Source organism: Tyto alba, unplaced genomic scaffold (genome assembly GCF_018691265.1).
Source record: "Tyto alba isolate M040663 unplaced genomic scaffold, T.alba_DEE_v4.0 Super-Scaffold_38, whole genome shotgun sequence".
Taxonomy (NCBI): Eukaryota; Metazoa; Chordata; class Aves; order Strigiformes; family Tytonidae; genus Tyto; species Tyto alba.
Window position 1 is genome coordinate 5889763 of NW_024881313.1, and position 288358 is coordinate 6178120.

The following is a 288358-nucleotide window of genomic DNA, read 5'->3' on the forward strand; positions in this document are numbered from 1 at the left end:
GATAGCAGTTCTTGGTAGCATCTTTCATGGCTGGAATTTATAGTGCTGTAGTGTCATCTTCTGATTAAAGTTGCTTTGGAAATATGGAGTGGAGAAAATTACTACCCAAGCCCTATTTGTGTTCCATTTAATAATATTGACCTACAGTGCACTAATAACCAAAATGTTGCTTATATGTAAATATATAGAAAGTGTCTATTCTCTGATATTAAGTAAATGTCTAGGAACATCTGAAGCACAGATTTCATTTCAACTGGCAATGAAATTTTAAGTAAGTTCCCATACCTCACAGGGCAGGTACATTGCTGGGGTTTTGACAATAGTATTTTAATTTCTGAGCAGCTCCCTCTATTTCTTGAATTTGTGCTTAGGAGAAGGCCTGGCTAAGCCTTCCAAAGGACGCGATCAGTCATAAGTGACAGAGCGAGGCTGAGAGATCTTTGCACCTTTGGCTCCTGACCAAACTCCCCCATGAGAGGAGAAGCAGGCGAGTGGCAGCCATGGACCAGGACCATCAGTCTGGGTATTGATTTGTTCCTTTCTCCAGCCTGAGCAGAGCAGGATCCTGCCCCTCCTTTTGAAGGGAACTGGCTGTGCAGGGGCCCGAAGCAGAGCAGAGTGTGTCAAGTGCTGGTGGAAACACCTCGGGAGGCTCTGCAGTCATGACAGCCAATGCTTTGCCTAGCACCAGGAGCAGTGCTATTGATTTTCCTCCGTTCTCTTGTCATCAAGCTGAGTCAAGACTCGGTTCTAAGAACTGTGTTAGAAAAATGTCAGCAGAGGATCCTCTGCACCTCCCCATATTGTTCAGAAAGCTCTTGGGATTAGCTAGGCCTAATGCAGTAGGACAGTATATAATCTTTCTTCTTGATTGCTGGAAATCTGTTGTTATGCCAGGCTCTGCCTGTCCTGAGAGAGAAGGAGTATTGCGCCAGATTTCATGCTGAGTGAGTGCAGTTCTATAAATCAGCATTAATGTTCAGCTTGTTAAGAACTACAGGCAAATAAGAGAAGGCTAAATGAGCAATACTGTGTATTTAACTATGTATGAGGTACAATTCAAACAGCACATGGCCTGTGAGTTGGATGTACTGTCAGTGGACTCGGTAATGAAGCTGTTTAATGGGGAACACTCACTTTCCTTTAGCCAAATGACAAGAAATCGTTTTTGGCATTGTATGACTGTGATGCTGCAAGTTTTGCAGTGCAGAAATAAACATGAAAATCTAATTTAACACTGAGCAATAGCTTGCTGATCACAAGCCATAACATTTAACTTAAGGTAAATCACTTTCCTCTAGGCAACAGCAATTAATGTTTAGACATAGAGGTGTAATGGGCAGTTCAAAAAGAGAGTAATGTCTTCATCCCTGTGTCTCATAAGCTTATTGCCTGAAATGTACAAAGCTCTGCTTAACCTTCACCAATGTCCTCTGAAGAACTTACTTCAAATGAGATGAAAATGGTTGTTATTTATTCTTGAAGCTCTTTATTGCAAGATTCTGACCCAGATTCAGCTGTCCTTAGGGCGGCTTTGCACTGCACTTTGGGCAGAGTGCCCTTGAGAAAGGCGGAGCTGGCGCTGTGTTTGTAGGCTACACCCCAAGGTGTCTTAGGCAGCAAAAGTCAAATGCTGCTTGCTCTGTGAATTTTTTTTTAAAAAAGTCAGAAAAAGCTAAAGGTAAAAAGAGGAAAAGTGTTTAGTCTGTAAAGAATATACTGTAAAATCTATGTTGAGATCATGTTTGGTAAACAGTATATTAACAAGAAATCAAAGTGATTCCTCCAATAAGTCTGAAATCAGACCTTATTGTTGAAAAAACAAACAAACAAACAAACAAAAATTGGAGATTAGCCATTCTAGCTAGTATCCTTTGGGTTTGCACTTTTGCACTTTGGTACTTATGTTGAAAGTGCCAAGTTGGCACTCAGAGTCCAGCTTTACTAACATGACCCTACTTTTATGTTTTGCTGAAATGCTCTGTAACATAATGGGGCTCTCATTTCCCTTTTCCGGAGAGATGGGCTTTTGTCATGCTAATCCTGCTAAGAAAAAGAAAGATTCATAGGAAGCTTAAACATCTCCACTGGCTTTAGTTTATACCTGAAAATTACTGGTTTTCCTCCAGCCTGTCCTTTTCCATTTTCAGTTCTCCTCTTCACCCTTCTCCCTCTCCCTCTCCTTGAACAGGTAAGGCTTCACACCTCTGTGACACCTGGATTAGAAAGATGTGCCTTAAAGAGGCTGAATGCTAATGCCAGCTCACCAGATTTCACAGTCTGTGGATTTAACCTAGCTGCAAGGATGCAAGGAGTGCTGCAGCAGCACAAGTCTCATCTGTATCTCCTGCCCTTTAGCTCTGCTGTGTCCACTTCATTTTGCCTTTGCAGAAATACAGCTAATTTCTCAACAATTGCCCAGGGAAAGACCATGCTGTCTGTTCTTCTTTTCTAGAGACTCTTTTCAGATGTGCTTCAGCCACTGGGGCGGTTGGGTAAGTGCATCAATAAGGATTCCTGTCTTCCTGCTGCCACACCAGACAAATTCATCTTGCTACAGAGAAAACTGAGTGTGTTTGCTTTCCCTCTGTCTTACTCACAGACACATACACATGTATAGCTTCCTACCTGTTGTTCTTCATCCTTCTGGGCCTGATTGTCACACTAGCAGGCTACAGCATGCTGGAAGGAAGTTTTCATTCCTGTATGATTAGATTTGTCTGGTGATATCCCACATTGTGAAAGAGAGGCAAGATCGAAAGCACACCCCACACCCCCCATTCTGCCATTTGTGGCTACAAATGCCGCACTGTGCATTGGGAATATCAGCAGATGTTGTATTCCCCTACCAGTAATGAACCTGTTTTTCAGTGTTTGGCCTGAATTATCTCACTTTCTGTCCTAGGGCTGGGCAGGCAGTGGTAACTGGACTCAGCACTGAAAACTATGTTTAACTATTTGCTGTCATTCAGAGAGGTGATCGTGCTAGCCCTGCATACTCACCTGGCCTGTTTCACCACCAAAATTAACCCAGTGCTTGCCATGCAAATATTTTTCACTTAGAGGCTATTATATAGGAATATAAGAGCACTGTTAGGGATCTCCTAACAGTACGTACCTGTTAGGGGAGGCCAGCACAGCTGATCTGCAGAGCCTGGGGCCTAATTCTTCAACATGAGTGAAATGGAAATGGAAATGTCTCCCCGCACTTCAGCTCATGCAGAAGTCAGAATGGAGAGAACGTTTGCTGTAGCTGATAGCAGAAGTAGACTACAGACAATCCCAGGCTGCAGGTAAGCGCACGTTACAAGATACGGTAAGCATGTCAAAAGATTCAAAGACTGATACAATCTGTGTGGTTTTCTATCAGTGTCACAGTTTTGGCTTTCCTCATTAGAAAATAAGTAGGTTTGTATCTTCCTCAATGGAAGATTTTAAACCAAGAATGAAGCAGGTGTGCAAGTGTCAGGAATAATCCCCATGCTCTCCCTGCTGCTAGTGTCCTTGGGACCTGAGACGGGATTGACATTTTCCTCCTTTAATTTTAATTTGCTGGCTGTTCATAAGGAAGCTGCTAGCTTGGAACAGCTGCTGGGGTTGTGTAAAATTAACCTGAGCCATGTCCAGGCTCTAGCAGAGGGGTGCTGCTCTGCACAAGCTGACGCACTTGGTGCTGACATCCCGTCTTGAAGCTGAGTGCAGAAGGCCAAAAGCTGGATATGCCCTGGAGATCAGTATGTCCTGCCTTCCTGCGGGCTTATCTTCTTAGGCCTTGCAGAGATGGATTTACGAGGGGAAATCAGGAGGATTCTTCTCATCCGCGAGTACCACAGCATATTTTGTATCACGAGATGGGGAACTGGCCGTGGCAGGCACCACTTTCTCCTCCAAGGCATCATCGCAACTGCTTTGTAACTAACCCTGAGCTATGGACATGTAGATGAGATACATTTGGAAAACCCTACCTCCCTCCTCCGCCCCACTTTCTACCCCAAAGAACATGGCAGAGTTTCTTCAACTAAGGCAAATCTGCCCTTGCTGCAAATTTTTACCCCAGCTAAACCATGGGGTGATGCCTCTCTTAGCAAAGGTGGTTTACCCTGGGAACAGTAGCTTGTGTGCTGTTGGCTACCTCCAGGCTTTTGCCGGGAAACTTTTATCTCGAGGCAAGTTTGGTTAGTGCTCTTGCTCTGGTTTTACCTGTTCTCTGAATTATACCGTGCACTCTCCAGTGCTCCCAGTGCAGTTCTTGGCTGCAGTTTGCCCAAGACTCGTTCCATCCTGTCACACTGAATGTTCTGATTTCAAATTAAGGCTGTGTTTCATGGGGAAAATCAGTAACGTTATGGTGAGTCAAGAAGTATGAAGTCAGTTGGCATAACTTAACAAGGCAGAAACGTGCATATTGAAGATTTCATCCTACAAAATGCCTTTGAATCAATTCAGAACACTCTTTCACCAAGGACTAAATCCCTAAGGATTAAGGACCATTTAGTCACATTAGGACCACTTCAATCCAAAATGAGAACATACACTTGGGACTTTAATGCATGTTGATTTCCCGTGGTCAGGTGAATTGGCTTAACTTACTGAGCATCCCCTCACAGGAAAACTCTAAGTCTCCCTTGTTTTGCACTTTTGCAGTGTCTATAGCAAAGGACTGCTGCGTCACACCTGCTACCCCACGTGTCTAAAATCCTCTTTTCTTCTCTGAGTCACTGACTCATCCCTTTCGTCAACTCTTGACTCTCTTTGCAAAGTTTTATATGCTGAAAGATATATAAAGACACAAGTTGCATTCAACTGTATTAGCAAGCATCCTGGAGGGGTTTTTTTATTTTTTTTTTTTTCTGTACAGTGCCAGAAATTAATTTTCCCAAACATTCAAACTTTCTGAAAAACTTGACTCACATTCCTGAGTTATCAGGAGAACTTCATGCCTTGAAATTACTGCATATGGTCGTTTTACTCCTTCATTCACCGTGTTCTTTATTCAGAGCTGATAATTTTTTCAGAAATTATTTAGATTATGCTACAATTAGCATATTTCACATAGAACTAGCAAGTCCATCTACTCTCTCACTGTAATTAGAGAGAAATGTAACACATTTGAAAATAAATAGCCCAGGCATGAGGTGGTTTTGTGGAACAATACAGAACAAGTGGGTGGACAGGAATGTGGAAATACAGCCAGGATTCTGAGTGGTAAAAACTGGCTCATCTCCATCAGCTTGCTGGAGCTACAATAGCCTGAACTCTCACATTTGGTGATGAGCTATAAAACGATAAAAATACATAGTATAAAGAGAAATGTATCCTTCTAAGTTGTTCTTTCAGTGGAATTCTGCTGGCAATAGCACAGCTTCAGAAACAAACAATCCAAACTTAGGTTTCTGTAATTGCACTCTTGGCTGTAACTCACATGGAGTTAGAGCATGGGAACTGTGCAGAATGAGGGGGTCTCTGTGATAGCTAGAATGACTGGAGATATACAGGAGGTAAATGGAGAGTTTTCTCCATATTGTAATGATCTGAGTGACCAGGAAACATGATGGCTCAGACTGACACTTTATGCTTTAAAATTTTATGCTACTGAGCAGTGGAGAGAAAGGAATATTGAAAAATTTCTTGGGTTTTTTCCCCTTCTTGTGAGCACAGCTGCCTCTTTTCCTGAGTTAAATTCTGGAGCACTGTTTTAAAAAATGCCAACGTGTCTTTAGAAAAATCAGGGTACAGGTTCCAAATTTAAGGCGCTGTCGGAAGTTGTAATCCCATCCTGCCAGTCATCACTAACTCCGTATCACAAGTCTCCTATACCACAGCTTCTGTTTATAGTTTCTCACAGGCAGATTTCTGGTTTGTGTAAATTGGTTCGGCTTCCTTGGCATATTCCAGGAGATCATGGGCAGTGCTCAATAAAGAACCAGACACCTAAAATCTGCTTCTGCCATCATTTTGCCAGCACTAAGAGGATAAAAGCAGATCTTTATGGCCCAACTTCCTGGTGTAGTATCTATGGATAGAAATGTGTCTTGAAGCAAGAGCTCCTCTACTTGTTTGTTGCTGTTTAAGGAAGTCAGGTCATTAAATACAGTCATTCATATACATTTTTACTTGAGAATTTTGTTCATCTTTTCTATTTTTCTATAAGTCAAAAGATTTTATGACAGCTTAGAAAGATCTCATCATAGTTGTGCTGTATTTATTAGTCAGAAGTCTGATAAGATGTGGCCTTTTCTCCTTATGACTCTCCAAATATATATTTCCACTCATTTATTTGCTACTTCTGGATGACATCAGCTCTCCAAATGGCTTAATATAGCATGTAAATATAATGAATTTGCAGAATATGAAGCATCAGATAGGAGAATTATGTTGTACTCTGTTCTCCCTCATTTCTCAGGCTAATATAAAATGTCATATGCTTCTGTTATTGAATGGAAGCAAGTTGTTGCTTTTCTTTAAATTTAGGTTATGGTAAAAGGCTGAGAGTACTGCCACATACTTGCATTGGAAATATTATAAGTATGAATCATCTTCATTGCTTTTTCTTCCTCCCTGATGCTAGCAGTAGGGCTAGTGATCTCTCGAAGCATTGAGGTTGTGTGTGCTGTTCCATTTCTTGACATATGTCTGATGGCTGGGATTGGGACCAGTACTTAGTTTTCATAGTAGTCAGCTGAGTTTTACACTTATATTACACCTATACTGAAATTTGCAGGACAGACGTATTCATGCATAGCTCTACTGAGCCCTTAGTGTAAGGGCTATTGGGATAGTGTTGGGGAGCAAGACTCATTTTTTATTTATTACTGAATGAAGTATTCTGACAAGATTATTTTGTGTATCTATCTCAGGTTTCCCTACAATGAATGATCTAACAGTCACCTGTATTGCCACTAATCACGCAGAGGTAGACCACCGTAATACTGAAGGACCAGAATTTGCTCGGAATTGTTAGTGTTGATACAGTTGAGATGTCTGTGGCCTTTCAGACATCTGCAGCTCAGGGGAGGCTGGGTAGGGAAGAGTCAGAATTAAGAGTCTGAAAACTTGCACAGTGCCTCCCCCCTCAGATGTGATGGGCCTTCTGGGCTCTGTGCCCAGGGAGAGCTGCCAGGGACTGCCATCATCACTTATCTGCAGACAGAAGGACATGAATAATGCTTTGGATGTCACCCCACACCTCTCCCACTGCGGAGTGGTGGTGCTGCTGCAGCAGAGCCACAGTCACCCCCTGGAAGCCAGGGTGGCAGTGGGAATGCTGTCCCACTCACGTTTTGCATCTCAGACAAACCTCTGGGCATAAGTGACACTTTGGCTTTGTCTCAGAAGAAATACAGAGCTGAACCTGAGGTTTTTTCCTTAGATTTTTGGTGGTTCTTCTGTTTTTTTTGGAGTGCCTTGCACCTCCAGTCCTCTGCCAGGTTCTCACTTTGATAGGTTCTCACTGTCCAGTGTATAAGGATGCTAATTGTGCACACTCTTCTTAGTGCGTTACTTTCCTTAGAGAGAGAAGGTAAGAGCAGGTTTGTTTGGGTTTTTTCACTTTCATGTCTTAAGCAAATAAAGTCTTTGTCAAAGAGTTTTGAACATGTTGACCAGTTTCAGCAAAAGGGATGTCTGGGCAGAGATCTGAGAGGCATGAAGATTTGACAGGTGACTGGATGGGGGCAAAAAAGAGGGAGCAGCAGGGGGAACTCGGCGGAGATTTCTCTCTGACAGCAGCTGGTTAACCAGTGACTGTGCCTGTAGCTCTTCATGCCCTGTCCTCACTCCTGCTCAGCAGGAAGCCTGAAGGCTGTAAACAAGGGACATAAGTAGATCTTTGGGTGGTGTGTGAACAGATCAAGGGACTGTAAGAGGAGCTTGAGGGGGGAGGAGAATTTAGGAGAGACAAAGACTGGGGGCACGGTGATAGCAGTGTTGCAGGAAACAGAGGTGAGAGTTGGATTACATATATGGATTAGTGCTCAGGACAGAGAAAATATATTTGTAAGACATTAAGCTTAATTTCATTTACTGATAACGGGATAAGTTATTTCCCTCTTCAGTCCCAGTTGCCAGAGCTTTGTTTTTGCACCGGCTCTCTCATTGTCAATTACCAGAAAGGCAGATGCAAACTTCCACTGCTGCTTGAAATTTTAGCATGGCAGAAAACAGTGTTCCTAGACAGGGAACAGCTCCCTGATAACTACAGTAAGCAAATGGAAGAGCCACAGCTCTAAAGCACATGGGTGCGTGTGTCAGAGCAGTTCTCCCTTTCAGTGCAGCGATCTGCATGACTTAGAGGCAGAAGTCACTACAGAGCCAGCTCATGTAAGTGGAGCTTACCCAAAGTGCAGTGTTTAGCACCTTCTCCTACTCTTGGCTTTCTGATGTGTTTGGTGTGGGCGTTCTGCAAATGTGAATAGGCCTTATCAAGCTGTGACCTTGAAAGAGCTGCTGTTATGCAAGAAACCATATTCCGCTTGTACAGCACTTGTGTAAAAGTCAATAGCAGCCCACCTTAGAGCTATCTGCCACTTCTTCAGTGAATGGAGGTTCTTTCACCTGGCAGTATGTGTAGTTCAGAGTGTGCACCAACCAGAGACTAAATCTACACCTTTTACCTTCTTCCAGGAATGGTATTTGTAATAGATCTGATTGCTGTTCCCTTTGTCAAGGTAACTGTGTCACCCTTTTGTAGTTCAGTGTTATGTTCTTACACAACTTGAGCGTTACTAAAGTCCTAAGGCAAATGGCAACAGCAATAATATTCCTGCGAGCCTCCAAGAAAGTGGTGAGATATGACAAAGTGAAAAGACCTGAGATAATTTACCCCAGACTTCCAGAATCCATGTTACTCATATATGTGGTCCGATGCAAAGTACTATGGAACTTTACAAGGACCTGAAAAAGGAAGTGATGTGCTTCATCAGGGAATAAATGGCAGTTCAAAATCCTGGTTTCAGAGAGCCAACCGGAGGCTTTTCACAACTGTCATTTCACCAAGCTGAAGGACGCTGCAACAATATTCTTTGTAGACAGGAACTGGGCACTGTCTGCAAAAATAGTCCAGAAAAAAAGGCACAAGTTTGTTCTGCAGAAAATAAGAAGACCATCTTTCATTATTGTCTTAATCTATGATTGTGAATATCTAGCAGTAAAAAGTGAAATGGAAATGACCCGCCAAACTAGTGACCTTCCAAGAGTTACACCACAGCCTGAGTCCTTGCTACACTGTCTTGCTCCCCTCACCACTAAGTTTCAGAAACTCTCTGAGAAGATAATTGTTTGCAGATTTTATGATTACACCGCTGGAATGTTGTCAGAAGAAAATGTTTGCCCTGAGCTGCTGCAAGGTATTGTGCTGCCAAAGAAAGTGGCTCTTTGTAACTGAGCAACTAAAGATCTTCGACTTTTCTCACCTCTGCTTACAAGACTTTGTTGAAAACAGTGACAAAAGGCTATGTCCACATGGACAGCTTAACATGCTCATGAAGCATGTACCTGACCATCAGAAATAGTTGTCAAGAATTTATTGTGAAAACAGAGGAGAAAGGAGAAGTAGAGTGCTGATACAAGACTAGTGCTTATTATCTAGATGTTCTTAACACAGAGTAAGATGTAAGAAGCCATTGCAAATCTCTGGTGCTTCATTTCACACCATGAAAAGGACTTGGGTTTAGTCACTCAACGGTGTGTCACTGTTGGATGTGAGCAATTTGTTTGAAAAGTAAGTATTACTATGGCTCAGCTACACACTAATCAATTTTATTGCATTGTAAATCAATTATATTCCTGATAAATTGTTTTTAATTGCACACATTTTAACTGTTTGCAGTCTTCTTAATGAGTTTCCATATTAGCTCTTTTTATTACATCTGGAAAAGGCCCTTCCCATGCACAAATATTTAGAATACCAGTAAGTTTTTGAACTGGACCAGTGTTTACCTTTTATACCGCATTACTCTGGTTCAGGTGCCTACTTTGAAGGATAAAAGTATCAGCGTTCCTGTCCCACTGAAAGGCGTGCTTTGGAGTGCTTTTATATCAGCTAAGAAATCTTTGGAGGAAAACAGTAATTATCTGACAATATTCTTTTTAATCTTTTGTATCACAACAACAAAGAAATGTACAAAAGTCACCTGAGCCAACACCGTCTCTAGCCCAGGAAATGCAGGCTATAAAAAGGGCAGTGTCATGGATGAGAGAGAGTAAAAGGCAATCCATGGTGGATCTAGGAACTGGTGTTTACTTACCAACAAAATTAGAACTTTTACCCCTCTTAAATATTTCACATACTCACTTACTCCCGCCACCACCCCAGTATTATGTCCACTAGGTCTTGACTTCCCTTCCCAGCAGGGATATCACTGTCCATCCAGGAAGGCCATCCCCTCCCTGGCATTCACCTACCCAAAGCCCTCTGGTCTCCAGGGTCTTCTACCACTTTCAGGACCTTTCCTCTAGCCAAGATCTTCACCTCCCTTTTTCCAGGCCACGTTCTTTTTATTGAGACCCCTTTTTTGGGGGGAACCCTTCATTTTATCACCAGCTCTTCTTTCCAGAATTCCAGAACCCCATTTTTCCCAGTCTGAACAGCCAGTGTGCAGAAGCACAATGTGCATGATCAACCTCGTAACTGGTGGTTCTATTTCATGTCCCTTCCTTAATTGCAGGATTTGGGATGTGCCACTTCTCTTTAGTCCAGGTGTTACCAAAATCTGCTACCAACCTGTACTAGTTGCAGTTAGTAAGTAGGAGGCTTCCACTTGACAGTTTAGCAGATACACCCAACTATCTGTCCCCTGTTAGCTTTCACAGTTTAAGCCATTTTTTCACCTAGGACAGGCAGGACAGAAGCTTTCCACATTCCTCACCCACTGCCTTAGATGGAACTGGGATTAAAGGGTTTGGGGTGAGTGCTTGAGGACAACCAGATTTTAAAGTATATCTGGCTGGAGAAACACCGTTGAATCCTACCTGGGTGCTACTGGAAGAAAGAATCTAGTTGGGAATAACTTGGTCATTTCTGTCTTCCTCGGCAAAGTCCACAAAGGCTACCCTCAGGTTGCTGAGCCAGATTCAGGAGCACAATCCTGCCAAGTTAGTTGTGAAGGAGGTGTTAAGATAAACTAGACAATACAATAACAAAGTTAATAAAAACACTGGTAAAACCTGGTATCAGCACATACAAAGAGATTTAACAGTAGGCAACTCTGCTATCCAAACCAGCACGGGTAGCATTTGGATCTGCCATCCAGACTAGCATGAGCTCAACCCAGTAAGTCCTAGAGCACTTCCCCATGAGAACATGGGTATATTGCTTCTGGATTCAGCCGGGCTCACATGGAGCCCATGTGCCTGTCTCTGCACTGAGAGCACAGTTACCACACTGCCACGTTAATGATCCCCCAGCTAACCAGGAGGACACTATCATTGTTTTGGTTTTGAATGGGTTAATATAAACTAAAACCCACTTGTTTGTATTTCATACAAGCTAAAAAAGACAAGAATGACTGGATCTGGTGGCTAAGATGGCAGTATTTTACCAGAAGGCTACTCTGTACTTGCAATGCTTCAACCCAGCTTTTATTGGAGACTCTTTTGCCTTTTTCTTCTTTTGTATTTCTAGGAGCTAATTTCCATTTACAAAATTGTTTCAGCTGGATCAGATAGCTAGGCTTTACTTCTTTCAAAATGGCTGAAAATTATTTAAGTCTATTCATTGTGAAAAGAGGCCCCAGAGTGTTGGGCATTCACAACTGAAAACTATTTTGAGTCCGTTTTCTTAAGGAAACAATGCCCACTTAGCCAAGTTGTTTGTTCACCCATCTATCAATTTAGTTCTAATAACCGTGAACCTACAGACTGATTTCAGGCAGATTTGGCAAATTTGCAAAGTTCCTGCAAATCTTTTAAAAAAATCTGTGGTTAGGTAGAAAAACCTATTATTTCCTCATGATGTGGGAAAAGGAGAGCAAATTAAGCCATTGTTCTTTTGTGTGAGAACAGGCTGGCCCGTTAGTCTGTGCTACTAATTGACCAGATGCAGAGCTCTAATTCAGCTACAGCACATCTGGCCTCTTCCCTGCCTGGTAATTAAGAGGACCTGGAGTGAGGTGACACTGTTGTAGGAGAGCTTAGAGATATGTGGGTAAACTGGAAAAGAGGGAAACTAGGGTTACTGAGCGGAGCTTTGTAGGAAACATGTAGAGAAACGAATCTGTAGAAGGTCAGACTTCATTAGTTCTGCTACCCATGAAATACCATCTTCTCTTTCCCTCTGGAGTTTCTTGCTCTGAATTTTTTTTTTTTTTTCTCCCATTTATATTCAGAAATCTCACCTGAATGACTCAGATCTTTGCAGCTGGCAGTTTGAAGATGTCGTTGCCATTCAGCCTACATTTGCTGGAGAAGAATGACAGCCACCTTTCCAGGCACCTCCTCCCTGAGCTACTTTGAGAGCACAGAAGCCCAAGCACCACACTCCATTCCTTCCCCGCCCCCCCCAACACATTGTCTGTGTCACTTTCCTTCCTTTTCTTCTTTTGGGGAGTAAATACTGAATATACACCTCACATTGACACTGGGTGAACTTTTATGATGACAGTCATGATTTGTGAAAGTGTCAGCTGGTTATGTCTGGATCATTTTCTTTTAAGTGTGATATTTCAAGAACTGAAAGCATAGAGATTTTTAGCATGTACCGGCTAAACAAGGTACTTTTCTAATTCAAGTTTTTCTCAATCTCAGATACATACAGAACTGACAGCATGGCCACCCTGAGAAGGTGAGAGGGGAAAAACAGAGGAAAAATAGTAGAGGGATTATTTGGGTGTGCACTTATGTGAGTCTGGTGAAGGAACGAAGGAGAGAAGAGGTGAATGGAATGAGGGAGTGGAAACGCAAAAAGCTGCACAAGAAAGCAGTGTGGGATATCTTTGAAAAATTCCTTTAAGTTTCAAACCTTCTCTATAGCAGCCTTCTGTTAACTGACAAAGTGAAGACCAGAAGAACACTGCATGGTTTTGTCTGTTACCCTTCATTTTCTTACAAATGTTAATACTTTACTCACTTTTTGACATCTGCTGAGCACTCAGCAGATGTCTTGGATGAGCTGTCAACATGCGCTTGCATCTTTAGCACCACGAATTGATTTGACAGCTAAACTGGACAATTTAAACAAAAATTGGCTACAATCAGGACTGAAGTCTATCTTCTTGCCAAAATAAACCTCTGAAAAACACTGGTTCATTTGACACAAATATTCTATTCAGCCTCAGAGAAAGGCTTTGCTTAGAAGAAAAGTAAAGGAAAATATAATCTAACCCTCCAACACTACTGTTCCTGTTTCTTCAGTGAGTAAGCTCTTAGCCATGATGTGGGAGCCCTAACCACCTTTCTAAAGTATTTTCTGGGATAGCTGAAAGGAATCAAGGAATTTTTTTGGCATACAGCTAATTAAACACACTAGATCAGGTAGGGGCATTAAAGCACTGCATCTGTCAGGGAATAGTTTAATCACTGCCAAAGTCAGGGACTTTTTCCTTTTTTTTTTTTTTTTTTTTTTTGAGTAAATGAAACCCCTCAACCCACACCCCTTGGCACAGTTTGTGCTGCGGCAGCTCCGGCATTCCCCATGAGATACACACCTCCCTCACAGGGGAGGAAGGGGAACTGGTTCTCCTGCATCTTTGCCAAGTGCTCCAGTTACTACTTCACTTTTTTTAATCTGGCCCTCAAATATTGATGGGTCTTTTGTTTCTGGAACTATTTAGCAAAGTCAGTTCATATTTGCAAACAATCTCAAAATGACAGCAATCACACTGGCAGTTTTACTGGTGTTTTTGTTTTTTTTTTTTTTTTTTTAATGGTCATCTTGCCAGTTCTGTTTAGAGCTGTCCTTGGAGGTTACAGTTCATTCAGAGCTGACTGCACACAAGCGTGCCACAGACTGTTCCTTCCAACAAGCCTTATCTTGAACTTTCTCTGTTGGCATTTCATTTACAATTATATTGCTTCCAAACGTTTACAGTAGCTTTATTAGATCCATCTGGTATTCTTCATAATCCTCTCAGACTGTGCCAAACCCAAATAATCTGTATCACAAGCGAATTTTACTACCAGACCATTCATCCTCCCAGACTGAATAATATACAGAACACGGGCTCCAGCCACGGTCCTTGGGGCATCCTGCTATTAGACTTTTTCCGTTTTAAGAGGTAGTAATTTATTCTAGCTCTTCATAGTCTCTCTCTCGGCTAGTTTTTCACTCATGACAGTACTTTACCTTTCACCTCTGATTATCAAGTTCCTTTACAGCCTCTTTGAAAAAGACTTTAGTGACAGTGATTCAAGGCTCTGAATTAATTGCATGCCCTCATCCTTCATTAGCCACTATTTTAATATTGAAATAATGTTTACATCTTAGAAAATAAATGCTTTCCCCACCATTAGCAAGTGACTTTATTTTGGCTTATCGAAGCCAGTGCATGGGAGGCCTGTTTGCTTGCTTTTCTCTCTCTATTGTTATGACTGGTTGCTTTCAGCCTATAGTAGTCCCCCAGCAGCCTCAGAAATGCACCTTTAATTCTTTACCTCAAAACTGAGCTAAAACTCTATAACCTACATGATTCCTAAAATCAACATGAGTTCCACTTTAAAGAGCAAATACTGTGTTTTTCATTTTCTCCTTGCAGAGCAAATATTTGCCATAACACATTGCCTTAGCTCTTTGAGGTCAGATAAACAGCTCATTTAATTCAAAGTGCATTTTTCAATTTGTGAGGTGGGTTTTCCGGAATTCAGCCATTTCTTATTTTAGTTCTCACCAGACATTCATGTATCACCTGCTACCAGTTATGTAACATGGTTTAACTTCATACATCTCCAGGAGTCTTTTGCCTTTATTACTTCTAAAAACCAAGATAAAACCCTGCATTCCCCACAGGGAGTTATTTCCTGCCATTCCATTACACTGACTAGTGTGATAATGAATGCACATACAAATGTCTCTGCCAAATATTTTTCCTCTTCAGTTATGAACAGAGGGCTTTCCCTTTTTTGAGACTTTAAAATACACTTGTTCACTCTTGTTTCCTGCAAATGTGTATGGACCAATGATCTCAACATTTTTACTATAGTATTTGCTTAACTTTTCCACACCTCTTCTGGAGGCAGGAAAGTGGAAAGGCAGCTGCCCACCTCTGTCATGGTTGAGGGCACTGTTAATTGAATTTGTGACAAGTGACTACTTGCCTGGTTAGGAACTGACTGGATAGAGATGACCATGATGAACTGGCTATACCTGGACTGCAGGTGAGTAAACTTCACTTCATGCTTTTTGCTAGCGACCTCTGTATTTGTGTTTGCCCAAGGCAGGCTGTGTGGGAGGTTTGCTTTTTCTCTATTTTACTTTGTCAGCCAGTTGTGTCAGACTGCAGCACTAATGCCATAAATACTTTTGTTCTCTTTCTCAGCAATCACCTTTGAGTTCAATTGAAGGCTTTCATTGCTTTATCATTGTCAAAACTTTCTTAACCACAGAGACCCATTCCTCAGAAGCAAACCCTCAGAAAAACAGCAGAGGTGAAAGGATGCATTAAGCAACAGACTGGGTAGCCTGTCTTGCCTCAGTTCTCATGGGGCAATAGTGAGGGGAGGTGGTTGTCCTCCCAACACCTCCCTGGATTCTTATCAATGTCTTGAGATGCAAGAGAAAATCCCAGCCACTCAACATTTTGATCCGTTAGCCAACACATCAGACCCAAAGCTCATTGAACTTGAAGGATGATTTTTCCATTGATTTCAACAGCTCTAGATCTGGTTTAATGTAGCTGCCTAGAACTGTAATGCTACTTCAAATAAAGGTGAAGATTTCATTTCTTGGATGTTCCTTCTGCCTGGAACCATTGCTAGCCTCTGAAAAAAAAAAAAAAAAAACAAAAAAAAAAAAAACAACAAACCAAAACCCAAGCAAAAAAAAAAAAAAACTCAAAAAACCAACAAACAAATATGTCTGGATTTACTGACTCATTTTGTGTGAGGTCAGCGTTATGATGTCTGGGAAGATGTATTTTTCTGTCAAATAAGTTCTGCTGGCAGCACAGAAAATGGGAAGCAAGCCATACTAGTAAGCTTCTGGATAGTTTTAAAACTCAGGCCGTGACACTAATGGCTGCAATACAGAAAGAGGAGGGGCTACTACTGTACATCAGCAGAACTCAACCCATGTAGCTTAGCTTTTCCCCACTGCAACTTGGCAGCCAGACTGAAGGGTTTTCCTGCTGGAAATCTCCTGATGCAAAAAGAACAGTTAATGCACACCAGCAACAGGCATGCTTTCTACTCTCCTCTAGTGAAATTCTTAAGTATATATATCTAAGACCTGTGGCAGTGGATAGCTTTGTTACACTAATTTTTTACTGAGGTGTAGGTCCAGGGATAGGCACAAACTGGCTGTAACTATGCCTGGTCTGCGAACTGGGAGACTGTCTCATCACTGGAGAAGGAAGGCTCTGGAACAGCTCTTTGGTTGGGGGCCAGAAGCCTAACTTTCAAGCGGGCGTGAGGAGAGCTGCTTCTCTGCTCTTTCATTCTGATGCCAGTCAGGAACAACCGTAGCTGGACTTGCAAACATTGTCAGGGATGTGCTTGTTACTGCCATTATTGACCCTCGCTGAGTATCACATATACTTGAAGCACTAGCAACTTTAAGTTCATGCAGTGGAAACCTTTGGCCATGCTGGCTGGAAACGTACCTTGTGGGTACAATTTACAAGGTTTGAACAATATAATTTATTGTGAAATAATTTATAGTGAAATGCAAATACAACAATCCCATGGCCTTCCAGAAAATGCAAATACAACAACCCCATGGCCTTCCAGAAAATGCCTTCCAGATATAAATTCAGTGCCTTGTCTTACTTTTTGCTTTCATGGTGCTGAAAGAATGAAATAACTCGATGTCAGCTGTTTTTATGCATTAATGTTTCCATATTTTTTCCTATTGTGTGTATTCAAAAAAAAAAAAAAAAAAAAGCAAAGCTAGCCCTAATAAGAGAAATTTGGATTCTATTCTTACTGCAGAAAACATGTCAGTCTTCAAAGATTAAAGAATCTGTGTGCGGTTCCTCTGAGAAAAGGAGAGCAGGGACCCAACCTTTGGATTTGAAGTGCTTCCCACTGTGTGCAATAGTTATGGAGAAAGAATAACACAAGAAGTATGCATGGGCCTCACCCAGAGCCCAGCGAAGTAAGTAGAAACTTTGGTTGCAATGGACAATACATTAAGTCTTGCATCTCCAACTGTGTAGAGCTTTAGAAAGGCAAAAGTCCCATGGGTGTGGAGTATCTCTGCTAATCCTTTGTGCTCTCCTCCTTGTGACAGAACCCCTCACCAGCAACCCAAATAACCAGGCTTGCATCAGTAGGGAAGGATAATCTGGCCCACAGTGCGCTGAATTACACTGCTTCCTAATAGCTGTATTGCTCTCTGCCATTTGAACAGCATCTGGATGCCAGATTCTGCAGAGACCCGTATCACATCTCTGTAAACATGCTTTCTGAATACAGTAAACTTCCGTGTACTTTCTGTACTTTCTGACTTAAGTATTATGGAAAAAATAAGGCTATTTTTTTCCATCTAACTGCATTTTAGATAAATACTAAAATCCCAGAATACTTGGAAGAATGAGTAATAGTCACCAATGAGGGGGAGGAGGATAGATGTTATAAAACAGCATCTGGCATGTATGAAACCAGCACAAGACTGACAAATCTAGAACCTTCAATTGCCAGTTTGTTTAGCTTTTCTTCTTAAAGGAAAATGATACTATTAGAAAAAAAAAAATCATAATAATTTTCTCTTGAAAACCTTGGGGTTGCCTCTCATTTCCAAGTCAGTATTAAAGTTACTGTTTGAAGCATGTCCTCATCTGTGTGAGGCAGTAGCTTAGTGATTCTTAACTCCCTGTTTCTCCAGTGGTCTAGATATTAGATTTGCTCATTCACTACACAGAAACTACTTGACATTCACAAGCTGGCCCTCAAATGCAGTAAAACTGGGAGCTAGATCCAATACAACTGGGCCCTCTCACTTGCCCTGTAGCTAAATGGAACTGACAAATGCAAGTCAAATAAAGTACTGTTAGTACCAGTGGTAAATGTTACTATTTGAAATTCAGCTATTTCCAAGCTCACAGATGTGGCAGGTGCTGCACAAACACACACAACACAAAAGGCAGGGTTCTCCAGACTCTGCATTTTTGACTTTTGGGGTTTTTTAAAAGAATTTATGAAGAGGGTCCCAATATGGAGAGTGGCCCGAGTAACGACAATCACCCCGATGCGGCTCCATGTCGGCCCCCTCTATTGCCCGAATCGCTGGGTTATATCCTTTGCACAGCAAGCACCCGCTGTTCACGCGCCCCATACCCCTGGATTATTGGTCATAAGCAACTTATCACGCACTCAAAGGGAAACTGTGATAGGCAAGCATCTTGCAGTTTGCTGCATACTTGTGCTTAGCTTAGCCAGATACATAGCTGAGAAAATTCCTCATTAACAGATACAGTTCCTCACAACACAGCCCTTCAAGGTCATCCTCATAACACAGGTGTTGTTAGCAGTCTGATCTCAGGCCTGGATTGTCCAAACCTTGCAACAAAATATCATGGCCATTCTCTGACAGAAATTCTACTACATATCCCCCTTTTTCTTTTTGGACAATCCAGACTTGATTCATAACCTTTGTCAGCCCTTTTCATATTCATGAAATACAAAGACAGACAGCTAAAAATATAATCAGACAGTAAATAAGCAAGCGAAGGCTTTCTCTTAATAAGCTAGCTAACCATCCACTGATTACCAGACATTGCTATGGTCGCTGATTTAAATCAAGTGTTAGAAACACATCATATCCTGTTGACCCAAAACCTGTGTCTCCTCGAATGTCGGAAGGACCATTCAGAAGTGATTGATGCAAGGGATGTTTTGACTCTAAAGCAACAATTTGAGCAATTTTACTACCTTTTGGAACGGTTACCGGTGGTTGTAATGCATATGCCATAATTTGGATTTGACCTGTTTAATCTGCATCAATGACACCAGGGAGCACAACAACGCCCTGCTTTCCCGTGGACAATCAGCCAATTAATAACCCACCCACTGGGGAATTTCTGGAAAACAAAGGTCCATATGCTGTGGTTGGTATAAGCGTCACAGAAGTACTGGTTAATGCGGTCTCTACTGCTGTTGTCACATCAACTCTGAGGCTTCCTGGGGTCACTGGTGTGTGGTAGAGTAGGAAACCTGGGGGGTTGAGACCTGGACTTGTGTTGTCGTGCGAGGTCCCTTCGCGCTGCGCCTGCCGTTTCCCGACTTTCTGCAGGCCATAGCTGCATGAGTGTCTGTATTGCAGGTACGGCACCAACCAGGCTTGGTGCATCTGTGTTTCCAATGACCTGTCTCACCACAACGATAGCATGCGCCCGTGGTCTGACTGCTTTTAGCCAGCTGCCTCTTTGGCCACCCTCCACTACTTCTCAACGCAGCAGCCGTTGCCGTTAATGCTTGATGAAAAGTTTTCTTCATGGCTGCCGAGAAAGCTGCAGCTTGGTTCGAGTGCTCAGCCCGAGATGTTAACAGCAACATGTCATCTACCCCCGATCCTTGCGGGAGTGTGGCTATTAGGTGCTTGGTGGTTGCATTACCATTGTCAAAAGTTAGTGCGCAGAACAACTGTGTCTGCATGCCCTCAGTGAGTTCTGGAGCATCTTTCAACGCCGCATGGAGTCGGTCGACGAATTGGCTAAATAGTTCAGTGGCTCCCTGTTGCACCGTTACATACGATGGTGCTTTCTTCTTATCTGGTACCACTAACAGTGCACGATGAGCCAATGATTGTGACTTCTGGTGGACCGGAGTCGGCAGAGCTAATTGGGCAGCTGTTGTCAAATATTGTCTGTCCCCAATTAGCATCTGAGCTGTCACTCCATATAGTGCATCTCTCTGTTGTTGGGGAACACTGGTTTCTGGTACCGCTAGTCTCTTCCAGTCTGTTTCCCACAGCAAAAATTGTGATGATGATAGAAGCAGTGATGCTATCTGCTTACTATTATTTGGACATAAAACAGCTGTAAAAATGAACTGTATAATGTTTCTCGCTGCCTCAGATCGTAGCCCATAAGTGGTCACAGTTTGTTTGGCCTGGTTCAAGATCTTCCAATCATGAGGTTCCCAATTAGGACCCCCATTCGTTGTCACTACCAGGCAGGCCAACGCTCCAGCAGCATGCCAGTCCCCTTCTAACAAGGCATCACGAATCACCCCGCTCCATCGGGACTGAGCTAAAAGCGGAGCTGGTTCTGGTGAGGGTGACGGGAGTGGGTGTGGCGGGGCTGCCGGCAGCGCTTCCTTTTCTTGTAATTGTAAATGCAGAGTTCTGTTCTGTAGCTTAACTTCTGTAATTTTCTTTCAAGTTGTTGGACTTTGTCACTGTCCTTTACTGATGTTTGACTCTCTTGCTTTAATTCGGACAGAGCCGCCGTCTCACTCTCTGAGCCAGGCGCTGTACCGCATTCCACAGCCGCTCCCCCCTGTCCCCCCGCGCCGCCTGATTTCTCTGCCGCTTCTTGTGCGGTGGAGCAAACAGGAATACTTGGTGACATACCCTTAATAGAGTGGAGCTGTTGATTAACCCTGAAGAAGGTGGCTAATCGTGACGGACGGTTGGTTTCGGCAGGGACCGGCGGGGATGGTACAGTGCCGACAGCTGCCATAGCAGCAGCAGCTACTTTCTTTTCTGCTGGCATCTCCCTCAGGGCTTTTACGCTCGTTCGCCAGACCAGCCCTTGCTGTCGTGCTTCACTGCCTTTATTGCCTCCAGTGATAGTCTCATCCCACAATAAATCACCTACTTCGCGCCACACCTGTTGGCTAAATATTAGCGAGGGGTCACTCATTCTGACCCGTTTTCTAGCCCACTTAACCAGATTGTGGACATCTTCTTTTTCACCTCTCTTAGAGAGCATACTAAGAAGCAGTCTTATTGCCACGTCCGTTTCCATCGCCGTCTTACCTCCTGGCAAGGGTCAGTCGGCCAGCTGACTCGGTTGCTCGCGTCTCCTTTTCGCAGCAACTCACTTGCTCACCACTCTCCGGCTCCCAAATCGAAAGTTCATTCGATGCTGCGGAGTCTTCAATCCATATTTAAACATCCGACTTCAGAGGCTATACAGCGTCCTAGTCAATCTGAGGGTCCCTGTTCAGGGCGCCAAATGAAGAGGGTCCCAATACGGAGAGTGGCCCGAGTAACGACAATCACCCCGATGCGGCTCCATGTCGTCCCCCTCTATTGCCCGAATTGCTGGGTTATGTCCTTTGCACAGCAAGCACCCGCTGTTCACGCGCCCCATACCCCTGGATTATTGGTCGTAAGCAACTTATCACGCACCCAAAGGGAAACTGTGATAGGCAAGCATCTTGCTGTTTGCTGCATACTTGTGCTTAGCTTAGCCAGATACATAGCTGAGAAAATTCCTCATTAACAGATACAGTTCCTCACAACACAGCCCTTCAAGGTCATCCTCATAACACAGGTGTTGTTAGCAGTCTGATCTCAGGCCTGGATTGTCCAAACCTTGCAACAAAACATTGTGGCCGTTCTCTGACAGAAATTCTACTACAAATTTATGTTGCACGTCTTCTCTATTTCTTTGGTGTGCACTGGCGCCTTCTGGGATAGATCAGCAGTAGTGTGGAAGGCGGCTGTAAAGCTGTTGTGTGTCATATTAGCCAGCAGGTATACACTGTGCATGGACATGGCAGCCACAGCAGATCTGTGCATCTTATTAATGTTTGCTGCCTCATTCATCCTACTCCAGCAAGTCTTGGGCTTCTTTTGATTCTTCAACACAGTCTGTGAGAGTTGACTTGAAGAGCAATTTGGGCGTGGGGAAAGGAATGTCTGCTTACTTTCTTCACTGTTGTACAGTGTTGTACAGTCCACAGGGGTAATCCCTTGAAGAGTGCCAAGCTGGTGGATATTAATTCCTTTCCAGTTTTCCACCTTCTCATTTTGACTAACTTCTGGCCACACATCTGCTTTACCAGCATGGAAAGACTGTAAGACCTCCTGCTCTCTCTGCCCTCATCTGGATAAACAAACTACAGCCAGTTAAGCAATTTGTAAGAAGAGTAGTAAAGGTTGCTGTGACAGCAGGTCTGCTTTCCCCCCCAGCTGTAGAATTCTGATCACCATACAAACGAAGGGCAGAATCAAGACTGCGAAAAGTTTTTGCAACAATTGATGAATTTTGCAACACATATGTTTTCAGATGGACATTAGGCATCGGGCACTTCAGGGGTAAACTTGGTACCTCAGAGGTATTAGAGGTACAAGGCTAACTCTGCCTAGGAAGCCAGACAAGCCATGGAAGAAGACCCAGCGACTACGGTCATGTGAAAAGAGGACTGGACAGATTAGGGAGACAGGCAAGCATTTAGAAGTACCAGCAAGAAAGACATTGGAAAGGCAGTGCCAGTAGCTTGCATAATACCGGCCTGTAAATGCAACGGGGCAATGGCAACATTTGCCAAAGCATAGTCAGTGGGATAGAAGGCTTCTCAGTGGTGACTGAGAATAAAATAAAAGGTATTGGCATAAGGACACAAATGTCATGATGGGGAGGGCTGCTGGAAAGAAGAAAGTTTCCAAGGACAGATTTATTTTGCTGTACAAGGAAAGATGTTGCTGAATTCTGAGACAGATAACTCCTGCTCAGAACTAAAGATATATGTGCATAGTTATCAGAAGAGAAAGATGGATTAATCCAATAACTTTGCAAGGTACACAACTCTCCTGCTGCTCACACCTTCTCATCCACAAGGATACTGATAAATATATTCCTCTGCTGTAAATGTAGAAGCTCTTCACAAATGTTATTAGTCTCAGTTGTTCAGCTCTAACCACAGGACATAACTTGTATCTCATAATGAGTCTTTCTCTGTCTGGTCCATATACATGGTATGGAAGCTTGTTCACTCACACAAGACTAAGATTATTTAAACATGAAACATCATTGCATGTCTCTGAGTTCAATAGAGATGCAGTAATTATTTTCACCTAGTAATTAAAAAAAAAAAAAAAGGTGGAAATCAAAAGACAAGCCCTTTCATTGTACCAGTGGAAACATTATTGTGAACTGTCTTTACAAAACCACAGGAAAGAGCAAGCTAAAAGTACACACATAGTGGTAGAGTTTTAATTGAGGTCATGTAATTTAATTCTGAATTATATTATATTAGTTCAAAGGCAAACTGAATTAAAAAAATACCTGTTGGATTATGCAGAATGGAGTTCCTCTTCTTAATAGCTCTAGAAAGATTACAGTGTCACGAGGCTCCATCAGTCAGAACAGAAAAAACAAAGAGCAAGGATAAATCGAAGGTTAAGTTCATGGCGCTGAGGAACAGCCCAACCACCTTCCATTTACTGTTATAAACCGGATGGGTTTGTGTTGATGGATCTATTAAGAAGGGAAAACAGAAATCTATATTCAGACAGTGGCTTTCTGCCCATACGTTTCCCCTGACGTATACAACTGTCTTGTATTTTGCCATCTCAGCTAACAGATTGTCGTTATTTCTGTGTGTAGATTTTCTAACAGAAAGAATGATCTTATTCTCAAAGGGCTATTAATTTATTTCTAAACTTTTCTTTAGCCAAGAAAAGAGAGCACTCCAATATTTTTTCATTGTTTCTGTTCAACAGAAGAGCAGAACGAAAAGAAACAAAGCCCTAAATCCATAGAAAGATCAAATTCCTTCCTGATGTAACTCCAGCGAAATAATTTAATACAGCCCAGAAATGTGCTCAGTCCATGTATTTTTGCTGTGATGAACAGAGGAACAGTAAATGTTCTAAGTATTTCAGGAACCTCAAACAGTACAATGTCTATATGGTAGGACTCAACATGGAGATTTTGGACTGGAAGATAATTTTATTTTTACTTTGTTCGTTTCCTTTTCATTGAAAGGCATGGAGACTGTACATCCTGAGGGAGCCACCCAGTTCCTTTCTACATCAAGAGATCTACATCACAGTCTGAGTTTGGTTTCAGTGGGAGGTAGAACAGGCTGCACATGCACAAGAAACATACGGTGAGGTAACAGTATGTTATTATATCATGTAATCACTAGAAAGGTGTACCATCAACATATTCCAGTTGCCTAATTTTTCTTTAACTGATTTGCTGCTGCAGGCTATTTGGTGCCTTTAGTTCAACAGTTGTGCTCTTTAAAAGGACAGTGCTAAGGTTGCCCTAAAACTTGTATCTATAAAAACTGACTTTTAGAAAACCTGAAATTTAAGGAATTGCTATATGCTGTTGTTAAATTTCGGTTTAAAGACCCTCTGGCAATGCCTGAATTGCCATACAGCAGCAACTTGAAGCTACGTTAAACAATATAATAGAAACTAAAACTGCTTCTGTTGCTTTTCATTGACTTTGTTGCTTGACGCTGACCAGAAACATTATTGCCTGAGTTTTCATTGTGTAAGCAGCATCTCCTTAAGCTGTTGTCAGGCTGTATGGCTACAGTCAGCAGCAGAAGCCCTCTCTGCTGTAGTAGCACATAGACCAGCTCTGAAAGTGGCTTTCAAGGTGTTCCGGTAGCTTTGGTCCCTATGGTTTGAGAAGCCTCTGCTGGATAGTGCTCTTAATAAATGTGGTGATACTCTGTGGTATGTCATTGCCTTTTAAGATTTCATTCAAAGCGCAGAGTACTACTCTACTCCTGGGTTATGCTAGCACAAGTTCCCATCCATGAACACCCTCCCTACCTTTTGGGATATCACTTGAGCTTGCTTCTCCAAGTGCTTCTGCTCTTTTCTAATGCAATATGAATGGTATAAATGAAGAAAAGGGTTTCTCACTGCAGTTGAGAAAATCACCAAGTTCTGAATGGAATTGAAAAGCAGCTGATCAGTTTTGGGCACATGAGACCGAGTAGGGAAACCAGGGGTGGTTCTTCCCACCCCCCTCTCTTTCTCCTAAGTGTGGATTAAATCACACTTTGTAAATAAAAACTGTGTGAATTGTGTGCCAAGTCATATCCCGTCTACATCCTCGCAAGTAGCAATAATTTTGGAAAGATTTAGCACACAGATTAAAGGGTTCGTGGAAGCAGTCCAGAGCGCTTCTAACGGCTTGGCTCTAATTAGTCATTCAAGTTGTTTCTTTTTAAATAAGGCTCAGAGGAACACGCTAATTTTAGGATGCCGGGGCGGGGCGGGGGGTTTCTCTCCCACCGGCGGAGCCCCCCCTGAGGCGGCGGAGGGCGCCCCTGGGCCGTTGAGCCCCTTCGGCCAAGCGGGCCGCCCCGTCGGCTAAGGGACGGGGAGGCCGAGGCTCCCCCCGGCTCCCGCAAGGCCGGTGCGGGATTAGCTCTGCGCCTCGTCCCCTGCCCTGCCCTGTCCGGTCCCGCCGGTTTAAGGTCGGCTCAACCCGGCGCTCCCGCCCCGCGGCTCCGTCCCCGCGCCCGCCCCTCAGGGACGGCTGCCCACCTGCCCCGCCGGGCGCCGCCCGTGACGTCATGGAAACCCCTTCCCTCGCAGGGGCGGGCGGGCGGGAAGAACGGCTGCCCAGCAACGAGGGGGCGGGGCGCGGGGGGGGAAGGGAATAGTGAATTCCTGTTGGCCACGAGCGGCTGCCAATCGAGCGCGGCGGTCCCGCCCCCTCTCGTGGATGTTCCCCGGCATCCGGAGCGAGCAGAGGCGTCGCTCCGCGCGCCTCCGCCCTGCCCGCCGGGGGAACGGCGCAGGTAGAGCGGCTCTTTATGGTTGCGGTTGTCGTTCCCGCCCGACTCCTTCTTCCCTCCTTCCTGCTGGCCGCGGGGCGCCTCTGCCCGGGGGTCATGGCGGGCGGCAGCTCCTCTGGCGGCAGGTGAGGAGCTCAGGTGGGTGTCCGGGCGGCGCTGGCGGCCGCTGCCCTGCCGCGCCGTTAAGGACGGGGCAGAGGAAGGAAGGAAGGAGGGCGGGCGGGCGGTGGTTGCGCCCCCCCCGTCGAAGCGCGGCGGTGTGCCGGTGGGCGGCGGGCCGGGCCGGGGGAGGCGGCGGGCGGCGGCGGACTCGACACGCGAGAAAAGTGGCTTTTTACCACGCAGCAAGCACTCCTCTCGCCCGGCTGAGAGCGAGAGCCCCGAGGGCTGCCGGCTGTGCAGCGCCTTACCCCCCCCGCGCCCCGCGCCTCCCGCCGAGCCCCTCCCCGGTCCCCGCCCGCGGGGGTCCCCGGCCGTGGTGCCACAGCCGTTCCGGAGCGGCAGCCAACTTAAACCCCCTGTCCCTGCAGCGGGAAGGTGCTGCCCAGGGCTCCTCGTCCTTTATTTAACTCCCGGCGCGCTGCCTGCGGCACCGAGACGGAGCGAGTTCCAGCGGGGGGTGCGGGGGGGGGGGGGGCCTTGCCCGAGGAGGTGGGCAGGGGCAGGGCTCCCCCCTGCCGCGGCCCCCGGGGGGGTCGAGCTGGCAGCCGGCCGGCTCTTAAACGCGACTTCAGAAATCTTGGGCATCTTTGCAAAGACGTCACTCGCGTCTAAATCTCTGGTTCTGCGCTGTAAACTTAAAAAATGCCACCATTCTTTTTCATTTTTTTTTCCCTTCTTGCCCGCATCTTCAAGAAAATAGGTTAATTAAATCCAGCCACTTCAGTTTCCAGGTTGATTTAATTTTCGTTTGAGGACAAATTAGGCAATACGAGCGTTTAAATACTCCATTACTTGAAAACTGTTTGGAACAGTTCACTGCTACTGAAGTTCTCTTCACTGACACTTGCTGATTTATTTTTACTTGAAGGATATCTGGAATGGCTAGAGAAAAGGGCGTTTAATAAATTCACTTCTTCCTTGTAAGGTAATTTGTCTGCCTTATGTTTTTGTCCTAGGCCTCTAATGATGGTAACAGTGTTATTTCTTCTCTGCTTTTTTGAAAAGAGACACAGGGAACAGTTGGTGGTTGCTTCATCCCTTTACTTTCATTGATTAATCATAGAGTTCATGATGTTTCACTATACTACTTAATTTCAACAGAGCTTGTAAGTCTGGTTTGGGTATTTAAAGCAAGTGTTTTCATGGATGTTTTCTGTAAAGCCATGGGCAACAACAATTTTAAATTCCATGAGCTTTGTTATTTATTATTGAAAATTTTTTTAAAAAAATCTCTCAAGTAATGCTCCCTAGTCTGTACTCCCAGTAGTTTAAGCTAAATATTTTCTACTGTGGCTCCTAGTCTATTTACAAAGCCGTAGCATTCACAGTTCTTCATTCTTTTTCTTTACTCTGATATCCCCTTCCCCACATACTGCATTAGGCCCATTTATGCCTTCTCTTATAATTTGGTATTACACCTGGGTTTGCATGCAGGAAAGGTGGGAGGGGAGTTTTACGGATTGGAGATGCTCTCTGTGTATGAGTGTGCATCTGTGTGTGCTGAACAGTTGTGGTTGGGTTGAAATTACTAGCATGTTCACCAGGGACAGGAAATGATGGTGAGGCTCAGCTGGAGTCTCGCTTATTGCAACACTGCATGTGGGGCTAGCTCATTCACTTTTGCAAATGTAAGTATACTGTGTTTTATACAAAACCTTACTTGTTTTTTTTTTGGTAGCCGTGCATGTGTCATGGTACAGAATTTGGTCTACTTCAGACCACATCCATTATAAATAGATGCATGTAAGTCTAACGAGCTTTCCTTCATTTGTTGCATTCTGTACGTTTTGTTACGTGCCATGTAGAAAGTAGAGTGGAATAAGTAATTTCTCTGGCAGTCTGAGATCTTATGCTTTCTAACTGTAAAAGTGACTTTTCAATTGCTACAAACAGTGCTCTTGGCAATTTAGATGTGAATTATGTTTTTAACAGGAAGGCTTTTCTCATTTTGTAGCTAATATATTTTGAGCTTAAATTTTATTTTCTGTAGTGTGCATTTCCAAAAAAATGTGATGGACGAGGTAGCAGAACGAGTATGGGACTGTGATGTGGTACACATATGTCAGAAATAGCATAGTATTTAGATCAGCATATTTTGATCTCATTGAAGTCAGTAGAAACGTCTCAATTTATTTCAACTATGTTAAGACTTGTCTCACCGAAAGCATAAAGTTTTGCTGGTAAAGACTAGGGGATGCTGTGACACACCACTACTAAGGAAGCCAAAGAAACTTCTAGGAGAAGCTAATTGCCTTTTCCTGGATCAAGTTTCTGATAATAGGATGCAAATATTGTAAGATCTGACAACTCTTCAGAGCGGGACTAATGTGTTTCTGTTACCGAATTTACTCAGCTCTACTCTTTGAGGTGCTGGATATTCATGTCTGTCTTCTGCATTTGTGGTATACTTTGGGGGACAGACATTGTTTTTTAGTCTCCTTCAGCTGTCACTTGTGGTAGAAGTACATAAATCCTTGAATATTATGCCTTGAAATACATGTTTCATTGCTTTAGTTTCTCATTTATCTGAAGGACAAGGAGATTTTGTATACGTAATGTTCTGTCCTGTTGTGAGTACTTATATTTTATGTTAGCAGAGTAAGCATGTCTCCTTGATGTTAATTTTTGATTACCTTAGAGCAAAGTTTGCTGTCTGCCTTCAAGGTTGAATGATGTGGGTGTTATGCTAATGAATATGGCAATCTAGGTAAAGTTAGAAACATAATAGCTAAGAAAAGCACAGCTGTGGGTCTGATCTTGGGAGGCAGGATATCCATAACTCCTCCTCCTTTCAATCTGTTTAAGCTTGTTGCTCATGCAAAGTTCTTGAAGCTGCTTGTGACTTTCGCATAATGCAAATGTTCAGAAATAGCAGATTCTATTATATATGAAGTTATGACACAAATTGACAGTGTTGGAGTAGTGGTTTTGGAGCTCTGTCAACATGAAATTTATGGCACATTATTGCAAGTTGCTAGAAACATTAAAAAAAAAAAAAAAGGTTGCGGACAGCCTCAGTGAAGGCAGAAAACTTGCTTAAATTCTTTCTGATTTTCTGTATTCCTATGTCTCCACTGAGATGATTGTTAAATGATCAGAGTTGATTTGTTTTTTAATACGAGTTTAATGGCAATTCTGGTACCTGCCTTTTTAGTGAAAGCAGGGAATGCTCTAAGAAGTGCTGGCTGGGGCTGAGAAATGCATTTGGTGAGCACAGCTCAGCCTCTACCGTCCTGCCCGTCTGGTGTGCCAGAAGAGCACTGACTCCGTGCAAGCTCCTTAGGGTAGAAGTCACGTGTTAGCATGTGGCACTAAGCCCAGCAGTGCTTAATCCTATTTCAGTGTCTGGGCGCTCCAGGATGCTAACCACGAAAATAAAGAAATAGGGTTGAGCTGCTTTTGATATGGAAGGTGCTAAGTGATTTTTGCGATGCCTATTTGCTAATGATTCAGAGTCTTTGGATGAAGGCTTTTCTAGATGTGGCTCTTGAATCTTGTTCTGTGGGAAATAAGTACTTGATAAGCTTGACTTGACAGGAATCCCTGTTATGTGCAACAGGAGGGAGGAATAAGAGTGAGAACTGACTTTCACTGACCTCTAAGCCCTAAGCTGAAGTATTACGTCGAGAATTGCTATGAGTTTCTAGCTATTAGAGAGATCTCCAGGCATACTAATGGTGTATCTGGCTGTAAGACAGCCTGACATAAAGATAGTAGCTGCCTAATAGCACCTGGTAAGTCACAGAAGGAAGTCTGCAGATAAGATTCTTTATGTGCCTCTGTGTGCCGCTTTTCAATTTTATAACAGTTTAGACCGAATTTGAAAAATCCTTCGTTTGAAGTCATTGAATAGCATATTAGCCAAGCTCTGCATTCCTTGTCTGACCAAGAGGTGTATATATCTGCGTTTCTAGGTATCTCACTTTCCAGTCCAGTTGTTAAATGTTCTTGAACTGAAGATTTCCTCTAAGTTGTGGGGTTTCGATGGCTGAATCATATATGTGTTGTTAAATACAGCTGCTGCCATGTCAAGGCTTAATTATTTTCTTCTGAACATTTTCTTTGGCAATTACGTTGACACAGGTGTGCAAGTAACTCTCCCTTTCTCCTGCTTTCCCATGTAATGCATGAATTAAGGAGATTTTTCTTTTGATTCATCCTTCCATAATAGCAACTTTTCAGTGATAGCTTCAGATTCTGCCTGCATGTTGGTTGAGCTGAAACCTAAAAAGCCATCAAGCAAAACGTGGTAGTATGTGGTGCTGCAATTGTCATTCAGCACTTGGATTTAACTGCTGTTCTTAGAATGAAGACGGTAACAGTGCAAAATAGTAAAGGTGAGAAGCTAATCCTTGTTTGTACCAGTGTTTAACTGTTCTGTGTTTACTGTAATGTTACTGGTTGGATTTCAGTAATGACTTTTTGTTGCCATTAGAAAAACCTGAAGCATTGGGCATTCGTTGTAGCCTCTGATGAACGTTTTTAGGGTAGAAGTCTGAAATGTTTCCCTGGCTGAATGTAGTTGTACTCCTTCCTCAAATTCTACCAATTTTGTTATTACTGCTTGTGATAATACTGCAAAGAGTTTGCTATTACAACTGTCATCTTTTACCTGTTGTGGAGATCACTTAGGTCACTTTTAGGTCACCTCTCTGATCTGACTTACACCACTTTCTTGTGATTCTGGAGGCTTTTCCTAGTTGCAGTGTCTGCGTTGTTACTGTTCTGATTTTAGTGTATTCCATTTCATATAGCTGCTGGTGAAAACAAATAAAGCTCCTGATGAAGAACTGTGTGGGTATACTCGGTTTGCCTTACACGTTTACTTTTTTCTGCCTGAACAGTAGCTGAAACCACAGAAAAGACGATTTCTGAAGAGCTTGTCAATCACCAACAGAACCTTGTGTGCAGGAGACTTTATCCTTCTCATTGCGCAAGCCCATTTGTGTCACTGTTAATTCTGTTTGTTATGGAAGATTAAGCCCTGCCCTTCAAGTTTTCATGTGAGCAGAAGATCCATGTCTCTGGCACTACTTTTCTATCATCTTGCCAATCACTCATATTAAAAAAATTTTGTTGTGGTTTCCATCTTCTCCAAGATAATTGCTTTGTCAATGTGTCTAGAAAAAATAGCCTTGAGGAAGGATAGAGTTTCCTCATACTCTTAGTTTTCCAAGTGAAATGTAGAATTCTTATTTTTACAAAACTTTTGCTGTCCTGTCTGCAGCAGCAGCAGATGGCTTTGAAGCCAGCCTTGATAAGTTTTATTGTCAAAAGGGTTCTGCTGCTGCCTCAGGCTGCAAGGTATAATAGTAGCATCTCCCCGAACAGGATGCAGAACATGTCTTACTCATAGTGGCACCTGGGACTACGCTGGCTGCAATTGTATTGCTAGAAAAGAAGCTTATTTAATAGTTTTATAAAATACTGTATTCTGAAGGAGAGTGAATGGTTCTATCATTTCTTTCTATATACCTTACTTATGACAAAAACAAGTGCTGAGATCTTCCAGACAAAGCTTTGACAGCATAAACTCTGAATTTATGTACGATTTATACTGCAGGTTGGGAGGAAGTTTTGCTATGAATGTAATTCAGTCACTGACCATCTCCTATACATTAACAGACATTTGCTGTTTCTTTTTTTAACTGTGTGTGGTACTGCTTGAACACTTTAAAATAAAAAAAGGGTAACTCATCAGTAGCAATGGGGGATCCCAGAGACATGATAGTGAGTATTGTCTGCATACTGGGGAGCTGATGAGCCTAACTCCAAAGGATGTGGGACACTGAGTGTTTGCTGCTTTAAGTTGACTGTGGTAGGAGTTTGTGGTGGCTTTCTGAGGTTCCCTCCCTTACACCTCGGTGCTTGCCCAAGGCAGGCAGGCTGGTACTTGCTGAGAGATACCTCTCTACAATTTGGTAAATGTGTGGAGTTCCACACCCCACCCCCCCTGCCCTGCAACTGGATTTATGTGTGTCTGTGCAGCTCGGTGGCCCATGACCTGTCAGATCTTGGGAACTATGCAATGCAGCCATTTAGGTAGCAGACATTCTTAGAACTTGACAGTTTGTTTTTGTTTTTTTTTTTTTTTTAGCAATTATTTCACCACTTCAAAAGAAGCAGACTGCCTAGCATGCATCAGGCTATTTGGAATTGGCATTATTGCTAAAACATTGCAGGTATTTGCTTTTTAAATAAGCGATAATGAAACAAAAAAATAAAAAATAATAAACAAAAGGTGTTAAGAGTATGCCCGAAGAAAAGATTTCTCCCTAACTTTTAACTTTTTTTTTTTTTGCAAGTAAGTAAGAGTAATAAGACTCTGGCTTACCTACCCTGGTGCTGCCATGTCCTGGAAAATTCTCAGAACTGCAACTTGCTGTTACTGTTAAATAGGGTTAGTTGAATCACTTGCAACAACTGTGTTTAGTTTCCTTAAAAGATAACATTCTGTTAATGGTTTTGTCGCTTGCTAAGAAATATAACAGGAGAGAACCAGAGCCAATGGGCACTGGAACAGAGGAGGCTCCCTTTGAACATCGGGAAGTATTTTTCTTTTACTGTGAGTGGTGATCAAGAGATACTGTGGAATCTCCCTCCCTGGAGATACTAAAAAGCTGTCTGGACATGGTCCCAGGCAACCGGCTCCAGTGGTCCTGCTTGAGCAAGGGGGATGTACCAGATGACCTCAAGAGGTCCTTTCCAACACCAACCATTCTATAATAACTCTACTAGTGTATTTTGAACTTTACCGTAGTGCAACTTGGCTCTTCAAACACTGTTAGATCTGGAAATGATTTTGGAAAAGCCAGTCAGAGTCCTGGTGTTCTTTTCCAGTCTTGCCCGGGCTTTAACTGAGTCAATAAGCAACCTTGTGGTTGGGGTACAGGTCATCTTTCATACAGCAAGGTGCAACCGTTGTTGGAATGGGCTTCTTATGGAGGATTGGCAGCATTTCTCTGACAGAACATGTCTTTTTCTAGAAATAGAAGAGAACTTGAATGGGGTTTGCTAATTTCCTGATATTAAAGTCTGAAAACAAGCAATTTGTATATGAAGAGAAGAGAATCTAGGCTAAATCTAGTGCTGTTACTGAACTCTAGTAACAACCATGTTGGGAAAGAAGATTTGAGATTTCTTGTTTGTTTTTTGATGAAGGCCAATCAATGGAAGGAAGAGAATTTAAGTGTTGGTCTGAGGGGCTTTGTCACATCTTGGCAAGAAAGCTACTTTTTTTTAAGAAGTGAATTCAGTAGGTGTAGCCTTACTAGCATCAACCAGTACTCTTTACTGAATAAAATGATGGACAGCTAAGATGTATTGTGGACCCTCATTTGCCTACGATTATGGTATCTGTACCACTGCTAGGCTGAGCAGGCACCCAGCTGGGTTTAGATTCCTGGGCTGGGTATGAGGGGCTGTTTTGCCATGTTATTCTTAACCTTTCATCAAAAAAACAGGTCTAAAAGGAAATGAAATCTAAAGTTTGGATGTTGAGCAAAATATTGGGCTAAAGTTTTATGACTGATTCTTGTCTTCCTTAACAGAATGGTACTGATAATTTTTTTTATAGAGTGACCTAGCTAGGAAGTAACAATTCAGAGCTCTTACCCTACTGCCACAGCTGCTGAAATTCAGGAAGTATAAAACCCATTCATTCTTTCCTGTTGTTTAAAGGAAAAAAAAAAAAAAAAAAAAGGCAATATCACTGAGTTAATTTGCAGATTTGTTACTGTCCTTCAAATCCACCTATCTCATCTGCAAGGCATTAAAACCAGAAGCTCTCAATATTGTGATAACCCGATGAAGCTTATAAAACTAAGGCTCACTTATTGAATATCTTCAATAAGTGCTTAGAGAATGTCAGATTGTTGAGAAAGGAGAACTTGCTGAGGTAGGGAACTGCTATCGTCAATAAATAGTTCTTGTCTTTTAGCTGATATCCAGTTTGTTTTGTTGAACCAAGCTTTTTAACATCCTATTTCTTAAAAATAAAAATGCACTGCTAAAATAATGTTTTTTCATTCAATTCACTGAATAAATATGGTACTTCATTTCAGATTCAAAGATAATATGTTAGAATTTTCCACAGGATAGCTGAATCATAAGTTTCTCTCCTCTCCCCCACCCCCCATCATTTCACAGCTTGTTTTCCTATGTATAATACTATACTGTACTGTATTCTTTGAAGTTCAGTGAGATTAACACTTCCACTTGAAAATCAACAGCAGAACCATTGCCAGGATGTCACTTTGGCAGATGAGACTTATTGTTTATTTGCTTGCTTCTTTTAAAGAAAATAAAGAAAAAAAAAAAAACAGGAAAAAAAAAAGCACTATTGTCAGGCTTTTGTAAAATGGAGTACATGATAAGGGTGACTTGTAATTTTTTTTTTTTTCCTTTTATTGCAGGAACACTTAAGTATGCAAGGTCACTTTCTTCTACCATGTCATATGCATACAGTTGCTGATGTACTGAAGATCATTTACTGGTGATAATCTTACATTTTGAAAGATGAAATGTAAAGTAATAGGACACCATTAAGTATTTCTAAATGTACACAAGGTCATTATTTTCATCAGGCAGGCTTTAATAATCTGCTTCTAGTCCTAGTTGATTAATTTGATAAGATGAGCAGGGAAGATACAGCTTCCCATTTATTTCAAGCTGTATTGTCAGCCATCGTTTTATTTTTAAACAAGTGGCTTCCTTAATTTCATAGTAATTTAGTGGTAGAACGGTTGGCTGTATCTCAGTATCAAGTGATTGCATGTTCTTACTTTGGGAAACACTTATGGGGCTTGTCTGTGGTGGTGACTGCTTCCTACTTAAAGAGGGTGAGTAAACCTTGGTTTCTGAGGCACGGCTCAGGATTTGAAAACATCCAGATTTTCCTAACTCTGGATGCTGTTTCAGTCTTGGTAATGCAGGCACAATGACAGTTCACGCTGAACTACCAAATGTTCCTTGGCAAATGCTCTTTCATTACTTACTTTGATATGACTAGAATGCATGGTTAGCATAAATGTACCCTCTGTTCAGTGCAGGATGAGAGTAATTTGCTTCTGGTTTTCCCAAATTAAACTATTAATTAGTAGTTGTGTGTAGAGCCCTTCTGCAAAAGGATCATCTTTGCTGGCTGTTAAGTGACTTTCATGTTCTAAACTAAAAAAATGTTTGTCCATTGAATGTTAGGAAGATGTAATGCCTTTCTCACTGTGGCCTGTCTCCCAGCACTCACATCTTGCAGAACTTGAATTCTTGAGGGATTTTCATTCTTACTATCATTACTCAGCAGTCTGGAAGTGAATTGCCACTTGATCCACCTTGTGATGGGTTACTTAAGAAGTGAGATGATGTAGGCTGTGCATCTATTGTGCGTTACTTTATCAGTAAAACCGTATCTTATATATTAGCCAAGCCTAATGCACTTACAGCTGAGAGAAAGGGTGGGTTTTGGTAATGGAATTAGAGATGAAGGGTGGGGAAAGCAGACTTTTATATATTTGTGTATGTAACTTTAATTCTTACTTCTTTTTCTGGTTGACCAAACTGCTTTTTTACTTCCCCGTGGTTCTCTTTGGCCCTTGAAAATAATGGGGGTGTTCTGAGAAATACAGGCAAGTCATCTCATGAAACTCTTTTGCCCAGTCTGTGAATGCCACTGAAACATTTGCATGCAAGAATGTTTTGTAGTATGTAGGAGGAGTGCAGACAAAAATCACAAGGCATAGATTGGCTAGACTTGTGGTTGGATTGGCTTTGTTCAAGAAGGGAATTGAGAAAAAAAACCCTGTTTTGATCCCCTGATTCCTCCCTGCACTGAGCTTCTGAAACCCTTGTTTCTGTGTATCTGAGTCCCAGAGCTCTGGAAACTGCAGTCATTGTCTTTGGAAAAGCATGGGCATGTGAAGTGTTGACATGAAATCGGGAAGAAAATATCTACAGCCTTCACTGTCAAAATTGTTGTAGTGGGAGCTACATATGTCTGGTAGCCTAAACTTAGATTCTAAAAAGTACAGTTTCCTTGATCTACCACTTTTTGAAATTAATATTCCTTTAAAAAAGCCCACTTAACCTTTGTTCACCAAAGAAATAGATGTGAGTGAAGCTGAAGTACTTTGTTAATGGAAAATAAAATTTAATTTTTGAGACAGGTCAGTTTGCAGCCTAGGTTAAATGGGCAATAGTAATGTTGGTAAGTGGTATATAAAACTTTCTTGCTGAAAGTGGCTGTACACAGGAGTAGAAGAGTGCGTTTGGATACTTATGTTCAATATTTATTGCAGTTAATATATTTGTATATTCCCTTTTGTAAAGTGACCAAGTATCATAGAAGAGTCAGAACTTTGTCCCCAGCTGTCCCATTAACAAATTATTTCAAAACTTTCCTGCTTTGACTAAAACTTTAGTCCAGGATTCTGGCTAAATGTATCCATGACCAGTTTGTACACGTGGCTAAAATTGGCATTTTCTCTCAGTGTTTGCAAGAACATCTGCATTCCCTCGTAGCCTTTGCAAAATGGGTAATTTTTTTTTTTTCTGTTCACATCAGGAAGACTCTCCCTTTTCCTCTAGTCTGTCCAAGACACTTGCATTTAAACTTGAAGAGATGCAAATAGCCTTGTGATGTGGGCTGACTAGGTATACTCACAGTATTCACTTTAGGACAATATTCTTCTGTCAGCCTTCCATGCATGAGTTTACAGTGATCTCAGGTGTGTCTTAAGTGCTAATTTTTGTTTCCTGACCAGATTAGATGCTGGCTGTGCCTTGCACAATTACTTTTTTTAATGCTTCCCTATATGGCTCTGTAGGAAACACCTTACTTTGTGTCAAAGGGTAGCTTTTTTCTCTTCTCTGACCTTCATCAAATTGGTGATGGAGTGATTGTGTAATCAGCTCATACATGTAAGTACCTTCCCCTCCTTGGTCACTTCCAGCTGTCATAGCAGAATTTCTGCTTGTCTTGCTCCTGGGGTCCTGACCTTACCCTTGGGACTGATGAACTACATTCCCTGTCACTGCTGCCATTCACGTGGTTCCTCTCACCTGGTGGTGTAGTCGGTCGGTGCATCAGAGATGCCTCTATACTTTTTTTTGTCAGCAGCAATTTTTGTTAGACACCTCAATTCCCTTGCCACCAGTAGAGCTGTTAAATAAAACTAGCCTCAAGATAATTCTTGGCAAGGTCTTCTGATGATCTGTGTCCAGCCTGATATTTTTTTAATCTTCTGTGGACAGTTACTTAGTCACTTTGCAATTCTTCTACTAAGTGAGATCACTGCCAGCTTTTTTTTTTTTTTTCCATGAAGCTGTTGTCAGGTCCAGATGAGACCTACAGATTTCTCTTGTCTTTTTAAAGTTTTTTAAAAAAACTTAATCTGTTACCATTTACTTTGGTATTTCCTTCAGAGTCTTTGACTTAATGTGAAATCTCACATGTTGCTGATTTCTTTTTTGCTCTTGTCCCCTTACCACCAACTCTAAAGACAGGTATTCTGCTATTCTGCTTGCTGTCCTGACATCTCCCACCGTTTTGTTGTTTTTTTTTTTTTTTTTTTGACTGCTTAAAAATTATAGAACATCATTTTTAAATGTTTATATTGGCTAGAGGTAAAGTAGGCACAATAACATGAGAATGTATTTGAAGTTTTATTTGAAACTGTATCTACAATTTAATCTGCCTTTTCTGTCAGAAATCTGTAGCAGTATCATCTGGTTTCCTCAGCTCATGCTCCAGAAGCTGTTACTTTTGATTCCATGCTGGTTGTGATAGTTTCAAGGCCTGCTTCATAGTAGGCATCCTGTCATTGTTTCTTTACTAAGAAATTTTCACTGCGAGGTTACTTTTTGACTTAGTTTTGATGTGTTGTTGAAGAACTTTGTTTTTAGTAGCTTTTAAATCAAACTTTTTGAAAGTTTTAACTTTATTCCTGTGCTTTAACCTCTTTAGAGAAGAGGTGTAACTTCTTTAATCTGTCCCTGCCTTTTTGGGAGGTACAGGGAAACTATTTGTCTAGTTAGGCCCATTTTATCTTGCAAATTGTCTGCTTCACACTGCATCCCGTGAGGCATTTCCATATTTGTTTCTGTACATTTAATGAAGCAGCAGCTCAGCATTATCAATTTAGAGAGTTTGTATTCCTTGGTCTACTTGACTACTTAAACTAGTTCCTTTTCCTTATTATTCACTTGAGTCAGAGAAATTAATCTCCTGTAATGCCCAATTCACAGTGATATTTTTCATTCTAATAAAATCTCTACTGGGGCTGGTTTCTTGGAGTCTAATGCAGACTCTCGACACTCTGAGCAGAACTCTGCTTTTTTAAAAAGTGCTTTTTTTTGGACCCAATCAGATTGGACCCAAAATCATTTTTTTGCAGTGGTGTGTTTGGGTATTTTTTAATCTATCACAGATTTAAGTGGTGTAGATATGTACCGCCCCTACCTCTACTGTTTTTTCTGAATAATGTGCACACTTCAATATGTTTTAGCCACTAAGACTCAGTTGTCACTGTGGTATCTAGTCTTGTATTTAATTCCAGTTCATCAGTTTTGTAGCATAGGCCTGGGTGTGGTGATTTTGTATATTTTGGTGGTTTGTTTGTTTGTTTGGTTTTTTTTTTTGTTTGTTTTTTTTTGTTGTGTTTTTTTTTTTTTTTTTGAGGTACACAAAATGTTTTATATGGTCTTGCCTGTTTAACAGGGCAGACTATTTGTCTGCCTGACCCCTCTTCTCAACTGTGTTAGGACTCTTAGTCCTCTATAAAAAGATTGGAGATAAGAGTCCTTCTTGGCCACCTCCTCATTTTCCTTTGCTAGTGCAGTGCAATTAGATGTGGAGATTGCAGGGGTGCCCAACAACTTTCACTTCTCACTTTTATCTGTAAATCCCTTCTTGGGTGTCTCACCTTGTCCTAGAGGGTCAGTGTCCTTGTCTCACAAATGAGAGTCCATCAGCAGGAGAGTGCTGCTGAGTGACTCTTAGTACTCTAATGTTTCACCCATCTTTCTCTCTTCTCTTTATTAATTTAATGCTTCTTTACCGAATACCTTGAGCTATAGCTGGATCAATTGTTTGAAGTCCTGCCATATAAATAATCTTTAGGTGCCCTGCCCAATTCTGTTCTCTAACTGTAACTTAAATAACCTTGAACACCCAGAAAGAATATAACTTCAGATCAGCAGGGAAATACATGGAAGTGCAACAAGGAAGGGGAAGGGCTGACATAAGTGAATCATTTGATGAAACTGTAAAAGCATTTACTTAAATGTGACATTTATTTATTTATATCTATATATAAACATCTAAAAAAAAATCTCAAGATGCATTTAAATGAATATATATATTTAACTGAAAAAATATAGATATAATTTTTGTTCTCAATAAAGTCACAGATATAGTAGTGGCTGTTGCCAGAGTTTTTCAGCAGCTGTTGCTACAGCTGAGGCAGTTTTGCAGGTCACCAGATGTATAGAAAATCATCTGGTGAATAAACAGATTTTGCAATTTGTAGACGTCATGACTGGATATATCACTTTTTTTTTTTTCTTTTTTGGGCAGGAAGAATTATCTGAATAAACTTATTGTGAATAGGTTGTAGCTTCCGCAGGATAGTATGTAATTATTCTGGTGGATCCTGGAGGATGGGATATATTTACTGTGATGGATTAGTTTAGCTGCCATGAAAGTTTTGTGAATGTTTAGGCCTCAGTTGTCCTGAACCAAGGCTGATGGTGCTTTTTTTTTTTTTTTGGTGGGTTTCTGTGTATACATGTGACACTAAGAGGAAAAGAAGAAGGGGTTATACTTGCATAGGTGTTCTGATTTTGGAAAGGAGAGTCAAATCTCTTCTGTGTTGCTGGTGACAAGAAAACAAATCACCTTTTTCTGCTATCTTTTCTCTCTTGCTAATCCCTAGACACAGATTTAGTGGACTGTCATGTAATGCTACTGTAGCTGCACGCTCACTTTCCCAGGCTAATGCTGCGGTTGCTTTGGCTGATCTCCACTGTTCTTTCATCCTTCTGCTTATGCAGGTTCCTCTACTCATTTCTTTTAAGGCAGAGTGTGGTATGTCTCTATTCACTGCACCTTACGTGATGGTTTTAAATGTGGGGAGAGGATGAGATGTGGTTTGGTGCTCAAGACCTGTGCAGCCGTGCCTGGCAGCCTGACCTGCCCGGCCCGGGTCTGGCTGCTGCTGCCTGAGGGACCAACAGCTTGACTTGGAAGAGCACTGCAGAGTTCTGTCACTTGTAATTCTCAACAGTTAACCCATAGCATTTAGAGTGTATTTATCGGTAGTAGATGCATGATGTTGTGTGTTTGGTGGTGTTTTGTTTTTTTTTTTTTTTTTTTGTTAAAAACAACATTCTTTGGCACTAAATAGGCTGCTGCGATTGGCACAGTTTTAAAATAAAAATGCCTTCTGTAAGAGTGTCAGATCTAATATACAAAGTGCCTCCAGTATTCATCCCTAATTTTAATGCTATTTATCCACATTTTGATCTGGTGCTTCAGAAGGAAAAATCTTAATGGCAATGAGTGTTATGATTTTGTGCTTTATCAGAAGCAGGTAAATGAAGTCTGTCTGGCAATGAGTGTTATGATTTTGTGCTTTATCAGAAGCAGGTAAATGAAGTCTGTCTGTGCCTGCACTGACAGTAGGGAGCCTTTCTGTTCTGCAGCAGCTCAGCTAGCAGTGGAGTGTGGCTGTTCCAGTGCAAAACAGTGCACATCAGGAGGCTCATTTTAAAATCTCTCTTGAGCAACAAATAGATGTAGTTCCTTCAACCAGTTGTATCTAGCCTGGTCTGCACCTCAGAAACGTGGTAGGTCAGAGGATGGAAAAAGCCGTGGCATACTACCATTGGTGTTGTTCGGTGTAGCAGGTACTTCCTGGCAGACCTCCAGCTGGCCTTCCTCCCGCCGGCGCACAGCTCTAACACAGGCAGGCCTGGAGGCTTAGCTGGCCCATCTCTTCAGCTCTAATGTGGCATTCAGCAATTCATATGGTCTGATAAATATTTTATTTTCCATAAGTGGTATTATAGAAGGGAATGAAGATGACCAGAACTCTAAAAATTAAGGGTTCAGCTCAATAAAGAAGAGAGAAGTGGGTGGGTGAAACCAGAGAGAAAATAGGTAGAGGGCACAAGCCAGGTGATGGTTTGAGGGGGAGGGAAGGTTGTTTGGAGTTATGGCTAGAGGGAAAGTGTAAAGACTTGTCATTGAAGCAGTGGCTTTTTTTATTTATTTTTAAATTACGTCCTTGAGTTGTAGAAGAATTGCAGGCACTTCAATTACATAATGACCTCTAAAATGAAGATGAATAGAAATGCTGAATGTGTAGAACACGTTTCTAGCTGTCAGCCAGATTTTCTGCCCGAAACCCATTATCAGCTATCCCAGAGAGTAAAGCTGAAGCCTGCTGTGTAGAACTCTTAATTTTTTTAAAATCCGTATTGCATATAAGAATACAGAAGAGAAAGCTTGTTTCATACCTTTATTGGGGTGCTCCAGCCTCTGCTGCCATAGCAGATTTTGGACCCCCTCATGTGTGTCATGCCAATACAGCAGCTGCAGGGAAGGGTCAGGCTGCAGCTGTGTGCAGGAGACTTGTTCCTCCTCTTCCTCCTCTGGGATGCCTAGCTAGGTGACACAAGAAGCAGCATGCGGGTACCAGGGCAGCTTGCTGATAAAGGCAACATCGTCACTGGAAATACGGGGTGAGCAAGATCCTGTCCAGTCTGCTGATAAAACAATGAAATGGCTTGGTTTAAAAAGGCGCAGATACGCTTGCTTCCCCACCTGCTGTAACTGCAACCAGAGTGGTGGAACAGGAAAACAGTTGGTCTCTTGAAAATAGGCGTTCTGAATGAGTGCTGGAGACTCTAATGTAATCATCTTAATAGTTTGTTTCCTGCTTCTCTGTGGTAACATGCAGCAGTGTATGCCTGTGCTTTTTCTAGTGGGAAGATTTCTGCCTCCTTGAAAGACAGAAAAGCTGAGGGAGAGCTATTAAATTCTGAAAGCTTAGATCAATTAAAGCTAGCACTATATAATGGCACTTGTAACTAGCTTATCCATCATGCAAATAGTAAGATTTTAGTGTTTGGTTTCAGTCAGACTTGGCATTATTGTTAGCTTTTGCTCACATTCATTAAATGAATTTTAGAAGGTAGGTCTGTTGCAGGCTGTTTTGGACAAGTCACTTGCTTTCTTACTGTTCCCTGTCACTTTGTTCCTAGTTCCATTTTCAGTGTAAACCATCATAATCCAGTGTTGCTTCTGGAAGGGGTAGTTCTGCTCTACCCCCTATCTGCAGCTGCCTGATTTGCTCTTTTCATCTTCTATCTGCTGGCAGCGTGTTCGTGCAGGGAACTGGTTCAGCAGTGTAGCTAAAAATCTGGCTTTTCTCTTGGTTAGTTAGTAACTGGATTAATTTCCCACTCTCATTCCACTCTGCAGTTGTGTTGCTACTGGGTTTAGTAGGAATTGCAGCAGAAACTTTGAGAAGGGAGAGAACTGTCTGGTTCTTCCCCAAGGGCCCAGTTCTGCTTGATGCATATTTATACACTTGCCAGATTAGATCTTTGTTACACTCCTGGTAGGATCTTCCAGAAATACTTAGAAATGTGTAGCTTCTTTGGGAATAAGACAGTACAAAACAGCTTAATGAATTGTTGTAGAGTTGTTAAAAGGTCAATTATTGCATGTTCATTCTTTATTTTTCCTTGTCTACCAAATAATTAATTTTCTCTGTTAAACGAGCATCCCTCTATGATGCTCACATGAGCTGTGGTCACCCACTGTGAGATGTTTATTGTTCAATTTATCCTTTTATTCCAATGTATCAGGCTCTAGAATTTTTTTCACGTCTGAGTATGTCTGTACAAGTGTGGATTACTTTATTTCACAGGCACGAAAAAAAGTTATAAATCAATCAACTGTGCATTTAAGCTGGTCTGGATTTCTCATATGATTTTAGAAAGTGAGCACCTGTATTGCAGAATATTCAGAAACAAAATATCATATGGGTGCATCCCTATGCCCACTGATCCCACTGGATCACAGCAGCACAGTGGTTTGGGGAGCAATGGGGAGCATGGCACCTTTTTTGGATCAGCAGGTTGTGCGGAAAATTTCATTTTGGGAGGAGGAAGACTTGCTGTGTGTGCAAAAATGTGGAAAGATTGTGGAACAACAAAGGCATCAGTTGGCTTTATGAGGTGATTAAGTGGTTGATACAAGCCTCAACTCTAATGGACTTCTCGGATACCTTTAGAAACATCATTCAAAGTTAAGGCCCCTGCATTTGGCTTGTCCTGGATGGCATGTAGTTCATAAATTCTTCAGTTGTGAAGACAATGCCAAACTCTTACACAGGGGGCTGCATAATAAAGTCGAAAATTCTAGATATTGTTTGGGTAAATAAAGGCTTTGAGACTGAAATAGTGGAAATGGCAACTCTCCTTTCCTGGCCCTTGACCCGTGGAGTTGCTGTATAAGGTCTGACCTTGTGGGCTGTATTGAAAAGCTGTTATTTTTCTTGCGTTTTTGGGGATAGTGATATATTTATTTTGTTATTTATGTTTAGTCTACCATATGTTTTGGAAGTTGGCACAGAACTGCTGATGGCCTGGTGTTCCTAGTGAGGGAGAATGCTTAAGTTGTGTTCCTTTGTATCTGTCACTTCCCTTTGGGGTTTCTCTAGGGCCCCTGCTATTTCAATGTGATATGCAATATATTCCTGAGAACTGATGTAATTGTCTTTAACCTATAACAGATTTTTTTTTTTCAGTTTCTTTTCCATTGTTCATGCAAATAACACAAATAATGAAAGGCACTATTTTTCAGAGCTAGGTATTTTTATTTATTTTTTCAAAGGCTTATCATAAGGTGATTTTGTGGCCTTAACTATAAGAAGTTTTTGGTATGTGATTAGTTGGAAGCTTTAAATGTAGAACAGCTTAATTCTAGAGTTACTGGGAAAAACGCCAGCCATAGGTTTGGGAAAGTCTGAGTAATAAAATCGCAAAGCTGGTTCATCGCTCAAATATGTTATTATTTCAGCTGTGTCTGCCCACTGCATGCTCTTACAGGCTGAAGATGTCAATAGGCTTTTACATTAATAGCTATTTTAGGTCTCTAATCTTAAAAGGCAGCACAAGTGAAAGAACCTTAGATTACTCTAAAATATCAAAGTTAACACATCAAGTGTTCTTTCTTACTCTAGTTTTAAAAATCTTCCACCCTTAATGTTTGGCTTATTAAAAATACAGAAGTTCATAGGTTAGAAAAACTAATCCTGAAATTAAATCACAGATCTCTAGACTCCAAACCAGCTGGGGGAGGTGGCATTTTCAGGAATGTAACAAATAGAAGCAGCAAGGAATTGAGTGTACACAGGAAATTAGGAGTTATTAAATATAGACAACTGATAAGAGGATGCAAAAGTATTGCTCAAAACTCAGAGGAAAGGATTTCCTTTCCCTTGGAAAACATGTTAACACTTTAATAATAATACTAAATAAGGGCAGTAATGTCAATAATTCCAGAAATGCAGAAGAATTTAGTTCCATTATTGAAATAAAGCTGTGTGCTCTATTGACAGCATATAGATATGATAACTAAGAAAAAAAGTTAAATTGTAACTGTGGATAACACTTTTGAATCTAGAGTACAAATAACTTGAGGAATTTTCAGTTTCTCATATTGATCTTGAAGAACGATCAGGAAAGCCTCAGAGCACTTAATGATGTGCTAGTTTTTATGAACAGTAAATGGTATGTGGTACCCAGACACTGGTTTGTCTGGTGTTGATTACAGACTTTTGGAAAGATTATCATCAAGCTGATACAGGAACTGACTTGGTGCAACAGAAATTCAATTCTAATAATTGGTATGAAGAACAGTACAGTCTATGAATAAAGAGGCTAAACAGTTGATCCTTTGTAGCTTAAATTGAGCACGTTCAACTTTGTCAAAAGCTATTTCTGTTCAGTAGTGTTCATATTGTACAGAGAAGTCCTGCAGGCTGTTAAAACTGTAAAATTGGATTGTCTTCAGAAAAAGTGCATTTGACTAAATGTCAAAATTGCATATTGGTTGCTACAACGTAACAGCTGAATAGTGATATGAGTTTGTCAGAGAGGAGTACCCCGGCATCTCTTTGAATGCCAGATTCTTCTTTCTTTTTCTCGTGCTGACAAGATGTTTCAGTGGGCTCCCTGCACCCTCAGCAGAGTTGCATACTTGTGCAGAATTCTGGATCCTTGTGGCAAGAAAGATTTCTGTTACAATATGTATTACTCCTAGTATGTTAGTAAACTAAAACTTAGTTGTTTTGGTTAACAACATTCTCCTATGTAACTGAACTTCCAAAACATATCTTTGAGGTGAGGAAGATGTGACTGTAGACATCCTATTTCAGGGAAATGTTTTTTTTGAGGGGTACACACACAAAAAACAAGTAGAAAACTTTCCAGATATTCGTGTATTGTACTCCTTACCTCCCTCATGCTTCCCAGATATGAAAGGACAATGAAGCAGAAAGTTTTATTTCTCATCTGATGATTTTGTTTTTCAGATTCAACACCAGACTCATGTGAGGTTGCCACATCTTGCCTAATGGAATTGTTCAGACTTTCACTGCTGTAAAAGAGAGGAGATTTGGATTCTTCATAGTTGGCACTGACAGACTACCTGCTCACTGTAAGTCAGCTGTCTTTATATCATGGATGTGGTGCCCTCCCCGTAGGAAAGCAGAAGTCAAATTGATGTGGAATCTGTTTGAGCCTAGAGGGGACATGATGTAAGAAGCTTCTTGCTACGAAGAATCCCTCCATCAATGGAGAATGGGAGACAACTGTAGTATAGCTGGCATAGAGGCAGCACTTCAGTCCTCTTTTGGGTTGATACGTTGTGCTTAATTGTATGTCTAGAATAATTAAAAGATGTAGCAAGGAAATGCAATAGGTAAACCTGAAGTTGTGCTAATGTAACCTTACATTCTGCTGGGATGAGGGTAATTGTTCAAAAATACCTCAGAGCTGTGTTACTTTTGACGTAACTGGAAAAAAATACGACTTGTTGGGTTGTAGTGTTTGGGTTCCCTTTAAGATTAGGCTGTTGGGTTTCCACTGGCCACCTAGGAGGACAGGAAGGGACTCTCTCACTCATTGTGCTGTTAGACTCTTTGTGGTTTGTCTCATTCTGCAGTGCTCTATAGACTGCAGCCAAAGATAAGACTTTGGCAAGGCTGAGATTTTGTTACCGGTAATATTTTAAAACTTCTTGTGTTGCTGGTGGGTGTGTTTTTTGCCTGAATGTTTGCTAACTGTGAGATCATTAGGAAGAAATTCTGTCCCAAGTCATATTGCCAGTCACGGCACCTGCATCGTTTTACCCTCTCTGATAGCATGTAAATGTACTCACAGTGCATCCTGAATACTTTCCAGTTTCTTTTTTTGGGTCCGGGGACATTGATGATGCACTTAAACTTCCTGGTCAGCAGCTTGTGCTGCATTTTAACTTTTAAAAAATATATTCTTGGCCTTTTTAACCTGTAGTCGTTAAATTAGTATTATAGGGCACATAGGACAAGTAGGATATTGTAGGACTTACATGCGTATAACTTAAGTATTTGCTTGCAGTTTTGGAAGGCTGGATGTTCTCAACTGTGCAGTACTTAGTCCTGCGATTGTATATAAAATAATGTTTTGAAATTAGTGTTAACAGGCTTACATCTTTTACCTGTAAAGCAGAATATATCACTGCTGTTCAGCACTAATTTCCTGTTATTCTTACATCTGTGTTTGTGTAGGCTTAGTCATTGCTTTAAGCTTGGTGAATTCTTTTAGGCTAAATCTCTTAGTTTCTCTTGATCATGTAAAGGGTATTGCTAGTTGTATATTGCCAAGTAGGACAGAATTTCCTCTGCAAAGCTGAAGATGAGTCATGAAAACTGAAGTATGTAGCAGGCACAAGGGTTGAATCTTTGCTAGTTGTGGCTGCTGTAAAGTACATTAACATCCATGTGTGTTTTCAGCTTCTACAAATTAGAAGCCAAAAAGGAGTCAGAGGAGGAGGGCAAGGAGTGAAAAATACTTCTACTTGCTTTCTTTGTGTTGATAGGTACTGCTATACTGCTCTGCTGCAGTGGGCTGTCTGGGAGGTGCCCAGTTGCTATAGGATCCTTTTGCCTATGCAGATAGAGTTTATCAAATGCTATTACAAAATAGTTAGCTGATTATGTTGGGAAGTTTTATGTTTAAGTAGCAAAGCAATGTTTCGTGATTGTCTAATGACTTTCAAAAAGTTTCAATATACTTGGCAGAAATGAATAAAAAGCTGCCCGATCCCAGTGTGCAACATGTGGCTATTTTATTTACAGAGGGGGTTCCTGTGGAACAGGTATGTTCATGGCTTCACATGGAGTCATGCAGGAAACCTGTGAGAAAGACAGGGCAAGACCTCATTTTGCTTATCCTAATCTTTTCAGTGCAAGAATGTTCTCCATTGAAAGACAGTTTTGATAGCTGCTAAAAGGAAGGGCGTTAGATCTACAGGGATACAAAACTAACAGAGTTTGAACAGTTACAAAAAGGGAATTTTTCATTGCTCCTCTAATAGCTGTAGCAGAAGGCTGCAATAAGAGCTAGTATTTATCTTAACAATAATATTTTTGTTTTCATACTGACGTAGTACCATCCTGTTGGCATATGTTCTTGGAACACATTAATTTGTAACACCCTTTTTTTGAGATATATTGAATCTCACATTAACACATGGTGCAATTTCACTGAATAGCTGTCTTTGAAAAAGGAAAGAAACAGTACTTGGTGCTCAAAGTGAATTCATATTAAAGTGAAGTTATCTGAAATTCATTTTTACAAAGTTGAAAACTGAATCTATGGCTGTTCATAGAAGCAGTTTCCGTATGTTACTGAGCCTCTAGTGGAATTCTTTACTGCTCTCTTGAATGTAGGAAAATATAGTGAAGGAAATGATCCTCATTCCTCAATCTTCATAAATTTTATTAAAGAAACATTAAAGAATCCCTGTGTATTCCTTTGGTATTTTCTTTCTGTTTTGCCAAAATAAAATTCTAAGCTTAGTTCTTCAGTACAAATATTATGTACACTGATATTTTTTTTTTTTTTTTTTTTATTTCAATTGTTTTCCTCTCACTGGGACCACTGACATAGTAAATCTTGAGAGGTATTTAATTTTACTTTGTAGGCTGTATATTGACAGAAATGTTAAGAATATTGGCAGCTCGACATTGTCTGCTGGCTCTACTGTCTTGTATGAGAAACTCTTTGTACAGAACTAAATTCTGTGCTGAAATATGTCATTTAGTACTTCCTTAATAAAATTAGGTCAAATCTTAGTGTACATATATGTGTAAATGCAAAAATAACCAATGTGTACATCCCTAGATCTGTGCATAAGCTCATGTCTATAAATTTAAGCTACTTCTCTGAATTCCAAAGTGTTTCTTGTGGATTAAGGTATGAATATTTGCACTAATTTGTTCAGTGGATAGTAGCACAGGTAGATATTCCTGCAAAAAAGAGTGAAGGGGAGAAAAAGGATGTTTGTTAACTTATTAGTTGCTATTGAAACAAATTAATATTGTGTTATTGTTTAAGACTAAAATAAACTATACATCTGAGCATCATGGATGGCATCTGTGGAAGGGAGGGGTGAAGAAGCTGGATAACTTTACCTCATAAGAGAATAATTTGTAATTTTTAGTTTTTGACATAGGTACTTTGGTCTTAAACACATAATACTTGATCAGACAGAGGAGTTACTTGAAACATCTGGACTGCTGATTTAGTATGATTACAGAATAAAGTCATTTTTAGAATCTGTGTCGGTAGAAATTAAATGTTTGTGAAATTATGAAAAGGTGGATCAAATGTACAGACATAGCTTCATTAATACAGCATTGTAAATCAGTCATAGTTTAAATGCATTTTTTAGGGCAAGTTGTCACTTGTAAATGCTAAACATGTGTCAGGCTGATGTTGGCCTTGAAGTGGTGTGAAAAGGTTGTGGACTCCTCGATCCTGTGGTTTTGAGGCCATAGGCCATTCCCCCTGCAGGAGGGACACAGTATGTCTCAGACATGAAAATTCAGATCTTTTTAATAGTTACTGCTTCCTACCTTGGGAGAGACTATGAATTTAAGTGCCTAAAATAGGTAATTAGCATAGCCAAAAGTAACTTCTTGGAGAAGATGGTGAATCTTGTTTCTGTTATTTGAACTTTTGGTTCCTTATGCTTGTATGCAGAGAAAAGCAGCAACTGCTGTGTATTTCATCATTCCAGAGACAGTCAGGTTCGTCGCCCTGCATTTTAGCAACAGGAACACATTGCCTTCCTACTAGCATTACAAGGAGGACTTCATAAAGAGAGATTCTGCGTTTTGCTTCCAGAAAGTGATACAGATAGTCCAGATTCTTACCACTGAAAATGTTGTCATTGCACTCTCACTGAGCAGAAGCACATACTTTTCATCTGGAGGTCGTGAACTCAGTCGGTCCTTTGTCAATCAGTTTTGTGCTTGGAGAAGCCATGAAAACTTGCCCCTCATTTTAAGAGTAGCTCTAAGATACCATCTCTGTCTTTCAGTGCATGTTTGAACATGTACTTCCATCAGCCGTACCACTTTTGGAAAGACTGGGTAACTTTTTACATAAATAAAGACAGGAAAATCTGGTAAGTTGCTTATTTCTTCACCATGTGAAGAATAAAAACATTGCTTCAGATGTATGAGAAGGCAGGTGATTTGTCACATTTCAGGGGTGGCCTTAGAAACTGATTTATGAGGAGCAACTGTTGTATAGCTTCAGGGCCCCTTGCTTTCAAGTTGTGCAACAGCAAAGGTTTTGCATGCAAGCTAATTGCATGAAAAGAGAAGAGAAGGTTGTAGTCCCTGGTGGACTCCTTTAGTAGTATGATGATGAGGATGTGGGACTAAATCTCTCATCCTGGCATGTGTAATAGTGAATGAGGTATGTTTTTGGCCTCTAGTGACTCCTTTGCTCACTCACTGACTCTTAGTTTAAATGCCTTACACTCCCATTCGCTTTTGGCAAAAGGTCATAGCCTCATGTTAATTCATAGGGCAAGTCCTTGTAGCAGTAGATATTTGAAGAAGAAATTAAAATTGCATTGTTCCTTTAGGTTTGAAGGAGCTTCCTCACTAAGCAGAAAAAATATTATAGTTATTAAAGTAGGTACTTTTCAAAGAGAAATAAAGATTACTTTAAAGTAGGCTGGGTAAAATGTTAACAGTGTAATTTTTTTAAAGCCATCAGTGTAAAGTTCACAATCAGCGTGCTTCTGTAGTAATGTGTATTAATCTTGCTTTATCTTCACATGTTGATCCAAGCATGTAATCTGTTGCAAATTTTTTTTGTTGCAAAGCATATATGAGGGATGAAAAAAGATCAAATCTGAACACAGATAATTATCAATAGTGATTAATAAACAGAAATGTATTTATGAAAATGTAATATTAGTGATATTTGTTTAATGAGTTTTTTAAACTTACTGACTTTATGCATGTGCCACACGGGAAAGAAAATGTCTACTGTGGAAACACAAAACCATAGCAAGAATTTTTGAGAAGAAAAATATATTTTCCTGTCAGCCAAAGTCATGTTGAAAAAACATTAAGATTCCGGGAGAAAACCAGGCAAGGCTTTATCTGGTAGGGTGGAAAATATGATGGCTGGTAACTTACAGGCACATCAGAGCGATACAGTATAAAATGATTTTTAAAAGCTTTAAGCAGCTCTCAATGCAGCAGCTTGCTGTACTGTAACTTCCACTGGTTCAGGTGACTTCTGTGCTTTCATGTTTCCTGGAGGAGATCTGGGCTCTGCTGCTATATTTTTTGAGGATGGCACATTACTAAAGAAAAGTTCTTGATCTAAAACCAGATTTCCTGTGATGCCTTACCTTTAAAAGTACCAAAAAATTTTCCTTATCTCCCCTTAAGCTTTGTCCATGTGTATGATTGTCCCCAGGAGTTTTTTTACTTCTAGTACTTCAGTATCTGAACAATTTGACAGCTCTCCACAGGTGTGTTTGAGTGTGCTTCAAGTAGTATCTTATTTTAAATAGCAGGAATTGTGCTTTCAGAAAAATCAAAGAAAATTAAATTATTATTCTACCTTAGAAGTCTAATACTAAATGATTAATGAAAATGTTGATACTAGAAAATTGTTCTTCTGTAGCACAGCAAGTGTTTGGAACTGCTAGCAAGCTGACAAGTGCTACAAAATTAAATAATTTTAATTCTTGGGGACTGTTACTTTACCTAAAAGGTAGATGCTGTCAGCTACAGTAATAGTCCACAGAAAGCAGGCTCACTGTGTTAACAGTGGAAAAAGCAGTGTGTTTCTGGCTGAGAGACATCAAGAGAATTCGGTGTTGCTGAGAAGGGTAAGGAGGACTGCAAAAGAGCTCTACCATTTTACGTGTGATTTTAACGCCAGCATTTATTGCGCAGCAACTCTTTGCTTCTAAAGGTTGAAGCTGTTTGTTAATGCAGTTTTTAACACTTAATGACTTGCCACTTCCTACCTGCTGGTTTTATTTTTGTAATCACTGGCCAAAATTATATTAATGAGTGATTGGCAAGGTAAAAGGTACCCTAAGGTGAGCTAGTTTATAGTTTTTGCCTGTAGTACTTTACAGTATCTGTCCGGCAGGTTTTTGAGAGAAAACATTTGGTTCAGGAGAAGTGGAAAAAGCCTTCATCATTTAGCTCAAGTTCTGGGACTTTGTAGGAAACTGGATTCTCCACTGTATGGAGGGAGACAAGCTGCAAAGTTAAGAACTGAAAAGGTCAGTGGATTTTGAATTGTTGTGAGGGTAGAATAAATTTGCAAATTTTCTATGCCAGTGGATGGCTTTAATAGCTAGTAGACTTCTGACTAAATTTAGCATGTTGTAAAGAAATGGGGATGCGAAAATATAAACAGAGCAGACTGTTCTCTACCCATAAAGAGGAAATGTGCTAAAAATCTCTGTAGTCATGTAAATTAAGGTGATACCAGAAAACTACAGAAGTGTCCCTAAATCCAGAAGAATATTTTATTATACTTTTAGTTTTTTAGTTGGCTATAATCTTTTTGTATGCTTGCTTTTTGTGAAGATATGGAAAGACTGATTCTCACTAAAACCTAATGAACTATGTGTGGATATTTGATAGTAAATTTAGCTTAGCAAAACAAAGTACTTTCACAGATAGCTGTACATATTTTCTTAAGTAATAATTTATATAGCATTTCATATGTCTAATTCAGATTATTAACTTTATGCTTTTTATTATTCCTGGAATGATGACTAAAATGATATTCTGTGTATAAGTGGTAAACCACATTTCAGTGGAAATTGATTAAAATACTGGAAAAGTAATTTATAATTTTAAATTAAAGAATGTGCAACATACATAGAACTAATTTACCAAACCAGAAAACTGTTTTTTTTTCTGGTTGTACTTCAGAAGTGTAAAAGCTGTTCCCTTGCACAGTTTGCTGCATGTTGTTAATTTATTAGGTGAAGAATTAGCAGGTTTTTTTCAGTTCCCGTTTGCCTTCCCCCTTCTGAGTGAGCAATATACAACACTTAAGACTAGGCAGCATATATTACTTGAAGATGATGCTGCTATGTAAAAGTTCATGTTAACTTTCCAGAGCAGCCTTGATTGTAAGTGGGTGAGTAACAGCTCTTCCTAATCCCATGGTTAGAGACCTCTTAAAACCTTCCGTTTAGTCATATGCTGCTATAATTTGCTCTTTCAATTTAAATCATGTTTAGTAGACTACTGTCAGGCAGTGCGACCATAACGTCAAAAATAAAATTTCAAAGTTAAACATTCTGACAAGATTATTTTTTTTCTGGTTTTCAGGCTGTTCATACTGACCGCAATTTCAGTTTTTCCTAATGTTCTGTTATCATCTGAGGTGACAGAATCCACCTGTCCCCTGAGAAACAGAGGACACAGCTCTCCTGTCTCCTTCCTTTATGTTCTTTTAATGGGGAAGACAACAGGTCAAAAAATACGCAAAAGCTCAAACTGCCACACTGAATAATGATCAGACAGTAATTTGCTTCCAATAATACATTTTACAAGGAGTAACTAACAAAGACTTTAAAATCAACACTGGTTAAACTCAGGGTTTATTATCTGTAGTGTTATAGTTTGGAAAAGATGTTAATGAATACAGTGGTTCACTCATTTTCTGTGAACATAAAGTAATGAAAATGTAAATAAAAGTGAGAGTTTTTTCTCCAGCAGACCACTGAGCCTGGAGAATTTCTTGCATGCCATATGACCAGCTACAGAAGTGTGCACATCCGTGTCTGAAATACTGATAGACTTTTTCATTTGGTTTTCTTATAAGTCAGTCCTTGACAGCATGCACTTTTATTTTTGTTTTGCCCACTGTTATTGGAGGGTGTATTGGAGAGAAGGGAAGGGAGGCCAGCAGTGGGTGGGGGAGGACTCTGGCTGTAAGAAAGTGGGGGGGCGTTTACTGCTCCCCTTAAATCATCCTGGCCTTGTGCAGCGTGGGCTCTTCCTTCTACATCAGTAGGCTGTACTGGGCAATTTTCCAGAGAAATACTTGAATGTATCAAATTTGGAGACAAGGTTTCTTTCCTTACTATTAAAAAATCCTGTTGGAGTTGGGGGGGGAGGGAGGGGGTGGTTGAAGAGTGAGGTTCACTTGCTTGTTTTCAAAGTCATCCATAACCAGGAATTCCATATTTTTTTGGAAGTCTTCTAAGTGCAAAATGATTCTTCCCTCAGGCCACAATTCATGCTTTCACTTAGGCACTGAATCTAGAGGCTATTTGTCCTCTCTGACCAAATTGTAGTTTATACTTCACCTTTAAAATTGTTGCATTTTTTTTTTTAGTTAGTTTTTATTGTTGCTGTTTGAAGCTATACAGTTGTCAAGGAAATCTAAAAGAAACCAATAATTAAGAGGTGGTGATAGTGAAGTAACAGCTGTTAAGGGCATGATTCAGCATCTTCCCCTGCAAGTTGTGAGATTTCCATTTACTCTGTATTTGCAGATCCTTTGATGAAGGAATACTGGTGGCCAGGGTGCAGGGGTTGCCGTGATGGATGATCTCTGTGCTCCTCTATACCTGTCTCTGGCACAGGCCAGTACCAGATGCTATAAAGTGTGTCAGTCCTTATCCTGAGTAGTTATAAAACATTTGTCCTTTTGTCAGACCCTTCCTGTAATCTTTGTCAGGATGACTTCTGGTGTGAAAAGGGCTGTCTTGAAAAAAAATAATTTAAAGTTTATAGAAAATGCATATCCTATTCTAATAAGTGTATACCTTGATGGTATACACGAAACTAAATAAATTTGTAATATAAGGATTGGCTTTGGATATATTTGGCAAAAAAAGGTCTGTTTTCAAGGGTGGTGTATATTACTTCTACTGGCCACAGTTGCCATGACCTCATCATCTTGAAAAATAATGCTCACTTACTTTAAACAAAACAAGTGAAACTACAAAAAAGAAAATCCACAAACATGAAGAGAAAGAAAGCAATGACTGTAACGAACTGTAACAGCTTCAATAACAAACAGAATTGGCCCTTGAAATTAAAGGAGGTGTTGAGAGGGAAATAAACACCACACCACCAGTGAAGTAGCTTTACACTGTATCAGTAGATCTTACTTGACAAAATTGAGATGTCTTGTTCAAGACACTTGTAATGAGAACCCTTTTTTCATTCAAGACTGTTCTCACCTCTCAGAAATGCCTGCATGCTCTCACTGGTTTTGGCTGTGTTCTTTAGTTTTTCTCCCTGAGGTTGTATTTCAGATGGAAGATTTTTGAACAATATCACGGAAGTATTTGTCAAAAGAAGAAACACATAACATTCCTAGATACCGAGTATCTTTCAGATTGTCAGTATGTCAAAACAGTATCACTGAAATGAGCCGTCCTTTAGTAAGAGTGGATGTGTTGTTGGTAGGAGAGTGGCACCACACATCAGGTGTCATCATCTCTGCAGGGTGGTGGGAAGTGTGGAGGGCTGAATGATGCAGAGAGGACAGTGATCTAGAGGCTTCAGAGAAATACAAGGAATGAAAGAAAGAAAGGAGTGAGAAGAATTTCTTACAATTTTGTATTTCTGTACTTAAAAGCAGATATTAGGCTTTGTACGATACGTGTATCTTTCAAAGCAGAAGTAGAAAGACATTTTCAAACCATAAACAGATTTCAGGGTTCTGTGAAAACATAACCAGGCTAAAATCTTATTTCTAAATTTCTTATTTCTAAATCTATTTAATCCTATTCCTGTCAGTGTTGTCTTGCCTTTCTTATATTTTTGAAAAAGCAAATTTAAATGTTTTGAAAACCCCCTTTAAGACTGAAATGCCACTCAACATACCTGACTCGCAATTTTCTTCTTGAAGTCCTAATGGAGGAGGATATAAATACCTCTGCCAAGTTCTGTTGGTCAAGCCGCAGTTTAGTGTGCATCTATTTAAGCAGATTTGAGTATTTTGGGATTTATCTTGTTAGCATCTTCAGCCTTGGTTAATTCATGTCTTGCTTGAAGCACAGAATTTGAGGAATACTTCTGAAGTGGGATCTTTGGCTATAAGCTGGAGGCTCTCTTAATAGTGGCTTGCAAAGGATAAGGAACTATTAACACTGTTTTTTGCCTGAATTTCTGGTTGTGTGGGGGATGCTCCAGCTGTGTTGTTAGGCTTGTCACCTGTGGGAAGATAAATTAATGTTTTTCAGTTACATAACTATGCATCGCATTTTATTTAACTTACAGCCCAGAAGTCTGACCACAACGTGCTAGATAGGACGTACACATTTAAAACACAAAGGCATTATCATAGAAAAATTAAATCTGCACATTAAGACTTGATTGAGAAAGGATCATTAGTACTTGAACCAGGTGATAATGTCACTGTAGATGTACATATAGAAAGCATGTATATGTGCATATGCTTTGCATAGGTACTGGAAATAAAGCAGCTTTATGATTAACAAGAATTGTGGGTTTTGCCATGGAAGGTGTGGCAGAAGTTCTTAGCCTGATAAATGGAATACAGCAGCTGAAGGTGTGTTCAGTAGAGAGGAAAGCTGTGGTCCACCTGAGGCTCCCAGGCAGGTGGCTTACTGATGGATCTGAGTACAAGGTCCAATTGAAAGTCCAAGTGATGCAGGTGTTAAGTGAAATGTCCGGATCTGTTGAGGCTGCAGTGACTCAGAGCAAAGAGGCTTCTGCCTCAGCATCCAAATACATTCTGTCATGGGGCCACTATAATCTAATAGGCAATGACCTTTAATTGTCTTTCAGCCTTACAGCATTGGGCTGATTGAGTATTAGTCAGTAAAATTCCCGTCATTAAGCTGGAGTCTGACAACACCAGGATGAATATTTTTATTTTTTTTATTTTTTTTTTTTTTTTTTTTTTTTTTTAGGGATAGCTTTATTTGAGATCTAACAAAGTGTCCTTAGCAAAGTCTTTGCTTATTTAGCTGGTGTGAAACAGTAACATCTTATGAAGTTCAGGATAAGGAAGATGTACTTTCCATTATAAAGTATGTTTGTATTCAGAGTACTCTGAAATGATTGTGAAAGCCAGCACTGATGATTTATTTTGGTTTATTTCTTTATTTCTGTTACCAGTGGTGGACGAGTCCTGATTCATTATGTTACAGGAAAGATCAAGTGCAAGGCTGTTTAATGGTTTTGGATAAACTACAGCAACCCAGTTTGAACTGTTTACTTGCACATGATTTATTTAATTTGCTACCTGTGAAGTAGCCTGTTTCGGTGCATGTGGACCTGACGGCTGATTAAGTGGATGTTGTTGAAATAGTATCTCACTGCTTGCTCAGCTGAAGAAACATCAGACCTGCAGGATTCCTGGAATTGGTTCTGAATATGAAAAAAGGCAGTGGTTGACGATGTACAGAATGTTAATTGTCATTCTGCTCTGTTCAGACATAACTAATGTGTAACTTAATTTAGGTACATTAACTGAGAATCATTACATTCACATGGGAAGAAATGCATTTGTCACATGTATTTACTTACGCTTAATGCATAACATCCAACTTGACAATTCTTGCACTTGTTGGTGTGTTTAAGCTTCTTAAATTTGCTGTATAAGGTGGTTAAGCCATTGGGCTTAATTTCTAAATGCCTCGTGCTTTTTCTGTGTCCTCATCTAACTCTCAAAAAGCATTCCAGGCACGGGGAGTGGGGCAGGGAAAAAGGCAGAGAGAGATGGAACTGTGAATGTATGAGCTGGCAAGAGGAGATGTGAACACTGTTTGAGCAGTTTGTGGCATCCTCAGGAAGAATTAATACTAAGTCAGATCCCTCTGCACAAGGCAACAAAAGCAGTACATTGCAGTTTTTACTGGAAGTTCTAATTATTTTAAAGCACTGTATGCTGGAATTGTATAAACCACCCACAAGAGCAAATGACAGACTTTTCAAAATAAATTCCTGGATGCCGCAGGGAGTAAAGGCAAACTTACATCCAGTTGTTGGTAATGATACTGAATTTTTGAATAGGTTGGTGATTGGTGATAGGTCAGAATTTGTATGGCTGGGAATGCTAACATTTATGTGAAATCAAAATGTGAAGTGTGAAAGTTTTCAGTGCAATTTTGGGTCGGTCTAAATGAACCACACTTTAGGGTACATGTTTTGGGAAGCACGAAGACGTGGTCAGCTTTCACTGGTTGTTATTCAGATCCTGGCATGTGGCTCCCCATTTGTCCCACTTTCCAAATCTTTGTTGAAAAACCTGATGGTGCTGAAAGGAGAGAAACACAAGGAGAGAGACCAGAATCTTTTTCTCCAAGTAATTCAATAACTTTTTTTGACTTGACACAGATAAAATGTTTGGATTTTGCTGTATGGGTTTCCTAATGAACTGTCATGCAGCTCTAACAGCATTTTAATTCCATTTACCAAAATGAAGAGGCAGGATACAACACGAGGTGCTCAAGAACTGTGTTGTGTCGTTCTAGACTCCCTATTTCTTGACTTTCACCTTTTCACCCGTTCAGCATAAGTGATCTATTCTTAAAATCATTTCTCTAGGTGACGCAAAAGATACTGGAGTATTACAGGACATCTTGCTTGCTTTGTCACTATTTTATTATATCATTTGATTACTGACTTGAAGCAATGATCACTGTTCATGTGTCTGACTGGCATTGTAAAATCACACTAGAGAACAACCTTTCAGTTGTCTCAATTTGGGAACGAGGTAGGAGTATCTTCAACTATATTATTCTCCAGATTAGTGCAAGTTTTCCACTCTGGAAGATCATTATAATGAAGGACATCACGGGTCTGGCTGATCCTTCAGTCAAAATAGGACTCTTGACCTCTTGATTCTCTGTCTGTATGTGCAGACTTTCAGAGTTTTGTTAGGCAATCAGATACGTGTGGTACTTCTCTTGACACCTTTGTTGGTTACCATGAACTGCTGCTCATAGATTTCATTCATAAAGAACTTGTTACGTAGAAGCTCACCACTTCTACTTCAGGAAAGCGTGTAAGTCTTCCCCAAAGGATATTCTTGCAGCCGTCTCTCCATTGCACACGAAATGAAAGTATGCTCAAAGTACCTTGCTCTTTTCCCCAGAGGCTGATGAGCAGCCGGGCGAGTTAGTGTACTTCAGAATGACAGTCTGAAATAGGAGCTGGGGGACTGCTGGCTCCCACAGCCACCTTGTTTGTTTGCTGCTGGGACAGACAGTTGACTTATTTTCTTGGTTTTGAGTACAGAACAGAAGACTGGAAGACTGCAAATGCTGATGATGTAACTTCTCCAAATGCAATCCTTCCAACTGCCATCTGTCATTCCAAGATTTAACTTTAATGTAATGTTCCATGTAAATCTTAGTCATTTTGGAGTAACAAAAGTAAAAAGTTCGAATATTTTTGACATATTTTATGATGTGCTCTCAAAATCAGTATACCATAATGATTAGGAGAAAAGATTGGGTGCATTTTATATGGAAACTTTACATTTTTTGACTTACATTACCATTCACAGTATTTATTTTTTTTTACATTTCTCCAGCTTTTCACTTTCTACTTGTATTTAATTTTTCTACCTTTTCACAGTTAAATGCATAGAACAAAGTAATGAAATTCAGTTCAATAGTTGTGTTTTAACAATCTGTATGGCACAGGTGTATTTTTTATTTTTTCTAGAAGAAAGCATACGTCATGAAAATGCTTTAATGTCTGCAAACTTCAAGTTTTGTGGTCAAGACTTGATGAAAACTTTGTACATAGAGTTTCAACCTTGAGGAGCCTCTGACAAGACAATTTTATGTCAAAAGTGCAATTTTATGGCATAAGCTTTGTAGGGGTGTTTTCTTCCCTTATGTATTCTATTTTTTACCATGTAAAAAAGATGTACTTGAATGAGTTTCTCAGTCCTTTTATTCTAAAAGTATCACTTTCTGGCAGAATTGTGGAAAACACAGTCAATGAAAGATGAATATTACTAAAAGTTAAGGAAAAAATGTGTGTGTAGGTCAGCATGGGTGAAGTGGGCATGATTGCCATCTGTTAAGAAACTAGCTTTCATTATTATGTTTCCTGCAAATTCATATGTTATTATCTTAGACATATTTTTATTAAAAGTAAAAAATCCTTTTAGCTTCTTCCTCTAAAAAATTGCCTTTTTTTTTTTCTAGTTTCCTTTTCAGAAATTAATGAAGTGCATTGTATGAAAAATTGTGGAAGATGCCTTAAGTATGTCAGGATGTACTTTATGCTGCACTACTCATAATTAACCACAGATTTAATTTATTTTTGTGTTGTAAGTCCTGATGGTCTAGAAAAGCCAGTACCATATGCCAGCATTTTAGAAACAAACACATGATGAGAAGTGGGAGGAGAGTAGAGAGATAGAAAGCAAAGACCAAGAATCGTGACACTATTCTACTATTAAGCAGTTTAAGGGGAATCTACATCACATGTAAACACTTCTGTTTATTGCTGCTTTTATAGCTTATAATTAAAATCCAGGTTGTTAGTTGCAGTTCAAGAATAACCAACCTCAAAAATGCTATGAAGCAATGAAGACGCTAGACTGCACACATTATAAAACTCTTCACGTTGTTGTCTGCTGTGTCTGTAGCCTGTTTACAGTGACTGGAACTGAAGTAAAAAATGAGTGTGCTCATTAGAAATAACAAATATGGATCGTTAAGTTGTAGCACCCTTTCATTGAGCTCACGTCAAGTTCTTTGTAAATTATTCATCCTTTCATATTGCTGAGGCATCTTAATTAAAACCTTCCATCTTTTATACCTTTACAGATGCCTGAGAATGGGAGTGTAGCTGAAGCTTTTTCTAATCATGTGGAATTTATTTTGTTTTTAATTAAATTCAAATAGATAGTCAGTAGCTTGCGCTAACCTGAATCTAAATGTAAGATTAGGGACAGAGTATCTTTTTCAGATCCATCTGGATCAGCTGAAAATAATACTGCTTCTACTTTCTTGCCTACAAGTTGGTGATGACCAACCCTGCATTTTGGCCAAAGCAAAGGATGTGAACTACTCCCTATGACAAATGGCTCTCCACTGAAGTGGATCAGGGAAGGCTCTTGTGATTTTTAATTTTTTTTTTTTTTTTTTTTGGATGGGAACTACTGATTTCCAGAAAAGGGACAATAACAAATTGCTTGGGAGCAAGAATTTCTTTAACCGCTTTGGCAATTTTAAAAGTGAATATGAATTTGAGCTCTAACCTGTCAGTGGAGGCACTGAGCTGTTGCTGAGGCCCATGGAAGTTTTCAGCAGCTTTGTATTAACTCTGAGCTTTATTGCTGAAGGCAGGCCATATTTCTACATTGGGATGTCATAGTTTGCTTATACTAGTCTACTACACTTAGTGCATTAAAACTCTACACATCTTCCTTGTTCTGGGCTGTCTGTGGTAATGTTAAATTATTCGCAGTCTGAATTGAGGCTTTCCTTTCTGGCCAATCTCCTAACTTACTTTTTGATTTTGTTCTGTTGTAGCTAGGCAGTGGCAGGACAAGATCTGACATGAGAGCACTGACTCTGAAACGGATCTTCTGTTCTTGCTGAGTATGGTTGCTGCTTCTGCAGCTTTGTGTTCACTTTCTTCCTTTTTCAAGGTCAAAAATTCTTTTACCAGCTCTGTCAAAGCAGAGCCTCTAAGGTAACCCTAGCTGGATTCAGGTTCTCCAGCATTTCAGAACTTGAGGAGGTGGTGGTGGGGTTCTATCATGTGAGGTGGGGGGAAGATCCCTTTTATGATCTCTTTCCTCAAGAGCTACCCTGTTAACCTAGTCAGAGGCCCTCATCTCTAGCCTGCATCTTCTTTGGCTGATCCAGCTATTGTGACTGACACTTTGCCATTCCATATTACTTGGGCAAAACATTGCGTGTTTCAGATTTGTAATCTGGTTTCCCACATCTTGCATCATTCTGTTTCTAGGTCTCTTACAGTTCATCTTTGTCCTATGCCATGAGGATAACGATGCAGAAAACCTGATCTGTGGAACTTCTTTCCTGGATCCCATTGTCAAGGTGTTCATTGCAATCATAAATATGAATGGATTTAAGACCAACTGTGATGATGTATCTTCCAAGAGCATGGTTTACTCCATCTGCATCTGCTTCTCAGGGTTCTTGTCACCTGCATAGATGTATGTGATATGTGTTTCCAAGCAAAAGGACAGTTGCAGGTGTCATCCTGCCTGTCCTTGAAGAGCTCCAGCCCAAGCCTTAACATTTTAAAGTTTTACTGAAAACAGGCACATGTCTGTGTACTCTTTTGTATATATTTGCATGTTTTTTTTCCATTGAAAGCTTGGAGTTAACAAACTCTTACCTTTTGACATTCATAACAAAAATACTTCGCACTTGTAATACTAATTGTCCTCAGTATATTTTACATGTGTTAATTGTTTTCTACAACACATCTCTGAAGTGTCAAAGTTTATTCACACATTTAATGTTCAGAAACAGTGTTGGGAAGTTAGTGGCCCCTCGCCTAAGATGATCTTAGAAAGGGCTAACACTGATGTGCTAACAACTACCTGCCCTTGTTCAGAATACTATGCACCTCTTCATATGTTTCAAGCTATTTTAATTTGAAAGACCTTCTGTAAAGAAATAATCTGCATCATATTTAAAAGAAAGCTGTTGCTCTGTCTGCATTTGTAAATACTAATGTACACTGAAAAAGGTGTACTGAAATGGATTTAGAGACAGAAGCCTGTAAAGGTGTGTAAATCAATCAAGAAGAAAGGTGACATTTTCATAATTCATGGTCATTACGCTTTATAAAGTACCTAAATAAATTTCTGTGTATCCTAGGAAGAACTGAATCTTCTTACCATAGTCATTAAAGTTAATAAGATTGAAATTTTGAGCTAATAGGCCTGTTTATAACATTCTCAAAGGGAAGTGCTGTTTTATTTGTAACTTTTTTCTTTTAGAAATTCACTGACCTACACAAGACATACATGACAATTCCAGTGTATGGTGGAAAAAACAGGTATCTGGGAGGGAGACCCAAGTTTTGGTTTGGTTTTGTTTCTTTTTTTTTTCTTCTTCTGTGTGTGTGTTTTGGTTCGTTTTTTTTTTTTTTTTTTTTTTTTTTTTTTTTTTTTTTTTTAGGAAGTAGGTGATGCCAAAGTATAAAATATAAAACACCACATCAAAGAAGACAAAGCAGGTCTGTTGGATCCTGCCACTCTTTAATGAACGTGTCTAGGTTTCCTGCATGAGATGAAGGATCTCTGTCTTATGTTTGCTGTTCATATGTACCATGCGATGTTTTTCTTCTGACTTTGGTGAGGATCATTCCTGGGCCATCAAAACTCTTCCAGTAGTCCTATTTGCTATTCTACCTGAAACCACAGGTGATTGATATTTGGTTTCTTTCTCCATAGTTAAAGCAACTATGTTACCTGGTTTAATAAAATATATTGCTTGACATCATCCTTGATAGATGAACGCATCTCACAGCATTGCGCAGCTTATTAGGACACAAAGCAAGGGTCTGAGTCAGAGTTACATGGATGCCTTCAGTGATTTGACAGGAAAGTGATGTCTTTTTCTTGATGTGCAGGCAGTGCTGTCTTAAGATCTTGAATTACTACATGCTGGCAGACTGACAGATATTTCTATGAGAAGGCACTGACTTCCAGAACTAACATAGGGCCAATCAAAACTGAATCTAGGAAAACAAACAGTGTGTATATTGGTAACATTTTAGCAATAATGAGTGCACTTCTAAAAAGGAATAAGCCTAGGGGCATATTGGAGTATCTTTGTTCTAGTGAACAAAGCAAAGCTTTAAATAGTAACAGATAGCCGAAAAATTATAGGCAACCAAGCTCATGCCAAAGCTCTGATGGTAATGTTTCCACTCCTACCAACTCTAGAACGTTATCACTAACAGATGGACCTTTCCAAGGTTTTTAGTACAGGCTGTAAAATGATACCTTGTGCCTGTTACTTTATTGATGAAAATGATATTAAGCCTTTCTCTCTTTTCTATTGCCTGATCATCCTTTGTCTTTTCACTTGTAAGGTCTTTTCTAGGCAAATAGCACTTCCAGTGCAAACAGACCCATTGCTGCTTTGTTATTTGGGCACAGGGAGGGCTGTCAATCTCGTCAGCGTTGCTATATGCAAGTGTACGTGCTCCCAGCGTAGGATTTGATCACAGTTTAGTAACTGTTATTTTCTGTCCCACCCTCCTGACAGGGAGACTCTGGACCCCTCTGTTACAGGGTCACAAACCGATTCCTATGGCCCCCCAGCTTCTGCCTTGCCAGTCGAGTGTGTAAGTCATGCTGAAGAGCTGGACGGGGGTGTGTGGGACCCCACTCTCTCTGGCAGCTCACGCTGGAGAGCCTTGAGCTGCCAGGCTGTCCTTAGGCAAAGCTCTTTCCAAAAGGGGCGGGTGCAGAAGGTGAATTATTAATTATTTAGGACCTGACTGTGAGCCAGGTCAGTCCTATTATTTATGATTCTTGACTGCGATTAAAAGTTGGGAGGAAAAGGTGGTGTGACAGCTGACTGATTACTGTAATGATACAGCCATTACTGCATGTATTTTCTGTATAGCTAGTCACCAAGATTTTTAACATATCTATCTAGAATATATAGCCAGCAAGTTTTTTTATGAAAGTATAATCTATTGCAGATTTCCTAGGGGGGTGGAAACAGTGTCAAGATTATACATTTAAAATGAATCATGTTGCATGGGATATTATAGTCAGTTTCGATGGCGGATGAGGGAAAGGTGGTATTTTTAGATATACTTATATTTCAGGATGCCAACTGACCTATTTCTAAATTTATATAAGAATTTTCTAATATAAGGATTGAATTATTCACCCCAAGGTTTAGTGAAACAGCAGATATTTGCTTTGCTTCAGGACAGTCTGACTAGACTTGATATTGAAGCATGTTCTTCTTTGGTGTCTTTCTTGGGATGTGATCTACTGGATTGTTTCTGTTTTTGTTTTTGTTTTGTTTTTTTTTTTTTTTTTGCTTTCTGTACACTGGAACATACAGGATTTTCTTTCATCAAGTGATGAATGTTATACGTGAAAAGTAATCTGGTGTTAAATGCGATATATTTGTTGTTTGTCTAGCTTCTTCTCTTTCCCACTCTGTCTCTCTTGATTAGACAATTAGGAGAGTTTTGTTTGAACTAAATTTTCTTCTTCTGGGTCACTAAAACAGCATGATTTAATTACTACAATAGCCTCCTTAAGGATCTGGGCTAGATGGAACTGTTTCTTTGCATCACGGACTACTTCATAGAGTAGTGTGTGTCCATGGCTAATGAAAGCAACTGCTCAACAGAGGTTGTGATTTGGACGATGTCTAGAGACAGCACCTGTCTAATGGAAGGGCAGTTCTGAAATACTCCCTGTTATTGTTAGTCTCCCTAAACTGTTTGAACTTTTGCCTTCAAAGATAGTTTTATAAATTTAGTTGTTTTAAACTATTTTATCCTTGGTTCTACAAGTTTTCTTCTGTAAAGAAAATAGCTAGCAACAGGAAAGTAGTTGTGTGCTTTGTCCTTCAGTAGAGTATGAATCTTATGGTAATTCAGGAACAGCAAATACCTGCCTTGAAAAGACATCTTTAATAGTTGTATATGGCATATCCGTGGTCTATAAATAATTCTTTCCTTTTTTGAGCCAGATGAGACACTGGGTTAGATTAAAGCTGACAATTTGAAGTATAACAGAGAAAGCCATGAAAGCAATACTTGGAAAGGGCTATTGCTTTGTTTATCCAGGTGGATGTGAGTGAATGGAATATAATAATAACTCCAGAGCAAAGGTTTCAGCACGGATTCTTTTTTAATTCCATGAAAGTCACTCAGTGCTGCTTGTAACTCTGATTTGGATGGCTCAGTCCTGTGCTTGCTGTGTCCATGTGACACTTTATCAGGCTTTCTGTTCCTATTCTAGCCACAAAACCGTAATTGATGACAATTATAGAACGAGATGTATGCTTCCAGTTTTGCTGCTCAAAATCTCTCTACAGTGTTCTTCCACTGCTGAATCAGCTCTGAAGCAGCTGTTAAGGCTTTATTTTTCTTACAGAGCCATGACAAAAATAATTGCATAATGTTGATTTTTTTTTTTCTTTACTGCAGTTTTTCCCTTTTTTTCTGAATTTCTGCCTTCTTTTGTGCAATGTGGAAAAACTTGGATTTTGCTGTAAGCTTATTACTTTGAGAGTTGCAAGAGATGAATTGTGATACTGAGGCTGCTTTGAACGTGTACAGTTGTAAAGGTTTGAGGACAACTCCGGATGGTACTTTTTTAAAAAAAAAAAAAAATAGGTCTTCCTGTTGTACATATTATCATACGTTTACGTTAGCTTTAATTGATGTAGAATGATAAGGCTCTTATTAACAGATGATAAGTAGAGATGAGTGCTGTTTATGGGTTTAGGATATAGTAGCTATAAATAATATCTGATACTCATGTATTCTTAATTCTTTAAAATGCACCCAGCGAGGTCATTTGGAAAAATATTCTTGACCTACTTTTGGTGCTGTTGACTTGATAGCAAAGAATTAGGCCAATACTAAGCACTTGTCAAAATTCCTGTCCTAATTTTATTTGGATTTACCTCAGCCTCACACCTTTGATTTGTCTTTTTGGAGTAGACCAAAGTGAGTGGCACTGTGGGCTCCAGAGGAAAGGTGGGAGCAAACACAGTTGAGACTGTCCTATGGCATGGGGAGGAGCAAAATGTATTGAACCTGAAGCATTCGGGTCATGATGACCTCAAAACATCAAATTCAGCTGCAATCTTAGCTTAGTTAGCATAATACTGATTTTTATGCCTGTTTCAAAGTTGTAATTGCTCTTGTACCTGGTAGCCTTAAGTTCCACAGGTAATGTAAAATGTCAGTTGCCCTAGAGAGGCCCAGTCACAGCTGCTGGCAGCCAAAACGTGACACTCAGTTCGGGATGCAGGATCAGCATTTTCACACTTTCCTGGAAGAATAGGTGGGTTATTGTTGAAGGGCAACCGCGGTTTTCTTTTTTATTCCTGAATTTGAAGTGAACTTTTAGAAAGGAGCACAAAGTAGTTGCTGGAGCATGCAGCAGTTTTTACAGATGAGTTGGGGTCACATTCATTATTCACATACACTTTCATGTTCAAATCTGGAAATCTCAAGGTAACAAATTAAATTACTGGGAAACACAAATAAAATAATAATAAAACACTTCAGAGAGCAGGCACATTTCACTCCTGCTTTCTTCAGTGCTGGTAACAAAAGCCTTTTCTTCAGCCCATGTAGTAAATTAATTTGAAGGAATAAAGGAAAATTCTAAAGCCAAGTTTTGGAAGCAGACTGACAAAATACTTCATGTGCTCTCTGATTTACTCTACCTGTCTTCTGCCCCTCATTTAAGTACCTCTGGTTAGGTGGCTGAGTCACCTTCAGCTCATTTGAATTCTGGAAAAGTGCCTGTTTGTGTCTCTTTTTGATTCCAAAAGGACAAATTATGTTGTCCTAGAAGATCTTGAATACTTAGTTAGGTGGCATAAGTCTGTGTCTAGATGACGCCAATGTTAGCAAGTAGAGCAATGCAGTAAAAGTGGACCTTTGTAGTCAGTCAGTTAAAGGTGATGACCTAACATCTATACCAGGATGGGACTAGTCAGGACTAGCTCTAGTCTGGAGCTGTGGAGCCAATACTTTCTTTGAACACTGGATGCACTCCTGGAGCACATTTCATGCAAAAGGGATTTGGTTTCCATGCTCCAAGACTGTCCTGCAGTGCAAACCTAAATGCGGCAAGAGGGGGGGACCAGGAGATTTGCAGTGGAAATGCAATTCTTCTCTGTCCTAAAGGGATAATGTAGCCACACCTTACCTTCATTTAAAGTTCGCACCAAAACCATGATGATAGAAATACTCTTCTGATTATATGGCTTCTTTTTGTGTTAAAGTCCGTAAGACCTCTGTTTTTTTTCAGTTACCTGACTCTTCCAGAACATCACAACCATTGTGCTGTGTGTTCAAACAGGCAAAGGGTGTTGTATAACTTAAATCTAATGCGTCCTGGAGATATACTTGAAAGGTGCTGATGACAACAACTGTCAGTGCGTTTGCTGCAGATTAGAGCCTGTTTCTTGCTGTGAACTCTGGGAGTCTTTGCCAACATGCCAGTCAGTCACCAATGAAAGCCAAGTGATAAAGTGCTCGTTTTGAACATGGAGCAGTGAAGAGGACAGGCGGTTATCCGAGCGAACAGTGTGCCAAAGAAGGAAAGCCCTTGCTGCATGGTACTTTGAAGGGAATCCGTGAATGATGAGCTTGCAGGAAGCATGTTTCCGTTTCTGTCGTGAAGATTTGCCCTCTGCTTGTTAATAGAGATCTTATCATTAAATTCTTTTGCTAAATATAGCTTGAAACTAAGCAAGAGAGTTATGCTTTATACTTAAGCCACAGTTAAAAAACCTGCATGAAGTGAGATAAATCTAGGCCCGTTAAAAGTGCTGGTCCTTAATGAAATGCCACACAAATTTGTCTTCCAGATAGGAAGCAACTACACCTTCTCCAAAATGCACTGTTCCTAATCTAGGTAGTAATTTAAGTCTAAAACCCATGTGCCAGGCCCAATTCAGACCTTGATATCACATTGCTGTGCTGTTCTGGTTTTCTTTGGCTCTTGCGTTGTGCTCGCTGGTTTTGTACCTGTCTAATGATGATGGTTCCTGGAAATAATTGCCAAGCTGACTCACTGGTGAAAGAGCCCCAGGAGAGCTTGCTTTCTCACCTGATTTTTGGAGACTGGGGCTGTTTGTTTCATTACTGTTGCTGAGCATAGATATGCTCTGGGGGTAACTGAGTATTTCTAACTAGTTAAGGTAAATACCATGAAGAGAGACCTTGTTTCAGGTGAAAAGAGTTCACGTTGGTTGAAATGTTATAGCAAACAATATTGCCAAAGAGGCACTGTAGATTGGAAAAGGTCTCTGTTCAGAAGTTGGATGCTTCAGACTATGGCAGTAGGGAGAGAGGTTTTCTGCAGAATAGTGTTGTCTTCATCTTAAATGCAGCACCTGCTTTTATTTGTTATTTTGTTTGGGGTTTTTCTGACTGGTTTTTGGCTTGGATTTTTTTTTAAAGGGAAATGAATTCTTAAAATACACAATGTGTTCTATTAGGGATCTGAAAGTGCTGCTTCTCTTAGAATAGGTTTTTAAGCCTCTTCAAGAAAAAATGAACGGCAAACTTCAATGACCAGTGATCTCAATTCAGAAGTGTTTTGACAGCACAAGCAAGAGGATTGTGAAGTAGTGCCTCCCTGTTTCCACAGTGAAATTTCTCTTCTTTGTGGAAACTTCCTTACCTTCCCCAGTGGTGGTTCTTGCACTCTTCCTAGTGTGCAAATTCCTTGCCTGAGACAATGAAATCTAAAGTGATACACAGTTTATAAAGCTCCTCCACCAGCCCAAGTTTTGGAAAGCATCACCCTTTTGTTATGTCCTCTGTTTGGTTTTGAAAAAAAAACATGCAGTTACCATGACAACTCTTGCCCACACTGGAAATCCATTATTGGGAGTTTCTGGCATGGCTTTTATTTGCATATGCTGCAAATAGCACTGTTATTAAACAGGCTGATAATTATTCTTCCAGTCACTGACTGAGACAACTGATGTGACAATAGTTACAACTTTCTGATTCCAGGTAAGAGTGGTCTTGCAAAGGTCTATGCAGCTGAGTTTGCATGCTCTCTATTTTTATGTATTTATCTTTTATATAGTTTTTTTTTTATCCTTACAACCTGAAGCCATGCTTACTTGTTTAAATTATCAAGGAACTGGGAAAAAGAGGTATTTTTTTGATTACTCACCATATCATTTTTTGTGAGACAATTTATTAGATGCTTTGTTCTCATTTTGAGGTTGTTTTGGTCCGTTTTATCTAGATACTTATTATACTCTATGTGAGTCTTTAGTAACCCTTTTTAAAATTAATTTAAATCTTGAAAAAGATGTTTGATACTGTACCTTGTCCTCTGAATAAATAGTGGTAAGTAAAGCATGCATTTAAGATCCAAAATTCATGTTGCTACTGTTTGAGGCTTGAAAATTTATATTAAAGTCATTGTTGAAATAATTTCTGCTAATGTACAGTGATGGAGTCACCTTGTATTACCAAACGCGTTATTACGATTCATGCTACAGGATGGCAGTAAGAGAAGGCATCTGATAATTTTGCTTTTTGTTTTTCTTGTCCTTTTTAGGAATTTCCATGGGATGCAGGTCATGCCACTGGACTTCATTTGGGTAAAGAAGGAGTTCTGTGTTTCTGCCAGGAGTCTTCCAACACATTTTCTAAATTACCTTTTAATGGTGTTCTAAGTGAGCTTATGTGAAACAAATGGTATTGGATCATGAGTGAAGAAAAAAGCTTTGGTGTATCCCAGAAAATGTTGTCTCCTTCAAGAAGTACTAGCAGCTGCTCCTCGAAGCAAGGAAGTCGACAGGTAATGCAAACTTTTTTAACCAAACTGAAAGCATTACTAAGATTGGCTGTTACTTTTGCTGTTGAATACTGTCAGATCTCTTAAACTCTGTTTTCCCGATGTTTCCTTGTGTTATTTCATCACTTCTCTGTTTTCTTTACTCTCTTTTTTTTTTGCTGGTAGCAGCATCTTGCTTTGGGTCAAATGCAGTAAACACATTGCTGAATAGCAAGCATTTGTAGAACTGAAATGCTAACAGTGAATTCGAATTTCTATCACACTGTATGTCTGGTGTATTTATAGTGAAATATTGCTGCTGTAGTGGCTTGGTCTCAGTGGTTTGATCCTGAAAACTCACATCTTCCCTGTCAGCGCTTTTATGGTAGAATATTGTGTAACTGCTCTGCTTATTTCAAGTTTCCAGGGAAAGGTGTGCATGCATGTGTGGAAGAGAACACATTTTTCTGAAACTTGGGCCTCTGACAATGAAGAAGTGCCAGTGAATGCTGTGTGTGCTGGTTGTTGATGTAGAACTGTAGTTATGAAAATAAGTATTTGTGTAATGTTATGCATCTGGGTGCCTAATCCAAAGGATGCTTTGTTTTTTGCAGACATTGTGCTATTCTTTAAGCCTTACAGTTTTAAAAGACACATCTATGAGTGTTTGCACCTGACAAGTGGCACTGCTGAAGACAGCTTTTGTTTGTTGGCAAGAAGTGTTGACCTGCTGCCACAGTGAGAATTAAGCTTAAACATGCTCAATCCGTGCTTGCAAAGTCATGAGCAATATGCTCAACATAAACTTTTATTTGTACAAATGCTGGCTTAGTGGAGCACTTGAAGCTGCCTCAGGTTGAAATTTAATTGGAATTGAGCATCCCAGTCCCCCAAAAGCTTTGGAGACCTCAGCTGTGTTTTGAAATAGCACCTGCTTTCCTGGGACTTCTGGCCCCTGTACATACAATTGTCGAGGCAGACAAATCTCTGAACAGTTGATGCCTCTTAAAGTGCTGTGTTTGTAAGAAATGGTGTACATTTCTAGTACACTGAGCAAAGAAATCCTTGCTTTCAGGATACCTTTTTTGTTTTCCTGCAACACTATTTTTTATATCCTTGGCATGAGGTTACCTTTAAAAAGTGTAACTTAAAACATTTGGTATTGTCTGTTTCAACAGTTCATGTGTATCAAGTGTTATAATTTAAATATTAAGATTTACATGAGTGTGACTAGATCCACCAGTGTGTTGCACAGCTGGTATAAGAAACCATACTCATGCAGAGGCAATTTCTACAAGAACCTCACTTACTACCATTTAACATGATCAAATCTGTTGGCTAGCTCAGGCTTTTGATACGACTGTTAGCAGGTCCCATTTCTTACCTGTTTTGTTCTCACCTGCTGTCTTTGGAGAAAAGGAATAATTCAGTAAGTTTTAATGTCATCTTGTCAATCCCTAGTTTTTTACTCTTTGAGCCGTGTACAGAAATGCAGTGTGTACCTGATCAAGGTGAGAGATGCAGCTTGAAGTTTTGTTTGTATTCCTGGTACATCCATGCTCATTTCGGGCTGATAGTAAATTGCGTCCTACACTTCTTGGTTTAAGCGAAACAGAGGTATAAAATAGGTTGTTTCCCAATGTGTATTGAAGGGTGATACAGTTGATGTGTCTGTGTGATAATATGGGGCATTGTGATAAGTGTCTCTACTTCAGACCATGTTAGTATTAATCTTTTTATGGTTGGTCATTGCAATACCAGGTAAGTAACAGTGTACTTTTGCATCTGGGGAACCTACATGGGTTGACTAATTGTCCATGCTTTCAGGGGATGGTAATGATAGAGGCAAGCATATCGAAGTCGGTGAGTTTGTGACTTGTTATATGCTGGAAAATGATCACTATGCAGGGCTAAAATCTCCTGCTTGCTCGTTTTTTCTATATGGTCTGAAAATGTACAAACATGTTTTTCAGAAATTACATGTACTCTTGATGATGATTTTTTGTTTTAAATAGGAACTTCTAACATTTGTAAGGAATGCTATAATACTTTATTTCCTTCTTTACCAAGTGAAATAACTTTCTAACTTATCCTATAACTTTGTTTACATCTTTTGAAGTGATTTAGAGCTCTTCCTCTGAAGCAGCACAGTTTAGAAAGAAAAAAAAATAGAAATTAATTCTAAGTTACAGTTTCTTTCAGCACCGTCACTATTTATGTACATGGCTGTGTATTGATGTTCCTTCCTTAATTCCCTGATGTTTTTGGTGCTTTTCACGTGACTGTTTTTTCACACTGAAGTCATCTTGCAGTTTACAGAACAAACTGTTTTGCTGGGAAAAACAAAGATTTAAATATCCTGTGCAGTATGCACTGTGGATATTTACTTGAAAATAACTTCTTTGGGCCATTTTCCCTTGTGTTTTTAAAATTTATTTGTTAATTATAGTTTTTGATGGTGGCATGTTTCAGTGAATGTTTTGTTAGATATACTCTTCTGTGCTGCATATAGAAAGATGGAGCTCTGTGCCTAACAGAGGCAATAATCTGCAAGATTTACTGGCCTGGACAGAGCAGTGCTTTGGGTGAAGAAGGAATATCTTCTCCCTGTTCCTGTTCCCCAAAAGGCTCTGGTCTTTCAGATTATCAAGATCTTTACTTTGCTAGATAGACCCTCTTTTTAGTGATATAAACTGTATAGTAGAGTTTATAATATAAAATCTAAATTGTTGGTCTGTGCAGTGAGGATGTTCAAATCTTTCTTTCCCTTCCCACAAAGGATTTCTTGTCACACGTGATGAAGTAGTTTTGTTTATATCATTAATTGCTTCTTTTCTCACTCAGTCCCTTGTATTGGTAAATTGGAGCTCCGCAGTCCATCCCTACTAATATCCACATACTCAGGGCTGACAAAACAGAATGAGTGATGCCGCCATCTGAGTGTTACTTAATTTGTCCTTTTCATCTGCATCTTAGTTTAAATGACAGCACTTCGGGTGTTCTATTAAGAAAACAGCAACAATCTAAAGTTCTATAAATCTGTTAAAAACGCCCTTATCTAAAAAGTACCACAGATTTTTTTTTTTTTTTTTTTCTTTGCAAAGCCCTGGTAGAAGAGTGCAATGTAATGCTGTTACTGATACTTTTTTATTAATAGTATCATGAAAGTTTAAATAATTTTGCCATATGCTGTGCAGATTGGGGAGTGAAGAGCTATGATTTTTATATTCTTTCCTTCATCTTCCAGTTCCATGGAGGGCTGCTTATTCCTCCTTCAAACACTTGCACCTCTCTTGGGGACCTTCAGAGCTAAACTTCTTGCTTGCAGGTTAATGACAGATCTACGTGACAGGTGCTTTTCTCTGTGCTGTGGATCTGACACAGCAGTTCTTTTATTCTAATTAAGTAGAAAGAAATTCTGAAAAACACAGAGGAAGGGACCTGGGCAATTCATTTGGTTTTCCCCCCCAAAAGAGAGGGATCTGAGTTTTGAGTGTCTCTGATTTCCTAGGTGCAGGCTCTGTTGCAGATCCACACTAGCATCAAATAATAAGAAGCTACCTGAGATTGGGATATGGAACCCCTGTAGTACAAAGCTGCTGTGTCTGCTTAAATTTAGGTGTTGTTCCCTATAGACCAACATGTGTCTGGTGCAGAGCATAAGTAGAATCCTGTGATGCTGAAGGTGGGCCACTGTGCCAAAAAAGAGTTGACTTAAGCAGGGCTACAGGACTTGTAGAAGCCTGCTTCTTCCTGTGCCCTTTTTCTGCCAGGTGCAGCACATTTGCCATGTGAACTGAAGGTGCTTACAGTTAATTACGTTCCACTAAGTTCACCTTCACCTTGAAGCCCCTTAGCAGGTTGGAGGCTACTGCCGCATCCTACCTCTCTGCTCTTTCCTGCCCCTCTCCTTCAGTTGTGGAAAGGAATCTCTTCCACAAAGCCACAACTCAAACTGTGTTTTGTGAGGAAGGAAGACTGTTCTCGATCTTTAAATTTAAATTGACCTGTGATTAGAAGAAGATATATTGTGGTAGTTATTTTTAAGTCTAAGACCTTAGCTAACTTTTAAAATAGATTCGGTAGGGAAAAGCTTTATGTCAGAAGAGCTGCTTAAAAAAACTCATGTTCTAAAAAAGAAAATAAAATAATTTCTGCCAATTTTATGAACTGTAACAAATGCTTTAGTTGCAGCTGATGCCAACCCTTATCCTCCACAAAGCAGGTTTCTATTTCTGGCACTTTAAAATATTCGGTACAACTGACTACATTTTACACTGGAAGAAAGTCTGGCACTGTCATCTGTTTCATTCAGGGAGCTGCAAGTGCAAGCATTGGTCTGAGAGCCATTCAAACTCATTACTTCATTCTTTCTCCTGAAATAATTTGCCTTGAGGAGCTGTATGGTACAGAATATTGAAGAAAATTAGGAGGCTTTTATTTTATTAAATACAGAAAATTACTACAGTTACCTAATAACAGACATATCTCTGAAGACCAAAATGCGTTTTTTTTTTTTTTTTTCTCAGCCACAGAGCAGGTATAAGCTGAGTAGTAGCTACAGATCTCCAGTGCTGATCTGAAATGAGCACCTCTGGACCTGAGAAAAGTAACGAGTATGTTCCTCCCTCAGCCTCAAGGGAAATGTCTGCCTGGGCAGCAAATGCAGCGTTGATCATTTTGTGCAGATACTGGCCCATAATGATACAAAACCTTTTGTAGTGTCATAACCTTAAGACACTACCTATCGACATTAGGCTTATGCTAGAATTGTTAATGCCATTCAGCTGGGAGTTTTAGGGTTGTCTTTGTGAGGGGGGTTGTGGTGGTGTGTTTTTTTTAATTTAGCACTATGGTTTGAGGTGTCTCTTTTGGTTCCCTGTTGTGGGATGAGGATCAGGAAAATGGAGCATAATCTGAATGCTTCCAGTAGCTTTCAGGAAATCCTGTATCTCCAATTTGCTCCTCTGCTATTTCAGACAGATGAGAACAGTTGATAACCGATCAGCCTAATTCATTTGCCTTCATTTTAGCGAGTGAGCAGTTTTCATTTGCTTCTGCAGCTGCTCCCAGCAATAGCCAACTGATGCTTTTTCCTCATCAAATAAGGTGTCAGATCTCTTGCAAAACAAAATACCAATCAAGATCCCATAGGGTCTAGGTCAAGAACAAAATGGATCCGAAGCCAGTCGGCTGCAACAGCAGTGTTTTGAAAAATGTGGGAGCTTTGTGGCTCAGGTGGGAAAGGTTGGACTCTTCTGGACGGAGGTGTGTGGAAGAGGACCAGATGCTGTTACCTGTTACTGCGGCATTGCATCTTGCCTGTATCCAGAAGGTCCCCAAACTATTAATTCTCTGAGGTATTCCTTGCCTTTCCTGGGGTAATTTAGTTGATTAAATAGTCATGTGCTTTTTAAAGGGTCCATCTATAATTCAACTAAGCTACCTTTACATAAAGTTTGCAATTGAAATGTGAGGTTCCCAGGGCAGAAATGTGAGTAGGAGACTTGCCTTCACCACCTGAGATTTGGCAGGCCATCGAGCCTACTTGATGGGAAGAAGTGCTCCCACTTCAGCTTTTCTTCCCATTTTCACACTTTTTAATTGTGAAGTCGCATTCTTGGCTACTTCACTGACCTGAAGAACAATGAGAAAAGTCACTCTACTGCAAGAATGCGGAAGACACCTTGTGTCTGGACTGCAGGAGAGGCCCGGACAAAATGGGAGTTGTAATGCAGGCCAGGATGTTCTTTGTATTTGAAAGTTTGATGAAAACTATTGCAACCATGTATGTTCCAGGTGGATGTAATTGTCACCTCATGCCTAATGTATCATGGGTCTGTCTCACTTCAGGATTCTCTCTCTAAGATTACCCTTATAGAAAGATGAATCTGGATTCATGTGCTTTTCTTGATTGTGCTCAAATTTCTGCTTGTCTTCTGCAAGCAGACCACTATATCAAGCATATACTGTGTTTAAGCTTAACCAAAGTCTGTGAGAACTTGATCCAAAGTTCAATAAAGTTGTTTCATTAGATATAACACTAGAATGTTGAAAAGGATCTACTGATCACTAGTCTTGACTGCTGTCAGATTAATTCATAGGGGAAAAGTTATGTGTTTGAGTACTGCAGCTTAATATATTTCAGTGAAGGCAAGGGAGATAGCTTGCTTGGTAATCAGTAAAAACAGCTTTTAAGCTCTTCTGGCTAATTTCAAGAAGAATGGAACAAAAGAATAAACACAACATTTTTCTTAATCTTGCAGATGTTCCTGTTAGTCCTTATTTAGAATCATCTCTCCCTAGTTCCGTCAGGTTTCTCACTTTTTAAAATGTTTACCTTTATCCAAGTCCCCAGTTTGAAATTGGCTAAGGTCAAGATTATTTTTTATATTGGCTCATTTAGTAGATCATATTTTCTGAGGAGATGAGATTTTTATCCACACATGGGCATTTAAGCAGCAGTAAGTTCAGCTGTTAATGTAAATTGCAGTGTTACACTATATTTGTCTATAGAGGCTGCTATCATCATAACGTTCCCAATTCTTGTGGTTATATAAGGGTTACTAATCTTTAATGGGAAAAAGAAGTCCCAAGACCAGTACAGAAATTATTTAGTGTCCTAATATTTACGTTTATCACAAAGGAGATGGTGGAACATCATTTCTCTTTGGCTTTCAAAGGTGTAGATTGGAATGTTCTGTACAAAAAAAAAAAAAAAGAAAAGGGAGGGGGCGAGGTGGGGACGGAGGGGAAAGCCCTTAATTGCAGGGGCTTATGTGCTGCCTTTGTACTTGAATAGCTGTCAAACCACAGCTAGCAAGCTCTAGCACGGGCACAGGCTGTCTCTCTGCTGCATTCTCTGCCAGCTTCACTGGGTGAACGACCAGTGCAGTTGGTCTCTGGCTGCTGCGGCTGGGCTGGAGGCAGCCCGCCAGCTCGTGATACCCGTGAGTACCTCCTCTGATACCACAGTTTTTTACCTCAAAGCAGGAAAGGGTTCATCATTATTGAGTATTTTAAATGAGTCCCAAAATAGCGAAAATAAAAAAATAATATGGAGTGTAACTTCTGGTTTTCAGTAGGAAAAATGGGATTTAATGATCGTTGGTTAGAAATAATGGTATCTAAGTAGCTGTCAAAATATCTCTCAAACTGGAGGGAGTAAAGAAGCTATTTGTTACAAAACTGACAAGGATAAAACCCAAACGTGTAGGGGCACAAAATGTGTGCTGTGATAACAATTCCAGTTAGGATAAGTGCAGTTTTGACTTGCCTTCAGGTGACAGAACATCACTGGGTGGTCTGTAGGATGTTGAATGGAGCTGCTCAGCCTCAGATTTCTCCTGCTTGCAGCCTGTTGTGTGGTGAGTGCTGGCAGAGTGAACTCAAACCAGAGGAGCAGAGCAGCTTTCCAGTTTGTTCTGTGAAGTGCAGTGTAAGGAAAATAGCAGTAAAATAGTGGAGTGCTGCCAGTAATGTGGCAGAATAAGAGATCACAGTCCTTAAGCTGTTTAATAAATGTCTTTTCGAAAGTGGTTTGCCATTATGCCTTGTTACTCAAGTGATGAGCATATTACCTGATGTAATTTTTTTTTCTAGGTTTCTAGGGGTGATTTTTAAGGGTTCTGGAGATGGATGAATGAGCACAACTAGCACTCATGCTGATTTTTGTTTGATTTTTGTTGAAAGTTTGAGTCAGTCAAGTTCTTTTTGAGAATACTTCCCCACATATCTTACAGGGAGGACAAGTACTTAACTGCCTGATATAGTTCAATTTTCCCTGAAATGCTTCATACTAGTCCTTTGTGTCATTAAATTCTGTATGTTAAATCATTCTTTGTCTTTTCCAAATATGTGGGGGTGGTACTAGCACATGCCATTTCCTGTCTGTTGTTCATAATTCTAGATCTGTCAAATCCTATACTAGCTGGCAATAAATAATGCATGAGATCTCTGATCAGAAAAATTGAAACTCATCTACATTGTCATTAGCAGTAATTCCATAAATAAGAACTGTAAAAATATGATTACATTTATTCTCTTCTCTGTTATGTTGCAGCAGGGTCTTTCATTTAAGTGTTCCTGATGGCAAAAAAGAGAGATCCTTTTTTAATTAGAGGTGTATGTGATGAAGGGTATTTTTTCTCTCCCTTTATTTCATGTTCCTCATAGTACTTGAGTTACTTCCCTAGCTTTTTCATTTTACTTTTTTATATTTTATTATTTTTACTTTAGGGAGGCTACAGTTCACACCAAACACAAAACCCTGAGTCACTGAATAGGAGCAAAAGAGTTTTGTAGAAAATGTCTTCAGTGTCTTTTTCTGCTTCATAACCTACAAAATATGTATCCTCTTAGCAGAGGCTGTTTCTGCCTGTGATGTCAGAAGGTTTTTTTATGTTAAATTGTGACTAGGCTATGGCTATACGCTGTACACTGCGCGTATGTATGTACAGAAAAATATATATATAAAATTCTGGTAAGCACCTACTTTCAATGAAGGATAGTGTCATAAAAATAGTGTTTTGTTTATTTTGTGTTATTTCTATCAAAATAAAACAGAATTTTGGAAGATACATAAGAAACTGAAAAGACAGATCTAAGGTTTCAACATAACTTGTTTCTGTTTTTTTTACTTATAGTCTTCTTCCTCTTGTATCATAACAATTCTGTTCTTTGGAAGAAATAAGATCTACATTTGGATTTTCTGTTTAAGCAGGACAGCTGGGAAATTGTAGAAGGACTCCGAGGGGCAATGAATTGTACCCAGGAGCCACAGAAGCAGGAGGGCTGCTTGCTGAAAAAGAGGAAGTGGCCTTTGAAGGGCTGGCACAAGGTAGGAAAGGAATGTGTATCTGAAAGCCTGATGCCATGTGAGTGGGATTTGCTTGGTGTGGTTTTGTGGCAAAAAGGTTGCTTAAGAGCAGAGAAAGTGTTCTACAGAGAAATATGGGAAGAGGTTGTGGTGTTTTTTTGTTTGGGGTTTTTTGGGTGTTTTGTTTGTTTGTTTTTAATTCTCTGCATTTCTCGTTACAGAGATACTTCTTTTTGGACAGAGGGATTCTGAAGTATTCTAAATGCCAAGCTGATGTAAGTGATCTGAAACCCTTCAAGGCCATTATACGGTAACAACACTATTTTGTCTGAAATAACAATAATTCCATATTGTTGGCAATAGAAAATAGTTTCAGCTGTTCTAAACAGTAGGTTGAAGGGGGGAAAATTATGGTTTCAGCAGGTAATATCTATCCTTTTGGTTTATTCTGGAGTGACTATTCTTTTTACTTTTTTGTAGATAGAGAGAGGGAAGCTTCATGGCTGTATTGATGTTGGACTTTCTGTCATGTCCGTAAAGAAATCAACAAAATGTATAGATTTAGATACAGAAGAGCAGATATACCATCTGAAGGTAGGTCTTCAAGATTGTTATAACCTTGCTCCCAAAATAACAAAAATAACAACAATATCTGTGTATGGTGGAGACTTGGTTGGTTGGTTGTTTTTTTTTTTTTTTTTTTTTGGCAATAGTAGGAGGTCTGTTAGTTATACTAATAGCTTCCTAGTCTCAACAGACTAGTTTACACTTTATAACTTGAGAGGCCTTATTGTACTGTTCCAGAGTCAGTAACCTTGTTTTAAATAGAACCTTTGAAGATGCCTCATGTTTAGCTGCATTCCTTTCAACTAGCACTGTATTCAGCAAAGGGTATGCACTTTATGCACAAGTGCTTTTAGTTTCAGTAGTGGTATCTTGCTCTTTGTTTTATCCATAGAAAGTATTTTCCACGGTCAAATGTTTAGATTTATCTATCCTTCTGGAATGAATTGCCAAAGTCAGATTTCTGTTTGTCTATTTGTGGTTAGTTAAGCCTTGACTAAACATTAAAAATGGCAATTAAGAAATGACATTTTTTTTTTAATTTATATTGTGGGGTTTTTCCATCTAGAAGTAGTGAAGTATTGTGCTCTGCATTGGAAGTCATAATTATACTAACTGAAGTTTCTCTTCTTCTTGACTTTATCCTGTGATTACTTTCCTGTCGTGCTTAACCTCATACAGTATGCATTTTAGTAGGAGCATCATTAGAAAAACTTTCCTGATACGTTGCCAATAAAGGCCAGCCAGACTAGCTGTCTAATGAGCACAAAATACCTTAGTTTCTTTGATAGTGATTTTGAATGTGAATGTTACAAAACCTGACATTTTCTGTAGGTGAAATCTCAGGAGCTGTTTGATGAATGGGTAGCAAAACTTCGTCATCACAGAATGTACCGTCAAAATGAAATCTCCATGTTTCCTCATGACGTCAATAATCTTTTCTTCCCTGTGTCTACTACTGCGGACTCTGTTCCTGGTTTCTGTGATTCCACTCCTGGTAGAAAGGTAATAGTTATGACTTATAAATAATGAGCTTTCATCAGGAATTAAATTAGTCTGATTTGTGTTTATTAAGTAAAAATCGTAATGGAATTTTATGGTGGGGCTTAGGTTATGATCTAAAATGTCAAGAGGAAAATTGTATTATTTATTTATCCCCAAACAGTTTTCTCTATGATGCTGTTAAATTTTATAATACTGTCTCATTGTTTTATTGCAGTAAATTATATTTTCATGATGACTTTTAAAACTGCATATTGAGTTAGAATCCTCATAATTTTTGAGACATATATCAGTATTTGTCTGATATGTGTTGGTGAATATTAGTCTGGGTCACAAGAGCATTCAGCTATATATTTTTTTCCCTTTAGTATTTAATTTATCCTTTAGCTAATAAAATATCTCCCCTTTTACATTAATGAATCTGACTGTGCTTACCTGAGGAGTATATAGGAATTATCCAAGAGCTGTCATCTGTGGTTGCTATTTATATTTTTAATGGAGATAGAAGCATTATTCAAACCTATCCAAGGACCATGCTTGGATTAGATTGGGTGTGGATGGGTCTAGTCAGCAGTGTACTCTCTTTAGGTAAAGTCTGTGACTGTTAGGTTCACAAACGACCTGATGTCCTGGGTTTGAGTGAGTGGTGGGTTTTTTGGGTAGCAAGGGAGGGGGCTATAGCAGTGTCCCCCTGTGAGAAGCTCCTGATCTTGAAGTTCCCTTGGCTCCAAGTTGGACCCACCTCTCCACCAAGCCCAAGCCAATTAGCAATGGTGGTGATAAAGTATTTGAGAAGGGACCTGGGAGGACAAGTTGGACTTATGAGGAGGAGTTGCAACATCTATGTGAGCACCAAGGTCAGTGGAGGAACAGAGGAAGAAAGGGGGGAGATGTGCTGGAGCAGAGACCCCCCTGTATCCTGTGGTGAGACGGCAGGGCAGCCCCCCCTGCAACCCATGGAGATCTATGGTGGAGCAGACACTGATATATGGCCTATGGGAAGCGCCACATGGCCATTTAAGGTGGTTGCACCTGAAAGCAGCCAGGATTCTGTGGGAAGAAGCAGCCCCCACTGTTGTAGTTTGGCACTGGAAGGACTGCAACATGTGGAGATGTCCCACACCAGAGCAGCTCCGGAAATGCTGTAGCCTGTGGGAGGAACTCAGGTTGGAGAAAGTTGATGTCCCACACTGGAGCAGCTAGGGAAATGTTATGGCCCATGGGAGGGACTGAAGTCAGAGAACGTTTGTGGAGGACTGTCTCCTGTGAGAGGGGGACTACGCTGGAAGAAGTTCCAGAAGCTCCTTCCCCCGCTCCTCCCCCAAAGATGGAGGAAGTGGCAGCACTGACTGCACTCCCCATTCCCTGTCCCCTGTGCTGCTGGGGGAGGAGGTATAGCTATCAGGAACAAAGCTGAGGCCAGGAAGAAGGGAGGGGAGGGGGAAGGTATTTTCAAGGTGCGGTGATGCTTCTCACTGTCCTACTCTGTTAAGTGTTGTTGTTGTTAGTGTCTGTATTAAATTTATGGTTTTTTCTTCCCCTCATGAGTGTGTCTTTTGCCTGTGACTGTAATGGGTGATTCATTCCTCCTTGTCCTGTCTCAAATCCCAAGCCTTTGCTTATTTTCTCCTTCTCAGTGCTGGGGGGGGGGGGGGGGGGGGGGAAGGAGTGAGCGGCTCTGTGGTGCTCAGTGGCCCTCTGAGCTCAAACCACGACACCTGACAAACTCTCAGTCTGGCACCATAATTGACCTCTTTGATGGAGTCTCAGAGAAGAGTGACTGTGTTCTGTGCCTGAACATAACCTCTGTGCCTTCGGCAGCTTGTACGTTGACTGGCTGATGTTCACCCAAAGAAGATCTCCCGTTCCAGTTATAACTAGTGGTCTCTTTTGAGAATAATGCCTTTTTTAGCAATGCTGTGTTACTTACTATAACTGAAACAGCTCCCTGTTTCTATCAACTCCAGAGTGTCTCCTAAGCAGCAATCACCCCTTCGTTATCCTCCTGTCTAAGGTTTTCTTTTCCCTGACTATATTGCTGCGTGATCTGAGTGGGCTTGTTCCCCAATACTTGAAGTTCATCACCTTTGTAGGACTATACTGTAACTGAGTATGAGTTTTATCAAACACAAACATGTGCCTGAACAGCTTTTTGCTACTGGTTGGGAGGGAGGGGATGTGTGCTAGCAGGTGGATGAAAGGACAGTAACTCACCCTGCAGTAATGGGACCATTCTGCAAAGAGCTGTCTACATGCTTTCTGTGGTGCCAGTATCTCTGTGGCTCTGACAGCCTGCTCTTCTGAGGCTGTCTGCAAAGAAATGGCAAATCTCCTGTGGCTGTTTAGTCATTTTCTCCCAAAAGACAGCAGGGATAGAAGCGGGGAAGGATATTGAGGGCAAAAGTGGAACGTTGCAAAGCCCATGATATATCTGTGCCTGTGCACTCAAAAAAAAAAAAAAAAAAAAAAAAAAAAAAATCTTTGTGACCAGCATATCTAAAATCTGTGCTCACTGTCAGGAAACGAACCATTTCTTCTTCAGCATGAAATACTTTAATTCACTTCCAGTTTATTAATCCAGATTTGCACTGCAAAGAAGCCCTACTTATTTTCATGTGAAAAATAGAAGGGGATAGTTTTTAAGCTTCAGTTAATCACCTTAGCTCTGCTGAAGCTAAGTGGAAGTTTCCCAATTTACGCCAGCCCTAGCTTGGTGCTAGTTGATATCAATCCAGAAGTTAGGTTATTTTGAGAAAAATGTATCAAATAAACTTTGCATTGCATTTTATTTGCTTTTAGAAACACCTGATCGGTTTTCACATCTGTTTTTTTTCTTGTTGTTGTGAGATAGGTGTATGTATCTACATATGGTTATGTGGAATGTTTGGTATCTAACGCATAGCCATGCTGATGAAAAGCAAAACTACGCTAACTGGAGCTACACAAACTCTCTCTTGCCTGTTTCTTGGCAATACCTACTTCCTTCTTCCCTCCTGCTCATGCCTCTCCTGTATATGAGTTCTGGAAAAGTTGGTTATAAGAGATAGATTTCTGAAGAGATAAATACGGGATTTGTTTACAAAATACCAATACAATTGCTCATCTTTAAATTTAGTTTACTTATGCTTTTAAAGGTGCTGGAATTACTGTTTGGGTATACAAATATAGATGACTAAAGATCATATAACTTTATGCAGGAATAAAACAGCTAAACTACATCCATTAATTTAAAAATACATGTGGTTATTGATGCTTACTACTATTGCATACTGACTACATAAACTGACACAGTACTGAATGATATCATGTGGATAATGCATTTTATTTTACTCTGCAACTCAAGTTAGAGCTTATATTGTACATTTTAAAAGACCAACTCAGAAAACTGCAGTTGACTGAAATGTAAACGATGGTTCCTAAGATTAGATTTAAAACGAGTACTACCTGAGTTTTGATATAAAGTGAGCAGGAGCTAATGAAGTTTGTAAAGTGTATGCTTCAGAGAAGAGCCAAACAATTTAGCCAGCTTTTCTCATAACCAGTAAAGTGGTCGTGTAATTGCACTTAAGATGAAACATTTTAAAACTGATTTTAAACAGGATTTTGACAAAGCATGTAAATTGTGCAACACATATTATTGAAGATGAAAGATTTAGTAAGGTCTAAAGATAATTAGAGATTTGAATGGCTATTATTTGTAGTTATGTTAGAGAAGAAAACAGCATTATAGGCCACAACCAACTGGTAACAGTACTGGGCAGAAACTTCTTCCCATTGGAAACTAGTTAATTGTACTGCTCAGTTAGCTCTTACACAGAATTTCCAGCCCCTCCTGAAGCATCTGATAGTGGGCACTGCTGAAAATTAGATTGAAAATGGTTACTGAGACATTGTGAAAGGGTAGTATTTACCCAGATGAGGTGTATGGTCACATGTGTATCAAGACCTGCCAAGACAAATCCATGCTGAAGTCATACAACCTTGAGTAAACTTTTTAAATAACATCTATTAGGTCTTGCTTTCTTCACTGGAAAATAGCTTTAACAATATGTGCATGTTACATTTAAGTTACTTTTGGGGAGCATGGAGAAGGAACAGCATGTCCAACTCTGGTCCCATTCAGATATGGTGCTTTAATAGTAATAAGTTGACTTAACTTTGCCTTCCTCAAAATTTAGTTTTCAGCAAATTCTGATGGTTCCTTTAGTATTTCCACTGCTTGTGGACAGCAGTTATGTTAGATGTCCTGACATTATGCTCAATGACTGGACACCTAGTCTAGTTCATACACTTTTTTTCCTCCATGTTATTGATGCCTTCAGTCCTTGTCCCTGGTTATGGACCTCAACTGTAGGTTGTGCAAATTTGTGCATACAACATTTGTTATTAATTCATCTGTTCTTTGGAACAGGCAAACAGCTTGACCAAACAGAATTCGTTGTCAGCTGGAGGTAACTTACCGTTTTCCTTTTCGAGTAACGAGTCCAGGATTTCATCTTGGCTACAGTCTTCTGAAGACATGGAAAAATGCTCAAGAGGTAACAATATTTGAAGGAAGTTGAAAGTAGCCTAATATTTCCCCTAGTGTTTATTGGTAATGTTTATTGATAGTGCTACACTGTAAGTAGTCATTAGTTAGAGTTTTCTCTGAAACTGGAGGGAGCAAGGGGATGGTTGTTGATTAAGTGGCTACTCATTTTCAAAATGACCAGTGATTTTGCATGTGGGAGTATCATTTGAGGGCACCTCTTCAAGGAACCTGTATATTTCATTGCCTTTTATATATGAGCATCACCTTCAGTAGTAAGTTTTGGACTTTCTTAAGCTGGGTATTCAAAAAAAGGGAAGCATCCAAATCTAGTAATTTAAAAAGCACTAAGTCTTTGTACTTCAAAGTCACCTTCTGCTTTCATGCTTCCCTAAGAACATGAAGATCTTTCTCACATTGGTAGTGTCTGTGTGATACTTATTTGGTAAAGTTCTACCTACCAGTGAGCTTCAGCTCTAATATAGAGGAGCCTCATCTCTAGTTCTGAATGTACAATTCAGTCTTGATGCCTATGGCATTGTTACCCTCACAATGAGGAGCTCTGACTAGTCCCAAACTGCAGTAATTATCACATTATTCTAATTTTTCTGCAACCAGTTAGGATAAAATATCATGATCATTATAAACACCATATAGATGCATCTCAGTTTTCTGAATTTGAACTTGAAGATGGAAGGATACAAGCTTTTTATCCAGTCATCTAATAATGTGCTTTTAGTCAATAAATATCTTAAGCTAGCTACTATCAAAATAAGACTAACCTACAAAGAAAAAAACTTTCAGTGTGTCTATTACTCCAGGGCAACTGAAAATATTCTCTTGTTCAAAACAGACCTCTCCAGCTGTCACACATATTTACTGGAAATGAACCAGCTGTTACAGAGCATGGATGTTCTTCACAGGACATATTCAGCACCTGCTATAAATGCTATGCAGGTTTGTTGTTCAAAAGACAAAACCAAAAAAAAGTTTTCCCTTGCAATTCCAAAACCAACCCCAAATCCTAAAGGATCAAGGTATTTCTTCTTAGCTCTGCTAGTTTTATGGTGATCTGTATTATTTTTGTCCTGTATGTTGTTAAAAGGTTGGACCTTTTGAAAGCCCAAAGAAGGAAAAGAGAACACACAGGAGATGGCGATCCAGAGTTGTCGGGAAAGAGGCTAAAGGAATGTTACAGGTAACTTCAGTCCTCTCAGTGCCCATCTTTCTCCAAATCTTAGTTTTTGATCACTTCTTGGTGTGACCAGTTTAGGAAATATGAATCCTTTCTAAGTAGTGTCCTGTTCTAGCTCATTTAAAGTGGCAATATAGATCAGACGCAACACAAATATGTTGTCATTGATATCTGCAATAGGATCTGTGCTGTGTCCTTCAGGAGACTGGCCATGATTTTTACCCATGCTTTCAATATGCCTCCAATTTGGTGGGTTGTGGTGGTGGGTTTTTTTTATCAGTACAGATTTTTGCAGATTCTCCAGGTTAGTTTTGTACACATTTGCCTCCAGAGGCCATGTGATTAGATACTTATAAGTGGGGAAAAATAGTATAGCATATGCTATAGCTCTCAATGGGCTTGTTTCCCAGAGTTTTGCCAAATCTCCAATTATAATATCTTAAGCAAAGTTATATCTATGGTTTCATTTGCCAGGTGTCATCCATTCAAAGCCTATTGGTAATTGACAGTAGTTTTTCCATTTTTAGTGTCTCTAACATGTAACCCAGGTGAGTACCACAAAATAAAATTTTCTTCACAGTTTGTAAAAACATCACAAGTGGCTATCCTCCTTACAGGTGCCTTCACTATTTTCTGCTCCTATGAGACTGCATGCTTCCAATCCTAACCTATCTACAATAGATTTTGTAGAGGAGAAAACTTACTCAGATGGCTCTGAAACATCATCAGAATTTACTAAAATGCAAGAGGACTTATTTCACATTGCACATAAAGGTAAATGAAATTTTCATATATGGTTTGTTATCACAATTTAAGTAACAATGTGACTTCTGAGAATGCTTCCTGTTTAATGTTTAGAAAAAGCAGAAAGCACCCTCCTTTCCTTTAATTCCCTTGAGGAGTTGCAGATGTTGAGAGCTTGAGTTTGAAAAAAGTGGCTTAATCATCACATTTTAAATTTATTTAATAAAGGACAGCCGTTGGTTTTATGTGCTATAAATCTAGATTGTACTTTTTTGCCAAAAGGTAAAAATCTTAAAATCAGTTGCTATAAACACAACGACAGATTACTCTCTTGTGTTTGCATGCACACGTGTGTGTATATGAGCACATGTATGTTTGTATATTCAGTGTGCTTCACTGTATTTCAGAGTCAACATTTGTTGGTGATGCAAGGGTTGCTATGGTAGTAACCTATTTTTAGTGAATACAGAAGAGTAAAATCATGTAAAGCAGCCATAGGGGCAGCTTGACTAGAAATGTTTCTTCTCTCAAAATAATTTTTCATTAGCAGTGATTTGCTCTATCACCCTCACACCAGAAGCATTTTTACTGTTTAAGTGATCTTGGTGAGGAAGGCACTTAAGCATATATATCTGAAAGACTTTTGGAAGTATTGACTTTGTCCCCTCTTACACAAGATAATGGTTGATGTTATCAGTAAGCATTCTTTGCTTGTTTTTCCCCTCTGGTGCTGATGTATCTTGATTCCATTATGTAAGGAATGTATCTAAGTAGCAAACTTTATAAAATCAATTGTAGTTAAAACTAATGTATGTTTTCCAAAGAGAGAAGTGGGGGTGGGGTGCAGTTGAAAAAGTTGGTATTATACAAAGCAAAGAAATAACCTACTCAAGATCATCTTACCTGAAATGTCCGTGTTGGAAGTTTTGGTTAGATTGACCCATGCATTTGAGGGAACAATTTACTTGGTACTATTTAATACAGTCTCATTTTATTAAGAGTACAGAGAATTTTTTTCCAAAGTTGCTTTATATCACACCCCTTTCCAAAATGGGTAGTGAATAAAACTTTTGCTTTAACATTTGATACAAATTAAATGCAATGTAACATTAGTACTTTAGTATGTAATAATTCTTGAAACATTAAGTTAGTATAATTAAATTACATTTAAGGTCACTGAAGATTCTGGTCATGTCATTCACATAGGAACAGCTAACAAAATAGATCACAGTGGATTTATCTTCCTCCCCCACCCCCTGTGATACTGTTAAAGATTCCTTCAAATAGGTTAAAATATAAGAATGAGCTTTGGTAATGGTTTAAAGTGTTGAAACATACTTTAGGAATATTTTCTTAGAAGAATAAATTAGTTACAACAAATACTCAGTGAAGCGATGATGATTCAGGTTAACTCAGAGTGGATGATTAGGGGCAAGGTATCAGAGATTTCTTGTTCTTTGCCCTTTCCATGCATCCGTGCTCAGATTTTATATCTCCCTTTCCCTGTAAATGCATAAATTTTTGCATTGACAGTTCTCATAACTGTATTCCAAAGCTTGATTAGGCCCTCGGAAATCCTCAAATTCTCCAGTTAGATGAATGTTGAAATCCTACATCAACAAATATTACTCAAATGAATTTTTATTCCTTGTGGTTAAAGAAAAGATTAAATATCTTAAAAGTAGAAAAAAACAAGGAAAGTGCATTTCCTCTTTAAAAATCTAGTGATTTTAAAATTGCATGGTCTATTGTCTGATCTAAGCATTTCAGGCTGGTGATACCGGCTCAGAAAGGAGTAGAAGTAGCAGTGTAAGATGCACAACATTTAGCACCCGACCCTTTGAGCCACTAAATCATCTAACAAGCTGAACTTTCTTTATCCCAAAAAGAGATAACAAAGCTCAACACCACGGTTGACTTACTTGTGGGGAGACTACTAACCCTATAGCTGTGGCACAGTATGTGTTATAGCTGCTTTTTTGATTTTTTTTTTTTTTTTTTTTTTCTTCCTTCCCTCTCTTCTTCTACCCCACTGGAATTCTTAAAGGAAAGTGGAATAGAGTCATGACCATCTGAAGATTCAAGCTAATTGGGGAACAAAAGCAAGTGAAGAGCAGATGTGGTTAGTTAGCTTTGTTGCCATCTGTCACAAATAATCAGAGTAATTTTGACTGTGGCTAATATAGTCAACATGGTAGCATTCACCGTAAACATTTCTCCTACTAAAAAATCTACCCTGTAACCTTGATTAATATTACTTGTTTTTAGTAACCCACCCTGGATCTCTCAACCTAAATTATTGTTTCTGTCACCATAAGTGATGTTTCATTGAAGTTTTGCATAATTGGTATGTATACAATTGATAGCTGTTTTTAACTGTCACTGTTTGTGAAATGGTTCTAGTTTACTTCACCTTGAGGTCAGCTTTCAGCACCATATCTACAGAGAGAGAAAAGCTGAAGCAGATGCTGGAGCATGATGCGTCCTCATCTCCATCTGCACAAATAGTTGGCTTGAAGAACGCCTTAACATCCGTAAGTGACACGCTGAAGTTCAGCAAGCTTCATTGTCATCAGATACTTCTTTTACATTTTATAGTAGTTAATTGCTGTTTCTGTAGTGTATGCTCTGTGCTAGAATTTGCAGTATTGAATCATAGTAAGTTATTATATATGGTGTTTTTCAAAGACTGTTTCCTAAATGTTAAAGGTATAGTGAAATAACTGAAGTTTGATAGATTGATTTAGGTATATAGTATAATCTGTATCATTTGATGTTAAGAATCAGAGGGCTGCTCTGTGACAATGAGTCTACTTTCTCTCAAAACATACACTGTTTAATCACTCAGTTCTACTAGGTTGTGGGTTTCCTTTTCTTCTCCTAAGCAGCACTCAAGTATTCACTGTATGACTTGGCATAAAATAAAGGTGAGAGTGGCTGAAAGCACTCAGCTGTCCCTTCTAATGCACTAGGACTTCATCATGCTGCACCATGCAGCTGTACTGCCAAGAAAATTCAGGTACAACTTGCTTATATTGACTTCCAACCTTAATTATGTGTTAGGTGTCCAAAAGCAGCAAGGGAGCTGTTAGGGCAGAGTTCTAAATGACAAAAGATTGTACTCTTTAAAAAGGTTGAGGTTTTTGGTTGGTGTGCTTTTTGTAATTGATTGAGAACCAGAGCTTTCAGGTTAGTCACATTTGAGCATGTTGACCGAACTGTTGATTTCAACAGATTTCAGAGCAATGAGGGCCATTATTACCACAGTCTGAGAATTTCAGTGTTTGTTGCAAATTCATAATCAGAGGCAGGTGAGACACTCTGGCATTGATAAAAGTGATATAGATAATCTCAGAATTATTTCAGTATGGAAACTTCCCTTTGCTTTACAAAAAATGCATAAGGTTCTAGTTTTTTAAGCATACAACATGCCTCTTTGTCCTTTAGACCTTTAGAGGCAGTGATGTCTTCAGAGGTTTTAGAGAAAGCTGAAATGTGTTGCATAATAACTATACTTACTTGCAATTCTTTCTTTTTGGCTTTCAGATGTCCCACTTCTGATATTTTAATAGGTGACTGTTATTTTTCCAGGGTTATTTGCCTACCATTTTATATCAAAAAATCTATTATAAGATTTCTGAACTCAGTGAACACTCAGCATAATTTTTTTTTTTTAATGAGCAATGAAATCACGTTGTCCATCTTCATCCTCTAAACGTCATTTAAAAGTTGTGCTTTTAGGTCTTATCTGATACTTACTAAGCTTTTTGTAGCCCATCCAGAAGTCATCTGCGAACTTTGGCAGTTTCAGCAGAGGTTAACACCTGTGAGAGCTATTCTTAGCCTGCAGATCTGCAAGGCCCTGATGCCAACAATAATTTTCTCACCGCGTACAGCACAGATCCTGTGGGAGAAAGGAATAAACTTCCTTTGAAGACATATGGAAGCACAGATATGATAAACCTGACATATTTCTAAGATTTCCTTGCAAGAGTCCTGTGTTGACAACTTTGACTTAGTGTTTGTTGTTCATTTCAGTTTGTTTTCTGTACATGAGGAACAAAAAAAATCAGACTCACAGGTTGAAAGCTATCAAACATAAGTCTGTTTTGCTCTCATCAGCCTGGCAGAGCAAGAAAAGTGAACAGATTTAAAGTGGATAAAACACCACCAAACTAGCATCTCTGCCTTTGCTTCTCCATCATTAAGATAGTATACTTGACCTACACACAGTCTAAGAAAAGAAAATACATAATGGGGATAAGTACAATATTTTTTGGGGGGGGGGGGGGGAGGAAGAAGACAATAGAAGGAATAAAATACTTTGTAGCAAATAATAAAAATTGGAAGATGCAATTACAGGAAAGCTGTGTAAAGCCTTTTTTGCACTTATTAGATGTTGTGGGTATAACACAGTGCTGTCCACTTGCACACTTGACACAGAAGTGATACATGCCTGTATGGTGAATTCAGACCACACATATGTAAAGCCAGAAATTACTTTCTCCTGTCCATCATCACTTTGAGCTTACTGTCTTTCCCGCCCTCAAGATTATTTCTAACAAAAATTACTGTTGAAATCAGAAGCATTTGTGGGGCAAAGCGGATGTGTAAACAGCAGTGTTCTCCATATCCTTTCAGATCGATTTCAGTATCGATTCAGATCACTAAGATGGGCAGTAAGTCTCCAGTATTGTTCCAAAATTAATAACTCAGTCTTTTTTTCCAGACATATTTTCACTGAAGGTAGGGTTTCATTATCTTCCTGCAAGTTTATTCTAACTGAGATCTGTCCATCAAATGCACCCAACATGAGTGAGTAACATGTAACAAACATGAGTTTGCAATAGAGGCTTTTTATTCTCATCTTTGCCATTATAAACTGGTAGGACTGCTGTGGTTTAAACCTGGCTGGCAGCCAAACACCACGCAGCCGCTCGCTCACCCTCCCCTGCCCTAGGGGATGGGGGCGAGAATTGGAGGGGTAAAGGTAGGGAGACTCATAGGTTGAGATAAAAACAATGTAATTTAAATAAAATACATAATGGTAATAATAATAATAGGATATGCAAATGAGCAATGCACAATGCGATTGCTTACCACCTGCTGACCGATGCCCAGCCGGTTCCTGGCTAGCGATCCCAGAGGAGAGAAAAATCCTGAAATTGCAATCCCTGAAGAGAGCAAGAGCGACAGGTCCTTTGCCCACCCTCATCTATAAACTGAGCATGATGTTATGTGATATGGAATATTCCATTGGCCAGTTTGGGTCCAGTGCTCTGGCTTTGCTCCCTCACAGCTTCTTGTGCACCTGCACGGCAGTGGGTCAAGGGGAGTTGAAAAGTCCTTGATTTCTTAGCAACAACTGAAAACATCAGTGAATTATCAGCATTCTTCTCATACCAAATCCCATATTGAATCCAAAACACAGCACTATTCTAGCTACTAAGAAGGAAAATTGGCTCTATCCCAGACAAAACCAGGACCAGGACACAAATTGTACCTGTAGCTATGTGAATTTCAGTCTTATTTCTCTGTCAGTATACAGGCTGATGGGAAAATCAAATGTTTTTGGATGTGGCATGAGTAAGAATTAACATTGAGAGACACTAGGTTGGAGATAGGGATGGAGGAAGGGAGCTTGAAAAGAAAAAAGATGCACAAAATTAATTTATAGCTTCTATTAAATCAGCTTGCAAAACCTGGTAACTTGAAATATCCTTGCCATGTTGGGATTTTTTTCTCTGTTTATGTGTCTTTTCCCTCACACTGAACAAAAATAGTTCTAATTTGAGAGATAAGGAACAAGGTTTGAAGCATTTATAATAAAAGATGTGCTGAATTGGTAAAAAAAATCATGTGGTGGTGGTGTTTTATCCTGCACTTTAAATACTCTTCACCCCTATTTACACGACAAAGCCATGTTCAAGATAGTTGAGAGAACTTTATATCCCCAATATTTTTGTTAAATATTCCAGGCAATAGCACAAAACACAGATCTTAAAGACCGGTTACGCAGAATACATGCCGAATCTATGATCCTTGATTCAGCATCTAATGCAAAATCAAGTCCAGATTTGGTGAAGGTGGGTATGGATTTCCTCTTTTAGTGATCTCTGTTCCTCAAGCCTCTACATCTAGATTGTGCTGCGTAGCTGCATTTTGTCCTGTTCTTCATGTCTTCCCTGTGGTGTATTGTGGTAGTAAACCGAGTCTGCTTCTATGGTTATGAGTCATTTCTGATGATGTGTTGTGCAATATTTGATTTCAAAGACTTTCCTTGTGAATGGTTTTCCTGAGCACACTTCCATTGCTTTTTGCTGCTGGTTCCTGGTGTTCTCCCTTGCCTCCTGTCGTGCTTCCCATTCAGCATGAACAGAGCTGCCACCTTGTTACCCTCATGCTACTGTTTCTCTCCCCCCTGTTCCCTTGTTAACTTTCAAGTTCTGTAGTTCTTTCTGTTGCCTCTATAAATATCGTTAGCCCAGAACGCTGGCTACTGATGTGGCTCATGTAAGGTTTAGAACAACCACCAGATAATTCCATGAAAGGATCGAAGAAATGAGACGTAGACGAGCCCTTTCAGCCATTTAGGTTTCTTTGTGTGAAGCCAGAGAGCCTTCTACATATACAGTTAGCCAGTTTGAGATGTACTGATGTTCATACAGTTTTTTGACTTGCTGCAGAATGCATGTGAATACGGTGTATTTATAGGTCGTAGGATCCAGGTGTTAATGGTGCTAGTGAGGAAGGCAAGAACTGTGTTATTTCTCATGGATTTTCTTTAACTAATACAGAAACTTCTGCTGTGCTTGTAGTATAAATCTTTCATTAGAACTTGAGTGGATGTAATGCTGGGGGGTTTATGTAACTTACTTCCTTTTATTTTTAAAGACAGTTTAGTCATTCCTTCTGTTCACTTCTGGTTTAGTAGAGCTGTGTTTTGGTCATATTTAACTGTTGTGTTTGGTTTTATTTCTTTAAGGTAGTTGATCATTCTAATGTCTTTTGCTTTTAATCCTATGAGAATTTGAGCAGCACTTAAGCTGCTATCCAGACAAGCATTAATGCGTTGGTTTTTAATTTCAGAAGTTCTTAATTTTCTTACTGAGTGGAGGTCCTTGCAATGACAATGGATTATTTCTGAAACTTGTTCTATGGCACTATACACACACAGCAGAAATAGCTTTCAAATGGTCCTTTAGAGGTTTCATTCACAAATTCCCTCTGGCCTGGTTTAGGATGGAATTTAAGGATAAAATGACTTACACTGGAGAAGTTTCATTTTAGATTTGTCTGGGGACCATGATGCAGTAGTGCTGCTGTGAGGAAGACAGGACCACTGCACAAAACTTGGTTCTAAATGATACATCAGGTGCTATGATAGACCTGTGAAAATGGAAGCAGTATAAACTAGTACCTCAAGCTTTTGCATAAGGTAAAAATTTAGTTTGTATATTGGGCAGTTTATGTTGTAGTTTATCATGCCAGAGTGGGAACATGAAAGAAGACAATCTGAAACTCTCGTGTAATAGATATAAAAACCTGCTGTTCTTTTATGAGCCTTTCCTGCTCACTTTCCTTCTCAGATTCAAAATAGTTTTGGAAACAATCCCAGTAGCAATGCTCATTTGTGTAAGATTTTTTTTTTTTTTTTTTTTTAACTTGCAGGCTAGTGTAACTGCCTTCCTACAGAAGAGACAGTGTTGAGGTTTCCTCTTTTCTTACTGCTGCATTAAAAGTATTTTGTGGTTTTTTTTTTTTTTTTTAAAAAAAAAAAAAGTCTTTTGTATGATAACATTTGATTTGTTACCACATCAACATGTACTGAATAACATTCCATACTGTAGTAAAATCTACCAGTAGAAAAGCTTTGAAAGAAGTTTTGTCAGTTTGATTATAGACTTGTCAGATTGTTCATTATGTTGTTCTGAAAATAAACCAGTACCAATTCCTGCAAAATTATGGCAGGGCAGTCATGATTACAAGTTAATAAAGCATCTCATGCAGAAACGCTCAACAGCAACTAATACACTCCTTTGGGTGAGTGAGCCCTTTTCCTTAGCATTGTTGGAGTTGTCAGGGAAAATAATATTCAATGTTCTCGAACTTTTTCACTCCATCTTCAGAGTGAACCAAGTCTCACTGGTCACCCCCCCTTTGCTAGGTCACCTTTTGGAACTCTGCTTGTGCCAGCCATCTGTAGAGCTTCAGGGGGAGGACTTAGAGAGATCTCCATGGCAGTCAAACGTGCCTGCAGCAGCAAAAGCAATGTCACTTACATGGCTTTGATAATACCTTGGTTTTGGTTAACATGGAGCTGTCGCAGATGCGGATATGAAGAAGAGCACAGCATAGAAAATTTTCTAGTGAAGAAAGAGAGCAAGGAAAGCATTGGTATTATATAGAAAGCAACTCTGTCCCTCTGAATTTTGTATGCCAGTACACCACAGGCTTTGCATTAAGCAAGGCTTGGGAGGGAAAGACTAATTCACTTGCTAAAATCAGAAGGGAATGTGAATCTAGGATTTAATGTAAAGACGTGGGCGTTATGTTCTTTTGGGGATTTTTTGGTGATTAACTTGTGTATATCTGGCTAAATCACTTAGATACCAAAGCGTTTTTAATTTTTTACATTTTTTTTTTTTAAGGAAGTACATGCAGCGCCATAACTGATTTACTGAATAAGCATTGCTTTTTTTTTTATTTTTTTTCCTTCTTTTTTTCTTCTTCTTTTTGGTCTGTTTTACTTCGGTTTTAAATACCTCTTTGAAACACATGCTACCTACCCCTAAATTGGAGAGGGCCATGTGCAATCTTCTCCAGCCCTTGAAGTTATGTGACTGTGGAATTGCATGCATGAATGCTATTGATGGTACTTCTCTCAAAACTTTTTATTTCTTTTAAACAGGAAAATTCAAGAGAAGAAAGCAGAGGTCTGGTTCACCAGGTCTCCAATGAAAGCAGACTGTCTATAGCTGACTCTCTCACAGAATTTTTTGATGCACAGGAAGTCCTACTGTCTGCTAGCTCTTCAGAAAATGAGGTCTGAGCATTAAGATTGACATAATTCTGATGTAGTTTCTTATCTGCTACTTGATGTGCAGTCTGAGTGCTAATTGCACATCAGATGACCACTAAAAAATGAAAATTTTCAAAACATTTAGAAATTGATATGCTGCATGTATTTGTTGTCATTGTCTCTTCACAGTAAATGGAACAATTATTATGGTGAAGACTTATGCAAATTGAGGCAAATGGCAGTTAGGTAGCTAGTATACAGATACTGCATATATTGTATTGCCTTGAGTTGTTATACAGATGGTTAAGAAATTGTATCGTAGAAATATATATATTTATACCTGTCCTTGTGATACCTTGGGGCTGGTGCCATGCATATTGAAACTCATTAGCTCATTTTGTCACCTCTCAGACTCAGTAAAAACTTTGGCTTTTGATATGAGAAAAGCCTTCTCAGCTGTGGAGCCAAGATGAAACATGTCTCCACTAAAAGAACAGATGAATTGTCAGTGATGATCTCTCCCAAACTCAGTTGCATCGTGTTAGTACTTTCCTGTGATACTGAAACACAGCTTAAAAAATTCAAATCTATCAAAACAATAAATGCAGCAGAAATTAACAATTTCCATGTGCATATGGGGTCATTTTAACGAGTGATGTACCTTGCTGGTTTCCCCACCCCACACTCAGGTATCAGATGATGACTCATATGTAAGTGATATCAGTGATAATGTCTCAGAAGATAACCTAAGCAATGACATGGAGAATGAAAGACAAACTTTAGGTAAGTTCAGTGTTTTATTATAACATCTTTTGAGATTTTTGTTTGGTTTTGTTTGTTTGTTTGTTTTTTCTTGTCTTACTAGAAATAATTTTATATTACAGAATTTGAGATGTAAACAGCCTGTTTTTTTTCCTGTTGCAGCCTCATATTGGTTTTGAAGAGCTCATTTTGGCTAATCTGCTTAACAGGGCCCAGGCACCATTGATTAAACAGGATGGTGGTTCTGTATCGGCAGAGAAACACCTATTTTCTTGGCTTCTTCAGTGCAACTCCCACTCCTTTTCACTTCTTTTCAAGGCCACAGAATTTTTCAAAGTAGCAAGGCCTAGCTGCTTTCTTTTTTTCAAAATCTAATTTTCTTCTGTCACTCCGTTTTCAGTCTGCAATTTAACAAGCGCATTCAGAGTTCTGTTGTTTTTAGCAGAATTCAGTGGTTAAAGGAACATGAGAATAATTGGACACTGGCAGGCCTGGTATATGACCATAAGGATTTCTTTTTTTGCATGATTTAATCATGATAGTCTTGTTAGTACATATGTTTATTTAACTGTCTTTCTAATTAGAGATAGAATCAAAAAAAGAGGGAGAAAAATTGGTCATAACAAACTAATTGGCTTTGTGCCTTCAACTCCTTTCAGCTAACCATGATGTTCTTCCCACTCTGTCAATATATTTTTATATTTGAAATGCTGAACAGTGGTTTCTTACTAGCAGCTGTTTCCTGATCATCTCCAAGGACTAGTGGTTCCCTGTGAACTTGGGTAGTCTGATATGCCTGGAGATCTGTTATATTCTGTAACTGTTTAAAAATGAAGATTTTTTTTTTTTTTTTTTTTTAAATGGGAAAGAATAAAGGTTGATTTATCTCATGATCTGGACCTTAGAAAACTGTACTAGCGTGGTTGTTCATCTTCTTGTAACAAAGACTATCACTGAGGCTCTTCTGTATTAACAGCACTTCCACATGTGTCTGGTACCTGCTATTTCTGTGCTTTGGGCAGCCTGCCACTCCCCTTAATAGCAAACTGGATGTCTTTTTCCTACAGGACTTTAGCTGAACCATAAATTGTGGGATTATGATAAAATCCTCTGGCAACGGTAATGTAGAAGGTCAGACCAGATGATGATAACAGTCCAGTCTGGCCTTAAAAGTCATTGAGTCTATCTGGAGATCAGATGTCTTAATCTCTTTCAGTATTGTTACTGGCCGTTTGTCACAGCTCTTACAAACCAGAACTGTATGTGCTTTTCTTTTCATGGCGGGGTTGTCAAAATTCACTGTATAGAAAATGTGGTATCTGAATATCTTAGTTGTTCCTCTACTCTGTTTTGTCACGAGTTTACCCCAATTAATGGGCTGGTCCAGAATATGTAGTTTAGTCAGTTGGCATTCTGCTTTTCATCAGAAGCTGTCAAAGGACATAGCCAAATACCATTTCAGAGAGCTCTTTTGAACAAGGATAAAATTTTTACATTATACCTTCTTCCTCTCCAGATATCCCCTCATTCCTGACGTATCTAAAGGAACATCCTTCTTTTTGGCCTCTTCTAATACTAAAATTCTTCCCAGAGGGAAGTATAGGAGCCAACCTCTTAACTCTATCGTTTCAGATAGATTTTTTTTTTTTTTTGATTTATAGTGCCTATGCCATTTCTATTCAAAAAAAAAAAAGAGAGGCAGTAGGCTGCAAATAGTTTGCCTATCCTTGTTACAGTAACTCGGTCATATGAGATATTAGGACTTCTAGTTTGTGAGTGGCAGGGAAGATGGAAAGTTCTTCCTTATAACTTTGAGGCTGCTGATTACACTTAAAAAACCTCCACCTGAGGCACGGGCTAGCATACGTGGCAGTGATGGAGAAGTTAGCCCTTGTGGTTTTCTGTACTTTGTCACTGTGGGAAGTACTGCTGATACCATGGCTTATGTCAGTGGACCAGCAGAGGAAATACTGGCTGAAATCTTGCATTTAAGGGCAGTGATTCTTTGGACATGTGCATCACAGGGAAGATGTGCTGCCCGGTGCTGTCTTAATTCCTCCAAGACAAAGCTGTGTGAAGAAAGCCAGGTGAGGACAGGGGTTTGACAGACTGTGGCTATACCTGAACATCTCCAAATGGTAACTGATCCTGGGGCAGGAGCTTCCTAGGTGCTTCTAAGGACATGTAAAGATTAAAGATGTTCATGCGGCAACCATATTCCCCTCTGAAATGAGACTGATGAGACGTGAGTCTTTTTTTATTTTGTTATCTTCAGCAAATCCATAGCTCCACAGTTGCTTCAGCTTTTCCACCTTTAAAACAGGCCATTTCTCCAACAACCCATGGGTATAACTAAAAGCTACCACCGCTAAATTTTTTTAAATGCTAAGTACTGTGAGGAGCACTGTGGAAAAGCCTGCATGTAAATCTGTGGTGCGGTAAGTTTCCCTGTTGGGAGTATTCAAAAAAAGTGGGAAAAGATAAGTAGGAGTTGTTATTATGCTTGGATCTGTAAGTTATGCCTTGCCTTCTGAGAAGTGTCCACTTAATTGAAGCCCTATCAAGGAGGGGAGGTTTTATGTTCTTTAAACAGATAGGAATCCATCTATATTACAAATAAAATAGTTATAATATTTACTCTTTCAAATTCAGTGGAAAGCTTCAGCCTTTCTTACAGCCTTTAAGGGAAAGGAAGGTCATCTCTTATGCATCTTTTGTTTTTGGCATTTACCTCAGTTACCATACAGAAATCAAAACCTTAATTTTACTGTTTTTATAACAGGTTACCTTCAAACCACAAGTGAAATACTTGAATTAATTGTGAGGGTGGAAGGAATTTTTGACAGAAAAAATAGGGTTACATTTTAATGTATGGTTGCAAAGGGTTTGAAACTAAATAGTGAATTGTTGATGCCACTGCCTTCTTTTTCAGACTGTATTTCTGAAAGTGGAATTGGATGCAATTCTAAACGGAGAACATGTTTACCAGCTCCATGTCCTAATACGAGTAACATCAGCCTATGGAATATCCTGAGAAATAACATAGGAAAGGATCTCTCCAAAGTGGCCATGCCTGTTGAATTAAATGAGCCACTTAACACCCTTCAGCGTCTCTGTGAGGAGCTGGAGTACAGTGAACTACTAGATACAGCAGCGCATACACCTAACCCATTTGAACGGATGGTAAATACGTTATTCCAAATACTTAGTAACATTCAATATAATTAGAATAGAGTAAATATAAAAATAATCTGCCAAAGAAATGAAGATACTCTGTTCCATTTTCTTTTCCCCCAGCTGAGAGAGGCAGACTCTCTAAACGTGTCTGTACATACTTACATACCCACTATTTTTGACTCTTCTGCATAATTTCTGTTGCATCAAGTACCTTGCTGTCCTTCAAGGTTAAACAGTGTAGTTTGGTTCTGTTTTGCAGCTCTTACTCTGTAAAATTAAAAAGTTACAGGAAAAAGGAAGGAGAGGGGGGTTGAACTAATATACTTCCCTCTTGAGTGTGAAAGCTACAGTATTTCTTTTAGGTGTCTATCTGGTGTAATAATTTGTGTATAGAACGTTCTGGATCTTCCAGCCTTACACTACTATACCTTTATGTTAATTAAATGAGCTCCATTTGTTTTATTAACTGGTTTTGTGAAGTTTTGGGGTTGATCCAAAATGCTCAGGGATCTCAAAACTGAACAATATGAATGTATGTTGGGTATAATAATGGTGTCATCTTCTGCCAGTGCAGAACCCTGAATTTCAACATTTGGCGAAAGAGCAAGAGAAAAATGCATTTAAGTTGTTCTGCTTCCAGGTGCACAAGAGATCCGAAATATGTAAGCCCGTAAATAAAGGAATTCTAAATTATCTTTCTAAATTATCTTAAATGGAAGCTATAGATTGTCCCTTAAACTGAATTAAGCCTTTTCAAATAAATATAGCTTCTCTTAAAATTAGGTTATTAATTAATATAAATAGTTGTGTTAAACACTATTTGAAATGCCTCTTGCTCCATTCTGACACTCCACAAGGGTCATGATTTAGTGTCTGTTCTCAGGCTGGAGCGTGTGGCTCTTAACTGGGGGTTTTGGAGCATAGCTTTTTTGGTTCCCTTGAAAACATGTGTTAAAAGGGAAAGGAAATGAGGAGTAGTTGTTCAAATGGGAGTGAAAAGAAGCCTTTTCCCTCCTTCTCACACCCAAGCATCTGGAAATTACCTCAGAATGCAGTATTCTTTGCCTTTGAGAAATTCCCGAGGCAAAATTAATGCTAGCTGTTGCACAGTAATTGCAATAGTTCATAAAAGAGCCATTCTGAAGTGGATTCAATTTCTGAAATTGTGAAAGGAGAGCATCTACACTTTCCCAAGATGAGGAAAAGGGAATGAAAAGGGAGAAAAATGGTACAAGAGAGACCTGAATCGAGCAACCCCAAGTTTCATTTCCTTGGGCTTAGGAGGAGTTATGCTGGAGTTGACTGCAAAAATTTAGAAGAGTTACCTGTGTCTCAGTCATAATCAAGAACAGTTTCATGATTAGGTAATATCACACAGTGGATAAAAGGCAATTCAATTTAAACTCCATTAGAAATAGCAAACTTTGTAAAAACTCATCCAGTACTTCTTGTGTCATGTTTAGGAAAAGGATAGTTGGTAGATCCATAGAATCACAGACCATAACTACAAAAGCCAGTTACAATACAAAATCTAACAATGATTTTTAAGGTTACTGCTTTGAACTGTGTTGCAGAATGCTAAGCTGCTTCAAAGAGTTTTCAGAAATGCTGTTTTCATTTGATGGAATTTGCAGTGTTTGACTCTAATAATTCCATTCCTGAACCATTGAATGACTCTCTGAAAACTGAGTAATTCTCTAATGTGTGAGCTAGTGCTTCGTTTGCAAGAGGCGTGCATGTTTGTAGTCTGCAAATGATGGGAAAAATACAGACTCTGATTTCAGGATAAGACTTTTTTTTTTTTTTTTCCTTCTGTTAAATCAGAATTTATAGCCAAAATTGTGCACAGCTGTGGTAAATTAATTAATTAAAATTCCACTTACGTTATTTCCAGGTGTATATAGCTGCATTTGCAGCCTCTGCGTATGCATCCAGTTACTACCGAGCTGGAAGCAAGCCATTTAATCCTGTTCTTGGAGAAACCTATGAATGTATTCGTGAAGATAAGGGTTTCCAGTTCTTTGCAGAACAGGTATTGTATGCTGCAACCCTTAGATTTGCTACTTGATACACCGGTTAATTCTAAATGCATGGCTGGAATCCTCTGGTATTAATAGCAAAATACAAAATTACTTTATATAACCTGACCCCACCAAAACTCAAGGGACATTGCGGAATTATAAATGAAGGAAATTGTTTTTTTGAGGAAAGTCTGCTAACTGGTACGGAACATGACAACCAACAGCTGACACTCAAGAAGCAAAGGCTGACAGGCTGCCTACTCCAGTAACTAGATACTTGGTTAAGTAGAGTGCAAATCCCCATGCTGAAATCTGATCGTGGCTGCAAGAAGCATTCTCATTCTTGTCATCTTCCTTTGTGTGTGATCATTAAAAATGCTGTATCCGTAGCTGTTTAATGTCACCTTTTATAACAAACGTATCCCTTGCATGAGTCAATCAACCACTAGCATTTTCTATGGCACCGTGAATATTTCTGCTTCCTATCCAAATATTTTGTAGGCTAAGCTTTTCAAATCTGGTACCACAGCTTAGTAGGTGAAGGATGTGTACAACACATCAAGGTCTGAGTGTTTATGAAAATAATTCCCCAAAAGAGGATAATTATTAAGTATGAGTGAAAAATACTATATTTTAACTAGCCAAGTTACCAAAATTGCTAAGCCTGAGACGTATGTTAAAAAGAGATAAAACTTAAATAATATGATGCCTAGCAGAGTAAGAAAGATTGAACGCTGTCTTGTTGTGTCTAGACATAACAAAAAGGATAATTACAAAAAGTGCAGTGGGCAAGGGTGTGCAACCTAGAAATTTGATCAGAGAAAGCCTTCTAAGAGACTTCCTTTAGGAAATGAAAAGTGTGTTTGACCACCTCTGAAGATACAACGTTTTGTACATTATGTTTTAGAACTGACAAAAAGGAGTGCTATGTGATCTTTCCATAGTCTCAGGAAATGTCACAGGCAAGAGTAAAAATAAGGGGGGAAAAAAAAAAAGACAAGACAGTCAAAGCAAGAATCAAATTTAAAGTTCAAGTAATGTATCTGTTTCTTCATTGTGGTACTTCAGTTCTAAAACAATGTATATAGAGCACTGCAGTTGCCAGTGTAGCATCACATTGGAGTAACGAAGTGGTGAATAAAGGCTGATACTGAGCTTAATGTTAGCTTGAATTAAAGGAAGAGATTTTCCCCTGAATATTAGAAAAATCAGTATAGAGGCTACTTTTTCTAAAGAAGAACTTTTACACGTGAGCGGGCTGTGCTGTTAACAACTATTGTTCTAATATGTGTAATAAGTGACGTGAGTTTATAGAGTGATAAAGTTACTGTAATAGCATGGGGTTGAGGAATATTAGGAAGGGAGGGCAGTATAGGAGGAAAGAAATTTCATGCAGCTTGCAAGCATTGATTATTTCTCTTTGCATCAGGAGCTGTTGCTTATTGCTTGTGCAAGCATTTTAATGCTTACTCTAGATAACTTGTTAGTGCAGATATTATGTAATCCATGAAATAGATAAGCAAAATGTATAAAATAAGAAATTTTGTTCTCCTAGAGTGAGTTTAGAATAACTCCACTTAGCACCATAAACTCAGTCTGGACAGGTCAAGTTAGAACTAAGATTAATGCATGAATTACAGTGACATCTGGGGTTAATATGGGTGCAATATGTGAGAGAGTGTGTTGCTTTTGGTGGATTAGGCCATATCTGAGAGGAATTAATACTTTTCCTCTTTTTTTTTTTTTTTTTTTTTAAAAAACCAAGTAGAGGATGTTCAGTAAATAACTGGATGCCTGCAGAAAAAAAATGCTTGATAACAGATTTGCAAAATGAGTAACAAAGAAGAAAGTAAGACTGCATTTGAGCCATTTAGGTGGTTAAGAAATTAAATTCATAGTGGGAAATAGCAATTTGACTTGAAAATAAAGTTGCCTTGTCAAAAGAACAGTAGGCATTACACATCAGAGTTGGTCCTGCTCAGCTGTTAGTCATGTTCACCCAGAAGGAAGAATGCCAAGGATGAGCAGCTGCTTTCACTTTGTGCAGTTCCTTTATTGTTTACTATTTCCTTTTAATAGTCTACATTGTCTATTCGTTTATTTACTCACAATCCTTGCTTTGCTATTTTGGTGGTTGCCCTAATTCATGTATGTGCTGTTACACACAGCTGGTAAAATGCAGTGCTTGTCGTTTGAGTTTCACGCTTAGAAACACCTGGGGTGTCACTAGCGCAGTTGTAGGGGTTGCTAGATGGAATTTCATGGCTTGATTTCTCCACCCGTGTTCCCCTCAGAGGTGCTGATCATTGTCTCCTTTCTCATAGTCAGGGGTTTGTGGGTATTTACTATTCCAGAGAATTTGGCCCTTTGTTTTTTTTTATTTTTGTCTGTGTGCTCAAAGTGTAGCTTCTGTTAATATATAGAAAGGTCCTAAGGGTAAATATAATTATCACCTTAGAGGCAACATACAAAATACATAGTTAGATTTTCATTTGATGAACAAAATTTACATGCCTTTTAAAATAAATGCTTCTCATTTCTTTCAAGGCTTCTTTGGTGTTGGTACCTTATTAATCTCACTGACTCCCCCTTTAGGACACAACTGCAAAAGGAAAGTAAAAGTTCAAATTGTAAATGCTATATATTAATGAAAAATGAAGGGGAAAGGGAAAGAACCCAAACCAAAATGACTGTTCAAGTGTTAATATGTCCATCTTTTTTCTTCCCCTTTCATGTCTTTCTATTAGGTCAGTCACCATCCACCTATTTCTGCATGCCATGCTGAATCTGTGAATTTTGCTTTTTGGCAAGGTAACTCTTCAGTCTATCATTTACTTTTACAGTGTTCATAATATTTTCATTATATGTCTAACATGAAATATCCAGAAATTAGGAAAAGGTGAAATTCCCTGCTTAAATCATATTAGAATGGCTTTAAGAAATGCTAGCCTATACTTAACTCGCATGCTTCTTACTTGGATGTTCTGCCATTATAAAAATGCTTTAAGTTGTTGTTTGTTTTTGTTTTTTTTTTTTTTTTAAATAATATTAGTTGATTTTTTGTGTGTGTGTACAAATATTTGAATTTCTTTAAAATCAGATTTGTTTTAGGGGGTGGCTCTTTACTAAAGAGTTGTACCTCAAGCTATTTATGAAACAAACAAGCAAGAGCACAGCTTGAAAAACTACAAGTTAAATCCTGAGCCTTGTCAGATCTTGTAAACCTGTTCTGAGAATAATTTCCAAAAACGAGCATAATAGCAAGGATAAATATATTTACCTTGTATTTCTTTGCTGGCATTATTACAGTATGTAAGATTTAATGCTATTCGACTAGTAACATTGTGTTTCAAAAGAAGTGTGTTGGAGCTTTGTTTGCTGTGTAATGCTGGTGAGGATGTCAGCCAGTCACAGTACCTGTGTGGTTGGATATTTTTGGAGTGTACGCAGAACATAACTATGCCTTTTAACTCAGTTAAAACTCTTCACCCAGAGGTTTGTCAATTCACAATGTAGCCATACTATAACCTTTAATTCTATTATGATTGACTCTGCTGACTTGATTATAGTTATTATGGATGGAGCCATGCTGAACAGAAATTGGAACTCTGTCATTAGTCTGGGTTTCATTATTCAATATAATTCTTTGCTTTGTAAACAAATACAGGGACGAGAGTACTGTTGTTCTTAGACAAAAAAGCAGAGGTGACCAGACATTTCTTCAGTAACTGAAAACCGTATAAACAAGACTAGATAGCAGATTAGGTATCTTAATAAAAACTGATGAGTCTGATTTGTTTAACAGATCTTGATGATGATTGTTACTCAGATATTTTAACACTTGCATTCAGAGAACAAAGCTATTCTGTAAAGTTGAGAGCTGAGAACTTGATCAGTGAGAGAGTCTGAGATTTGGTCTTGATGAGCACAGGAGACTCAATCAGTGTACAGCAGGGGTTTGGGGGTTTGGTTTGGTTTGGTTTTAAATGTGGCTAGCTGAGCTTACGGGAGATCTAGACAATTATTTTTTCCAATGCAAAGGCAGTTTGTAAATACTGAGGCCTCTTGTTATGAGGCCATATTAACTTACATGGAAAGATTAACATTAAGTTAATCGTAAAGGTAACTTGTCAATGAGGTAAGTTCTTTCTATGTGCAAAGATCTCTTCACTTACCATATTATCTCCTCAGCTGAAAAGGAGACAGCCCTCAGCAACGGTGCTAGAGTAGTGCTGTCATCCCACCACTGACTTTAGTTCATCTGTTTCAACATCAAAAAATCTCTTGATCATCTCCAGTGAGCCAGAAGACTTAGTTCTAAAAGGGACAGTTATTTTTTTTTTATTTTGGAAATCGCTTTCCCTGACTAATGAAGCTGACTCTGGTTTTGCAAAGGAGTGTGGACACATGAACAATGGAAACGCAAAATAGAAAGTTCCTGCTATTACAGCATCTGTGCCTGAGTTAGTCTGAGCACATCTTTGAAATAACACTTTGCTTTTCTTTGCTGTCCTAAAATTCTTGCATGATCAAGTTGCACGCTGGTTCCCAAGATGTTTCCCATGTACTAATCTCTGTGGGACAGCTTTGCCGTTTATGAGAACATAGAACATAACACAGTCTGATAATACATTTTAACTGTTAAACTCAGCAGGGTGTGCCTTTGCCCTTTCTCTTCCATCCCATTGCAGAAGACAGAAAGCTAGTGCAGAATTCAGCTCAACATCATCATGCTCAAGGTAGTTTTGGACCTCTCATTGTGCAGTATAGGAATCACAACAGAATTGCTGCCACTAAAGATGCTGACCAAGCATCAGACTTCAAAACCAAAAAAAGCTGAAAGTTCTGTCTCTCCATTGGTAAGAAAAGGATCATTTTTTCCATGAGGAGTTCTGCCCTACGTCCCATTCCAGCTTTTGCAATTGTAGGCAGCTTGGTGTGGCTCATTCTGTATGTGCTATCACTTGCACATACACACTTGGGAGAGATACAATCTTCTAACTACAGTTTGAGGACCTTATCTCACAGCCAGAACAACAGCTTCCCCCCCCAACTGCACAGGAAACAGTGCTTTGTTTTTCCTTGTGTTAGTACTAGCATCTTTCTGAGACTAGAGATGAATTTTTCCCTTTTTTTTCAGATTGGGCAGGGAATGGAGTTCCTGGTGTCTATTACAGCAAGGATACTATTCTCCTCAGCTCTGAAGTTACTATGAAAGTTACCTCCTGATTATCTAGTCCAATTTAACCCTATACCCTTCTGCCATGCTTCTCTGTCTATGTTTCTTTCTCTTCCAGGTGTGTTTTCTCAATAGATTTGGCTAAATTTGCATTGAGATTTCTCATCTTTTTTTTGAGAAATGGCGCGAGACTTGCACACGTCTTTCTGTGATTCAGACAAGATTTTAAAAGGCCAGTTAAACTTACGGAGGAAGTTAGACTAAATCCCTCTGCAATTTTGTGCGCTTTGAAACATTCTCTTGCTTCTTCACTGTGGATGTTATTAGTTGCTACATTTTTGTAATTGAAATTTTGCTTTTGTTTTTGGAAATGTCTGCATTCATTCACTAGCAGCTGAATTGCAGGGAAACATATGCTGTCTGTAGCTTATTCAAATTTCTCTCCTTCAAAAAAGATTTTGAGAGGACTTCTAAACCTCTGTTACTTTGGTATTTAAATAACCAATAATGTAATGAAAAAAGAAAGTCCTAAACCATGTTCAAAGGTCCACAGCATTCTTTGAATGTTTTTATTATGTTGCACTTTGTTATTTTGCATTTCTCGAAAATAAAGTAGAACCCAGAAATAGATTGATTCACTTGTGCCTGTGACTAAACCTGTCTTTGTTTTTTTCCTCATCCTGTTTCAGATGTAAGATGGAAAAACAAATTCTGGGGGAAGTCGATGGAAATTGTTCCAGTTGGTACAACACATGTAACTATTCCAGCGTAAGTGCTGCAGCCGTGCATTGCTGTTCACACACAGACACAGACATGCTTGCACACACTGGAGCCACATTTATCCAGATGAGAACAAGCTGTGCTGTGCTGTATTAGGCCTTTGGAAGAATTGGTGATTATGATTTAGTTTTAAAAGAAAGAGATGAGGGGAAAAAAAAAAAAAAAAAAAAAAAAAAAAACACCCTGCCAAACCAAAACCAGAAGCATAAACTAGAAGCACTAACTCTTCCAAAGGTTTTAAAAAACAAAATATGAAACAAAAAACATCACTTCTCTGTATCTGGAAAAAAGCAAAGTTGGTACTTTCATACTTCAGTTTAAAATTTATGAAGCTTGAAATTCAACTCACAGGGAAAAACTGCATGGTAGAGGAGCTGTGAATTCTTTTGCTTGAATATGGGTTCGGTGAGGCTGATCATCACTGCATAAATAATTATTGTAAGTGATAAATAGAACCAGTTGGCATATCTGGTGTTTATTATCCAAGGAGGTAAGTGGCCACTTAACTGTAGTTAAGTGTTGAGCATAGTTTAATTTAAAAAAAAAAAAAACAAACCAAAAAGCTGTATCATTCCTATGCTGGCTTGTTGGATTGCCCATTATAGATCAACAATTAAGATCCTGTAAAATTTGGCCTATATCCATTAGGTTTGCAGAACCAGAGATCTAAAGGTTGAGTGGTGTTGCAGTTAAATCTGTTTTCCAAAGACAGTCTACAAAATTAATTATTCTGCCATCTGAGAAAAAAAAAAAAAAAAGAAAAATAATTCAAGAATCCAGCACTCATCAGACTAAGCAACTAAGCATGCTGTTTTCTTTTAAGTGGGTAAAACTGTGATATAGTAAGATAGCATCCAAAAACCATGTTATGTTCATAGCAGCTAACCTAAGCTGGGGAGTGAAAGGTCTTTAGGATGTGAGTGACGGTTCAGAAGGCAAGGTAATTAATAGATTAGGGCCCATGTTGGGCTGATGAACTGTAAAATAATATGCTTTGTATGTGGTCTCGATGTGCTGATTTATATCTCTGTGTATCTGGTATAGAATTGGGTACCAAAAAAGTACTGAGGCTATAGGAAAAAAATGAAGCATTAGTATTAAGGTTATTTTTGGAGCAAATACAGTATTTTTAGTATGCATGATAAAGCATGTGACCTGCAGGTAGGGGCAGGAAGACAAGTTGCTGTGGGGTAAATTGGCCACACATCTACTAGTCTGTAAAAACTGTCCTTGTGCACACTCTTGCAATGCAGCAAGTGAAAGCAAGTGATTGAGGGCAGGTAAGGAAAGATTCTAACATCCCCAGGGGATATGTGCAAGGCAGTTGCTTAGGGGGGGAAACTGGTGCTTTGTACATTTAGCCTTTGCCTTACCAGTAGCGACTTGTTCAGTACCTAGAACAAACTGTAGAATATATGTCTTCATGAGATTTTCTTGAGGTTTTATAAAGCTGTTTTGTAAGAATATCTACTTCTTTAATAAAAGGTAAAATGTCGTATTGCCTACTGGTATGTCTTCACCTCTCCCTGTCTGCTGTCTTCCAGTGTGCAACTGCATCTGGAACTGCCTGGTGAGAACTTTTGCTCTTGCCTGGAGCACACACATAGGCTCAGCCTTGAGAGCTTGATCCAAGCTCATGCCACTCAATAAGTCTTTTGATGACTCCAGTGGCCCGTGTCCTTGTGTTTTCAGTTATCACTGTGTTACAAGCTGTGAAATGGGCATTTCAGCCAGTAGAGGATATTAGAGCTATTACTTTTGGAAACTTAAAATTGGTAAAGAGGGACACGTAAACTGAGAGAAAACTGAATTCAAAACCAAAGTTAATAGCAGAAGTGAAAAGGGTTTTCTGTGAGACAGGATTGTTGTCATAGGGTTTGTTTTCGAGAAGGTATGGGACAAGAAGATGAGGCATCCCAGACAAAAGAAGTTGTTTTGTGGGGGTTTTCTAATAGAGTTCTCTGCAATTTTTTTTTTCATGTTATGAGCTCGTTTCAACACGGCATGAGGTTTTTCTTTTGTGTATTTTTCTTACAGTTTTAAAGACCATTTTGCATGGAACAAGGTGACCTCTTGCATCCATAACATCTTAAGTGGGCAAAGATGGATTGAACACTATGGAGAGATTATCATCAAAAACCTTAACGATGACACTTGCTACTGCAAACTGACTTTCATAAAGGTAACCACAGCAGTAACCACAGCAGTGTTGGCAGTGCCTTTTCTGACAGACACAGCAGTGGGTGGGTGCTCTCTGCTGAAGCTCAGTACGACTGCTTATCAGCTGTATTCTCCTATAATTCTGCTTTAATTACGTGTGATTCTTTGAGAAACTTTAACTCTGAAGGAACTGCCACTCACTAGGTAGAGCCAGACAAGAAAGAAGTAACGGCTTTCTCAGGTGATTTCCACTGGAGATGCAAAAAAAAGTATGAGGAAAGGAAAGGAAGAAATACAATGAAAAACCTACTCTGGGTTTGATGCGAGAGGTAGTCAGGAGGTGTCTGCTGATAGTGGTTAACCACACATGCCTCCTGCTGACCCACTGGCACGTGCTGTAGTTGCGTTCGTTCCACAGCTGTAGTTGCTCAAGCAGGGTGCTTCACCCAATGCTCTTTTGTAGCCCTCCACAGGTACCTGGAGGAGTTTCAGTGAGGGGTGGTGTTACTGAAAGCTTTTGCTTTAGTATAAGGCAGCAGGGTATGACTTCCTCAGGAAATGCCCTTATAACTGAAATTAAAATTAGTTTTCGGCAATAGATGACTTCTTCCTAGTAAAGGAAAATCAATGAGAACCTAAAACAATGACAAAATTTCTAACCTGAGAAATAGTTTTGCAAAGCATGCTAGGAGACTTGTCTTAACTTGCATTTTCTGTATCTGATTGCTGGAGAAAGGCTGTGCTTTGCATAGAAACAGACCATACAGATAGAAGCTAAGTACTACAGCATAGCTATGCAGCATGGCATGCTCAGCAGCAGAAGGGAAGTTTCCTTTTCTCATTTATTTTCCTAGATACTTTGTGCTTTCTAAGAAGCATTAGCATGATTTTTTTTTTTCCAAATACTTATTTGAAATACTGTAATGTATTTACAGAGTTTCAGTGGATGTTTAGAGTTCCGATTTTAAAGACTGAGAGCCTGCAAATCTTACACTTTTGATATTGTAAATTGTCTAATGTGGAGATTACTGTATCAGTTCCTTCTCCTCCTCTTCTGAAAATCTGGGGAAGATGTAGACAAGTCAGTCAGGAGTCAGCATTACAGCTGTCCAGTTTTGTCACTGGGCAGAATTCTAAGTCAGCTATGTATCACCTAGTACTGTTCCTAAAAAAGGCAAACAAAATAAATACTGTTCTCAGAGTCTATGTTTTATTAAGTCAACTAATAGCACTAACACCAGTTGCTTGCATATAATATTGTAATGGACACCTAAGAGAGCAGTTTTCATTTCAGAAAACCACTCTACAGCACGGTGCCACTGATGCAGTAAAATCACACTTGATCTCCTATGCACCTTTTTACCCCTTGTCCCTTTTAATTCTAGGCAAAGTACTGGAATCCAAATGCACATGAGATTGAAGGCAGTGTCATGGATAAAACCGGGAAAGTTGTGCATCGACTATTTGGGAAGTGGCATGACAGCTTATACTGTGGGATGACTTCATCTTCAAACTGTATATGGAGAGCAAGTTAGTGATCAGAATGGCCAACATACAAAATTTAAGATGTGCTTAAGAATAAGCTTACTGTTTTTATCTCTTTATCAGGCCCAAACTTATTATTTCTATGTGGAATATTAGATTTTTGTCCAGCATTTAAAATTTAGACCAGAAGAATACATCATTTAACTTAAATAACATTGAGAACTTAATCCCATGGCTTCCTGTATCTTCTCCTTTCTCCTTCATTTTCATATCTGGGCATGAAGTAGGTATTGAGGACTAAAAGGAAGGGGGGGTGTGTGGAAAAGGAACAAAACCCCCCACTTTTTATGTAAAGAAGTGTTGTGTATTTCACACATTAAACATTGGAAGATAGCCCACAAAGCATAATTCTGTAATGACAGCCATATCCGAATTTTCCCAAACTTGTGGGGTTTTGTCTACTGTAGTTTGAAAAAGCACTATGATAATAGCACGGCATTCCTCACAGCTGTGCTCTGATTCAGCTGAGAGAACAGAAATCTGTTTTGTAGCAGTGCAGTTATCAAGGGGAATGTGGTCTTTTGTCATGTTATTAAAAACCTCTTACTCCCCCCGAATTGAGACTGTGGTTCAGAGATGAACTACTGACTGAGGGGAGCTTGGAATTTTCCTTCTAAAAATAATAGCATTTAACTGAAATTCTGAATGTACTCTTTTGTTTTGTAGATCCTATGCCTAAAGATTATGAACAGTGGTATGGATTTACTCAATTTGCACTGGAGTTAAATGAACTGGATGTGCAAACTAAGTCACTACTCCCATCCACTGATACACGTTTTAGGCCAGACCAAAGGTAAGAAGTTTTAACTCTTAAATATCTTCCTTAAATAGTTCTTAATCTTCTGTACGTGCACTTTACCCTAAGCTCAGACTACTTTGTGTACATACCTGCAGTGTGTTTCTGTTTCAACGTTAATGTGCATCTGAAACGGACATTTTAATCACTTATCAGGAGATGGTCTAGTCATTATGGACCAGTGTTTTCTAAAACTGGCTCTTGGATGTTTCTAGATAGCTGCCTTTCCAAAGATATTAAACTTCAGTACTTCAGATACTGGATGTAGAGCGTACTGTGCTTGATAGCCAGAAACTGAGACACTTGAAATTTCTTCCTGCAGTGGAATTTCTACTGTTGCTAACTTCCAACTAAAAGAATGTAATATAACCATGACTCCGAGCTTCTTTTGTTAAGTGCTTTTGGATGGTGCAGTTGTCTACAGAGGTAGCTGTTTACCTTTCAAACACTGTGAACCGCCTGCTATAAAGATCAGATTCTGGAGCTCTAGAGGACCTGGCAAAGGTGGGGGACGGGAGCACCAATTGTGTGTCTTACCACTGCTGGTACTGCAGGTTTCTAGAAGAAGGGAATATTGAAGGAGCTGAAATGCAAAAGCAGAGGATCGAGCAGCTACAGAGAGAACGACGGAAGGTGCTGGAAGAAAACAATCTAGAGCATCAGCCTAGATTTTTCAGGTACTGTATAATAATTACCATATACTATCATTTACTTAAATTCTTACTGTAAATTTGGTTCTAAATTGCCATAAAACAGGCTCCAGTTTTTTCCAGATTTCTTCTATATTTCTGATTTTTGTACTTGTGTAGAACACTCCAGACTTAGTTAAAACTCAGAATTATATGTTGCTTTTTCATTAGTTCATCCCTGAATTTCTTTCTCATTTTTTGCCTTGGTGCTGTTTCATATTTAGTCTACATTTGAATTTTCCTGAGGGAATGTAGCATCTTTGATTCTTTCAAGCAAGGTGAAGTAGCTGGATTTAGCTTAATTACTTCCGCTGAATTTCTGCTGAATTCAGGGGGATTGCCTTGTGCAGAAGTGGGCAGAGTTGGGCCCTTTTATCTCCAGGGCTATTTTTGAGCATGTTTCCCCTATTTTATGGGGGGAGAATTATCATTCAGAGGGCGCTTTGTTTCTTCCTGTTGTAAATCAATTAACAGGCGACTTCAGCCATTGAAAGACAAAAATGAATGCTAACGAGGGCATGGCCTTTTACCCTCCAGATTCTCTGTTCTGCTGCAGTGAAAGAGCTGGAGCCGAGGTGAATGTTGTATGGGTGTATGTATCACATTTAACAGATCTGGGATCCTAATTTTTTTCTGGATAGATAGGTACTGTACTTCTGAGTAACACAAAAAGCATTTAAAATAGGTGCAAATAGATGCAGAAAGGAAATGGCTCAGACCACTACATGTCTGACAAGCTGGTGAACTAACTCATCGCATGTCAATCACACCTACTAAAGAGAAGCAAACGTTGCTTCCAGCAGGATAGAGGCAAAGTCTAATACTTCGTAATTATACATGCATACTGAGAATTGTGAGGAAGGACGAGGATTTGAAAATGGAGATTCGTGCTGTAGTTTTAAACAACAGAATAAAGAATTTAATAACTATATAGCAGAAGTGTTACCCAGTGTTAGAGTAGATATGAATTACGCATTTGGCTTTTCAGTAGTGATTTCTGTCTTCAGCAAATCACAAGCCTTGATTTACTTCAAAGAATAATTAGCTGTTGTGCAAAAAATGTTGCACACCAGATTAAAAGCAGACTGATTCCTTCAGGGTATGGTACCTAGTGCAATGAGTCTCACCTCTTGACTGAAAGCTAGAGGCCTTCTTTATGCAGTAACCGAGGTGAGCCATCTTTGGAGAAGTAAAAGTAAAGTTTCCACTTTCCACTCAAAGCTGCCTTTGAGACCATGAAATAAACCTGGACTGTAGTTTTAAGTGCTAAGCACTGGCATGTGACAGTGAAATATAAGAGCCTTGATCTCTGCTGAGCACTAGGCTACTGAGGTGCGTCTCCGAGGCCCGGTGCAGGCATACACCAGTTCAGCTCTCCACACTGTATTGTCTTGTTTGAAGGCTGTACCGAGTTGCACTACACCTGGTTCATGGGCTGGACTGGGTATCTGTACGTAGCGCTACATTGCGTTTACATAGCATGTGTATGGAAAAAATAAGCTTTACGTTGAAGGCGCTTGTTTCATCTTTGATAGGAAATCCAGTGATGACTCCTGGGTGAGCAATGGAACCTACATGGACCTTAGAAAAGAACCTGGCTTTTCCAAACTGGACAACCCTGTCCTCTGGTGAAAGAGGAGCTAAGTGAAGATACTCTCTGCTGTATTCCCAGATCTGATTTAAAAGAAGTATATATAAAATATATCTATATATATGCCTATATATATATATATATATATAAAAAAAACAACCCCACGCACACATATAATATATGTGTGGTGTGTGTGTATGTGTGCAAGTGTGCATATCTCCAGAATTGTGCTTAATTTAGAATCTGATAATTCGTTTCCTTTATTATTGACTATTGCAGTGATTGTTTGAATGTATAAATACCCTCATTTCTTTTTATAAAATGTTTAATAAATAGTACTGAACGTTAACAGTGAGAGGGAAGAGAGGAGCTTTTACACTACTTTTCCAATGTGTAATAATGTCAGTTCTGAGTTAACTCATGCCTTATTGAATTGCATTGGAGACAGTAGCATCAGCATCTCCTAGCTGTGCTGAGAGATCAGAGTGCAAGCCTTAGTAACTCAAACTGTAAGCTGGCTTCCACGGCTCAATGAGTAGTTCTGCTGTCTCTGGGCTGGTATAAATGGCTAAAACAGAATATCAGCTGGTGCTGGAATCTTGAGTATGATCTGCTGCTGCCTCTGGAAAAGATCTAAATAAGCTTTTGTTTCTATTGGCTTTCTTCTTAGCATTATGGAAGAGGTAGTTCTGAGCTTACATCAATGGTTCTACTGCCTTATACGTAAATTGTACTGAGCTAAATGTAGTGCTAGGAATTCAGGAATCGCCAAAATTTTCCACTGCAAAAAATTTCCACTTCAGATTTATAGCCCCCCAACAGGGCAAGAGGAGTAGATCCTTTGTATATACTGCTTGAGCACTGACTAGATGAAGAAGCTCTCTCTTTTTTTTTCAGTAAGTAAAATCTATACAGAGCACGAAATCCTGTGCTTCCATAGCTTCATTTGTTTTTATTAATCTAAAAATTGCAACAGTAAGACTTTTTAAAAAGTAAGCAAACTGATTGTTTTAAGCTAGAAATTTTTTCTTAGTATTTTGATATTTTCTACCTCTTAAGAAATAAACAGCGTATTTAAGATCTTATATTTAAAATATTACCATCTGCCTTATGGAGACGTGTGTGGAGTCTTTGATCTTCCTATGTTTGTTTGTTACGTTCAGATAAAATATTCAAGTGTCTTGCACTAAATCAGTTGCATCCCTTTCCTGTAATTTTATACATATGGCTAGATTTGTAAAACTACTAAATCATAGGTCAGAAATTTAGCAGGAACCAAATGTAGCAGAAGACGCACTTTTGAATGAAGATTATAGAGTTGGGCAGTATTTTGGGGTTTTTTTGGTTTTTTTTTTTGTTTGTTTGTTTTTTTTTTTTCCATCAAATCACAATGCCACAGTCATTACAGAATAATTTGCATTCTTACCTATCTGCAACTCAAGCCTGACCCGTAATTCTTCAAGTCTGTTCTATGTGTCTGTGACTCTTTGGCAATGCAGTTCCCAAGTTATAGAGCTATATCCTGTCATCACCCCCACCCCCTTTTGTTTTTCTTACACGCCACTGTAATGACACAAAACAAACCCAAATGTTGTTGGCATGTTAAAGTGGTTTATGACTGGAACAATGTGACATGGCATGGTTAAGGAAGTCTCCTGGGGGACTAGTAGCTTAGAAGAGCTTGCACTTTACTGTGTGTTGCATTGTTCTACAGAAAACCCATTAAAAATGGATCCATGTATCATGAAGGAAATACTATGAACGCTTCCATTGTAAACCAAACGTGTGATGTCAGATTAGATGTGTATTTGAATTTTGCTTTCTGTTACCTTGAAGTCCCATTGTCGTAGAGGAAGATGCTTTTTCACCATTTTTCACTTTGCCCAGGAACTCTGCCTCACTATCATTTCTGTACTGTACTACCAAAGAAGTTTGCATAATTCTTTCCATTTAATATGTCTTTTAAAGACTTGACTACCATGCCAGCAGCTTACAACAAGGCGAGATTCATTTCAATATGAAGACAAAATCTGGGCTTTAATTCCAAAGGAAGTCTTAACCCTTGGGGGCTGTTTGGCTTTTCAAGGAAAGTGAGGATCTCTTCATGGCTTGTTCCCTTCCCGTGTTTTATTCTCGTATCAACTGTCAAAACTTGGCACAGAAATGTGTTGATATTTGTAATTATCCTTGCTGATGGTAATTACTATCTATACTAAAAATAACATTTATTTAACAGCAAAAGAGGGCAGGGGAAATAAAATTTTAAAAAATCGTTTAAGAAAGGGAGCAAAATTTGTGGAGGATGCATTAAATTTGCTCATCATCATATTTGGCAGCTACTGTGATTGCTGTCTGATCTGATTGCTGGTTTTGTATTTTCTAGGTATGGAGGGGATTTCTCCATGCTTTCTCATATGACTTAATAGTTGATAGCATCTGAAATTAAAGGATTAGAGGCCAAAAGGCAAAGTTAAAGAATTGTAATGCATTAAAATCAGCAGGTCTTAAACAAAACTAATCTCATATTGGGTGTTTGAGTCATGACTTTTGAGAAATCAGACTGGCAGTGTCACTTTGTATCTTGCAATCTAAAATGTCTAAAATACATTTGGTTAATGACAAGAAGCACTGGGCTGAGTAGTGCCTTATATAAAATTTTCTTCAGCAAAATTCCTGTTAATGAGAAGGCAGACTTCGGAATTTTAATATAATTTCCAGAAAAATAATGCCTGAAAATAATCCAGGGCATTTCTTAAGTACATGAAGCAAAATCATCGCACAAGTAATGGCTCCTTTTGTGTAAATCTCAGATACACATCTGCAAACACAGTTTAACCAGTTGTGAATGATCCTCTGACTCCATGTTTCCAACTGCAGTATAGTTGTCCCTGCTTACTTTTGTACGCAACAGTTGGGTTTAGCTGTTAAACTTCTGTCAACGGTGTATTAAGAAATGGAAGAAAAATGTCTTGATGTTACTTCTGTGTATTTCTGCATAAAAATATATTCATCATTCACAAACCTTAATATACTCCATAGAGTTATTCTTGGTATAGTATGAAATTTTGCTAATGCTCTTCCCCAAAACTTCAGATGTGTTAATGGGTGCAAAACTTACCTTAGCTTTCTGCAATATAACTAAGACAGCTGTTATTTTTAATAACTGATATTGAGGGACTTCGTCCCCCATTTCTACCCAGAATGGTAAAAAGGACCTATCAGGCAACTTATTGCTTTCTTTTATACACAGCAGTTATCCCCAAGATATTTAGCCCAATGGATCAGTCTTAAAATTTTCTGATGGGCACTGCCTGCTGTTACAGCGCTCTTTTTTGGTGACTTTATAAACATTACTTAATATGATTTTGGAGAACAGTTTGAGAAGCACTCCTCTACCACTGCCTTTCTTTGTGTATCCCTTTACAAAATAAAACATTCACTATAAACTTACATCAAGATGATGGAGCAGCTCAGGCCTCTGGGTGTTAAAACACTGGCTCAGTTTTCAAATTACACAGGAAAGAAACAAATTCCGGGGAAATAGCATTCATAGAAACAGAAACCCACAGCTCTACTTCCAGATTTGCAGATTTGATAATTTCTGATTTTGGTGCAGTGTAAGTCTGGGATTATGAAACAGCGTAACTTGCTTAGGAGACTACTCTTGATAGCAAAAAGTGCCCTTTAGACTGAGTGGAACTGGAGTGTGCCATTAATCAATGTATTCTGCTCTCTGAGATATGCTTTATGGGTTAGTGTGCCAGCACTGATCTACTTTTAGATGCTTTTTCAAATACAGATCCAGCAAAGTACTTAGGGTCTTTATACGGAGCTAGGAAAAATATATGCATAGAAGGAGGAGTGAAAAGAGCCAAAATTTTGAGAAGGAAACATCCTAGAGATCTGTTCTTCTACCATCACATTTTTGAAGGACCTAAAGCAGGATTGTTGGTTTATTTAAAAACCTGGCCCCTGAAGGAGGTGGTGGTTGCAAACATGATCACCTTATTATTTCGCAGTTTAGTGTTGAAGCCAAATCACTGTACAGAAAAGAACACAAATTCATGGGGCCAGAACATACAGCCAGGGACAGCTTTGGGCTGGCACAAAGGTCCAGTAGTGGTCTCAAAAAAAAAAAAAAAAAAAAAAAACAAACAAAAACAAACAAACAAAAACAACAACAACAACAAAAAAAAACTCACAACCAAACAACACAACAAAAACAGCCTAACGAAAACCTTATCCCTTCCCATGCCCCTAATTTTCTCTCAGGTGTTTACAGTCCTGTATAGTTTTCTATGTGGCCCCTCATATCTAAAAGTCCCTATTCAGTGTCCTATTTCCTCTTTATTAAAAAGATTTCTGAAGAGTAGGAAAACAGCCCATTCTAGCAAGTTTTTAAATGACAAGTTGTGCCTAAAAGCTGTAGTTAAAGACTTTCCCCATAAACATTGTGGCCTACTTCTGCATCTTCTCCTCGACTGTGAACAGGACTTCATTCCCACTTGCACTCTGGAGTCAGACCACAGCCTGGTAAGGGTGGCACACAACAGAAGTGTACACCTACGTCTGCTCGGCATGCTCCTAATTAATGCACTTGCATCTGCTTTTGTGCAAATCTCTTCTGTTATATCACTCTAGGTGATCAACTTCGCAGAGCAGGAAACTCTCAGCACGTCTTCTTTTGTTCAATACAGCTTTTTCTTGTGTACAACTCCTACAGAAGGGGCAAGCTGAAGAGGAGTGCAAATCTTGGCCCACAGTGCATATATAATAGAGAGAAGGATGAAATCCAGCTTCTCCACCTAACTGAATACATCTTACAAGGGCTAGAGTCAGATGGTGCTATTCAAAGGAGTAAAGTTAAAGGGTTTTTTGGGTTGAGTGTGTTTTCATTCATAGATTATGCCTACTATAAATAAAATTCACAGTATTCGCTAACTCATCCTTTATATTTTCTAGCTACTGGTGGGTGCAACTTATTCCAGCAGCTGTGGGTTCATAAGAAACTGCACATGCTATCTGGCTTATCTGTTGAAACTTAGGAAATGCTGTAACTTATCACCAAATGTATTCTTCTACCGCTCAGTTCTTAGATATTGTTCTTGCTGCAGCTTTTGAAAGCAATAAGAGAAACTTTCCACAAAAATAGTTGCCATATGTTAAAAAAAATATTTTAAGCGGTTCGGTTTTTATATAAGTTGTGGATTTGGTGTGTTTGTTGTATAAACCAAAACTGTATTAAAGCTTATGAGAATGTTTGGGAGGTTGATCCACAAGAGGTAATGAGCTCCTTTAGCTCCGCACCTGTGAGATGGTTGGTGTCCCTGAGAATCAGGCAGTCTTGTATTTATGTTAATGGTATTTTACTAGTTCCAATATTGGAAAAACATACCACATGTATGAGGTATTAAATAGGCAAAGCTGCTAAATGCTGAATTTGTTGTTTGCTTTGATAGGGCATTAGTGATTTCAGACTGAAGAAAGGTATTGTATTTGTTAGAATTATCACAGACTTTCAGAGTTTTGAGAGAACTTTCTGTAGTCAGGATCATCCCTGTTTTCTGCTTCACTTACTCCAAAAATTTGTAATAAAGTTGGAGCACCTTGATGCGCAGTTTTGATTTACTTTTGTCTCTGTAACCAATTTAGTTGGATGTTAATAAATCATACTTGCCAAAAGGTCATAGAGCACCCTGACTTTTTCCCAGGGGTTGTAAGCATCTTTCTTTAAAGGTTGTTACTGACAGCTGAAATAAGTCTAGCTCCTGTAGTGATCTGTGCTTTTTACACTTGCCAAAATGGCAAGTATGAAAGAGCTTCCATCTGCTAGAAGCCTTATTTATCACTCTTACAATCTGTCTGGTAGTTAGTTATGCAACGTTCCAGTTGTTTACCAGTTACCTGCCTGAGCTGTACAGCACTGTCGCAGGGCTATTATGCCAGACACTGGGGCAGGGAAAGGGGTAAGCTGATGGAAATCATTTATAGCTGGAAGTTGATTCTTAAAAGCAATTTTTAGTAGACAGATGTGCAGCAAAAATGTTATGCATTAGCATGAATGTAGAGACCACAAACCACGTGTTCTCTATAAAACAACTTTTAAAAACAAGGAAACATGGTATATACTGGACAAAATAAGTAACTGGAAGGAAATTTTATCAGTGTGGTGTTTTCTCCCTCAGAGGTGGTGGTTCAAGACAGCTCTGCCAGTCAGAACTCAGCTATGTCTCACGGTCCCACCATTTGTGTGCAAGATGCAATACGGATGGATTAGGATCTTGAAAAATGTGGGAGTACAGTGAGTGTAATTCCTGGCCAACCTGTAATTCCTGACTGCAGTTATGCACCACTTCCCAGGCTCAGTGTGTACCAAGATTTGGTGGGAGGAAGCAGGAGGTTCCAGGAAGAGCTGGGAAAATTGGATCAATAAAGCTGTTACCATGCAAAATATCCTCAGCTGTTGTACATGGCAGAATAAGGATAGAGGCTGAAAGAAAAGCAGCTTTCATAGTGGGCAAGAATCAGCTCCTCATTTCTGAAATCTAATCATTTTGGTCCAGTATTGGGTTAAGAACTTTGGAACTTCCTCATCATGTCAGCCGGAATCATGTCATTGATGATTAAGTTCATAGAGATCTAATATGCTTTAACTGGTACCTGAAATAACCAGCATTCAGTTCAAGTTGCTGGGAAAATAGTGGTTTACAGCAGCAGTTACACTTTTTTCATAATTATAAAAGAGAGAGGAAGATGACAAGGGATGCTCACTGGTTCCCCAATCATGAACACCCAGGGCAGTAGGAACTTCTCTTACAGAGAAATGAATTTCTCGTGACTGCCCCTTGAGCTAATAACATGCCAAGTACCCACAGCGTGGTCAGTGCTACCCAGACAAAACCGGCTGTTCTCCCCTGCAGAAGCGTAAGGTAAACTTGGCTCAGGCAGACCCTGCATCCAATTTGTGTTTAAGCTCAGTTGTCTGTTCATTTACAGTAATCTCTATTTTAAAGCCATTTTGCTTACTGCAAAATGATTCAAACCACCATAGCGTGAGGGAAAACACTGACAGCTGAGCAAAGCTTGTTCTGCATAGTAACTGATACATCTTGGCTTATTTTTATTTTTTTTTTTTTAAATGCCTCTGTTACATTCCTTTCATCTTACAAACATTGCTCTCCATGCTCAATTTGTTGATTTTTAACTTGGACCCCCTCTAGTGCAGTGGATGTGTAAGAATTTGTAGAGTTACTCTGAGGTTTTTAAATGGAATTAAAGCTGGCCAGATACCAAATTCTGCTATATACTTGTGAATTTGTGTCTTTGCGTACTCTGTACCAAGGGGAATACTAGAAATTGCTATGTGTAAACCCTCGTTTGAGGTAAATCAACATTGCTCTACTGAGCTGAGGATAGCTGAGGCTTAAATGAACTGAGAATTTGACTCTCTATGTTCACTGATGTATGTTTTTACAGGCTCTGGGAACAATAATCAATTCCTGGATGACAAGATGTTGTGTACAAACATCAGCTGATGTTTCTGTCTGTAATATCACAGACTTCAGGCTTTCTGTAAGTGTTAGGGCACTGTTTTTCTTTGAGGATTTTTTGAGTTGATGTTTCACTTGCCATTTTACTAAGACCAGCTGTTAGAATTTGAAAATACGTTTTTTTTTTTTCTTAGTTAACATCGGATTTTTTACATTAGAATTTCTTTAACAGAAAATTGCTTTCCTAAATTCCAAATTTCTTTCTGTAACTTGTGTTGGGAAAAAAAAAAAAAAAAAAAGCCATGATAAAGGCTTCAGTAAATCTAGTTTGAATTACTACAGTAGACGCCTCGAAAAATCCTTTCCTCCTTAGATTTTATGAGGATACAGCTGCAATGCCTAGATTGCTGCCTAGAGCAAGGAAGATTATGTAGATTTATCAATAGATGAGAACCTGTCTAATAGCAGAGAGAGATTTACTGTTTTGTTTACTCTTAGGTTTGTTATTTCAGCCACTGACAGACTGAAAATGGAGCGAAGTCAAGAGATCATCCTGTTTGTATTCATTGTTTGTTACTGGCACGTCAGTCAGGGAAGCAAATCTTAGGTTTGTTATATAGCTATATAGGGGGGTTGAATGGAAAAATCAATTTTCTTACAAAGTTCAAAACCAGCACAGCAAATTCTTAAGTCTTTTAGTGGGAGAAACTTCTACTGAGGACTTTGCCTGGAAAAGAGCACCACAAGTTGGTCAGTTAGAACAAGCTTGAGTTCTTCTGAGTTCTCTAGTTAGCAGAGGTTGGTGAGCCCAGCCCATCCTTAACCTGTCTCTTTTCATTTTGGAGAGATAGTACGGCTTCAGTCAAAGTTGATGGATGGTAGAGAACTCAGGGATATTATATTTTCACCTTTTGTGAATATCAGAAACTGGAAGAGATCTTGATGTGCCACATCACAAGAAAGGGCACAGTAGAAACAGTAGTATTTTATCTAGCTTCAACACTTCCTAAAGTTGATGCTTGTGTGAATCTGTTGGTCTCTATACCAACAGGAATTGTTTGTTTAAAATGATGTGGGGAAGGAGCGAGAGGAAAGAGTATATATTGTTGAAATAAGATTCTCAGTATTGAAGTGTGCAGTCACGAGGTCCTAGCCAAAAGAATGACTGCAGTTTATGCTTTCCCAGCACCGGTTGCTCATTGTTTCCTTTCATACTAACACTTCCTCTCAGGACACAGCTGGTCTTCCTTCTCTCTCAGAAATTGCATTGCTCACACCGTGGTGTGTTGGCATTGGTGAGGCCGGACAGTAACTGCGGAAGAACCAAATAAGCCCCAGCTCGTGCTGACTGCAACCAGTTCTGTCGGAGGAGGTGCATTCCCGTCTCCCAGTCGCAAAGGGGGCAGTACTGGCAAGAAGAAAGCCATCTACCCAAGGTTACTTGTGTCGCCCGTTACGGATGCTGCTCACCGGAATCAATGCATCATTCAGACAAACAGAGGCAGTACAAGCAGCAAGGACACCCTGTGATAGAGAAAATAGAATAAACCTTTGACTGTCAGGGGACAGGCTGGCACTTTGTTTCATACGTGAAGGTTTTTTCTGGGACAGTGAAGTCCCAGCCTGTATGTGTAACCGCAGTATAACAAGCAGCGTCAGCAACATGGAGTTGTGTGACTAGCCCTAGCCACCACCTGTACAAATTAGCAGGACACCAACTGCTGTCCCGCTCTGCTCGGAAGGACAGCTGCAGCCTTTTACACCTACCAATCTGTTTTGACCCACAGCACCCCCTTTATGGCACCTTGCTGTCTTTTTTGGGCAAGCCTGTCGCATAATATAAAAGTAACTCCCATGCAATTACCAGCCCACACACGGTTTTCAGCCGCTTGCCAGCCCTTGCTCCTTGTTTCAAGAACTGTGTTCTTTTCATCTTGTTCCTTTTAGTGGGGAAAACCCAGGTATGTTCTTACCCCAGTGTCTGTAAGACACTGAAAAGAAAACCCTTCGCGTGCTGAAACTAGGAGGCAGCAACAGCGAGCTGAAAAATGAAATGGCTTTAAGAGGAAACGTGAGGCCTTAGTCTTGGTAGCCAACGGGGCTGAACTATCAGCCCTGTGCAAAATGTGGTGGTTTTTTTTTTTTTTTTTTTCCCTTTTGTCCTGCCTTGCGGTGTGCACTTCCACAGCAGAAGGTGCAGACAGCCCCCGGCAGCTCCTGCTGCAGAGACCCTGCGAAGCTGCAGGAGCCCTGCCTCGCCCTGTAGCAGCAATGCAGCCGCACAGCTCCTCGCTGGCTTCTTTGCCATTTGTGGTCTTCTCCTCAGCACATCTGCTACTTTTGCGGGCCATGGACTGCTTCAAAGATCTCTAAACAAAATTCTCAATTTCTATCTTTCTGGGTACTTAAAAACTCATTTACTTTGCTCTCCTGGAGAAACCCGTTTCAGATTGCCCTGGAACAGGAATTCCAGTTGTTCGGTTCTGAAAGAGAGATTGAGCTGACAGGGAACAGATAATGAAAATGGGGGTCAAGGAGTTGCAAAACAACTGGGAAGTAAACCAAAGAAGGCACAAAAACCAAAAGGGGAGAGACAAGATTTGTTTTAAATCATAATAAAGCTAAGGCTTAGATGAAAACATGCATCTGGTGTTATTCAATGAAATATTAATGTTAGCTTCTGAACATTTGGCAAGGTTTGGCCACGGCTGTACTCCAGTTCTGTGCCAGTGTAATAGAAACACCATCCGGCCGCCTGTCTCATGAGGAACTGCAGTTCCATTCTGCAGATTCTTTGGAAAATCCTTTGCTTCCACAGTCAGATAGTGGGTGTTTTCGAGGGCATACACTTGTGCATACACATAGTTGTGGTTTGAGCCTGGTCGGCAGCCAACCACCATGCAGCCACTCTCTCTCCCTTCTCTTCTGGCAATGAGAAGGGACAGAGAGCCAGGCTTGGGGTTCGAGATAGGACTGGGATGGGGAAAAAATCCCCCTTTATGGGCACGAGCAAAAGGCAGGCTTGTTAGGGGAAGAAAAAAACCATACATTTATTACCGACACTAACAACACCTAACAGAGTAGGACAGTGAGAAGCACTGCCACATCTTGAGAACACCTTCCCCCCACCCCTCCCTTCTTCCCGGGCTCAGCTCTGCTCCCGATATCTCCACCTCCTCCCCCAGGGGCGCAGGGGCAGGGAATGGGGGGTGCAGTCAGGGATGCTGCTTCTTCCTTCTTCAGTGGGGGGAGCTTCTGGAACTTGCTCCCCCTGCTCCATCATGGTCCCCCTCTCACAGGAGACAGTCCTCCACAAACTTTCCCCGACGTGAGTCCCTCCCACAGGCCGCAGCGTTCCCCACACTGCTCCGTCGTGGGTCACCAACTTCCTCCGACTGGGTTCCCTCCCACGGCTGCAGCCCTTCCCGAGCTGCTCCGGCGTGGGACTCCCCCGCATGCTGCAATCCTCCCAGCACTGAATTACAGCAGCGGGGCTGCCTTTTCCCATGAGACCCCGGCCTTCTTCGGGCACAGCACCTTGATCAATCTGGCAGAAACAACAGGCCATAAATCAGTGTCTGCTCCACCGTAGATCTCCATGGGTGGCAGGGGGGGCCGCCCTGCCGTCTCCCCACAGGATACAGGAGGGTCTCTGCTCCAGCACACCTCCCCCCTCCTTTCTTCCTCCGTTCCTCCACTGACCTTGGTGTTCATGCAGCTGCAGCAACTCCTCCTCACCAGTCCCACTGCTCCTCACCACGTCCCTTCTTAAATACGTTATCGCAGAGGCGCAGCCGATGGGCTCGGTTTCCAAACAGAAGTGGAGCTGACTTGGAGCTGGGGGAGCTTCGAGAAGCTTCTCACAGGGGGCCGCCCCGATAGCCCCCTCCCCTGCCACCAAAAAAACTCCACCACTCACTCAACCCAGGACACACATCCATTCAGAGGATGCAAGAGGAATTGTGTGAACCAGAATAAACCTGGGGATCTGATCAAAAAGAAAACACTTCCTTGCGGTCAGCTTTTCTTTCTACAGGCAGCTTCAGTCACAGGCTCTTCCCCATGGATCATTTAATTCCTCTTGATTTGCCAATTTTGTCCTAAACTTTCTTAACTACCTTAAATGTGTTCTTTAGATGTGCTTTCCTTAGTTCTTCCAGTCACTGTAACTAAAGTTGTATATAAATAACAAAATCAATATGAACTGCACTAATTTTAGGATCACATTTTTTACCGATCAGGAAATACAACAGTAGAACAAATACGAGTGGAAGTACAATTTATTAAATCAATGCATATTATGTAATCATTTGCAATCAGTTGTACCTAACTGCTCATAGTACTAGGCACTATACAATACTTTAAATAGTGCAATTATATTCTAAAGAACTCTGCCAAAGTGCTCACAGTCTGAAAGGTGTATGTGTGCAGAGATACAAAGGGCCTCATTTTTTGGAGGCTCAGTGACGGGTATCCTCTGTTTGCAATGTTTTATAAAAAAAAAAAAAAATCATAATATTTGTTATTTTAATACAGTTCATCATTTGACTTTGTAAGTTCTATTTCAACTGGCCAAGAACCAAAGATGTAAAACAAGAAGTAAAATTTAAAAGCATAGGAAATAAGCTTCATTTCAGATTTTATTACTGATAGAGTTTTTAGACTTTTGTAGGTTAACGTGGAATAATATGCTTTTAAAATAACTGTTTCTACATAAATGTTTGGGACTCCTACACAATATTTGATAGCCATTCCTTTTGGCTAATTTATGAGGAAGTCCTACTACTGAATAGCTTGAACAATGTAACAGCCAGATGGTTTTTGATAAAACATTAATGAGACCAGATGGTTTGTAATAAGCTATAACGGAAAAAGACTTTTGAGACATGCGAGAAACATTATCTATTCCTAAGTCTTCATTTATTGTTATTGTAAAAGAAATAAAGTTCTGTGGCAACCACCTAATCTACAATTTAAAGTTAGAAGCAATTAGTTCATGCAGCTTCATGCAAATTGTCCTCTGGATTATCATTGGACACATCACTAGATGACTCCTTAGGTAACCACAATCTATTAGACGTGATCCTAGCCTACCCTTTCTGGAAAATTTCTTAAAATCATGGGAAAATCGTAAAATAATCACCAGGTTTTCATAGGTACATCTTTAGAAAGTTACAGCTCCCCTGAAACACTGTCACCGCAAGGGCTAAGACAGCTTTTACAGTGACAGCGGGGGAGCCCTGTGCCACAACACACGTGCTACTGGAAGGTGGATGTGCCACCACTCCCTGCCAACATCAACGCTCAGGGCACCAGGATCCGAGTGAGTTACAGCAAACAAGCTCCGCTGAGTTCTGCTGAACACATCTGCCTCCTCCTGCACCTCCCTGGGGCGCTCGCCAGTTGTCCTTCCAAGGGACTGAGAGATCCAGAAGTGAAACCTTTTTTTCCTTATATTGGTCCCTAAAGGTCTCGGAGATGAACCTGACAATAAAAGACAGCGTCTAAATAGCGGCCAAACTCATCTCACAAGCAAAGTCTTCGGATGGTTAAAGATGTCACCTTCCCCTCGCCACTGTCAAGAGCCAAATGGACAGCGGCTCACATAAACGGGTTGGGAAACGCAGCAGAATGGCTTTTTGGCTGCTTTCAACTCGCACAGTCCCTCCTGCCTTGCTGGACCCTCCCACTGGTGTCCCCTCAGCCCACCCGCAGTGACTGGCTGGTGGCTAAGCCTGCCACTAGCCGCTGGCACCGCGGCAGGGCTGATGGCAGCCGGGCCAGCGGGGGAGCGACAAAGCTGTTGTTTGCAACAGGAAATGTTTCGGAGAACTGAATGGTATAGGGGAAAACTCCAGAGCATCCCGCCAAAACAGGAGATGAATTTTAATGTGAAATACAAATGAGGCTGGTTAGTTCATTTGAAAGAAAAAAAAGAAACAAACAAAACATGCAGTTCAGATCTTTTATTCTCGAAAAAGGAAACTGGGGGGACAGGGGGAGGAGGGGAAGAAGTTAATTCTTTTGCCGGTGATTTAGCTTAAGTTGCTGGACACCTCTAAAAAGATTTGCTACCCCAAGTGTCCTTCTTTTCTAAATAGAAGCCCAAAGTAATTTCACACTTTCTTCCCATTTCCTCTACAGAACTGAAGCCAGGAGACCCTTCTCCAGCCAGTGTGAGGGTTTAAAAAAAGCCTAGCACGCAGCAACAGAGCGCTCTGGACAACCTCCTGACACGTCAGTATACAGGCTGAATTTCAGTGAGTGCTCTCTAGCCAGGCTGGATGCAGCCTGAAACAACTCATTGATGGCTACAAGGCACTAAATACCATTAGTACTGCTGTTAATACTGAATCTATGAAAGCATTTAGAAAAGTTTTTAAGATAGAGACAAAAAAAAAAAAAAAGCCATTTAAGAAATTCCCCTTTGCAGCCAATTTTGGACTTAGTCCTAATGTCAATGATTTAAAAAAAAAAAAAAAAAAAAAAAGGCCAGATTATGCCATCATACAAAAAACAAACAAACCAACCCAGCACTAACGCCAAGCGCTTATAGGATGCAAAGACCTTTTCTGTACCTGGCAGGAATAACCATTCTGCAATGCTGACATCTTGTGGTGGCCTGCTCAATAGTTTCTTAATATCACACCTGAGCGCACAGAGGTGTTCAAAGAGCATACAACTACTGTGTTGGGGTTTTTTTTCCTCTCAGACTACTATCTTTTGTGTTATTACTCGCTTGTTATGTGCCTTACTCATTTTTTTAGGTTGCGGCTGTGAAGTTCTCACGTTGATTGTCTCGTTCATCTGAGGTAGCCAGATCTTGTCCCATACCAAAAGCAGTTTGTCCCAGCGGCAAAAGTTTCTGGTTTTCTCCTTCTGCTCTCTCTGCAAGAGGATCTTCTCGTGCAGGAGTAATGCAGAAGGATCTTCTAATGCAGAAGTGATGCCCTTCCTGCTTCAGCTCAGGAGATGGAGCGCGGGGCAGAGGGATCGCAGCTCAGACCACGCTCACAATATGTATTTCTCTAATACGTTCTCCCTCCTGGCATCCCGGTCAGTCATGAAGTAACTGCGTGCTGTGAGTGTTGGCTGTGCAGCACACCTGAGGAGCATTTCCACAAAGACTGAAGGCTTTGATCCTAAATGTCTCCTGTTTGCAGCCAGTTTTAATAAGTCTCTACGTTGATTGCTGCGTAGCCCCAAAACAGTTTGCTAAACCCCAGACCGATGTTTCTGTCTCTTCTACTTAATGAGAAGCATCTAAAAACTATCCTACATTGGCTTGTGTCTTTCAAGCAGATAGAAGATTTCTGCTCAAAGGTTTCTCTTGGACAGATGAAAATATTCCTGGTGTGGGCACCCTTTATTCAGTGTGCACGTAGGCACTGGCAATGTCCTTAAAATGACTAGGAAGTTTCACTGGTTTTACTTGTGTCCTCCCTCGCTAGTGAATATTTCCATGGTAATGTGGTTCAGTACAACTTCCTGGCTTGATTTCTCAGAATATGCTTTAGCAGACACTTGCATTTGAAATGAATCACACCTTGCCGCTCCCTGGAAAAACACATGATGGCTGATGAAATCTGTGCTATTACTGGCCACTGTGGGAGATTATCACCGGAGCTAGCGATTCTGCATCTCGGTGCCACTCCTGAAAAGAGATATCCTGAGGATGTGTGGGTGATTTTCTCAGGATGAGGCTTTAAGAATGGAGCTTTGTATATTTTTTTTTATTAGTCCATAAAAAGTAAATTATCACAAATGCAGATACTTAGTTCCATTCAGGCTATTTGTTCAAATTTCTGTAAGCAGGTGCAACCCCAGAAGGGAAATCTATTTATCGTTGATTCACTAAGGATGTCACCTGGGGGAATCAGAAAGGGGTGATGGATTTAAAATCTGCTGAAATTAATTGGAAGTTTTGGATAATGTATGTAGTTAAACAGAATGGAAGAAATGGATGCAACTTTAGCTAGATGCATTAACAATTACCTCTCACCCAGGACTGTTGATTTAGTGACATGCAACTTTCAACTTCCCTTTGTTCCAAAGCCCATGTGTTACTCCACTAAGATCTGGTGATGTGACACTCGTGACACTCGTGACTATACCCTGCAGCCTCAAATGCTCTCTCTTCAAACCACAAGGGAAGTACCTGGCCTGTGGCATGTTTCACTTGAGGAAGATTTCTTTGATGTTTATTACCTTGCAAAACTACTCTCACACTATCAGTCCTTTGGTATCATAAACAGCCAAGTTGTTTTATTCTGGTGTTGTATTGTTTTCAGCAGGCAGAGATACAGCCATGGAGCTCGGTATTTCATACCGTGGTTCACGAAGCTGCCCCCTTCGCTCCGCTGACCACATTTCTCATTTTTCACACTGCTGCTGTTCAAGGTCCCTGGACGGGGGGACCTTGGCTTGGAAGCTCCCGTTCGGCCCACCGTGACTTCGCCAGGCCAACAGTGCCAAGCCCAACGCTGCAAACCCGCAGCCAAAAACGTGGCAGGGCTCTTGCTTCCAGCACACTGAGGCCACCGACCCTCCTCTGCATTTCTGACCACGGGTGATCTGAACCAGATTTGAGAGGGCATCACTGAAGTTCCCTTTTTATTCGTGTCTGCCAGGCAATTGCCAGTCGGGAAAAGCAGCCGCCACTGTTATTTGAGGGGAAGTAACCACGCAAAGCGCCTGCCCCAGCCCTTGGCCGAGCTGACGGGAACAATCAAGCCCCCCACCTCCGCCCCTCGCAGGGCCGCCCCCTCACCGACCTCCCGCTGCCCGCCTGTGCCAGACAGCTGCCCCCAGGCCGCCGCCCCCTGGGTGCCGCTACCCCGTGTGTCAGGGTTTCCAACCCCCGAGGAAGATGAGGCAGGCGGGAAGGAGGGAGGGATGGCGGAGGAAGGCGCAACCCGGCCCAGCGGGCGGGTGCCGGGGCGGCGGCCCCGCGCGCCAACATGGCGGCGGCGGCGCCTCAACGAGCGCCCCGGGGCGCGGCAACCGCGCCCTCCCCGGGCGGGGCTGGGGCTCCTCCCGCCTCGTCCGCGCTGCCACCAAACCCCGCTCTGCGCTGCGGGGGGAGCCTCGCCCTCGGCACCTCGCCTCGGGGTGCGGCGCGGCGCGGCGCGGCACGCCCCGCGGGCGGAGCTCGCCGCATCCTCGGGGCCCGGCGGCGGGGATCGCCGCGAAAGCCGTGAGTAGGGGAGCGGGCCCGAAGGGGCGGCGGGGGCCGGCTGTGCCCGCTTCCCCCGCGGAGGGCCGCTGCCGCCGCTCTCCCCGTGCCGGCGGGCCGAGCCCCCCCGCGCCCCGACGGCTGGCCGGGGGCGGCGGCGGCGGCGCCTCGGCGCGCCGTGCGCCCACCGCCCGACCTCGTCCCACCCTGAGGAGGAGCCGCCGCGGCCGCCTCGCTGGCTGCCGGCGCTCCGCTCGCCTTCCCCGCCTGCCGGCGTGCGCCCTCCGGCTTGGCGGGGCGGGGGGAGAAGGAGGCCGGCTGCGGTTCGAGCGGGAGCGCCTGAGGGGGGTCCCCGCGCTCGGGCGCCCACCGGCGCCACCTCAGCGCAGGGCTTGGTGGGGCGGGCGCTGGTTTTCTCGCCGAGGGCAGGGGCAGCTTGGGCCCGCTCCCCAAGCGCGCAGCTCCCGCCGCGGGCCCTGGCTCCTCGGCCTGGCAGGGCGGCAGCCGCCAGCCCCGGTTCGGGCGCTGCGGGCCCTGAGCTGCCGCGGCCGTGGGCGGCCTCGGGTCTTAGGAGGCATGTGCCGTCGAGCCCTCGAGGCGCAGAAGCGGGCTACGTCCTCGGCTAAAATTGATCAGATGTGTTTTCGGGTGCCACGTGCGTTCAAGGACTGAAATTTGTTGCATTCAACATCCCTGCTAGGCTTTGCGTATTCGCTCTTATGGCGGTTTTAAAATGTAAGTCATCTAGAAAGGAGGTGAAAACAACTGAGGTTTTGTGATAACACACATGTCCTGCTTGTGCTTCCACACTTCAGTTGCATTTCGGCATAAGCTCTGACTTCATTAGGATTCAAAGCCCGTTGCCGCTGCTGCACAGCAGAGTTAAGGCCAAACAGCTCTTGCCACACCACGGCTCCTGCGTGGTCATCTTTGGCCTTCAGGGGTTGTGTTGCCTTTACAACTTGGATTGGCAAGGGATGTGTTGACATTTGGTGATCCAGTTATCCTCTTCCCAGATTTCCTGTGTACTGTGCCTGGTCTGCTGGGTAATCTTAAGTTAAATGAACAAAAAAAAAAACAACTTTTTTTGTGTGTTTTTTGTAAAGGTCAGTGTATGTCTATACAGAATGTAAGAAATACCTGGCAACTGTTGAGAATTTGCTTTTGTGTTGAAAAAGGTAAACACATTATTCATGAAATGTTTCTTTCGATCTGATGACCCACTATATTGAGCTAGGGAGCTGTGATAAAGGACAGAAGCGGGGGTAAGATTTGCTTGTTTAAGTAAACAATGAAGTTGCTGTAAATATCTTCACTTGATCTCATCCCCTTTGTTGGTCAATCCTGTAGCCCAGGTTAAGGCTGATTTTAAATTTCTTGGTAGACATGGAAGGTACTCCCTATTTTCTGCTTTCGTGCCTAGCTATCAATCTGCAAGAGTGAATTGATTCTGACAGACTTTTCCTACCAGCTTTGATACCTCCTCTTTTAATTCTACCAAACCAAGCACAGCTCTAACAAAATTTCCAGAGGAAGAAAGTCTAAAGGCAGAGTTTTCTTAGTGTTTGTCTGTAACTGCTCCATGTCCATTCAGTCAGAATGACATCAGTCCTGGTAGCTGTATTAACTGCCTGATGTTGGCTAAGGGCATATTCAATTGCTCTGTATCTTTGTTTTGTGAACTAGTGAAACAACGTATTTGGGTGCATTTTATAATTTGTATTAAAGGTACTATATCCAAAGAGACACAAACAGGAATTTGGATAGAGTATTCTTGCTTTACAGGTACAGCTGCACTAGCAAATATGCTCCCTGCAAAGACATTCCCAGCACAGCTAAGTGTGGGAGACGCTGATGTTGTCATTCTGAGGTCAAAACCAGTCACATCTCTCCTGCCTGGTGAGTCTCAGCAGCCTTCCTAAGTGCTCGGAGGTCTTCCCTGGATGTTCTTTTTGCTAGTCAAAAGTGTGGTGACTGGTACAAACCACTATGAATCAGAAGTTTTAGAGAATGTTGTTAATGGCTCTTCTCATGAGATTTAGTGAGTGTGTAACAATGCCAAATCATAGGAAGTGGTTTTTGAAATTTGTCTCATCATAAACTCCTCAGAAATTGGTGGGCCATTTTCTTTTCAGAGACTGTGCCTGTGTGAGTTGGTTATAGTAGGAACGGCATCAGAATGGAGTGAACAGTCATGTAAAGCACAGAAAAGTTTGAAGAAGGTTATGCTGGGGAAGAGCAGCTAATGCAGGCAATGAGAATTTTCTTGATGGTCCCCCCCTGTTACAAGTCAGTCATCTGGTTGGTTGTGAAATACAGTGTCATGGAAAAGAAATCCCAGGGAAAAAGAAAACTTTGGGAGGGGGGGCACTGTGAGGGCGTGGGTTGGTTGGTTTGTTTGCATCATTTTTTCTGCTGCAGTGGAGCTGCGTTGCTTATTCTGTTAAAGTGTTCTCAATGAGATTAAAACCAGGGAAATTCAGGAGGAAAAATTTAAGAATGAAAAAAATCAGTCTCAATTCAGAGTTTAGGAAAAGGTCAGAGAACAAGAAAGGTAGTGGAAATATTCCCAGTGCATATAGCTGGGGCTGTGCTGCAGCTGCAATTACAATGAAAGTCCCAGAAGACTCTTCAGTAAAATGTTATGTGACTTTGACATGGTTCAGATCTTTTCCATTCAGTTGTTGTTGGAAAACACCATTTACTTTCTTACACAGAGAACTAAGAGTAGGGCATAGGGGTTTCATGAGGAGTTAGATACCTCAACATGAATTGGTAAATACTGTGTGAAATATCTGAAATGGGATTTGGAAAGAGCTAGTGGAAAGGTAAGTTCTCACCTGCAAAAAGACTTCTTTTACTTTGTCCTGCAACTGATGCTATCACATGGAGCCTGTGGTCCAAACACTAATATCTTACTCAGTTTTCCATTTTCTCTCAATTATCCTGTGTGCCCACTGCAATATCAGTTTTTGTTTCAAGTCTGTTCTAATTTATTTTGGTCTGTATTTGTAAATGACAACTCTAATGCAGAGCAAAACAGGTAATTAATTATGAGGGTGTGGATACCCATCTAAGACATCTTATGATCTTCGTTGAACTTTCCAGTCGGTGTCAGCTGGGGGATACAGAGGAACACTACCAACTTAAAAAAAACTGATTTAATTCTGGAAATATCATTAGATCAAATAATACAGAGTTGAAAAACTAAAGAAGATTAAATTCTTTTAAAAAGATCAAAAATGAGTTCGTTAGAATTGTGCGTTTAGCACTTCTGAATGGTCAGTTTGACCTTTTCTCCTGTGAGTTTAGCCACTTTCCCTTAGTGAAAAAGTTCCTTGTAAATACAGCAAAATGCATTGCTTGAGATAAAGAAAACTACACAATAAGAGATGCCACTATTTTTTAATTTAAGACATTTAAAAGCTGGAATAAGATAATGTGTGTAGCTGTTTAGCAGATACAAATAACAGTTACAAATAACATATGCTCAATTTAGCTGTAGTAATGCTAATGGAAAATAGAAAATTGGAAAACATTGAAGGTAAAAAGGTTCAGAAAGAAAAAAAATTAATTGGGACTTTCCAGGGGCATAGTCTAGAAACAAAACTTAGTCACAAAGATGTCAGCACAAATATTTGTTACTTTTTATGGAATAATTATTATCCTTATATGTGTTTACACACTGTTAAAAAGATCAAGATAATTTGTGTGAATAATACCCAGTTACCTTTTATGGAGTAAGATAATTTTATGTTAGGTAATAAAAGAAGGATTCTGGAGGGAGGCCGAAATCCTCTGCCATTGTACCACTGCTCTCCTCATCCCAGCCAGCCTCTGCGGGGTGCTCATTAGGAGATGCATTTTCTTAGAATTTCAGGTAAGCTCTGCAAGTTTTTTCCCTCCTAGCAGATAAATTACCTGTGAGTGTTCCTTGAAGGAACTTTTCAGCTGTAGATCGGAATACTTATTTTCTCACGCATTTATTTTCTTTCTTTGTTATCTGCAAGATAATAAATTTCATGCATTATTGTCGTAACGTTTAAGCCTTGCATATTGTGTTGGCAGAGCATTGTTCTTTACTTATGCAGTGTTGCTTGTTTAAAATTTTAACTCAAATTCTTTTGTCTGTTACTGTGAACACTTTTTTACTTTGGGATAAATGGTTTTAAACTGTCATGATACCCAGCACAGAGTGGGGAAGATGAGGTGAAAACACTAGCTGTTCCTGCATTAATACCGATATGATGAAGAACTTCTTAAAGTGACAATGTAAATATTTATCCTTTCCAACTGTAGTTGTTGAAAAACCGATGTATTCTTTCAGGCTTTAATTGATTCCCCAAGATGTTTGCAAAAGCAACAAAGAATTTTGTGAAAGAAACTGACAGTGGAGGTGACTTGATCCCTGTCTCCCACTTAAACGCCTCAGATAAGCTGCAGCTTCTGAGCTTAGTTACGAAGAGGAAGAGATTCTGGTGCTGGCAGAAGCCCAAGTATCATTTCTTGACAGTTACCCTGAGTGATGTGCTTACTGAAGACAAACCGATAAAACCAGGTAAAGCCGTACTCGGGCAGCACTATTACTGTAGATAAAAAGAATGCAAAGTCTCTTCTTTTTTGTTACTATTCTCTATTGTGTTACCAGAGGGATCCTTTCAGAGGAATGCTCTGAAGTATTCTCCATCCATGGAAATGAGATGACCATTTAACTAAAACTACTAATAATAAATGTTTATTTAACAAAAAAAAAAAAAGTTTTGCCTGGATAAACTACTGAAATTGACTGCTGAAGGTTATCAAGCTGTACAGTCCTACTGTTTAACAGCAGTGCTGTCTGCTGCCACAGGAGCTCCCCTAGAATATTTTCTGGAGATTCCAGTATGTGATAGTAGCGTGAAACTATACTGTGCTCCAGGTCAAAAAGCACTGGATAAGCAGTGTTTTGTTGGTGACAGTAGCCCAGGGAATGCTTGCACAGGCAAGACCAAGCAAGTTTTACCACTGCTTCCTTTCTTCTTGCACAGACTGTTAAAAATGGTTGACCCTTATACTTCTTTCTTCATCCAGCTGCAGCATTCCTAACCAGGTTTTAGGATTAACAATTTGGAATCTCATATTTCTGGGCATGTCACAATTCAGGAAAATAGATAAATCCCTAAGTTTAGATGTCAATTGTAGCTGGCTTGGAAGATTAACTGGTTCTGAGTCAGTTGTTTGGTTTATAGGTATCTAAGAGTCAGAGTTGTTTTAAGCCAATTAGGTCCTTCCATTAGATCTCAGTGAGCTTTGGGACAACTGTGCAATGAGATATGTCAAGATAATGGCAAAATATTAACCCTATTGTACAAGCAGGTCTGCTCTGTAGTTTGTAGCTGAACTAAGTTTCAATAATTTTTTTATAAATCTTCCATAGGATCTGAGCTTAGCATTTCAGATACCTTACATTTTCCTAACATGGCAAAATATAAAAGATAGCAGAGCGAAGATGATGAAAATAGGGAGAAGCAGAATTATGAGTTGCAGAGCTATAAATTCCATTATTTACCTGCTAGATACTGCTCCTTGCCTTCGCTAACTTGTCATATTTTCTGTAAGTTTCTCTTCTCCCAGTCATTTCAGGACTGTTTCAGCACTTCTTTTCACAGATGGACATTACTTTTATTGCTTTCCTAGTAATTGTGGAGTCTGACTTTGCAAAATACATGGGGAAGTTTGAAGATTTTGTTCAAGGAAGTATTGAAACTTCATTTGGAAAGATCAGCCTGGGAGCTGGAGGGAAGGGCTATGTGGAAAACCAGTCCTCATTTGGAAACCTGAGGAAGCAGGAGATTGACTTGCAGCAGCTTATGAAAGATGTCAAGGACAGGTATGTTTTTAATGTGGACATTGTAAGGGCCAGAAAAATTAGGGAGCTGAAAAGACTTGGGCCAGCTGTGATCACTGAACAGTTGCTTTTGTAGTGTTGCCATAGTTTGAGTATTTTTTTTTTTTATTGTAAGATCTCATTTTTCAGGTGATTAAATCATATATACAAAAAAGAAAATTTCCAGATTTTGAAAGCTTCATGGTCAGACATTTCCCTTTAGTTTTAAAAACTTCTCTCTGCAATTTCATCTTGCATGTTTGCATCAGCTACCACGTGGAGCAAAAGCCAAATCCTCATTTCTTTGGGGGACTGTACTGAGGTAACAATCTGGGAAAAAAAATGGATTGGTTTCTCTTTGTCACTGGGGTAAATGCTGTGGAAACTGAATTCAGAGCTACTAATGTTCTTGTACGCAGGATTTATAATTTTGTGTGTGTGTGTGTGTGAGCGACTGTGCTAGAAAGTTTGATTATTTGAAGTTAAAGGAATAGCAAAGATGAACAAGCATGGTCATGCATGTTGTACTAGATGAAAAAAATCTAGTTTATAGATCATTTGCTCACTGTTACATACTGTAATAGCTGAGGGGGACTGTGATCTTAATTTTACAAGATATGCAACACTTCCTGTCCTACTCTGAAATTGAATTTATTTAATCTTGCAATAAGACAGTCATGGACCAAAGCCTACGTGGCAACTAGCTGACAAGTCAGGGGTCTACTCTGTATTGCAGGTCCTGACTCATGGGAGATGAGGGTGGTTTGTTTGTGACAGTATTGTACCCTAGATCTGTGGCAGGTGGTGTAATGCATTTTAATAGCCTTTGCTGATGCTCAGAAGATAAAGATGATAGATTTTTATCAGTTCAGAAATTGTCAGAAGCAGTGTAAATTTGCTTTAGACACACTGATGTTCTAGAAAGAATTCATTCTCCATTTTCACAGGAACAAATGGCTGCTTTTGTTTTTATCGCGAGCATTTACAAGTCAACAAAATTATTCCAGTAAGACATCTTGCTATCTTTGTGCTACATGCCTTATTGAAAGCAGAAAGTACTGTACTAAAAGTGTGTACCAGGCCTATCAAATTAGTATGCATCCAGTATCAGGAAAATAGTGTTAGTCAAGATTCAGAATCTTGTTTCTAACACTAGATAGAGTCCTACAGAAAAACAAGCTAGAGTAACTTCTGTGTAGATCAGGAAGTTTTTACTCAGTTTTCTGCAGTAAGTTACCTTCTCTTTTCAAATAAATAAACTTCCCATAGTGAATCAGATATACTTCACCACGTTTTGGAGTTATAATCCTGAATGTAACTAAATAGTTAGAAATACTTTTTCTTCTTTAGAGTGTGGAAACTCTCAGTAGCTCTGCATGGGTCTGAATATAACTCTAAATGAGGTTAATGTGTGTGCCACGAGTGTCTGGTTCTTAGTTCATAGAAAAGATGCTCGTAGCTTATTAAGGCTTATGATGCAAAGCGTATAATTGATATCAAGTCAGTCTCGCTTCTGCCAGGTCACTGAAAATTGTGAGGATAGCAGAATTGTAATTTTTTTTTTTTCTTCAGCATAATGCCAGGGCTCACCGGGAATTGTGGCAATGCCTTACAAATCATGTTCCGGTTACTCATTCAGAAATATTCTGTGATTTATGGTGGATTGTGTCCAAGCTTCTAGCTTTCGTCTCATTCATGGAGCTTTGCGTGGAGTTCAGAAATTCAGCATTCAGGAGTGCTGGTGCAGACCCCGTTAGTGGATTTTGGATGCAAAGCATTGTGGTACTAAGACGATGTTTACCCATCATTCCTTGTGAGATGAGAGTCAGCTAAGTGTTCTTGATTTCTTATAAGGATACATGTTGCTTGTGCTTGTTTGATCAATTATTGTTTTGTTTATTATTTCTACATATATAGCTTAATTGAGTTGCATTTTAAAATGTTCTTGTATTAGGCTAAGTCAAATTTATAGGTAAATAGCAGAAAACTCTTAAAAAAGTCAAAGCTGATGTGGCTTCTAAACTAAGTCATGAGAGTCTTCAAGGTTCAACAAGCTGGAAGTGCTGAGTGGCAGCAAATCGGTTTCCTGTGACCTCTTATGTGAACCTTCTGAAGGAAAATCCTACTGATCTTTTAGATTCTAGATGCCGCATTAGCTCTCCTTTTCTGAAAAGGGATGACAGCTGAAGGATGTGGGATGAGATCCCTCCTGGTCTGCAGAAGCAATGACATTGTAAATGCAGAACACGCTTACTAACATAATATGCAATATAAAAATAAATGGTGCTTTTAGGTATATTAACTCAGTTCAGCATATTTTGTTGTACATTATTCTTGCTTTTCTTATTACACTGTGCTTACTAATCCACAGAGCATACTGTAACATACGGATTTCAGGTCAGAGTCCTGTGCCCTTAATGCAGTGCGATTGCTATGGATTTAAGAATACACTCCATCTTCTATTTTAAGGCCTTCCATACTGTCTGCCATAAGATCATCGTAGAGAAGCTGATGAGCTGTGGGCTGGATGAGCAGACGGTGAGGTGGATTGAAAGCTGGCTGAGTGGCTGGGCCCAGAGGGTATTGGTCAGTGGTACAAAGTCCAGTTGGAGACCGGTGACGAATGGCGTACCCCAGGGGGGGCAATACTGGGTCCAGTCCTGTTTAATATCTTCATTAATCATCTGGGTGGTGGGGTCAATGAGTGTGCCCTTAGCAAGTTTGCTGATGACAGGAAACTGGAAGGAGTGGCTGATACACCCAGAGGGTGGTGCTGCCATCCAGAGGGCCCTCAGCAGGCTGCCCTGGTGGGAACCTCCTGCAGTTCAACAAAGGGCAGCGCAAACTTCTGCACGTGGAGCAGCCCCCGGCACCAGTCCCTGCCGTGGGCTGACCGGCTGGGAAACAGCTTTGCAGGAAAGGACCTGGGGTCCTGGTGGACACCAGGTTGGACGTGAGCCAGCAATGTGCCCTTGCTGCAAAGGCCAGTGGTATCCTGGACAGCATGAGGAGGAATATTGCCAGAACCTCTCCTCGGCACTGGTGAGGCCACACCTGGAATCGTGTGTCCAGTTCTGGGCTCCCCGGTGCAAGGGAGAGATGGATGTACTAGAGAGAGTCCAGTGAAGGGCCACGATGATGATGAAGTGACTGAAGCACCTCGCATTTGAGGAAAGGCTGAGAGAGATGGGAGTGCTCAGCCTGGACAAAAGAAGGCTCAAGGGTGATCTTATTAATGTATATAAATAGCTGCAGGAGGGATGCAAAGAGGACAGAGCCAGGCTCTTTCCAGTGGTGCCCAGTGAAAGAACAGGAGGCAGCGGACTCAAACTGAAGCACAGGAGGATCTGTCTGAACATCAGGAAGCACATTTTCACCGTGAGGGTGACAGAGGACTGCCACAGGTTGCACAGAGATGTTGTGGAGTCTCCATCCTTGGAGACATGATCCTACGCAGCCTGCTCTAGGTGGCCCTGCTTGAGCAGGGAAGTTAGACCAGATGACCTTCCAACCTCAACCATTCCGTATTCTCCCCTCCAGTGGAAAGGATTACGAGGCTGTTATCTCTGTAGTCCTCATGGATTAACAAATTTGCTTGTCTCTTTTTAACATCTTGCTAAGTTGTGTTAGGTGATTGAAACAGAAGTTCCAAGAGGACAGAGACAGCAGAGAAAAAGAAATAGGGTGAAGTTGCAACAGTCAGTCAGTTCACATCAGCTGCAGAAAAGTTTGCCTGTCACACTTCGATCATATCATGTGAATCCTAACTTTGATTAGCATATTAGAAAAAGAGGTTGTTATTAGTAGTATACTCTGACATGATTGAAAGATATTTTTACTCTATTGTATATTGCACTTTAATATGCACTTTCATTGTTTAGGTGCTTATTCATAATCTGAGTACAGTGGAAATTCAGTCCATTTTCTTATTTATTCTTTAAAACTCCTTGAGCATTTATGTGTATGATAAGAAAACTATTCAGTTTTTCACCAAAGGTGCTATATGGGCAATATGAAGTCTCAGAATATTATGAGACAGGATTGAATAAAATCAATTGTGTGTCTGTGATTTTAAAAAATAAGGAGGCCAAGCAGAAACTAGAGGAACTGTCTGTCACTTGCAGTCTCAAAAGTCTGGTATTCTTGGGGAAGATGTTCTATGAAGTAATTGCCAGGTTATTCTGCAGGGAAAACTGTGAAATGCTATCGATAAGCTGACTGTAGCGGATGTTGTGTTCCAGTATGACTGTAGGAAGTAGGTCAGAGAGGTTATATTTGAAATTGATTACCAAAAGAAATACACATCTGTGCTTGGCGGAAAGTGGCAGAGTGAGGTCTGGTGGATTTTTACTCCATGGCACTCGTCTAGAGGTCTGTGTTAGAGAAGGAACAAAGCTGGGTGAAGGCTCTCGCTGTGCAGCAAGCAGCGTTTGTGTGGAAGACGTCAGACTGTTGGGCATTATAAATGGTGGAGATGGAGCAAGCTGAGGAATTCTGGCCAAGCGGCGAGAGAGGTTCTGAAGTCAGTCACATAGCTGTTACAGAAAAAGTTACATTTGGGTGAGGCTGTGGGAGTTGGGCCACCCAGGGCTCTACAGCTGGGAGAGGAGGTGTGTTGAGGGGATGTTGCCCCATGCAGGACTGAAAAGGTTTTTTTCAGTCGTGGGTAGTTTGGACTAGTGAAAATTTGTGCAGGCAGGCAACAGTGCTGACTTCAACGTTAGGATGGAGAGTACTCACAGTAGTAACCATTCTTTTTAGTATTCACAGTAAATTGGCAATCATCTTGCTTTGAGGATTTGTGGGGTGGGTTACTGAGAAAACTGGACGGGATTTGATGGAAAAACGGTCCTAGCCCCCCTCCCTCCTTTGTGGATGGCCCAGTCAAAGATTATGCGCCTGAAGGAAACACCCTCTGTCTCAGCTGTGGGGTTTAGAGCAGGCTCCTGCTCTCTCCTTTAACTGTGAGAGCCTGCTCCGTTGCCAGGTGTTGTCTGGTTTCTCTTACCTTCCACCGGTTTCTACCTTTCTACCTTTCGTGCTTCCAGTCTGCAGCAAATTGCCTTTGTGCCTCTCTATTCTCCACTGCTTTCCTCATGGAAGAAGAAAAAGGTTGACTAAAAGGGAGGGAAGCCGTTGCGTTATAGGAGAGTGGAGGTGTTTAATCCAATTAAATGTGGAGAGAGTGAGACCAAAACTCAAATTCTTTTCTGTTCATGTTTGACCTATAGAGCTCCCAGCATAGCAGATCATTGACCTCAGGAAGGTTATTTGAGCAGAACAATCAGTCAAACAAAACCCCATAATCCTTATCTTTTAAGTGATCTTTATTTATACAGGCTCATATTCTGTGTACTGGTAATAGGACTTGTCAAGCCAACTTCTCATTATATTTTATATAGTGTTACTTTAAAGTACTTTAGCTCAAATCCTCAAGGTAGATAGGAGTATGGTGATGTAGTACAGGTCACACAAGATTGGTGAGGGTCCTGCATAATAAATGGTGAAAGAGTTGGTAAGAGCGGTGATTCTAGAACAGAAATAAAAGCTCTGAAAAGTGACCTGTAAAATAAAAAAAAAATGCAATGGAATTCATGTGCCTGCGTGCATGTATTCTCAGGGATGTAACTCAACCATCTCCTGTTATTCACATGTATTCTTGATACTCGGTGTTACGCTAGCAAATGAGTTCAGCTCTTGCAAAATACAGATTCAGTGGCCATCGCCCTGCAATACTTTAAGCCCTGTCTGATCGTCAAACTTTAGCCCTGTTGTATTTTGCTCTTGATGACTCTTTTCAGTGATAATTTAGATAAGATGAGTATTTGCTTACCTCATGTTGTCTCCTGTTTTAGTTGCTGAGCAGAAAGTTTTGCCTTCCACAGGCTGCACCCCAGTAATAACTTGTGATAACTTGTAATAACCCTAGAGCCTAAGGGGTTTTATGATAGGAGGTTTGGTGCCAGAAGTCTAGAGGAGAGCATTTAACCGTGCTGTCCTAAAAGAAAAGGTATTTGTAGCTTTTGGTAAGGCTATGTGTTTTAAACCTCTGAATCCAGTACTCAGTGGGGAGAGGAGGGCGTTTCTGCCGACCTTACAGTTGAACGCGTCCCCCGAAGTCACTTGAATCTTGGGGCTGAGGCAGTGGCCGTGGCTGTGCCGCGCAGGGCAGCTCTGTGCACGGTGCCTGCGGGCCGTCGGGCTCGGAGGCTGGCCGCTCTGGGCCCGACGGGGTCAGTGGCGCCGCCGCCGCCGCTCGGCCAGCGCTGCCTCCGAGAGTTTCGTCGCTGCGCCTCTCGGCAGCTCCTCCCGCCTCTTCTGACTCTTCCGCTCTGCCCCTCTGCTGTTAGTTCTGCTTCTGAACCTCAAAGCCTGGAGCGTGAGGGGTCTGAGCCAGGCCCATCTTGGGCAGAATACTGTAGAAGCAGGTGGAAGATAAAGCCTCTTGAATTATTTTGGTCATTCGTTTGTATAGAGTTAAATCGTATTCCGTATGCTTCTTATGTTAACGGTCGTTCAGAAACGGCAAATATCTGTTTAATCTGTGTTTTTCAAGCTTTGATTAGTTTGCTGCTTTTGCTCTGACTTTTTTGGGGAGCCCTGGCGACTTTGTCATCCTCTAAAGCACGCGAAGAATACATCACGTGAAAGCAAAGGACAAATTGCTTTTGTGCTTCTTCATTGTATCTCTTTCCCTGTGGCTTCCTGGGTCGAATGTTAAAAATGCAAGTTCTTAGTGCATTAATCTGTATTTTCAGGATGTTTTGCACACCTCTTCCTAATCACGAAGAATTATTGTGAAGGATGTGATAGGGCTTGGTGGTCTGGTATTGTGATAACTAATAGCTCTGGTTTGGCAGACACGTCCAAGAGCAACGGTGTTTGTGATTGTTTGACATTTCTTCAATTTTTGCTTAATCCAAAGATTCATTGCATTCCAACCATAAAGCATGGCTTTGCACCAAAAGAAAACAGTTATATTAATAATCTCAGGAATGTTTGGGGCTGCTTTTTTAGTGGCTGCTGCATTGTTTCAGAGGTATTTTCTTTCCCTTGTTTAAACAATCAACTTTAAGGTTTTCAGACAGTTTATTCCAACTGGTTGAACTTTCATGCAAGCACGTAACCCTCCAAAGATCAAAAATTGCCTCAGGATATTTTTAATTTAATAAAGAACCAAGCTGACTTCAGACTTACACAGCCTGCATAAATCCAAAATTCTAGATTCTAATAAATCTAAAACTTTTTAATTAAAAGTGGAGATATCTCGATTTAAATAAAGCACAGTCAGACACGTCTTTCTGTCACATTTTTGGGGAGTTGCCATTTAGCCCCGTGAATGGCCATTTACAGTAAAAGGGAAGAGAAAAGGCTGAGTAACTTGAGCCAGGGATAGCAATCTTTTAATCCTCCGTCTGTCTTGCTGAAGTTATCTGTTCACAGAAAATAAGACATCTCATCTGAGGACCTCCAATGAGTATTTTGCAAAAGTATAGTATAATTGACACATATTAATAAATTATATACAGTTAAGAAGTTGCTTTAACGGTTACCAGAGCGCCTGTTAATACCCCAGAAGACAAGGTAGTGAATTTTGTCATATTTTCTTAGAAAATAATCCTCTCTTACTGTTTCTGGGAATTCACTTTCTTCCGCTCGTTCTAAGAGCCACCTGACTTTAGAAATACCTCCAGCAGCATTTAACTGAACACTGTATTATGTTGTGGAGTAGGGATGATTTGTTGAGTTAGAGGCATGGGCTAGAGATTTTAGGTCCCTCCCACAGTCAGTTTTTCTTTTGACTGTGACATCCTGGTCATCAATTGTAAATTGTGAGGTTATACCAATGTATAACACAGGAGTGTAGAGAGGGTTTTTGGGGGGTAATCTTCTCCAGTCCCCAAATCCATTAAATCTTTTCTATGTTTTTTTTCATGCAGCCCTTTGAAGCACTTGGTCAGTGCTGATCCCACTCAGGCAGTTGAGGGTTTCAGCGAACACTGAAACAGATCCATAGCAGGCTGTGAAGGTTGTCATCAAGGTGTCATTCTCTTATTAGTGTGCTGGTTATCCCTCAAGGAGAAGTTCTGGTGACTCAGAATTTGGCAGCAACGTGTCAGTACACGCTTTTGCCTTGCACATGGGCCCTCCGGGGCCAAACCAGCATTCCTGCTGGTGGTTGCCTCAAGCTGTCCTAGTCCAGGATGAGTCTGGACGTTAGCGCTTGAGCATGAGGTAGCCCGTGTCACCTCCCCTGTTGGGAAGCACCTGATGGCACACCTGTGGCAGGTAGAAGGACGTACAAAGACAGGGCTGACAGGACTGGATGGTGACAAGGAGATAAATGAGACGGAGTTTGTCCCGGCTGGGAAGTGGTAACAATGAACTGCGAGATGGAGGTGAGGCTACGGCTGGGAGCCATGAACAGCTGGTGGCATTGGAAGGTGGAAGATAGCAGAGAAACCACGTGAAGTGGGGCTGGTGAGCTGGCTGGCTGTGGGACAAGGCTGAGATGAATGGGAAGGAGGGGGAAGGAACAGGACTTGATCTGGTCAGGTAAGAGAAAGCCCAGAACTGTGGTAAGGAATAGTGGGGCTTGACGAGCAAGAGAGAAGCTAACCAGGCTGGAAGATTGCTTGCTATACAGTTCCTAACTTCCAGTAGCTTGGCTGCAACTTCACTCTTTCCAAGCAGAGCTTTGTGGTGTGTGGATAGTACTGTTAAGTTACATGCTTATTCTGCTATGATAGGTGTTTTTATTGTGCGTATGCATGCATAAAGTGCACTAGGCTGCAGGGAGTCCATAGTACGGACCACGAGCACAGGTCTTTTCTTTGTACTCTCTGGTAACTTTTTTTGGTTGAAGTAATTATTTTGAGTAAAGACTGCAGGTTGTGACCCATTGACTTACTGACCCTGTTTGTGCTAACATGACTGAAGGGAAGAGTTTGCTGGTATCCCCTGCCATGGCCATGTTAATGGAAGTGTGAGTTCAGAGTAGCTGAGGATTCACTCCAGTGTCCATGAGCCTGGCCGCTTGTTTTCATACTACACTGGAAGCCTAAAGTTGTCTTTAGTTCTCCCTTGGTTTTTTTTTTTTTTTTTTTTTTTTTGCTTATAAAGTAGCCAGACAAATGCCATTTTTGCTCAGAGTAAGGAATCAAGAATTCAGTATATGTGTTGGGACTTACTGTGGAATACAGATATTTGCTGCTACCAAATAACAGAAAAGGACATAATAATTTTGAAGAAACTGTTTTTATAGAAACCATTGTTATTTTTACAATAAAAGCTTCTTAAAGCAATTAAGAAAATGTTTTTTCTCAATTCTGTTATTTGTTGTTAATGGCGTCTGTTATTTTTCAGAACAATAAATCTAAACAGTAGTTTACTGCAACAAGTAATTGAAAGAAAACGTGAAGTGCTGTGCATCTTGAGAGAAAAGATAATAACAACTCAGAAGTGTACAATATCTGAACATATCCAGACAGAAGAAAAAATCAGCGGTGTGGTGGGATGCAGTACAAAAATAGTAAAGGTAAAAGTTACGCAAAATCTTCAATGATTAGAACATTTGCAGGGTATCTGAGAAGAAATTATGATTTCTCCAAATAGACTTCAGAGTACTTTCCATGCTTCCTCAACACGTTGTACTCACTACAGTGCTTGGTTGTGGAGTTTCAGAAAGGTAAAATATTTTTTCCGTTGCCTCACTGTCAAAAGTTGCCATTGTTTAATGTGAGCCTAGAATGTGATTTCTATCAATACTGTCAAGCTGTGATTCAGTTTCTGTGTAGATCCCTGTCTACAGCAGAACATAAACCAAACTTACGACGATTCAGTGAAAGTTGAATAGCAAAAACCACCGCTCAAGCAAATGTGTTTGAAAATCCAAGTGATCATTCACCAGAAACGTTTGCAGCGTCTGCTGAGTTTTATTGAGAAGCTGTTTGGTTTTGATCATGGGCGTAGAGATTAACTGCATAATGAGGATATCTGAAAATTGCTTATGAATTAAGAAGGAATTACCAAAGTTAAAACATACGCTCATTCATTGTAAGTTGTTTTGGGTGTTTTTTTTTTTTTCTAAAGCTGCAGATGAATCACCTCTGTGTACAGGGTGTCTCCAGTAGCAGAAGTTTGGGAGTTGCAGGTCAACAGCCCTCTGTGCAAGTGCCATTGTCCTGGTACCAGTCTCCAGCTGGTCAAAACGGGTGTCAGGGTAGGAGAGGGCAGGGCAGGATACCCCAGTGGGTGTCCATTGCCTCGTGACACAGTGTTTCACGTGGGGCAAAAGTTGCACCTGGAGCTTAACTTTGTGCTAGGACAGAGTAGCTAAGACTTCGAGAGCTGCTCTTGGCATTGTGCTTCTACCTCGCTGCTCTTCTAGTTCCTTTCATAGATGTCAAATGTAATGTGCTTTAGTTAGACATCGTGGAGTCTGTATTTTTTCCCCTTAATTAATTCTGTGTTTAAGCTACACCACAGTTGAATCAGATAAACGGTGAATAAATCTGTCCTCTAGGTTTCAGTGAGTGAAAATGGAAGTATGTTGAAGGATTCAAGTGTGATTCTTGAAATTCCTCCTGCAACCACTATTGCCTATGGTGTAATTGAACTGTTTATAAAGCACAGTGGCCAGTTTGGTAAGTATAAAGCTAATTTGCTGCGGCACGCAGTTCAACTGTGGACAGAGCTGTCTGTTGGGCAATGATTTTTGCTTTTCCCTGTGTGTGAAGGTGATGATGTTACGTGGTCTCCATTGCCTGGATATTTGTGCGGTCAAATGCTGCTCTGCTGATTTAGTAATGCTTTTTCACTTGTTTGACTAAATCATAAACTCAGAATAACTTAGGTTTCAAGGGACCGCAGTAGGTCATCTATCCCCAGCTCAGGGCAGGGTCAACTTTTGAAGTTTGATCTAAGTTCAGAGTTAGATCAGATTGCTTGTATCCTTGTCTATTCAAGTTTTGGTTATCTACAGAGATGGAGATTCCATCACCCCTCTGGGCAGCCTGTTCTCATATTTCACCGCCATCCTTTTTTTTTCTTCAATATCTAAGGAGAACTTCCCTTTCCTTAATACGTGCTTCTTGCCTTTTGTAGTATCATCATACAGAAGAGTCTGGCTCTGTCATCTCTTTGTGCTTCCATTGGGTAGTTGTAGATAGCAATAAGGTTTTCCCTTAGCAGTATTTTCTCCAGACTGCACAAACCCAGCCTTTCAGCCTCTTCTCATACATGATGTTCTCCAGCCCCCCATGACCTTGGTGGCTGTTAGCTAGATTGCTCCAGTATGTAAATGTCTGCTTTCTACTGGGGAGTTCTAAACTGGACACAACGCTCTGAATGCGGTCTCCCAAATTGAAAAATCACTTTCATTGATCTGCTAGCAACACTCTTGTCAGTACAGCCCAGTGGGCAGCAAACTCCAATAGCTGCAGGAGCACACTGCTGATCCCCTCGAATTTGTTGTGCAGGTCTTTTCCTGCAATTTTGCTTCTAGCTAGCTCGCTCTGAGCCCGTGCTGTTGCTCTCACCTATTGGCAGGGAGAATGAACTGAATGTAAATCAGCAGTCAACCAGGAATGTTTAGACAACAGTCATGCTAAGAAAAGAATTACTCATAAACTACAGGACTGGAATTTAAACTCTTCTGTTTCTTTTGCACTTTGGTATATAGATTGTTCTCAGAATGGTTGCCAAAATGTCCTTGTCGTGTCTTCTGGTCATGCTTTACTTATTTCAACTTGAATACTGTCACTTGTCATGTTAAAAAAAAAATGTTGAAATTGGCCTTGGTGGGAGCAGTAACTCTGCTGTATAGAATTACCTGATTTTTTCTTTCTTGTCTATCCTCAGTTAAGCTCCTTGACCTAAAGGGGGTTTCAGGGGATGTTATGCAAGAAGTAAAGAAATCAGATGGATTGTGTGGAGCTGGAAGTTGGGAAGGACTTATGTGGAGAGAAACAGGAGATACATTGAAGAAATAATTGAAGTGCAGTTGAGATTTGAATTCAGGATGCACTTTATTTGGATAAGAAATGCAGACGATACTCTCCATCATTCTCCTTCAACTGACTTCTGATATTAAGGAAGTCTGTAGGTTCAGGAATATAAGTAAATGTCATGTAACCTGTAAAAAAAACTCTCAGAAGCGTGGAATTGCTCTGACGTAGGCTGAATGCAGAGATACACCAGAGGGCATTGACTTCATGGTCATATTATGACCAGAACTGTAATTCAGAGTAATCAGGTGCAATTAAGGCTATCTGACTACATAGGTGTATAGCTGATAGCCTGCTTATGTGATTTCTAGATAGAAATTCTTATGTCCTGCTAGCCGATGATGATATTATTAATGGCTTGTATTTCTCTGCTGGTTTTCCACTTCTTCTTTTCCACTTTTCATATTTAATGTTATGCCTCTTATGCTTCAAAACCAGCACAGCTTGTTTCATGTTTTATCTCAAACAACTTAAGTCTTGCCTCTTTTTTTTTTAGTTTGTGCTATCTGTCCTTGCCTGAGTGTCATTGAGAAGGTAAAGTGGAGGAACTAACAAGAAAATTAGGGATTTGGCAGCAAGAATAAGTATGGTGGAGCCTAACCTTCAACTTAATGTCTGAGCAGTGATCGGTGTCTGTTTATGGAAATAAAAGTAGCCTTTGAACTTAAATCCGGAGGCTAATGGAGTCCTTTCATATGAGACTGGAAAAGACCAATATCAGGTGTAACATGATGGGGTTCTCTTCACAGAAAATTGTAGAATAAGGTACATATAGGGTTTTTTTTTTTTGTTTCTTTTTCTTTGCCACTGACAGTGCTTGAGTTATTCTGTGAGAAAGAATGGTATATAAATGTTCTTAAAAGTGTTCTGGCTAATATGACTGGACGTTTTCACAAAGTAAAAAAAGAAAGAAAAAAAGGTCTAATCCTTTTCTGATTCCTTTACCATAATGTTTTCATGTAATCATTCTGCTTGATTTCTACAGGCTAATTTTCCACTACATGGAAAAGCAGTTCCTGTTAAAGGCTTTGCATTTTTGTGTCTCAAGTTTCACTGCAAGTCCTCTTGTTCTTGCTTTATAAAACAGGAGGTATAGTGGCACCCAGCTGGTTTGCTTTGCTCTGTTCATGGCTGTATGTGTGTGCTGCATAGATGCTTCCTGTTAAATGTTTGTAAAGAGTCATCATCTTTTCAACTTTTCCCCGCAAAGGAGTCTCTTTGCCTTTGACTGTTTTAATTTATCATCTGGTTTTCTTTCATTTTTATTAATCTTTCTGAATAACTAACAAGATCTAACTGCACTACTGGAGGTTTGTCATTGATGGATGTAATAGAATTCAGTAGAGAACATAGCACAGTATTATGCAGATTCTTTCATTCACTTATTTTTCCCTTCTCTTTTTTTTTTTGACAGAGTATGACAAAATTAATGAGATACAAAACTGATTAACAGTCCTATTAATACAAAACTCTGAGTCTTGTATTTTCCTCTGAATTGAGTCCTGTTACAGGGTCTGTATCTCTTAAAACTTTTCACATGATACTGTGTATTGATTTCCCTTCTTAGCAGCATTCTGCCTTAGGAGGGCAGGTAGTTTATTTGCACTATCTTCCTCCTTCAGGGTTTGTGTGAAAGCCTTGTTATTATCAATGAAAGTAACAGGAGCATGTTGGCCTTCTGGTGCCTTAGCTGCTGTCTGGAGTCTTGTTGCTTTGGGAAGTTCTTTAATTTGTGTTAATAGCTTTCTGCTCCTCTGTAGCTCTCTCTTCTCTGTGAAGGGTTATGCAGGCATCAAGGTCTCTGTCATCTTTCTTTCTCTGTGGCAGAGATTTCTTTGCTCTCCCTTTGAAAAAGCTTTTTGCTGATGAAGTGCTCTCTGTGCTTTCTCATCTGCTTTGAATGTCCTTAATTTGGTGAGACAGACTGTTACAACTGCAGGAAGGTTATATTTAGGTTTTGTGCCTGGTACATGTGAGCCTTGTGCTTCATTAGTTACTTTCCACCCCCCCTTTGCTGTCGGGTATTACTTTAAAACTGAGTTGTTCTTGCTAGCCTGCCTGTGTTCTCCTCAGACCTGCTGCAGAGCGCCAGGGATACAGTTTCAAATCTTGCAGTTGAGCCAATAAAAAGATGATTAAAATAATACACAGGGCTTTGAATTTATATGCTGCATCTTTGGGGCGCAATATTGGGCGCAGGGGCACAGAACTTGATATTCCAGATTTCTCCCCATACCTCTTACAAAGGCTCGCTGTGTACCTTCCAGCAGACCCTTAGCTTCATCAGGCTGGGGGGACTGGGGTTGCAGGAGGTCTACAGTCCCGTCTGGGTGAGGTGGGCCAGTGCTCGTTATGAAGATGAGGCAGAAAGAGTAATCCAGCCAGGGGGTGGTGTTTTTTTTCCTCAAAGTTATTGCGAAGAGACGGTGTCTATGGCAGAGTGATTCTGTTAGTGAACTGGCTGAGTGAAGTCCTTTAGAGATTCCGAAAAGCCTCATATTTTCTACTCGTCTGGAGAGCTTGAGGGTGGACCTGTGGCTTGGCAGAGAAAGAGGAGTCTTACCAGTGCCATGCCCAGAAGCAGCTCTGTGAGGGACTTCCAGAGTTCTTAGGAGCCTCAGAAAGTGCTTTCGTGTGTCTGCATCGTGAATGGATCCTGTAGCCTGCATTGCAGCACATCTTTGAACTGGTAGAAAACGTGAAGAACTCACACCTTCATCTCTTGTATGTAACATTGAGGTTTACGGTGTTGGTGAGTGTTCATGTTATTTGCTGTCTACGTTAATTCACAGGAACTGGTGTCACATTTTGTAGTTGGTAGCTGCACCGCAGAACCTTTGTGTGTGCGTGCTGTGCCAAACATCAGGGCTGCAGTAGTGCTCAGTAATTCACATACACAGCAACCACTGGCATTCTTCCCAGCTAGGAGAGGTGAGGCGTGGAGAAATCACATGCGAGAACACTAGATAATATAAGCTAGCATCTCATTTGGTAATTGCTTTTCTATTTCATTAATATTTCTTTTTAATTGAATTTCTCATTACAGAATTCTGTCTGCTAGATGAACAGCAGGGAGGTTTTGAAAAAGAAAGCACAGAAGGCTCAACTTATCCGTACTCTGCATTATTCAGAGATGCTTTGTTTCTCTATCAGCCGGATGCTGTTGATAATAAGATGTACTCTGGGGCTAAAAACCTCATTCCCAGTGATGCTTCTTTAAGTGTATTGAAACAAGGTATTACCAGAAATGCTTTACACGAGTACATTACAGTAAGTTAAGCAACATGATAGGAGGAAATAATCTGGTACAATAGTACATTAGGAATTATGGTAGTTCATTTTAATAGCCCTTATCAGGAACTCTTAGGGGAATGCACTGAAAGAATAGAAGAATTTACTTCTGCAATAGGTATATGCAAGGGACTGTTCCTTGTAAACATCCTGAATCCCTTTGTCTTAAATATGATCTTACGGAATTAGGGGTTTATGCCAGTTCTCTTACATTCCAGAGAAGCTCCGTAAATTAATGATGATTTATGCTTTCATTCAGAAGGGGTCACTGAAAATATTTTTTTCATGATTTGGAAAATAGCTCTCAGTGAAGCTTCTCAGCTGAAGGTTATTTTAAGTCTCAAAAATTACAGAGACATCTCCCCCGCCTTCAATTAGCCTCATTATTTTCTGAGAAGCTTTAAAGAAATCTTTGCTATCGACCAAGGCTGAAGAAATTAAAATGTGATTTAAATGGAAGCTTGCAAATTGGTATAATGAGCCAGGCACAACTTATTTATTGTAGGGATGTGGAAGGAAGTGGCAGGATTGTCACCAGGGGAATGAAAAAGGGGAAAACAAATCAAGGCCTCAGAACACACTTTACTTTTCAGCAGTTCTCAGTAGAGTTCTTACAGCTTTTTCTGACAATGAACATTGCTTCTGTTACCTCTGAATTTCACCCTTTGTTCATGGCTGTTCAGTAGACTAACTGCGGCCAAAATAGGTATTTGTTGTCACAAAATAAATTCTGTCATTCTCCAGTGGAGACTTGTTTGAAAAGAACAACTGCGTGTGCATGTGTATATAAAAGCTGCTTATTTGGGAAAGAATGGTATGCCACTGTGCTGGGTTTTGTTTTAGCTTGACATACCTTTGGGTCTTCCTTGCTTAAAAGGCTTGGAGGCTTCTTTTAATTAATTAACCTGAACTGTCTCTTGGAAAAAAACTAAAAAAATTTTCTACTACAGAAAAGAAATTTAGTTATTTATTTCCCCAGTTAAGTAATTTTTAGATGTAAAAGGCGTGTTTAAAGAGAGCGTGTTTCTTGACTGGAGGGGCATGAGGGGAAATTCCTTTCAAACAAGGCTAAGAATGCGTGCATGCCCATATTTTTGGAATGTGGAAAACCACCTTCCAGTTGGCATTGTTGACTTGAAAGCTTATTTTCTTTTAGCAAAGTGGTAATTTGATGTCATAAAACATTTGGGTTTACTGCCACAGTTGAACTGTGGAGAGAGAAGTACAGTGAACTCTCTTGTACTTCTGTTGTATGTATTGTGAGGGATTCAGTATTTCGATCAAGAAGAGATTTTTGTCCTGATTTTTGTAATAAGTCTTTTTAGGTTGGGGGTGAAGGGGTGTAGTTCTTTGCTGCACCTGATGAAATATGAGGACAGTAACGATTTAGCATCACAATAGGAACTTTTAATTCTGTGTGCGGGCTTACACCATTGACTTTGTAATTCCTGTTAACCCACAGATGAAGAAGTCAGGTCATGAGCAGAACTCTTAATTCTGCCTTGTAAATGAACGTTCTCTGGAGACGAACTTTCAAGTGAGAAACTTAATATATGCTTAGTTCAGTTAGCATTAAAATACTGACTTCTAAAATATTAAAAGTACTGAACACCGAATGGTGATCGTGGGTAGCTGTTCTTCTTTCTTAGAATTTTCACTGATGCTTCATTGGTCCGTTAGGGAAAGATAATCAGATGTGTTCCAGCCTTGCATTATGACTTGTGCTGATGGAAATCAGGGTGTCAAGATAAATGAGCTGATGAAACACATAGCAAAAATGTTAACTGTTTTTACTGGCATTTGTGTAGAAATAATTTGGTTTACTTTTTACCGCTTTCTTGGGAAAGATCTGTCACGGTTGAAGATGCAGTTCCAGCCCTTTGTGAAGCTGCCGGAGTATAAGCAAAGAACTTTATATAAAACACTTTGTGAACTTTTGCTCCGTGAAGAAATGGTAACTGCCCTGGAGGACGTGGTAAGATGAAGAAACTTTTGCTTGCTTCCTAAAAGTAATTTCAGGACAGAGCTAGCTTTTTATTTATACTTGAACTTTTCTCTTTTCGTGACGTTTTACTGATTTTTTTGCTTCCAGTTAGATGATATCTGCACAGGAGATAAGCCAGATCTGAAGGAGTTAAAACCTGCACAACTACGAGACCTCACTGATTTCTTGCAGCTCTTAGGGTGCAGTTTAGAGAGCAAACTGTTGTTGCAGAAATATCAGCCTCCGGATGAAGAACTCTTCTCAGCTGCTCACCTCCTCATCAGTGCTATCTCTGGTATGTCGTGAATGAAGAGAAGGGCCCCTTTATAAGATTTTCCTTTTAGAAGCTCCCTCTGTGTTAAAGAATTTATGGCTCTTTTTGAGCAGTTGGTGAGCTGAGTGAATATAACTTGTTCTGTTCCTTTTTATGGGTTTCATCTACCATGCTTCGCATTCCTGGCTGTGAATTAAATTCAGCCCTCAATCACTGACAGGTTTTGCTTGTAAAATATACGTTCCCCCAAGGTTGCTCAACTCTGCTTTCTGCTGAGTGTGGGCATTGCCAGTTTGGCAGGCTAATTTCTGTGCTTATTGGACACCAGAGTTCTTCCCACCTGAATGCTGAGAATGACCAATTAGGTGGTGTCTTCAGTGTAACAGCATTTATTGTTGAGGTGCAAACTATATTTAGCAAAAATGAATTTAACATAAAGACACTGCCAATAGAGGGTTGTTTTGCAGGTGCTGAAAAAGGAGATTAAGCATAAATGTCAAACAAATGCCATACTCAGGATCTAGTTGGCACCACAGTGTTAATTAAACGCTACCTGCAAATTCCAAGAGAGACTCCTTCCTGGCTTTCCCTCCTCTCTCTCGTATAGAAGAATTTCCTGACGTTAAGATAACGAAGGGAGGTTCGGTGTGGTATTAGTTAGCTGTGGCACTGTGCAGCAAAATGTCACCGTGCATCCGTATAAGCACAGTACCCGGGTAGGAAAAGCTTAACTCATTTGTGGAGACAGAAAAGCAACAGAAAACAGAAACCTGCTGATGTGGTAACACCTCTCAGATGCTGTTAACAGCAGGGCCCAGGTCGCTGAGCGTGTTGTGTTATCCCTTGGCTTGGGACATGTCTGCCGCCACTGTCCAGGCGTAAGTGTAGCTGGATCAAGAGGCAGAAGCTGGTTTGTGCCTGTTGCTTCCGTTAGGAATTACGCCCTTGGGTTACAGAGTCAAAGGGCTCCACAGGGATCGTTTAGTCCGTATCCCTGCCCCAGGGCAGCCTCAGCTATGTCTTTCCTCTCAAATGGCTCAAAGTGTGGTTTGGCGGAAGTCGGCATCTCTCACAGATGTTGAGAGCAGAAGGTCTTTGTTTATTTGAGGCCTAAATCATCCATCCGGCCTGGAGACTCGGCGTGAAACACTGGCGAGGTCCTTGAGGAGAAGAGAATGGGGGGGGGGAGGAAATCCCCTTTCCTGTGAGCTGCCTTTGTTCAAGGGCAGGGATATCCGCGTGGGGCCTGCACCCATTCCCTGTCCCATGTCATTCCGGGCTCTGGGAAGCAGGCAGGAAAGGGCTGGATCAGCCTCTTCCAAACATCCAGCAGAGCACTTGTGACAGCTGTCCTCAGGATTGAATCGCTCTGGTCTCCAGCATCCATTTCACAAGGTGCTGCACCTGCAGATGGGACTCAGAAATGCAGCTTGTCTGTCTTTAGTCAGCAGGAGAACCCCGGAGCAGAGCCCCTTTCCAGCAGGCAGCCTCCTGCAGTGTTCACTGGAAACGATTTTTTTTTCCTTCTCACTTTTCCTTCACAGAGCTGTCTGATTACACTCTTGGCCTGCTGCGTGCCTGCTGTGATCTTCAGGTTGTTCCAGCATTGTGTTGTTTGGTGAGTAATCAAAATGGGACTGTGTAGCACGTGGGCCCCAGCAGCACTAATGGCTGTGCCCTCTGCCTTGTGTTGCTCACCCAATAAAGCAGATGTCAAGCTCCAGTGTTGAATTTCAGCTGTAGGCATTGCTTGGGCAGGGTCAAGTGATGCAGGTAATGTGCTGCAGGTCGATCCCTAAGGTCTGAAACATTTCTGTATTGGGGAAATTTCATGGGCTGTGAGCAGCAGAAGTTTTGTACGCTAAGCTCAAATTTGAATTTACTAATAGTCTCACTAGCCCGTTTTAAAGGCTCAGTGATCACTTGCCCTTGGGAAACAGAAATTTCACTCTGATGGCGGCAGTGCTTGGGCCTTGGCAAATTTAGGAGTTCATTCACTGCAACTGCTGAAGGAGTGGGGCAGGGCTTTTTTAAAGCTCTTTAAGCTCACTGGCAAAAATAGTAGCAACCTTTATGTAGTGGCAAGGAGAGTGCTGCTGCTTGCTCAGAGCAAGAGTGAGAGTTAAGTGTGATCTGCAGTGAGAGAAGTCGGAGCAGGGGAAAGGACGTGGCAGGAGGAGCTGTCTCTCCTTCAGGGGTGCCACGGAGCTTTGGTTCTGGATGAGCACGTCGTACTCGTCAAGGCTGATAGTAAAGGGAATCTTACCCTTTTGCCACTGCCTTGTGAGCTCTCCCGTGGTTTTGTAAGGAGCTGAGCTACGCGGTGGCAGGAACAGCGCCGCTTGGAAAACCTTTTTAATGACTCTGTCTTTTGCTCTCTCTCGTGAACACAGCCCCACGTGGCTTCAGCCGATGGCACTGTGGCGCTCAGCAGTCCTTTGGTGGCTGCCCTCACTGACAGAAGAAGATTTGATGTCGTCCAAAGGCTGTTTGCTTCATCAAACATTAATTTGGAACTGACAGGGTCTTCTGTAAAAGCTGTAACTATGAAAGAACCTACATTCTTCCCACTTGTTCTTTATGTTGCACTGTATGGATTGTACGCCTTGGGTGGGAGTGGGCAGGAGCTTTGCTGAGTATCCAGCTCCTACCCTAGCCCGTTCTTTTTTCTGTAGCTCTGCAGTGTAGTGTTGGTGTGCTGGAGCTAGCGGTGCAGCCGCTCGGGTGAGTGCTTAGGGCAGCCAGGGGCTGTGGAGTCAGGGAGGACTCGGCGTGCCTGGGGTGACAAGGGCTCTGCCGCCGGCGTGGCGCCGCTCTGCAGCGTCCCCGAGGGGTGCGCGCACGTCTGGAGCGGAAAATACATAAATAAGGGATGAGGGGAGGAGTTAAGAGAAGCCTGGGGCAGAAATGGAACGTAGCTGTTCTGGTAGTTGTCAGATCTGCAGGGCAGTAGGAGCCTGATTGCTTGCATTAACATGCGTGGGAGAAAACTGGAAAGTACAAATTGCTTTTTGTGAGCAAGTGAGGGAGCAGGCTGTGGAAATCCAGGGTTCTGCAAGGCAGTAAGTGTTTTGCTCGTTTAAGACTTGCTGTGCAGAATGCCTTCTCTCTGGAGCAGGTGAAATGGAGGGCTCTTAAAGAGGTGCTTGATTAGGTTTTCATTTATTAAGTGTAGTTTGGCTTTAAGGGTGTGAACTGCATGCTGCAGGAAATAAAAAAAAAAAAAAAAACACCCTCTTTTTCGAAGACTAAGACCAGCTTGGGAGTTTATGCCTCTCTACAGCATTGCTGTTTTCTACTAAGTTTTCACTCACCTTAGCAAGTTTCAGCTGTTTAAATTGCATTCTGAGAACTTCCTCTTTGAGATACCGTGATCCTGCTTGGTGTGTGCAGGTGAAACGCCCCTGCTGCACTCCGCCTCAAGGATCCTTTTACCCATGTGACACTTCAGGTGCAGATATTTTGCTCGTTTCTTTGACGAGCAGCAAAATGTCAGTAAAGCACTTTCTGCTTTGAACCATTCTGCCTTTTTTTCATCATAACCTTTTGTAATCATGTGGTTGGGACAGAAATGCAGCAGAGATCACCGTAAATCCGGGCTTGGGGAGGTGATGTTGCAGGTCAGCGCTTTCAGAGGGGGTTGTGAGGTGGCTGAGAGACAAACAAGCAGGTGCCTGTGCGGGGGGTGACCAGTAACCAGGCCCTGCAGCTCAGCTGGGCGGGGAGGAGACCTGGGTTCAGTTTTCTGCTCTGTTCCCACACGGGCTTGAGCAGATGGTTGTCTAAGAGCTCTTTAAAAAACTCCCGTCAGTTCAACTTCCCCTGGGACTTGGCAAAAAAAGCACCGCGGTACCTTCCCGTAGGCCGAGAGCGCAGGATGACGGCCTTGCACGCTGAGCTGTCGGTGTTTCTGCGGCTCAGCTGGTAAATGAAGCCGCTGGAGCTGCCCGAGCCTTGCCCTGGGGTGTGTGGAAACCTTCTTCAGGAGGAAGGAGGCGCGTTCCTCCGCTTCTGGGAGCGGCGGGTGTTTGGAGATGGGAAAGTCGCCTTTTGCCACTCACTACTCAGAAGTTGCCTCTGTACCCCATTAGTTTCTCAAACCTTTCTATTAAATGTTACGCCTGACTTCTAACCTCATGCATGTAATTTCCAGTGTTCTCCGCGGGATTCCAGCCATGCCCTTGGCCCTGAATGCTGGGGCACGCAGGTGGATGTGTGGACACCCACGCTGTGCCGCCCTCCACCTGCTCTGATCTTCCGGACGGAGTTTTGGCATCTTAACGTGCGCCGTATTGCGTAACTGCTGCCAGGGTGGGCTGCGTCCTACATGTAGAGAGGGGATTTGTTTAAAGAGGGGGAAGATCAAAACAGACGCTAGGTGTTCTGTAGAAACCTTATTAAAAAAAAAAAAAAAAAAAAAAAAGCAGAATGTTTTCTTCGCTTCCTGCTGTTTGGCTTTCAGGTGTAGGTTAGTCTTTTGTTTCAGTTGACCTGTCGAGTGGATTTCAGGCTGAGGGCCATACGGCTTGCTGACAAGGTGGGGGCGGCCGCGGGGCTGGCGGCGTGGACGGCACTTGGGGAGAGCTGGATGTTCATCCGCCATCTCTTGGGTAAAACAGCGATTCCCTGCGGCAGGCTGGCCCCGAGCAGAAAAGCGCTTTTTTTCAAGGTTAGAAAAAAAAAAAAAGCAGAGAAAGCAGAGTGGGGAACTTCAGAGAAGGTTGGAGCCCGTCTCCTAACAGGTTTGATTTCGCAATGAAAACGGTGTTTCCCTTTGCCTGCGCTTGCTGGAGGAAGCGGGGAGAGACCACGCTTGTGCGATTGAGAATCGGGTCAGGAGGAGGGAAGATGAGGGCAGCAGCCTCTTGTGCGGTGTCTCCAGCCGTCGGCAGGCTCGGCCCCGCGCCGGCACCAGCGCTCGCCTCGTAGAGGCTGCAGACCCGAGGCCCCGGGGGCTTCCGTGCCTCCCCCCCCCCCCCCGGAATTACAGTGCAGGCCCAGGAGGATGAGGAGGATGAGGCCCGTCACCCTGCAGCGCTCTGAAAATAAGGAGCCCCAAATCCGGCAATGACAGTTGTGGGATGGGGGAAGAGGCCCCCGGAGCTCAAAGGAACGCCGAGCTGAGCCAGGGCGACTGCAAAGCTGCTCTCCTCAACTCGGAGCGCGAAGGGAGACCCACACCCGGTAGGCCCGCAGCGCTTCGGAGCGGGGCGGCGGCGGGGGGTGCCCGGGCCAAGGAGGCAGGGGTGGAGGCGGTTTTCAGCGGTGGAGGATTAGGCGAAGACAAAAGGCGCGCGTGCACAGGTTGCTGCTTTGGCTAAAGCTCCATCCGACCAACAAAACCGGGGAAAAAAAGCTTAATTCCTCTTTTTTTTTTTTTTAATATTAAATCTTTATTATATACAAAAATATTCTGTTGGGAATCAGGAGAATTTCACAATTTGTACATCAACATTGTTATGTTTGGCTGTGTTTACTGTGAAAATACTAGCTGCTAAAAAGACAAGGGGGGGTTTAGAAAACGAGTCACAATTTGAAAATGTCCTAGGGATTGGCTGACTTTCTAAGCACGAAGTCAGAACGCTAACGCATCCCCTCTCCTGGGCCTGCTCTACGGTGTTGTTGTCAAACCACAATTAGGTACTAAATCCTCTTCAGGCTTACATTGGCAAGTTTAGCTAATAGTTACGATTTTTTTTTTTTGTACAATGTTTTCAGCCAGAGTATATTTTCTTTACAGGGGAGCAGTTTTTAAAGTTTTTACAAATGCCGAATCCAGTTTAATATGCTGTAGAACTAACAAAACAAAACAAAACAAACAAAACAACGTGAGAACTTCCAACAGGCAAAAACAGTTGTGAGGAGAAGCAAGGTAGGGAAATGCAAAGTGACAGACCTCTAATACACGTCTAAATCCAAACACTTAAGCAGGATTTTACAGTTCTTAACCCGGTTTGGGGGGGGAGAGCAGCAAACTTTTCTCATATTTTAAAGCCTAAGGAAGCGATCGCCCTTCTTACAGAGGCAATAGATGAGGAGGGCGTGAGGGAGGGGAAGGAATGCTCAATGTGCATTTTCAGAGGGGAGAAAATACATTTCAACAGTTATCTCCATACGTAACGTGTGCGGAGACCTACACCGACAAAAGTCAAAAAAATACATTTTTTTTTTTGCAGTCAACAATTTTGCTGCCACCCCCAGAACTGCCCAGAGCCGGGCCCTTCCCTCTGCTCTACACGAGGGACCGTGTAAGAGGTCGAGTAACTGAGAAGTTGCTTGGGGTTTTGGAAAAGGTTTTACTGGATTCTAGGTGAACGTTGGCTACTTCCAGAGTGATTCCTGGCTCACTGCGAGGCCAGCCAGCCGTGCGTGGACAGGCACTGGCGTGGAGCTGAGGACGTGAAAAGGATAAAGGGGAGAAAGTGTTTCCAGGGCTGCTGCAGCGCTGTGAGGGTGTGAGCCTGGCAGGCGGGTCAGTAAGTGCCCCCCCGCCAAGCCCTGCCTTGGCGTCCAAAGGAACTCCATACCCCACGCCGAGAAAGGGCTGAAAATACTGAGAACAAAATTCACATTTACTTCAAGTGTAATTTATTCTAGAAAATATAAACCTTGCTGGGAAAAAAAAAAAAAATCTGGTTTTAAACTGCTTAACTGCCTGCCCCAAGCTGGAGTGTGTTTGCAAGCCTGTGCAGGTGCCTTCTGGCTGCAGCGCCAGCATATCAGCCGAAAATTCAGCAGTTTAAAAGGTGACAGTTTGTGGAACAGCATCCCACCACGGGGAGTTCAGGTAAATCAGCAAATACTGTCTGAAGCGTTTGCGGTACTTACGTTCAAGTTTTATTTACGTGTGTGTGTGTGTGTGTGCACACAAGCTCACTTAACACATTTTGGAAGCCAAAGCTGCCTCTGAAAATTACAAGTTTTCTCAATCTAATTTTTGTTTTGCTTTGCTTTTTTTTAAATATCTGTCTTGGGACTAAAACCAGTAAGTTATCCCAGTCTTATAAACATCTGTATTTACTGACCACTAGTTCTTCCACAAGACACAAGTTGAGGATCCCAGACGGTTCCCCTCAGTGAGCTTGTTCAACGTACATGAAGGCGAAGAAGGGTAGGCCAAAAAAAAGAAATGCAGAGATGGGGAAAAAAAAAATAAAAAAAATCAGGCGAGGACTTGGCTTCACCACCTTCAGTAACCAGGGAAAGAGAATGGGAGCCCCTTTAAGGACAGCAATCCTTTCAACAGCCAGAGAGGCTTTGTGTGGAGGGGGTTAAGGCGAGAGGCGAGGAGGCTGCTACTGTATGGGGCCGTTACTGCCCAGACAGGGATCAACTGATCTCCCTGCTTTTGCAGAAGTCGTTTGGCAACAACAAGGGTACTTTAACTCTTCAGACTGTGGGTGCGGGGAGAACCCCCCTGTGCGAAGCCCGGCAGCTGCAGCAGCCCCCCCGCGTCTGTGGTTTGTCTTACAGCTGCACCAGCGGGGCGCAAGGAGCGGCGGGGAACCGAGGGCAGAACAGCCCCTGCCTCTGCGCCCAGCCCGGGGGAAGCAGCGAGGCAGGGCGAGCCCGGGGGCAAAGCGAGGGGTAGGCAGAGAGGAAGGTTGAACTGGTTTGGAGTCACAGTAACGGCTCCTACCTAAAGACAGGCACTGGCCCGCGTCGCCGTGCTCTGCCCGACCCTTCGCCACGGGGCCTTAAGCACAGCAGAGGTGCAGGCGTGGCTCTAAAGGGGACCCAGCCAAAGAGCAAAAAAGTTCCCTATTTCTTATTTGAATCACCCTCTCCAAAGCAGAACGAAACCCCCATGACTTCCTGAGTGCTGAGCTGCAGGCGGTTTGTACAGCAAGTGATTTAGGTATGATCTTAGAAGACGCCATGAGTTAGAGTTGTACAGAGGATGGGGGAAAGGAAGGATCACGTTTTGAGTCTACCCAAGGTGTGACAGTTTATGTAACAAACACAAATTCAGAAGCGACGAGCTGCTCTGCCGTCCAGCTCCACAGAGCTCTGCCCCGACCAAGCTGATCCCAGCACGCGGCACAAGTTCAGGATCCTGCACTGGTTATAAATTTTGATTTCCCTTGCCTGCGTCGGTCTGTGACTCCGCTCCAGTTTTACCTTCATTTTACATTTGCAGAACATTTTGAAAGACCCTTCTAAATCTTCGCGAGATGACGTAGCCCGTTACTATCCCGCAAAACTCTAGCTGACTGCATCTCCTCACGTGATGCAGAACACCAAGTAAACCCGCTGGTGTAACACGTGGAGCCAGGAAGGTAATCACTTGGGTGTGCGTGCACCAAAGTATTTACATTAAAGTTGAGACTGGTGCACACTTAAGGGAATTTTTGGTGCATTTAAGGAAATAACTGAGGGCTATCTTGGCATCCTGACTGTACTGTTACGTGTAACTTCTCATTCACAGGGCAACTACAGTATTTCTTCTATAAGTCTCTATATGTACAGAATTTTACAGCACCTCATGCACTGTCCAAAACAGATAGAAATTACAGATAAATATAGAATTTTTAGATTGAAATATCTGTATATTTAGAAAAATATACATTAGTAAACACAAGAAACCAGGTAGAGAAGTGTACCAGTTCTAAAGTCTCACATGCAGGTACATTTCTGGATTAAGTCATGGTAACTTAGTAATGTGATAGCAGACGTGAGCATTTTTTTTTTTTTACCATCCACATACATACGTAAACACAGACAACTATTTGATAATTTACTTTTCTAAACTACTTAAATATTTATCTTGTGATAGATACACCACTTAAACATTTAGCAGCATCTTCACCTCGCTCAGACACACCTATTGTTATTATTAACAGTGTAAAAAGGTTTCCTCTTAGTGTCTGGAAAATGATTTCGTACAGAATGAGATACATGAAATCCTTGTTACGTTAACTCCTCCAAAACACTTCCAACAGCTGTTGTATGAAATGCTTTCACTTGCTCAAAACCAGCCTTTCCTCGTGTCTTTATCCCCTAATTGCACGAGGTACAGGTCTCTGGCACCTGACCCCGCCAGGCACAGACTCTCACCGCTGTGTCTATGGCTGAAATGGCACCGGCCTTCTAAGAACCTCCAAGAATGCTCTTCGTTAAAAAAAGTAACTGGCATTCTAGTCCTCCTACCAGGTAGTGACAAACTAAGCAGAATATCTGATTTTGCTAAAAAAAAACAAACAAACCAAAACCCACCACCACAAAAAAAAAAAAACAAGACAAACCACAACGAACCTCTCTCCCCTCCCAAGATTACATACTTGCCAATTTGAACTCCCAATTTTCAAGCTTTAACCGACAGCCCCAAGGACTGTGGTGCTGAGGTGTTCCCCCCCCTTACAACCCGCACACTGACAGCCAATTAAAACCCGCAGACACTTTGCTACAATGTTCGTGCGCGACCTAAGGAAGCCACCTTCTCATTGCTTCAGAATTGCCTTTTTCCTTAGCATCTACACTGCCGCCACCCCAGGGCCAGGCCCCGGCCCCGCTGTGCTCACCGCTTGATTTAAAACCACTGTGCGAACCCGCAGCAAGAGCTAGAGCTTCAGGCTCTAGCAGCCACACGGCTATTTGGAAACCGCTGACCGAGGAGGCTCTTCTGACACTATTCTCCCTTGGGATGGCAACAGAGGAGCGGAGAGGTTTTCCTGACTAACCCTTGGTGCCCAGGTTTCACGTGTTTTATTTGGTTAAGTAAATTTATGGGAAAAAAACGCGATGAAACTGAGTGATATTTACAGTATGAAGTACTATGGCGTGGAAACTGAAGGATCTTCCTGTTCCGTTCATTAGGGAAGAGTGAGCTCAGCGCCCAACTTTTGGCATCACAGAGGAATTTCTAACTCACAATGAAAAGGCATCGTATCTGTCCAGACAGCACATCTTATTTACAGTGTGGGTAGGTCTCCTGTTACACAGTACACAAACACAGTTACAGCGCCAACAGCCAATCCTTAAAACAGCCAAGCCGAGCCCTGGCTCTGCCACCACTGCTGCTACATGCAGCCCTCCATCCAGTTCTCAAAGCAGCCTCTGAGCAACAGGATCATGGAACGTGTCTCCTGGGACAGGAAAATGAAAGCCTCACGCTGGTGCCACATTTAAAAGCTCCGCCCAACTTAAACAAAACCAGAGAAAACACATCCTGAAAAGTATAACCATAAAACAAAGTAGTGGTACAAATTTCTCGTGGAGAATTTGAGCTTCCCTCTGCAAGTCTGAAATCGCAGGATTAAAAGCCACAGAGATTTACCTGTGCTGCACACGGGTTCAGCTAACATTTTCCACATACACTGGGATCTCGAGCCCCCCCTGCCCCTTTACCCCCACAACAACCAACTTCACAGGCTCTGTCAAAATCACCTGCAGTACAACGGGTGTTTTAAGGTGTTTTTTTTTTTTTTTCAGACTTACACTTTTCCTCTACTGCATCAGCTCCATTTTTCTTTTACTTGTGCACTTGAAAGTCTTTAAGAGCCCCAGGCAGCAATACCGGTTTACAGTGTCCAAGCTACTTTTCCTTCAGAAATGGTTCTGAAGAAGTTGCCTTTTGATAGCGTTCCATGTCACACTTTGCTGTTGAGAAAGAATTCGGAAGCCCGGTGCCTGTCGCCAGATGGAAGAGAAATTAAACTAACAGGTGACTTCAGTTTAGACACCTAGCCTGGCGAGTGATGGTGAATGCCACTGTATACAGCAGCTGACGTTACAGCACGTGGGCACAAGAAGAGCTAAAGCTGTATTTTCATTTTGTTCTCGTTAAGCAGAAATTTACATCAGCCTCAGTTCTGATCCATGAACTCGAACCTAACACGAATTGTACCAGTGACCCTAAGGGGAGAACTGTCACTAAACAAAAGGAAATATGCTGTGAAACAAAAAAGGTATAAACAACATTGCTTTTTAGCAGTCTGCTTCCAATTCACAAGCTAGCTAATGAAAAACGCAATTAAAAACAATGTAACAAAAAGCACAGAAATTCCATTACATCACACTCAGAAAAATACAGCAGTTGATCACACACAAATATTCAAAAAGATAATATAGAACCCAGCTAAGTATCACAGGAAATTAAGCCACAGATCACTATACAAATATTGAAGTGTCCTAAGAAAAGAAAATGCCTGTTTTGTTTTTGTTTTTTTTTTTTTTAAAAAGCAATGTGTTTTCACAAGTATGAATAAATAGTCCTAAACATTAAGCATCACTCTACAAGGCTCCATGTTATCAGGTTCTCTCTCAGGCTGCTTCCCCATTATCCAGATTGCGCTGAATTCCTTGTGTACCAGCTTCCTAACATCAGCACTTCGACCAGAAGGTTGGCTCCCAAGAGCAGCCTAGTAAGCAGCCTGCAAGGTATTGCTTTATGTTATTTTAAGAGATATGTTTAAGGGAACCTATACAACAGTTGTCTAAATCAAGAGACATCAAGAATCTGTGAAACACCAAGAATGCACCGACATTAAGCTGAAAAAAGCTGGAGCTATGGAGCTGTGTGTTGCTTGCTGCTTTTAATATTTAAAATTCTGCTCCCATGAAATTACTGGTTTTTTTTTAAGGAAGAAAAAAAACCCGAAGAAATTAAGTGTTCTTGCCTAGTAAGAGCTATAGACTTTTGACCGGTTAAACACTGACGTTAACAAGTTTTACAAAAATTGTTTCAAGTATCCTTTTTTTTAATCACAGTGAAAATGTAAGACCAAGACGCAAATGTTGAAGTGAATGACTGAAAGTTTCTTAGATGAAAAAGGCAAAAGTACTAAATCAAAACATACAAAAATGCTTAAACGCATTTCCTTCATGTGATATGAATAGAAAGGTTATCTGTAAAAATTTAGAAAAATTAAAATAAATTACATATTTAAGTACACTTTCCCTTCAACATTTTTATAAAAATTCAGAATAGTGTACTACTTGAATATACACAGAGTAAAAATGCACAGGTGCCGTAGGCTATCGTTGGTATCTACACAACCTCACGTTAGCGTATTTGCTGCAGGTGATTTTATTTGTTACTTAAGCTCCTCTTGAGAAATCTCAGTAGACCCAGCTAATTGGGACCCACTGTGGTTCCAGCCTCAGTCTCTCGATAGCCGCCTGTAGCTTCTCGAAGGCTTTGTCCAGGTTGTCATTTACAATGGTCAGATCAAAATAGTGGTTGTACGCTCTCTGGATCCGTGCACTTTCGTCCACTGTTTTTTTCAAATCAGTGTCCTGTTGAAGAGATTTTAAAGATTACCAAGAACATAACACTTGGCGAATCCTTATAAAGACAGAAGAATCATCCCTTCGTTGCATATACTGCAACTGACTGCTTAAAGCTGTACACTGAATATATTTAAGAAATAATAACAGTTTTCTTTTATAGGAAATCCACACAGAACTTAAGCCAGAATGCACTGAAGGGGCCGAAAACCCCATGAGCTGTGCCAGTAATGTTAAATATGGCAACCAACGTCCGCGAGCCTTGCAATTTTTAAGGAGGTCGGTCGAAGTACAGGAACTTGGGCTTGTACGCACAGCGGGCAGTTAATCATTTTGTATGTGCAAGGGACAATCCAATCAGAATAAGTGTATTTGTGCTCTTTTTTATTTCCACAGAAAGCACTAAAAAATCCAATCATTTCCATCAGTATGGAGTGAAAGACAATGAAAGATACACTGCTAGTACAATAAAGCTCTAGAATACCTTACTGCTTTTAGAGGCGGCATTTCAGCCTTGCTCACCTGACATCAGTTCCTCATTTGTAAACCACCGCTGCATTATTTCAGTTCTGATATGAGCTGCAAAATATGCAGGAAATGTATATTCCTACATTATGAAGCTTTCACTGAGTGCTGCCACTGAGCATTTTTTTATGTTTCATTAGTCCTACATTCTTAGCAAACACCTCTCCACTTTTGCACAAAAGCCATTTTTTCACAGGCAGTTACGAGATTTGTCCCCTTGACAATATTTAATATTTTCAAGTCCTCATACAGTTGTCAATACAAAAGCCAAAATGAAAAAGTAAGTTTGTGAATAGGCTTTCCTTCACAGTAAATGAAGGAAACGAGCAAATATATAACCACAAGAGCCAGAATTTTTGCAATGGAATGGCTTAGGATGCTAGAAATAATGCAGACAGACCCATTAGCAAGCAGAACGTAATACTTCAAATGGCATTTGTTTTCCATTTGTTTAGGAAGTACCAGAATATGAAAAGGGAAATCATAGTCTTTATATACATGTATACAGGTATGATTTACTATCTGTAAAGACATATATATTTTAAATGTAACTATCTTTATTATTCATAAGGACAAGTAAAACAAAGGCAAGGATGTCCCTCAGGGAATCAAATATTAGGAAGTGCAGGAAATTATTTTTTTATTTGTCTAGACAGTTTCAACCTTGCCTTCTTGTATGCACACCACAAAATTCAGGGTTCATTTGGGGCAGGGAGGAGGAAAGGCAGAGCACCCACAGAGATGCCGGAATCTGTGTTAACCAGAACCAATGACTAGGACTGGACAGTCTCCCATGTGGTTAAGGGAATGGGATCTCACAGAGGTTTGAAGAGGAAAGAAAAAAAAAAAAAAAAAAAAAAAAGGCAAAAAATCCCACATTCCTTTAGTAGAGAGTAACCCACCCCCCATTTTATTGCTTTGAACGTCCCATCAGCTTTAGACATGCCATTGCTGCTATAGTGCGGATCGCGGCAGCACTGCTGTTGTGAGCTGTCAGCAAACCCTGGCGTTTCTCAGATGGGGATTTTGCACTGCTGAACACAGAGGACAGTTTTCTGAGCTGCTCAGTCTGGCTCTCCCTGCTTTGGTCCTGCAGCTGGGAAAGTGCATCCCCTTCCAGAACAGTTATAATTCGCTGCAGTGAAGGAATCGCATCTCATTTCCCTCTGCTACACACTGTGTCTCAGAAAAGCAGGGAAGATCTAATGAATAAAACGCGCCACTTTGATTTACACGACAGACCCAAGGAACTTAAGGGGAAGAGAAGCTGTTCAACACTTATTCTGGCAGCTCCCAGCCATCCTCCGTGCAGCACGTGCTGCTGCAGCAGTGGAAATAAGGCCTAGTTACAGTCTGTTGGTTGGACCTTTTTCGGGGTTTGTTGTTTTGTTTTGTTTTTAAAAAAACACAGGCTACAATATCTTTCTTAAGGATTTCAGATTCCATTTTTAAATCACACTTGTAAGACAAACCTGAACAAAACTTTTTAGAGGGAGAGATGGGGAAAGCGAAGGAAAGACATTTACATAAAAGAACAATTCCCACCATCAAATATCTACCGTTTGCTGCAAATAATCAAAAGTGACACTTCCCAAAGAACACATTACAAGTAATTTTTGTAATCAACACTTCTCTGTAAGAGGTCTGTTTTTAAGAAAGAAGCAATCTGCCTTATACATAGTATTTGATTAACTTCTACTAAGTAATCAGCAAAGTCTTGCCTAACTTGTCTTAGAGACATTAATTTCAAACCAAATTCCATCTAAAATGAAAGGTTTAAAAAAAAAAAAAAATCTAAGAACATGCTGTTCAAAGCAAACTAAATACGAAATAATATGCTTACGGTGAGAAGTTTGGTTGTAATTCCAGCATCTACCACAGCCTTGTGCATAGCACGCAAAGTCTCCAACTCTGGAGCAGCAATAAACACTACATAGGGCATAAATTCTGAAGTCCTCAGTATTTTCAGGGCCTGGAAGCAAAGAAAAAGGAAAAAATCCCTAAGTTTGAGAATGCCTTACCACATGTCTATATTACTTAAGGGACACTGCAAAACTAGTCTGTTACAATGGGCAGAAACACGTAAGAGAAGATTCTTATTTCTATTTTAGAAACTCCTACACTGCCTTTTGAAATGGTCAACATCATTCTTTCCTTGGCTAAAAAGATTATTGATTGCTCCGCGAGACTCCTCTTCCGTGCAGAATCTAAGCTGGGTTTTTTCCATCTTTCTAGCTCATTCCAATTAAGTGCCACAAATGCAAGAATCCAGTTGATACTGTAACCTTTAAACCCGGTAAGAAGCCTTCAAATTTAAGGGCATACCTCTTCAGCATTACACTCCTCCACTTGTAGTGTAACATTATAAATGATATACCTGTGGATTCACATCCAAGATGCAGGTCCTTCCCGTCTGAACAACTTCAAGGATGGAATCAATTTTGGTGCCATAAAGATTTCCTTCGTATTCTCCATGCTCTAAATATCTGCCAGCTTTAATATCCGTCTCCATTTCAGCTCGTGACACAAACCTGTATGCTTGCCCATCCTTCTCATCATCCCTTGGCTTTCGAGAAGTAACTAAGCAAAAAATTTAAAAAGTAAATGGAACCTTTTTATATTTGGAATACAAATATGAGACTGGACTGCCTACTAAGCTAGGGAGAATATTATATGTATTAATATACAATTGTTCCATATACAGATTAATTACTCCAGCATAAGTTTCAAAACCGAGCACAGCCCCTCCTGTTCCCTTTATTTCTATTTCCTCTACGTCACTTACCCACCCATTTGCTCCTTTCTCTGTATTACTCCTTCACACCGTATACCATACTCATTCATGTAATCTTTTCAATTATTCACTTAATAAGATAATTATTTAAGTGACTTGGAAATCAAATGTAAGTTTAACTCTCAAATGCCAAACAGACTTCTGAAAATAACTGAGCACACATCAAAATCTGCCCTGCTCCGCAAACCTTAGCACATACGCTGCTCGCTGCATTTGCCCGGTTAATTCAGGGTGGAACTACCTGAGCTAGCTATAGAGTTAGATGAAATATCAGAAGCAGCCCAGCCACTGCAGCAGGATCCAGTGAAGGCCAGCTAGTGCTGCTTCCCAAGACAACTTACCCTTTAAAGCAAGGTAAATTCACTGCAGAGAGATTAAAGCCAATATTTAAATAAAACATTAGCAGCTATCTCGGGTATTGGCTACACTGTGCAGTACAGACATTACTTAAGAAAGTGAAAATAAAATAAAATAAAATAAAATAAAATAAAATAAAATAAAATAAAATAAAATAAAATAAAATAAAATAAAATAAAATAAAATAAAATAAAATAAAATAAAATAAAATAAAATAAAATAAAACAAAATAAAATAAAATAAAACAAAATGAAATTATCAGATTATTACCAACTTTGCTTTCCTATCACCATATTACCTGGCCACTACTTGCATTTAATTAGATTTTAACTCTAGAATATATTAAACATAACCGTGAATGGATCCCTTTGGTAATACTTGTATCACCACTTAGTGCCACTTGGTGTTACAAGTGGAAAGCTATATCCCCCTTCCAGTAATTCCTATCAATTTCATTATTACAGAAAACTCAACTCCCAGGAGAAATGATTTTCTGAAGCTGTTAGCAATAAACATTATTACTAGAACATCTAGTTTTACCCAAGATTCTACAGAAAGATTAAAACTATAATGGTTAACACAATAGCCCCCCCCCCCCCATCCTGTCAGTTTGAAACAAATTTTGGAGAATCAGTTTTAAGTCACCTTCTGGCTGTAAACTGTTAACAGCTATCCACACAGAAGAAAAAACACAGCTCCTTTTGCTGGATTAGAACTCAACAGCCAGGACCTGCTTCTCCCCCTAGCAAAATGGACCTGTTTCAGCCATTTTCCAAAAATAAAATAAAAAAATAAAAAACAAAACCACCCCACACTTCTTCATTTGTGAATAACCTGGAGAATTCTCCTCTAATCAAAGAAAGTGAGGCCAACTAAGATTACCCATTATCCTACTTAAAATCTAAATAGGAAGTAGAGAGGAGATTCTATATACAATAAACTATGTACCGTATGCGCGTGATTAGATTGTCAGTTTGCTAGGTTTGAAAAGTTAATTTTTATGCCTTTGAAGGGTGTTCAAGAATTCCATATAAAAGCATTTTAACACTGTGTTGCATTACTTATATATATTTAAGCACCGACAGTATTTCAGAGAAACCAGTAATTTTTAGGGCTTTTTTTAAAAGGGAATAAAGAATTTTAGAAATAATAAAAAGTTTCTTATTATTTTGCCAATATAAAACAATGAGATTCCCAGGGGAAGGTTTCTTTAAAAGAGTAACACTGAGAAGTCAACCCTGTTACCAGTCACACATGCCCATTCTTTGTGCCCTGGCCACTTTTGGTGTCAGAGATTCAGCAAATGAGAGAAACTGGTTCTCTCATGTTGCACAATTTATCTTTCAGACCTGTCCCTCCTTCCCTATTACCAGATATACTTCTTGCCCACTGAAAACAGAAGGGAATGGACTGTTATTTAAATTCTGAAAAGCGGGTGGCAGGAGGAGAATAATAATGTGGGTAGGGTGGACTTCCCTGGTCAGCAGTCACACCCGAGGGGGCAGTTAAAAAAAATCAAAGACCTTGTGAATCGGCAAAGGAGCTAGCTGGAAGGACGGCAAGAAAACAGTACTTCAGTGAGGGAGGAACTTTTTTTTCTGAAGCTGACAGGGAAGAAAAAAGAAGATCACGGGCTTGAGGCTAGATGTATTAAAACAGATTGTCATAAAACCCTTGGAGATCAAACACACTCCAGTTTTACTGGAAGTCTGTTGCTTTTCCCTACATCTCTAATACCAAAGTAACAATTTCTAATGCCCGGGGTGCTTCTACCAACAGAAAACTAAACATCAGACCTGAGAAACACGGCTGGCTGTTCATTACAGAAGCCTACTAGGAACATCTAGAATCCCCTTGGTAACTGATGGTGACTGACACTGAAGAAACCTAGCAGGCTGAAATACTACTCATACAAAAATTGTTTTCTTGCGGCGTCCGTAACGTTTAACCGCCAGTTACAAATATTTTCACTGATATCATATGTTAGTTCAGTTGTCTGAGACGGAGAAGAACCTTTTATTTTCCCAATCTATACAACTCTTGTGCTCTGACAGAATTACTCCTACCCTGAATCACTGCGATAAACATCAGGTAGTTTCCAGAGAATCAGAGACTCCAAGTATGATATTACAATAGGAATGCTGACAACTTACATGGCACTGTAGTTCCAAACCTAGTAGGATTCAGTACTATAAACCTATTCTTCAAACTTCTTCGCCCTACTCCTTGGGCCCCAATTAAGACCAGTGTTTTCCTCTGAAAAGGAGGCATTTTGGCTACCTCCTCATAGATCTGGATTTCATGACGATCAAATTCTACATTGAGAAATGTACAAAAAGTAGTTAACACACAGTCAGTGCTGTAAGAAAAAAAAAACAAATTAAGCAGTCCTGCTATGTATCAACAGACCACATGTGAATATAAATAGTACTCAAAGGGCATTAAGTCTGATATAAGCTTTCTTGCTTTAAATTGGTATGGGAATAAAATAGCTACCCCTTCACGGACAGCATAAAGTCAGATTATCACCTTTACTTCCAAGGAGAAAATCTGAGATTGATCAACAATTAGCGAGCTTTCACAGAACCACGACGTGGTTGAGGTTGGAAGCTACCTCTGGGGACCATCTGCTCCGACCCCAGTGCCCAAGCAGGGCCGCCTGGAGATGGTTGCTCAGGACCACAGCCAGATGGCTGGTGAATATCTCCAAGGAGGGAGACTCCACTACTTCTCTGTGCAAACTGTGCCAGTGCTCAGTCACCCTCACAGTGGAAAAAGCATTTTCTGATGTTCGGAGGGAACCTCCTGTGTTGCTGGCTTGTTGCCTCTGGTTCTGTCACTGGGGTCCTCCGAAGAGAGCCTGGCTCTGTCCTCTTTGCACCCTCCCTTCAGGTATTTATACACACTGATGACATCCCCCTGGAGCCTTCTCTTCTCTGGACTGAACAGACCCAGCTCTCTCAGCCTCTCCTCACAGGAGAGAAGGCTCCAGTCCCTTCAGCATCTTCATAAGTCCGTGTCTCTTGCACTGAGGAGAGCCCAGTACACTTCAGGGATCACATCCCTCCACCTGCTGGCAACAAAGCTTTCACTTTTTTTTTTCTCTTTTAACACACAGTTCCTCTCTGACTTCCACCTACCAAAAGATGTACTCAGCACCACCATTCCTCCACTGGTCACTATTGATTTTAAACCATAAAATATTTTATAATCAAATTTGATAGACATATTTTACTGAAAATCTTTCAGCTTTGGATACCCTAGATTCCGCAAGTTTAGAAATCTAGAGAAATTTGACTCGTGTAATATTAAGAGATACCTGCATTTCTTGTAGTGAGATACATCATCTTTTTCTTTTTTTTGCTGCTTATTGTTCCGCAGAAAGGCCCTAAAAATAAAAATTGAGACAAACTCATCATTTTTGTTAAAGGTGTGTTTCCAAAGCTAATTTTCAAGAACATATGCAAGTTTACATTACATTTACATTTACAAGGACTATTTTAGAATTTTATATATTCTAGGGCAGGAGATCACATCTATTTCATACACATTAAATGGTACAGTAAGAACCAAACACAGAAAAAAAAAATAATTTTCCTAGAAAACTTTGTAAAAAGCAGCAGAAAAAAACATCAAACTGGTTTAATTTTTTAACTGCAATGCATACTATAAAACCATAATTTTTTAAAAAAGAGATAATTCTCATGCGTCTCCCACCTCATTTAGCTTTTCATCAGCAGGCGGCAAAACTGATTCATGTAGCTATGAAGGCTAGGCATACTGTAGCCTTTGTCCTTCAGTCAAAGACAAAATACAGTAATTACCATTTCGCAATATTCTGTGTATTCTCACACAGCAGTTTTCTAGTATCTATGAAGGCAGGAAAAGCAAAACAAATCAGAGCAAAATCTATTCCTGAAATTCATTAGGTCTCACCTGAGTTGTCCCAGTCCCTCCTAACAAAGGCCTTTCTCTTTTCTTCCAGGAACTGGCTAGGAATAAGCCCTGCACTTCCTCCTTCTTTGACATGACTAGCCTGGGGGAAAAAAAAAAAAAAAAAAAAAAAAAAAAAAAGCATAAATCATAGATAAATTGTGAGAAGCATTTTTCTCATCCACATGGTGTTTACTGACTTTCACACCGCCAGAGTTTCCCAGTGGCGAGCATTGATACATTTACCACCGGGACTTGGAAATTCAAACTCAGATGTGGGTATTAAAATTTTGTGTTACAATAAAAGTGTCTTGCCATTGAGTATTAAAATACAGGAAACTTAAATAAAATAGATTTAAGTTTTGTTACTGGTTCCCACTAAGTTAGTAAGCTCCTATAGCCATAAACCTTTGGCATCAAAATCCTAAATGGAATTCAGTGGCTCCAGACACTGGACTCTCAAGTGACAAAACTCAACACTTCCTAGTACACAGTACACGTATTTTGTATTCTTTAGCTGCTCCAAACAGGTTCCAGTGCAGCTTATTAACTGTTGTTTCACAAACAGTGAATGCCTTCAAGCTTTTTGCACTAAGTAACTACAGATTTAAAATCTTAGAAATGTAAGTATTCCTAGTAATGAAAGTTTGGCTAAGATTCTCTGTAAAATAATTTCATGGCAAGCTCAATTCTCAGCAAGCTTAACACACACAAACACACAGTTACAAGATGCTACACTTCTCCATAACTCTTTGGCCTGTCTCTTGTTAACAGGAACTGTTTGCTTTTCAATTTGTAAGCTTTTACCTAAGACTAACTGATTTTTTACAGTTAGCAAGTTTTCAGTAACAGTCTAGCACTTCTGGACAGGACAAGGAAAAACTAACTTCCTTCCCCAGTGGCATGATCAGCATAGGAATACTTGCAACACGCTACACAGGTTTAAGGCATTTAATTTTTGCCACTGATTGAGTGTTACAGTTTCATTTCTCCTGGACTCCTACAAGTTACAACTGGAGAATCCAAAAAGCAATACAGAAGACAGCATGTAAGCTAAATGTCAAACTACTCTGGAGTTTTGGAGTGTCTAACTTCTGAAACTAATTAACTTGGCAGTAGTAAATTTTCCCCTCACACTTTTTATTCTCTTTCCTTCTGTTATTAATGTCACTGACAAGGAACAGAATTCAGCAACAGTTGCTGATGTATATTAAAATATTTTTTGTTGCTTTTAAAGAAGTCATATATATATATTGCTCTCAGGTAACGCTTGGCTGACTGTTGCTTGTTATCTAGCAAAGGGTGAGCAATTAAGGGGTAGAAAAGGAAATTACTAGTGCTGAACGCTTTGCCTAGATTGCCACTGCCACTTGCCATTTTGAGTACCTCAGCTGATAAAAGTGTCTTAAAGGTTCACTCATCCCACTTGCAAATGCACTGATGGTGTTTAGTTGTGTGTATAGTGTCGTATTAAAAATAAAACCAGCGTAAGCACCGGACTACAGTTCTACTGAAGGACTGAATGTAGAAATACGACCTTAAAACAGGATGAACTGTTAATATTTGAAATAGTGCCCAACACTTTGATTATAATCATGCATGTTACAGCTCACAGACATTCACCACCACCATAGAAATAAAAGATACAGCTTCTCCAAATAGCTATTCTCACCCCTCTTCAAATCCACAGGGTTAATTTCCCCCTCTCTCCTCAACTCTGAGCTCTCAGGAAGGGGTCCACTTCTTCAACAGCTGCTGTCAGGGAAGGCTTACCACAATTAACACAGTCAACCTAAGACCTTCTGCTAGAAATTGTCCACTTAAACTGATTTTGGAATGTCTAGGCTTATGATACAGAACAAAAAGACAAATACATAGCAGTAATAGCAAAATGAGTGTTATATATACAATTTATACCATTCAATTTTCTCCAGTATTTCAACTGTCACTATCTTGATATTAGCTTGAAATTAGATTGCAAATATTTTTTCTTGTATCTACTCTTAAATGGAAGTAGATGATAATTTAAAGAGTTTATTATTAAGACAACTAATGAAACCTTTCCATTTTTAATTTTATTTTCCAAATCTTTTTACCAACCTGCCACCAATTTGGATCTTCCCGGTTTACAATCTGAAGAATTTCTCCTTTAGAAAATTTCAAACCTGCTTCTTTGCATGGGATGAGGTTGTCATTATATGGATTATAATCAAAATGACACTTCACAAAAACCTGAAATGTGTAAAAATTTACAAAGCTTAAACATTATAAAATACATTCTTACTAATTTATTTGTCAAACTGAAGTAATGCCTTTACCTACAGCATAAAAAGTGGTTGCATTTGGCAAGTAAAATACCATCTATGGAAAAAACTGGCATATACCAGCACACAGAGAATAGAATGATCAGCAGTGCAAACCTTGGCTGAAGGAGCTTCATGATAAAAATAAAAAAGCAACCGTTCTGTCTGGACAGTATACTACAGAACACCCATTTTTGTATTTCAGTACATACAACTCAGCATTCTGACTTTAAAATACTTAAAAATATATAAAATTCTCAGAATGTGAGCACTGTATTCAAGGTGTTTGGAATCTTAAGAATTCATTTTGCCATGAAGTCAATCTTTTAAAACAAACAAGATATGTGACTGCTGTAAGGCTCAAATTTGATACAGGGTCAGAAACAGTAATTTGCATCAGCAGATTAGAAACTTTTTTCTACCAGGTTGGGGAGCAAAGGAAGCAGTGCACCTGCCTCAAATACAGCACATTCCCTCAGCATCCACTCAATGTAAGCACAGTCTATTATAGTCACGGGCACTAAGACCCACTACCTGAAGAAGTGTCTTATAAAGGCACTGATTTAGAGCAACCATTTACTTCTGCAGTGGAGAAACAACAGCCCACAGCAACACAAAAGGATAAGGAGCAGCCACCATCTGAGTTCTTACTTAAGTCAGGGAGTTCAAGCTTACCTGTTGAATTCATAAAACAGATTACTTGGACACTGATCATGTTATAAACACATCAAGTTCGCTGCAGTTTAGTGTTATTGTGGTTAGGTCATCAGAAGTCACCAGATGTCAAAGAAACATGCTTTGTATGAAGTATACAAATGTTTATCAGTCATAGCTACTAACTAGACTTTTTTAGGGAGGCCTATTAGGCATGGTATTAACCTAGTGAGTAAACACACTTCTAAAATGTACCTAAAGGCAAATACAGGTATCCACATTTTAGCCTTCCTGCCAGCATTAAATCCACAAAATAATCAAAATATGTCTAATCCAAAACCTTAAAATAATCTTATGTGATAAGTACCAAGCAGAAGTTATTTTGACAGAATTGTTAGAAATGTGCTACTGACCTGTTGAGGAATAACAGTGTCTCTGTAGCTGGGGAGAATCTTCAGAGTGACACTGCCACTAATATTTTTCAGCAGTTCCTGTAATTCTTTTGGGTTGTTTCCAACCTCATGGCCATTCACCTCCTTAATTATGTCACCTACGTGCAGAAGACCTTGCCGATCTATCATTCCACCATGAAGAATTCGTGCTATTACCAGATCATTGTTCTCAACTCTAAACGTAACACCCTGAAAGAGGTATGTGACACCTAGTTTACCATTGTTTCAATTTCAATTTCATTTTACTATTATCTCAAGCAAAAATATACAGATATGGGATAGTCTGTCTACCCAATGAAAACAGACAGTGATAGTTACTACAGAGTAAGAGTTCCTAATACACAGAGATAAGAGTCAGGTGACACAGAAGTGCTTTCAGACAAGGTTTTCACATGACTCAACAACTGCATTTTTCTTGATTGCATGCGATCCTGTCATTTTGTATGAGGACCAAACAAACAGCTGTTGTGTTAGTTATGCTAGCAAGTCATTTGGCCTAGTGACTGCCCATTCACTACCCCATAATTTCTTAAAGAGAACAGGACGGAGAACACACAAGTATCTTCTTGTTTCAACCTCCCAATACTGACCCTATCACCCATTAACTTACACAACATAATAATGGAAATAATTAAAACATAATGCAGGAAATCAGGCACGTGCAAACATTTTTACTCAAACTTTAAAATAAAGTCACAGTCATCTTCAGTTACTTACTAGTGGTTCTCCTGCTCTTTTGTGAATTCCAAGGATACGAATAGCATCTACTGGAACAATCTGGTTGTTCACTGAAGAATTATTGACTTCTGGGCTAGAAGGAGGGGAATCATAACATTTTGAAGCCACAATATCATGTGCTTCCAAGAGTGACTGCAAAGGAACAGAAAAAAACCTTCTTTTAAAATCATGAAATAACCATCTGCAGAAGGATTTAGTGCTGAATAACCACTGAATGTGCCCTTTTGGGACCAGATCATAAAACTCTTACTTCACAATGAATGGAGCAAAAATTGACATACAAGTATTCACACAGACTGATAAGCCTACTGTGTCTTGGCAAACATGCTCTCTTTTGTAAATGCAAATGCTTCTTCTTAAGGAAGAATAGGAGAAATGTAATGAATTTGGGAGGAATATGTGAACAGGCAGGGAAGAAGATGGAAAAAGGAGTACTGAAAATAGTCTTCACCTAATGAGACAGTATCCAAGCAAATGGTTAAAGTAAACAAACAAGCCATTGCAAAAAAATGAAGGTAACTCATCATTAGATACTTCTGTTTAATGTAATAAAATTTTCTTCCACAGTAATTTGTATAATTACAGGTATGCAAGGATTTCTAGCAATCTGCAGAATGAGTGCTTTCTGCTTGCATAAAGACAAGGCAGAATCCTAGCACCAAACGAATCCAAGTTGACAGAATTCGCTTTCTGGAAGACAACAGCTCAGACCTTATAGTTAATGGCGTTTTCACGAATCCATCTACATAAATACAAAGCAAAAGGAGATCCAAATAAATGTAATCATCTTTGGAAAACAATGCAATTTAGACTTGATTTTCTCATAAAAGATATTTTAAGATTTAAAGAAAAAATTAATAAGAATATATACAGGTAAAACAAGATTAAATTTAGGAAATTAGATACTGGAGATTTATGTCTTAAAGAAGAAAAAGTGACACCCTATAGCGACCATCTATGGCAGTTCGAGATAAAGCATCCTATAGTGCAGAGAGTCTCACCGGCAGATACAGAAAGACAAAAAGAAGCAAGTAGAGGAGATGCCTATTAAGCCTCAAACAACCTAGCTTTGTTTGAAACAGTGACCTGATGAGATACGGTCTTAAGTCAGATCACTGACTGGTGTTAAGTAAGTAGCTAAAAAGAGAAGACACCATAGGGGCTATCACTGATAGTGACGTGCACATGTCAGAGGAAGACAGCAAACTCCTAGGAAGCAGAGCAGGTGAGCAGGCAACATTTAAGCAACTTTAACCATTTTGCTATGCAGTTTGCTCCATCCTTCTGTAAGCTACCTCTAGCCTAAAAGTTGTGCAACCGTATTAGTTTAGTGCCACGATCAACATGCAAGCCCTCACAGTGTCACAAACCTAACAGTCATTTTCATCTGCCCATTACACAATGACCCTGCTGATATTTCAACTGGAGGTTAGAAGGGGGTACTAATTCACTCACTCTGCCCCCGCCATTAAGGCTGTAAAGACAGCTGCTTATTGTGGCTGCTCTGATATTGTGGACATAAACCAAATCAAATTAAATAAGAAAAACAATAATTTATTTAAATTAAGCAGCTGTCAGATGGTAGCAAATTCTAATTCTTCGTTATCCAAGACACATCCAATCCAGAAAGCAGGAGAACAGATCTCTCTTTGCCAATGTTTGCAAGCAACACTTTTGGATCTTTCTACATTTCCAAAATGAAACCAACTAGCATCAACTACACATTTTAACACATTAGCACTGACAAAACCGGGCAGATACACCAGTATGGTACTTCCAGTTTCCTCCTTTTGTCACATGCTAGAACAAATCGTTCCCAAACTTTCTGGACACAAACCACTAGATTTCTAATGGAGCCTTACACATAACCATGCTCGTACAGCTCCATGCCCTTAACAGTCATAAAAATTATGGTTTATAATCTGATCCACAGCCAAAAAAAGACTACTAAACTAATAGTCTCAGTCATCCTTTTCAGATTAACATGCTCTATAAGACTCTTCAGTTCTTAAATCCGAACCCATTCCACATTCTGATCTTATTTATTCACTCAAGTTTTATGGATAAGCATGAGTTCTTTCAACTACCACTTAACCATCCCTCAGTCACAAAATCTTTTTCCTGCTATTTACATCACGGCTGAGTCACAGAAGGACTAACAGGGACTGTACACTGCTGCCCACAATTATAAAATGTTTTCTTTTAGAAAAGCAGTTTAGTAGTTTCCTTAAAACAAGCCACAGTTAACTTGCCTCCTTCCCATGCCCAGCTCTCAGTTCTGAAACTCAAGATTTGTATCAGTTTTACAAGACCGTTTCCAACCAGCCAGGTCACGCCATGCAGTCCTGAAGCACACTCAAGCAAAGCCTCCTGGCAGCAGGGGCCGTGTGTCTGTACCCACTGCCGGACGGCGCTCTGACATGTTGTGGTGCTCAGTTACTTTCCTATTTCAGCAATATGGTTGACCGATATGAGAAATACAGTTACATGAACTTCACTTGTTTCTTTCTTATGGTATTGGAAAAAGTGATTTCCTGTGTTCCTGCAACTCCAGAGATACCCTGGAATCTGACCTTTCCCATACTGGTACTGGAACGCTTATAAAACCACTGCCAAAGTCTGCAAAACAACACGGACTGAATAATCAACAGCCATAAAACAGTTCAAAGTTTCCTCCACACAGCATATGTAAACAGGATCCGCCGACTATCCAAGACTGGACAACTGCAGAAAGGTTCTCACAGAAAAAATGGCAATGTTGCCAGAATAAGGCATTTATAAGAACCCTCTGCATATCACAAGAGATATCGTACAATGGACATACAGTCCTCTGGCAGACAGTATGGCCCCTTTGTGCAAGGTACTGTCATAAAGTAACCCATTAACTTAGAACATATTGACTTCTTTACAGTAGTTTTTTGTGGCTGTCCTTATTTGACAGGTAGGAAAAAAAAATTAAAAAAACATAATTCAAAATTCAGTAAACATACATTAAATATCCAAGGCACTCTATAATGCTAAAGCCAAGTTCAAATTCAAAATTTGTTTTTTTCCTAAAAAAATTCTCAGCAATCTACACATTATGAAGCGCTGCCTGTCCTATATGATAACTATTTCCCCAGCTGTGATCCAACAGAACAATTTAATTACAAATTGGGGGCTGGGGTGGGGGGAATACACAAGAGCAGAATAACTCTATGATCCTGAATTCAGGACTCCTTTCCTAACACTTCAGGCCTCAGAAGTACTTAAAGTATTTCTGTTCCTCTTTTATGCACTAAATATGTGCTAGTCTTCTCTGATAACACTGTTAAAATATTAAAACTTAATAAATGGACTATACGCCCCTAATGTACATGTGAAAATAAGACATTTTTTAAAGACTGTTCTGGAAGAGAGAGGAAATCATTTAAGATCTTAGAGAAATCACAGGGGCTGGTAAGGCAGCATGAATACGTGGGAAAAATAACTCTATAAATTAAGATCTGTCTAGGAGGCAACTTAAGATCACTTCTCTAAATGAAACATTTTAAAGACATGATTAGCCATTATAAAGCTAACTATGAGAATAGAATATTGACTGCTTTTCAGATTAAGCATTTTATTGCCAGCAGAATCTACTGTTTAGGATGAATGGCTTGCATAATTCTTGGAAAGGTGAATGTAACTGGACAAGTTCTTCCATAAGCAGCAGAGTGATTCTTCTGCATGTTTAACCACTCCAACAGTGCAATATTTTCAACTCCTCCCTCTTCCTTCAAGGCAACCTCTTTCTAGTCCTCCCTTCTGCTCTCCAGCTACTGTCTGGTAAGACCTGCTATAGCCTTTTCTACACACCAGACCTGCCAGCTGGCTTCTTCAATACATGCTGGTCTGATGGCCAGCCATCGATACTGTGAAACTCATGAAGAACTTAGTACCTTCCACACTTTGACCCTGAAAAGTTCAGTTAAAACTAAAAAGGGTAAAAAGTGGAAGAGAAGAAAAAGAAAGGAACAAAAGGAAAAATGAGAAAAGGGAGGGAACAGAGAGTCAAACAGAATAGTATAACCATACATGCACCTGTACTCCAGAAGCCAGTCCCTCCCCAATGCTCTTCCATACAAATGTGTAAAAGAAATTAAAATCTGTAATTTGGTGTTTTCAGCACGAAATGATACATTCAAATAAGCTATTGCACTGATGACTTGTATACCACATTTGATACTTGTATGCTGAGGTAGGTTACAACTGTAAGATGACGCTGTGATAAAGTGGCACCATTCGTTTGTAAAATACAGAATCAGCCTTTAAAACAGTCACACAATAGCGTCCATGAAACTTTAAAAGAGTCGAGTCAAGGTGGCTTCTTTACGTATTTACTAAACTGGAGAAAGGATGTAAATTACATTTTCTATAATTTTACATTGTATTTTTCCCTTCTTCCTTACAGGTGACTTCCTGCAGAATTTGGAATATGCCTCCTTGCACCAAATGAGGCAGAAAGGATAGCACTTCTTGAGTATTCAGTTAATTTTCAGTTTCCTCTTCAGAGAGACATACAGCCTCCACAAGACTTAGAAAGAACACTGTACCCATATTTCAGTCTGCAAATTGTCCTAGAAGCTTTTCTAGAATGGTCATAACTATGATACCAGTTAAAGAAAAACACTTAATCAAAATAATAATATTTTGGCCTCAGTTGTCTTTGTTGCCTGCTTCCAGAGTGGGAACAGAAGCACAAAATGAAGGGCGGAAAAGTACACCCTAATTTTAGGCTTCAAAACTGAATCACATCAGATCTATTTTTAAAAAGTAAGTAGCTAGCTGCCCTTTGCCTGCATACAGGAGCCAAAACTGCTCATTGTTTCTGCAAATGAGACTGAAGGCCTCACAACAGGCACTTAGAAAATAATAATAATAATAGAAAAAAAAACAGCTGCTTCATTTTTTTTAAATAAACTCTAATTCTGACAGAGTGAAGGATAGGTTAGTTCTCCAGGGCAGCATTTAACTGTCTTAATCATCAAATAGTCTTTTCCTTTCATACCTAATTCTTTCTGTATCATCCAGGTTTTGCAGCAAATGAAGTAGGGAGCTCTAAAAATGGCTTATTTCTCTTACATACCCATGACTCACCCAACAGTATAGTGAAAGCAACGGCATGCAGCCTTGCTCATAGCATGCAATAATCATGACATGAATTTTTAAACTGGGTTCCAAATAAATGGCAACAAATGGCAAACCACTAAGTCTGATGATACTAAACAAATTAAAAGAAGTTTCCATAAAAACTGGAATGATTGGACAAAACAGATCATGGGAAAGCATCAACATGCTTTAATAAAGGGATGTCATGCTTCTCAAATCTAGTGAAGTTCCTTAAAAGAGTCACCAAGCATGGCAACCAGGCAGTTATAGTTGATAATACAGATCAATTTCCAAAAGGCCTTTGATAGACTCCTCTAACAAAGTCTTTTAAAGAAACAAAGTTATGACAGGATAAACAAGGCTCTTGAGTGGATGAAAATACTGGTTAAAAGACAGAAAAATTGAGGCTGGGAATAGAGTATTACTAGTTTTCAAAATTCATGTCACCAGAGGATTTCCCACAGGCATCTGAGCTCAGTTCTACACCTGCAACTACACTGATATGTCAAATAAGTGATCTAGGAAATGGGGGTGGGAAGTGAAATGACAGGGTTTGCTGATACTACTATTCAAACTGATTTTAACCTGCAGGAGCATCTCATGAGCAACAGAGTGAGAACAAGGCAAATGAAATTCCACACTGACTGCAAGGGAAAACACAATCCTAATTTAAGATACTGACAGAATCAGAAGTGCTATCTCAGAGGTGTAAACAGTACAAAACCAAACCAAACCGGCCCAACCCACCTCTATGCTTACTGAGCTGAGAGGTACATCATCTTTACTGAGAGGGTGGTCAAAAACTGGAACAGGCTTCCTAGAGATGCGGTTGATGCCCCAAGTCTGTCAGTGTTGAACAGGCATTTGGACAATGCCTTTAATATGTTTTAATTTTTGGTCAGCCCTGAAATGGTCAGGCAGTTGGACTAGATGATCACTGTAGGCCCCTTCCAACTGAAATCGCCTATTCACCAACTGTTAAATAGGCAAACCAAATGCTATGAATTTTTAGGCAATGAGTAAGGGGTATAATGGAAAATACTACACCACTTCATAAACCCATGCTGCTGTGAATGACTCTTAGAAGCTGTATACAGCTTTGCTTCCCTTCTTTTTATTTATTTGAGACCGACATATACAACGAGGCATCTCAAATCACAAGTAACATGGAAAAGCTGATTAAGAAAAACTGTTCACTTTCTTCCTACACAAGCGCAAGGGGATATTAAGTGACATTGGCAGGAAACAGTCTCAAAAAAACCAGCATAGCCTCCACACTGATGGGGGATGTTGTGAATGCCAGATTTTTACATGGGTTCAAAATACAACTGAACAAACTGATGGAAGAGAACACCACCACAGATGGATCATACTACTTCTCTCTCAGAAGTCTGAGCAACAAATCACTAAATCCTCACAAAACATTTTGGAAAGTTGGCTTGTCCTAGCCTGACAGTCTTCATTAGTTGCCTACTGCTGGGGACAGGGAATGAAAACAGAAGAAATATTTGTTAAACGGACATTTAACGTACAGTTAGGAAGCACTAACAAAAGATCAGAACAAAACTGTAAAGTTAACGTAGCATATATGCAATTTCAAGTCTGTTCCTTATAAATCAAGCAATAAAAATGTACAAGAAACAGCATAACTATTGGTATTTTTGTTCGACAGCTACTTTGGAACTTTTAAGTTGCTTAAGAGTGAACTAATAGAGTAACTGACACCAGCATCATGTTGTGTCTCTCCATAAATATGACCACTGAACAGGAATGAATGCTGGGTTTGCCTTAGGACTGGCTATTTGCCCTAATTAAAATTCTTATTTGATCTCTGCTTCCTACAGGTCATTTCCAGTCTCTACCATAAAGATTCCTTGCCCAGTTGGTCTCTGGTCTTTGCCATGTCTCTCCAGAGATCATCACTACAGTGCCTTTCAAAGACAGTCTACTCCAGAACTTCACTAAAGCCCTTTTCATCTTTTGATTCATCCTCTTTGACTTGGCAGCTTTAGTTTCTCCACCTGTCTAACAGAATGGATCTTTGTTAGGTCTGTCAGTGCACCAGCTGGCCACCAATTCCAATCTTTTTGCATTGGAACTACCACTTCCTCCAAACTCATCCAGTACCAATTTCTGCTAAGGGATCAAAGACTGATCTGCAGGTTTATTCACCAGGAAGTCTCCAAATCATAGTCTTTGATCCCTTAGCTATGATGCCCTTCTGAACAAATAAGAACACAAGCAAAACCAATATCCTGCTCTTCAGAAGTAGCAGAGGAATTGTCTGTCAGCACTCAGAATAGCTACTACCTTAAAAGCTGAGCTCTTAGTGTTCCCTCTTCCAACAGGCCACAACACAGCTTGACAGAATTTCCAGTGTTTATCTGTGTTAAATGGTAATGCACCTCACTGCTATGTTTGTATAAAGTATGACTGAAAATTTAGGAAAAAAAAAATGTAAAAAACACATACACCCCAAAAATGTCTATGACTACCTGTCTGTCAAAAGAAATATATTTATACTGTGGCAAAAGGTTTGCTTGTGTTCTTCTACAGGGTATCTATAGCTAAGTACTAAAGTCAGCGGAAGCCTGACTGGAAAGTCCAAAATCTATCAATGATTTACAAAACCTAATCTTCAAGGTTTAGTACGGAAGCTGGTAATAGAATGGCAGCTACAGAAAAACATGTGCTTTTGACAAGCATATGTCAAAACTTCACTTATGTTAAGTAGAGCAACAGTGAGAGGGATGTAGAGTCTCAACTTAAGCTGCAGTGCAGGTCCCATCATAGGAGAATCATGTTCATTCATTCTGCAGACGGTACATCTTACACGTGAGTACTGAATGCCAACAGCTGAACCAAAATGCAGAATGGTCAGTACCAGGAACTGAGATCACTGCAAATGCTAAGGATGAAGCTTTGAGGGAATTGTTATGGAAACTGTTATCCAGTCATCTAGGAAGTAAATGTTTGTCCCAGATTTATAATAGAAACTCCAGTGGATTTTAATACAATGAGTGAAGGTACTATTGAGGTGACATCAAAGAATAAAATCATGCTTATTCTTAACACCACATGGCTTCTGCTTTACCTTTCATTCAGAGTAAAATCCTACATATTAAAGTCTTCTACAGTTCTGGTTTTGTTTCATTATTCCTAGATCCATATGTAGACACCAATACAATAAGTTGGAAATATACAGTAAAAAGGTGGCACCTGAAAATGAGGCTCCTTGAGTATTCCAACTAATTCTGCAATATTTTCATCTTTATTTACTAAGGGACTGATGTCTTCAAGAATTTCATTCACCAACTCCAGGTTGTTGTCACTGACAGCCTCAAGTTTAGAGTCTTCCAGTCGCTCATGAGCCTGTAAGATTAAATATGAGACTATACTGTAAATAAGTTTTGAGTAGTTCCAATTTATAAACCTTTTAAATAATTTCTTGGTGCAACCTTTAGCAGGAAGGCCAGAAAAATTACATATAGTATCATCTGTATGTTTTATCTTTATAACTGCTGAAGGATTTTGAATGCTTAACTACGTGACCCAACAAACCTTATAAGCAGCACCTGTATGTGCTCATAGATGCTTGTATGTCCGTATTTCCTGTAACCTCTACAGTATATACACCAAACAGTCCTTTCTGAACAGTATAGCGCCTCAGATCTTTTCAGCTTCAGAACCCAGTACAAGTATACCTTCTAGAAGGACAAAAAAGGAACTATGGGATCTGCTTAGAAAAAAATAAAGTCTCCAAGAGAAGCATTTACTCCGTTCTCTTCCCATTTAAACAGCTTCAAACAGCAAATTCTAAAGAAAAGGCAATGGGCACAAACTGAAACACAGGAGGCTCTGTTTAAACATAAGGAAACATTTTTTCCTCTGTGAGGGTGACTGAGCACTGGCACAGTTTGCGCAGAGAAGTAGTGGAGTCTCCCTCCTTGGAGATATTCACCAGCCATCTGGCTGTGGTCCTGAGCAACCATCTCCAGGCGGCCCTGCTTGGGCACTGGGGTCGGAGCAGATGGTCCCCAGAGGTAGCTTCCAACCTCAACCATTCCGTGACAACTTCTCGTCTCTTTCTAAAGCTACTGCTGCAGACATAATCCTTTCCTAAACACTGCAGATATGAAAGGGAGGAGCTTGAGCAGCAAGAGAAATATCTCATAAATCTGAATGCTTCACTTATTTGTTACAGGTCGTGCAGTATTACAAAATTAGGGAATAAGTGGAGGCCAAAAATAACTAAGATTCTCACTGCACTCAATTAAGAGTTATTTACAACACCATAGCAACAAGAAGTTCAAAAAAGAACAATCGCTTTGGCATGAAAAGCACAACAAATAACAGATATATTTGGGAGTCATCTATATAATGCTTCCTGTATATATAATTTGAAGGTATGTGCACACATCTACTTTCTTATTAGTGCTTCAAAACAGATGATAAACTTTTGCTAAAACCAGAAAACTTTGTTTCCTGAAATCATCAAAGTGTTAAATTCTTCTTCATATCTATAAAATGGTATTTCTGCAGGACTGATGATCAAACAGTAGAAAGGCTAACTTAACATAGAGAAAGACATTTCAAACATTCCCCAACACCAACACGCACAAACCAAATGACCATGATTACAAAGTCATAGGAAGCCTGGCACCTACACACATTCTCCCTAATAAAGGAATGCTATTTTGTGCATAATACATACAGTAAACAATATCCTTCTTTTAAAGTTTATTTAAAAACACAAATCTGCTGACTTTTAAACATACTCCAACTACAAAACCTTTATAAGATTAGAGAATATGGGCTGCCTTCTTTCTCACTCATTTTCTTTAAAATACTACCACTAACGCCGGAGTATAATCTAAATACAAATATCCTCACCCTTCACTCCAGAATCAAGGCCATGTATACACTGGGGAACAGAAAGTTTATCAGTCAACAACCTCTGATCCTGTAATATATTGAGGAATAGCAGGACATGGAGTGGTATTAAGAATTTAAAACAAAACAAACAAACAAAAAAGGAATACCTAACATATATTGAAATCTTTTTTTTTAATTTCAGTTCATCATTTTGGAAACAGTGATACTGACTTGAATCTCTTGACTCGTTCAATATTTATCATATTTGACACATGTTCAAATAGTAAGGCTTTTGCCTCCAACAATCTGACACCCTAAATACCGGACTCAATATTTCTGGATTACTCCTAAGATGTTTCCTTCTTCTGGGTAAGGCATTCACCTGGTATGTTGTAGGCTATGCTACAATACTAAAAGCAGTAGTGCGATGGCAGGAAAGAAGATAAAGTTGAGGTTCAAAGGAATAGTTAATAATCCAAAAGAAGAGAATTTTTCATAAAATGGTTCAGCAGCAAAACTGAGTAAAATTCATGCATGCTCCAAATTCAACAACTGTTTTCAAAAAGGCATAACAATTCTAAAGGCTAGTTAGGATTGACTGTAAATCTCAGCACAAGAAACACATGGACCTGTTGGAACAGGTCCAGAGGAGGCCACAACAATGATCAGAGGGATGGAACACCTCTGCTATGAGGACAGGCTGAAAGACCTGGGGTTGTCTGACCTGGAGAAGAGAAGGCTCCGGGGAGACCTTACTGCAGCCTTTCAGTACTTAAAGGGGACAAACTTTTTAGTAGAGCCTGTTGCAACTGGACAGGGGGTAATGGTTTTAAACTAAAGGAAGGTAGATTTAGACTAGATATAAGGAAGAAATTTTGTATGATGAGGGTGGTGAAACACTGGAACAGGTTGTCCAGAGAGGTGGTAGATGCCCCATCCCTGGAAACATTCAAGGTCAGGTTGGACGGGGCTCTAAGCAACCTGATCTATTTGAAGATGTCCCTGCTCACTGCAGGGGGGTTGGACTACATGATCTTTGGAGGCCCCTTCCAACCCAAACTATTCTGTGATTCTGTAAGTGTCAGTAAATGACAGGAAAATACATTTTACAGTGATTACAGTTACGTCCCTTTTCCCCTACTACCTACTGAAGAATGGAAAGGTACATAAAGAACTCTATCTCAAAAAGGATCTGTAATTTCTACACGGTTGCCTTTATTCTACACAGAAAAAGTGTGAAATGAACTTAACACAATTTGAAAAGATTAGTCAAACTTTATGCTGCAAAATATTGTAAACTAGCTTCTATACTTATTGCTCACATTCAGTTTTTTAAGGACTGAAAAGAAAAAGTAAGCTTGTTTGGCTTATGGCACACGCCTGTAAGTTTCTTTTTGTCCTTGCTGGGATACTTTGCATAATGATTAGTCTTAATAGCTGACTAATAAAGGAAAATTAAAAAGATTTTATATTTCTGGCCTGGCCTGAAATGAATGTGCTTAAATAATCTGACCATCTCAGGGTCCTGAGAATTGCCTATTCTGTTAAAACTAGCTCTTCTAATAGAGAAACAAGTTTCACATATCTTTAGAGACAATTGGATATATATGAACGATACGTACTTCATGAAATCTTGTTTTGATCTTGTCCTTATTTAGGCTCTGCTGATTAGGATTGAGTTTTTGGGTTTAATTCCAAAATAATTACAAAATAAAATATGAGTGCAGTTATGCCATATGAACACAATTAAAACCTTTCAGGATTCTAGATCATGCAAGTTTATAGTTAAGAATCTGTTTCCATTACAAGCACTTTTTTGCATCTGCTAGTCATTAAATTCCACATAATTGTAATTGGCCATTAAAGCACAAATTCTTGATAAGAAAAAAACCTGCTTTGCAATGAACATTTTCTTCATGATAAATATTAAATTAAAGATGACCTAAGCAGCAGATACTGAAGTTGGAAACAACTCTAAGTAAGAAAATGCTTTTACTTACTCTAGTAAATTTAGTACACAAATCTCTCCCTCTGCAGTCATCTCACTAGCAGATGAGACACTTCCATTATTTCTAAGTTTATTACTATGCAACGTCTTCCACTTACAACCAATTTTTTGAACAGTTAAACAGAAGTAAATTCTTATGAGAAGTTTTCCTTCCCAGATTTTTATTCTGAACAAAATCCCTGCACAATCATTTAGCTTTACAGAGTAATTCCTGCCTGCCCAGAGGGCACTGCTTTCAGATGTCTATTCATATTAAAGAGACAGCTACATTTAAGTTAACTGCTTTTTCCCCATGAAACGAGATTATTTTTATGAACTAAGATTAAGAAAGAATGTAAGTGCTGTGCAATACTCATTGCATCTCCTACTGCTAAGATCATCTATATTTTAATTACAGAGTCCAAAGATTTTTTTTGTAAATATCACCTTACATATTCATAATTGATTGATAGCATCTATAAATAAAAGATTTTAATAATGCAAGACAAAAAACAAGGATAGCCCATGTCTCAGAGCTGTCAATCAAAGGTCTCTGCATTGCTCTGAGACCCAGGAAAGGGCATGGAGAGAATACTGGGCTGATCAGAAAGTCGTTTTGAGCCAAAGACAAAAGTTGTTTATGCCGTGAGAGAAAGAAGGTTATTGCTCCCACTTTTCATCTTTGGCAAAAATGCTAAAAGTCAGAAGGCATATGGGTTTTGCACACAACAGTGGTCACGAGACTATATTAAAACCAACTGCTTATAATTTCAAGTTTTTTTGACATTTTCCTCATAAATAACGTTACTACATTATTTCTGGAGTGTCTGAATTTTTCTTCTTCCTCTAGAATCTTCCATATAACAATAAATAGGCATGCACAGAAATTACATTACACCAAATCTTCACCTTCAAGAACTTCTTCAAGTCTTTTAATAAGACATACTGTACATAAAAGCCATTGTGAATGCCTCAATCCATACGCTACGTTCACACAATAATTTAAGAGTTAAAATATTTCCAGATTCTTCTCAGAGCAGCAAGTTTAAATACCTTAGCAAGTGATCTTACAATAGGGTTTTCCATAATTCCTTTAAGAAAAATCAGGTCTATTTCTTCAGCTCCTGTCGATGTTGGCAGATCAGTAAGGTTATCCAGGACTTGCTGCATGGCTGCTGACAAAACAAAAACAAAAAGTAAGTACTGACCAAAATAGGTTTGCATAAATAGCATGTAAATACCACAATATTAACTTTAGAGATGTTAAGCAGCCAACTACCTCTACTGAGAGCAAGTGGACAGAACAAAAAAATTACTTTATTTTGTCTATTTGAAAGATGGAAATAAAGGATCTATCCAAATCCACATCACCACAATCAACTTAAATCCAAGCCCAGCACATTCCTTTCAAGATTCACTACTACTTAAAGATTGAAAAAAAACCAAACAAGTATAAACTATGTATAAGGTATGCATAACCTTCCAAATACAATAGAAGCAACTCATTCATAACACTCTTAATCTTTCAGTGGAAATTTTCAGCCCTCATACACCCATCAATTAACTACAGGTTTTATGATGCTTGTATAGGCAGATGTCACAGTTTTTAAAACGAACACATAGTTCCAAAGCAATTTTTTTTCAACTAAAAATTTGCTTCCAAGGCAGCTCTTACCTTGGAGACACTTGTGTCCATCCCCAGCAGTCCTTTACAACCAGGTTTGAATTACCGCTCTCTAGTACTAAGCGCAGATGTTAACACTAACCTGGCACCACAACACATTGCAATGGGAAGCATAATCTACAATGCAAAATATATTGTGCCTGCCCAGTACCCTTGGTGGAGATTTTCCTGGCTATCTACAGACTCACAGAACTGCAGCAACTTGGATAAGAGTGAACAGTGGTGCCCAAGAAAAAGTCAGAAAAATTCCACCATCCCAGCTATCTTGTCTCATGGAGTCACTGAGGTGAGTGATGAGAATTTATTTTATAACTGTGTGCTTTAACCTCCCCTTTTAAGATAAAGTTGAACAACAGATCTTTTATGTTAAACAACAGGTTCAGTATGTTCACATATTACAGAGTTCTTGTGCATTTAGGTGTGTGTGCAGCAGCCCTCAGCTGGGAATGTATCAACTAACCCCAAGCTTGCAGAGATGAACATGTGCCAGTTTAGGCTGAGCACAAAAGGGGGCACCACTGGAGACAGTTATGATGGCCATCACAAGGTAAATGGTCATTATTTCCCAGTATTCCAACATATGACTAAATATTCTTATCTTGTACTATCATCTTAGTAGTGAATAAGCTATGCTGTTCTTAACTGTATTCTTTTAAACTGCTAATGAGTTGTATGTTCATGCTCAGACACACACATACACAGGTATAGTAAAAAAAAAAATTTAAAGAATCTTTTGTCAAGATCCCCAACAAGCTAAAAATCATTAGAACAACCACTGTGTACTACAATGCTCCACATGTTACACAGCAGCATATATCAAGAGAATTAGAAAGCCTATATGCCCCTTCTCCCACACAGAAATCTACCCTTAACTTTCCTCATTGCACTATAATGACGGCTATTATGAAACACTGCACAGTACCAAAACAAACAGCATTTCTCAACACCTACTTTCTAATTTCAATTCTTCCTAGGAAATTCCATCCCAAGAAAAAATTCTCTGGCCATTCTTTCTGTCAAGTGGAACTGACTTTTCAACAATAAAATCATCCTGTGTGCCACATTTTAACTACAGCTGTGTAAGTCAAAAGACTGCATTTTAAAAAAAATATGTTTTTACCATACTTCTCGCTTTCAAAAAGTGAATCTTCTGTGAAACCATGAGTAGGAGGGAAAATGACACTTACTTTATGCTTTCAGATTTTGAAGCAATATTATTGCTACTTTATAATAGACAAAGTGCTGTTAGCAATCACACATTATGTAAAGTCACCAAATCAACCTGTAAATAGTCCACATCCTCCTCAGACTAGGTATGTCCTATATCTTGACTAGTTCAGATGCAGATGCAACTGCCTTGTTTCACGTTTTCTCAATTCCCAGTTATAGATTCATGATTCTTAATGCAGTCATGCAAGCTGTAGTATTTGCAGAAGCAGACAGACATTTCTAGCCCATTTACGTAGTGTACTAGGTGCTGCATAAATAGTGCAAGTGTTATAAGCTTTCTTTACATTTTTAACAGTTATGTAAATTATTTTTAAGGGACTTCACCTTAGTGCTTTTGTTCTTATAAACAATCTGAGTAAAAATACAAATCTTCCTTCAGGTCAAAGCATGCATCTTAACTGCCAGTTGCAATTCCAGCACTTGATGCTGACAGAGGCGTGCATAATAAATACACTCCTTATGTATCTCCATGTTAATAAGCTGCTTCTTATGTAAGCCTTTCAGAATTCTGCCTATCTTAGATTGATCAAATTAAAAAATAAAATCCCTACATAAAAACTTTATCACCAAGGAGAAACTGTTAAGAGCAACATTAAGCTTCACAAGAATGACTTCCAAGCCTTGTGCAGCTATACAGGGTATTTTCAAATGAGCATTTTGTTTAATAAAGGTTTCAGAAATTCTAGCATCAAAACTGCTTAAGTATATTTTAGCATTCTTGGAAAGCAGCAAACACCTTTATCAACATGCAGAGTTCAAAAAATTCACTAGGGCAGACTTGCATCCCAGGTGATCAAAGCCAGCTGTTTTCAGAAATAGCTTTCTATTGCTGTGCATCTGATGGTTGCTTCTCTCATGGCACACCCACCACGGCAAGAGTTTTCTTAGCTATAAATAGTGTTGCCTCAATATTAGAAAGAAAAGCAAAAAGGCAGGCCTATGTAAGTTGCGATAAGACACCTTTACCCACCCTGGATTATCTATGTTTGAACACAGTATGGGTGTCTATATTGCCTCAGTGTAGTTAGTTCCCCACCTTAAAGGGAAGATCTTTCTAAGTAGTTGAATAAAAAATAATACTGTTAAGTACCCCTTTATTTTGACCAGCTACAAGGTTACACAAAAATTTTTCAGCACAAGAGAAAGCTTTAAGAAGCTTCAACAAAGTCTTTGCACCTGTTGCCCAGTTCATGGTAAATAGAAACCAGAGCAACATTCATATGCTTCAGAATGTTTCACTGCTTTACATTCACCTGGCGAAAACCACAACCAAATGTTATTTTCCAAAAAATGGTCAAGAGCATTTTCCAACAGGAATTATGTCAGCTGATTTATTTAAAAAGAATAGACAACAATACATGGGTACTTCCTGTGACAGACTAAACTAAGCACTTTAATTTCAGTGTTTTACATTTAATATGCAAGTCATGGGCCAGCTTCAAACATAGTTCCCATTTAATGTGAAATGCTAGCATTTGCTCACATGTGAAAATAGCTCTGAAAGTCTCAGCAACATATTAACCTACAAACACCTCAGACATTCATATGCGTACTTTCAAACAATCTGAATTACCCAAAGACAATTGGGTGGGGGGGGTGAGGAAGGGGAAAGAGGAAGGGAAGACAATTTAGTAAACGTATTATAGATCCTCTTTTTGTGTAACAATTCAACGGGCTTTTGTTTATTCTAGGGGAAAAAAATCTTATTAAAATAAAACCAGCAGGAGATGTATTGTTTCCTGGCTTAATTATAATGATCTTTCAGAATAATGTAGATACACATCGAATTTCAAGTAGCAATCTTTAAAACAATTTCATTTTTCTCTTTCCTGAGGCAAAGCCACCTTAGCTCTTTTCTAAAAGTATCTTAGCTTTAAGCAGCAGGAATGAAAGCTGAAGATGTAAGTAGATGTCACGTAAGAAAATTTTACTTAAAAGATCAGGTTCTATCATGTAAGAAACAGATGGAGCTAAGGAGTTTAGAGACTACCAAATCTAAATACCCAATCAAAAATTGCCTTTTGAGCCTCCCATCTCTTCTCTGGCAAATCTGCCCTTGAAATGCTGGTAGAGGTTACTTGCTGGGGGAAGAAAAAAAAAAAAACAAACACAAAAAAAAACCCCACACCACACAAAAACCAAACCCACACTGTAGAACTTAAATGTAAGTCGTGAATACAAGAACCAAGGACTACAGTGAACAAACTGCAGAAACCAGGTTGCCAGGAGCGCTCCTTATTGTTGAATACTTTGGTATCCAATAAAAAGCAAATGTGTGCTTTTTCCTTCAGTGGAAAATTAATTGGGTCTCCCTTGCCCCTCTCATCCCATCTTTTAGACAAAACTGGTAAGAACATACCAACTTTGAAAGCTCTATCATGCACTTCCTCTCTTTGAAGACAAGCCTCTTCCTATATTCAAAGACCCATCTGGGTAAAATTTTAAATTCTCGTAATAACACAAAAGGAGTTGCATTTGAGAGTAGAGCGAGAAATAGGCATGGCTGACTACAATGATTAACAAAACCATCTGGGAAGATGCACTTTACTAGAAACACACATTGACAACAGCCTCCAGACAGAACAGGAGGAACCGAGCAGCAGAAACAGGCTCTCAGTTGAGGAAAGGTGGTGAAATAAAGGGATTCTTAGGAAAAAGTGACAACAGAACTGAGTCTGAGCTGGGACTCCTAAGAGAAAATGAGATTACAATGGGCCATCCTGCACTCCAGCCCCTGGCTTTTGTAGCAGAGAACATACACACAATTACAATTAATTTCCACAGTCAATTTTCAAAGAACATCTCCATAACCATATAAAGTTTAAAGCCTCAAGCAAGACTCAGCAGGAGCATACTGGTCTGCTGTGTACATGCCCTGAACAATTTAATCCCACTACGCATATGACGCTATACTCAGAGAAACTAGTTTGTCATTTGAACCCCATATCAAGAAGGGCGAGGACAGGAAAGGCATGTTAATTGATCTCCGTGGCAGACAGCATGCATCCTGAGGCGTAAGAATACAAAAATCCCACTTTCTAATGCAAAATTTACAATCAGAATTAACTCCTCCTAATTCACATAAAGGTCTTCAGACAACCAAAGGATGCTTCAAAAGTTTAATCTACATACTTTACCTTACAATAGTAAATTTAGATCAAATGGAAGCAAAAGATACTATGATAGCTCTTCTCTCGTATTTGTAAGAAAAAGGTTTTCACCAAGCTCTAAACTGTGACTCTCCTATCAAGTTTGTTTTTACTCTTTCTTGCAGTGCCTAGTTCTTGTCTACATTAATTCTATGTAAAGGACAGAGGAAGCATACATTTAAATAAATTTTCCAGATCGACAGACAGAAGACAAATGTGTCACTCACTAGGGAAAATTAAAGCTTTGCAGAGTGAATACCTTGCACAGATTTTTTTAGCTCAATTTCATTTTATTAGTCTCCAAGCTTACTAACTAATAGGAGTGAAAAGAAAATGATGTATATTTAAATAAATGTATGCGTATTTATTTCCACATGACCTACTCATCTGGACAGGAAGGTATAATAAATATCTCAAGGACTATTGGTGAGGCTGGTGCTTCACACAAAGACTAGAAAGTTAGATTAAAATCTTGTCACATACATAAACTCTGGAAACAATTTTTTGTGTGATTTGTAATCTTTGCAAGAGGGATGTATCAAGAAGAAAAGTTTCACAAGGCACCCAATCTGCATAGACAAAAGAAGATTAATTTGTAACTCATATAGTCCTTAACCAATGACAGCTGTGTAAATTCACAAATTATAACATTTTGACAGTCCAGATCTGAGAAAAGGAGTACCTATGAACAAGTCAACATTTTGAGCTAGTACAAACAAGTTCATTCACTAACAGACAAGAATAAACAAAACATAGAAATGACAACAAATATAGAAAACACTGACAAAGCCCTCTGTTACTACTCTTAGAGTAGGTTTCATAAACCAGGTTCTAAGATAAAAGTCTCTGGAAAAGCATTATGCAGTGAGCACACATAACATTATAGTTGTGTTTTCACAGCCAGCAACAACTGTATTCACTGCACAGAGATCACATTTAGAAACACCCCCAGAGAAGCGCTATAAAAGTGATGTACAACTGCAGTTTAGCCCCTCTGCTCCTCTACGCTAGGCTACAAATTAGTTACACAATCCCATACAAGGTATGCCTACGTGGCTGGTCATAGTAGGGTACAGCGATACTTGGGCGCTCAAGCATCTACAGACCTTGCATCTACATCACTGTGAGGTTTTATCCAGGCTACTTGATAAATAATTACCAAGCAGGGAGCGCTGGGCCAATGCAGCTATAGCCCTATGGATAGCCACCTTAACTCAAATACTTCTGGGCAGCAGTCCACTGTAATCTGTTGGCACATTTTTTAAACAGGGACCTTTCCTCATTCAGTAAACACAGTGGATCTCCTCTAGAAAGACAGTAAGAGTGCTGAATGAAGGAAGCTGTTGTTTGCAGCGTGCATACTTTACTGACTGCAGAATCAGAGAAATTAATAGCATATATGGCAGTGAATTAGTAAAGGAAGGAGGAAAAGACTAATTGGTAAGAATGAATGCCCCTCTGGATATTCAAATTCTACACACTGAATTTTTGCATGTTGAAAAGAAATAACATAAATGCTTAGAAATCTTCACTCACTCTTTTACTTCATTTTATCCAAGTCTGCTAGCAAGCCATGACTGAGCTATATTAGCATACCTATAAATAGAAGCTTGAGCAGTCCCTACCCTTATCAAACCTAGCTCAATTACATTTTACATGACCATTTTTCATGACTCTTAAGGACACAAAAGCTATGGGGAAGACTGAAGAATCCTTCCCCATCCCAAATACTGTAGCCATACTTCCTTCATGCTGTGAAGTTTGTATAAAAAAAAAAGATGAAATACTAATTTTCTGATGAACAGATGGACCTCACAGCTGCATCTTTTGGAAAAGAAAAGCACTATTTTAAAATTATTTCAGCAAAGATAAAAAGGGAACAAAGCATCACATCTCCAAAACTGGCTGAATGAAAAGGTTAAGTCTATTTGAATATACATATCATGACCAACAATAAGATACTGGTAAGAAACACACTAAAATCCAGTACTGAGGAAATTATGTTAGACTTCTCTTTCTTAAAGGATTGTATAGAAAAATATCTCAATTGTAGAGTACTAAGACAATTAACTTAACTTGATGATCAGTAATTAAGCTCGATGCTTCGAAGGTAAGCCTATACAGGTGTTAAATATTAAAAAGTTTTTTGAGGTTTTTTTTTAATTAGAGAAAGACCAATGCAAGCTTCAGGCACAGATGACGATTAACTGAGGAAGCATACACATACACACACACAAATATGCTGAATATGTCTTTTCTGACAAGGAGAAGCTTCTCATATAATGGTTTAAATTGTACAGGTCTAACCCCACAGTTGAAAGTTCTCTGCAGCAAACATGATAAGACAGCAGAAACCTGCACAGTGATTGATCTGTTGTAGTCCGAGCCACCTAATGAATTTGCCTCTTCATTATGGCATTTGTGCCACACTGGAAGAGGCAGGAGGGCTTAAGATGCCTTTTGAAAGGTTCAGGAGATGCAATTCTTTAAAAAGAGAATTCACTTCCCCATTTTTCTGCTTAAATAGTTTTCATGCTCCACCAAAAAGGTAGCATTTCTTACCGATTACTGCATACACAATTGTTCCAGACTAATCAGTTAAAACAAATGATTACTAAAAAGTAAGCACCTTCCTCCCAGTCGTACATTCAGGAAAACAATAATATCAAGTTATGAAAGCTTAAGTGGGAAGGGTCCCCACAAGGTCTCTAACCCAACCTCATGCCCTAAGAAGGGACAGCTATGACAGCACACCACACTGCTCAGGGCTTTACCCAGTAAAGTCTTGAAAACCTCCCAGGATGGAGACTACATAACTTCTCTTGGCAACTGCTTCCATTACTTTCTAATGATGAAAAAGGTTTTCCTTACCTACAGCCTCAATTTCTCTTGATTCCATTTATGTCATGTGCCTCTCATCCTCACTGAACAGGTTGCCCACAGAATTTGTGGAGACTCCATCCCTGGAGATATTCAAAACCCAATGGACAGAGTCCTGGATAACCTGCTCCAGTTGATCCTGTTTGAGCAGGGCAGTGGGGCCAGGTGATCTGAAGAAGTCCCTTCCAACCTCAATGATTCTGTGATTCTGTAATTATTTCCTGGCATATTTCATGCAGATGGAAAGCTTTGCTCACTAATATTAGTCTTCTTGAACTTTGCGATATATACTTTCATACCATGTAAACACTACCTTTAAATAAATACTGGAAACTCATATCAATACTATACTGAAAGACAGAAATCTCCACTCCTCCTGTAACATAAAAAGCAGCAGTTTAAACCCATAAATACCATCAGCTCGGTTATGGATGCCTGCACTTCTCCAGGGCCACTCAGGCAACACTGAAAAAGCTATGCTATCACTGGTCATTTTGAGCTAAACATAAGACTTTCCACACCATTAAAAAAAAAAAGGAAAGAAAAAAAAAAAAGAAGACCTATGACTCCAAATAATTACTTTATTAATTGATACTAAATTGCTAATATGCTCTTTCACGGATTCTAAATACCGTTCATCACTCAATAACTTCAGTAAATCTTTGCAAACATCTGAACATCCCCACTGCCAGTTGACAACAAATAAATACATTTACTTCCAGAGTTTCTGAAAACTTTACACACTGCTCTAAATATAGTTTTTGCTCTAGCTATTTGCATTAGTCTTCCCAAAAGGTAGTACTAAGGAGCCAAATTTGAAGCCAGTTCCATTTCCTCTCTAAACTGTATATTATACAGTTATGATAAGGCACAGCTTAAGGGAAGCTACTTTTCCTCTTGCTGTTACAAATGTTCATACGTTGCCATTTGGAAGAAATAATTTTTTAGTAGATCTTTGAGAAAACTTCAAAACATAAGCACTTCTCTGCACCTGCCAAGTTGCACAAACACAAAGACCAAATATTCCAGACACTGCAGAAATTATTAAAAAACATCTCAGTAATCCAGAAATCTAAATGTTGGAGGCAGTGGAGGTTAGCTGAAAAACAAGGAGATATTCTATGCTTTTGAAAGCCTCTACCTATAAGCCTAGACAAGCAGAGCTATATATGTAAAAGTTTCCATTGTAGGAAAAAAACTAAGTGTTCCAAGAGGAGAAAAATTAAAAACAGTATTGTGTCTCAAATTACAAGCAGCAGTTGTGTTTGAAATAAAATATGGAAACAATTTAATGCAAAAGCTTCAACCATCATAGTGCACAAACTGGAGTGTGTAAAAGCATGTCAACTAAAAGCTTTTTAAAAAGGCCAAATTAAATTATTTCATTTTTTTGGTAGTGTTCTAACTTTTCAGCTACAGATGTTAGGTTAGGAAAGCATGTATTGATGTCACACAAAGACTACTGTACTTCAAATGATTACTAGCATATGCCCCAGGAGAAATTTCAATTTTGGTAAACAAAGATTATAGTCTCTTACTTCTTCAAGTACTTTAGTACTTCAGGTACTAGAGGATATTTTAAAACTGATTTTTAAATGAAGGTAAAACACATTCTGTGAATATGCAGTCTAAGATACTACTTCATACCAAAAGTTTCAGTACAAATTCAATGAGTTTCAGGACGTACCCTGCACTCCACTCAACTTACACAAGAGGCTGAATTTATTGGGTCACATCAATCATCTTCCCTGGTATTTTGCAAGAAACAGCTGGATGAAGAAACTTGTGTTCTATGCAGTCACACAGGTAATTAATGCCAGTATTTATGAAGTCCAAAATACCAGCATAACAGATGCAACCAAGTACAGCTTTTGAAGTATGCCTTTCTCTGTATCTTAATTTTTCAGCTTTAATGTGTGCCTGTCTACATGAATCAAAGCTTTGTATCTCTCTATTTCTGTCACAGGACTCAAAATTATTTATCTGTTATAGTGACACAAGCCTGAAGACAGCGTAACTGATTGACAAAATACTAACAACTTAAGTAAAGACCTCAGTTATATACCCACAGGAGCAAGTTATGTATAACAAAAAAAAAAAAAAAAAAACAAAAACAAACAAACAAACAAAAAAACAAAAAACCCACACCTCAGTTTATTGTACCACTTTTCTTGGTGGAAAAGTTGAGGGGAAGTCATGCAGAACCATCTACAGAGTTTTATCCCATTGCTAACTTTATCCTAAGGCCAACTGGAAATCAATCAAGAGATCTTCCTAAATCAGATCCCTTCTCCACACAAGTACTAAACTTAAACCTGAAGAGAAAATAGTGAACACCCTTCTAAAGGGAAAGAAGAACAACACTTTCAGTGTTATGTGTTTGCATCTTATTACTGGTCTCCAATCAACATTGTAATAGTGGATAAAGGCGAGCTGTGAGCGTCACACGTTGTGCCACACTTCTAAGAACAGGCACCCCAGCAGCAATAAAATGGAAGGTTCAAGTTCTGCCATGAACATGTTTCACTTGCACTTTCATCTCAGCACACCATGCAGGCATATTTTCAAAGAAAGATCAAATTCACAAGGATTGTAAGGTACTCTATACTGCAAGTGTACATGTCATGGCTCAGAACAATACTTAAAGAGCTATTCTGTAATGTGTTTTGGGTTTATCAGCAAACAAGACAAAGTCCTTTTAATACATGAAATTAGATACTCTACTGCATAGCAAAATAACAACACGGTGCACCTCCAGAGACCCTTGATGAATCTGATCACTAGAAATCTTGTTGGTTCCAGTGGAGTTTGTATGTCAGGCATGCTTGCATCCTTTCATCTGAAAGCACCTCATCACTCAACAGAAGACAAGTAGGAAATAATTTTTAAAATCCACACTTCAGATACCTAGGGTGTTTCCTTAATCTTGGTTAATATGAAATTTACCTTAAACAATTCTTTCTGCTCTCTGTTCTTAACCCAATTTTTTTTTTACATCTAGCATACAGTGCCTCAGTTTTCATTCTTCTAACCTAAAGAGGGCAATTTTCTGCCCTATAAAGTGAAGTTTCTCATCTCCTATATTGACTGGGAAAGAAGCAAGCTTGCAATAATTCCCCTGTACCTCTTCCAGTCTGCAACTTTTTTCAATATGGACAGTCAGAACTGTGTAAAATATATCAGACAAGAGTCTCATGAGTGCCTTGCAAAACAGAATTAATATTTCCCTTTCTACTGATACATTTAGATCATGAGATCTTTTTTGACTTTCTCACAGTTATATCATACTGTCAGCTCAATCTACTGGTCTGCTACAAAAGAATATAAAAAATCATTTTGAACCTCTGTCTCCTCCAAACCTTAAATTTGTTGTTGAACAAAGTGTTCTCTTCCTAAGTACAAAACATTACATGTGTATTTTGTCTCACTGCTACTACTCTACGCTTCAAATAAATCAGGGTTTGGCACTTTGGTTTTGATACTCTCGCTTCAGTGAAAATGCTTAGACTATTTATTTCACCAGAAACCACCTTTCATCAAGATACTGCTGCTGCTTTTAACACTGCCTCCTTCTACAGCTTTAAGTGCAGGAGACACTGAGGAATTCTAACAATTAAAAATTTTATGATGAAAAGTTTTGATAATTAGTGAAGTAAAGCTGTATTAACACATTCTCAGACTTACTTCATAACAACAGAACGCTTTTTTAAATTAAAGCATCCAAACACAGCACTTTCAAAATCTGATTACCCAATTATGATGCAGCCACTTCAAAAACTACATCTATGCCCTTTTAATACATCATGCCCATATATTAACATTTCATGCATGCCCTGTTTCAGATTTCTGTTATTGTGAACTATTTGTTGAATTTTCTCTTCCAGCTTAAAGCACTGGAGTATTTAAATTAGATCTGCATCAATGTCGACACAAAAATATTTTTATTTGAGATTCTATTACAGATGCTGCACAAGCATTTCAGAATTGCTCCATAAATTCATATACAGAAAACAGAAACGCAAGACAGCTTTTTAGAGCACAAAATAAATTCAAGCACTTTAGAAAAGATTTCGACTATCTCAACACATTCTTTAATCAAAAATGGAAGTGATTCTAATTTAAAATAGAAAATATATTTGATTATTACACAATTATCCTGTCTACCTAATTTTTCTAGAAGGAAAAAGACCCACCATGCAAAACTTCCATAGGGAAGGCTTCAGTTCAGTCTATTTAATTTCACTGAAAGGTTTCCTCTTCATTGCAACTTGCAAGTGAAAACTTTAAGACAGGAGTGAAGCTGCAAAAATTATAAAATGTAAATGAAATTACCTCTGGCCCAGGACCTCAGTTTTCAATTTTACATGATCACCTAGAACATTTTCCAGAAGTTTCATTTTAAATTAATTCTTAACAGTAACACTCCCATTTCCACTTAACTAATCCCTCTCATGCAAGCACTCCCCACCCCTGCCCAAACTTATTAAGAAGCTGTAAAAGCAAGTTGCTAAATTAACAATATTATAGTTCAGGGTGACTTACAACAGGGGAAAAAAAAAAGAGTTCTGTTTACTGTCCTCGTCATACAACACAGTTCTTGTTTATTCTAGAGACACAAGGTAAAGCCGCACCGACAAAGAAAATTTACCAAAACACACTCTGAATGCTACTACTGATATAGTGGATAGAAAATGTCTTTTCCAAATTTGTTTGTAGAACAACATTGCTGATGTTTTTAAATGGTGAAAAGTACCACATAAAACCTTTGTACAGAAATGGCAGAACATGATGGCATGTTAAATGCTTACTTGACCTGCATGAATGCCCAAAATGCATCTCAGTCACTTTGCTAGCAAAAGACTATCCTGAACTTTTATTTTAATTTAACACAATCAAGATTTACACAATTACCTATTTGTTATCCTCAACAGTTACCTTCCTTCAGTCCTTTGAAGGGTATGTTCAAGAACTCTAGAAAAGGAATAAAAAGATTCACCTTGACACTCAGATTTTGAAGGGAACTGAAAAATCCCATGGCATAAGTCACACCGCACTTAGTCATGTGTTTCACCTCCCAGACTGCTTCCCTGCAATATGCTATCAGGATTTATTTAGGATCACAAGTACTTAATTAAAAGTGAGAAACTTAATTTCAGTTTAAGAATATCTGGGCTTAGTAACAGGGGAAGAAGTTATTTCTAGTGGTCTTGGAACAACTTCCATTAAGAACTACACATTTTTAATGAAATTACCACTTTGAATGTTCACTCTGAATGTTTACCATCTTCACTTTCAAGTCATTTCCCAACTTACTGCTGTGAACACTGGAGGACAATGTTATGCGTTCTGTAAGGTAGACACAGGCACAGAAACTGCAAAGGGTTATCTTCAAAACAGTATTTTGCACTTGTACCTGTCATGCATACTGACAAGTTTGAGATTTTCTACTCTATTTCTTTAGAATACCAAATTTGGTTTCACTGAGTTTTGCCTAGGAACTTCTTGATTTTCGGTCACATACTCTGTCACCACAACTGAAGCAAAACCAGAGAAGCAAAGGCTGTGAATAACTTGTGACCAAATAGTTACAAATCCTCTAATTACACCATGAGTTTTAAATATCACTTCATTCAAGTCTTCATTTGGAAAGTAGGATACTAGATGACAGAAGCTCAAGGACATAACTGAAACTTCAGACTAGTGGAAGGGCTGCAGTAAAAGACAGGGGAATATAGTTCATGCTCAGAAATATAACGATCAGCTTCATATATAAACAAAAATTTTGCTTCCAACAAGTATTGATGGCTTCATTCCCAGTGTCCAAAGAATGTGCTTAAATGAAGTAAACTACTACCAGAACTAAAGATTAAGTAGGAAATTAGAAACATGTTATATGCCCAGATATAATCTGTGGCTATTGTAGCAAGCCCATACTGCTGTAGTGGAAGGCAGTGATGTCACTTCACTTTATTTCTCTTCTTTGATAGCAGTAACTATTCAAGTGCATCCTTCCCGTCACCCACATTACACAAATTACTCCTTCAATTACTGTTGCACAAGCCAAGTTCTGCACATCTTCAGTTCAATTATTTTCTTTTTTTTCAAAATAAATTCTGGCAAGTGCAAAAACAGATGAACTTTTCTTCTTGGACAGTTCACACCACTGCAAAACTCAAAGAATACAATCCATCAAGGTTTTTTATCATTTTCTGAGACAGGCAAATTACTGTAATATCTGAAAGCAGAGATGTTTGAAACCATAACTTTTACTTATATTTCATGATCTCTTTTATAACATGTTTTCTTGTAAAAATGAGGCCATGATGGAACTTGGCTTTTTGAGTGCACCTGAAAAACAAGAAAGTCTACAGAGGGGGGGAAAAAATAATTTTAAGATAATTTCTTTCTGGAGTACAAACTTCAATTGCTGTTTCTTAAAAGCAGTTCATACATATCCTCATATGCTAACTCTCTTCAGTCCCATTTATGGCGAAACAATAAAAGCCACAGACTCTCTCGGTTTTGACTCAAGTGCTTTGTTCTATTCTTTTCCCCACTGCTTAGGGGTCTCAGAGAAAGGGGTGGGAGGAGAAAAATGAAGATGTTAGTACAAGCAGTACCTCACTGATCCAAGAACCTCATTGGTTTTTGACAACGGAACCTCTCAGATTCACACAGATTTTGAGGCCCAGTTACTTTGGTATCAGTAGTCAGAATTACTTACTAACACAATCAACAGGCCAGAAGTGGAGATGACTCTCAAAATAGCCTATTAAAGTCCTCCCATTGACAATCAAGAAACGACAGGTTAGGGACCGTGATTCTTCTCCATCCCCAGCCTTGGAATTCCACTGCAATAGATAAATAATTCCATGTTTCAGCTTTTCCACAAGAAGGTTTTATGAAGTCTGGGTCCTGACCTGGAAAAGAATAATTGCTTTGCCAACCATCTTCAGCATGGCAGTTGAGAGGACTGTCTCATCACACTAAATGAGTTCTCAGACAGTCAGTCCAATCCATAGTAGTTTCTGCTTATTATACTCCCCATTAAATTCCTCTTTACCAGGAGACTATTGGGCCTGAGAGATATATAAAAAGAGAGCAATGTACCCTCCTATGGATAAATTGGTTCTTTGGACACAACTAGTTTTAAGATTATGGAATAATTTAAGATGAGGTTACCCTCAAGTTCCCAAGTGAACTTAAAAGGGCAATGATGTATTCTTCTGTAATGCTAAGGTACCCAACATTTTCTGGGTGTTACAAGGTAAAAAAAAAAAAAGCATTCATGACATTCATTAACTACTGGCAACAGAGAAAACAAGTACTATCTCAGCAGACAGGTCATATAGCACACGCAAGGTAATAAGCATTAAACAGATGGAGTAGTCTGTCTCATGCAAATTAAGCACTGAAATTAAATGGCCACATTTTTCCTCATAATTTTGAAAGGCCTGAAACAAAACATAGTCTAAGGCTGTATTTTCAGAAAAGGTAAATTCCTCTTCATAGAAAGGAAATCAACCTGTTTAATTATTTTTCAAATAGTCAGCTAGATTTCTTTCTTTTCCACTACACCGTTCGTGGAGACATGCCGAAAACTCAAATGAACACTTGATTCTGCTTCAACTTTTCAGATACACGGCCCCCAGCACACCTGCACACATTCCACTTGTCATGTGGTACAAGAAAAAGTTCAATACTCGGGACAGAATCTGGTTGGCTATCTCTACTCAAAGAGCAGCTGGTATTTTTAAGCAGCCCAGTCTTGCACTTCCTAAATCAACAGATCCTGAGAGCTCAGCTACATGCGCGTGCAAAGCTGCAAGGTAGCATGCTGGACTTTAGCTTGCTTTTTGGTCCAGTTGGGAGGAGAAAATAGCTTAAGAAAACAAATATAAAGTAAACCACATGCAGGTAGACTGCCAGAACACCTGTCTCCAGACAGATCCAACAGCACACTAACGGAGGTGCAAGCCCAGCAGCCTGTTCACAGCCAGGCATGCACACCCAGGATATCTGGTCCACCTACTAGCATTAGTCTGCACATAGAGACCCATTAGAAGCATCAGATCTTCATGTTGAAACTTCCTTTGGAATAGTCACTTTGACAAACACCTCAGCAATAATAATAGCACACTGCTTGGAAAAGTATTTTTTAATATTCATTAATACCCCTTCCATAAATCAAGCTTACTGATAGCACTGAATATTCTCTACAGAAACTTGCCATGGTAGCAAATAGCAATGAAACTTGATCCCATATGAAGGAATTTGTGTTCAATGACTGAAGCATGAAACATGAAAGAAGCTTTCTCAATTGCAGAAACTCTGGCAGAGTTTCTCTCTTTCTAAACACAGTGTCAGGATTTAAATACCACATCACTTCTCAGCATAAGTTTTCAGACCCCAACAAGCCAACTTTCACACAGAAGGAATCAACACTTGCTTTTTAATACCAGAGAGACCAGTTTGAATAAGCTCCTGCCAGTAGTTCAAAAAAGAAGCAAAATGTATTTAAAATTTGTTTTCTCAAATTAATTACCATCCCCCTGTCCAGAAAAATGGACATCAAGGGCTATGAAGGAAAAAGATATGATCAAGCATGCATCATGTTGGCTCAACACGGGATTAAATTATGGCTGAATGGGTAAAGAATTAAATTACCTAATCATATTTTTTCTAATATAGATTCTAAGTACTTGAAATTCACAATGCAAGTAGGTAAATTTCACATGTGCTCAAAACTGTAATTTTCCTGTGCTGAATAAATTACAAGGTTAAGCAGAGCACACCAAGAAGCCTTGTAATTTCCTGGTCTTGTGTGCCTGCTATACTTTTCTTGCTCTGACAATACCTGTAAACCCATATTCTGGCTCCATGTAACTCTTCTTGACCTATATTTTTATATATATATATATATATATATATATATATATATATATATATATGTGACTACAAGAGAGGAAAAAAGTATAGAAAGCAAGCAGACATGCAGATATCCAAATTTAAGTTTTGGCTGTGAACTATGATTCAGAAGCAGCAATTCAGATTTTTCACTACTGGCAATAAACTGAGCTTTGTACCAATGGATTTCACACCTCTTTAGACTCAGGAGGTGTCAGTCTTCTCTGTTCCTACCGGTAGTGAGTCCAAATAAAATTAAGCATTACCAAATTCACTAACTGCCACAAGACAAACAACAGAGTTCAGTTACCCACATATTATTGCTGTGTATGACAAATGTCAGAGTCCCAAGACAGTTATTTGATCTTAAAGTCAAAAGTAGGCAATGGCCCATATTCAGTAATGTAACACATGGAAAGAGTCTAAACTTAAGTAGAAACCAAAAAATATTTTCATCCATTCTGAAGACAATACTGACTAACAGCAGGAAACTGTAGAACCCTTCCCCTAAAGGGATTTCACCAGACTTGCATATAAAGCACTGTCAGTTTTCCTAATTCTTCTTTAACTAAATCCATCACTCGGCACAAATTGCTTGTTCTAGACAGATACCTGAACCTAAACAGGTATCTTTTTGTGAGAAAGGAGCATTCATACAATGTTGTATGAGCACATACGTTAGATCTCTCTTGATTTAAAGTATCAGGAAGACTTATTGTAAATTCAAGACTTAATAAAATAAATGAGCAAAGTAATTCTACCAGTCTTACTCTTCAGTTATGGGGCCATCTAAGAACAGGTGGGTACAGATTTTTCTGTATGATAGATACAGGAAAACAATGCAAAGACTGGCAAGAAGAGAAGTGCATATTGCAGCACAAATTTGCTAGTTCAGCAGAGCCACAAGACTACCATAAATTTGAAGCACTGAAATATCACTGCAACTGCATCTGAGACATTCTTGCTTTCCCTAAAAATTTTTACTTGAATTTACAGCACTAACAGCAAAGCCAATGCAACACACAGTGTCCTATGCTTTTTGAGGAAGGGAAATAGATTTGAAAAGAGACACACTACAGTAAGAGCATCTCAAACGAACTTACAGACACAGCACTTCTGACACCTTGTACAAAGACACCTTCATAGAAGAACTAGCTGATTTTAATCCTCTGAATGCATTTGTTGGATTATACTTTTGGGAGAGGTGGAAAATATATTTTAATTAGTTTAATCACCACTAAGATGCAGAAATTCAAGATCATTTAGTGTCATGATTATCTCTCATGGGGTTTTTTTGCAGTCATCTGTTTTGTATATTTCCAAATTATACCAGCCATCATAACACACATGTAGGCACACACCCCCCAACATCAGCATTTACAACATTTAGCCAATATTTAAACCCTACCATACACAGAAAAGCTAGTTACCTCTTCAACACAGAAACAAGAGTAAAATTTTGTCTGAGGCCCGAAAGTCCTAAACATCTATCTAATAGTGAATTATTGAAAAGGTATTGAAGAAAAGGCAAATAATGACTGGAAAGTAGGCCACACATTATGATGAAGTTAGAAAAACTAGATACAGCAAAAGGAGTGGCTCAGAAGGAAAAAGAAAGAATGTAAGATGGCTTACGTCATGTTCCAGCTGATGGCCCAGGAACCACACCTGGCCTGCCATTTTTGCACACAGTGTAGCACTAAATGATAGTGCCTTCACCATGCTGGAAGGGGAACTGTTTAAATGGGATTGCCGTCTGCTTCACCTGATCTCATGTATACAGCCTGGAACACTTCTACTTGGAAGATGCCATCATGCTTATTACTCCTTTCTTGATGGAAAAGAGAAGGAGGTTCCCAAAGCTGAGTAGGTTCAACTTGCCATGCTGTGCTCCTTTTTCAGCCTACTGCCTTAAAAAAAGTTTGTCAGATAATATTAGAGAGAAGTGAGATTTGCTAAAATATTACTGAAACGATTTAAGTATACGTTCAGCTGCGAGCAGGTAAGTAGCACCAGTGACTTCAAAGTTAAAGCATCTGTTAAAGTTGGTTTGGGGAATTAGGCCAGAGAGAAACAGCAAAAAGGAAGGAAGTGTCCTATTTGAATGAAAGACTCATTCTGAGGTTTGTATGTTTAGATGCCCTCAGAAAAGGCTGACAAGAGGTATTTGCATGCATTTCCTTAAGTACAAACTGTGAAACATCTCATAGTATAACTCATGATTAACCCATTTGGTTGACAAAGGTTATTCACATTCATATATACTCCAGATTTTTTCCACTATCCTACCATTCACTGCCTATTTCTGTTCACCCAAGAAAGTACTCCTCCTGTTTCCTAAGTACACCCAAATACTTAGAAACAGCAACTAAAACCAAAATGGTGACTTAGCTGCATTAAAAGGATGAGTAGTTTGATTAAAAACAATCTGCACCATAGATATTTGGAGATCTTTCTAACATGTCCAAATTCTATTTTAACAGATGGCCAGGATCTGGAGTCCTGATGACTCTTCACTTCTTTTGCCTTTCTTCATCTCGTTAACTCAGTGAGAAGCTGCCAATGAACTCTAAAAACTATGTAATAAATGCTTAAGCAGGATTCTAATTTTGGTCACAGATAACCAAGTATAGTAATTCTAGATAATATTAGCTGAGATTTATGATGTATTCAACGTTTTCAGATGCACACGATTATTTTTGGGCATCACTTGAACAGATAATATTCAATGCACAGCTGGTAAATTTTACTCCTCTTTTTTCTCCTATTTTTATGTAAGAAGCATATGCATGCTGCACTTTATCTCAGTTTTCTTCCAAAGGATCTATTTATTCAGCAAGAGAAAAGATGAGTCTAGTCAAGCCTCACTTTAAAGACATCAGAAGACCAAACTATAGCTATTTTTGAGAACTGAAGTTAGATATACCATCATCACTTCTCTGAGTAAGATGTACCAATAGTTAGAAGAAGACCTGCCCTCCTGGTGCAACTTGGGATACGAAAAGTTGGTCAATTTTTACTTAGCTCCATTGTTGCATTATTTCTAAATTACAAAAAAAAGTACTCGTTCTACCTACCACTATCAAAATCTCTTATCCCAAGAAGAAAGAACACCTCAAAAAGCCTAGATCAAGTTTTTAGTAATGGAACTGCTCCTACTTTTACACACTTCACAACTTATGTCAAGCTAAGAACTTCTACATTCCACTTATTCCAAACTAGGGGTTTGACAGTGACTACACTTCTTGTTCAAAGGTAATAAGAAAATTAGCTTGAAAAATATTTTAGAGCCCTTTACATCTCTCTGAGTACTTGTCATCACATTTCCAACAGTTAGTAGAAACTAATTCTATAGCACTATGCTTCTATTCTGTAAGGCAATCACTGACTGGATTTCAAAATTTCCTATCAAGCTGACTTCACTGAACAAAATACATCTCCTGTTCATTGTTAACACCAGATGGTCTACAAGTCCCGACTCCATCCTTACTTGCATCAGAGGACCAAACCAAGAAGGTTAAGAGTCATTGGGTATTACCATAAACTTGGAAGTGTTTTCCAAGTGATACTAAATACAACAAGATTCTGGCTACCAATAGAATGACTGAAGTGAGTGAGAGATGAGCCATTTGCTACAGTTCATTCTCAGTTCTGAGTATAGATACAGGACAATGTGAAGAAAGACTTTAGGAGGTAAGTGTTTTAATCACAGCAATCTACAACAGATCCCTGTTCCCTTATTATCTATGCATTTCCACAGATCGGTTGAAGATCTGTTTCCAAGCACAGGATACCATATGTATTTTTCTATTGCTAATCAACAAGCCTTTCCTTTAGCTTCAGATGACCACCTGTTATCAGCACAAACATTAAGTTCAAAGGACTATGACCAACCAACCCAAAATTCAAACTGTTAAAAAGTTCCGTCATTTAGCCCCATCACACTGTATCTTTCTGTGTTTATTAAAACCCCACACTGAGGGCAGAAGAACCTTTAAAGCCACACCAAGATCCTGGCCAAGCCCAGACCCACCTTATTCAGGGTGCCTGTGCGGAAGATGGGATCAGGAGGAACACATCACACTGCAGCAGTAAGATTTCTGGCAAGCAGGTAAATATGTAAACAAACATACAGGCTACAGTGCTTGGAGGCTAAACATCTATTTCTGCTGTTCGATCCTGACATATCGTTAGGCAGAATGGAGCAATGGCCAACCAAAGAACAATCTATGGGTATCCTGGTCAGTATGACATGCTTCCTAAACTACATACATGGGTAATCACTAATCTGCTACAAACTTACCACCAGCTCTATTACCAAAACAAGAACTAGTACTGACTCAATCTTCACAGTAGGCTACAATGATATACATATCACATTTCAGTTATCAGGCACTCTAGAGAAAATCCATGTCAATTATTTAAAGAAACTAAAGAGTAATCCAGTCCAAGGATAAGAGTTTCTCATGTTTAATCAAACAGATCTCCAGTGCACAGTAGCAATTCATATATGAATACAAGTCCATGAAGAAGTTGAGACTAGTTTTGAAATATAAGTATCCTGAATAGTAAAAGCACACAATACTAATTACATAAACAGCTCACAAACCTCATTTGGTTCAAAAAGTCTTCAAGTTAAACATTAGTTGAATTCCAGGAGATTATCTGGGGAAAATATCATCTATGCTTACTTTGGTTTTATTCTTTCCTAGACAGCTTATGGATGCTGGGCTTTCTGTTTACAGACAAGTGTTCTGTTAAGGTATTTGTGTATGCACACACATACAAACAATAATACTTTTTTTTAAAAAAAGAAGAAAAAAAAGAGCATTTTATGGATTGACTGGCAGCTCCAACCCATTACAGATACCAACCCTGGCTAGTTCAAATGGTTAATGTCTCAACACAGAGCAAGATCAGATCAAACAGAAGACATATCCTGATACAGTCCTTCTTCATTGCAGTACTAGGGAGTAGGAATCTTTTTCTTACAGGTAGTCACACCCACAGCTGCTCACCTGTGCCTAGTATTTTAGATCATCCTCTTGCATTTATACTGGCTCTCTAATGACTTGTAGAAAAGCAGAGAAAGAGAAGGAGAAAGGGTGGCAAATGTGTTATTTTTGCCATCTACAAGGGGACAGACTTTCGAGACCTTCAGTCGTATACCTTTAGCATCATCAGTCATTCTGCTGTCTTAGTTTTTAATCCCCTCTCCAAAGCAATCAGATCTTTTTGGAAGCTGTTAATGTGCAGGCCCAGGGCAATTACATAAGATGTTATTTTAGTCGTGAACAACACATTAAATTCTGGATTCTGCCACTGTTGCAGATTAGCACAAAGAAATTCTTCACTGGTTTTTGGCTAATGATGTCCAGGCACTTGGGGACCATGATATGCTGCTTTATTTCTTTCTGAAAGCTGAATTTAAAGCTATTCAGACACTAAATTTTCTGGCCCCACATCCTTCTCATCAAGAGACATCCATGTCTTCTGTCATCTTGAAAAATCTGCTCACAGATAATGTTAATTGGAGCTCCTAATAGATTCTGAATGGTTTCAGGTGTTGCACTGCATGTTGGAAAAAGGAGTTAGATGTACCTGCAGTCAGTCACCATGACTATTCTTATTATTTGAAAACTTACCATATTAAAGAGCATCCAAATACTTTAAGGTTTCTAAAGGACTCAAGCATTATGTAGCTAGGCCGTAGGATTTTACTGACAATGCAAGCAACAAGTTTTACCCATTTAACAAAACTCGCCTTAGTATATAATGCTCCTGAACTGTGAGACCAGATCCCAACTACAGAATTAAAATGAACTGCCTGTACAGATATCCTGGCTAGTTTTGTATCCAACACAAAGAGGAAGTCATGTCCTGGACCTCAAAACACCAAAGATTTCTTTCTGTCCATTTCAAAACAGCATTATATTCTCAAAAAATTACGTTCACTTAAAAATTCATCTTCGCAGATTTCTCTGATCTAATGCTTAAGTGCACAGCTACTTCTTAAAGAAAGTAAAATCCAAATAGAAACAAGCCATTTATATAAATGCATGTGCATTTTGGAATTAGTGTCCCACTGTGGTTCACAATCATCTATCCATAGAATTGCCCTTCCTGCTGAAGTTCATGAAAAAAAAAATGCAAAAAATGTTTTCTTGACTGTGGTATCTCCCAAGACTAACTCTGCTCCTCTGTTTATTTCATACTGACTGGCTTTCTGTCACAAGATTTTACAATAGAGGTAAAATGTAGTAACATGTTTTATTCATGCAGTTTACTGCAAAACTACTTGAAAGGCTTGCAAACCCAGAACTCTGGAAATACTGATTTAATAGAAACACTGCTCTAGCTAGACTTACTTAAATGTCACAACTGAAGGATTTAGTGTGCTTACTCTCTGTTTATTAAGTAAATATTTGCAGTATTTCCAAATTAAGAAACTCAACAACTGAGATTAAGTGAATACAACATAAGCTCCAGGAGTAGAGCAGATATCTACCTGGAGAAAATAAAGCTACAGGTAAAAAAAAAGTTAAAGTTAAGCTTTAAAACACAAGTATTCTTAGCTATCCCAGTCTAGTAATAAGGAAGAATAGTAAGCATTAAAAGTGATCTGAATTTTGAAGTAATTACAGAAAAATAAAACTCAATGTATTAACTCACCCTGGAGGAAAAAACAGAGCAATCGAATTCAAACTAGTCTATAGCTGCCCAGAGAGATTACCTTCTGGAAGCACAGTAATTATATTTGCAAAGTAAAATCATTTATGCCTGTGGTGGGGAGGCCTAAGGGATTTATTTCTTTTTTTTTTTTTTTTTTTTTTTAATGTGTAAAATCTTCAGAATGGCATGAATACTGAGAAGATAATTTTGCGTACAAAAGTATACATTCTGTGTAATGGTCTTTTCCGGTAGTGATAAACAGGTATTTTTAACCAGTAGGACTGTAGAACACCAGATGTTAAGCATTAATGAAGATATAGTTCCACTCTTCCATATAGTGCCCATATATTCTAAGCTAAGTAGTAGAGTATTTTAGAACTTCTTGCAAAAGCACTTCTTGCCAAATTTCTAATTAGACTAATCCTTATAACTCTAAAGAAAAAATTGCTACTGGTTTCACTGAAAGTTTCTCCATATAGGTTTTTGCCAGTACCTTACAAATGAGATTACTTCAAAAAGTTAAACACTATTCTTACGAGTTCTAACTTACGTAATAGTCCACATAAAGTGTTCTAATTCAACACCTCCAGTTAGCAAGACCTAACAGCACCATTCTGACAGTCTCACTGTGATACAAAACTGTCTCAAAATAGCTTTGGTGGCTTTACGGAGAAATAATATGATGTGGACAAACAAGGCCTAACCTTATGTCTTGCCTATAAAAAAGAACTTTACTAGGAGCCAGAAGCTCAAGTTTTGAACAGTTAAAAAGAAACAAAGCAGAACAATAGCAGAAACTTGGAATCAGGCATGAAGCATTCACTTCCCTTGGAAATTTCAAATTACTTATGACAATACACCTTGAGACTTTCCACTTTATTAGGAGTCCAGCTGCTGAACAGTCCACCTTTCTCTTTTCCATTTCCTGTTCATTAGCACCAGTGAAGTACTTCCTTCTGAAGACTCCTGTTGAACAGCTTTACTGTTGCTACCTACAGCCTTCCTGAACTGCAATAGCATGGAATCTGACCTAAGACCGAGAACTATATGGTAAATTTAGTAAGAACTGTGCATTTCATTCTGCTGCTGTTTAGTTAGTATGTGCTGTTTGCAGAGTTATTTGCCAAGACTTGTCAGTTAAATGCGTACGCTTCCATTCATAGCTAATAAATTCCATTCAACAGTAAACTTTCATGCTTCCAGGCGATAGCACAAGAAGTCCAGGCAAACAGAGTGCAGCGACTTCCCTGAGCAGGACTACTAGATGGGAGATTCAGTTTTTGATCCAATTACTAAATCAAGTTTTCTAAATGTATCGAGTTTTGGCTACAGTTGATTTATTTTTTTTAATGTACTTAGCTACTTAATTGTTAAGTAGCACGGGTTTATTTATCACTGTCCACAGCTAAGCAAGCAGGCACCATAGGAGAAGAGCTGGCTGCGGTCTCCCCCGCGGAGCAGCCGCGCCGGCCGCCGGCTGAGATGCCACGCGTGACCACCAGAGGGAGCGCTGGGGCTACGTTTCTGTTGAGAACCAGGAGGGGCTCTGCCTCACGCCTTCCACCTCGACACTCGGAACTTGAGAATAATAAAGTAAAAAACACCTTTCTACACTTTTTAACAACACCCAAAGCCTCCTAACCTTCTCATCAGTGCACACACCTCCAGTTACTCTCCCACCCCAATAGCACGATTTCTAACAGTGTCTTGGTCCCCAAGACCTACATCTTGGGAGCTGGGGGCGGGGATGGAGGGGACACATGAGACAGATAGATGGATTTTTTCCTACCTATGTGTCAAGCTTAAGAGGCAATTCAACTGCCAATTCTTCAGTGCTCTCCTACTGCTCTCCTAACGTTTCTCTTAGTGTAGTTACTGCCTGTCCTCAAAACTGCCCAAACACTTCTCCCTTCTAGCAGTGGGAAGACAAGTTGGACATGATCCCTGCAGGCAGCAGCAGAAGGATGAGGGTTCTCAACCAAGAGAGCGACTCAAGCACAGTCATTACGTCTGTGTGGCCAGCTAATGTTATGCAAGTGCTGTTTAAAACACAGTAACACTGGTTACCAGTTTATCTGACTTCCCATTTCATCACTCTTGAGCCAAGACACCTGTGAGATCATCACAGAGCAAATGATGGACGACAACTCACACAACAGGTTCATGCCAAGGTTAAATTTCATCTATGCAGCAAATGGACCACCCTGGAGAAAGCTATGAAAGAAAGAAACACAAATCACAGAGGAAGCACAAGTATCACTAGTGTTTCACTTCAACATTGCTTTAAGTATCACACATAGGAACATACGCAAAGAGTTTTTCCTCAGAGGCAAGATCCCATATAATAGATGCCAGTTACATCAAGCAACGTGCTTCTGGAAGTTGCTCCAATATTACACAGATTAAATCTATATAAAAGAGCTTCACTGATCATAAGTGACCAAACCAAGCACTGCTCATCCCATTTTGCTACTGCTTACCAAATCTAGTGTAAGCAGCAAAACTACGAGTAGTAGATCTCGGAAGAGCAACTGAATATCTGTATGATTTGCATTCAGAAGACTGCCTGAGAGTCATACGCTCTATAAACATTAAGTTTCACTTAACAATTTCACCCTGCCTGCACGTTCTTTACCAATGAATGCATAAGCTGAACTTTCAATTGTTAATGACATCTCCTTCTCCTGTACTTCTCGTGATCTGAAAAATGCAAGTGAAGCTGTAAGAAGCAGCATGACTATGGTAAACTTAGTATCATTCAAGCAATCTCTGTTCAGCAACACTGTGCTTTACTACAGCACAACAGTTCACAACACAGTAAGCCAGAATTGCTTGGGATGGTGAATTAAACTTTTCACTCATTTCATTCACTAGACTGCAGTTTGCCTTCCCAGTTTCAAAACTTCTGCTGGATAAGCAGTTTCATCTTGCCAAAAAGACTTCTGTAAACTTCAACAGTGGATCAGGAAAGGCATGGGGTGGAATTTTAATAAGAAGATATGTAAAGGCTGACTTACCAACTGGCCCACTGACTTGTTAAAAAAATAAATCAATGTCACATAAAATGTTGTTGAAATGTTTTACATACAAAACCTCTTACATGATAGCTGCATGCATATCTCTGAACGTAACATTGGTAACTAACGAACAAACATGGAATTAAACATTTTTGGTTTTAACGTATCAAGGAATGTAATAAGAGTCATAATGGCTGACATTTTTTTTTCATTCCCCTATGGATTTACTTGAGTGCTTCCTTACATTGTGTTATTAGTCTTAACAAAAAGCTTTACCCTACCTTTTTACCCTCAGTCTTTTTACCCTATTTATGCTCAAACTACTTCCCTCCATTCTGTGTTTAGATACTGAAAATGGTATCGCTTCCAGCTGGTGTAGATCAGGCTTTAATTAGAAAACTAAAACCAAACTATTTGAGTAACCACTCTTACTACACAAATAATATTTGAATACCAACACTATTTCAGCAAAAGAGGCTTAAATGAATTATCAAAATATAATTTTAAGCGGGTTTTCTTACCTCCTAGTTTTCATTATTTCAACAGAATCTTGACAAAAATGTTTGAAGGCTTAAACTCATTTGAAATCAACAGTTGTGTCTCCACCTACTGGAAAAGTGAATTTAACTGAAACAGTAATCTGATCCTTTGAGATTTGGGTAAGCAGAAGCTCTAAGAGCAAAGCTTCTGTGTAAAATGCAAAAAATTGGTTTCCTCACCCCTCCCTGAGAAAAAAAAAAAAAAGCTCACAGAAACCACTGACATTCCCTGCAGTCAGTATGGATTTCACAAGGTTCCTACTCTCAGTTGCTTGTCAGAATGCAAAACTAGTTAATCCTCTTAAAATAACATAGCAAGCTAATTTCTTAAATGACATTTTAGATTTACTGACAATAAATGTTATCTAATTTCAGTACCTTGCTAATTTCCACCATGCTTTCATGAGATCTGGACACTAACATTAGAACATTAGATGTGTAAAACCCACAGAATGGTTGCCAGTATGAAGCATTCTCAATATGTAACACCTTATTTTTCAAGCCAGAGACCCTGAAAATAATTAAACATGAGGTAAAAGTAGAGAACATCCCACTTTCAAATTTTTATTATTTAATACAGGTTTTGAAATTACTTATCATCATTTAAAGACTCCAATTAACCCAAAATAGGAATGTCAATGTTTTTATTTGAAAAAACACCTCTCCTAACTGCTCCTTTTCTCTTTGTCTCCATTATTCTTGTTAGAATGACATCAGCCGTAGCTAAATAAATTCAGGCTTGCTTTATTCTAAAAAACAAAATTTTTAAGCCACAGGATAGCACATTAACATCACGATGCTTTGTTTATCCCACTGCAAAAGTCTACAGTTTTGCTGTTGTCTGGAGATCCAACTGCAGATAGTTACAATGACCATGGAATCAGACAATACCTTAACTTAAAAATTATTTTAACTCCTCACCCCAAAACCTGAACCATTATTCTGACATTTTGTTGAACTCAGATTAGAAAGATTTTAGCCACAACCATACTGAGCTAGTCAGTAACACCTACTGGTCCAGCTATTTGGCACTGTCTTCTAGCTAGCACACACTTAAATAAAATCTTAGATCAGTTTTAAGCTCTGAAACAATCATCATCTGCTATTTATCCTAGGATAAAAAACTGACACCTTCCTGTCAATGGAAACAAACCATTACATTCCTCTAATAATATCTGTGAGTGGCACATCCATACTTCAGCCTGCCTCTCACATGTCAGCCTGAACTAAACTCACATTTCCCAGAACCATTTATGAGCTTCTTCTACTGTGGAGCACTGTAAAACCACTTTCTCCTCTCACAGACTCACTCTTAACCCTGCCATCATATTCTGCTTCGTATTTCCACACAAATAACTCCAGTAGTGTCTGTGCCACTTCAGTTGCAGGGCATTTCTAAAAAGTCTTTTTTTTTTTTTTTTTTTTTTTTTTAAACACATGTGGGAGGCCAAACCCATTCCAGTTTGCCTCAGCACTGAATTTACAGAACATACACTGTGCACTTCCTACTTTAGTGGACAATAACTTGTTTGGCTTGTTAAGAAGAGCTAGGAAGAGTTTCTCCCTACACCTTAACTTCTCCATTGGCTCTCTTTTCCTCAAAAAAAAACAAACACGAATATCTCATTCAAAGCCAGTTCAAAAACCAAACCAAACCAAACCAACAGAATAACCCCCACAAACCAAAACCAAGAGAGAGAAAGTATAAGCAGCAAAAAGCAAATTCAGGCGTCTGTAGTGTTAACCCATCAGTCCATCCTGTGGTACTCCTCCTGCAGCAAATAGTTTCCTCATCTAGTAGCGTGATCACTACTTCAGTCAATCTCCTCAAACCAAGATGAGTCAATTTTCACCCAGTTATACCTTAAACACAGAACACCACACGGCATTTTATTTAAACCTGTGTTTTTTAGCCTTTCAAATCTTAGGGCAATATAATTCATTCCACATCTGGATGGATACTGCAACACCTAAAGTACTGCTACAAGCATTATCACAATCCCAAGTGTATACCTGTTTCTTAAGTAAAAATAAATTCCTCCCCCTTTTCTGCAGCATAAGAAAAGGTTCATTGATCTGCAGATCAGTGTCCTGCACAGAGGATCAAAGGGCACTCACAAGACCCTGGGACAGTCACATCAAGTCAGAACTTTAAATCACTTATAAATATAGCAGAAAGCATGGTTTTAAAGCAGGACACTAAACTTTTATAAAATGCATTCAAACTCTATGTAATTTCTACAAATAAATACATTTAGAAAACCAGAATTATTAAAGGACTGAGTAGTGACTGTTTGAGGAAACTCATGTTAAAAGACTCTTTTGCCTGTCATTGCAGTACTCTAACATCTTCCCCAGTTCACTGACCTTTGTTTCTACACATAGAAATACCCAACACAAGGACCTAATACCAAGCTGGAGCTTGATTCTGACTGAAGCAGCTGAGTGTTGAGTACAATGCTCAGATCACATCCTTAACAGCTCAAGATAAATCTTGCCAAATTATTTGGTAGTTTATTTGGTTTTCCTGCTTTTACTGTAGTTAAACATCAACTAAAAATGCCAAAAGTAGTGTTATATTGCTTAGATTTCTGTACCTTTCTGTCTCCCTGAGATTTGCATACACAGTAATTCAGAAAAAAAGATCAGAATAAAATTATGCGCTTTAAATAAGAAACATCCTAAAAGTCAGGGTTCTTGCAGACATTCATGCTATTAGCCTTCGTTAAGACTCATTCATATTAGCCAGGCATGTTTTCACTACTTCCTTTCTTATTTTTATTTTATTAAAAAAAAATAAAAACAAAAAACCACAAACCAACATGTGATTAAGCCATGATTTAAGTTAATGGCTTCCATTATTTGTTTAAAGAAAAAAAAAAAAAAAACAAACAAGAGGTAGTTTGAGAAAGGTCCGACTGCACATATGTTGCAACAGCTTTTCAATCATTTGAAAGACTTCTGGTATGCACAGTTAGCTCACTAATATAACAGCAGAACAGACACCATTCCACATAGCTGGTACAGTATATTTGTCAATAATTTCCATATTAAGTAGTTCTTGACAAGACAGGCTGAAATAGAAATGATCTGTAGGAACTGAAATGAATGCAAGCACCCAGAATTCAAAGCTGAATATACACACTTTTGGTTAGATGATGAAGGTTCCATAAAAAAAAAATTTAAAAAAAAAATTAAAAAAATCAAAAACCCCAACAACAACAAGAGTAGTAAAATGTCTCATCTAGAAAAAACGAGGAAATAGAAAACTAACAATGGTACCAGCATTACGACACCATGCCTCAGTACTGCAGATTTTTCACAGCAACACGGATCTCAGGTAATCTATACAGTGTAATACTTCAAGAACAAAATAAAGAGAACAAGATCATCAATTCCAAACATTTCAAGAAAGGAAAGAGAAAATTAAAGATTTCTCTGGAGAGTCCTTTAGAAATCACATTACAATGAGCTCAAACTAGACTCCAATTTTCAGCACTTTATTTAAAAGAGAATTTTCTCCATGGCATTTTCAAGAATTTTGTGACAGATGTTGCATGGTCCAGTCACATGGCAAAGTGCTAAAAGCCAACCACCTCAGCAGAAATAAAAGGAAACATCAGGATGCTAGTGTCAACTCAACCAGTTTAACAGACACTATCTGTTCAGAAGCAGCATGCTAAAATTTGTTCAAAGCCTCCTCTAATCTGACATCTATTTATAGCTGCTCAGCCTCCCTACAATTTCTCACAGACCCTCCTCATCTCAAAACCAAGTCAGGGAAGTTTAATGGATATAATCCTGGGCCTTGTGCTGCAAGATGATCAGAAGATCTGCAACTCTCCTCCATGTGCAGGAAGACCCAGAGAAATGAAAAGGTTATGGTCTCAACTACACAGGAGCCAAATACAGGGGATAAACCTTATCTCTCCTCTTTAGGAACAAACTAATGTTTCCTCTGCCAGCACGTTGATGGTAGCAAACCACATAAGCATCAGAGCCTAAGCAAAAGATACCTGCCTCCTTCCTCCTCACCACGGAGCAGTAGCCTAAACCAACTGCCTTGAAAGCCAAGACTGAAGCTACCCAAATCAGCTTTCACCCCTAGGAGGCTATTGGCTATTTTTCAGTGCACTTTGTAGTTAACGTGATACATCCATCACCCAGCCATGCATGTCTTTATAAAGCACTGATCCAGATAGGCTCCCCTTCACCAGCAGCTCCACCAACAGCTGTAACATCATGGAAAAGGTGCAGATATTTTCCTGCATACAGAGCACAACACCACGGGCTGAACTCTGCCACAAGCTTTGTACATCCTTGGTGCCTCTCCTACCACCTACATTCACTTGCCTGTATTACTAGTACAGAGAGACCAAGGAGATGACAGCACTACTGCAAACTCCTGCCCACCCGATTACAACCACATTTTTCTCCCCTTTCCCCAGTCAGAGGCAGACGGAAGGGGAGGGATGACTTCCTCGGGAGGAAAATAGGGAAAGGCCGGGGCAGAGATCAAGAGAGGAGGAATCATCCCAAAGGGAGCGCAGATAATCTCTGAGAGGCGAGGCTGCGGAGAGGCATAACCGAGGAGGGAGGGACAGGGACAGAGAACCGGGGGGATAATCCGGCAGAGAAGGGGGAGGATAATCTCCTCGGAGGAGGGGGAGGCGGAGGATCCCGAGGAGGGAGGGGCGGGAAATCTGATAATCTCCAGGAGGAGAGAAAATACCGGGAAGGGGGTGGGGGAAGGAGGGTGGGCGGGTAGATAATCCGGAGCGGCAGATGAAGAGCGAGTCTCCCGGGGACGCATCCGGAGGCGGGAGGAGGAGGGTTAATCCTCGCTCTGGGGGGTAAAAATCCCTCTTCCCCGACCCCGGCTCTGCCATGTTCGCTGCCCTGCAGGCCCGCCTGGCACCGGTACCTGCGGGCGGCTCTTCCCTCCACTCACGCCACAAGCACACGGGGCGCCTCAGCTCCGGCCGCCGGGGCAGCGCGCCCCTCTCCGCCCGCCCCCGGGGCAAGGGGCTCGGCCGGGATCGCTGCGGGACCCCGCCTCCCCAACCACCATTTCCCCGCCGGCTTGAAGGGAGGGAGGGAGAAGCGGGCGGGCGAGCCCTCCCCCCTTCCCCACCCGCACACGCGACCCTCCTCGCCGGTACCGCAAACTCACCGGCTGGCACCGGCTCCCGCTCCCCGTCCCCTCCTCAGCGGGCGCCGCTCAGCCCCATCTACCGCCCCGGGCGCGCGGAGCCGCCGGCTGGCGGAGGGAAAGCGCGAGCCGCCGCCGCCGCCGTCCCCGCCGCTCTGCGCCCGCCTCGCCGCGCGCCGCCGGCTCGCCTGTAGCACGCGCTCCTCCTCCCCCGCCCCCTGCCTCCCCGCCGGGCGCGCGCGCGCGCGGGAGCGAGCGAGCGAGCGGCCTCCCCCGCCTCCCAGAGCAAACGGCCGGGCGCCTGAGGGGGCGCGCGCGCCTCAGCCTCGCGCGCCCCTCACCCCACCCCGCCCGCCTGCCCGGCGGCGGGCCCCGCCCCCCCCCCCCCTCAGTGTGCGGGAGTGTGGCTGTGAGTGTGAGGACGCGTGTGGGAGCGAACACGGGTGTCTGTCCGTGGGAGCGTGCGTGAGGGCAGGGCGCCGCTGTGCGCACCGGGTGGCGCGCGTGGAAGAGAGAGCGCCTGGGCGTGCCAGGGCGGGAGCTGGTGTGAGGCGGCACGTGCGTGCTGGCGTAAGGAGCAAGTGTGCGAGGGGGAGCGTGCGATGCGCGGCGCCGGCGCGCGAGAGGCGAGCGTGTGCCCGCGCGGGGGCGTGTGCCCGCCCCCCACGCCGCGCCGCGCCACGCCACGCCACGCCGCGGAGCGCGGGCGCTGCCCGGCGGGAGGGGGTGTCGGTGTGGGCCGGGGCAGGTTCGGACCCTCCGGGCGCGGCGGGCGCACGGCGGCGCCTCACTCGGTGGTGCCTGTTCAGTCCCCCCTGGCTGGAAGCGCTGGCAAAGCACAAGTCAAATACTTCAGAGGGGAAGGGGGCGCGGTGGGAATTTTCCCTCATACTGCTAACGTGCAAGACCACGGAGGTGGAAACAACAGTGAAAAACCGATTTTCCTGCACTTCTGATCACTGTTTACTTTAAACACTGTTTTGAACAGCAGTCATCGATTAGATTTCACTTTTTGCATCTGGTTGGTTTTGTGGAGGCGCTCACATTTGGCTACTGTTGGATTTACTGAAATTTGAGTTGCAAACACGCTCAGTCTTGCATGCCCAATTATCGCTAAAGCTGGGTAGTGTATCTGAGGGTGAAATTTGCCCCAGAAAATAAAATATTCCTGTCCAAAACAATACTTCATTCCTCAGCTTGTTTTCATTCACTTTTACCTTCTCTCACCGACTTCCCCAAAATTTTTAAGTCCAAGTCTACAGTTCAGCTGTATTCTATTTAATTATGCTGTTTTAAGAATACATGATAGCCGGGTATGACATATGGTAACCCTTAATAATAACCTGTCTGCAATTTGCAATGGCGTTTGCTTTGGGAGCCGCTGGGGAGAAGGGAAAGCCAGAACTATGTGGGGGTAGAGTTTGAACAGAAAATCCACCAGGTATTGATTTTCATTCTAACAGGTTCAGATTGTGCTTTCCTACCAGATAACAAACAAGCTGATTTTTATGCAATCAAAGGTATCCAAATAAGCAGCATATACATGATGGGCATAATTAAAGAAACTGTAGAACTGCAGCCAGCAGGTGAAAAACCTTTCTCAGACTGACCAGTAAAGATGCATCGAGTAAATAAGATCTTGCTATCCTCATTTTAGGAAACCACCATGTAAAATTCCTTTAGGAGCTATTTTTACTTACACTTTTCAAATTATAGTAGCTGCCTTGTGCTGAGAGCTTCACAAGCACATGGAATTATGCATCCCCAGGTCCCAAGACCTTACAGCCCTCCTGCGATTTCTCAGTAAAAAAAGTCCAAATTGAACATATTTTTGGTAATTTGCTTCAAAAGCAGTTATCTTTTCCTTATTAAACTGACAGGAAACTTAACTTGTCATGAGGGATTCTAAGCTAAGTAATGACCTACCACCCTTTCGGTGTTTGAACCCCTGCACTTACAATGGAAAAACTGACAGGCGTACAAAATCCTCACTCCCTGAAAAGTAACTCCAGATCTTTCTCTCTCCTTTGCCCCTCCTTTATTTTTTGTGATGTTCTAATGGAAAACCTTTTGAACCAGAGCCACAAAATGCATAACTGTCACCTTGTTCTGTATTTCACAGCTCAACATCTTGTTGACTTCTCTTACAAACTCTGCATTTGAGGAGGCTGAACCTTATTCTATTGAGAAGAAAGAGTTGTAGCAGTTTATGCTGGCATCTTCCATGATATCCTGACTTTCCATTCGTGGCCAATGAAAGAAAATCACTTCACTGCAAAACTTAGAGGTTCCTTATTACAGTTCAACTCCAAGCTTGAATCCAAACCTGTGAAACACGAGAGCCCATTTTTGGCTGTAGCAGAAATATCTAAGCACAAAGTACTTTGACTGCTCCACAGCCTTTTGAATGTCTTCCATTCTGGCCTCTGCAGCTGCTATTTGGCTATTAAAGCCCTTTAGGGAATGTATCCCAAATGCTCACACACCATTTTTTGCCCACGACTTAATCCATTTGACCCATTAGGGTCAAGGAAGAAACAGAGATGTATTGTTTTAGAGAGGAATTTAGAAATTGATGTTTACCCTCTGGCAGGAATTATCATATCCTTTTGGACTTTTACTACTTACATTTACATGCCGCTCATAACAGAAATCCCCCGTCCAAGGATGGTCATTAGGACCCTGATGGTGCAGTTCAATCTGATAGCTTTGCATCATTCCTGCAGTGCAAAAATGACTGTAAATCTCTCTTATCCGTTTAATGGGCAATTACTGCACTTCAGCCAAGCCTCACCCTGTTCCCAGTTTAGGGCAGAGAAGATGGGGACCTGGCCAGGGCTGACTTATGCCCCAGCAATTTCTGGCTAGTGATCATGGTCAACCAGGCATAAATTAGGATAGTGCCAAAGCCGAGTTGCTTTATGCCAGGGATTATCTCAGTCTCTGTCTAGCCACAGGATTCAGGGAGCATAAAGACTGCATGGTAGGTCAGCCCCAGCCCTCATACTTTTGGGCTGATAGATTAGTATTCACTTGAACTGGAGTTTATGACTCTACAGAGCTTTGAACTCTGCCTTTGATGATACAGATCTCACTCAAGCAAAGGATTTCTTTTACTATGAAGTCTGATGCTCCTCTCTGTAAAACTGCAGAGACTAGGGTTGCTAATGTTGTGACACTTCTCTGCTGGTGCTACAAGTAATATGGTAGAGGTCTTTCTCCAGGGTCTTTTGGTTTTGCTAGGGCTCCTACCCTTGATGTAGAGGGCTTAGAGGAGCAGACACTCCAGTGTACAAAATGTGGGAAGGAGGACGATGTGGTTTTCAGTCTCTTTACAGTTCTGAGTGTACAAACGGAAAACAAAACCTGTAATCACCATCAGTACTGTCAGATTTGCTTATTACTGGAGGAATGATCTACCATCTGATGTCAACTATGCCAAATTTTTCTTGGTCTTATGCTCTGCAGAATTACGGATCTGAATTCTGAATTCTCTGACACTGTCCTGATAACCATTTTAATGACAAAATGAACAGAGAGCTACTTCTTTGAGTTACTTCCCCTTTTTATATTTAATAGTTGTGGGGAACTGATATTGAGCACATAGAGTGAAGCACTTTGAGACAGTGCATTTTTTTAAATTAAGTTTTAAGCTGATTGCTGGCATACTCTACAAGTCCAGTGTTCTGTGTACTTTAGTTTACCAATGTCTAACTTGGATAATCAGTTGTTATGATCAGTCTTCAGACAGCTGGAACTCTAGACTACCTCTTTATTTGATAACCCCTAAAATATACTGTCTTCATCACCTGATAAACTACAGACAATAAAGTATCAGTTTCTTTGCTGTGTTTATCATAATTTGGGAATCTTATGACAGTAACTTATGTATCCACTGAGATCATTGTCATCAAAATAGTGACATTTTTTTTATGAAGTTCTTTGTGCCAAAGAAATGAGCTAGGGTTTTTTTTTTTTTTGATATACAATAAGATTTCATGTCTGTACAGAAAACACCATTCAAGATTTTCAAAAAGATCAAGCAAAGACAGCAAAGTCTGTAAGAAATTGCATGATTTTCCAGACTATCCCAGAGGAACTCATTAAAAGGTCACACGGATGATTACAAATATTGAAGATAAAATAAAAACAATTTTATTTTGGGGGAGGGTGATCAAAACCACAATAATTAGGAGGATGTTGATTTACATGGAAAGGCAATATGAAAGAATAAAAGGAGACAGTACCTACAGAGTTAAAAGGCTATATGTCTAATTCCTATGCCATTTTCATCACTGAGGTCTGTTTGCATGTGGAATTCAACTCCACAGGAGGAGATAATCAAGACAAATAGTATGGCTTTATTTTTAAAAGGGGTGGATAATTTCATGGCAGCTTACAACATTGGTAACTGGGCAAGCTAAGATAATAAGGCTAATCAAATCTCATGCTTCACAGCACTAGTTCCCTGCAGGGTCAGGAAAAATCTTTCCACTATATACAACACTATACAATTAGCAAGGTTATTATTGGGGAGCAGAGGTACAGCCTTCTAAAGCAACAAGCTTTTACCATTATTAGAGAACAGAGGCTGTACTTGGCCAGATAAAGAGCATTATTTTCTTATGCCACTTCTGCTCCTCTTCCCTGTCAGAGTTTTAGAATTACAACACTTGGATTTGTTAAAAAAGAAAATATTTCCCCTGAACATGATTATCTAAATGCATAACTGTCTGAAATCCATCAAAAACTTTTACACCTGTGACTGGTAGCCCAGTCCGGAAATGGCTGTCACTGACTGAACAGAGGAATGGTATTGATTAAGCTGTTGCAGGTTGCAAGTTCACATTGCCCTCTGGTTATGTCAGTAATGTTACAGAATTTGCTTCTCAATAGTGGTTTAGGCAGAAAGACATAGTCCCAAATGATGATCAGCTCTTAACTAGGAGCTGGAGTGACATGTGTTTGGAATATTTAGTTTTGGAAGTACTGTTCATTTTCTTTAATTGCCTGAACATATTGTTGTAGGTGTTCTGTGTGTATACTTAAATTTTATTTTCCATCAGTGTGTGCATCAGAGAAATTATATTAGCTGCAATTGAAAATATTTAGCTATTTTTGCTGCAAAATTTACGTTCTGTATGTGAAGGTGATACTCTTTACAAGTTGGTGGGTTTTTTGTCTTATGAGGCAGAGGAAGCACACTAGCAGAACAACATCATTTGCAAGCCTGTATTATGAAAAGAACTCTCTTTCTATGAGCTATGTCTCAAACACTACTGGTAGGCATTTCCTTGACCCCTATCTCAAAGATATTTATTTTAAATGTACTAATTATTTTCAGGTGATCTGTTCTTTTCCCCTGTACACAACCTATGTGCATTCTCAAATCTCAGCCGACGTACTGGTCAGAGCAGGAAAAACCCCCAAACCCAACTTCACCTCCATCTTGAAATGTGGGTTAAATGACAGGAGAATCTAAAAACATGAGAGGATCTTACATAAAGATAATTTCAAGATTTCTTCACAGGTGCAGAAGTGATAATCTTTCTTATATAAAGAATATTGAACCCCTTTTTTTTTGCTAGACGGCATGGCCATGAGCTGTGGAAGGTTCAGCTAAACACAATTGAATTAAAGTGATGTTTTTCTTTTTCTTCCCCTAACAAGTCTGTCTTTTGCCTGTAACCATCAGGGGTAAGTGAACAGCTGCATGGTACTCAGTTTCCCTCTGGGCTCAAACCACGACACCAGGTTCACACATTTCAGTCTAGATGAGCAGACAACTGGATGGATTGGATGGTCAGGTCCAGAGGACAGTGGCTAATGGACCATGCTCTACACAGAGACCAGTAGCAAGAGTAACAAGTGGAGTACCACAGTGGTCTGTCCTGGAACGTTCCCTGTTTAATGTGCTCAACAATGACCTGGAAGAGGTGACAGAGTGATGGTTGCTCAACAAATTTGCAGATGAGATGGGGTTGGGGGTACAGTTAACACGCTGGTGGGGAGAGCTGCCATCCAGAAAGACCTTGACATGCTGGAGGAATGGGCTAACAGAAACTTCATGAAATTCAGCAAGGACAAATGACGAGTCCTGCACCAGAGATGGACTAACCCCTTGCATTGATCCAGGCTGTGGGGAAATGTGTCTCCTTGGGCAATGGCTGTTCTGAAAAGACCCAAGGGGTGTTGGTAAACAGTGAGCTGAACATAAGCCAGAGGTGTCCTCTGGCAGCAAAGATCAACAGCAACCCAGGTTCTATTAATATAAGAGGAAAGTCAGTATACCCTTGCCCCCTGTGATCTGGCACTGCCTCCAGTTTTGGGACCTCTGGTACAAGAAGGATACTGAATAAGCTGAAGCAAGTTCAGCAGAGGGCCACCAAGATGGTTGGGGGCTGGAGCACTTGGCCAGTGAGGAGAGCCTGAGGGAACTGGGCTTGGTCAGTCCAGAGCAGAGATGTCTTTGAGGGGGACATAACAGCAGCCTGGCAGTACCTGTGAGCAGGTTATTGGAAAGATGGAGCCAGGCTCCTCAGTGGCACATGACTGAAGGATGAGAAACAAAAGACATAGATGGAATCAAGAGAAATTCAGGTTGTAGATAAAGAAAACCTTTTTCACTGTTAGGAAGCACTGGAAGCATTTGCTAAGAGAAGTTGTACAGTTTCCATCCTGGTAGGTTTTCAAGACTCAGCCAAGTAAAGCCCTAATCAATGTGGTGTGCTCTCACAGCTGTCCTTTCTTGAATCATGAGTTTGGACTAGAGACCTCCTGGGGTCCCTTCCTATCTGAATTACTCAATGATTCAATGACTCAATGAGTTCACAATTTGTATACAAATCATGGGGAAAAGGAATGATACCTGCAGGGAGAGAAGACAGTTCTGGCATATCCAGGTTTATCCAATGAAATGATGAATTTTAAATTATACTGGGAGCATGAACCAGAATCCAAGCTACAACTGCCCAGCTGTGCTGTAATAAGTTGGCTGTTGTTCCATACTCCCTCTTGTTTTCTCTCCCTTTGGCCTCAGCAACCGTGCACTCTTGGCTGCACAGCTTTAGGAGGAAGGCTTGCAAATTTTGAAGTCTTTTTTGGCCACCAGAAAATTTCTTTATTTTTTCCCTTTCCATAGCCTCCTTCCCAGGGAGGGAGGTCTCCAGAGTGAAAGAGAAGCCATGGAAAAATGCTGAAAATAATGCTTGCCAGATCTCTTGACAAGGTACTCATATCTGGAAATAATTTCTTGAAATAAAATGCAGTAATTCCCCTATTTCACCATCTTGTCTTCAGTCCACATACACAAATATGAAATTTCAGAAAAATAGAATACAGACATTCTCTTTTCCCTAAGGTCTCCTTTACATTGTTAAAATTATATCATTTACACCCACTTCAAAATTATTTTACACTACATGATGGCTGTAGTTTAAACAAGAATAAAGTCCTGATAAATCTCTGTCACATTCCATAAAATCAGAATACCAATGCAGAGAACTTTAATTAAAAACTTCAAATAAACTCAAGGGAATCAAATCATTTGTGAACCTAAGCATATCAGAAAAGCCATGGCTTGATGGCCTACATGAGTAGACTCAGCTCATTTCCTAACAGTGTTCTCCACCTTACAAGAAGGGTTGACAGAGAGACTCTGTATCCTTATGCTTCAGTGTAAAATTAATAGTAGACTACAGCAGAGAAATGAGCAGTATTAGCAGCAAGGCCCTTTCCCTAAGCTGCTGTTGTAGCTCTTGCTACAAAAGACAGCTCTTTCCCCAAACTCTTTGGCTGCAAATCTTTTAAAGACAAAATACATTGCTGTTCATGTCTCCAGATCAATGAGATGCCAGCGAAAAATTGTATCTTCAGTGAAAATTTAGAAGATAACCACTGTCAGTAGCAAGCATTGCTGCCTGTTCCCTGCTATCTGCCACAGCAAGTTCATTTAAAGAAACCCACAAGTCAGTCTGGCAAAGATGACAGGAGCATCAGAGGACACTTTTTTGTCTGAATGAGGAAATAAAGAAGAAATAGTGAAGACAAAATATGAGGTGGTTTAAAGTGGTACATGGATTGGAAAGGGGAACAAAGGGGAAAATAAATGCTGACTAGGTATTTTACTTTTTAAAAAGGACTCACAACCACATTTAGGGATGAAATTATTATTTTAGACAAATATGATATTATGGGAAGAGTACTGATGGAATTATTCTGCCAATATTGATCTTACATAACTTCTGGTTCCTTTTCCTCTTTAATTTTCAAATGCTTTTAAGACTGTAATACGTAATTTTAAGATTTGAGCCCATTTGTCCTGCAAGTATTTGAAAGAAATCAAATTATGGCCACTACAGCCAACCAGGCTTTTTAAAAAGAAATGACTGTAGGTACATGTAACACAATGTCTCCATTTAAAGTCTAATTACTTATACTGCTTCATCTAAACAGACCCTAAAAATGTGCTTTTTGCTCCTGCAGTTAATTTCTTTCATAAAATTGCTTATAATTTGAATAAAGCTGGCTTGTAAGACTAATGGTATTCTTTTGTTCTGAGTTTTATGTCCAGTCAAAACACCACTTTTGCTGTGGAGTGCATTTTGGAAAGCCAGGGAAAATTGGTCCTCCTGAACCTCTGTGCAATTTTTTCTGGAGCAAGGGGATAGTTACAATACAGATGTATGGAGCTGTGCAATACGGATCTGTCTGTGGGACCTACAGACAGCTCTCATTTCCTTTGCCTTAGTCAAATTTCTGGCAGAGGAGGCAGCTGAGAACAAATCTGACTACACACGGGGCAGCACCTGCCAAAGGGGAGGTACAGGCTAGTTACTTTATGTTTCTCACAGGACAAAGGCTGTTGGCAGGGCTGAATTTCTGGTTATTGGTTAAACTCTCTTATGCAAGATATTACTTTTGCACATTACCTAGGAACTGTGGCCCAATTTTCATCATCATCAGTCTGTGAAAAACTTCAGAGTATCACAGGTATGGTTCATCCTGCCTTGAGACAGGGACAGGGATTGTTTGACTTTTCAGGTCCTTTGCATTCCTAGTTTTCTATCATTTATAGAGAATAGTTTATAAACCAACTGGAAATTCTATTTATCCAGTGGTTTACATTGCAGTGGATTATTAAAATATCATCTGTGAACTTTTACACAAAGTAATTCTATATTTTAATGAAGCTGTAATATATAAAGGAATTATCATTTTTACAGGGTTTATCAACTGTATACCCTTTTCCTGACTGTTTTTCAGACTTATTTACATTTAAGCTCTATAAAGCAAGTATTATCTTCATTCTGTGTCTGAACAGTGCCTAATCTGTTAAAACTCTACTTCTTGTTGGTCCCCTGGCACTCCTATGAATAAAACTACTAAAAATAGTAGATTATGTTTCTTATTTTTCAACAACATTACATACAGGGTGCTCTTTTTTGTTTTGACTTCAGATTTTAGCAGACCCTCTCCTTGGTGTTCTCATGCATTTTTATGCCTTTCAAAAGCTCTATACCCACCACAGGGCTTCCTTTCAACTTCTTAAAGATTTTACTAAAAATCAAATGCTGTGAAGTTTAGGATTTTTTTAAAAGCAACATTTAGAAGCAGCAATGTCTGAAATCCACAGCTGAGCTAGTTCTATCAGACAAGGGTAAAAATCCTTTTTCTTTTTTTTTAACAGACTGCCAGTGACTTTTAATAGCACTTCCTTCCTACTGGGCTTTTCATTTCTCATTAAAGAAAAAAAAATAATTAAATATGACTTAAATCAAAATTGAAAGTTGGCAGCAGTAGTTTCCCAGGCACAAGACTACTCCAAGCAAAGCTAGGCAATAGTGGTAACTACCTACAACCTAGTAGTGTATTGGACTTCAGCCTAAGAGAGACCAAATTACTTTATAAACTCACACACATGTTATGTGGAGATACTATTTAGTCTACCAGTCAAATACTGGAATCTGGAGGGGGGAAGGGAGAAGGAAAGAGGACATGCCACTGATATTTAACAGTGCACAGCTGTTTCAGGGAAAAAAAAAAAAAATAAGAAGCAAAGAAAGTACTCAGCTGTAGGTTGGATTCATGAAAGTGGTGCACAAAATTTGGCCAGGTCACAAGCCATGTGATTTCTTCTAATCACAACCAGGGATCAGGTTTCTGAATTTATATCTTGTGTAGATTCCTATCTGTGTCTGAAGAATGCAAGACACGGCTCAAAGGCGGAGCAAAAGTGACTTACAGCAAGGCCAGGTGCAACCACTCTATAGATGCAAACGCATACGTAGCCACGTGGTGCTTCCATATCATGCAATCTCAAAAGCACGCTGTACCCACCGGTACTATTGCAGAGGCTACAGCTGCAGTGTTTCTGGTTACCTACCCTAACCTTGGGGCCGTTTGAGCTGGGCACAACTGCTCTTGTCCCAGTACAGGACAGAATACAGTCCACTAAACACCGGGTGCAGGCTCCAGGACTAGACTTTCAATTCACTGCTGCTTCTGGGGGAGATGCATCCACTCGCAAACCACCAGTACCATTGCTCGCAAGAGCTCATGTTTCCAGGGGTACCCTATGCCACTACTGGCAAGGCCAACAGTTAAGGCTGTGTGACAGCTAATAGGCTCGTTCCTCAAGCTGGAAATTAATTGGTATCCTCCAAATGCAGAGCCGTCAGTGTAAAAATAAGATTTAAAATGTCAAACACCAAATGCAGGTATCAGCTGTTTAAAAACTTGAAATAAGCGCCTAGAAGTTTGGATCTGAGGTTCCCATTTTTTCCGAAATGGTGAAGGCTATTGCTTACAGCAAATGCAGCCCTTCACCGGGGAGCTGTGTCCTTCACAGCAACAGTCTCAGGAGTAAGACCTACCTTAGAGAGAAAGGGTTGTTAAAGCATCATAGGGGATATGGTGGAAATTAGTCCTTCTAGGGTTAGAGAAGTGTTTCTGTGTTGAACCGAAAGCCAGTGTAGAGCTGGCAATCCCTACTGGGGATCCATCCTGTTGCTGGGATGTGCAGCTGGCTGCTCTCTTCCACTCACAGAAACAGAAGGGAACATACGGTTTTGTACATCTACTGAGGCATGACCTTTTTCCTTCTGCATAAGGGAAAAGGGGTGTTAAAATTCCTACCTTTTTAGTGGTGTATTAATCAGGAAGTGGAAATTTGCAATCATCTAAACCGAATGCTTGAGTTTGATTTTTATTTAACAGAAATCTTAGCCCAACAGATACGATTTGTGATTATCACTTACATTTCCAGTGTACTAGATTAAAATGACAGCTTTAAAAAATCATTATGGAGTGCACTAGAAAACCTCTCCTTTTACTACAATCTATTTTTCCCTAAATAGGAATATGAATTCATTGAAATATATTTCATTAAAATGGATGCTTATTGATAAATATTAGAGAGCCATATTATAGGAATAGCACACAATAAGGCATGTATTAATTGATCATTAGTACAGTTCTTGGATAGCTAAAAGTTATGCAACCTTGAGCTTCTTGAAGTACATGAGGTGCATTTTAATAGACCATTAAAGCATGGCACGGTGAATCTTATTGCAATATGTTATGGAATGAAACAAGCTGCATTTCACTGACAACATATTGACTACTTTTAGCCCCAAAAATGGATGAGAACACTGTGTTCCATACATGTTGGGAGAACCAGAAAATTGTGGTATTTCTCCTCAGTGACACAGAACTTTTTGGAACGATATGAGTCATACTGCATAGGAATCTGTTGCATAAACTAAGACATTTTTGACACTGCAGGCAGCCTGCATGGTGTCCAGCTGTCTCTCCAGAAGGTGCCAGCCTCTTCTAGATCTCTCTTTTTCTCCACTGTCATTTCTATGCAGATGTCTTGCATACTTTATGTCATCTGAAGGACTTCAAATGCCTACTTGTTGGCACCTGAATGACTACCATTGCAACCTCTGCCTTCCATAATAAACCTGCTAGACCAGTACATAAATACTTCAGCCATAAGCTATGGATAGACAGACGTATGGATAGACAGGTGGATTGGTGAGCTCCCTGCAGCATAGTTTTCCAGACTTTCCCTGGAGCTTCACTGTTGAGGCATTCTGGTTCTTCCAAGGTGATAGGAAGTAAGAGGTAAGAGAGCTGCTCTCAGTGCCGTTGTCTCAGATGAGACAGCTGATGCATTTCTCACCAAGAGCTTTTACTGCCTCAGAGGTTAGTTCCTGCAAGGCCTTCGCTGTAAGCTCTTTGGCTCTTCCTCAGAAGGGCATGAGCTAAAGAAATCTGCCAACTAGCACCTCATGAAGTGTCTCAAGTATCCGTGTCCTCTCTGTGGATATCTAACAAGGACAGGAGATTCAATCCCATGCCTTGAGTTTTCCTTTTCCTGTCACAATTCAGACAGTGTTATCAGAGCTCAGAATGAGTTGCCACTACTGCTGCAGATACTGGAAATGAGGGGGAAAAAATCTATTAAACCAGAACAGATAAATTTAGAAATTTTCTAAATTTTCCTGCTACTCTAGTGGTCTCAGTACATTTTTTCTTCTTTTAGTGTATAAACTTTTACAGCAGAGAGTTGTCTATATTTGTGCCTAGTACTTTATCAGATCTCAATAAATACATAATAATAAATGATCCCAAACTGGTATGCTGTGATAACTTACAAATATTGCAATGCTTTTGAGTTTTCTAGTGCATTAAAAAAAGATTACATTATTGCTTCAAAAATAGAGTGAAGTAAATAAGCTATGACAGTATAAAGAAATGTTGGAGAGAATGGAATCAAGTTAGTAAGAGCTTCTCTGTTTATTTAGAACAGAGTTTGATGTGCTAACTGTTAAACATTAACATATTATCTTGATGGATTTTGTACCTACACACTTTATCACAGAGGAAAAAATTCAAAAAATAGTACATTGTAATATGTGCTTCATTTATTAAAAATATATGGGCAAAATAGCTTGTATTTTTCATCCTCTTCATGTTCTTGACACTGTTCTTTCAGTGAAAATCACAAATTCTGTTTTGAAGCTGAGAATGAATTGCAGTTGTCATTAAATGTGGGTGTTTACAGATGTTATTAATTGAGAAAATAGTACACTGTTCTCAACAAGAGAATGCTTCATTTATACTCTGGAGAGCTGAAAGCTACCCTAGAAGAAGAGAAGAGCACTTAGCAGCTTTTGAGACATGAAGAACATGGCACATGAAGAACATTATCTCACTCTTACCTTTCTTTATTAATAACCTGAAATAGTTGTGACAGTGTTTCAGATTTCTTTTATCAAATTTCATCGATAACTTTGGCAGCCAAAGCAAGTATCTAATCTTTCTGAATTTTTAATAATTCTTACAAAATGTTGAAAGCAGGCAATGTCCAAAGTAGATTATGGAATAAACAGTACCCAAAAGCTTCTACATCTCGTGTTCTCCTTCTAGTTCCGCTAGCGGCTTAACCACACGAGCATTCAACAATTTCAGTAGGAGAGTCAAACTCCAATTCATCTCTTGGAATCAGGAAATTCATTTCCAGCAGAAATATTTTATGCAAAATACGTCTGCTCTTGTAAAAAAAAAAAAAAAAAAAAAAAAAAAAACAAACAAACCCAACTTTTAAAAAAAATATTTTAATCCAGATTTTTTTGTTTGAACTGTTTTGTATCAATGGATATCAGAATCAGCACTTTTAAGTGATGATAGGAAAGTGAAGGTAGGATCGGCCTGTAGTTATCTTGCTCATTCCAAAATAATCTGAATCTTAATAGCATACAATTATCTATCCTCTTTCAGGCATCAAAATACTGGCTATTAAGACACATGTTCCATTGAAGAAAGTATGCATGTGGGTTTTGGCAGGTAATAGAGAAAGGGCAAAGTACAGAATAAACAATGTCTATATTTAATTTTCAAATTAGACTCTTAAAGTTCCTCAAAACATTTTTGTTGGTTTAATAGGAAAATATAGAACATCCCTTGTAGTCAAAACATTATCTATTAATTCCCTAGCATGGTAACTGAAACTGGCACATTTGAGTAGTAGCAATGTTTTTCCTCTATACATTTCAATAACAGCAAATAGTGTTGCTGTGATAAACACATATACCAAAATGTGCCTTACATTTTTTTCTAACATGTGTTTTTTACTGTATCTTACTACTTTTTGAAAGACAATTATAAACGCAAAAAGTGGCCTATGTAAAAATAAACAAAAGAATAAAAAAACAGTACTGCACACCAAGATGTGTAGCTTGTACCTGCACTGCCTCACACTGCAAAACCACTTCCTAGCATCATGGGTTGTATTTGACAGCTCAGTAGCAAAGTATATTCCCGTTTTGGACAGAACATTGCAATTCTGTAGGATGGTAGTTTGTTGTGAGTTTGTCCAGTTGGCAAGTTAATTAATGTCAGTCAATGAGAAGAGTTATAAATACCTTCATATACCACACTTTCGCTTCCTCAGTCCTGCTATGTATGATGGTTTTGACCTGGGTATGATCATTAGGCTAGCTTGAATCATGTCTTGCTTAAATTGATCATTTTAACAGTTAACCCTTGCTTAACATGGCAGCTTATTACTGAAGGGCATCTCAAAGCACAATCCTTTGTGGCTCAGCAGGGGCTTGCAGGCAGATGGTGACTGCTTTTGTGCTGTAAAATGCTTGAAAAATCACACAACAAAATGCTTAAACCAAGATTCCACCTTAGTCACGTCATATTTCTTACAGGCTTCTTCAACAATGTTTCCCAAACTGGGGGTCTGATGAACCCTGTCAGGAAATGGCTCTACTGGATTTGCAAAATACTGGAAAAAATGTGATTGTGCCAGATCAGAGTGGTATTCTCAGATGAGGTGGCAGCAGCTCAGTGCTTGGAGGGCTGGACAGGGAAAAGCACTGCAGTCGTGTTTGTGCGGCAACACTGCAAACATCTTTTATTCGCATTCAACAGTTTTCAGGTCCCTGGTCCATACAAACATCTGCAGATGACATGTATAGCAGCTGTCATTCTGTGCCCCTGAGGGACTAGGTACCAGCTGACAGCTCTAGGACTGCACCCCTGAGCTCAGCCAAGCTTGGGCTTAAATTCAGCTTGGCTGAAAGTGGCCATGTAAGTCTTCTTATGACCTGTTTGAGAACTCAGATCAACAGCAGTTTTCAGTGAGCTGTTCTCTCTGGGCTGTTTCAAATAAGACTTTCCTCTCAACAAGTTGGCTTCTTCCTGGTGCCCCTCTCTTATTTTAATGGACAATACTGAGCACTGCTTACGTCCCTGTAAAGCAGCTTGTTACACCTGGGCTAGGGATGTAATCATGTGGAGTGAAAGACTCAGGCACGGCCAGAGCATTTCCTATCAGCCAGTCCCAGGTACCTGTGTGCTCCCTGTTTGTTGCTGCAAATCCTTTCCAAGCAAGCCCTCTGCCCCCACATCAAGTTTAGGAGCTCAGGTACTTACCACAGTGTACGGTCTCCTACTCTGGGCCAAGTTTGGGAAAGACAGGCATTCCAATGCCTCGGTTTAATTACCCACATTATTTATCAGCTCCCACATCTTTCCATTGATTCTATGTCAGAACGTAATGTAACAGTAGTGGAGTGACAGGGAACAGAAGGCACCTAGGAGCTTAAGACACTTATATTGTTTTCTTAAAATAACCTGAATCATGTTGATATTTTTTTCCCCTCTAAGAAATGGGAGAATGTACATTAAAATAAGAACTAAGCATTCTGACATATGAAGTCAAGGAGAGTTTTGTCATCAGCTTCGGTGCAATGTGATTAAACTGTAGCTGGCCAGCTGCTAACAAGGTAAAAACATGTCCATGTCCAATGCATTTTCATGACAGCCAGATGTGTACATTTACAAGGCCAGGAAAGGGCAGCCTTGCTAATCTGAATTATGGTGTGTTTTTTCTAAATTGAAAGAAGAGTTACTCTTGCTACTACTCTTTAATATGGGACAGATCCTGTCACCTGCCAGGAGGACATCTATTCCCTATATTCCGCTGCTTATTTGAAATATTTATGTAGCATAATAAGTAGGGAAGAGCTTTGTCAGTAGAAAAACATAATAAACAGAACCGTACAAGTCTAAAGATGAACAGTCTAGGAAAAAGCTTAGCTTCCCTATCAAAAGAACTTCACAGAGCAGCTGAAGTCAAATTATTAGAAATTTAAATGAATGACTGAATGAATGAAGGGTATTTCTCACTAAACTAGAGACCACTCTGGTCCTGCAATCCAGACAGCATCTGATGGGGCATCAGATGTATAACCCTCCCATTGGAGAAAAATCAGATTCTTTCATGTCCTGAAGTTAAGATTCTTTCATTTGTATATAGACTGTTGTATCACTTTTTTGATGCCTTACTGGAAGATGAGTCATTAGGAGAAACTTGAACGTGGAGAAGGCTTGACACTCTGGGATGGGAGGATAGGAATAATAACAATAATGAATATGAGTGAGGAGATGGGAGGGGAAGTCAGAAGAGATAACTAGAATATTGATATTGCCTGCAGCTGACAGTCTCAGGAAAACTAATTAGGGTTGAGGAAGCTGATGAATTCCATATGAAAAAAAATGAGTTTGAATATTAATAGGCCTGTTCCATTATAGTCCAATTTTAAATCAATTAAATTTGAAAGGGCTTAAAGTTTGAGAAAACACATTTTCTTATTCTTGTGACATGATAAATAATGCAAGGATTAGGAGGCAAACCCATGTGTATACTGGAGGTTATCACATATCTAAAGCACGACTGAAGTCCCACTTAAATAATTTCTTTTCTGAGAGTTTCCATGAAACTTAAATGGTGAACGAACTCTGTTTCCGCATAATCTTGGCAATATCACTCAGTATTTGCCATCAGACAAGGAAATAGTGTTGCACAGTGTATTTTTCATTTGTTTTGCTATTATGCTCTTTTAAGAATAATGATTTGCCATTGCTTGGCTGCGTGATTCGTTTGATTGTTTTCCCTTATTTCAAGATGAATCGTAGTTTTTAATCTGTTTTCTGTCATCTCTCATTTCACTAAAGTACACATATTGCTCTTATTGCCATGCAGATAGGTGCTATATAAATAAAATGTATTATTATGACCATCAGAGTAAAAGAACCCAGAGTCATCTGTTACACAGTGTGCTCTTTGCCAGACTCAGTGCTCACACTCACAGCCCATCTCTCCACTTCTGCTGGCAGCGCTCTGGGGAGCACATACTGACTGAGAAGCACCAGGGCAAAAGAGTAAATGGAAGAAATGGGGCAGATTGATCACCGATACCTCCAGAGAATTACAGCTCACTTTTCTCAGGCAGAAGCCAGCAATAAGAATACAGCTGTGAGTTCGGAGCTCATCATACCTCAGAGGAGCGGAGACAGCAGATTAGCACTTGGGTGGGAAGCCTCCCAGGAGCACCTGTAGCCGCAGTCTGACAACCGTATTCCCATGCCTCGCTCCTGCACTTACCTGCTGGATGCTCTCCTGCCTCAGCTGCCTCCCAGAGGAGTGAAAGCAGAAAATGCAGAGCCACAAAGGCATCTCACCCCCCCACCCATCTGCCTTTGCTCAGCTTCCCTTCGGTCAGGCAGTGCGTGGAGAAGCACGCATTGGGATATGGGAAGCTATTCTGGGCTGGGTACAGCTTGAAAGGGCTACAGGTCCTCCTAGTCTTACTGACAGTATTGCTGTAATATAGTGAGGGGCTTTGTCTGTGTGTTTGAATTGTAAACTGAACCCTTGGAGGTATAAATGTGACAGCCAGCCATCTCTTGCTCCACTCAGGAGGATGAGGATGCCTGACATGTTCAGTCCAGGATGACATCTGCTTGAAGATAAGAAACCTCAAGGAATATATTTTAGAGTGCTGTCTGCATGGGTGTGTTGGGAGAGAGGAGGAAGAGATCTTAATTACATTCTATTAATTAAGTTGTTCTTCCATAAAACAGAATATATATTGTGCTAAATTAGGCCAAAAAGTTAGATGTGCTTCCTGGATGCCTGGGTAAAAGGGGCTGAGCTATATTGGTTCCAAACACATGGTGATTCATTGTTTTCTCTGGACTCCTGAGAGAGGCTAGTTAGCCTGCATTGATCACATCTTGCTGCTGCTGCTTTCTGTGCTGGCATGTAGGTGTACCTACAGGCTCTAGATTTCCTAATTACTTGTGTTCTTACTGCAAGCCAAGACTAGCCATATTTTGCGATGTTCCTGAGGGAATAAATATGTTCAACCTGTTGAAACTGAATGCTCTCTCACTTTTTTAATGTTTTCTTATCATTTATCTCAGCCACAAGCTGGGGTGCAGTGTGATCTGCTTCCACTGGACTTCTGCTGAGCATCCTTAGGACATTTGGATTCAGGGTCTGCATAAGGGAGGTTGTACATGTGTTACAGGGGTAACCCAGGGTGGGAAGAAAAGCCTGTCTGGGTGTAGGGCACAGGAATAAGGAAACTGCTGGACTGCAGTAGCTTTTCATGACAGGGAAATGTTATTTTAAGGTTTCGGACAGGATACATTAAGGATTTTAAAGCCCAGTATGTATTGTACTGGGCAGGAGAGTGTGGAAGGGAGGACAACTGCTTAAGGACACTTCATGAGATACAGTGGCAGGGGAATGGCTGACTCTCGAAGAGGAATCAGGAGTGGCGTGGGCAAGAAATGGTTGAGTCATCTGGTAAAAAACCAATGCTTGAGAGCATAACATATGTGTGCAGTGCCCTTTAACACCAAACTGTAGAGATACACACGCCGTACCACAGTCTCCCCTTTCCTTGTAGGGCCCTCACAGCTGCTGTTGGCACTATGAGGCAGGGAGAAAACTCTCCTGAGCCCTGGCTGTGGTATCACACATCGTGTCAGCAGCAGCGGCAACCAGCAGCGTGCAACGTGTTTGCAGAGTGAAGGATGTGTTTGCAACATGCAGGACTCCTCACTTGAGCGTACGGGGAGGCTGACAGGAAGCGGATGATGCAGGTAAATGAGGTGACAAATGCCCTCAGATACGTCTGTGGAAGTGGGAAGGGGCACAGGAAGCTGCAGGGCTTGGGGCTGCTGCGTGGACACGTTTGGTGTGGGCCTGAAGCAAGCTCCACACGTGAGGCACTGCAGTGTGGACACAACTGTGAAGCCAACTGGCACGGTGAATTTGAGCCCTAATGCTCACTGCTCTGAGCAGCACGGCCGAGACACCCCCCCACTGAACTGCTCTCCCCACTAAGGCTGGAGGACACTAACACTGGGGATTGGGTAAAAAGCAACCCAGCTTCTTCAGGGCTTCCTAACCGTATCAGTACTGCCCCAGTGCTCTGTCCTAATACCGCTGCAGCTCAAGGATGGCAAATCACCAACACTGAGATCCACCTCAGAGATAAACCTCTGCTCTTCTGGTGCATTTCTGTTCTGGCATCTGCTGAATTCCTGAAGACACATTGTAAGATAAGCTACAGCAGAAATAATAGTATATTTTTAGTAGTGACAGCTTTTTTGACCTGGCTGGCAAGCCATCCAAAACCACCTCTGGATTTGCACAGGAGGGTCAGAAGTGAAAGCTGCCAGCTGACTTCTCTGACAGCCCTGTTCTTACTTAATGCGTCCCAGTGTCCCCCAACATCAGCTTTCTCCCAGTTTTTACAAGTGATCCTTTTTTTTATCCAGCTTTCTGTGGCCACCCTCAGGGGTTGTTGTAACTCCACCAGTTAACAGGTACCAGCTCCACAGCACCTGCTGCACCTTCCACTTTCCCTGTTTCCATGCTCTGCCTCTCAGCAATAAGAGGGTGATGGGTTTTTGCTGTCAATCTCTGCTCATCAAGAAAGGGGCAACCCCAGGGCTGCCATTTTAAGCACAGGAACCCCGAGACACCTACCTTGCTGATGTGGTGCTTGATCCATGCCAGAAGCATTCTGCAAATTTAATGAATTTCATTGACCTGTTGAAGGAAAAGAGCAGAAAAAAGTCGTGGCTTCCCTCATCCTAACAAGAAACTTTTCCTTCATAAGTAAAATACCAGGTCTTTTCTGTGAGTGATACCACCACCCACTTTGATGGGACCTTTAAATACAACCAGACAACATTTGTTGCAAGGTAAAAACTACCAGAGAACAAAAAAAATGGCTCTGGACGTGTTGCTGATCTAAACAAACTGCTGCTGACTCATTGCCAGCTCATGCAGAATGCAATCATAAAAATTTACAATTTTAGCTGTTTCCTGGTAAAGTACAAAACCTGCAGGAGTTTCACATGTCCACTGAGGTGTGGTGTACAATGTTGAGGGATATATCAGTGCAACTCCCAGCTGCTGAGCATTTGCAAGGTATTTATGCTGGCCTGAAGTAGCATTTCATGTCTCAGGAAAACCATCTTACATGCCATGGGAATTGTCTAGGGACTCACTTTCTGAGGTTGGGCTGTGGGATTTTTTTTTATAACAAAAACTGGTATTTTTCATTTTGGTTATCAAGGAATTGAAACAAACATCAACAAGAAATATTGAGATAGTCTCGGAAACAGCCCACAAATAGGAAAGCTGAGCAAGGAAGGTTTGTGGTAGAAGTTATCTGATTCAGACAACGCAAATACCCCTGCAAATGTCTGTGTCTCCTCAGAGCTGAATCTCCAGAGACAAGTGGCTTGAGCTTGATGGATCTCTATGGACTGTGAGGGCAAAGCTCAGGCTTGCCTCTGTGCTTGGGTTTTCTTGCCAGGAAACCAGGATGCTGACTCCAAGCTGGAGGCAGAGGCAAAATTGCGGACAAGTGTGGACAAGCAGGGGATGTGGGGGGGGGGGGGGGGCGGGGGCAGTGCAGCTACAGCCCCAAATGAACATGACAGTGTGGGTGCACCTTCTGACTACCTCAGCCAGTGTAAAACATGGGACTTGCTGAAAAGATAAGGAGGTGTAGGCAAGGGAAACAGCTAGTTAGCACTGGACCGAACAACAGGGAAGGAAACCTTCCTCTGTCACTTCACAGATGATCCTGCTTCTTGATGAAAGTGGTTATTTGACAGTGTGAAGTCCCTTCCAAAATTTCCATTTGTAACAAGTTAACATCAGTATGGCTGAAGATCCTTTCTTGCCAAAAAATGTGGAAGAAAAAGGGAAAAATTTATCTGAAGTTGTTAAACTTTTACTTACCACTGAATCTTAAAGACAACTTCAAAACCGTTGTGTTCTGACTTCCATGACAACTTGATCAAGAATAAGGATATCCATCATGAAATAGCTGCTCTAAAAAAAGCCCTCTGCAGAACTTCAGCTACTTCAGCTTAGCAATTCAGACTATCTATATCTCAGTAACATCTGGTATATGTGTTTGTTGCTCAGCTTTGGTTTGTAAATATGTTTGCTCTTGTCACCATGTGTTAATATAATTTTCCTTATATGGGTGGATTATTTTCCACTGTGTGGCACAGTTAAGAATTTCCCATTTGTAACAACATATCTTAGCAGTTTTGTCAAAATATGTAAAATCATTAAAAGCTAATAGGTAACTGCTATTAAATTGCACTGCATGTTGGTATGTTCTAGATTCAAGTAATCCTGAGTAAAGGCTATTGATTTTACTGAGCTGTGAATGTTCAGCACTTCTGAGACCCTTGTCCATAAAGTGGTGTTGTTTTTATAACTGTCCAAACTAATAGCCCTAATGCCTAATAATTGTCCTTTCCTCTCTTGAAAATAACAATCACGTTCTTATTGTGACTTTTACACTCCCTGCAGATTTGTTTGCCAAAAGACCGAGGCAAATGACTACAGTCTCTAGCACACTAACATTTAAAAATAGCATGACAACACCAGTCTGTACATACTCTGTCTTCATCACATCAGAGGCTGAAACTTCCTGGCAATTGGAGAAAAAGCCATTAATACTCATAGCCTTTTATTAGCCGAGCCAGATTCGTTTTAATTTTCCTTTGGCAATAGCAGTAGCTCCTTCAAACTGCACAGGCAGCTACACCTGAGCAGAATCCAAAAAAGACACCTTGCTTCCACAGCAGGAATGTTAACTCTTTCACAGTGGCTACGAAAGAGCTCTCAGTGCTTCAGTGCCAGGGGAGTCCTCCTGACAGTCACACAGATAAAACTGACTGTAACAACTCGTAACACAACCATTATTTTAGCCAATGTAACTGTAAGTGTGAAGAGTCACTTAACCTGCACTGCATGTCATTGCTGAAAACCTTCTAGTGCTTTTCAGAGGAGAGAAGATACAAGACAATCGCCAAATGCAAAATTTATTGGTGGCATGAAATCAGGTGTTTATAGAGAAACCAATAATATCACGAGGCAATAATTTGGTTCTGATTAAGCTCATTTCTAGGTGACTGATTTTTGCAGTCTGAAGTGTCTACCCTAAAACATGATTTTTGTGCTGCTTGTCAAAACTGTGAGTTTGCAAAATCGTTTGGGCCCTCCCTCTTGGAGTCAGTTCACCTGAACTGTTGGGTGATGGTGACTCCCCTGACATTTCCCTTCTGAAAGTGGGGGCAGAGCTACCTTTAAGCAGTCATTCTCCCCACCAACACTACCTAGTTTTGTATTCTGTTCTCATCTCAATTCTAGTGAGAATCGTGCTTTGCAAACTAAATAGGGGAAAAAATGCAGTACTATCTGTGTTCACTTTTTTTTTGTTCCCAGTCCAACCACACATCTTAAAAACTTTGGGCGTTTTGTTTGAAGCCAGCACATTAAGGTTCATTTATACTTACAAAAATATATATGTTGAAGTTGTTGTCTTTGAGAGCATCTGATTGTTATTCTTTGACAGAGCTGTCACTAGAGGGTCCATTTTGAGCTCATTCATTGAAAGCCGTGGCAGCAACAGCAGCCAGCCTTAGCTCAGTTCTGCCTCCAGAGATTTGCAGAGAAGCTATTTGGAGTTTATCACACAGTTTTGCAAAACAGTACAGCCTCGGCAAGCTGTCATAAAGAGCCTCTCATTCCAACTGGGCTCGTTTACAAGTAGTATTTTATTACTCTCTGCTCTGTTTTACCCTGCACCTTGCAAAATCTTTCTTCTTTTACTCTTTTGATAGATTAAAAAATTCTGAAATACGACTCTGAAAAATGCTTGGTATTTTTAATGCATTTATAATTCAAGAGCTATCCAGCTCCACTCAGACCGGAGCTCTTTGATGCTAAGCTGTTCCATGTTCTGAGCCCCCCTGGCCATGGCCTGAAGCCAAAAGCCTATTCCTGAGCAAAGCCACTTCCCAAAGCCACTCTGCAGGCCCGTGACTAGTTTCCACCCATGACTGTGCCATTTCCTGACAATCAGCCACTTTCATCTGCTCTTTTCGTAAGAGAATTTTAAACTTGAGCACCAAAAGACACTGGTGTCTGGAAGGTAATGAGCTTTTCATCCCATAAGGAGAATGAATATCAGAGAAAATAAAAAAGTCCACAAGATCGATTTCACTTTTGTACCTTGCCCTGTGTATGTTGGCTCTGTCACAAATCTGTTTCCCAGGGGAACTCCACTGGGAGCCAGTGCAGAGGCTCCATGCCACCCTTTTCTTGGCATAATGTGACATGGGATTTGAGGGTGTTCCAGGTAAGAAGCTCAAATTTGGTGTTGTATCAGACTTGTCATCTTAAGTACACTAATCTGCGTCAGTAGAAACCTAGGTGTGCCCTCCCTGCCAACTCCTGGCACTCCAAGCAGCAGTGCTGCCAAATCTCACAATTTTATCTTAGGACATATAAACATTTGGTGCTTTTCCCAAAGTCTCAGCTCCTCAAGTCAAGTGATTATGCGTGCACACTAGCTTGTAAAAGTGAAGAGCCAAGTCCTTGCCACCACTCTGCCCTTTCCAGCAGAGCTAAAATGTCATGGGCAGAGAAGCAAAATGCCCCATTTGACAGGTAAAATGTAGTGGATGATACGGTCTTGCAAGCCAGGAGCACACCGCAAGCATATCACTGAGGCTCTGAGCCACATCCACCAGGAGCAAGGATATAAATGAAGGAGCTGGGTTTGTGCAGCTGCCCAGCCCCCCAGGGATGCTCCAATTTTAGTCCCATGTTTGGTGCAAACCCATCCCACAACACTGCACTTTCCAACTGGGAGAGAGAAGCAGCTGCCACCTTAAAGTTGCTATTTTGTACATGACCGCCTGCTAGCTGAGCTTCCCTCCCTTCCAGCACTGATGGTTAACTCCTGCTCTGTTTCCCCGTGTCTCTTAATCCTCAGAGGTGGTGTGTCCTCACATACTTTTCTAGTCGAGAAGGAACTGTCTTCTCCCTACACACCAGTTTCATCAGTTACATGAACTCCACATGAGACTTCAAAATCATTGGCCTGCATGGGATTCTTGTACCTATTTAGTGGCAGTAATTCAGGTGATTTTTCTCTTCTACTTCTTGTTCATCCACATTAGTGGGTGACAGCCTGTAACAAATGTATTCATACCTGGCAGATAGTATTTATTAGCATAAATTCCAGCTCCTTCATGAGGTAATTAATACCAAACATTTCTGTCATTCCATAAGATCATAATTCTGAGAACCATTTTTTAAACCCATGTAAACAATGACTTACATCTCTCCAGATATGTGACTAAAACCTGTTCCTCTTTCTTATGCAAAGGGCCGTTTGTTGTAAAATTAAGTATTCTCAGAATCTCGTCTGTAAAGCAGGGTCAATCCACATTCATTTATATTTCCTCAAGGACTTTCTCTTGCTTAATACAGTAATTTCTTTTAAAACCATGTATTTGCATCTCTGTTGATATAGCAGCAATTTCACAGTTGCCAGCAGTAAGTTTTCTGGGTGACCACACCAAGAGTTTCACCTCACTTCCAATCAGAGGAACTCAGTTTCCTTCTCCAGCCCAGCCTGGTCCCTTGAACTTTTGCTTTCTCTTATCAAGATAAGCTTTGCTTCCACATAGCGTGAAGAACCTAGCAGGTAGGTCTGCTCTTTCAAATTACTTTTCTGACACAAGAAGAAAAAATTTAAGAATATCGTATCTGATTTAGAAAATGTTGCATACCCTCTGAAACCTAACATCTTGTCCAAGAACCCTGCTACTGAGGACTGCCAGAAGCTCGCCCATAACTGCAGTTAGTGCTAGCATTAACCAGAAGGTTTGTCTTCCCTCTCCTTCCCTCCCCTGTTAGCGATTTCTGCCTCGTGAGAAGCGTAACTGAAGGTGTTGCTGGCACTTGTGAGAGGCAGGCCAGCCTTCAGCACGTCGCTGCCTGAAGCCCCATCCACCCGGGCGCGTGCTTCAGGATCTCCTTCCTCGCGCCCTTACCAGACTCCGGGGTTGGGAGCAATGCAGGGTGGCGGTACACGGTACCCCCACCCCCCCGTTGCCACGAACCCCATGGGTGCAGCTCTCTCCCGCAAGGATCCACAAATCCTTAGTGGAGAGGTGGCGGGGACAGGCCCCCCCCCCCCCCCCAATGGGACTCCCAGCCTGTGTCGCAAGCGACGGCTGACGGGGGTCTCAGCTGAGGGCTGTGGGTGCGGGTAGGCAGGCGCGAGACCCTCTGTCGTGAGGAGTATTGAAGGGCTCATCGCACAGCAGCTTTTGATCACTACCCACTCTGGACAAAAGCCAGAAGCGATGACGTAGAGATGAAAGCTTCTGTATCCCAAAAGCAATCCTCTAAGCCATCCAAGTCCCCTCTAAAGCTCTGACTGTTTGCTAGCTGAAGAGTTTTAGGTTGGTTATGTAGCAAGGATAAGAGTGAAAACACTCCTGCAGAGAGCTCCAGCTCTCTTTTTACTTTGGATATTCAGTCTGTTTCCTTCTCAAGTATTTATTTGTTTGTTTATTTTTGCTGTACCACTCCCTTTGAGACATTCATGCCCACTCCATAGTAAGGGGGATGTGGCTGGCTTAACTTCTAAAAATGTGCTACTTTGCATACCTCTTTTGTTAGTTCAAACAAGAAAGTCTTATTAGTATAGATGGTTCTATTTAAATTACATGTTTATGCTGCCTCAGTTTATGGACTTACATTAGCTTTAATTCTTACACTGAAATAAGCAGTAAAATAAAGCTGAAAAACATCTAGTGCTGCCAGGGTCACATTTTTCAGCTGAACTGTTAAGGGGATATTAAGCATGCTTTGGCTTTTTTGATGAATTGTGATTTCTCCTTCTCTCAAAGTCAATGGAGGTGTAGTATTATGTGTTTGTTTCTTCCACCTCTTTGTAAAATTCAGTGTGTTTTTTAGTCTTTGGTACAGGGGGCCTAAGCTTGCAAAACACGCACATGAAAAAAAAAAAAGGTCCTCAGAGCAACTCCTGAAAGCAGCTGATTAAAATCAGACTGATTTAAGAGGCAAAGAATATTCTGATCTGCCTGATTTTAATCAGCCTGTTACAGGAGGTGGCCCTGACGGTCCGTGTTATTTTCAAATGCTTGATCCTCATGCTACATGGATTTGCTATTACAGCAGGGTCAGTTAAGTGCTATCTCTGCTGAGATCAATGGGAGTTTTGCTGCTGACTTCAGTGAAGTCATGATTCACCAGTGATATATCTGGGGTTTATCTACTTTTGATTTGACTGCCGCAGCATTCCAACATGTCTCATACATACTGAACATGGATATTTACACATATTTGACATCTGTGGACATCACTGGCTTTCACCAGATAACCCCAATGGAAGCACTAAGTTTAACCATTTAACCATTGCAAACACAAAATTTAAAATTCTACTAATGAGGGCATAGCATGCAAATATCTATAATACCATTTGATTCTTGAGCAGATGAGTCTTTGTGAAAAGATTTAATGATCTGCATGAAGGCTGTTAAAATCACTGTGCAGGATTTGAGCAAAACAGAACAGCTCACAGATCTGGACTCTTACACAATGATTAAAGTTTGAGGAGCAAAAGGTACCCAGGAGCTCTCTATCAAAATTTCAGATGCATTTTTTTCCTAATCACAGAAATATTAAAAAAAAATCACATACCTTAACACTCTCACCACCAGATTACAATGTTTAAAAGATACCTCTTCCAATGCACGCCTAGAAACATGCCAGCTCACTGCTCGCTGGAGAAGGGAACCATGCAGCTTGCTGCTAAACATCCTTCTCTGACCTGGGCTGCTCCTCCATTGCACCAGGCTGGTGTTGCATGCTGCATAGCTGGTGGAACTGGTCTAGTTCCCTGATGTGATAGTTCAGGGATTTTAAAGAAATAATTCAAAACTGGAAAATGTACAAAGATATAAATAATTTCATTAACGGTTTATATGTACAGGAATCATAAATAGAATTACATTTATTAATAAAGTCATTTGGCTACATTCACAGCAATATGCAAACTCATTAAAAGCTCCAAGTCAAATTCTAAATAGAAAGTTGAGGGTGGCTCTTCATTTAATCTAAAAGCATTTTTTTTTACCTAAGAGACTAACTGTATTGTGGGCGGTGTGCTTCTACTGCTGAATAATTTCTGAACATCAGAGCCCTCAGCACTTCAAAAAAGGTGATCAGCACCTCAAAGAACACGGACCTAACTCTAGCAAGCAAGAGAATTTTGATCATTTAATGTTAATGAAAAACAAATTTCCAGTAAACATCAAGCATGCTAATGAAATTCATTCTAGTGGCAGTGGATTTATGCTCTATTTATTATTTTTTATTCAAGCAATTGAAATTACCTAAAGAGAAATGGAGATTCATACACAAGTTATTAGTTTGAGTTGTTAAAAAAAAAAAAAAAGAACTCCATAAATCTCTTTGAAATTTCCTTTAACTTTAGATTCTTATCAAGGAAAGTATTTTAATGAGGAAATGAAAGCGTAACTATGTCATATCTGACGTTTAAATTGAGTTTGTTCATGATACTCTAATAGCAGCAGCAGAGTGCAAGCAAGGACTTTGAAACAAAGGCAATGAGCCAGCCAGTTGCTGAATAGCAGCTTATATGCAATTGAATATATAATCATATAGAATATTTTGTCCTAGCTTCCATTAATAAGAAAGTGTGTGTGTGTGTGTGAGTGCTTGTGTGCGTGTGCATACGTGTATCTTCAGCTTGAGACTGAGACTCTGGGACTTGCATCCACAGCTGAACGAGCCTGGATGTGGTTGTGGTCCCAATTCAGCTTTCATTAATATTTCTTTTTTCAAGAGTCACAGTACACAGAGGGATCGTTTAGTTCAAGCTGCACCTATGGGGATGGCAGGAGATTGGTGGGGAGTTTGCAGCTGCCTGTGCTCCAGTGGCTGAAGAGCAGTTGCTTTGCTCCAGGCAGAAACCACGTTGCCAAACGGGCACTCATCTGAACCATACCCCGGACTCAGAGCGTGCTTTTGGCAATGTTTGCTTTAACTGTTTGTTCAGGACTTTTTACATTTGCCAAATTAAATGAGTACATTAGCTAGTGCCCCGATCATCAGCTAATAGGATATGATGTCAATGAAATAAGGTACACAACGGAAAGTGCTATTCAAAAGGGCATGTCCAGCCATGCTCTTCTCATTACCCAGAATAAAGAAATCTGAAAAACATGGCATGTTATCTCTGGGCATCGCCAGTGGTACTTCTCATGTACGCACAGCCAGGATCAAAATAAATTACTGGAAATATCAAACCATTTACAAATACAAACACTACTAACCAGTTGGCTTACAGATCAGTCAAAGAGAAATCACAGTTTTGTTGTGATTCCAAGTCTCATGTAAAATATCGGCTGTTTCTGGCTTCAGAGTAAATATGTGCTTTTGTTATCAGGCACCTGACATTTGCAGGATGAATCCTGTGTGAATTTTAGAATAGAGAATGAAAGTGAAAATCCTTCTCATGTGATGAAAGGTAAACTGAGTAATTCCTGGGAAGATTACAATTTTCTGCTCCTGAAAAGAAGCGCCAGGGTATTGTCAGGGCAACTTAATTGTCCATTTCCAGCAGATAACAAGATATGAACACTACAAAGCTCTGTTTGTGTCACTAATACAGATCACAAGTCTTTTCCATAGAATTGGGCATTGTTGAGATTATTGAGAAATGGACTCTAGTATAGGAGATAATAAAACCTCTTTGAAATATTATGTTAAAAACTTCCAGGCCTATACAACAAGATACCTGAGAGGGAAAGAAAAATTGAAATTTCCCAAGTAATTTAATTTTTAAATCAGAACTGCAATGATTACTTCAATCCTTTTGTATTCCTGCCCTGAGAGATAGAAAATGTTTCTGGGTAAACAGGTAGGGCGAGAAGTAGATCACATTTAAATCCTGTTTCAAAGATCTCATGAATTTTACCTCATGGTCACCACGTGTTTGAAACCATTGTCTGTTCTTGTCACAACAGAAGGAACAAATGATTGAAATTGCATTTCTGTGGTATGGGGAGATAAAGACCTACCGAGGAAAAATGTTAGCAGTTCCCTAATGATGTAACTCCACTGGAGTTAAGCTAGCAGAGAATGTGGTCATTTTTCTTCAGAAAAACTATACATTCCTGTAGAAAAATTTCTACCACGCACAAGACATTGTATTTTTAGGAGATAGGGGCACCCCACTTCACATCAATAAAATTAGTGTTAGAAATGGTATTTTTGTTTCTGTGGAAGTTCCATATCCAACCAGAAGAATAGTAAGTTCAACTAAACAAAATCAGACTATGCTTTGCTGCTATTTACCAGTAAAATTAGCAATGTATTAATGCAAGACCCGTGCATAGCAAAAACTTAAGCCCAATTGACCTGAGGTTAACATTAACGTATTTAGATTGCTGTCAGTTCCCAGGATCTAAGAAAAGCCTGAGATTTAACAGGGTGGTTGGAGTAATCATAAGAGGCTGCTGTTAGAAACACTGGATTGAGCTTAAACTGTCAATCACTTTAAAAAGTAATGTACATATATAAACAAGGTTATCAGGTGATCATGAAATGTGTTTTGTCATCAGCTAGCAAGAGCTTCAAGAGCTACAGGCTCTTGGAGTGTCAAAACTCTTGGAGTCTGGGTCAGGGGAAGGTCTTGGAAAACCCTGCAGCTTTCCCAGAGTGGACTGAAGAGAAACAACTACATTCCTGGCTGCTTTTGTGGCAAGCATTGTTAGGGTTTTTTTTTTCATCTGGAATAGTCCTTTAGAAGTGCCTATGTTAACAGAAGAGAGAGTCATGGTAGGAAATCCAGGCTGCTTCCTTCATAGGAAAAACTAATGCAGCCATGCAGCTTCACGGGGAGGGAGAGACATTACTGCTTATACAGTATCAGATATAAAGCTTCGTACAGAGAAAGTTTCTGTTCCAACTGGCTCACATGTCAATATATTAATAATGGCAAAAAATCCAAAGAAATACTAGAAAAACTATGTGGAGGAAAAAAAATGCTTGGATTTTTTTTTGCTGAAGTATTGTACGACAAGCCTTACTATCAAACTGTTCCCTCTTAATTTGAGTGGGAGGGAAGAAAACCTGACATAATCTGGGACAATGGCAGGGCCCGTAATTCCTCCATAACACTGGTCCTCCATCAGCTGGATACAAAATAAGATGCCCCGAGGTATTTCAGTGGGTCTGGGTTAATCAGTACGGCGGGAGAGACAGATCAGGAGACCGACTCCCTTCTATAGCACTGTCCTCAGCCGACCCCAGGGATTTCCAACTGGAAATCAGAGCTATGGCTAATGCTGCTTGACACAGAATTAACTCTCCCAGGGCCTCCTCTTTGCTTCTGCAGAGCTGCCATGGAAAAAAAATATCTGAGCTGGATTCTGTGTTCCCCATAGGGTCGTGCTGTGAGGAAGGCTAGAAAGACGGAGGAGAAGCATGAAAGGGGGATCCTTTAAAAGATCCATCTTGCAGCCCCATAGGGTACAGTTGGAGGGAGAGTCCATAGTTTAAACTTGTATAAATATCATATATCTCCCATATCTCACCCACAGGAGTAGCAATGGTCTGCAGCAAAAAGCAGCAGGAGTTCTGTATCATCTTTCATGGTGGTGTATTTGGATAGGAACTAGAAAATAAACGTTGAGCTTCATCACCTTTTCAGACTTCAAACATATATATATAGCAGTGCTTTCTCTCTCTCATAATTGCAAGCCGAAGAAAGTGCTTTATCTGTTATAACCAATTTAGCACCACTCAAGAGCGTAACAATGATTTCCTCCTCAATCATTTTATCATCTTACTTTTTAGGTGCAAGTCATTATTTCGTAGATTTGCTAATTTAACATGCACATATCTCCAGTGGAGAATGCTAACAGGAACTTTTACATCTAGAAAAATGCGAAGGTGCTCCAAACTCTGCACCAAGAGGTGAGAGAGGCAGCCATGGCGTGGAGCCAGGGGGATTTCCTCGGATCCCCTCTGCAGCACCACCTAACCCCAGGTCCCTCCCAGGGAGGCAGGGCCCCCGTCACACAACCCAACCCACCCTCCCCGGCTCCCCCGGCACGAGGGCATCCTCCCAGGCAAAACCAGCTGGTTCCACGGTGTCTGTCACCAAGGAGAGAGAAGGCAGACAGGCGTTTCTTGAGGTCGGGCGGGTAATACAGAATTTCGGACCAGAAAAATGAGACCTTCCCAGAACCTGGGTGAGATGAGAGGTGTCAAGGAACCGCAGGCAGAAGAGCGCTTAGCTGGATGTTTTCTCCCTTTCGCAGAGATGGATGTTTTCTGCCCTGTGAACAAGCCGACAGCTGTTTACCAGGAACTCGGTACAGTGCTGGATCTCCAGTTAACCAGAGCATGTCAACCTCAGATCAGCCCAGAGCTGCCTCAGCAGTGAGAAGGGGTTAACCTTCACCCATGGAGCCCCGGTTTGCATTTGTTAACATTTTCAATCAGTAACATAACAGCACAAATTCTTCTGCTGACGCAGACTGAGGAACTTCCGAGGGATGTGGAGCAAATCATGGGTTAGACATTGCCCTGGAAACACCCCTGGAGCTCCCTTCATATGCTGCATTTTTTCCCCTTCCTGAAAAAGAGGTTTCTGCAAGCCATGCAAACAAGTGAATTCAGTGTGTGATTCCAGAGCAGTGTGCAGCTCTTCTCTTGCCGCATACACAGACACTGTTTTTAGTGCACATCATCACAGAGTGATTAATGACAACATGGCATTTACTCCAGGGAACACAGCCAGCTTAAACATGAAAACCCACATTGAGTCAGATGGACAGACAGGCATATAAACTTTATTTATTTTGTCATCCAACTAAGCAAACTGTAAAAATAAGAATACAAAAATCTGCTCTGATGGCTGCTTTACTCAGGGATAAAGTGATTTAACAGAATTACTAACCATGCTTTTTTCTGAATAGGGTTACATATGCTAGCCTGTTACTGCCGCTGTAGCTAAGCTGCCCTCGGCACAGCACCAGATGCAAGAGAGAGAAAAGAGAGAGGGACTTTCCACTGCCTCTTTATTCCTTTATTTTGGTGTCCTCCAGGGATACCATAAAGATACCAGCCTCAGGAATGACCTCATTGTGGTCAAACCTAAGGGGCTGTTGTAACAGCAAGGGGTCACTGACCTGTAGTAGCATTTACATCGCGCTGCCTCCTCCTCGCCCGGCTGCTCCGTGGCGAGAGCTGTCACCCGGGGTCCTGCCGGGATGGAAAGGCTCCTCGGGAGGCCAGTTAAGCTGCTTTATGGCCCTTTCTGTTACGCTGGAGTTGCAGAAGTGCTATATATATTGTGAGACTAACGTTCTGGTCTGATATTTGTATTCCGTATATATTTCATCTTTCATAGCCATCGGAGACTCTATCAGATGACAAACTGGCTCTCCAGATATTAAAGGTTTAGTGCCACTGATACAAATATATGAAATAGGACAAAGCTTTGTGCTATAAATATGAAACGCAGAGTGAAATTGAATTAGATTATTTTAACATCTTAGATTTAAATGGCCCTTTTCCCTTAATTTTTCTGATTTTATCTTAAATCTTTCAAGGTCAGTGGCTCTCTGGGGTACTTTTGTGTTATCTGATATGCCCTTTCCTGATTTTCTCAATGGTGTTCCTCAAAAGCATTTTCTCCTTACCTCTTTGTCTTCTTTAATACAGGAATTTTTTTCCTGTAATTGTTTCAAGAAAATCAGATAAATCTCTTTTAAAAAGTGATGCTTTTTTAAGAGAAAGATTGCTTTCTGTCAGAATCATTCCACATAGCATGGCATTATAATTCAGTTTTGCTAGCCAGCTACAAAAAGACGTATTTGTGAATAGGGTTGAAAGGACAAGAAAATAGAAACCAGAAGTCTAATGCCATTCAAACATACTACACTATGTAACATTTTTGTGATCATTTTCCCCTATTCTGTTGGACTAGATGGGAGTTTCAGAGGCTATAAATATATATATATATATATATAAAATATACAAATATTTATATATTTAATATATAAATCTTAGTTAAAGTCTTTTTGATTGAACATAAAAATCCCCCGTTTACTTAGTTTACATGAGTTTACATGAGCATATCAAAGGAAGCAACACATACAACATACTCATTTCATGCTGAGAGGAAGGGGGGATCCTTCATTTTCATCACCAGGGATACTTTTATATAGCTGTCCATTCATGACTGAATTTTAAAATATCAGACATGCAAGGGAGTCAAAGGCAAATATAAAACCCCTTACATGATTCAGGTATGCCCTTGTCATGATGCATGCAAGTGTCTGTCTATCTCAGATAATTTTTTTGGTTTGATGTTTTAAATCAAGACCATGTAGAGAAATAAGACTAATAAAATTATCACACTGTGCTACATTACTTTACACAAACACTGCCATGATTTTATTAATGAACCCAAGATAATAGGAGACAATACTGAACTCTTTTAAAATAGAAACCCCACTTTCTGTGCAAATTACGATATTATCAGGAAGCTGAATTTCTCACTAATACGTTACAGACTTCTCAGCTATTTGCATGCAGCAAGGGTATTAGAATGATAGTATTTTAAAAATAGACTCACATAACATTTTTTAGTGCAATCAACCATGGATGAGGCCCATCTGTCATATCTAGTCTGTATGACTAATCGTTAGTGGTCTCTAATTGAAATTTAGATTTATTAAATAAACAGAGGTGCCATTATAAATGCACTAATTCAATATGTGGAGGAGGGAGGGCAGGATATGAAACTGGGCAGTAGCTTCTGAGCATTGTTTATGTTTATATATATTCAGATTAATATGTTCCCAGCTACTACTGGGTCAATCTCTCTGCAAGGCATGTCAAAGCAGTCTGGTAGATGTCTAAATCATGGCAAATGTTCTCCTCATTCTTTCCACACTTCAGAGAGGGTTGTAAGTGGAAGATAGGCTCACATGTTTCGGAGGCTTGTATCTTCTAGGAGATCCTAGGAAAAAGAGGATTCCTTGTTATCGTTGTAAAATATGGTAAGCTCCAAAAGGTGACCTGTGGTTTTCTATATACACCATAACAGTGGCCAAGGCCAGCAGAGTGTCAAAGAATCTGTATGCAGACAGCGGTCAGATCTGGTTTATAGACCTAGGATGGAATCTTCGCCAGACTGTGGGCAAAACTCCCACTAACTTCAAAAGAGTCAGGATTTCACTCCTTGGAAGTGAAATGCATTTATGTGATGTGCTAAGCAGCCTCAGCTACCACCAGGTAAGTTCATTGAGATAGGATGTTGCTCAACTCCTGCAAAATTGAGTTTTTCATCCCTAGAAAGCAAAGCAACATCTTCATGCTCTATGAGAAAGTGTTTTCAGAATGACTCTATTGCTAATTTTTCTTCAGTGGAATAAATAACCACTGAACATACACAGATGTCATCACCAGATGCAATTTCTCAGTTGGTGTCACTGTAGAAGCTAGAAGCAGAAAAAATCACCAGTGAGTTCCGCAATGCTTTATTTTTGCATTATGTTGTCACTTATTTTAGCAACTCCATATTTTCTACACTAATCTGGTTTATTATGGAGGTGTTTTATCTTTTTGTTTGGAAAATAAGGCTAAGCACCAGATTTAATCCCAGGGATATAAGATCATGCCTTCTGTAAGAGCCTGTAATTCTTTAATGACTGCAGCATCGGCATGCCGGGTATGTGCATGGACAAGAAGTGGGGGATATTTTTTAACAGCTAGTAGCTTGATCCTGCAGCCTCCTGAGCAGCTTTAAATTGCAAGCACTATCCTAAGAACTGAGGGCACTCGGTGCCCTGCAGGGACTGCCAAGGATTTCACAGAACTGGCACTTTCAAAAGAGTGTAGCTCTGTGTGTTTTCAGAGATGAATTTTGGGACTTCAGCCACACAGAGGTTTTTTCCTGATTTTTTTCTTGTTGCTTTGAAAGAGCTGCTTTTTTTTTTTTTTTTTTTTTTTTTCCCTCATAAGAACTAACCCAATCCACTCCAAGTAAAAAATGCTCATTTAAATAGATAACTACTTACAGCAGATGTACCAGAGAGCAGCATCAGAAAAAGGCTGGAAATGCTAAGGCTATTAACATAAGAGTTAAAATCAGACACTGCTCTTGGATTTGGTAGGGCCTCCAAAACCATTTTATGACCAGAAAGGTCTCCCTTTTGCATAGGTGTGTCACTTCTGCTTCTCAGCTCTGCCTTGGTGCTGTTTATATTGGCCGTGGCAGAGCTTCTTTCCAGAGCACACTTGCAATTAGGGTAGGAAATTTTGTGGGGCCGCTAGGAGACTGCAAGCAGTTCTCACACAGAAATAAGCAAGACTAAGGGCAATGTTTTGGAGAAAAAAATAGCATATGAATACGGTTGTCGTGGTTGCTCAGCTGAGAGGAATGAGGAGCTACTGTGGTAAGAGAAGTCAGATCCTATCTTTGCCTAAAACATTAATGTCCCAATTCTGACTGCTAAACATAGAGCAGGATCCACAGTCATTTCATTACCCATAACTATAATGATCATGCCTGTATGGTTGCAACTTAAAAGGATATTTTTGTATTTTACTAAACATTCCCACCATTGATGAGAGACATTTTTCTTTAATTGTGAGCGACATTGTCCTTGAAGCTCAGTTATTGTACTGGGTGAACTGATAGGTAAATCCTGTGGTCGTTACCACCTAAGCACAGAACTAGAGAAGGAAAGATCAGTACAGGCTTTTGGTGAAGAGGAAGCACATCAAACTCATGCTATTCAAGGCTGCAACAACTGTTTGATTTATGGTCTAGCAGGCATTTCCCCCACTTTACAACATGCAGCTTTCCTTTTAGTGCAGAGCTGGTACGAGGCATTGCTCTGACCCAGGATTGCTGGGCTGTTGCATTGGTTATTCTGGCTGGAAGAGAGAAGATCTCCGGTTTTGGGTAATCTTCTGTACATCCTTTTCTGCCTACTTTGTGTTGGCTTCCTATTTTATACACAGTTATGCTTTTTCTTCGTAAGCCAGTGTCAAAAATGTTAGCAGGCTTGGTCTGGTCTTCATTATTCTTTTGTCCCTTTTCCAAAGAACAATTTTCTCTCCTTGGCTCTTTATCACTTTTATGGTGACTTGCTCCTATTTTGAATCCTAGGATTTTGGTTATTTTATGTTGGCAATCACTTCTTGTGACTTGTTGTAAATTACAAATTATAAAACCAACCTAATATTTCAGAAAAGTGTGTGGGATGAACAGAGGGAAAGAAGGATTTTGCGTGTCTTTGTTTTAAAAACTCAGCCTCCTGCCTGCTTTTAATGTCTCACTGTTCCATAAGGCTCTGCCTCCCTAAACCCAAGGAGTGCTATTTTAAAAACACTTCCAAGTTACTCAGGAGCAAAACTTAAGGTACTTGAGAAACTTGAGCTGCTAATTTACAACAGTGTTTGAAAATGTTACTGCCAGCCTCAAAGATCCCACTACTCTAGCTGCTGTCCTGGTGCCAGCTCATGCGATCTCCCACAGCTGGTGAGTGCTAATGCCTTTCGTTTCGCTGAGCTTCGTGCCACAAAATCCGTCCTCCTCTGCCTGCTGTCTCTGTAGGATCCATTCCCTCTCACCGATCCGCAAGTGGAGGCCAAACTCATCTTCCAAATTTTGCAGACTAAATGCTCAGCTATGTTAACTGACATCACACTGCTGACTCAAAATCATACAAGACAGAAAAAAAGTATAATACTTTAGATCTAACGGTCATGCAATATGGATACAGTGCTCAGGGCTGGGAAAAATCTTTTGCCTTGTGCCTCAGTCCCTGAAATGTAACTGAGATCTGTTGCATCAATAAGCCATGAATGAACTCTCTGATACTTTTTTGTAGCTATTTTAAGTCCTTTTTCCCAAAAGCCCAAGCCTGGTTTTCTCTGCCCAAGCCACCTGCTGGGAAGTTGTGTGCCCTGCAGCTTGTCGGCTTAGCAGCCTGTCAATCAGTGTTCACTGTCATAGGACATCAACATCTTGAGATCTGGTAAATAAAAAGTAGGTCAAGCCCATAATGTTTTCCACTGAGTGAAAATACATAAATGTTGCCACTGTGATTAGACTCTCTCTTTTCTCTGCTTGTCTTAGGACTTTATTGCTTACATACAAGCTTATCAAAACCATAACTCATTCAGTTTTGCACCTATGCCTCCTAGTTTTTATCCAATTATTTCAGCTCTCTGGTTTTGTAAACTTTTATTTCTTGGGCTGTGCCCCTTCCCATCAGGAAATGTCTTCTGGGGTCATTTTTGAAAGCAATGCACTATGATTTAGCCTCATGCCTGCCATTAATGTCAGTAGGAATCAGGCTGCTGAACCTCTGAACACTGTCTTTAAAATGTAATCCCATACTATTTGAGTTCTCACTGCATTTGCAAACATTTCTTTATAAGATGTCTCACATCAAACACATATATGCTGGTGGACTAGCCAATGAAAATGCACTTTTTTTCTCCTTTCTTAATTGAACTGGCAGAGGAGATGAATGAACGCCCGAGAGGAATGCAAATAAAAGGGTCAGGGTCAGACAAAGAAGGTTAATGCTTTCTGCAGAATCTCATCACAGGACTTGGTAATGCTACGGCACAACTGTGGAGGAGATTACGCAGCTTGGTCGGCAGCGTACATAGGACAACAACATCAGCACTGAGCTAATTAAGTGAACACAAATTACAACAGCTTTCAGGATCAACAATTCTCCTTGTAGCACATGTTTAAAACTGATTTTAGATGTTACCAGAATGAGCAGCTCCATATAAAATAAAGCGCAAGATGTTTACAGAACTGCCTACTATTTCCTTACATCTCTCCTCCATCAGTCTACACAGAGTTTGCATGTGAAAATTTACATAAAGCATTCAATCGTCCTTACTAATGTTTCTGTAATGATCAGCCTGCCCAGACATCCCGTCCTTCTGCCAGGATAAAATACTGAATCAGAGAAGTGTTTTAAAAGCTTTACGTGGCATTTGCCAACATCCCAATAATCAGCTCTGTAACTGTGCATTTTATTAAAATACCACATGTTTATTTGAGCTGCTGGAGTCATTCTGCTTAATTAACAGAAGAGAGGAAGGCAAGGCCCTGCCTGGAATATACACGCCCAGACCCGAATCTTGTAAATTCCTGTGTACCTGCTTAATTTTATGTACCTGAATAACCCCTCAGGGGCCAAATCTACCCAGCTGTGTCCTTATGGAGGGGCACGCCACTGACAGATTCACACTGAAGTACCTGAAGGCTCTTGGAAGACTTGGGATGCACTCGGCTCTGCTTGTATTTCTGCAGCTTTTGCCATGCTGGCACAAACGTGTGCCCTGCCGCAGCACCTGCAGTCACGGGAGGTACACACGATGCTCGGGCAAAGCCAGGGAAGGAAATTAAGGTCAGTAGGATCATTCAGACAGGAAAGCCTATTCAGGGAGCCACAGCCTCTGTGCGGAGACAGCATTCAGCAGAAAGTGGGAGGGCTTCATGAGGAGCCTTGATCAGCAATTAGGAAGTGCTGTGGAGGACCAGATGGTTGTGGTCCATGTGGATAGCAGCAGTGAAGGAAAGGCAAGGCAAGGAGAGGGGAGAGTGGGAGAGAGGTGATGCAAGGTGCTAGAGGTGGAGCCGAAGCTCTGAGGTGCTGGCAACCAGTATTTCTACAGTAGCTGTCTCTGAAATGCTGCTGTTACCCATGCGCTAGTAGGGAAAGAGAGGCAAAAAGGCAGAACATTTCATGCTTGGGTAAGAAATAAGATAAAGGAATAAGCATGTCTAGTCTAAATGAAGACATCAACATAACAGACATCAGAAATACATTGGCAAGAGGACAGTGTGACACTGTAATACCAAATATTCAGCAAGTTTAGAGTAGGCCATGCTAGAATCAGTAAAATTAACAAATTAACCACATCAGTATGAAACACAAAATCTGTGTGGATTGAAATTCCCAGCCTAGATAGGAAGAATGTAGTCTTATTACTATAGCATGGGAAGAACATTGTGCATGATACTACCCCTGCAGCCAGGATGGAGACACCGGCTGCAGTATCTGGGGTAATTCCGAGATGCCAGAAAGGCAGGAAAGGTAATATCAGATGTCAGACTTTAATTATTTCCATGCAAATTGGCCAGATATTGTGCAAGGATATAATGCGTAACAGTCAATAACTATTTCATGGAGGAACTAGTTAGGGATATTGATCAGAAAACAGGCAATTCTGGAATTGGCTTGGAGGAGAGACATATATAAATGAGGAATTTTGTTGAAAAGAAGCAAAATGGGGCAACAAAGAAAATTAATTCTTTCCTGCAGGCAAGGAGTCTGCTAAAGGACACTGCTGAAAGCACAAGGCCAGTGCACGTTATTCATTGAGTAGGCTTGAAAATGGGCAGTACATGGTGGCTTTGCAAGACAGCAAGTTAAGGGAGGTTATTAGAAGAATAACTGCAAATGCTTCGAACAGCTAAAGCTGGATCCAAATGAATAAGTGAGAAAGTAACAGACACTCTGGAAGATTACATGTACAAAAACAATTAGACTGCCAAAAAGGAGTTTGATGAGTTTCTAGCAAAAGGAATCAAAACTAGAAATAAATCTTTTTTTCCTGCACATCAGGAGCAGGAAGCCTGCCAGAAAATCTGTGGAGTCCGTTGATTACCAGAGTTTGAAGGAAGCACTCAGAGAAAATAAAGCTATCAGAGAAACTAAATGAATCTTTTGCATCACTTTGTTCACTATAGAAGAGTAGATTCCCATATCAGAAACTTTTTGGGGCTGGGGTGACCCTCATCAGTAAGTGTGAAATAGCTCAGGAACCAGGTCTCAGAACACTGTAACAAAATGAACAGCAACCGATTGCCAAAAACCAGATTATATCACCCAGGAGTTTCAACGGACGTCAAGGATGAAATCACTAAATTACTAATATCATTACTTATAACTCTGTGCTTAAAAGTCCCTTGATATCCAAAGAGCAGTTATCACATATCAAATATCAAATGCCAGGCCAACTTTTTTAGAATGGTTCCAGGGGAGGTCTGAGAAACAGCAGACCTGAAAGTCTGAAATCTGCACTAGGCAAATTAGTAGAAAATGTAATGAAGAACAAAATTCATTGACACTTCAATAAATTTGATTTACTTGGGAAGAATCAGCACGACCTTTACTATTTTTACATATTGGAGTTGTTTGATGAGATCAACGGACATATAGATAAGAGCAATTCTGCTGATTAGCCTACTTGGATTTCCAAAGGCTTTCAGCGAAGTTGTCCCTTGATTCCCCACTACAGGCTTTTAAGGGAATCAAGTAGTTACATCATGAGAAGGAGAGTAATTGCATGATAAAAAGACATAAAATACAGGAAACAGAGGAGGGGACTAGAGAAATTCTGCTGGGCTGCATAGTGCAACCCCTGTTGTCAGAGTATTCATAGGCAACCTGGAAAAGGGAGTGAACAGAGAGAAAAGAAAGTTTGTTGGCAACAACAAAATATTTATGTTGTTGAGGACAAGAGCTGACTTTGTGATTAGTGTTTTAGTAGTACTTTATGAGACTTAGTGACTAGACAATTAAATGGTAAATGAGATGCAGTGTAGATAAATACATAGGGGAGAAAAACAAAAACAATCATAGTTTCACAGCTAAAATGACATGCTGTGAGCTGACCGTTAGCACTTGGGAGCAAGATCTTGGGACCTGTTTGACATCTCCGAGTATGCCAGCTCAGCACTCAGTAGTGGCCAAAATAAAAAAAAAAATAAATAAATAAAAAAATATTAGGGCTTAGTAGGATAGGAATAAAGAACAAAAGAGGGAAGAACATTATGCTAGTGTGTAAACTCATAACTGAACCATATTATCAATAGTCTGTGTGGTTCAGGTCTTCTCATCTCAAAGTGGGTACAGCAAACCCAAAGTTTAGAGGAAAGCGACAAGGACAATCAGCTTCAACATCTGATCAGCTACAGAAAGCTTCAGTACAGGCAGAGACTTTACCAGGACAGGATGCTCCAGTCTCCAAGAGAGACAACTTACTGAAAGCAACCTACAGCATGAAGAGTGGCATGGTGAGGATGCTCAGAAATCAGTCACTTGCTGATCCAACACAGGGGCTGGGGTGGGCGTGGTAGTGTTAATACAGAGTTACAGGAAGCCACAGTAAATTCAGGGGACATTGGAGAAGCTCACAGATTCGAAAGCCTTTGGAAACTAGTGAATACAGAGAAACCACATGTATCTCAGGAAGTTCCTGACACAAAATAGCTTAAAATTGGGAGACTACCATTTTGGATATCTAGGGGAAATGCCATGTATGTTCATCCTGCTCTCATTCTTCACTAGGCATCCACTTATGGTCACTGATAGAGAGAGGACACTGAGCTAGCTTGTGTTTTGGTTTGAATGGGTGCAGCTGTCTGTGTGCTTTTATGCTATCAGCTTCACCCACAGAGTGTTTAGTCCCATCTTAGGTTGGGCTTTCCTGTGTGAAAGCCACACCAGGAGGAGCATAACCTGCACCACACACACATACACCTCCATCCCTGTCCCTCTCTGCCCCTGTCATGCAGAAATAATAGCTCTTGGTATAGATCCAGAAGGAGGGAGAGATGGGGATCTGTTGGGCAAATAGGACCAAAAAAAAGGGGCAGCTGCTCCATAGAGCTGCTGAAATGTTAAAGCCTTCCTGGAGAAGGCTGCCCATGCACTTCCCCAGCCTTTCCCTTCCTCAGTCCCCTGCCCAGTGCTGTGATCTGCCAGCGACCTCCTCCAGGTAGGTAGTGGTTTGTGGGTCCCCCTCTTCTGCCAGCCCCTAGCAGCCTGCCTGGGAGCGCAGGGTGGTCCTTCTTACCCAGGGTCATGATGAGCCCACCCAAAGGCTGCTGAGCCTGGAGAATACGCATGTAATATAACCCAGAGATAACATACTGTTGTCAAGCATAAAAACCTTTCCTTACCGTGCAGCAAGCTGTACTGGCCTCACCCAGAGGCAGCTGGCAAGCATTAAGCCTTGAAAGCCAGCCCACTAGTCACAGCCCAATCCATGGGGTGCTCAGCCCATCAGAAGATTTAAAACAGCAACAGAAAATGTTTGCATACAGGCTTAAACCCCTTCATGGGGCCCAGACAAACTACTCAAAGTCCACAGTTAGAAATTATATTTAATCAATGCATCTTTGCTTTTTTAAGGCCAGCTCAGACCAGTCCCAGGCTTAGCCTTTTGAATCCACTCCACCTTTCTAATTTGTTTCTCTTTGGGCTTATAGGGAGTGCAGTTTGAATACTTGAAGTTCTTTATTGACACTATCTTATATCTTATATCTTATTGTAACAAGCCCTGAGGACATCAGAGCTCCACACCCCACAGAGCTTTATTTAAAACTTAAACTTAAATTGAGCCAAACTGTCTCTCTTACTTTTTTTTTTTTTTTTAAACGACATTATTAATTTTTCAAAGGAAACAGATATTGAAACACTCAAGACTAGCTCCTCTGGGATTTCCATTCTTCCTGGAAGCAAAAAGTATGGGAACTCACAGGGGATTGCCTGTTTGTATGAACTTCTGAGCTTCATTTTCAGACTCAAGTGGTTAAAACTAGTTATGAAGTGGTTCAGATTAGCAGTCCTGCTTGCAGTACTTGTCTAATTGACCTAAGCTTGGTAAGCTCTTGATGTTCCCTCATCGGTGATACTGCTCTGCAGTACTAAGCATGTAGCTCAGTAATCATAGATTTAATTAAACTGAAAAGTACTTTGTTTTTTCTCTCCAAAAGGATGAAATCTTCCCATGCACGAAACAAAACTGATAACATTAAGGATTAGACCTGATCTAATGTCAGTTACTGAGGTTTTGTATCTACATCCTCCTAAAGTACCTGAAAAGAGCCTATGTCTGAAACCAGATAGAAAACTTTTCTGAAACAATTATTTGGCAGCTCCCTCTCTCGGGCTGAAGGACTTTTCCCTCTTGCTAAAACAATCCTTCCGATTTAGAGCCCTGCAGCTGGTGGAACTACAGCTTCTCTGAAAAGAGTGGATGACAGGGCATAAATACGCTCCAGCAGTTGCAACATGGCTCTGAGCCCTGGAGAGAGAGTTTATTTCCACTTACGGGCTGCCAAAAGCCTCTCTTCTGTCAAAACACAACAGATGAATTCACAAATTCCAGATTTACGTTCCCTCACGTTTGTGAGCAGGTGGTCAACTGCAATCATCCTGCAAAAGGCTAAATAATAACCACTGTGGCAGCCAACTCCTGAGCTAAGTATCCGTGAGCTCTCTTCTATTGCAGTCTTCTCACTTTAGTAATCAAGTGGGCTGAATAAGAGGCTTTGTGACAATGGAATTAACTTCTGTGAGCCCATAGCACCTTCCTATCCCTCCATGTCCAATGCATCAGAGGTGGCTTTTTACCTTCCTTCTTCCTAGAAACCTGTTAGAGGGAGGAGAAGAGTTCTTCTTGCTCTTAGGGTTGAAGACAGTCTTCTGGATAGGGATTTCTTTCGCTCTCTCCTTTGCCAAGACTATGGATACTGCTGGCAGTGGCACTGATGTTAAAGGGACTGTATTTTCATAGCAATGATTTTTTTTTTAACTGAAATATATTATTTTTGTGAAAGAAGATATGCTAGCAATGGAAATGATAAATATTTCATTAAACTCTGAGCATCCCAAAATCAAAAAATACTAATTTCTTTTTATTTTTTTTACTTGGTTGAAAAGTTAGGATTTCTCATAGAAAATAAAATTAATTCATATACCAAATGCGTTCTCTGATCAGTCTTTCAGTAACAAATTGCTCCCTTCCTTAAATGATGAGAAAAAGCTATGAATTTTAGCTCATGTAAGTTTAACAGGTTGTAGGTTGCTCTGACTACATGTTGAACTTCCCGAGGTTTTTTTTTACAATATGCCTCATTTACTCTTCTTTATAAAGTGAGAAGCAAGAACTTCTCATTAACCATTCTTAAATTTAAAAGCATGTTATGAACATCGTAATGCCAAAATCATCCTTCTGAAAGTTGTGTCTTTCTTAAATCAGTCTTTAGGTCTAATGTTCCTTTCATTCCCCTTCCTAGGAATACATTCATAGCTCTAAACGGTTGGGAAGAAAATTGCTCTTTCAGAGAACAAAGCGTACACATTCTTCTCTTTTCCTGAAAATCAAATACACAGCAGTATCTTCCAAGTGTTGCTCTTGCTTTTTCCCTTGGTGTAGCTCCTGCATACTTCAGGTTTTACATCCCTTCTGCCAAACCAAGTCAGGCATCAGGAGTGATCCTGACATCCACGGTTCTATTTGCTGCAGTGTCTGCCAGGTTTTGCTCTTGCCTTTCTTCCTTGGTGAAGCTCCTGGGTACTTCAGGCTTTTATGTTCCTTCTACCAGAAGGACAACTCAGAAACATTAGCTTTCAAGCAAAAATCTTTGGCTGAAGACTTGGGTGGGTTGATTTTTGCCTGCAAAAGTCCACCTGTCAGGGGGTTAACTCTGATGTGAAACACATTTCCATCACCTCTTTCTGTAAAAACAGAATGTGTTTTACAGCCCCACATACTGAATCACATTTTTAAAGACTTTATTATAGAAGGTTTACTATATTGTCTGTCAGTTGAAATTCTTCCCATCAAATAGCAGTCATGGGCAGACTAGGTGCCTGGTCAGTGCTTATTGGAAATGCAAGAGGTTAGATAATGGGAGTATCTGGAGAAGAATAAAATAGCTAAATGCAATTATTTTAATTCTTCCCATTTCTTTCACCCCCACTTCTTATTGAATATTTCCTGACTACAGGAAATGAAATTCTTATCTGTAAATTGGGTTTCTATGAAACAGATTTCCATACATCACTGGATATGTTGGCTTATTTTGCATTTATATCAGGAAAATATCTGCATTAAGTTTTGCATCTGGAGAAAAAATTCCTGAGTGCTGTATGAAAAACAGCCCGTGGCCAGGAAGAGGATTTTTTTTTCATCTGAGATGATACTATCTGAAAGCCAGGGAAAAAAGATACTGAGCTTGGTTTCTGACCCTGATTTGTGGAATCCAGTTATAGGTAAAGGTGTTCCCTTTGCCTTCATTCTGGTGTTTCATTTTAACCTTGATGGTGATTATCCTGTGTTCATCATGCAGCCAAAGTCGCCCCTGAATTCAGAACACTCCAGGCAAACAAAAGATGCACTCAAGGTCAATGTAATTTTACCATGTGACACTAGTAGGCAAAGTTAAGTTGGTTTCTCCCATTTCCGTCTACCAAGTACCAGTTACGTGTACTCTTGTACCAAAGAGGTGCCAACAAGGATAGCAAGCACATTGCAACTTAGCCAAGAAGCAGTGCTTTAGCAGCGACCCAGCAAAGGAGTTAGTGTTACATGTTCCCTGCAGTGGGTCTGGCTCAATACTACTCTGCCTGTTCAACCCTTCTGTGAACACTAAATTCAGTGACAAATCCAAAAAGCACTCTGTGTCTGCATTTTCTACTATGAGAAGAAGAATCACAACTGGCTAGAATCAGCCCTTGTTGAAAATCTTTGGATATTTGATATCATTTCCCAATCAAATAATTTTGGGGAAAATGTAAACTTTAAATATTCCAATTAGCCAAGTTCTGACGCTGGAGGCTGCTGGCTGGGCTGGCAGGTTTGTTTGGGTTAGGTGGTGCAGACTAGAGCATGCTTACATCGCCCCATTTCAGATAATTGATTTTTTCAAAAGTCAGTGAACACATGTAAAGCACTATACAGCCAATCAAAAGTCCAATTTCAACTGCAGAATGAAACACGGAACATAATAAGACTCTAGAAGAAGTTAATGCAACCAGGAACCATGAAAGAGAGATATAGATACATCAATATCTACAGACAGATGAATTTGCATACAGCTAAGCGCAATTAAGGGGAAAATGTCAGTGCAAGATATGCAAGTGGGAGGCGGGCTGTGTCGTTCCTTTGTCAGGAAGAGCTGTTGCAACAAGAAGTTGAAAGGTGCAGTGCTCTTATACAGGATTCCTGGCCAGGGGCTATGAATATGCCACCGTGGGCACAGCAAACGTGGGCTGCAGTCACAAAGCACCAAGCCTATACTAAACATATATTTAAATGCATCAAACCATGCAAAAGTCTGATTATGTGGTACTAAACTCATGTGAAAATTAAACATTTCTGCCTTTGACTAATGAACGCAGAACGCTGGGGCTATTTCCTCACTGCCAGGCTGTTCAGCCTCTGCTTCCCAAGCAGCCAGGTCCCCTGACAGTGCTGCTGTATTTTTCATTATGATATTCTGCACATGCAGTTGTACGTAAAAACATATTACTTTGTCCCTGAGGCTTTTGCTCTTCTCAGGCTTTTATTTGCACCATCTTTTTTTCTCTTTCTAAAACTAGCTGTGGCCTTCCATTCCCCTTCCTCTGCTCACTTTTTTATTCCTACCTCCCTCCACTGCCCCTCTCATTAAAGAGATTTGGGTTTTGTTTCTGTGACCCATCCTACACTGTTTGACCCATGTGTCTCACAATCTTTTAATAAATCTATTCTCACAACATGTAGAGAGATACTCCCCCTATTCGACAAATGAGAGGCTTGGGTGTTTTAAGGCTTGTGTGGTTGGACACAGAGAAAGCTGAATCCAGTGGGGAGGAAACTGCCTCAATTCTTTCATGGTCCTGGGTTGCAGTGGTTTCCTTGGGACCATAACAAAGCACCCTGGAGCAGGTCAAGCCACTAAAGTCTTGTGTTAGTGCTACCACTCCCCTTTCTCACTTTACCTTATCTCCCAGCTTCTCTTACTGATTTTTTTGTGCTTCCTTTTGTAAAAAAAGGAAAAACAAAGAAGGAAAAAGGATGCTGTTCCTCCCCCTGCCTTTTCATGACAGTTCTCTTTTATGCACTTACAATAAGAATGAGTCATGTTTGTGGGCTATTTAACTTTTCCCCTTTAAACAGAATGCACCAAGTGTGAGGTTGCTGGAGAAGAACTGGCTGCTCCAAAGGCATATATATCTTGTGTCCCTCGTAGTGGTCAAATATTCACAAAACAAAATTTTAACAAAATAGTCCATTTCCCTGCACAGACTCTTCTCTCCTGGGCAGAGAAGAAACAAGCTTCATGGGACAGAAGGTAGTCATGTCTCTAACTGTGATACAGAAAGGTGATTGCTATCCAAGTGAAATAAGAACATCAAGGAATTAGATGCCAAGCCTACCTCCCCATTCCTGTCAAACCTCCTGTCGTGTTGTAGAAGGGAATGGAGGCACAAGGGAAAGAAAGAGATGTCAAGCCTTGGAGTACAATCTTCTGAGAGTAGTCTGTTCAGTTTGTATTCCAGATGAAATTTTGACATGTGAGGATCTAGACTTGATGTGCTCTGGTGTTCAGGTAGACACTGAATACCATGTTTCATAACCTGCTTACGTTTTTTGTTGTTGTTCTTTCTGAATCTGTGCACAGGAGGGAGAAAAACAATTTTCAATGGGCAGCAGTTGAAAAGAAGATAAATATTTCATACCGGAGCGAACGAGACAGGAAGGTCCTGATGATTAACAATAGTTGCCCCCTGCATAGCTTAGATCTTGTTTTTCTTATACGTACAATGCTCACTCTAGGTTTTGTGCATGCAAAGGGAAGAAACCTCCAAACACAGCTGCACTACATTATATGGATTCTTCAGGGTCCCAAGGGGCAGCCTCGTCTTCTCAGTAACAAATCATTTCCCAGGTGCTAGAAAACATTTGTGGGAATGAGACGGAGCTCCTTAAATCTCAAGCATAAATAGAGTCCTTCCCAGGAGAGGGGAGTTGCCAAAGTTTGTCTTCCAGGAAGCTCTGGGGGCTGAGGGACCACCCGTTAGTGAAGCCAGAATCGCTGACTGGTCTGAAAGAGTAATGGGGAGGTGGGAAGAAGATTTATTTTGTTTTTTTTATTCATTGAACTCTCTTAGCCTGGACCTGTGTGTTTGTGGGTGGACTAAAGTATGATAGACAGCCCTTCATTAATATGGCTTTAGTATTTGGTGCCTGTGGTTGGCAGGAAACAAGATCCACCCACAAACGTTAAAGTATTTTTACACTTGGCTTGAATATCTGTCCCCAAACCCACTGCATAACAAACCAAATCTTTCACTAAAGATATTAAAACTTCTTTTTAAAGCGGTGCAATTTCACTGCATAATATTCCCTAATGGGATGATTTGTTTAAGTTACTTGTTGCTTTAATAACTGCAGTCACAGATGGGCTGAAGGAGGCCTCCGTGGAAGAATTCAGAAGGGACTCTCAGAAACTGTTGGCATGTACAGTGATAATGAGGTGATAGCATTTTCAGAACTGACCTTGTTTCCATCTTTCAAAAGAAATCCTCCCTGTGATAAAGAGACTCTGTATCAGATAATTACATTGTAATGGAGATAAGCGTGGAACAAACCCAGTCGCCTGCTGCAAGTCAGACCGATCTCAGGTGAAAATCAAGATGCTTGGGCTGCAAAACCATTCAGGTTGTCCTGGACGACTGCATTTGTATTTTCCTTGCAACTTTATGAATATTTTATCAGGAGGACAAGGTGATCTGCTTCAACCCGTGTGACAGCCTCTGTCACAGAGGCAGTGGGGGTCGTGCTGCGTGGCCTCTCACCACCCCCAGGGGCGAGGGAGCTGCTTTTTCCCCACACCACCCCGCAAAGGGCATGGTCTTCACCTCAGACTGAGCCTGGCTCACCTCCTGCATATTGGGACCGGAGAAAGGGTCACAAAGTCACGCTGATGCGTCTATCCAATCACACAAAAAAAAAAAAAAACACACAGAAGGCACTGGGCAACCTTTGTACCTGTGGTTTGGAAAAATAGCCATGCGAGGACACCTTGTAGGTTAACAACCTTCTGTACTGAGACAAATTGTGAGCCTGGGTGAGCGTGCACAGAAGGGGCACGGTCTTACTTTCCGGCCAGAGGTTCCTGCCGTGCTGTGGGTGCATCTTTCATCTTCTCCGCACCTTGATTTTGCAGCCATAAAATAGGACAGTGCTTCTTCACTACCTCCCAGGCATGTTGAGAGGATAAACACATTGGAGAGACCGTAGCTATTCAGACACTGTGGTGGCTGTGGGGGACAGTGGGAATATAGCAGCACCAGAGATAGAAACCTGTGGGCACAGACGTCTGTGTATGATATCCTGTGGGCTGGTTACTCACCCCATGTGTTCAGACTCGATAGACACACACACACACAAACTGAACACAGGCTGTTTGGCTATCTGCCCCACAGTGGCTTTTGCAGACACCAGTTGCATAACTTAGCTAGATAAGGGTAACACATAAGACAGCTTCTCGGCTTTTTTTATAAGTATAACTTGAAGTGAGACAAAAAAGTTCTCCTTGAATATTTTGCTTTTCCCCCTTTGATATATTTCCTACTTAAAAAGCAAGGTTTGTACTTTATTTTTGTAAAATAAATTATGTACTCCCTCTAGTGTCAGAAATTGTATATGGGCTTAAACCACGTTTGATCAAATGTTGCTATAAATGCTACAGTAAGGTTCAATTTAATTTCTCTGCATTTCAAGGTTAATAAGTTATAGTGATACGTAGAATTAACAACAGTCCTACATGCTACCTCCTCAGCTCTGCAGCCATAGAAAAGAAATATATTATTAAACAGTGAAATAAAATAAGTACTTGTCTTTTTTATAAAGCCAGCTTTCTGATTGGGGCTTTTTGCCACCCTCTTTAATTCCAGTTCCAAACTGCTGTTTTGAAAGGGAACATCTGAAAAGCTAAATTGTGCAACCGAAACGCGCCAAAGGGGGGAGTTAGAATCAGAGGAAAATCCAGGGAAAGACTATTGAAATTCAGCAGAGAAGAAAAAGGAAGTCTCCTCAGCGGCTTGGGATCCGTCATGGTTTCACGGGCTTTCCCAGATCTTCTTTTACCGTTAGCTGTGAGCATTTGGGGCACAGATCTTACGTCTCTTGGAGCACCCAGGGCGGTTCCTCAGGGCAGCCAGCCCACCGGGCTGAACCTTTCATCTGCTCTAGGTGCTCAGTGCATCGCTGCTTCTGCTCGAGGAGGGCCGAAGGCAGTCGCACTTCAGGGTCCCCGTGCTCCCCTACCCAGCTTTTCTGAAGCATCATTTCTAGGGTTTTTCAAAAAAGTCTGGGGGAAGGAGTGTCTTCTGTTGCACACAGGAGAGCATTGCTGACTTCCAACAGTGACATATTAACCAGGATATCAGATGTCCTCTATGGGTTTCTTCTCTGATGCTGTTTTTAAATCATGGGTAGAGGTAACACCCTTTGTTTTCCACTAATTGGAAAAAATGAATGTCCCTGGCAGCTGGCTGCCTGCAGAGACTGGCCTTCCTGCCAAGCAAGGTCACAGAAATGCATAGCTTGGTAGGGCGAGCAGTGGCAGGTGGAAGTGGAAAACAGAAGAGAGATCCCAGCTCCAGGGGAGGCTCAGTCCCTCTGTCCGGCCCCGGCGAGCATTTTCATGCTGAGGTGCCTAAAGGCAAAGACAAACAAAGCTCCTTTCCTCTAGCCACCTGACCGCTGATTATACGCATCTAATTTTATCCAGCCGGTTTGAAAGAACTATCATTACTCCTTGAATAATCTTCCCTCTAAACATCCTGTGCCGGCCTGGCAGGCCGTGGCCGTGGGCAGTGCAGGGGAGGCAGCAGGCACGCGTGGTATAAGAACAAAGCTGCAGAGGAGCCGGGCTGAATGCCGCATCCCTGGGGACAGACTGTGGCTGTGGATAGGTCCGGAGGAGGTCCAGGGGGGGTGCATCAGTGCTCGCCTGGGACCCGCATCTATCCAGATCTCAGCAGCTTCGAAGTCTGGTCTTAGGGAAGTAAAAGAAAACAGCAAACCTCAACGTCGCTGATTTCCTAAAAATACACGAAGCTGTGCCCTGAAAATAGTGCCATGCCACGGCTGGCCAACCTCCTTACCAAAAATAGATCCAGCACTACACTGTACATCCCCCTCCACACACCACGGGGAGTGTCACCAGCCATTTTAAGTGAAAGGGAAGACCAATCATTTGCCCTTATCCTTTTCATAGTGAGAGACCAGCCAAAACTGGGATGCTAGGACATCTTTTGAAGGGCTGGAAGACATTGCTATGATTTGGCCTGTTTGGGTAAGCACCTGTAGGGGCAGCTTAACCTGCTTCTTCTTCACCTGTTTGCTGCAACCAGATAACACGGAGGGCCAGCTAGCAAGCAGGGATCACCACCAGCTGGGCCCTCTTTGGTGACCTCTGGGTTCTCCAGGCCTAGCTCACATGTCTAAGCTGTTTTCTGCTTTTGATCATAGCCATCTCTTTCGCCTCAAAACAAGATTAATTATTTAAAGGCATCGAGTATTGTACTGCTGACAGGAAGTCGATGGTCTGTGTGAGCACTCTGGAGTACCCACTCCTGCCTGCCTTCAGCCAAGTGGTTACTCTCAGTCAGGACCTCACAGCTGCTTCCTTTTAAAAAAAAAAATAAAAAAATAAAATGTGTGAGCTTCTTTGAAGCTGTTGTGTTTCTTTACAAATCACCTACAAAATGTCCTTTCCCTGATCAGGGGAACAAAGAGGTGTTTCTTTCCTACATCTCCAACTCACTTTCAGCCAGCACTTGACCCAGAAGCTTTCTCTTTCTTTCAGTGTTTTTTTTATTTCCCTCAGGGATATGCTCCCACTGGGTATTCAAGCAGCATCCAGTGCCTCCTCAGTGTGTCCCTTTTCAAGTCTTCCTGCTGCTGTTTGTCAAAGGCACGTGGACACACGTGTTTTCAGCAGATGCTCTTGTACCCCCACTGCCTGATGCCATCAACCTAGAGGCCCTCTCCAGCTACATGTGTGCACTTATACATGCATGTTTTGCCATGTGTCTATGTTCTGGAGGCTGATATCTGTTGTTTCAACTACCTGATTTGGGGAAAGCACTCACTGGCTTCTCTACATGCAATCTCTGTGGAAAGGTAACTACTGTGTTCCCCAGCTTCAGTAAAGCTTCTTAGCAATACTTGTGCTGTTTTAAAATTGAATTTAAGATTTTATTCTCTTTTGCTTGATAAGTGGCAAAACTAGTCAGGGAGTTGTAAATCAAATTTTTTCAGTTATGATATTAGGTCTAGGTCCCACAAGCAGCTGTGCAAGCTTATGTCTTAGACTTTTAAATGCATACCCTTAACCTGGAAATAACTTGGCAGGATGAACTTCTTGCAGAATGAGAGTCTCAGCATGAGACCAGAAAGTAATCTGCCTCCTTGTGCCAGGAGTACTGCATCTAACAGTATCATGCTTTTTCTCCAGCAATTCACCATCATTTAGGAAGGCATTTATGAACAAACAATATCCAGAGGTGATTGTGGATATTTTTTCCAATATTTCAAGACAGTGACATTGTAAAGACCTTGAGGAACAACAGGGAATGCTTGGAGATGCACGGTTGTAGGCCAAGAGGCAACAGAGAGAAGTTGCAACAAAGGAAATTCTATTTAAATACAAGAACTACATTTTTTTTTTTTTATCAAGATGATGGTTAGATAGTGGAATATGTTGTGCAGAGCAGTTGTGCAGTGTCTGTTGTGGAGATATTCCAAACTTGGCTGGAAATGGCCATAAGCCACCTGATCTGTCCGAACCTTCTTTCAGCAAGAGGTGAGATGAAATGACCTCCAAAGGTCTCTGACCAAAATGATGCTATTATTCTGTGATTACATGCAATAAAAACACATCCATCTTTCGGATATTACAGTGAATGCTGTGTGTTGCATGAACAGCAAAAGTATTGACTAAACTAAATATTTAATGTGTTTGCCTGTCCCCACAAGTATCCAGCCTTTCACTTGACTTTTCTCTAATATGCAGAGTAATTATCATGTCTATGCAAAAAACAACTCTTCTGTTATTGCCCCACTAGAGGGTGCTTTAGCAATATAAATCTTAAATACTTGATTTAATGCTTCATAACAGCCTTCATGCTAGAGAACTACTTTGCATATTAGAGACTGCCAGCTCTTTCAGACACTTTGAAAAACTTTGCAATAATGGATCCAGGATGCTGCATTTGTTCATGTGTGATAAGCATGCAAACAACACAAATAAACACAAAAAAAATGTTAGGGGTCATTTTCTGAAAGCCAAGAAACTGGAAAAGGCTTTGGACTATCTCTTGCAATAGCAGCTGCCCTGCAAAGTCACCATTTTCTTTTCTCTCAGTTTGCTGGTATCTGGTATCTTGAGTCATCTCTCCACAACTAGACATAAGATCCGGTCTATATTCAGGTCATTTGAGTTGCTGTTGACAGGATTTGCAGGGTTGTTAAGTTTTGTAATTTCACTGTGAGTGTCCCAATATGAAGAGGTTTTGCTTTTGTTGCTGCTTTTAAAGGACAGCCCTTACAGCATGCTGTTTGCTTAGAAGTGCTAACGTTACTTGGCACAAAAAATGATGAAAATACAGCCCCTCTGAAACCATCAGCAAAATCCTTGTGAACATCTGTGGAGCCATCACTGGCAGACAAGCTTAAACTCTTACTGTTAAGTCTTCAAACTTAGAAGGCAAATGCAAACCAGCCCCATCCTGATAACTCTCCTGAAGATCCTGCATACACAAGAATGGAAATAAAATGTTCTCTTTTAGCTCTTGTCATAGGAGTGTTTGCACATGACATGTACAATATTTTCATGTTATGAAAAAATGTGATGGGTCACACAGAGTCAGATCATCGGCTCTTTTACTTGCTGTTATCTGCTCTGTTGCTGAAACTCAGCCGAGACCTGACATTTATCATCAGGTAAATATGGCAAGTAGTGGCTGGGGCATTGATCAGGTTCATTCTACTGTAGCTTTTGAAATGCATGACAACACAGTAATAAACCTGCAAGCAGTTCTATTGTAAGTTACAAATCTGTCATTTAGCCCCATGAACAAAACATTCTGCTGTTGGCACATGGTAGTTCTAGCTTTAGCAGTAAGAAGCCAACAAAAAACAACCTTGTTTTTGAAGACAGTTGTGAAAACTTGTTCAGAATGATATATATATATATCTAGAAAATAATGTGAGAAATGGTGGAGTGAATAAAAGGAGTAGGAGTCTTACTTTCACTTTTTATTCAGCAGCAGCAGCTGAGCTTCAATGCATCCAGATGAGACCTGGGATAATTCCACTTGAAGTTCTCTGGTGCATCTGCCTTCATCTGGCTCTCCCATAAACTAATCTAACAATGTAGCGGTGGGCTCAAATAATCTCTGACTCCATTTCAGAGACATAAAAATGTCTCTCCCTGGCTGTGTCCCAGCTAGTCCTTTTTTTTTCTTGAAAACTCTTCCTTGTGTTTTAGCACCTCGTCCAGCTCTGTGAGCAGCACACAGTTAAGTGTTTGGGCATTGGTTCAAGGTAGGAGGAGGTGGATGAAAATGAGAAGGCAAAGGGCAGTGTGCAGTGTGAGGGAGTTCACAACTCCTACAAAAAGAAAGAGAGATACTGATATTGAAAAGAGAACGGATTTCACGGGAGTAAAAACCTATTGCATCTCCTTGAAGAAGCTATGTGAAGGACAGAAGTGTGAACTGCCTCCTAGCAGAGGAGGCTGTGAGGCACAGTCATAGACCAGCACCGCCAGCCAGAAGCTCTTCTGCCATTCAAGGGAAGTCAGGAAGGAAGCGCCCAGAAACCTCACGTCATTAGGGGGGAGATATGAAGGATAATTGTGCAGGGACACAACCATAAAAGCTCAGAAGCAAAACAAGATACAGCTTCCGGGGACACAGGTAAACAGGATATATTAATACTTTAATAATATTGAAATGACTAAGGCAAGAGTTGTCCAGACTTGTAATGGGGCAGGAAAATTACCTACTGATTACATTGTGAAAAGTATCATCAGTTGTCAGTAAAAGGGCCACTTGGGATCAGGTAGTTAATGTAGTTAACGCCAGCAGCTGAAAATAAGAAATCAGACTGCAGCAGGGAATGGGTAGATTGCCAGTGTTCATGCAAGTTAGAGGCTCTTAAACCCAGTGGTTCAGAAATACCCAGTGGGGGATTGGGCTCCAGTCACACGTTTCAGTTGAGGGGGTATTGCTCGAGCCAGGTTAGGTGTTCACGGTCCCCTGCCAGCTCCCCTCCAGCTGAGAGCCAGGTGCTCCTGCTGCCATGTGCCCATGAAAGAAAAGTCTGTTTTTCAGCCCGATCACTGTCCCTAGTCGGCCGTGGCCAGCAGAGAGCAGGTAACGGGGCAGGGACTGGTGGCTGCGGCCACAACCTCTGCTGGGAAGTCACTCTGCAGAGCAACCCTTTGGGGACCCAGCCAGAGCAGCCTCGGAGCTGTTAAAGAGCTTCAGAGAGCTTAGATAATAAAAGAGATTTCACAGCAGAGCAGGGTTAGTGCTGTTCCTATCTCTGAAAAGAGGAGAAAAAGAGAGACGAAGAAATTATTGACTAGTCAGCTTATCTTGATTTCCTCTCCCAAATCTGGAGGAAATAATCAAGCAACTTGTAACCACCCAAAGGAGATAAATGTCAGCCAACGCAGATTTGTCAAGAATAAGTCATGGAAAGTTTATTTCCTCCTATGACAAGGTAACAGGCTGTGGGAATTGGAGAGAGGCACTCGCTGTCATTGCTGTAGTACTTTCACTGTCACTACCCTTTATTCACGGGCCTATACAACAGACCCATAAACAAATGAGTGAAATGTATACTAGTTGAAGGTGTTATCAGCACTATGTAACTGGCTGGGGAACCCATACTTAGGTAATAGCTACCCATAGTTCACAAACAACACGGAAAGATATATCAAGACAGATTCCCCAAGGATCTGTCTTCCATCCAGTATTATTCAATATTTTCATTAATGACTTAGATGATGAATTAGCAAGTATACTTTATTAAATTTTCAAGCAACACCAGTGCTGGAAAGGCTACAAGCACGTAGGAGGACAGAACTAGAATTTAAAATCTTCTTGATAAATTAGGAAAATGGCCTGAAAGTAATAGGCAAAAATTCAATAAGGACATGCAAAGTTCTACATTTATTTCTCCAAATGCAGGATGGAAGATGCCTGGCTACGCAGCAGTACTGCAGAAAAGCACAAAGCTTTACTGTGAATCACAAACTGATCATGAGTCAAAAGTATCACATGGTTGCAAAATAGGCAAGCAGCATCCTGGTGTACCTGAGCTAGACTTCTGTCTCTGAGACTGATGAAGAAACTTCTGTCTGTACTTGGTAGTAATAAGGGTCCAGTTTTGAACAGCACTAGCCGTGAAAAATACTGGCCAACTGGAGAGGGGCCAGAGGAGAATGGTGAGGATGAAAAGGAGTTTAGAAAGCATGACCTATGCTATGAGAAGAGATTGAAGAAAATTAAACTGTTTAGTCCAGAGAAGGCTGAAGGAAAATTATACCAGTTCTCAAATATGCCAGATAGGCAAAAGTAGAGTATAAATAAACACTTTTCCATGTCCATCTTGAGAAATACAAGCAATAATGAGTTGAGGTAAAAGGAATTTACAATGGATAGCAGCAAAACCAGTAGAGTAAGGTAAGCCTTGAACAGGTTGCTTAATGAAGATGTAGACTGTCTTTAAAGGATTTGAAGGACAATTTAGACACCTACCTATCAAGAATGAAACAAGTCTAGGTCACACGACCTGGGGAAATGGAATGCTCTCTTGCTCTTAAGGAAACCTTATAAGCTCATCTCTCTAAGACTTTTGACTGATGGTATAAAAGTTTTCAGTGGAATATGTTTGACATATCTAAAACCGGTTTGAAATCTTTCTACAAAAATCATTAATCACGAGCTTAAGGGATGATATGTTGTTCTGCTCACATCACCACACGGAGTACATTTAAAAAAAGAAAGCTCCAATATCCCCAAATTTTGAATCTGGAAATTGAGAGCAGCTAATGTTTCATTCCTCCAGTCTGGGCAATGGTGGGATCCTTACATGCTTCTCCATTCCCCTGCTATACACTTTGAGCAAGCACACATGGTCAAGGCCACTTGCTGGTGTGCCAGATATGTCTATCAATGTATTTATCTTGTGTTTATACCAGCAATACAGGCATAACCTGGCCTAACATTTCTGACTGATTCCCAAGCAAGCTGAGGTTTCTTCTTTTCTTTGTAATACTCAACTGAAGGCAGCAGCATCCAGAGACTTTCCTCTGCTGTTTCAAGCATCTCTTGCCAGGGAATACACTTAGGTGGTCACAGTGCCCTTATGCCATCCCTGGTAGTTGTGTAACTCCACTACTTGTGTAGGTATGCAACTAGAGTTTTGTAAACCAATCAGTTAAGACTGATTAGTCAAGGTTGGAAATGCCAGCCTGGTATTTCTGAGCTGTGCAAGGCTCCAGCGAGCTTATAGGAAGAAACATTAAATAAATTTCTCCTGGTCACCAAAATAAGATACCCTGTAACATGTTTGGAGGAAGCAAACTCTTTGTATGGGGTTCATCAACAGCCCTTTTGCAAGTCCCTGCTGACCACTGCACCGGGCTAACTTGCGGGCAGGTGCAGATGTGCCATGCACACACAATTCATTACAGCTTGGAGTCAGAGCATTTTTTAAAATATCCTGCCGACTTGGTAAGTTCTCACAGTCAAGGAGAAGTAGGAAGGTAACTGGAAGGGCAGGAACTTAACCTGCCTCTCCTCTTTGGAAACTGCTCATTCCTCACTATGCAAGCGTCATTTCCCATGGTAGGTCCAGGGAAAAGAAATGTCAAACAAGTCCTTTCATTAAAAGCATACGTCTCTCCCCTAAACTGCTCATCCCGTTTGAACAAAGGATGGTGGATCAACCAGATTCTGCAACCAAGTCATAATTTCTCATGCATAATTATTTAACATCACACCCTAGAGGTCCCGTCTTGCCTTTGAAAACAGGAGTATGTTCTACCTGATGTTATTTTAGATTGCTAATGTAATCCCACCTCATCAGAACAAAGATTAAGTCCCTGCCATTACTGGTCTTATTTCCTATCAGTAGTTTCTTTATTAAATTGGTTTACTTTAAAATATTCATCTAGGACACCTGCCACACAGTAACCAAGAAACTGCATTGGGCTAACTCTGCCAACATTGCAAAGTCCAATAAACTCCAACACCAAGGACATGCCTGTGTTACTTCATTATAGCATGTTCTTGTGCATGCTCAACATGATAGAACATTTAATTACAAGGTCATGTACTATTTCTTCCATGGTACTCCTGGATTACTTACTGCCCTGAATGGGCAGCGGTCAATTAATGAGCAATTGATTTTGTCTCAATCAGTATGTGGCCTCATACATGTGTCGGATCCTGACCTGAATAAAGATGTTAATTTTCTCATGCGTTTTCTGAATGCTGTCCTCTTAATACACTAGACCTCAATTCACCATCAGATTTAGGTGCCAAAAGTGGTCTGAGGAGCTGACTGTGACTGATGAAATTACCATGTCTTAAAGCCTTATTTTCTGTCAGCTGAACCACAATGCCACATATTTTGTCCTTGCCTAAATAATTTCTTACACAAATAGATTACTTCCTAATTAATTTTGTTACACAGATCAGCTGAAATATCCAGCTCATCTGTGAGAAGTTCTTAACATAACTCAATCGCATATGATAGGGTCAGCTTTACCAGGAACCTACTTACAGAGAGAAATGAAAGGGACTTTGCAGGGACTTCTCAGGGTGGGTAGGGAAGGAGTTGATGGGATTCAGCGGTGTCTGGAGCTGACCTAAATGGGTCCGTAGTGTATAGAAAAGACTCTTCAAGGGCATCTGGGAGGAAACAGATTAATTAAAATGGAGTTTGGCACAGATGCTATGAGGCAAGTGGGAGTGAGGGAGTGGAATACCTTTTAGCCTCTTTGGACAAGTACAACAGGAATTCATCTGGAAGAGACCCAGACATTTTAGAAGGGGGAATCCATCTCTATCAATGTCCCTTATCACTTCTGCATCCATTCCTAAATACAGCAAACTGTCGTCTCATCCTCACTGGCAGGACTAGGTGTGCTGTAATTAGGTTCAGTCACAACTGAATACAATAAAAATAAAAATGAAAATAAAAATCATTACCTTTATTAGAGAAACCTCACTACAAGGCTTCTTTGCTTTGAGTAAGGTTTACATCTATATATTCTAAGCCTGCATGGAGAGCTACACAGATGTGTGTGGATCACAAGAGCCTAGTGGTGTAGAGTTGGATCAGGGCACCACTGTGCAATGGATTATGAATACAGTGATTACACCAGGAGCCTTGAATTTGTTCCCTACAGATAAAAAGGGGAATAACAATTTTCACTGTTGCACACCGTGGGTTTGCACACTGTAAGAGCAGCCTTCCACCATGTAAATGAGTAGAATTAATATGACATTTTGTTTGATAAACATTGGAATAGCATTGCAATATTTAAGCTATTGGTTACAAGATTTTATAGGGGTGTAAGTCATGACCACTACTGAAGCGTGAAGAAAACAACATATGTCATTATTTTACCTTTCGTGTAAAGAAAAAAAAAGTAAGAAGCAATTGTTCAGCCTAATTGTTGTATTTGGTTATGATTTCTATGCCTGTCAGATAGCAGTTAGCAGGACTATTAAAGTGCATTACCTCTCTGCTGGTGTTTAATGACAAACAGACATGGTCCATATTCATCAAGCAATTATTTATACCACGACCTTTTATAGAGCTGTGAATTACCCTTAAGACTTTTGCAGTGAGTGATATTTCTAATAAACTGTTAATTTTGCTCCATAAATTGTTCATGTTTTTAAGCTGGGAAACTAAAAACTGTGAAATTAAACCTACAGTGCAAGCTGCGCAAATGGGATCTATGAGACTAGGACACAGTTTCAGGTCACTCTAATGTAATAAAAGTGCATCATTACAACAGAAATTAAAGGCAGCTGCAGATATTAATATCTGCACAATAGACTTTTATGAGAATAAATGTATGTGACCTGCCAAGGTAAAGGATGTACACGGGTTTCTTCAGTGCTACCACTGGGACAGGCTCAGAGATGGCATCTGCACCAGACTTACTCTCAGACCGTCAGCTGCAGCGGCTCTGTTAGACACCCTTACCCCTCACTGCTGCTCTGCCAGCTCCCTGCTGTCAGGATGGCACTGGCACACAACCTCTGAAGCTTCCTTCTGTTAGCAACGCATTTCTGCTATTATTCAAAAAGTAGAAGGAAATGTTGGGGGGTCAGGCCATGCACTTCTCATTAAGGCCAAATGTTCTCTGATGCTATTGGAGGTGTGTGTTGCCCCGAAGAAGAGCACACGCTCCAGACACATCTGGCTCATGTCACAGCGTGCATGTCCCAAATCAGAGACTTGTTTAAGCTTTGTTCAGTTCTGCCAAGGGGCCTGATTTTACAGGTACTTCACAAACTAATGTTGCAGACAGGCATCTGGCAAGCTTATCACGAGGACCTTGGAGCTTAGTTTCCCACATTAAGACACCTAAATGCTTTAAGGAAAAAAATCTGGTCTTAAATGACTGTGAGTGGCTTTGCCTCATTTTCAGAAGTGATGGAGGCTCTGCAGACTCTGCTCACCAGCCTGCAGAGAGGCATGTCCTTCCACCTGAGTTTCCCTGAGATCAACCACGGAGCGTCCCCAACATCCTCCAAATTACTGGTGGCCATGAAGTGCCATGGATGTCCAACCTGCAGGGTGGACCAAGGCATTTAGGAGCCCACTGAGAGCTACCAAGACTCAAACAGCCTCTGGCTTCTCAGGCTGGAGCCACAGAGGAGACTCACACTGATCGTTGTATTGTGCTGGGTGATACTCCCATACATATTTACTCCTAAACACAATTCCCTGCCAGTGGATAGTTGGGTAATGTACTAATATAATCAGAAATTGAGCACTTATTATTTGGCCAGAAGCTTTAGAATGGATCTTCAAATAATAAATTCTTACATTTCTCTAACGGGAACCAAAATCAGAAGAATAAAGTGACCCTTCCAGACTACCATCTTTATTACTGCATTCCAGCACAAAGCAAATTTTCAGGAACAAGGAATAACTTCCAAAAACAGAGTTCAGAACAGAAACACTGATTTTGTAGTTTTGAACAAGAACCTTATCATTCATGTTTCTCATGAATGTTTTTCTCCTCAACAATTTTCTGTTCCTCAACAATGTACACCACCGGAAATCTTACCTCATTATCTGCTTTCTAAGTGGACACTCCTTCTTAATGCAATATTGCCTCGTAGCATGTGACTGATTTAGCAAAACACTTTAAAATTTGATGCAGGGCATTAAAATTTAGTTTATATTAATTTATCAGAAACTAATTTATTTTGTTACCTGTTGCCTTGTCACTATCTAAATTCAAGACTAAGAATCTGCAATATTTCAACAGTACTGGGGCACCAGGGGTTCCTGGGTGCTGAGGTGAAATAACAACTAATTAATTAATTTTGAAGCCTACAACTCCATTTGACAATACCCTCTGATCCCCAAAAGTTACAGCTCTTATTTTACCTTGCTTGGTGCCATCTAGCAACCTGAGGAAGGATGAAAGATCATGCTTCACCCTGTAGAGAAAGGACTGCATGAGGCAGAGGCTAAGTGCATTTATGCATCTATATGCATAAAGCAGCATTCAGGGAGAAAAGTAACTGAAGCAAAGCATCTATTCCACTCTTTCCAGCTCATGTAATCATTTCAGACTGGCAGTTATTGGTTAGAAGATGCTGTCAGAGTTAGCTTTGACTGCTTCATTACTAGCAGTATGCAACCCTGAAAATAATGTTTCAGAAATATTATTTTTTTATTATTCCAGTGTATCCACCAGGAAAAAATTAGAGTACCACAGTAAAAACTGCAAAACCAGGCTGTAATGTTTTCTAGCTGTCCACAGAGAAAAGTAAAAATAATCTTTTTTTTTTTTTCCACAAAAGTGCTTTTGTACCATCTTGCAATATCTCACAATCTAATTTTGTTTCAAATCCCATCTCCCAAGAAAGTACCAATAAGAACTTACAAGAGAGTACAGTACAGAGCATATTTCTGTCATGAAGAAAAATCCTAATATGCTTTCAATGTGTAGTTTTGGTGGTGGGTAACTGGAAAAGATTAATACTTTTGCCTTACAGTTAATGGAGTGGTATACTCCACTTGCTTAAGAATACAGTAATACTATTGAACGCAACTGGTTTGTCATTTTTCCTTGAAATATGGGATGAAATGACAAAAGGTGAAAAGATTTCTCACTTCGAAACATCTCAGGTGGATGAGGAAGCATCAGTAACATTTTGTAATTTCAGCTACTGATGTTATTTCTAAGTAACAGAGCCTTCACAACCTTCCTGGTGGCATTCTTCAGACTGTCAACAGTATAGAAGTTCGTGGACGCAAATGTGAAGGTACATCTCCTTACAGTGACATGACTTTCCAGGAATTCTTTTTATTTATTTAGACGATTGCCATTTATTTTTTACACCAGTTAATGAGCTAATAGATAAGATGATGCTGATTAAACAGAACACTGCTGGCTGCTTTTCTGCAGAGGAGCAGACACCTCACACGTTTATGCTTGCTGCTTGCTATCTAATGGCCACACTGGCCACCAACTGTGAGTACAGCAGGAAATAGCTGGCTTTCAAAGCAATGGTGGCTGTTAAGTAAAGATAGTGTCTTCCAGATAATTTAGCTGTTGACGGGGCTTAAGGTGTCAGCTGAACTGCGTTGTCATATAGGTGCTCAGTTCTGTATTTCACAGTCCCAGAAAGGACTTCATTTAAGTAACTGGCTAAGGCCACCATGCAACAAAGACCTGCATATCTGGCTCGGGGAAGGGAGGCATCGATGTTCTCCTGGTGAGCTCAGGGATGGATAAGGATGGTATAAGTCACAAAAAACTAAAATAATTCAGGTTGAAAGAGACTTCCGTAGGTCATCTGATCCAACCCTTCACTTGAAGCAAGAACAGCTTAGATCAGACTGCTCAGAGCCTTGTTCAGTCACAGTCTGAATATCTCCAGGAGTGGAGATTTTACAGCCTCTTCAGGTATCTTGTTCCAGAATTTGACTGTCCTCATGATAAAAGATTCCCTTCCTGTTATCCTATTGAAATATTTCTTGCTGCAATATGTGTCCTTTTCCTCTTGTCCTATCCCTGTGCACTTCCGAGAAGAGTCAGGACAGAGTCCAAAAAGAGAGAAAATTAATAGATCACTTTGAAATAAAAGTATTTCTGATAAGATGCCTAAATAAGTATATGGTAGTAGGCATTTTGAAGGCCAAGAGATATAAATTTCCCTGAATGGTCAGGAAAACTGAGGTAAAGTCAACTCCATGACTGAGCCAGTGGAAGGATTCAGGTTTCTAAGTCTGCTAGGCATTACCACCCTTCATTCTGTTCTGGCATTAAAAATAACCACTGTCATAAAACTTTGCTCTTTGTCTCTGAGGTGCAAGAAGCTGAGTTTTATTGCAGTCAACGCCTGCACAGAGTTCACTTTCTGCCAAACCAGGCTCATCTGAGAGAAATTTCTGAGAATAAATAGAGCAGATGATAGATAGATTTCAGGGCAAGAAAGACAGAGACTAATTCAGCTGGCGTCTGGCAGTGGTGTCTAAGATCCTGCCCTCTGAAATGATGGAGTGTCTTTCTGAATAGAAGTGAACCAACTTCTCTCAGGAGGGATGCATGTAGGAGGAGAGGAGTGTAAAGGAGAAAGTTCATAGCTTCTGATTGTCTCTTTGGGTGCCAGAAAATGAGGACAATTAGGTAGAAGTCTTCCTTAGGTGGTATCTTTCCTGGGTTTTGTGCTGTTCTGCTTGCCACACAAAAGACTGAAACTGAGGAGCTGGCTACAGCTTTTGAGCCACGACACGCATGTATGATTCTGAATTTCTCTTGATGTTCGGGAAGAATATGTCAAGACACCCAGCAGTGCCTCCAGACTCAGGTATTTTGTGGACATCCATCCTTCCAAGTCTGAGTAGGAATGTCCCATCAATGCTAGCCATGAAACCAGACACAGAGGCCCCTGCAGAGCAACAGAAAAGAGAGAGTCAGGCATATTCTGCTTTATGCACTCACAAACTGAGCATGAGAATAAGTAGGTATGAATCCAGTTT

The 288358-nt window shown here is 40.4% G+C and overlaps 3 protein-coding genes across 15 annotated transcripts; 2 read left to right on the forward strand and 1 right to left on the reverse strand.

The window, feature by feature from the left end:
• The first annotated feature begins 25740 nt into the window (after nt 1–25740).
• OSBPL3 (oxysterol binding protein like 3) lies at nt 25741–120311 on the forward strand. Of its 7 annotated transcripts, none has more exons than XM_032991584.2 (24): nt 25741–25947; nt 45573–45697; nt 69835–70077; nt 78773–78892; nt 79093–79146; nt 79352–79465; nt 80270–80440; nt 84849–84975; nt 85819–85922; nt 86071–86163; nt 86778–86934; nt 89308–89438; nt 92883–92990; nt 95816–95950; nt 96616–96709; nt 99621–99871; nt 101760–101897; nt 104634–104697; nt 107755–107833; nt 109883–110027; nt 111391–111535; nt 112217–112343; nt 112901–113023; nt 114571–120311. In XM_032991584.2, the coding sequence occupies exons 3-24, from the start codon at nt 69985–69987 to the stop codon at nt 114665–114667; spliced, it is 2670 nt and encodes an 889-aa protein (XP_032847475.1). In that variant the 5' UTR covers nt 25741–25947; nt 45573–45697; nt 69835–69984; the 3' UTR covers nt 114668–120311. The 7 variants fall into 7 exon arrangements, with proteins under 7 accessions (XP_032847475.1, XP_032847479.1, XP_042657947.1 ...); XM_032991588.2 differs by having other exon boundaries at nt 78776–78892; XM_042802013.1 differs by having other exon boundaries at nt 25741–25934.
• Nucleotides 120312–131129: 10818 nt separating this feature from the next.
• GSDME (gasdermin E) lies at nt 131130–159137 on the forward strand. 3 transcript variants are annotated; one of them, XM_042802191.1, is made up of 12 exons: nt 131132–131312; nt 133077–133190; nt 135052–135171; nt 135619–135849; nt 136968–137160; nt 146524–146695; nt 147683–147803; nt 152212–152400; nt 154304–154431; nt 154549–154735; nt 156259–156332; nt 157108–159137. In XM_042802191.1, the coding sequence occupies exons 4-12, from the start codon at nt 135639–135641 to the stop codon at nt 157348–157350; spliced, it is 1518 nt and encodes a 505-aa protein (XP_042658125.1). In that variant the 5' UTR covers nt 131132–131312; nt 133077–133190; nt 135052–135171; nt 135619–135638; the 3' UTR covers nt 157351–159137. The 3 variants fall into 3 exon arrangements, with proteins under 3 accessions (XP_042658126.1, XP_042658125.1, XP_009960564.2); XM_009962262.3 differs by lacking the exon at nt 131132–131312 and adding an exon at nt 131493–132026; XM_042802192.1 differs by lacking the exon at nt 152212–152400 and having other exon boundaries at nt 131130–131312.
• A 2425-nt stretch (nt 159138–161562) lies between these two features.
• PALS2 (protein associated with LIN7 2, MAGUK family member) lies at nt 161563–224088 on the reverse strand. 5 transcript variants are annotated; one of them, XM_042802017.1, is made up of 13 exons: nt 223942–224088; nt 203827–203933; nt 191744–191862; nt 187048–187200; nt 178678–178830; nt 177922–178149; nt 176652–176783; nt 174555–174654; nt 173938–174006; nt 172772–172933; nt 169845–170047; nt 169311–169439; nt 161563–166951 (listed from the first exon to the last, which is right to left on the reverse strand). In XM_042802017.1, exons 2-13 carry the CDS (start codon nt 203840–203842, stop codon nt 166775–166777), a joined length of 1641 nt encoding a protein of 546 aa, XP_042657951.1. In that variant the 5' UTR covers nt 203843–203933; nt 223942–224088; the 3' UTR covers nt 161563–166774. The 5 variants fall into 5 exon arrangements, with proteins under 5 accessions (XP_042657951.1, XP_042657952.1, XP_042657953.1 ...); XM_042802021.1 differs by lacking the exon at nt 161563–166951 and adding an exon at nt 167464–167521; XM_042802018.1 differs by lacking the exon at nt 203827–203933.
• Between the last annotated feature and the right edge of the window lie 64270 nt (nt 224089–288358).

Excerpts from the sequence above, each read along its gene's own strand:
- OSBPL3 (XM_032991584.2), top strand. The coding sequence starts at position 69,985 with ATGAGTGAAGAAAAAAGCTTTGGTGTATCCCAGAAAATGTTGTCTCCT. Across the intron at positions 89,439-92,882 it reads TGAAGAACGCCTTAACATCC|GCAATAGCACAAAACACAGA; the intron begins GTAAGTGACACG and ends TAAATATTCCAG. Across the intron at positions 96,710-99,620 it reads GAATGAAAGACAAACTTTAG|ACTGTATTTCTGAAAGTGGA; the intron begins GTAAGTTCAGTG and ends CTTCTTTTTCAG.
- GSDME (XM_042802191.1), top strand. The coding sequence starts at position 135,639 with ATGTTTGCAAAAGCAACAAAGAATTTTGTGAAAGAAACTGACAGTGGA. Across the intron at positions 146,696-147,682 it reads GCAGTACAAAAATAGTAAAG|GTTTCAGTGAGTGAAAATGG; the intron begins GTAAAAGTTACG and ends TCTGTCCTCTAG. Across the intron at positions 152,401-154,303 it reads TTTAAGTGTATTGAAACAAG|ATCTGTCACGGTTGAAGATG; the intron begins GTATTACCAGAA and ends TTCTTGGGAAAG.
- PALS2 (XM_042802017.1), bottom strand. Across the intron at positions 187,201-191,743 it reads TTGTAAGATCACTTGCTAAG|GCTCATGAGCGACTGGAAGA; the intron begins GTATTTAAACTT and ends TTAATCTTACAG. Across the intron at positions 172,934-173,937 it reads TCTCACTACAAGAAATGCAG|AATTTGATCGTCATGAAATC; the intron begins GTATCTCTTAAT and ends TTCTCAATGTAG.